A 225,511-nucleotide genomic window follows, 5' to 3' on the forward strand; every position below is an offset into this window, starting at 1 on the left:
CCCAAGTCTGTGTAGAGAAATCAACGAGCAAAATGAATTAATAATAACTTGGTATGCACAATGGCTGATCACAATTTAAGTCTATTAATAGATAGACTAAAATTAATAATAATAATTATAATTACGATGTGATGATGAATATGAATATAACAATGAATATCGAATTATGATTTAAGTTTAACTTACAGTAACTTAACGCAATGGTAGACGCTTTGAGGATGTAGACGTTGATCGATGTCTTCTTTCGATGGAATAACTGATTGGAAAAAAATGTTTCATTATACAATACACATAGAATACATAATATGCACAGTAAATAAATCACAGTATAGAAATCACAGTACATAAGAAAATAAATATCGAAGCCAATCGTTCTCGAACATCTGTAACATACAAGGGATTAGTAACAAGAGAGGGGACACAACAATATGCACAATAAATAAATTGATGGTTGTCGAATGCCTGCAACAAACAATGGGTTAGTAACAAGAGAAAGGACGAGTATGAGACGCGCGCCCACCCTCCGCGACGGTTCACGAGAAAGTGAGGAAGCTAACGCCGTTATGTATTGGGCGTACGTAGGTTATTACGCAACAGCTAGTTTCTTTGTCACGTTTGTTCAAGTTGAATTGTTTTTGCCGGCTTGAACGACCTTCCTCCTTAAACGACATAAACACCGGATGGTACGGCCAGGTACGGCCATGGTATACGGCGTACACGGCTAGGTCAATGAACTGTATGACGCAACCTCACTAGTGCGTTGGACCGACGGAGAGCACCGATACCGCGGCACGCTCTACCGTACTCTCTCGCTCGCACACCTCCCCCCATAGACCCCTGAAATTCCTCGGCACGCGTCAACACCGACGGAGAGCACCGATACCGCGGCACGCTCTACCGCTCTCGCTCTCTCCCGTTCGCCCGCTCCGACCATCTTCGGCATCGTTCGGTATGCGTCGACACCGACGGAGAGCACTAATACCGCGGCACGCTCTACCGCTCTCGTTTATTTACGATGTTCATATTTCCCAAATAAATATCATTTTTTAACTAATTTGTTTAAGCAACATGTTCCTTTTAAAGATTTAGCTATAAATAGCTGTAAATGTCTTTGACACATATACATAGAGTCTCCTACCTTAACTATTAATTTAAAATTTCCAGCAATTTCGTAATGCCTTATTAGCATTTACTGCATATTCGATAAATGTCTTGGTACTTATGAATGGGAGTGTACTTATGGATAAACGTAAAAATAAATTTATATACTTCCATTTGGTAGACGTCAATATGTTTTATTTTTATCGTTGAAAAGAACAATTACAATCATGCTTACGTTCACGTACGCATGTATAAACTATGTATGTCTTTTATTGGGATGTGTGGGCAGCCGCTATACTTAACAAGCAAAAGGCAGAGGAACATTCAACCAGACACTTTAACGTAATTCATTCTTACGTAAACATTTGATACGTGGTGTAGTACTATAATTAACATACTATAAAAAGTTATTGACAATAATCAATACTTTAAGAATTTAAGTAACATTTTCATAATGGTAGAAGAAGTAACATAAAAATAGCAAGTAAATTTAACAATCTTTGTTATTTTGAACACAGAAAAAATATCTGAAAAAAAAATGATATGGTTTGCAAATTTCATTTTTTTATAGATTTAAAGCATTTTTTTTCTTATCTACTATGTTATAATTACATTGAATAAAAAATAGATTTATCTAACTACAACATTATAATTTTAATGAGACCGTAAAGATTTTAATATTTGCACAGAAAGAATACATATAAAGTACATATATGTATATACCCAGTTATAATGTTCTAGCTAGATTGTCAAATTCAACTCCTTATGCACTAACAAAAACATACCTTGAAATATAAATAGAATAATTCCAGAAGATATTCATTTCAAAGATTTCTTTCTATTTTCAAAAATAACGTATATTTAGATATTTCCATGTAGATAGTCACCCTGTATAATTTGCATTACTTATAGTGAAATACACAGCAAAGAATAGTTAGAAAGTTTCTGTATTTATAGAATTAATAAAATATAGAAATAGACCTCTGTAATTAACAAACGTTCATTCACACGATTACTAATACCAAGAATGACAAACTTGAAACGCAAATAACCATGATGTATTCAATGTATACCATAATAAATGGATTATAGATGAGAATATAAATAATGTTCATGGCAAAAATATACCACTTATGCCCTTAAACTGTAATATATAAGTTCATTTGCTTATGGGTAAACAAAAACTCTTCTCCTTAAGGAAATTTGCTTCTAAGACGATCAAAATTTCTCCTGATTATAAATTTGTACATACATAACATTATCTACAAATATATAGAGTATTGGCATGTAAGAATATTTGTCTCTGATTTAAATTTTTTCCATGACACAGGATTGTGTCCGTGCATAATGATAAATATCCCTGTTGCAGGGATTCAACGCTCTTCAATTGCATAGAGACATACAAAAGACATCATGAAAGTTAGAGTAACGTGTAGAAAAGTTGTTGAAAAGCTATGTTACATAAGTTCTTGCCTATCTCTAACAATATTTTAAAATATGAAAAATTGGCTCCACTCTCCTTCTCAAGAACTCAGCTGATATTAGTTTTAACTTGGTCGACTAGAATCGCAGTTGCCATTGGTAATACCTAGACTCCAGATGTTTGTGAATATTTATTCATTTATTAATAATACATTCAAATATACAAAGAATCACAAAACAAAGTTATTATTATTCTAGGAGCGTTGGAAAAAATGCGGACCCAAGCGGGATTCGAACCCACGACCCCTGGGCTCCGAAAGCCGAGACTCTACACGCTTTTCCAGGGAGCCTCCTATTTTCCATTGATGTTATTTGCTCCTTTTGTTGGGTATGGAGGTCCCTACCCCACATTATTATCATTAACGAATGTTTAATATATAAGAGTTTATGAATGAACTTATAAACATCTGTAGCCTAGTAGTAATATGGTCTCACAGTACTCAAATATTTCATTATGAAACATTTTTCTTTAGCAAAGGGGTGAGTAAAGACATTTTCATTATATAAATATTGTAGGTTTGATTACAGTAAGTTTGACTAGAATCATAAACGTAGATGCTAAACATATCAACTGCGTTGAGATTTTATTACAAAATAGTTGTCTCAGAAAATTATGTTTTGTAGAATTCCTGTACGGAAAAAATAAATTCTTTTTACTTGTGTATATGTATAGATATACGTATTTTACAACTCATAGTCATGATGAGTTTGACTAGAACCATATATATACTTGATAATCGTATTAAATACCTCAGTTTGTTGAGAATTACTTTCTGTTTTGTTAATCTTCCTTCTAGAGGAAATTAAACTGCTTTAATCATACAGACTATATGATGATAGTTGTACTATCGATGGTCATGGTAACGAGATGGACTAGAATCTTAAATTTAATTAACAGATTTTAACCCTTAAGTAGTCGTATAGGATCATCGCATTTTTAAAACGAGAAACAATACGCTTTCATCAAACGAAACGTGCCTACATCATCGCTAGCTTTCTAGTTCGTGTCGAACTTCACACTTCAGTCCCTATCGAAATGTTATTATACCTGGTGCACATGCATCGTTGCTCTCTTGGATTGTGACCCAAGAAGGTTCTGTTCTAAAAGAGGTGATAAAGAAGTAACGACTAAATGCAACAAGTGTACGAAAATTTCGTTGCAACATTCACTTCACTATTTACTGCAAAGAATACAAATTCATTAGATTCTTGTAAAATACATTTATTTTTTATATTGGATTTTTATGTTAAATTATTTTTTCATGAATTTTAGTAATAATAAAATAATTAATGGCCAGAGTTTCGTGTCATTGTCTGTAAAAGAAAGTGAACAAAAACTTCATTGGGGTATCCTGAGACCACATGTGACCATTTGTGTTATTTTCTGAATGCGACTACTTAAGGGTTAATCCTGTTAAGGTCCCAAAATTGCTTTAACCAATTACATTTTCAACTGACAGTAATAATCATTTTCCATAATAAATACATCTATGTAAATATAATCTCTTTTTCTATTTTCATTATACAAAGTAACAGTTCAATATACCCAATAATTCAAGATCGAATGCATTTTGTCAAGAAACTGTATTTGTAGACCTTATCAGGATAAAACAATTATGTACATAAATACTCCAAGACGAAGCATATTTCCAAAAAAAAAATAGTATCTTTGTTCACGAAAATGGCAATATCTCATCTAGAAAAGACATTTTCTTGCGAATCTTAGGGTAATTATATCCCATTCCCCCAGAAGTGTATCTTATTCGAGTCGCGAACTTGTGTAGGTACTATATTCATAATTCGTCTGTTGAGTTTTTCATTGCAACATATTACACCAAAATTGTTTCTCATCTACGGACATTATAGGAAGGATACGAGGCATTAATTGTTCCAAAGTTTCCTTAATATATTGCGAGCATCAAACGTTGAAGGAAGATCCTAACGTAGACCCGCCAACCCAGCATAATTAAAACAACTAATTTATGGAGTGATAATTACATAGCTGATACGATTACAACGCGGTACTTAAGTTTTAATAAATCTATCTATCTGTGTTGAACTATGAAAGCATTATACTTCAGTGATACATTCCTATGGAGTATACGTACTCAAGTTATTTTTAAGCATTGTGCACAGTTCCTGTCTGCTTGACCCGGAAATGTGCTTCAACCGTTAATAATTCAGTTTATGCTAAACATTTAAGAATAACTTTTATAAGACCAATAAGTTGCTCTAACTTGCTTTTGAATGTTGACTGAATATAAATTAATTTAAATAAATGCCTCTGCTTTGTAGAAATTTTAGTTACCGTCGTTCGATTAAATGATCTTATTGGAATTTATTTCTATTGAAATTAGAAAATAAAAGATTAATAATTTAATTAATATTGTACAGTGGCCATATATGTTGCATGGTATGACGCCCAGCTTCGAATGAGAAAAATTAATCGAGCTGAGTGAAAATCCGTTTATTAATCACACCACATAAATATGGGAAATTCTTTAATTATGTATTTGAATAAGATAAATTTGTAACTGTCATTATTTTATGCGAAATTCATTTTTCCATAAATCTGCGTTTGCAATGAAACCAATTACACTTACACTAACAGAAAAAGAAGTAAACGAGATACTTTTATTCATGTTCAATGGTCCCGTTCAAGAGTATCCTAAATTTCGGTAGTCTGATGTACAAAAATAGAATTTTTAATTACTTATAAGATTTTTAATAATTCCCTCTGTAAGCACGTTCTTTACATTTGGTAATTATTAACGAAGCGACTAGATGGTATGTAGATAGATATTGATTACTTTCGAGGAATATAATTCCGTTGAATTTCAATTACTAATTGATTCGTCTGGGGGAGGTGGGAGGATCAATGGATCGTAGTGCATTCGCATTCCACCATTTAATAATTATCCGAGCACAAATTGAGCTCGATACAGGCAAAAAATTCTATCGAAGAACATATTTAAAAAATATTTCAATCAAATTCCAATAAAACGATATCGAATCCCTTTGAAGTTTCCCTCTGTTCAGATTGAGAGACTATATGGTCCGGATCAGAACAATGAAATCGCTGAAAAGCATTAATTAAAGTGTTTTCGTATGTAAAATATACGTAACTTTGTCCCAAAGTCAAAAAATTATCATTTTCGACATTGCAGCTCTGTAAATTGTTAAATTAAGTTGATTTGTACGTAAAACGGTATTTCAAATAAAAATGCCAGTAAAAGAACTGTAAAATCGGAAACGATCATTTTTGGACTTTGGGTCAAAGTTACCCCTGACTGAGTCAAACTTATCCCAACTTATAGTATTTTAATCGACCAATGATTGCCTAATAAATTTATCAGAAAATGAATTAAGGTAAGGCGAATACACTAACGTCCAATTTCTTACCCAATAATCGCAAAATACGTCAAACGTACATTCTTAGCCCTCACGATTCGCGACAGACTCGAAGTAAATGATCATAATCCTGTACGAACCAGAGTCATTGAAAGATTGTCTCCTCGCGTACAATGCATATGTATTTACATGTCTTTTCATCTCACCGATGTGTCCCTCTGGATCACATTTTTCATCCGGCACACGCGACAGTCTCTGTTTGGTAGAAATGATAGACAAACGGTAGTTTACTGAATCAACGACCGATGATGGTCGGCTCGTCGGCCATCGCGATCTCCTCCGTCGGTGCCTTGTCCCTCTTCCTCTTCCTCGAGAACAACATGAAAGCGAATCCTGCCAGCAAGTTGCAGAGGAACACGATCCAGGCCAGGATCAAAGAGAAATCGTACCTCATGACCGCGCCCTTTGGAAAGGTCGCGTCGACGTGTTTGCTCTCGTACTCGATCGAAGATAGGAGTACTTGTATCACTACCATATTGCAGGCACCTGAAACGTATTTTAAATTATTATCAGGTCATTGTATCAGGTCATCCTATAATTTATGCAGCTTTTCTCAGTAGATGAGATCGGACCTACTTCGAGTAGTCTATTTTGTTAATTATTGAGAACATGGTCCTCAGCGTCGATTTCAATGACCTTGAAATATGTTATCAAGGCTATCACTCTGAACAATTTTTCCCTATATGTATAAGAGGCGGTCTCTCTTAGTTTGCAAGATATTCACCGAAAGACTGTTCCTACTAGTACATTGAATTTCGTGTATACGTGCACGTTTATGCAGGGAATTAAACCAGTATGATTTTGATACCGGTATTATACCATCAAAGCTATACTGAAACCGATATATTGCCGAAAACCGAAATAAATAACGGTATTTTTTCGGTTTCTATAAGGGTAGGGCTTATATAGGGTTATATAGGGCGGATGTACAACCGAAAATACCGGTATTTTACGTTTCGGTAAAAGTCCCTGCGTTCATGACAATGTGTGCATCAGCGTGGGGCGACTGCTTACCTATGTTTCTATAAACACATCTCAACAGCCGGCAAACAACAGGTGTTAAAGTCCCACACAATTCATGGAGCTCAGTATGTGGTAAATAATTAAACTTTTATTTCATAACTAAATAACAATGTTTATTTAAATAAAAACAGTTCAAAACAACAAGTTCTCTCAGAAAATTCAATGCAGTAGTAGCAGCAGTTTTTTACGAATATCTCGGAAACTAAGAGAGATCGCCTATTATATGTATAAGAAGAAGTTGTTCAGAATGATGGCGTTGATAACATATTTCAAGATCATTAAAATCGGCGCTGAGGACCATATTCTCAATAATTACCTCGAATTTAATGAGACTTTTTGGGCATATACCAAGACTTTTTCTGGTCCCAAATCACTACTCAAAAGTCAGGAGTTATTTGCTTCTGAACATTTCGTAATGCTATACGTACTAAAAGTAGCTTAAAATATATAGTTTTTATGAAACATCACATTTTCTTCTTACAGTGGAAATATGCGTACAGTAGAATATGTCCATTGCTTCAGGTAAAGTAGTACAGATCATATTTCCTGATTAAATGACATATAAAATTTATTACTTAAATTTTAATGATCTATTCAAGAGACTCTGTGGATGATTTATGAACTCAACAGTTAACATTCTGTAATTCTGTGCTATCTGTTCTTGGAGTAGCAGATTCGTTTACGTTTCCTGCTATCAAGAGTGTCATCAATTAGAAGTAGAAACGTTTGAGTTCTTTTAAAATATCAGCTCTAACTGTTTTAAGAATTTGTCTACTTTAATTGAAATCAGGTGAACGTCAAAAACGACATTACGACCGTCAAAGGATTAACCGAACTGCGTTATGCCAATCAGAACGAAATTAATTACCGCTAATGAAATGTATCCCGCCAGCCAGTCGCTTGAACATGTATCGTGGATTGCGGAACGTGTAGATCGAGAAGCAAAAGCCCATTATCATCACGAACAAGCTGATTATGGCGAATGATACTTGGGTCCTCGAGTAATCTGCAAATAATGAGTAGAATTACGGCACGAATAATTCCTCGTATGTTACATTTTTATGCTTGACTTTGGATATTTTGCTGAAGTTACTAATTCGAAGGATAAGCTAGGAGATTCAACTTTCGAACGAGAAGCAAAAAAACATCGATTTGTACCATAATGTATACTAGTAATAGTAATATGTTCTAAAAGACAAAATGAGGGGTTGTTAAATTCGAGATTTAATTAATTGAATAAAAGTTGTTTGATGGTCCTGCAAGAATTAACATACATAGAAATAAATTGTGTGGTAGGGTTAGTTATCTGTATCAATAGATTGATCGTTAGGTCTACAAAAATTTCGAAATAAACTAAAATCTCTATTAAAAATGTTCACTTAATAATGGATGATTGCACGTCCCATATACATAGAACAAAATGTAATGGGTAAAGCAGGATGTAGAAATCTAAAGCAATAGAACTACCGGATGGAATACTGGATGAGAAAGGACAAGTAAAAATGTGCAGCATGCAGACATAAGTATGGAACACTAAAGTACCTAATAGAATATTGTTATAATGCAACGTTAGAAAGTATAAAAGGGAATATAAATTATAATGAAACCGGAACAGGTGGTAGATAGTAGAAAGAGAAAAAAAGTAAAAGGATTTTTGTTTGGGGGGCCAGGTCCCCTGACTTTCGCCCATAACACTCCCCATCAGGCATCTATATGTACGTATTTTATACCACGTACTTGGCTTGCACAAAATAAAGTTTTGTTACAATTATTATTTACATATTTATTTAACACTAAAGAATAGAAAGATATAAACATAATTCTTAAAAATAAAAGAAATTTGAGTTTGATTAACCCTTATGTAGGCAACCGGGTACACATTTCTAAATTTCCTTTCACAATATTGTGTGTTCTTGTCTAAAACAGCACTTGGTATATTATAGGAAGGAAAAAGTAAGAGTTTCGGAAAAATATGAAATTAAAATTATGTATGTTCATCTAATTTGTCAGAATAGGGGTATTCCGATTACATATTTCAATAATTTCTGGACAGAGAGCCAGGCCCACCGTGGTCCTACCTAGTTACGCCAATGTTCTTGTTTCAGCCCTAGCTGTCGTAATTAAATTATAATAAATTATCCTCAATTGGTAAAATCCAACCTCATTGTAAATTGTAAAATATCAAGTTCATACTGTGGCCGCAAGGTAAAAATCATTAATAAACGTAGACATAGACACAAATTCCATAATATAAGTATTTATTTATAAATTTGTAAAACTTACTGAGAACGGTTCTGTTCAATCCAGGATCCAATTTGATCTGCATGTCTGTCGGGAACATGTCTTGATTCTTGCACTCTTCTGGACAGAGAAAAGATTAAGTTAATTCCGTGTAACACGATTCGATCGAATGAGTCCGTTTCGCTGGTTATACGCGGGTACGATATGACGCTTGAATCGAAGACGCTTAAATCCCCTCGGTTTACTGTAATCACCCCATCCATCTCCATTTCTCCCGCGGCCTCCATTTACCATTTCCTTATCCCGGTTACCTTTCCTTGCTCGGGATGGCCTCGTTCGTGTCCCGCGTCACGATAAGTTATCTCCAGGCGAAGCCTTTTAATAGTGATCTGAGAGACAATAACGCTGCGATCAGTGTTTATATCCTGGCCAATAACCATTTAACTGTGTTTGAATCATCCTCGTATACTATATGTAATAGATATTCCTCCTTATTACAAGCGCCGAACGGCCGACTTTCTGTATTGTTGAGGGAAACTTGAAGGTTCCTCCACGTTAAAATACATCTCGTAGCTTGCCGGTAATTATAAAGTTCAGAGGGCGGTGGGATAATAATATTCACAGCGTGTAGAGTTATATTGTTTGAAGTTTAAGATACAACGGGCGTCACTATACAAAGAGATCAGTAACATTTTTATTTTAATATTCTATTCTTCGAAGGAAGTGTCGAGGTTATTTGTACCAATGCACGATTACTTTGTTATGAATTATACAGGGTGTCATGTAACTAATGGTACAACGGGGGGTGCTTCTACGTGAAAAAAAAAATAAAAAGTAAAGAGTAAAATTTTTGGATAAACTTCTGAAAAGCAAGCAAATTAGATGACCCTGACCTTGACATGTTATCAAGATCATCCTTCTGAGAAACTTTCAAAAGGTTTAAACCACCGATCATTGGTCATCGGATGTTTTTAAATACTCACAAATGAGCCTTCAACATCTTAAGTCATTTCATCAATTCTCCTTTGCATTGTATTATTGCTCAAAGTAATTTTCTTGGTAATATCAGACTCTGGCTTGTGTAGCTTAGTGCGTATTATCTCACTTATAGCTGGTAGAATTAGTTCTTCACCAACAGTATATGGTTTCCCAATTTAGCAATCAGTAACGAAATGTTCTAAGAAGGACGTCAACCATCATCTTGTTTGGATGCTACTGAAAAAAGTTTTGCCACTGTCGACTGTCTCAAACATTTTTCTTTAAGTGCTTGAAAATAAGGTAAATCCTTATCTTCCTTATCAGCATGAACTTTTGTCAAATGTTCTTGTAGTCTTGAAGGCTTCATAGCTTCATTTGATAGAACTTTCTGGCAAATCGGGCACTTCAATAATATATTGTTTGTAAACGGCTGAATAAAGTCGTAGTTCAAATATTCAATATTATATTGTTTAAATTTTTTCGTAGGTTCGGCCATGATATTATCAGGTTAATAATTTTCTTGACAAAGAATAGAGCGCAGCGGTCGGGTAAGAAGCGAAAACACTACCGGAGTGGAAGGAAACCAAAACACAGAGATCCAATTTATTTTTATTTCTTCTTCGACTATCCTTTATTTTATTGAAACACGCTTCACCGACATATACAGTCGCCGGTGGATAAATTAATGACAATGAGCCGTTATCTCCACGATCCTCAAGGCAAGTGAAGACTGGGAAAAGCGAGCAGCGTCAGATAAACGAGATTAAGTGGAATGTCCTTTCAGTGGACACAACAGAAACGCTTTCCATTCAGTTAAAAGTGTAATGAATGCGATTAAAGTGGCGGGGAACAGATTTAAAGCAAGAAATCTATCCGTTTTCGTTTCACAATTTTCACAGAAACAAATATCGAAACGATATGAAATAATTGATCTACAAACAGGAAGAATAAATTTAATATTATTCAACAATCCTATGGTCTTTTCGTAATTCAAAGAAAATTCTACCGATAAGTAAAGTAATACATAAGCATAGAAATTTATGAGCAAATAAAATAATTCTCTGATAAATCAGAAATGGAACGACAATGAATAATTAGACAATACATTTAATTTGGGGAATTATATTTTAATTTATATTAAACATGAACATTTAATTCTTCGTGAAACCACCCCTTGAAGCGTGTTTGAGATAAAAAGATGTGATAAAAGACTTCGATTTAAAGACGAAAACGTTCGAAAAACAACAAACCCGGCAAGGACTTATGGGACAGCCCAATAGAAACGATTTTAGGAAATATTCTTTATATTTTTATGTAATAATAGTAACACCGAAATGGAGTATCATAATAACTTCTTAATCGCAGCGTGTACACTAAATCTTGTTATTAAACTCACGATGTAAAACAGATGTTACGACCATTAAATGTAGTCGCTGTTCCCGAGAAAATGAATGATCAGTTTATCTTAATCTTGCCGGAAACACGAGTACCTATATAACGCGTAAATTTCAATGAAACTGTACAAGATCCAAGTTTACATTACATCGACGACATATGATACTAAGTACTCTTTTGTCAGTTGTGTTCAAGATCCTCTAATATTTCATAAAAAATCATGATTTAAATGTTTCTAATTATAAAGAAATATAAATTACACTCTACTTTATTTTTTATGACTAAATTGGACTTTCAAGCATTTTCATTTTCACATAATGTCTCATTTTTGTCCAGAATCGTATGATTTTACAGAAACTGATGTTTTTCAAAAACTGAGGATGCTAAAGTTATTCTGCTTTCGGATTTGTGTTCGGAATAAGAGACTCTACAAGCATCACCCAGCATCACTCTACAAGATGGTTTCAATTGGTTGAACAATGTTATCAGAATAACAAGTTTTCGAGAAACTCAGAAGTGAAATCACAATGATAAAAGTTGATCTGTCTTCAACGATGCGTACCATGACCAATAATGATGTTACATCTGCATAATTTAATGCCTCTACCACGTGGATGATGAAGCACACGTGCGGAACCCTGCGTATGACGCATGATAAGTGAGCGCAGGACTGCAGACACGAAACTCTGACAGTGCCTGATTAACTGTGCGACGTGAAATTAGTGGCATTAATCCCTGTTCTCATGTATAAATATAAATATCTTTATTTCTGAGGAAAAGTATCCATTAGAAAATCTCGTAATACCGATTACAATGTGTGACCGATGAAAAAAGTCTTGTCAATATTAATACTAAATTGAAGGGATAAGTCGAGTTAAAAAAACGCAATTGTTTCAATAAGAACAGCGAAATACTAGTTGTATAAAAGATAAATAAACACAAAAAAGCAAAAGATAAGGATTATCCATTTGGTAAGGATACAATGAACACATAAATAAATCTTGTGGCTTACATATTGAGATCAAGCAGTCGTAAGAAGTTCTGGCTCGCGATATTGGAGTGAATCGGTTGATAAAATACTCTATGAAAATCTGCGTTTCTCCAATGGGTTGAATTGAGTTATAGCCAAGAAAGCAATATACATCAATGTCCATTACAGTTCTCTGCGTATGGATTTAATCCGAAGTAAACGGTGTGAGTGGGTAAACGAAGGGGAACAACGTATGCAATTAATCATTTGTGCGTTGGAACGTAACGGAGAAGTGTATATTTCAGCGAGCATGAACTGTTCGTCGATCCATATTGTAAAAAACGTTGTATTTATCGTCTTCTGAGGACTCGGGAGCGAAATATCTAAATAGCATTTTCTTGAAAATTATTCTAAAATTAATTGAATTTTCGTATCTTTGGAAATGTGCTGTATATCTTTAAATAAAAACAGTTTAATTCTCCTAGTTCAAAAGGATTAAAAATGTAAATAAACTTCAAACTCAGGATCATTCGTAAATAAGTTCTTTCCATTTCTCCTTTGGAAAATTTGTTTACAGCAGTATCTCTTGGAGGCAATATTTGCGACTTTGTGTACACTCGGCTCCATTTTTTATATAGGTCAATGATCCCGCCTTTCTTGAAACTACGCCATCAACCTTCCACTCCGACAGTTGACGTACCATGGCAGCTTTTGTGAAGCTTTAATTTAGAATCGTTGGAATTCCGATGCATTAATTTCACGAAGATGCGAAATTTCTAAACGGGCATCTCAAACCGTGTGGAACGTTGCGTAGGTGCACCGCGATCTTTCTTCATTGTAAATCACGTGTAGCGAGTTTAATTATTGGAAAAACATGCGGTGGGACGTTCGAGTCCAGCCACCGAAGTAAATATTGGCGTGGACGGTGGTCCTGTCGTGGCTATTCAATTTAATTTTCGTTTATACGTTAAATTCACGATATGGCTGTGTCGTTTCAGCTCAATTTACAGTTAAGAGACATAAATTGGTTGTTTCATGAAATTTGATGCAATTGATTATTTCAAATTGCACATTATTGGAAGCTACATAACCTATACGAGAACTTTCAAAAAGAAACTTACAATTAGTATACTACTGTGCGTAAAAATTACAGCATAAAGGAAAACCAAACTGTATCGGATAACTTTTTAGCCATGTACACTACCTTCCATAAGTCGCTAGACATTAGATTGTTTTGAGAAAAAGAAAATTAAAACGGAAATATAATTTCGCAAATTTGTTGTATTTTTCGATGAGCTAATTATCTTGAACATACCTCAAACATCTTTCAGATTTATTTAACAAAAATTACAAAATCATAATCAGTTGGAAATGTTGTAACACTGTCCACAGTCGAACCAATTTAATGCAATCGAAAAATTCGAACGCTAATTTTTAGAATGACTAAGAACACGTGTAAAAATGAGGAAACTATGTACTGGGATTGATTACTAGACTGCAGGTTTTATGCATTTATAGCCTTATTATAGATTCTGTGAAATACAATAGAAGACAAAAGTTTCATCAGAATCAACGAGTTTTCTATTTTATTCTTCATCCGGTAAAATACTTAAGAGAAAAAGGAAACATTTGCTTGTGTCTTCATGAATTACGTTATAAACTATCATTATGCATAAACTTCCTCAGTCTATTGATTACAGACTAATTTGAGTGCAATCAGGGGAGAATTATTCTAAACGATTCACTATTAAAATGTCACGATTTGTAAACAAAAAAATTAAATAGATTATTTAAATTGTTCACAGCACTGAAATTGAACATAATATACATTTTCTCTACAATATGCTGAGTTAATAGTAATTCGACCGTTTCATAATTTTAGTAACTTTTTAATTTTAACTCTTTCTGATTCAACGTTTAGTAGCATAAGTGTCCGATGACTTGTGGATGGGAGTGTACGTTATAAATAAAAAACTGCGCCAATGATTAGATAAAAAGGGAAAAAAAGAAGAGGGGCCTGCCAAAGAAGCGACAACGCTTTTTTAAAAATAAGTTTACTTACTGTAAGGCACAAACATGGTGGAATTTACGGATTCCGGCGCTAAGCCTTCCGTGCAGCCTCTCCAGAGACCCATGTGTTTGTAGATCAATCTTCTACCCATTCTGCCCGCGTCTCCTAAAGGTAAACCTCTTTCGTCGGGTGCTTCGACCGTGAACCAATGATCGGTCCCAATAGCCACCGACCATATGCAGACAGATAGTCCAACGAGAATTGTGCAACCGAGAAGTATTCGCCTCTCGAATATGACCTATGTGATAAAGTATTCACAATACTTTCTTCCATAGATGAACAACGGATAACGTTCAACATTATTAAAAATTCAAAAATACATTATTGTAGTCAAGAATGAAACTTGAGCAAATCTTTGTTTTCATAATTCTAAATACCGTACGCTGGGGTAATTTTGGCTCATAAGAAAGGTTTCCGAACCCGCAGGTCCCGATTTTAATGAAACAATTTTTCTTCTGGACCGACTTTCACTTTACGGGAGTGAAATCACCCCTTAAAGTCGAATTTTGTTTTTCAATATGCATGTCTTACTAACCGTAAGAGATAGGACAAAACTTTTAATGGGTAAAGTGAGTGATATTAAAAAACCTCATTTTCCGACTTTGAAACAAAGTTACCCTGGCTGAGTCAAGGCTACCCCACTTACAGTAAGGGATACCAATTGATGAGGTTAAAGATTATACCTGATTGTACAATGTCTTCATTCGACTCGCCATTTTGTCCACTTCCGACGATGCTTGTTTAAAAATTTATTCGTTGTGTGATTTACTTGTTTTGTGATGTTAATACGTGATCACAATGTACATTATTATTCACTACGTCACAATCTCACCGGACACTTATTTGCAACAAAAACGAAATGAACTCTAAGGAAATAGCACTCTTAGCAAAATGACTGTTTCTTTTAATTAGATTGAATTTTTACATAAGTTTAGTGTCTTTAACTACCTTTATTAATCTGTTACTTTACCTAATTAAATTTATTATTTTAAGATTTTTTATTCAACACTGACTTATGAATAATATTAAACAGAGTTCATTTACGTTAAATTAATTTTTCACTTGCTTCCATGTTAATTAGATTCAAATTCACACGACTCTTTTAACATACTTTTTTTAAACAGTTCATTATACAATGGACATTTCATTTCGTTGAAAGCTCTTTGTGGCCGCATTCGCAGCATCTTTCACGGAACTCATACGGTAAATTTCAAAGTAAATGTTCCTTCCATTAAACCATAATTCTTCTCTTTTTCCTGTACGTTAAATGTTTCCACAGATAATGTAGGAAACCTTTATATCATACTCTTTTATCCACTGTTTACTCTTCCCCGTAATTTAATTTTCAAGCCTCTTCATTACTTCTCTCCGGCACTCATAACGGTCACCTTCATCGCTGTTCAGTGAGTTACATCCGATCACTTCCATTTCCTTCTGACGATGATAAAAATCTTCCTTCGTATGCCGTTGATGATTTTTTCTTAAAAATTCCGAAACAAGCGATCCCGCTTTATCATAACGAGATCTCCCTCTTTTTTACTTCATTCTTTCGCTGAATTCTTTCCCAAACACCTGGAAACAATATAAAATATTCGTTCGATTAACGTACGGTTACGTAAAAATTTCCATTGAAAACAAAAATAATATCATTAATTTCGATGATTTATTTATATAATAAAAAGAGAAAAAAGCGATTGATTTTGTTATGAGATTTTTTACAACGAAAATAAATTAATAACACACTCAGGAGATCGATACGTCGCGAAGTCCTCAGCCTAATTTCCTCAGTGCTTTGCGACCACACACACTGCATTAACTTCGTGTGAGTGGATAGAAAAAAAAATACTTCTTTCAATAAATAACGATTTATTAAAAAATATAGAAATAACAATAGAGGTAACGGAAATGATGCAGACCTATTCACAGTGGTTGTATGTTCGATGGTAAACTTTTAAACTAACGATTCTAGCTGGATGTGACGATCAGAAAAACTATCAAGACGGGAATAATGTCTCCTTTATGGCTAATTGGTATTGTCGTCGTTGTCGGTGTGTATTCCAAGCGAGACAAATAAATGGATATAGAAACTTCATTGCCTGCCTCTACGCATTATTTCTGGATTCCTAGAATCATCCTTTGTGGAAAGTTAATAAAAGCCCCTATATTAATCCACGGATTGCAGCTGTCCAGAAATCCAGGTTTACATGTTATGACTTTTTTTCTTTAAGAATTTATTACAGAAAAACGACTGGATGAATGAATGTACTCGTTTTTTTATTAAAAAGATATAAGTCGTAAATTGTTTTTAAAAACTGTCGAAGTTGTACATAAATAAATATGGCCGATAAATTAATTCCAGCACATGCGTGCAACGCAAAAATATCTACGATGACTGCATAAGGAACGTATGATACTAAAACGTCACCGAGCAGCATTTCGAAGTCTGAATTATTACATATACGTAATGGGAATGACTCGGTGGTCTGAAAGACGGCAGTCGTTAACTTCCCCAGGGCACTTCACAGACGTCGCTCGTCATCATTTAGCTCACGGTCTTTCGGGCTTTGTTGTCGAGAATGAGATTTCGCGGAACACGACCGCATTGTTTCCATATTATCGTGCCAAAAGAGCGACAATTCGCAGCACCGCGAAAGAAGGGACATGATGAGAGGGAGAGAGTTAAAGAGAGCCGAGATCTCTGGAGGCGGTGATGAATCGAAGCTTGTGCCAGAAGATAATAGCTAATACCAGCTTTTGTTAAGAGACGCGTCGGCGAAGAGTTCTGAGGGCAGATTCAAAAGCTGATTGACGAGGTGCTGACAACTGGTCGCCTTCAGCGTGAATGTTACTCCGCGGAACTGAGGCATTCACACTTATCAAGGAATTATTGTAGTACAAAAAAGTGTGGCATTCTGTTAAAAAAAAACAAGTTGAAAAAATTCTAATCACATCTGTTAGTTTGTTCCAATTTATTTGCATCCGTCTGTAAAAATTCCTTCTACTTTTCCTAGAATAAATTATTTTAAACGGAGACACTACGAAAGTAATGGTAGTCGAGTTTCTAGATACTGAAACTTTTATTTTGTTTTACGAAATTAATACCAAGTCCTTCGTACATGATAAATAACTGTAGAATTGTCACAAATACGTATGAGATGAATTTCTAAAACATAATGCATCTTTACAATTTAATCTAATAAAACATTTCGTGTATAGAATCCTAATGAATATAAGAATATCAGACTTGATTTTCATCAAATTGCCTTTATTTGAAAATTAACGTACCTAACAAGCTTTCATGAATGTAGAATTTCAGAAGGAACGAGAATATTACCTGAAACGAACGAATGAAACTTCGACGCTAACGAATCGAAAATTTATGTATTCTTTTTATATCCGTCTGGTTAATCGTCTATGCTCGGGACCCAACCAGAATTCAGAGAAAATAGAGTTAGAGGACCTACGAGTCCGCATAGTTCCACGTCGACCGGAGGCTGAGCATAAATTTGACTAGGCATCCACTGGCAGACGTTTCATTGTAAGTCGAAGATTTAGCCCCCTTTGTTCCGCAACTTTGGTGAAATTGCATTCCAACGAAACAAATATCTGATTAAAATCGGCCGAGTAATTAACCTACAGCGATTTTGGCAAGGGATACAGCGGACAAGTCCCACCCAGTAAAGTTTAAATATAAACGGGAACAATGCAGACTTGTTCTAAGATCCAATGCGTTTACCTCTTAATTTGTCGGTAGCCACGCCATATCAATAATTAATTCCATGTTTTATGTTTCCGTATGGCCCATAAACCAGTTTATGGTGGTGTTTTATTATTTATCGACGGGTGGTGGATGTCTGACAAAGACTATCTACTTCTTCTTTGGGTTATTCAAAGCTACTAGTTTTATTAATGTGTAATTTAATATTGAGAAAATTCAACGTACGCAAACCAAATTTTTAATTACGAAGAAGCATTGTATTAAGTCTAAGTGTTAAAGAAATTGTACATTTCATGATTAATATAGTAACTGACAATGAATGTAAGAAGTAGGTCCACACGGTTTTTTAGGATTAAGAGATGTCTAAAAAACAGAATAAAGTATGGCTGACTCATGATATCTATTTCCACTTGTGTGATGAAATAAAACTAAAACCTCCATTCGAATACCTTTGACATTAATATAAATTTAAGGTTTTCTACTATCAGATTCAATTAAGGTAAGTGATTTCAGACGCTTTTTTAAGTACCGAGTAACAGTAAACCTTTAGTAGTATATAACAATGATTCATGGTTCCTCTTAATTTATTGTGTCAAAACTTGGTCCACTTAATGTAAGTTATACTCATTTTTCGATTAGAAGTGGAAGCCGAAGTTACGTAACACCGCTAGTGTGATTTTTCTTGTTGTATGTAAAATCGGACCGTTTAATCAATGTCAAAAGTAAGCTGGAAAATCATCTCATATCCGGAAATTGTGCAAGCACTCATACAATTTGCCATCGAGGAAATATAAGACTGTGGAGAATTTATTTCGTTTTACGATTTCAGTGATTAAAGACTTGAAATTTATTTATACATATAATCAACGAGGAACAATGATTTAAGTTACTATAATGGAACAATTACTTTATTTTTAACGTAATTTTATCAAAAACACTCCTGTATTATCTATTCTGAACATGTACTGTAAGAAGGTTTTTTGCATGATTTTGCAACATAGTGAATTTGAATACAAACAAGAATGACTAAAACTTAAAATGAATATATATTATCGGACAACTGGGTGCCAGAACTTTTACCTTAAAAGAAATGAAATGACTTCAGTTGTTACACAGCAATCATGTTGTAAGTTCTGTCATAAGTATACCATCTAAAAAATCTCATATTTTTTAACTATTTAACATTCACAATGAATGGAAGAATAATTCGAAATTGGTTTCAAATATCAAATCTTCCGTAAAGAACATTGTTCTTTTGACTTTAGACACACAGCCAGTTGGAAGCTAAAATACGTTTCAAGTACATATATCTCGAAAATAAATCATTATGCTCACACGATGCGATAACGACCAGTTCTCCTTCAATTTTAATATGAAAATTAACTGCGAAAGGGTCGTAATAGATATCGCACGAATGAGAATTCTATTGGTGATCGAACGATCACCAAAAGTAACTTAACGCCCCGGCTTCCCGATGGATGTGTTTACCCTAGCAACACGTGCAGTCGAAATTTACGAGACCTGCGAACGTGAAAAACGATCTTCATGATCAACCTATGGTACATGAATTATTATACACAAAAACGTCATTCAGAACGTTTAGACCGTATTATTGTCGTATCCGTTGCTAAATGAATACTTGCTCATCAAGTTATAGGAATCCGTCTAAAAATCGATACTTAATAAAAAAAAACATTTACTCATCATATATGACGTGTTCTGATAACAAGGGGTGAAGGTGCGAAAAAATCAATTTTAACTTTTTCAAGTTTCTTTATAGGCAGAGATCTCTTTGCAATAAGACCAACCCCAATTTTCTAGAATAATTATTGACTTCACAACTTACAATTAAACTCATGTGTTAGTAATGAAAGTTGACAATTGAATTAATTATAAGCTAATTATAAGGATACTGAACTTAATGGAATATCACATAACCGACGTTAATCCGTTTTTGAATTTAACTATGAAATTATGGTTTAGTAAAACATTGACCAAGGAAAATTTTACACTCCGAAATTTGTTAAAGTAACAATTAATAAATTACAAGTAGAATCAACAAAAGTACTGTTTAGATAGTTATGCGAAAAAATGTGATTAAAGTATTCTTTGGCGTTTTTCGAGGAACACAATGGTCGACGAAAGTGGTAAATAATTTCATTAATAAAAGCAATTGCGGCGAATATACAGGTCTGGCAGGGCAGAGACAAGAATATAAAAGGCCCCATCGAGCCGCGGAATTATCGGCATCTGCCCTAGTTTGTGAAACTCGTGCCCTTTTTACCATTCTTACCGCACATATGAGCACGGTTTTTCACCCAGAAATTGAGCGAATGAATTTCGTCTTATGATCAATTCACATGATTCTTACGATCAATTTCACTGGAACCGTATTGTGCAGCTTTTTCGGAAAATATAACACGAGAAATACTCTTTCGTATCAAAATTAGGAACATAAATTGATTCACTGATTTTCCAGCATTGTAATGGTCTCTAGTTTAACGGATGCTCGCTAGGGAAAAGCTAACGATCTAAAAATAACACGATGGTGTAAAGCCATTTCGCTATATTTATTATGTATAATCTTGCGTGTCAGTTCACTTCGTCGCTTGCTTGAAATTTCTTCGAACGTTCGATAAACTTTTACTGCGTTCAGTTCGAATATTAGAAGAAAACCTCTATTTCGTAATCTCCGTCAACAGGTGAATGTTTAACCTAAAACACTTGAACTCGGTCGTAATCTATATAAGTAGTTCAGTTATGTAATTGTCAGACGGCGTGTAATAATTTCTTGAATTTTCCAGTTTCCGTTGCAACGAAACGAAAGATAAACACAACATACATCGTGGATACTATTTTCTTATTACAAATAAGAAATTTTATTTCTATAAAACTTGAAAAAGAACGTCTCTAGCAACGTAATACTTCTTGTACAAGAACATTTATTCTTTTTTCTTACTGATTCACTGTATAACACAAAACTGACACTACGTCCTTGCTCTACATTCACTGTAGAATGGTATATTGCAAGATTGACGTATGATGTTCAAACTTACGTTTTATGGATCGAAATGTGGCAATAACATTATTTATTTACCGAACACCGCGTTCGAAGTGGAGCATGTTAATACTTTTTCTATTATCCTTGAATTCACTACATAGTTTGTCCCCGTTTAGAGTCGGCCTCGTAACAATATGTATTACCCACTTGACAACTCAGTACACCCTTTAATTTCGCATTGATTGAACGAAATTTTTAAATTCTCGAATAAACGACGGTTAAAACCGTGCTCCGATATTTCAGTTAATAGTGGACCGCGTGAATTAACGATCGTACGCATGATAGATGTAAGTGCAAGAACATCTTGCTGACACTTTATGGGGGTGTAAAGGACAGCGACCACTACGGCGACAGCGATATTAAACGCCAACGAGCTGTCAGCGCAGGGTATATTAAGCACCAAAGGAATACGTCAATAAAACGTTTGAATGAATTCAAGTCAAAAGCTTCAACGTCCCGGGGATCATATAAAAAGGCAGTGTGGTAGAACCGCCAGATAATGCGAAGCGTCATTAATTTCGAGTGTACAGAATGTTCCGTCTCATTCGACCCGTGCATACACGCTGGAAATTAGACGTGATGCCAGTTAAACGTGTCACTTCGTTACTCCGGGAGACGATTCGGGTATTTTGGGATCGTCATAATTTTTTTTTTAATGGAATCAAAGTGCTATTTTCGTAAATTTGTACCTTCGAAAAGAATAAATGAACTGAATTACATTAATACTGATTACCTTTGACGAAGTCAGATAAAGTAGTAGGTAAATTTCTGAAAACGTGTTATGAAAAATAACAAATTACTCGGGAGCACTTGGAGTTAAGGATAATCGGTGCGTATCAAAATAGACCAGATCTAGCTACTGAAAATAGCTATTGCATATTGAAAGCCATCGAGAAATATTATTTCTTACAGTCAATTATCACTCTGTCAAATGGGACAAATTCTCTAACTCCATTCTCTGACCTTTCTCTCGATCACTATTTCCTTCGTCTATCGCAGCACACCTGTTAGTCTTCGAAGGAATTACAACTGATACCATTGCCAGGCCCGAGCAAAAAGCAACGACGGACGTCTATTAAGGTGACGACGAATCGGACAAAAAGGCTACACAAGGGTGCACCTGTACATACATGTAGATACGCAGGGGCCATTTCGTCCCGAAGCGTTAACGACGCGTAAAAGTCGACGCGCACGATCAACATTCGACGTTCGACGTTATCGGCGTTCATCGTTTTTTATTGCCACGCCGATGACGTCAATACACTCGCCATTGTTTTATTCGTTTATAAGCGCAGAGCACGGCGATGCACGGACAGTTTATTTAACCGCAGAGCTGCAGCTGCACGAACTGCGCACGGAGTTATAAATGCTGATAAAGCCAACGTGTGCCGCTGTCAGCCCGTACAGTCAACGCCCACCGTTGCTATTTTCGAGTACTTATTACTACCTTTTTTTCCCCGGCGTGACGCCGTTTCCCGCCCTTTTATCCGGCTTCCGATGCTCAGAAATACAGCCTCCTCCTTTCTCGCGGCGAACGATACAACTAGGAAGCGGACGATTCCGCGCAGGGGAAATAAACCGAGAACATGAAACACATTCACATGCATACGTTCGTGCGAGATCGCGTTTTTGATCCTCTTTAACGGGGACTAGGCAATCATTTTTCGTGAAACGAAATTCATTTGTAAGAAAGTTAAAGCAGGTCCAGCTGTATTCTATTACCTAAAGTTCAACACTATCATAAGGTTTAAAAACAAGAAATGATGTGAAATATATGTGTGCTTTTAAAATTTCAACGTTTTTCTGTGGTTTTGCCCTAATATCGGAACTGTGAACAATTTCCTGTACATGTATATAACTTTGGCATTGCAGAAATTCGAAATTCTACAGTCTTTAGACGAAAAGATTCATAAAAAAATCGACGAAATACCGATAAAAAATGGGATTTAATGACTTCGTTCTATAGTTACGAAACAAAGGCGAAAAAGTTTTCTTTCTTTTATTCTTTTACATAAAAATAGGCAGTGTTTTATCTTCGGGGAAAACATCGTTCTTCAATATGCATTTATACATATTGTACTTTATTTGACAGAAACTTAATGCCAACATATGAGAATTGAAAATTTTCGACCAGTTTTATAGTTATAGAACGCAATTTAATTTCTAATTCTATATTAGTTTGGGGATAAAACATCGAAACGTCGCAATTTTCTCGAACAAAGGAAGTGAAGAATTTTTATGGAAATAAAACATACAGAATCGGCGTCCTCTATAGAACGAAAACAATCGTACGTTCTATTCATAAAATGTCTAAAAATGGAGTGGAGTCCAATACAGCCGGTCGAAATTAAAAACGTGACGGTTGCTTGCGAACGAAAGTGAAAGTTATGGACTGAAACTCTCGCGAGAGAGGAAAACTTTTATGGCGTTTGAAATACATTCCAATGAAAACTGTATTCTATACACACATTTTATACGGTATTTTGAAACATATCCATTTGATCTGTAAATACGCAAACTGTCAACAGGAATTATGAATTTTATTAATTGAATAATTCTGAAAATAAGAATTTCCTGCATTATACTCCGCTGGGATTTTTGTAAACTGATGATCCTTATTTCCTAATATTTCTAACACATTACACTAGCGGAGATATAAAGAAACTGTTGTGCATTATATTGTTCCTATTTCACTGTGTTTCAAACATTAAAACCGTAAATATATCTGCATTAAGTACGCCAACCAGTGTATCGCTACTTTTCTGTAATAATCTATCTTTATAGCAATGTAGAAATTTTAGTGTAAAATGTGAGAAAATAGCAGTGAATAATGTTAAAATAAAATGGTATTTTCCTTGTTCTTTAGAATTGAATGCTGAATATGGTAAAAATTCGTTGGTGCATCTAATATATATAATACATATATTCCGGAAAATCTAAGAACGGTATCAGAAAATATATCGTATTGACAGTTCAGTTGACTACATCAACGGAGACAAGATGGAGCTGTCACCAGCAGACCTGAAGATTCCTCGAGTATTAAGCATCCTTATCCAATTTATAAAGAACCTCGACTAAAAATACGAAAGGTACCTATACTACAATACAGGGTGGACAATGTATAACTGGTTGATTTAAATGTTTGGATCGATGCATCGTCTTTTGTTCCGCTTTAGCAATTGTTTAAGAAAGACATGGAAAACTAATCAGGGAGAATTAGACGGTTGAACGGCGAGTAAAAATTGTTAAAACATTTTATCAAAATGATTCCTCGATAAGGGTGATTTTATGCAAGTTACTTCAAGATTTCGATGGAAATAATGTGCCGAAGATTAATAAAATTCGTACATTCAAGACGAAATTTAAGCAATGTGGTTATGTGAAAGATATGCCAAGATCTGGTCGTGTTCGAATTATTCGCACATCAGAGAATATTGAAAAAGTTCGTGGAAGTTTAACTCAGAATCCTGAGACTTCGAGACATCGTTCTCAAGAAGTGAATATTCGTCGGACAACTTCAAGCACCATTTCAATTTTAACTCCTAATTGTTAATAAACGATCTGTGTTAAAAAAATTGTTATTTTTTGTTTTCTCTAAATGTTGATAATAATGCGAAACAGGCAGTTATATGTTGCCCACCTTGTATATGGAACTAGACCGGAACGTGGAAAATGTATCGACGAATCTTGGCCTCCCATGTGTTAAGTTACTGTTCGTCGTATAAATAAAATACTCTCGTAAACGAGGACCACACAGCTTGCCATTTCAGAGGACCATAATACCTACAAGAATTGCAGAAAAAAAGATATTTGGCTCGTATTCAGAAACGGAGCCACTAAGACCGTCTTCGATGAGATTATGAGTCAGAAATTAAAATTAAGGCAACATAAATTTCTTATAACGTCATATTTTACCACATGTGGGCGCCAAAAAATACACATACAGCAACATCGATTAAACTATTGAACGCTTTTCCCGAAATAATTCTGTGAAAAATGTTTAATAAAATCGTTTATTGTCGTGTAATTTTAATAACCGTGTTCCACTTTGTGGAGAAAAGTTTTTTGTAGGTCTAGTTAAAATTTGAACAAAAAATATCGATCCGTTCTCGAGTTACGATGTTCACCGTTTTGAGAAACATAGTTTCGAGAAAAACGGCTTTAAAAATTTGGATACATGTGTACCTGCATAGGTCCCGCCGTCACTTGTTACGTCGTAACAACCGTAATTTTGCGAATTTTTGAATGAAATTTTTTTTAAATATTCCTAAGACATTAAGCTTCCTTAAACAATCGAAAAAACAATTTCGATTTGTTAAACCCAAAATACCTATGTAACCCGTTGATAACTCGGACACGAAGCCTCGAACGCAATTTCGTCATTCTTGATTTTCGTCTTAGTTTGACATACACAATCCGCCTTGTGAATGTGTCCCACCTTGTAGAATGGAGATAGAGGATCAGCGATGAAAGGAGATAACAAAAACTGCAAGCTTTCAGCTGAGAGACGCCCATGAAAAATAGGGAGGTGAAAGGCGCAGAGAAACAACGATGCTGGTAACGGAACGACCATCGATTTATCGTCATCTTAACGCCCCGGTCGCTCCCTGTCGATGATTGATCGTCTCAGACGACCGGGGAGTTTACTGTCAAATATAACCGCGAAACACGAACTATAGGCCTTTCTAAATTCTCACCGATGCTATTCTCGCCCCGAGCAGCCGCCGAAAACAAGCGAGAAATACGCTGGCGGCGGCGCGTTCCGTTCGGAATAGAATCAGCCCAAAGTCCTAGGGGGTTTTTGTTTGCTCACGGTCGGATTCGCATTAACGAGAACAATGATTGATTGACACAGGTCTCGGTTGTTGCTGGCCAGTACGATCATAACTATCGACGATCCAACATCCCCCCTTGTGCACCTGAATTATTCTTGGCTGGGACTCTGGAAAGCTTTTGCAGTAGAAAAGTCTGCGCTGGTCAGACATCGAGGCCTGGTCGATCGGGTGTCCCGATGATTGTTTTAGACAGGTCGATGAACTAACGAAACGTTACGTTTTGAAAATAGTAAAAATAGCAACCGGTTCGATGAAATTTATTATTACATGCACAGATTTGCTTGGATAATACTGTAAATAAAATAAACAGACGATGATAGGATCTTGGCGTTGAACGTGTTTGCGGAGGACGGAATGATTGTATCGAGTTAATTCAACGAGATGGCGCCTTTTTAAATTACGATAACGTTTCCACCGAGTTTATTCCACTCTCGAGATAAATAAATATAGAATTAACGGACGAGTTGGAAATCATGATTGTTGGGGCGAAGTAAAATTAGTTGGGAAGAATAATAATCATTTCGGTAAAGACGTCACACGCTTGAAAACTTTCTACGTCGTAATTATACACTGCCCCTGACGATACTGATGGTTAGCATGCTCGGTAAATGTTTATTTTCGACGGCATTTGAAGAAGTTACACACGTATTAAACAATGGTTATTTAGTGGATCGACGTCTGAAACTTCGAAGGGTATTCAAAGCATGTTAATTACTTCTTACAGTAAAGCTGAAGGATAAAAATAAAACACTAGCCTGCGTCTTATTATTTCGAAAGAGTTAAAACATTAAAAAAAAAAAAAGTAAATAAACGTATGTTACGAGAAATCATTTTTTATCATTGCTCTGTCGTGCTATTAAAGACGGAAATAGTACGAAAACACAAGTTCTTTAAAATAGACTCACCGGCGGAAGAGTTCCAGCGAGAAATCGTACGAGTTGTTCGTATCTATCGAATAAAATCATTTACGCAGATGTCAAATGATTCGAAAATAAACATTCCATTGATTTACTTGTACATCCAAAAGAGTCATTAAAGCGCAACTGAGTCCTTGATTTAGGAATGAAATCAAAATTCGATTCTGTAAATACAAATTGACATTACAAGTGATCACAATGAAATTATATGATTACAAAAGCAACTGGATATATCAGATAGACTTATTATGGTAACGCTGTATTAAAAATATATTGGGTGCAAAAAACCCACTCCAGTGTTCTGCATTTCTTCCGTTCCTTTTAACTGAACCATCGAATTCAATTTTTTTCTATCGTTTCTCAAAGTAATCGTAAACATTCTTTTCGGATCATTCCAAAGTTCGCGCGATTCTAATTCCGTTCGAAATAAAACTCGTAAAACGGATCGTGAATCCCATTGTCGGCTGACAGGTAGCTCAAACGTTCCCGACAAATCGATCCACGTAGCTCGCGGGTAAATTGAAACGATAGGGTAACGTTAATAGGCGATTGACACCGAGTTGAACGCCGACACGTGTCAGCGCGGATCGCGTGCGTAAAGTCAGCCCAACCCAAAACGACGAGGCTCGAGCTCGGATGAGCCGGCCGGCCTGTCTTCGACAGAAATAGTTCCACACGACGACGACGATGAGTATTTTTAAATAATTTCTCGACGACCTACGACAATTGCGTGGCGCGCGGTACGTTTCAACATGATTAAACTCGCAACTGTATCTAATCGTTCGTACGACTTTAATTGTAGATCCTTTAAATAACGCTTCCATTCACATTGAGGGGACCAGTGTAAGATGGAGCTATGCCACGAAATGGTGAAAAATTAGATTTTTATCTGTTCTGGCACCTCTTGGTGTCTAGTTATTATCCCTTAATTTATAACTACGTGGAAAAATTCCTGCCTGTACTATGATTGTACAGTGGGTAAAAAATTTAATCGTCCACCCTTTAAAACAGAACAATTTTTTTTAAATTAGGTCAACTGACTCGAGTTTTTTTTTTGTGAAGTTAAAAAAACTAGTTTGCTAAATAATGTGGGAACAAATTTTTGAAAAAGTTGTAATTGGTCGGCATCGCGAAAAAAAAGTGAAGGTCGTTTCTTACAACTATTTTATCTGAGATTGTAATAAAAATTTTTTAAATATATTCCTTAAATATATGTTGGCTATACATATACGTATGTAACTATTGAAAATTTCATCGAAATCGGTTAACGTTGCTATGAGATACAAAAAGTTGAAAATGTTGAAAATCGCAGTTTTTCGCGACTTTCGACTTATAACTATCAATCGATTTCAATAAAAATTTCATCATGTATTTATTAAATTTTCAGTAGAGTCTCAAATACAAAAGTTGTAAATTTAATTTCTTCTCCGCGATTCCGACAAATGGCAACTTTCTCAACATTTTTTGGACACATCATTTAATAAACTAATTCTCCTAACTTCCCAAAAAAGACTCAAGCCACTTGGTCCACTTTTGAAAAAGTTATTCCATTTTAAAGGGTGTGCTAATATTTTTTTTACGTACAATTAGAGCATGTAATGCTACAACTCAAGAAATACTTGAACATGTGTCACTTAAATTTCTTCAACGACTACGTACTTATATTGAATCATTGATTGTAATTGACAATACTTTGAGCATTACTTACATTAAAAATAATTTAAAGAATATCTCGGTAATTATTGATTTTTCAACCCTCTTGCACTGGACTCCTCAATTAGTTCGATCGCGTGTGATGCGTTCTCCACCATATTAAAAAAATGATATAAATCTTTTGGAATTCGTAATACGCGTCAGACGCTCTGGTAGATAAAGGGATAATAGACAAGACGTACCTATTTGTCTACACATAACTCGATTAAAACGTTCAAAATGCATGTGAAGTCGACATGTTGATATGCATATTTAGAATTCAGAAGGCAGCTTCGTATTACCGTGCTGCAGTGTTTATAAATAATTTAAATAAATTACACACGTTACCATCAAGCACGGACACGTGAAAGGGGAATTGGCCGCTCACGTGCAAGATCATTTCAAGCGTGCACTTGTATATTAATATTAATGTTACCGTTTATTTGCGTGCGAAAGCTAATATTTTAGGGGGGAAACAGTGCCAATAATTTTAATTATTATTTATTACACGGGTAAGCGTCGCTGTAGTTAATAATTCAGATTACTTTTAGTATCAAGTGTCATGTGAAATGAAGACAGACATTAAAAAGGCTGTAAGTGCCACATTTTTAAAAAAGAATTTTCCACGAAAAGAATGACTATTTCAAGGCGAATATCATTAAATGAGGATAAAAGTGCTAATACAATCCATTTTTATACATCTAAAAAATACATTCCGATACATTTTGTTAATAAATATCATTTTGGAAACTACAAAATTGTTTCCTTCAAATTTTCATTTTTGGTACATACAGCCTTTTTTACGCCCATTTGATTGTTATGAAATTGAAACTGATTATTATAAAATAGTTGGAATCTGTGATCCCATGGATTCCCAAGCGACTACACGGAGATCGAGCAATGATACAACGGGAACCGATGGATCCTGTCTTCTGTCTTTCATCGGCGGCGACGATAATTGGAAGAAATCGTTCGCGATTTCGGTAACATTAACCAGACTGTTCCACGCACGGCCCTCGCGCAGTCTCTTGTTTTTCAAACTGGCGTGTTTAAAGGCTGATGTATGCAGTGCGTCTGTTTTGGTTGGACGGTATAAATACAATGGCCAAAAAGCCGGGGAGCTCTCCTCGAATAAACACAGACGTTTCCCGGCTTCGTTGGCTGGCACGAGCATTCGTGAGAAAATTCAGAGTGCCGGTGCTTCGGAATGACCGCAAGAATTCGAACCGCGATACATACTGCTTAATGTGGATTGCCCGGCGATAGCGTTCTGTCGCATATACGACGAAATTTTCCTCGAGTTTCGAGCATACAGGAATCTCTTTACCTTCAGTTATAATTTTTTTCGTCCTCTGACTTGGTTCAATTGTTCTAACTGGTGCTCCGAGATCTAGATTCTATACAGGGTGAGATCATAACTGGTGGTACAACCGGAAAGGAGGTCATTTCACATGCAAAAATAAGTGGAAAATGTAGAATAAAATTTTATAATAAAGTTTCCAAGATTATAGAATTCTGAAATCTGTTGGATACGCGTGCAATTGAATAGGACTTGGCTGGCGTGTCTGCTCATTGCATTCCGTTACTACTTACAAACATAACGAATGCACGCGTATCAGATTAATTTTCAGAGTCGTTTTGCTGGAAGTCTTAAATGAAGAAAATTCATTTTATATTTTTGACTTATTTCTTCATACGGAATCATTCCCTACCCGGTTGTATAATTCACATTCCGTTCCTATTTATTGTCACCACGAATAAATATACGCACTGGGAATTCTCTAATTGGATTATCTCGGAAACGAAGCATTATACGGAAATATTTTATTCTGCATTTTCAACTTATTTTTGCATGTAGAATAACCAGCTATCCCGCTGGATCATCCGACCTTCCTCATCCTGCATACGATAGAAGTTTTGAGAATAAACTCTTCAAGCGTTTTTTTTTCATTCCTAAATGAAATAAATTGCGGAACATGTATGTATTAACCGTTAACTAGAGACCAAACTTGGAGATAAATTGGAATTTTGATTTCACTCTTACAATCTTTGTAATGGTGTATTTTGCGAGCTTCAACGTTTGAGTACCTTCATTTGGGCCAAATTATGCTGAAAGCTACCAACCCTCAATGCTCTGAAATGAAGTACAGTTAGTTTGAAGGTTTTAATTTTTTTTTACAGTAGCTTTGTTCCTATTGGGTATATTTTGTTTCTTATTGTTGTTTTACAATCATTTTTAATGGCTTATTTAATAGTCGGTAATATAATTAATCTTATTTTACATTTTCTATAGTTACTTTTTTCATTTTATTTTGTATTTTCTATGGCTTGGTAGTTTTAAGAATTGTATAATGTAAGAGTTTTTCTACGGGTTGATCATTTTATACAAAATAAAGATCACAAAATTATGGGATTCGTAGTGTGTTTAACTAATGCTTTGTCATTTTGAGGGTTGGTATGTTTCTATGTATATAACTCGGGCCAATTAACAGTAAGTGACTCACTATTTCCGAAACGGTAATGAAAAATAACATTCAGGTGTTTATCAAAAGTGTTACAAAACAATCGTTTTTGGCTTATTGATCTCTGAGACGAGTTGTCTGTTGTTGAGGTTTAAAAATAATTGTAATCGATCTAGAAAACTTATCTAAAAAATCCACAGTTTAAGTCATAACTGTGCAATTTCCTTTCCTAAGACTACAGTCTTTCTTGCTGTTTTATCGGTCAGCGGAAATATTATAGAATTGGTGAAACATTTGAATTAAAAGTACAGCCTTGAACTATGTATTTTTGTTCATTTTATCTTAATCTCAAATCTGTCATAGTTCACTGGTTGAGGGAATTATAGAAATAGAAATAATGCAACTGAATTGTAGCAGGAATATAGAGACACAAGGGGACAGGAACATCGAGATAAATCTGGTAGAAGGAAAATCCTCGTGTATGTAAACAGAGGATCAAGAACAGAAGATCTTGTATTATTACGCGTAGTTATACAATGTTTAAGAATGAAACAGGCCAACCACACGCTGGCACTGCCTTCGATATATCAAGAAAACAATAACAAACGGTATTACCAATGTTATGAAGCTCCGAAGTTGATCGTGAAACCCTTTCGCCAATGACCTGGATTTTAAACGACACATTTCAATCGTCCGGTTTCCTCGTTCAAGGATCGAAGAACGATTTTTCGGGTGATTTATAACAACCGTAAATGAATAATGTATGATTTGTGTGAAGATCAAACGAGAAGAATGCATGAAATTCGACGACAGACTCGTCGTATTGAAAGGGACGCGCGCACACACACACAACGTGTGCCAGAATTCGTTACCGGGCGACGACAAAAATATTCTTAAACAAATGATACAGAAAATTATAAAACGCACGGACCAATGTGATTTCATAACTGCCACTCTTTAAAATAGGCCCGCGAGATTGTCACGGAACGAAATAAAATTCGATTGCTTGATTAATGAACATCGCCGGTGTAGAAATAATAACTATCTCGTTGAGCGAGTGTCAAATTTTCCAGAACTGTGCATTTACCTGAATATCAGTCGAGCCTCGTGTAATAAAATATTGCGTTTTATTTGACATACACAAAACAGAATATTTTAACGATTCCGAGCAGTTCTGCTCTCAAAGAAATGAATCGTTTATAAACGATTATGCGAACAAATAGTTACGAATGATTGTTAACCCTTAACTGGTGAGTTGGAAATCTTATTACTTGTTTCTTATTATACAAATTTTATTAATAAACGGGTTAAAGTAAAAGTTTTAATAAAGTTTAATACTATGTATTAAATTGAAGGGAAAGTTCGTGCGTCTTTGGTAAGATGTTTCTGCACTAACAAAATTTTACGAAGATGGTATTAAAAAATTCGTCGAACGGTGGGAAAGAACAATAGGGACTAAATGAAATTACATTATTGATTATATAAATCACTTTGTGTAAAAACAATACAGTGGAATTTAGTTAGAATAAAAACGCACGAATCTTCTTGATGATTGTTCGAAGGCTCCTCGGCACTAAACATTAAATATTTGATAAAGAAATAACCATATGCAGTTAAAACAAATATCATTGGCTGCAAAACTCCAAGATCTATACAGTGCTAATCCTCAATAAAAAATCAGCATCACACTTGGGAATCTCTGCTTGTCAATATCGAGGATCCTTCGAACACTCATCAAGGATTTATTGTCCTATTATTGAAGCAGTTAAGGCCCCTCGTACAAGCGAAACAAACAAGCGTCTCTTTAACTAGGTAAGTATTGACTGAGAATAAAATATTCTAAAAATATTCATGGGGTTCCTCAGACCGCACCTCACTAGTCAAGGGTTAAAATTTATGATCTACGTGTTCTATATAGACTCAGTGTACTTGTCACTCACTATTGTTCTAGAAATATCTAGGCTGGTATAATGACGGCATAAAACCGTTACGATTTCTCGAGGTAGACAAATGGTGGAGCTCACCTATGCTTTCAAGCATGATGTAAAGATGAAATAGTTTACTTCCACTGCAATAAGCGCAATAATGGATATACTATTCATCTTTGACAATCACCTCTACACATGCATGTAAGATATGAGATAAAGCATGTATAGATAAAGAAGTAAACAATAATATAATTACATTATATTTGTAATACGTGTTGAAAAATATAAAATAAGTAAAAAATGAGGTCAACACTCGTTACATACAACTTCAGTATTGTTAAATTACAATGGGTCTATTCAATATCGGCATTAATTTAGTAGTAAAAAGTGTAAATGAGACAAGAATTCTCATTGGAATCAAAGAAAAAACAAATGTTGACTAGGGGCATCGTGTTTTTTGATCATATCGAAACATGCAATTTCTGCGATAATTAATCACGAATTATCAAATCGAGAAAAGTTGAATGCATTGGTTTCATTTCTGCGAGTCAGATTTAATTAAAATTGTTCGTCCGAGGCGAGTTAAAACGAATATACCGAAGTTCCTTTGAAAAAGCCATTAACAGTGGAGTTCCGAATTAATATAACTTTTACTATGTTCTGAAATGTCATAGAAATTTCGGCTGAATTAAACGCGAATATCGGTTGAAATCGTGTCAATGCCGTGTCGCTTCGATTATTATCGGTCTTAACCACTGTATGCAGGAGCCATATACGCGTTACATATATGTACAGTACCGGACAAAAGTATTCGTACGCAACTTTTTGAAAATTGGTCCAAATGACTTGAGTTCTTTTGTGAAGTTAGGGACATTAGTTTACTAAATGATGTGTAAACAAAAAATTGAAAAAGTTGCAATTGGTCGGAATCGCGAAGAAAATAGTAAAGGTCGTTTTTAACAACTTTTTAATATCAGAACCTAATGAAAATTTAATAAATACATATCGAAGATTTATGTTAGTTATATACATGTTGAAAATTTCATCAAAATCGGTTAACGTTCCTACGAGATACAAACGATTAAAAATGTTGAAAATCACAGTTTTTCCCGACTTTCGATCTACAACTGTAGTAAATCTAATAATTCTTACATCTTTTCATGCCTATCCCTCGTTTCTGTATCAACCGATTTCAATGAAAGTTTCAGTATGTATATAACTAACATAAATCTTCGATATGCATTTATTAAATTTCATTATAGCCTTAGATTAAAAAGTTATAAAAAACGACCTTTACTATTTTCTTCGCGATTCCGATCAATTGCATCTTTTTCAATTTTATTTTACACATGATTTAGTAAACTAATGTCCCTATCTTCACAAAAGAACTCAAGTGATTTGGACAAATTTTAAAAAAGTTGTCCCGTTTTAAAGGGTGTACGAATACTTTTGTCCGGTACTGTATACTCCGATTGTGGTCTTTCGTTTCAAAGAGCACTTTGCAGACATAGAATGAGCTATACTTCATGTTTGCATAATAAAGGTAGTTTACTCGGCTGGAAAACACATAGCGGGGAAAAAAGAACAATAAATAAGTTAAAGGATGTTATTAATTAGATCAAATGAAGTGTTATTTATACCTACACCTTCTATAGAATCATGTTTTTATTAAAAGAATATGTACTCTCGAAAACTCTTTGTATGTACATATAGCATTTCGAAATTATTTTCCAATTATTACGTGTAACAATAATGTTTGGGTGATAATGGTGCGGGGGGAAATACGTTGAGCTTAACAACGATCCATATTGTCAACGTTTTGGAGAGTTAACTATAAAAAAAAAATTCGCCTCGAGGAAGGCTGTACTCGACTACAGCACGGAAGTCATGAAATGCAGCCTGGGAAAATTACATTTAGAATAGAAACAAAGGGCTGTCGAGTATTGAACCCGTGGCCGCATGAGGGTAAAATTTCCAGACTCACCCCATGGCCAATTTGCAAGTTGCGAAAGTAATTCGTGACATGCGAAACGGCTGTTTGTCACGCGATAAGAGTGTCAATTATCGCAAACGGATTCCATCGATAAACACGCAAATATAGACAGAAACACGTGGAAACTGAAAATTATGAAAATTAAAAATAAAATACTCGGAAATAGAAAAAAAAACAATGCTAATTGTAAAAGTTGAAGGAGGAAAATGATTCTTCGAATGTTACCTTCTGCGTAGATTCCATACAGAAGAAAAAAGTTTTCTTTCGTCTGAAATTCCATAGGGAATAAGGAGAATGCATGCTTAGTAAATGAATAAAGTTTTTCCTTAAGACCAGTTCGGGGCTGATTGTTCCCTTGCGATAAAACAACGGCTACTTCGAGAACTGAATCTCGTGTCCTGGCGATAAAAGTAGTAGTAGAATTAAATTAAAAGTTATAATGTAGACACTCAAATATGTACACGGAACTTACAATTTTTATGAAACTTTTAGCGTTTTCTTACAACAGCAGTCCTCTCATCATGAAGTTAATTGAGTTTCACTTATTAGGTGAATGCAAAAGTTTGAACGGATTTTGTTCTACAAGAGTAAACTAATAACAATTTCAATTATATTTTAATAATATTGTAATGAAATACGTAATGACTCTTTTATAATGTACATTTTCAACAGAAATGCATATTTGAATAAACCAATTTTTAGAATATTATTATTATTATTGAATTTATATAATTGAATTATTTCCTTCTCCAAACAGGCCATAAATGTTTTTTCCAGAGTTTATAGCGTTTATTCCTTTCATTTGTAAAATATCTTTCACGAGCTTATTTTCAACATTATTTTAAACAATAAAGCACACTTAATCGCGTCAATTTTCATTTTTACATTTACATCTACACAAACATGATCTACTCACGTAATGGTTTATTGTTTCTAAAAAACCATGACGCTCATATCATCCACCGAAAATCCATTAAACTTTTTGCACTGACCCAATATATTGTAATTTCAATTAATCAAAAGCGTGTGTAGTCGAACGTATTTATTACCAATCGAAATTCTAGAATATCCAATAATTTTATTTGAAAACTAAATACTCCTACCTGTTGATATTGAACATGTTTAATGCTATTGTTATTATATGGAAAAATCTATAATAATTCTACTAAATATTAATATAAACCGGTATTTATCTGCAACACAATGCATCAACGAATTTTCGCGTCTGGTTATTGAACGATATCGAACACGAATAGTTGAGTAACACGATGGTATCGTAATTCAAACAGATAATATTATGCTCTCACTAGGATCCATAAGATTTTCATTTTCAGAATTGTGTTGCGTATTTAAGTTGTAAATAGAACAAGCATAAACCTACAAATATCCACCTAAAATAAAGGTTTTCATAATATATCGTCCATTTTACTAACAAAGCATGAAGACACAACGTGTACGTAAATGTAATAATTACAGAATTACGTGTTTCGTGAAGTAATCTTAAAACGAATGTTCCTGGTTCAGAAATGTATTAAAATGTATCCATGGAAATCAATCGATTAGTTTCATTCATTAAAGGAACCCATTGTATGCAAATATTCTTTTAATACAAGACAATTCGTCAGAATTACTAAAAACACAATTAACACTACAACTATCGAAACAGTAAAAATTTCTGGTTCGTAATCTCTTATAAATATAATTACCATTTCATAACAGTGTATTTTCTTAAAATATTTGCAACTTTTAATGCAATATATAAACAAAGAATTTCGTTAATTTGCCGATTTGCATATTTTCAACAAGTTAGAATCAACATGACAGAAATAGAAACTTATCTTGGATAGTTCTAGTGTTAAACATTTTCACAGGCAAAAGCAGGGATACAATGGCAAATACTATAACTGCAATTAACGAAAAACGGACATGATAGAAAGAAGACAAAATCTTTGCAGCTGTGCTAAAAAATTTAACGACATAGAAACCCGAATGCGTCATTGACAATAGACCAAGATTAACTTCCCCAAAGAAATTCCGACACGCGTAATACCGCGATTCCACATTCAAATTAACATCCACACAAGATTTCTTCCTAACTGAAACCTGTCCAATTACATTTTACGCCTCGATGTAAATTAAACCGCATAAAAAGGCGAGATCTGTATTAATCTAAAAAAGAAACCGATAATAACAGTCTAACCGTGACTAAAAAGACCACCCCGTTCAATCATTCCGAGGACATCAAAGTTCTTGCTCAAAGACGCTCTGCTACCACAAACACGTTCCCAATTGGTACCGTGACAATTACGAAGAACGAAACAGCACGCGTAACGTGCCAGTCGCGCGTGAACGAACGGAGACGAATTCCACGGTTGTGGAAATCGTCGGCTGGATCGCCTGTGGGAGGGCGAGCGAAAAGCAACATCAAAAATAAAGCACCGAGGCGACACGACGGTGATGTCGTCGGCGTAAAGATCGAGGATTACGAAGCACGTAGAATCGAGACACACGGGTAGAGATCGAACGGGGAGAAATAAAACGGTAACCGAAATAGAACAAAAGAAGGAATGAAAACCGAACGAGAACGTGGGTTCAACAGGAGGATCCGTCAGCACGTGTTCTTCCCTTCTTGTCGGGATGATTCTTTTGTTCGCGCTCACCTCGGTTCTCTTTATCCCACGATAATGTTCGTCCTGTTGATAATACAGCTAGGCAGGCAATTCATACGATAGCCGCTTTAGGTTTATCCGGTTTTCGGCTCGTGTTTACTAGCCGTTCGAAGTAAACCCGTGACGGCGAAACGTCGCTCCACCCACCTACACACGCCACCGGTCGGTCCGACACTGAACGTACCCACCAGTGAATACCCACCGACTATACTTTGCTTCGTGGCTTCGCAGCGGGAGCAGAACTCCCGGTGGGGGTAGTCGCAGGAAATGGAACGGAGAAAACTGATGGACGAAGGGCTGGAGGGAATGGTATGCTACCAAGGAAAGCCAAATAGAGAGAGGGGGGAGAAAAAAAAGAATGTCTAACCACCCTCAGTCGACGGTTGTCCGAAGGTCTGCACTTTCGTACTACTCGTCCATTCAGCCCCTGTGGACTGGGGTGGGTAAAGTCGACAGGCACGATATTTACTTCGTAAAATTAAGCGTTTATTAGAGTCGCCTATTTATGTAATCGCACCAAGGGCTGGACGGGCCCCGCGTGCACGGACGTGGTAGTGTCGTCGTAAGGGGCCCTAACATGCCCAGAAACGGGCTGAATCTCAGGCAGCAAACGTCATTTGCAAATTGATATGTAAAACTACTGTTTAGAATATATCATCGAAAGTATACGTTTTATGTTTAGCCTCTGCCACCTCCTACTCAATAGAAATTACTATATTGGTAAAAATTAAACTGCAGGTAACCCATTTCGAATTGATATTTTACGCTCCTAAAGAAGCTTAAGCGTCTCGTATTATAGTTTCGGCTACCGAAACAAGGACAGTTTTACAACTTAATGATTGTACGAGGACACAATATCGTGCCCGTCGACTTTACTGGTCCCTATTAATGAGCCTGTCTCTACCAGCCTTTAAATTTAAATAAGCCGTAAATAGAAATTTGGAAAAATAGATACATAAAAATGTTTGTGAAATGAAGTTCAATTATTAACATACACTGCCGTCCATAAGTATATTTATACGATGGTGGAAATCTACGTGAATATTTTACGAATGTACCAGCCTTTACTAATTTTCATCCCCCAGGAGGGAAATCGATTATACATAGTTCAGTCTAAATCGAAATTGAGATTTTAACGTTATGTGTGTAAGCTTGAGAACAGCTATCAAACTGTAGTATAATAAGAGCAAAAACGTGCCCAATCCAGAAAAACTAAGGACCAAAGAATCCTGGGTTCGGAGAAGAACGATCAATGTCACAATTCTCTAACGGGAGAATGATCAAAGTCCACCGAATTGTGGTGTTTTTCAACTTCATGTGTTTTAACACACATTAATTATTTAGGATAACAAATTTTAAATATCTTTTTTACATTGTGTCATGTAGGTTTTGTTTGTGTTTAGTGGTGTATGTGTTACAAACGAAAATATTGTAATTTGAAACAGTTAAAGTAATTTTTAAGCAATTTTTGTCAAAAGTGTATATTATAATATCAAAGGATGTACCCAAATATCTTGTCAGAAACGTTATCTTTTAAAGGCGGACTTTTGTTTTGGAAATGTGTATCTGCGTGCGTAATTAAAATCAAGCGATGACTAATACATATACTTGTTAAATGCAGAGGAAATGCACCTACTGTAGAGTTGAATTAAATTATAACAAAATGTAATCATGACGAGTATATTCGTCATTACTCCAAATGTGGCAATTTCCTTATGACGAGGAAATACCTACTCGTCAAACACTGTTAAAAATTTGAAGAATATGCCCTTAACAGAGATGAATAAATTGATAATCATGATTTACACTAATATAATGTGTTAATTGTATCATAGAGTCGTTTAATTTTATAGAAAAATAACAAGATATGTAGTTTTTCAATGTTTTCGTATCGTTTAAAGTGAATCTACTAACCTCGAGATTTTAATGCCTGTCCGCTTTGTACCTGCTCATTCTCCTGTAACTGGCAAACCTAACCTTGTTTTCACTTCTAAGAGAAATCATCGACGTTATGCTTTAGTTATAACGAAATTTACAACGTAAAAGATCGTATTGAAATTACATAAAAACACCTATCTTAGAGGAAAATATTTTTTGCAGAGTTCAAAGTTTAGACAGCATATTAACTGCTGGAACACTGTGCAGAGTACACACATTAACTGCGGCACACAGTTGTGGACAGGCACATCAACTGACGCTATATTAATGTGTTCAAAGCACTTGCAAAGACACACTAAGTGGAGTAAAAATATGTATCCTTATTTCAATTAAACGATTATAAAAAATTAATATTTGTAACTCGACAAAACGGCTTAATAAAAAGAAAATTTCAAAAACACAATATAAATTCAAGCCAATGAAATTAAATTAACAGAATTCATTAATTAATTCATTAACGAGCACGCATGCTTAGTGGCATATTAATAGAGACCTGTACCCTTAGTAGATCTTATTGCCTCACTAAAGTTTCATCCTCTAGCTCTTTCTCAGTTGTATACAATCACATAGAGAAGTGAATTTATAAAAAATACATCGAAAATTTTGAAAATTGAATTGATAGTATTGAATAATTGTTCGAGGAGTACAGTATTTCCTATGTATAGTTACAGCATTGGGAACTGGGAATGTATTTATAGAGAATAGTGAGCGTGATTTTGCGATCGTTTCTTTGACAGATGATTAAAGCAAAACTCAACTACACTCGGTTACTTCTATTACAGTGAGAATATTGACGGGATTGGAAAAGGTCAGCAAAATGCGATTATAGAGAGACAATATTGTATCTACAGCATAAATATATTTTTAGTTCCAAAAACGGCCGATGAAGCTCTATTATTTCTACAAAAGTAGCCGTCGTTGCACACAATAGATCATATGTGAGTCTAATTGACTCCGCAGTAAATAGTGGAGAAAATTATTCGCAAATTTATATCTTTCATTTGATTACTACAGAGATGAAATGAATACATATTTAATCCTTTTTTAATGAAATTTTTGTAGAATAATATTCATAAAAATTCCTCTTCCTATTCCAAATAAATTGATGCCAAAAGGGAAAACTAGGAAAACTTGCCTTCTCTATAAAATTATTATACTTTGATTACAATTATTATTTTTGTTATGAACTTGTAAATTATCCAACTAGAATATAAGTTTGATTCCTGACGCTTCGACTAAAATGGCTAATAATTTAAAAAAGGAAAGTGATGTATGAAATCGATATGCTTTTTCAAAATGAATTATTCATATTCAGTTTTTCATTTGTTAACTTATTTTATTTGCACAGGCAACTCTTACAGCTTTGCAACGGGGTCAAACATGCTGAAAATAAGTTGGCATTTCAAGACACAGTTGAAGTACAGGATCATTAAGTTCCATGTTCCTAATATTAGATGATTACAATAGTTATATAAATAAACGTTGATGCTCGTGAAGTACATTCTACTAACGTACATGTTGTAATAAATAATCATAGAGTAAAATATGCTAGAACTCCATAGGCTTTTCGTAATATGTATAAGTCACAACGTTTATAAAAATCCTAATACAGTAAACCCTCCCTTATCCGATCTAATAGGGAAACATAAGTGTTCGGATAAAGGAATTGTCAGGTAGTAGAACAATCACTTTTCTGATACTCAATTTCATTTAGTTAATCAGAAATCAAGAAAATTAATACTTGTTTAAATATTCATCGATCCTATATCTTTTCTTTTGCTAAATTACAGAAAATTCGTAACCTAACTGCTAGAATACTAGAAAGTGTACATTGTGGGCTTGCTGGGAGACACTCTGTTCGGATAACAGAACGTTCGGATAATAATGAAGTGTTTACAAGTGCAATACGTGTAAATATTTTAAAGAAAGAATACACAACTTCGACATCTTATCGATCATGCCGGTGAAAATAAAGTAACCTTGTGTTCTTTCTATTTTTCAAATACAATACCATTATTTCGCCAAGAAATGCCGATAACGAAATTAAGTACCCACACAATGTAAGATAGATAATATTTGTCTTCAGTGAGTCGCTATTAATGTCTTCTACGCTGTTTGTGCGCTTTAGTCTCTTACTCTGTATCATTGACAAATTATACATTTGATCGAAGTACCATTTCTTAGAAAGTCCTCCCGAATACAGGCGTATTAGAATATTCGTAATTCGACCAATATACGGCGAATATTTATGAAAGTAATATCCACTTGGTGGTTTCGAGTACTTAATATGACTGAGAATCTTTATAATCGGTTCATTATTAATCCTGTACTGGTTAACGTACATATTCCCCATTAACTTCTCTACAAAGCAAGTGAGGTTTTTGTGTTTTACCAAATAATCAATGCACCGATCTGTTGTATTAAAATACAACGCCTCTCTGTTTATCTTTTGGGTTATCTCGTCGCCGAAACGTCCGTATGAGACATTATACACTAAGCCAGGAGTCAAAACCGATTCATACAATTCCTCTAAGCTGTCATAATTAACTTCTGTGTTGGCAGTTATGCTGGTGGTGGTCAAATCAGCGTAAAGACTCGACGAGTAAATGAACGAAATAGTAACGACGGTCATGTACACAATTCTCTCGTGCACCCTTCTCGTGTTCGAAGACACGGGAGTGCCTATCACCAGACCGAAAATTTTCAACGGCTGCCATTGATGCGTAGCAAACTTCATAAGAATCGATGTCACCCAGAACGTCAGAACGATAACGCAGTTCACGGCGAACGTGATCAAAAATCTGCTGAAAAAACCGGAATGTTTATACGTAATCGGCACGATCGGACACCAATCCTCGAGCCTCATTGGCAAACTTCGTCCCACCGTTGAATAATCAGAATTAGGAAAAAATGGAAATGCTGGGTACACCATCTCGACATCGATAGTTGAATTCAATATAACGTCTGATGGCGCGGAAATCGCAATGAGGGTGAAGTTTAAAATACGAATAATTGCTTTCAATGGGTGTTCAGATATGCCGCTCAAAGATACAATAGAGCCTTCAGAATTTTTCTTTATGTTCAGATGACCTAAACGATGCAATAGCTGTATCTTTATTGGGTAACGATGGAGATTTACCAATTTGTTAGGAAACAATTGCACACTCGATGAATATAGTTCTCTATCGTAGATATTTCTAAACGGATTATACTGATGAACGGAAATCCCTGTTACGTGTCCGTCAGATTCTGATAGCTCGAAGACCATAACATTCAGAATTCTCTTTTGCCACATTTCCTTCAAGAGCGATTCGAAATTGTTGTTTTGTTCTTGCAATATGGTGATCAGTAACACCTTTGGTCGATTGTTGCCGTACACGATCACACGTATGATATCTTCCGTGCGTTGAAAATTTGGCGGATTTTCAGCTATGTAAATGTATATAATTAATGTTCCGAGAGTCGCGCGAAAAGATGGCAGTTCCGCTGGAATCGAATCATTTAAGGAAATGCAACTCGTGGGCAAAATTTCCACCACGGTTTTGTATATATCGTCAACGACCTCGGATTTTCGTTCCGCGAGATCTTGAATAATAAATTGTACGTCCAAAGGTTTCGTCGCTTGTAAAACATGGTGGAGTAATTGTTTTGTGGGTGTCGAGGATTTTGAATGACTCATTTCCTGTGCTGCCAGGAATAACGTTGACAGTATCAAAGTAGCCCTCATGAGATAATTCCTTAATTCAGCCAAAGGGAATATAAAAAATCTGAAACATTACTTGCTACAACATGGATATCCATGTTTGCGTACATAGATAGTACGTTGGAGTTACGTTATTATGTGAATATACAGCGTATCAAAATTATTTTTATTGCAGAAATAAAATATTACAGTACTTACATCTTGTTGAGTGACTTGAAAGTCGATGTCTCAAGGAGTATTATGTTTCTTCTTCGTTCTTTCTTGATTTCTAAACGATGAATATAATACAGTTGAACTGTTTCAAAGCCAGAAGTGCATGTGGAAAGTCAACGCTTGACTGAATGTAAAGAAACGTATTTCCTCGAGCTATTTATATAAAAATTTCATTTAAGTAGAGTGCAGCAATATAAACTTCATTTGTTTAATAGTATTCGCGATGGTTTCATCAATCACCCAATTTGTTTATATTGCACATCGTGGCAAGTGACATTTCCTTTGAACCTCTCGCAATATATTCACATGACGTTAACATGGAATGTCAGTCGCTTAATTACTTCGTTGTTAATTTGTTAATGTTAATAAAGAACAGATCAATACAAAACTTTCGAGTTAGATATTGACTATTACAGAATATTTTATCTAGTAAGACGATTAATTATATTAATTTTTATAACTATGAAATGACTGTAAATAATACAGTGAGTATCAAGGAAAGTATTACTACGTATTATGGAATGTAAATTTCCAACTGTTTTTCTGTTTCTTTTTAACGTCGACTCGTCTTCTTTGTCCAATTACTTTGACAGTTTCTCATACATTCTATGAGCAGAAAAGAAACAAAAGAACAGTGTTAAACATTCATTAATTAAGAAACATGAGTCACTTGTGCTCAATCAGAATTAGTTTAAATAGCGTCGAAGGATTCTTTTATTAACGGATTTCACCTGTAAACGGCCCGCAGGCGGAGTATTCAATTGATTCTAATTGACTGTGTCTTCAATTTATCTGTAATTTGCACGCCTAATGTAAATTTTATTGACCATAGCCTAGAAACTCTCAAATGATCCTTGACGATGCATTCATCGAATTATTAAATTATCCCTACAATTATGATAATTTTATTAAGTGCAACGATTTCACATCATCATACAGCTTCATAACATCCAATTAGACCCATTTTATGGCCCTTATATCGTAAGACCTTTCTCTTTTTAATTATGTAAAATACATAAGAGGTCGTGTGTCAAAAATATACAGAAATTGAATCATAACGATAATTGTCTTAGAAACGTTTATTGAATTTCAATTACACTTACCACGTTTATTGAAGTCTATTAACTACATTTAATTATGAACAAAGTAAAAAGTTCATTTCTAATAGTTATTCAAGTAATAATCGGCTAAATATGTTTCATAATTTTTTATTTGAGAATTGAATGCCACGTTACACATACATACATAAACGAAAGATACACGACATCGTGGGGAAAAAAGAGTTACCTAAATATTCATGATTTTATATTCGCTACGCGTACAGAAATATGTTCTCCTCAGGTATATTGTAAACATTAGAAGCTCCAAAAGTAAAATACCAAGCGGCGGTGTAACATCAATAGTGCACTGCGTATTATTTTGTGCAACCACTACGGACACGGACGGACGTTCTCGAAAGGATGAATGGCATAAATAATATACAACTTACTCGAGTATATATACGTGAGGTATAAACAAATGGGAATGACAATAATCAACGATAAATGTGTATAAATTACGCATACAGCGGTAGAATAAGGAAATAAATATGTAGTACATATTAAATATACATATTTGGCGCGTCGAAAGCACAGAGGAATATTCGCGAGGCGTCATTTCAAACGTCCGGAGATGTTTCGTCTGATGATATTAAACTGATTATGCATCGTTCGTGAGCCCACGAACATCGATAATTGAATACATATGCGGGTTTATATTGTTCTATTTTCGAATAAAGACTAGCGTAACGCAGGCGAAGAAGATCAGGAGAATATTCGGAACATAGGCAGCCACACCATTTCCGTTCCAGCAGACGTTCAGGTTGCAACGATTGATAATCGGGTTGAATTTCTGTTTGAAATACTCCCAGTCGCATAGCCCTACGTCACATCCGTCAAGCATGACCAGTTTCTCCGCCAAGTAAAACATGACCTTGTTTGGTTGACTATTACCATCGCATCTGTGAACAGAAATAGATGCTTTTTCTGACCATTTGTTATCCATTTCGTCTAGGCATTAACGATCGCGCACAATTCATGACTTCCCTTTCCAGTCATCGACATATCGACCGCATTAGTCAGCGTCAGTTACGCGGATATTAAGTACTGGGCTGCCCCATAAGTCCTTGCCGGGTTCATTGTTTTTCGAACATTCTCGTATTTAAATTAGAACGAGCCTGAGAAGTTTCCGGAATGTGCGAGTATCTGCGAGAACCTTCCACGTAATGGGTATAAATTGACGCGTGCGTAACAGGGAAGTAGAGAACGAAAATGGAGCAACGTCAACTGCGAGCTATTATGTTGTATGAGCTTAACATCTCTTCAATGGAAACGGCTAAGAAGATCAACGCTGCATTTGGACCAGGTACTACCAATCAGACTGTACACTTCTGGTACAAGCGCTTCGATGAGGGCGATATAAAGCTGTGAAGGCCGAAACCGCTCTGGCCGGACAGTTACCTTCAACGAAGACGTTCTACGCGGCAAACTAGAGCTGCACCCGGATTCTAACACGCGATATTTGGAGAAGGATCTTCGGCAACACCGTACAACCATCGATCACCACCTTAACTCGATGGGCTACCGCAGAGTGATATCGCAATGGACGCCTCACGCCTTGACCGACCATGATCGAACAGTTCGTGTCAGCATTTTTCGAAGTTTGCTGCTCCGCCCGCACCGGCAGGACATTCTTAAGGAAATAATCACTGCAGATGAAAGCTGAGTACGCTACGAAAATAACACACGCCACGCCTTTTGGCTACCTGACGGTTGGAAGCTGATGCTGTCGGTCTTTTACGACTCGCAGGGAATGCCGTTGTGGGGGCTCCTGGAGCCTAACCAGACGATCAACGCCAACTGTTACAGGAACCAGCTCCGCAAGTCAGCGTGTGAACAATACGGCCAAAACGACTCGGCGTCCAACTTCTGCACGATAACACTCGACCTCACTGCGCAAAGGTGACGCGTGAGCAACTGGAGAAGCTAGGATGGTCTATTGTAACCCATCCACTGTACAGCCTGGACATTACACATATGGACTACCACTTCTTCCGAGCGCTTAAACGACACCTGATTGCAAGACGTTTGACAACTATGCCATCCTCAAAAATTATATGGGTGACTTCAGAGATTTGAGGCTTTCACGATCCGGCATCATACAGTTCTCACTGTTGAGGCTTTCGGGTGTAAGCCGTGTCCTTGTGGAATTTTTGGAAACGTTGGAAATACTAAAACACCCTAATAGCATCAACAGGGATACAGGACACCACCTGAACCTAATCTGGAACTCCCTCCTCCCAGTTGTTTAATTGTTCAGCTGAGCAATTCCAAAATTTGTCTTTTTGATTGATAAGCAATGAACCGGAACATGACCAAACTCCAGTATATTAAAGGAACACCACAAGGCACACACCAGTACCAGTGTGTCTTCGACCCCCTGATGAAGCTAGCTGCAATGCTTGCGAAACGTTGGGAAAACATTTCCACAAGGACACGACTTACGCCCGAAAGCCTCAACAGTGAGAACTGTTTATTGGTGACTTTTTTGAATCCCAGCCCCGATATTTCTGAGAAAAAGGCATTCAAAGCTTGCCGAGCAGATGGCTGAATGTTATTAATAATGATAGTGATTATATCGTAGAATAAAAATTAAATGTTCATAAATACGAAATAAAACTAAAACTGGTCGAAAATGGCAAGGACTTATGGGACAGCCCAATACACGATCGAGATTTACCAGAAATGTCGATCTACATCGAGCTTCAACCGTATTTTCGAAAAGAAAATATACAACAGCGGCCCATTAACCCATCAGAAAAGAATAAAGCTTGTATTTTCTTCGACGGAGTATCTTTAACGTTTGTTGAAAGAAGAATCAAAGTGTTCGCAACGGGAACTTTCGAAACGATTATAAGAAGAATTCCTTACCTGTAAAACACCGCGACGAGATTCGTGGCGAAAGGCGAAATAAACGACGTCCGCCATTGACGTTTAGTCATGTCCCTGTAGTTGAAAGCCGTCAGTTGCGTTTGATCTTTATTGATATTCAACGTGGCCAAGAGATTCTGAAGTGCTATAATATCGCTGAAATAGAACACGCCCTTTGGTTCGATCGAGTCTGTATCCTTCTCCACTCTCCTAAAAGGGAATTGAAAGAAATCGTTGAATTAAGAAAAGAAGCAATCGGAAATATTACTGAACGGTGAAGTAACATCGGAAAATATGCAAGAATTAAAGGAAATTTTAGTAAAAGACAATAAAAAAAATCTGAACTTACCAAAAGTGATTCATCATGTCTTGCAAAAGCGTACATCCTAACTGTGCATTGATTTCACGTCCATATCCGGCTTTGTAATAGTAGTAGAGATCCTCGCGATATTCCAGCACACGGAGTTCCTCTTTGTTGAAAACAGCACACCAAGGAGAAAGTTGCGTCACAGCCCAGGCCTTTTCGTAACGGCACATATCGTACATCGTTAGGATCGAACCTGGAAACTCAAACGTGTAACAATAAAACTGTCACCGAACGAACAACAGGACACACGAGACAGGGTGTACGACTCACGTTTCGAGATATTGTACAAGAATCCTAAACGTCGGCTGACATTCTGTATCAGGCTCTGGAATTTCGGTTCTTCCTCGAATCGGCTCACTTCAACCGTAGAGACGTTGTTCTGCTCGTTACTCCATGCATTGCAAGTTTTATAAGCCTGGAACGGAGAAAAATAGCGATAACTTTTTCCCGTAAAATTCGCGTCGGAACGGTTCACGATGCTTCAACGAGAATTAACAGATCCTATTTATCGTTCTAATGATCTCAATTACTTACGGAGAGTAGAGTGTCGTTGATAGAAACTTCTTCCGCGAAGGCGGCATTTCTGTTCCCGAACAGTCCTTCCATGAATGACGCCATACTGTCCTGAGCATCCACAGTCTTAAACTGGAACATAATTTATTCGTTATAAAAAGAAAAGCATAGATATTGCGTTTTTCGTGGCTGTTATATGTACCGTGTATTGTTCCGGCGTTATATTTCTACTGGTTGGTGGTAGAAGCTGAGGAAAATTGCTTTGCAATCGCCTAGCGAGCAATCTCATATCTTCTACACCTTGCGGTGTCAAAACTTCCGCTCTTGCTGGCAGAAGATACTCGGACGGTTTCCATCTTTTTAAGTTTTCCAAGTCCCTGTCACACATGTGACCGTCTACGAAGAAAATTTACGAAAGACGTATATTGTTATATATATATGGTATATATGTATATAGCAAAACATCTATAAATGCAAAGTCATCATATATTCCGTGGATACGATTTAGTAACGGCAAAACTGTGACCTACGCATGTTCTAATATAGAAAGACATGTTTATGGAATCAATAAATCTAAGGCACACCAACGTAAGTGCCGGTATATTGATCAGTACGTGAAACGACGCATGGAAAAGATCGATACGAAAAAGTGTCAATGACCTGAATTAGCCGCGGTCTGGTTTACTCGCTTCTGCTTTGATGGGAGCGACGTTTCCTTGTAACTTTTGTTAACGATCAATGAAATTGCTTTGGTACAGTCTATAGTGTGTTACCCTTAAACAACAGGTCGAGTCGGCTCCGGTTTAACCTGGATTTCGATTCATTTTGACTTCGTTCGCAGCTCTTATTCCTCGCTGTTGTTTCGCTAGAGTGTAGGACTATGCAAATACAGACGAACAAATTTACTTACTGCCTCGTGATTCGTGATTGTTGATTATTTGACTTTGAATTTCTGTTAACGAAAGCATTTCGGTGATCTCCATTTCCGTTGGGCAACGGGTACCGTGGGTACCAAGCATCCACACCTGCTCCGCATGACAGTCTGGGAAATCATTGGAAAGCAGTATTGAAGTTTTGCTTTTGCATATATTAAATATTTACGTATTTGTTATAGACTCACTTGGTACGTCTTGAAACCGAGTTTTTCCAGCATGGACAAAATGGTAGGCAGTTTTGCTAGCCATGTATAAGTACGGATCATTTTCATCCGCGAAACAGTAGTCAACATCGCGTGTATACGCGAGATTTAGTAAGATAACCAGGAATAACACGGACGCGTTCATTTTAAAATTCATTGTTATATCTGAAACGACAAACAAGAATGAAAATTATCAAAAAACAAATACGAATGTTCTCGATCCGATATTAATTTTGAGTTTTGTTCCTCGAAATTGACACGATTGACTGCTGGTTGACAAGGTTCTGCACATAACTCGACGATCGTACGAAATACTTTACTACTTCGCTTCGTTGAAGCGCACCAGGCAAGTAAACCTACATTTTCCTGTGCTGATGTCACATTCGTTCCTTTACCACCGGCGTTGTGAATTGTAACCGGCTAAACCTACTGTTATTATATAACCGGAAGGATATTTATCCATTTGAATGGAAGAAAGAATAAGGAGTAAATTATCCTTGTGTCCTTACGACTTATATAATCAATAAATCAACATACGCGTATGATACTATGTCCTTCAATCAACATCACTCTTGATGCGCATCCGAGCAGCAATTTAGCAATCAAAATATTAATAATAATTTAACCGTAAAATACTGGAGCGCAACTTCAGGTTTAAACTTCATACACCAACGATACACATTAAATGATGTTCGCTAAGAAGCTGGTTCGAGAGCTGCATGCTGCGGATAATAGTGCATCAAGGTTAAGGATAAACGCGAAATATGGAAGTGAATGTGAAAGTTAAGATGTGCACAGACGTTACACACACCAGCGAGTACATTGCGTAATTCCCCGGGCTAGAAACAGGTTCCGCTGAAGTACTAGACCTTATAATATGATAAGTCTTGTAAGTAATTTGAAAGTGTAACATTTGTTCTCTTTTTATCAAGATTCGCCGTCTGAATTTGAACCTCCAGTTGTTAATTGTTGACGCGACACACGTTAAATGAATTAGTTTGAATCTGTATATTTTCGCGCGGCTAAAAGCGTCCATATATTACGAAGTAAAAAATTCATAATGTTCTTTCATTCGAAAAAATTACTCCCATTTTTTATATTCTTTTTGCTTTATACTTATGGAATAGCTTGATAAATCGGGCATCCGGTAGTTGTGATATATAAATGATAAAATTCATAAAATTGTTCTGCAATTTTTGTTAGAAATCATTAAGGACCTATGAAGGCGGAACGCTGTTGAAAGAACAATTCAAGAGTAAGTATCACCGAGGATAACGTAATAGGTAGTGGCTCGATTAGCAAAACCTTCTTTCAGTCTAATAAGTCTACTTGGCCTACTTATTGTTAATGTCTCGTGTCCGCAAGTGCCAACTGACGTGTAACCTTATGTAGTACTGATCTGATTTTACCACAAAACTTCAATGATTACTACTGCTGTTGAAAATCAATTAATATAGTATTAGTACCAAGAATTTCTTTGTAGTTATTTGGTCAAGGAAGAAAGATTACAGAGAAATTCAAATTAATTAACGTTGGGTCTCAATACAGACAATGCAGTTCTTTATCTGTATCATTAATATCTGATAATTTTACTGTTCCTTTTTAGACTGACATAACCAATCATCTTCAGTCACGAAGAAGAACAGAATAATGTACCATCACGCAATTAAACATCGGTGGACAGTATCCTCTAATTGATAATTGATAACAGAAGTAGGACGTCAAACGTTACGCTCGGCGATCCTTGCCACAACCATTCAACGATTTAATTATTCACGGACGAGTTTATTTATTCAAATGAAATTCCACTCGAATGCGTAATCGGAATTTGGTTGTAAGCTGAATGAAACGGTTTTTATTAAAACAATGCTCCACTTCCATCCGGGCTGGGGAACTCTCCCGACCTGCCTCAAATAGTTTTCTCTTGCCATCAAACGTTTTTCAACGTTGTTCTTTCATAATGATACAATATGAAACGTATAATAACATTATTCGATTGAAAATTAGATGAGCACAATTTAAATCAATTGCGTTACAAAATTTTATAATATTTTTTAAACCCCAAATTTCCAAAAAAGTTAACAGTTCTGTTTTCAAAAATGATATTTCGAAGCCGTAACACTTTTGTGCAAGTTAGTAATAAATAATCTTACATAGAAGGAGGAACCAATACTGTTTACAGAACTGAACAAAAAAATTCAAAGTGTAACATTAGTTGGCGTATTTAAGACAATTGGTAGAAAGATAATTAAGTTTTATGTACAGTAATAAGTGAGAACTTTTACTTTCATTAAGAAATTGGTGTAATTACCAAGACCGGTATTTATCTTCACGCCCTGTTTCGGCGCGTTAAATCGAGTACAAGACCCTAAGGAAGGAACTGGAAAGAGAGAGTGAGAATTACAGTACTAACTTTTCACTTTTCCTCGGTCGGTAGGTGCGCTGTTCTGTTGCTTCTGATTCCAGTTAAGTGACTCTTAAAAATGTTCCACGATTTCACGAACACCGGAGCACAATCGATTTGCGAGTGCAACTTACATTATCAGAGGGACAAGAAAATCCTCTTTAATTCCGTATTCGTGTCGTTATCAATTTATTTGTATTCCTCTCTTTACACGGAGAACATCCGAATGGCGGGTACGAATTTGAAAAATCCACGAACTTGCGAATGGACAAACGGGAGTGTCGACGTTTCTGCTTTAATTCTGACGATTGTGCTCTGTATCACTTGCACTGTATCACCGCTTAAAGTATAAACGAACAGTGGAAGGATCGTGAAATGAGTGTACCACTGTCCCTATGCCGATCGTGATCACCTTTCGAGACGGTAGCTCGTGTGGCACTGCCGTAAGGTCGACGAGCTTCGTTGGTTCTAACGTATACTGTGTGTAAAACTCGTATAGTTTCAGCAATAGAGTTCCCCTGAACAGTGTATCATGGAGTGTAGCCTTTGATCCTTTCCTGGTACAGCATAGTATTTCGTGAGTTCCATAAAATCGTAAAGGTTCGTTACTTCGAGCACGCACGATCGATAAAAGGCCAGGTGAAACAGGACCCTCTGCGTTGCGTTAAATTCGCTCGTTAGATTATCTCTTCTTTCTTTAATGAACGAAAAAAACACGAACTGTAAGCACAGGCTTTCCATGTTGCGTGCACAACGCTGTTTCGAGATTTTGAGAATGATTTACAGAAATCGGCGAAGACTCTCATTGAGTTCTAAAAAATTTATTTAAAAAAAAACTATACACAAGACTATACACGAATAAGAATAATGCAAATTATCGGCTAAAATTCGTAGTTTTAAACATTAATTTACTTGACATGTAGCCATACGTTTAAATGTTTTTTTGAAGGGTACTTTTTTCGATTGTATAACTTCGAAATTTTTTAATAAAAATGATAACGCTTGAAGAAGGCTTGAGCATTACGTTTATCTTAAGTATCATGTGATCATTGTTATAAGGCAATAATAGAATGTCCCATTAAATTCAGCAATTCGTCACTGTGATTTTTCTTCTATGACGTAAGCAGTTGCGATCATGCATCCTCCATTACAGACAAACTGCTATACTATATTCGTTATGGAATTCTGTCACGACTTCTAATGCCATCAGATGTGACCTTCTACGATTGTAACATATCGAGCAGTTTTTTCAGTAGATAAATCGTATAACTGATTTAAAAAACAATAAGTTATTTGAAATAATGAGTTGAGAGGAATTGTTAGTATCATTAAACGGAATGAGGGGCCGAGAATCCCGGACAAAGCGGATGTGAAAAGGTTTGGTAAAAATCATTTAAAATGAAGCGACATTTAAATAAAATAAGAAAAAATTGATAACTGAAAGATTTAAACCTTTTTAGATTCAAAAACATTAAGTAAGTCAATCAATCCGCTTTGCGCTACCCCCTGGGTAATGTGAATGTTATTAAATAACTCAACATCAATCTTGGCAATCGTCACAGAAATAACTGTCAAAACCTCCATATGTAGTGCAGCCTTCGTGGGGCAGAGTTGGGCAAAATTTGTATCTAAATAAAAATTTCGAATAGCGAATGAAAGATAACAAAATGGCACTCGTAAAACATAAACATTGTTTACGGTAACGTTAACGACAACAGTCGTTAAACACGACATCATTCGAACTATTTTCAATAATATGTCATTTTTATCGCAACATTACGTATAAGTAAAAATTATTCAATTACACTCGAATTTGGACTCATTTGCATCGGGTGAATCTCTTCAATTCATCCATGACACTTTCATTAAAATATATTGAAAATTATAAAAATTTTAAGTTTCATTCATGCGTCATTTCTTATCTCATTTGGTCTTTGACGTTCGACGCGCGACGCTCGCCAGCACGTTTATTTGAGCTGGCCAAAGTTATTCGAAGCCTTCGAATAAAAGTTACAGATCAAAATTGAACATTTTATTCGAAGCGTTTTATTCGTGCTACGAATAACGAATAAAGATAAAGTAATTTTTATTCGAACAGTTATTTAAATAATTTTTTATCTAAATAATGCCTATCTCTGTCGTGTGTCCACCTGGTACATTGGCTGCACTGTATCCAGTCTTCGCGGACGGGGGATCGGACTATGGCTCAAAACACACGAAGTAGAACAATCGTATATTTTCTTTATCTTTGACAGACTTTTTTTTTTGGTCGTCTTTTTGCTCGACGGCTACAGCTAGGGCTACCTATTTCAAATATTTTCATAATAATATGACCGGGATCAGCAGGACAAAGAGGATTGGCTATCTACTAAAAAAACGAAGTGCTAAATAAAAAACATTTATTGTGGTAAATATCATAACTATTAGTAATCAAACCATGTAGGTAGCTGAGCGAAATTCGTAAGAAAACACTCAATTTTCGATATTTATTAATTTTTTAAATTTAATTTTTATGACATTTTATTACGCGATAACTGTGTTAATACTGTCCACGCTTGTCACATAATATTTATCCTAGGCGTTGAATTAATACCGACTGCAATTTATTTGAGAGTATACATCTCCAATCATGGCGACCATTCGTCACGGAAGTTCAGGTGGCACTGACATAAGGTCGTCAAGCTTCGTTGCGTCGCACCTGAACATTCTATGCAAGTGGTTCTCTGTTAAAACTGTAATATAACAGTCCAATGAAACTAAAGAGATCATTAAATTGGGTATTATACATTTTACAGGCCGATATACTGCTACTCACAAATATTAATATTCTCGTTGTATTTCAGAACGATTATTAAATTGAACTCATCATATAAAATCTGTACGTATTTGTATTCCAATACATTAATTTAAGCATTTTCATTTCAATAGTGTTGCTTTGAATAAAATCTATCTACAAATAATATAATTTGGAAACAATTGAATAACGGTAAGTACACACTGATTAAATGATTAACTGACATTGTACTAATAGTAATACCACTTAGAAACACGGACAATATATACAGGGTGGGGCAATAACTATGTCCGCTTTGAATATTGCCGTTATTTGTAATAATATGAAGAAATGTTATATACAAAACTTACACGGTATATAGGGGGGAATATTGTGACACAAACATTTTTTTCGTGGGTGAAGGCATAGAGGAGATTTCAACTTTGCATTGATGCAAACGGTCACCACTTCAAGCATCTTCTGTGATGTAAGAAAGTTTATTTTACTACCACAATTTGTTTATTTTACTACCACAAAGTTATGTATATAACATTTTTTCATATTATTACAAATAACGGCAATATTCAAAGTGGATATAGTTATTGCCCCACCCTGTATATAAACTGTTATGTCGTTGAATTGTAATACGTTTGAACGCATGAGGCCCATCGTTCATCATGCCAGCTTATGTGACAGTAATATAAGGTCGTCGAGCTTCGTTGCTTCCAAAGTGTGCACATATGAATCATACGCGTTATGACAGTGTAATTTCTTCAACACAATTGATAACAAAAGCCGCTTGGTAATCATTTCCACGCAGTCGTTTTTCGTTCTTACCTCATTATACACTTTTACGTAATTTACTTTCGAAATATTTAAATGGACATGTTTGATTTGACCGTGCAAATTGTCAGACCGACAAAAGTGTGCTGAAATTTGAACTCCTGCTCTTCTTCTCGGTACAATAATGAATCAAGTATAATGTTGTCAACTAGATAATGCGTAGTCTACGAAAATCGTAAACTACGATTATTTACGTTTTATTCAGAATAAATTGAGTTGAAACATGGAGTCGTTATCTATGTAGCTATGTACAAAAGATTTACTCTGTACAAAAGTCTGTGTTACAATCGAACCCAGGAGTTTCCCATTTCTTTTTTAAATATTCCCAATCACAGACACCGTCTTTACAGCCTTCCACTTCTAAAGGTTTCTCATTTAAGAACAACCTTACTTTGTTCGAGGATTCACAACTGAAATCAATAGTTAATTATAATAGAGGACAAGTGCATGAATTAAATTAATTGGATTAAAATTTATATACATTAAAGTATACGTACCTGTAGAAAACAGCTGCAAAATTTGCAGCGAATGGAGCAAGAAAGGTAGTCCGCCATTTTCTAGTGTCTTTCATGGTTTCAAAATTCGAGGCTTTCAGAGGTGTCGAATCTTTTGCAATTCCCATCGATGTTAAAAATAATTGTACCATTGAACTATGAGTAAAGTAGAAAATACCTTCCAGGTTGTTCTTCGTAGTTCCTTCTAGTTTTCTGAAATTGAAAAATATAGAAGAAATTGAATATGTTTTCGATGTAATAAAAATACAATTTCAATCGTGGAAACTCACGTAAAATGCTTGAACATATCTTGCAGAGGTGCACATCCGATCTTAGCGCTCATACTTTGCCCATGACTAGCATGGTAATAATAATGAAGATCTTCTTCGTATTCAAATATCTTTAATACATCCTCTGTGAAAGCAGCACACCAAGGAGACAGTTTGTCAATGTTCCATGCTTTTTCGAAGACGCATGTAGTGTGCATGGTCAGAACTAGGTCTAAAAAAAGGAAATTTTGAAACTTATTTCTTCTAATGAAAATATTTATTTTTGTAAAATCGGGTCTTCTGGGCCCGTTAAAAAGAATTTTAGAAAGCCGAAAAAAGTGGGAGTGTCACTCAGCTAATTATGCTATTGACAGAACTACCATTAGCACGTACGTTGCCACTAAAAAATCGTGAAGGACGTGTCATGTGCCACCGATTCGTATTTTTACTCTTAGCCACACACACGCGCGCACGCGCGCGGGTGCTGTCTCCGCGTTGAATGAAGTCATTCAACCTTCATTATTGTAATTATATCTGTACGTTCAACTTTGATATCGCCTGACCCTTGTTAATGTCGCGGCCGATCGAAGCAACAAAACTAACCGTCGTTAAAGACAAAAAGAAGTAACCGAAATTAGTCGTCCAAATGATAGAAACTAAAGCAATCAAAAATGCAACGAATCCGAATGAATCTAGCTGCCATCGCTTTTGTGCGATGACTAAAATCGCCAATATTGCAGAGAATCAAATAGGACATAGGCCTAAGACACGGCTGATGACTCTGACAGTCCCAGAAATTATATTTTTGAGTTCCACTAACTAATTCCTTCTATTGCATATGGTTCTATATTTCTTCTGACAGAAATCATACCAAATGGAAGATCGTCTTCAAAGCCGAGTCGTTGGCTGACTTCATGAATTGCTTTGGTGTACTCCGGCCCAGTCAAGAAAGCATTGACTTCAGCGTTAGTTGATGGATCTTTCATGATTTCTTTCCAAGGTTTACAAATTCCGTAAATCTAAAAGTAAAGTAAACTTCCATAAATAAAATTGAAATTTACGCTAAAACCTTCGTCTTCTATTCTGTCAGACCTTCAACAAAGTATCCTCATTTACTGGTACTACTTCGGTCCTGGCAGTCACATTGCCAAAGAGACCTTTAATGAAGAAGTTCATGCTAGCTTTAGTTCGTTGACTATCGGTAGACCTGAACTGTGTAAAAATTAATTATATTCAGAATACTTTTTCTTCAAATAATGTGTACATGAAACTGTTAATATTAAAATATAATGGATGTAATTAGGTGATATATGGTAACAGGTACATACTCTGAAATTTTTCACTGGTACATCATTTGAATCATCGTAGCGCAAAAGGCTGGGGAAATAACTTCTGTATCGTTCTCCAAGTGATCTCCAATCCTCTTCACCTTGTGTCGTCAAATATTTTTTCTTATCTGTGCTAAAATTTGGATCTAGCTTCCATGCTTTCAAGTTCCTGATATCTTCCTTGCATAAGCTTCCGCCTAGAAATTAAAAATAAATTAATAGCAGATGATACTAGGAAGTAATAAAAAAAGAACCCCATTTACAATTACAATGTTAAATGATGTAGCCATTCAATATCTATAACGTTTCTTAAACTATTTACACATTAGAGTACATATCGAAAGTCTTGGAAAAAAAATTGACAAACTGCTTCACCTTATGTTGTCCGATTATGTGTGTTCTCGCTTTTGAAGGTGGTAAATCGCACATACTAATATTGTGTTCCATATTGTATTTGAATAGTGTTATTGTTATACTGTGATTAAAGATTCCATGAACGAACGATGATGATTTGAAAGTGACAAAGCTCTATAGATCAGAAGGTTTGCTGTCATATTCACAAAACAGAAATGGAATTTTAGAAAATAGTGGCCTGTACAACGTTTCTACAGCTGTGTACACACAGGGCGTTCATTTGAACAGTCCTCACGATTTGTCAGCCGTTTGCGATAATGTAATAAAAAAAGTTATTAACTAAAATTTATCTGTGTTGAGTGGACAACGTGTAACGATAACAAACATATCAAAAGTACATTTTTTTTATAATGAACCCAAGGTAGCTTTGATTTTGTTTTAAATTGAATCATACTTTTTTCCATTATACTGTAGGGGACACTAAAACGAATTCAACCAGTATAAAATATGACACTTTTATTCACACAATACTAAATTTACAAATCTATATCACTACTTCCACTGCTTTATATTTAGTATTGTGTGAATAAAAGTGTCACATTTGGTACTGGTTAAATTCGTCTTAACGTCCGCTACGATATAATGGGAAAAAATTATATGGTTTCATTTGAAAAATCCAAGATAAACTTCACTGAAAAAAATGTATTGTTGATATGTTTATTATCGTTATAAGTTGTCCAATCAACACGGACAAACTTTGATTAATAATTTTTAATGTTACATTATCGTTATCTAAAGATATGTTAGAGTGAACACCTGTATGTACATATGTATATACCCTAAAAATACCTAAATGGATACCACGACAAAATGCGTATTAATAAAATAAATAATATATTAGTTTTGTGGAGAAGAAATGAACAATTTAATCAAAAAAAAAATTGGTCACCGAGCATGTTCAAGACTGTCACAGAACAAGTCATGTATGTACCCTAGTGTATAGTTTGTATCTACATAATTTCAAACAGTACTCACGTCCCAGTTCATGATTTTTTATAATACTAAGTTGAAGTTCTGGTAATTGAGTTATCATCTTTTCAATATTTTCCTCTCCTGAGTAACGAGTTCCATGTCTTCCTAACATCCAAATTTGCTTCGCCTCACAGTCTACAAAGATAATTTCACGCAAATTGTATTAAAAGCGAATCGTAAACTTAAGTACCTACAATCACAGTCTGTAAAACTTTTAATACTTACTTGGCACAGTAGTATTTCGTATTAAACCATGAGTTAAACCGTATGCCGTTTTCGTAGCAGCGTATAAATACGGATGTTCATCTTCAGAATAGCAATAATTTTTACTAGCATCACTTAAAACTAATTGATACTCGAATGATACGAGTACAATTAGTATTGTAAAGAATTTTATATCCAACATTCTTCTAATATTGAAACTGATCTTTCATTTGTTTATTTTTGTCCTATAATTAGATATAAAATAGATAACTATTTTTTGCAATCAAGAAAACTTGTTATATAGTTTAAAAATAAATCCTGTGCAATTCTTCACTACAATTTATATTTCATTACTTTATCCCAGCACCGCTGTTATTGAATGTTTTATAAGTTATATTATTTATATGTATAGATTACTTTATTTCCATTTTTGAAATGTAAAAATGTTTTTAGTTATGAATATTACTATGTATTAGTTATTTTATCAGTTATTTGTTAGTTATTTATTAGTTATTAATGGTTTTATTTATAAGTATTATAAATATTAAAGATTTATAGAATATTTACAGAATTAAATAATAGAGGCTCAGTGCTTACGTGTGATTGCTGAAGGAAATGATCAAGAACTGATCGCTTACCTTACCTGTCTAGTGTGCCGTGCGATGGAAAGATAAGAATGTCACTAACGCTTCGGTATTCCTCTTTTATAGCAACAAACTTACCACAGTGAAACATATGATTCGTCAAGAACGTTGATACTTAATGAGATCTCATAAACCATTTTTGAACATATGTCCTAGATCTGATATAATGAATATGAAACACCGACTATATAAACAAAAATCAACAGTATTTATTAATATTTATAAACTGTCTAGTTACTCGATTCTTCAGGATAATAAACGAATTAATCATTACTTCGATAACCGGTTCTTCGCATAATTGATCCCAGAGAATAAAAGTTCGAATAGAAGATAGGAAACTGAACTGAACGTTAAAAAATGATGTCTATTTAAAAAGTTGAATATACAGTTATATTTTAATTTTGTTTATGCATAAGATATATAAAGTTTAGACATTTAAGCAACTTGTAAGGTTAATTTTATATACTGCGACAACAGATAAGTGATGCTAGCCGCGTTAATCGAGAATCGAATAATTAATTATGAGTGATAATTGCAAATTATCAAACACGCTTTATGTTTATAAATGGAATAAAACATGTTTATGTTTGAAACAATTCTTCTTTATAAACATTAACATTATTATGTCAGCATTTCACAATAATGTTAAAATTAAAATGATATTTGTATCCAAATAGAATTTTGTAAGGTGTTTCGAATAATCAATTCTATAGTTCGGGTGGTACCGTGTATTAGAGTTAATAGACGACCAAATGTGACAATTATTAGAAGAATTATCATATCAAAAGACAGACGTAAGTTAGGATCGCGTGTTTTTTAGTACAGTTACCAAGAACTAATTATCGAGATAATACAATTTGTAACGTAAAAGAACACAATGAAACGAAGCCATACGCATGCCTGTTGATTATTATTGGAAACAAACATATGTAATCATTTCTTACTGATATAACAATCTTTTTATCACTCTTTGATATGTAAAATATTAAAGTTATCACCACGATGAAAGTAAAAGATGCAAATACTATAGAAAAATGTAAACGAAATGACTAATAATAATTTCCATATTTGACTGACTGAGTTTATTCGTGATAAAGACCAAATACACAACAATAAGCATGAAATGTTCGAGCTTCGTAAGTAAATGTAGAATAATTGTCTTTTTCAGGATCCCAAAGGAATCCAACAGAACTTTGCACAGATTGACCCGTCTTCTCTATAATAGTTACATTGATTATGATTTTGTACCTAAGGGTAGACGTAGAAATAATATCATACTTAATTAGCTTAAAATATGCATTCTTATTTTTAAAAAACGAATCGTTCTATAAATTTGATCACCTGTCAAAGTTTAATCGTTTTATTTTCTCTCTAATATATCCTGCCACCGATTTGCAAACTTCTGGACACACCGCAGCATCATAAGAGATGTCTTCAAGTTTATTAATCATTGTCATTTTCACAATCTTATCCACTGCATCTACTTTAAAAGGATTATAAGCTTCCAAACGATAACTATTTTGATATTTCGGTGCCTGGCGAAGTAAAAAAGTTAAAAAAACTAAATTGGAAAAATATAATTAAATAGAACGTTTATAAAAAAGTAAATTAAGATTCTACTTACCTCCCGTTCATTATCTTGATTTTTATCGTTCACATCGAGTAGAAGGGGCATTATATATGGGTCTAATGACAGTATTATTTAGAGAACTTTTAGAGATCGTAGGTATCGATTAACAGTAGTTTACGATTAGAGTACGAGTATCAATTAGGAGTAGTATAAACAATTAAGTATTTTTCTACTTGTACTAAAAATGTTTATATTAGTGGTATCTCCGAGATACGATTTTATAGTGAATGAGGTTACTTGGTAACAGAAAGAAACAAAATTATTTAATCAATAATGGACCAAATCGAAATCAATAAACATATTTTTAAATATTTCCCAGTATTTCAAAATGAATAAATTATTAAGCGTTACACTATTAGTAATTTATTTATATTTGTTGTTCGTAAAATTGTTCATAATTGTGTTATTGTTAGTAATTTCGAATGAATTTCTACGCCTTTTGTATATACCTTCTAAAAACATACATTGTATTACTTTTTTTAAATATATAATAGATACAAGTATTTCAAACTGTATCGATTTAAGGAATATATCGAAGTGATACTAATTATCGAACTCTAGCGATTATTGTATTCTTGAAACCGCGTCTTTTGACAGTGTTGCGTGGTGTTGCGTTCGAAGTTTGTACGAATGTATGAATTGTTTAAGTAGTGACAATATTTGAAGTATCATGTAGCTTTACGAATGTAACTCATAATTAATCAAATAGTGTTAATTAAATAAAATGTTATTGTGTATTATGCTTGGAATCGAATTGAAATCAAACGAAGAAGACAGCGACGTACAAAGGTTAGTTTAATTTATTCAAACATTTATTACGTGACATTTCCCTAATTTTATTTGAGTAAGTTTGTACAAGTGTAACTGGAAAGCAGTTGGATATTTTTGAAATATGTATTATACGATATCAGTTTCTGAACAAATACGTATATAAGCTTCTGTATGAACGAATAATCTGTATGTTGTACATGTTTGACAAAAGTATGGAACTTTTTCTATAATGCTACCATGAAGCATTATCCATACTCTGTAATTATTTATAATAGTAAATTATGAGTTGTTACATGTATTTAGTTGCACTCCACACACAAATGTTTCAACATGTAAAATTACACAAGGTACCAAATAACACTTTAATATTTATATATTTTTGTATCTTGTAATAACATACTTAAACATTTACTGACCTAATTAATTAAATAAAGTACATTGTGTATATGACAGATTGACAATATTTTTGCCATTGTTTTGCAGTATAGACATTATATAATCCTGACATTAATTAATATTTATTTCAATATAACAATAACATTTAAAATTTTTCTTCCTCTTCAAGTTAAATACAAATTTGGTAATATTTGAGTTACAAATGTTATACCCATGTAACATTCATTAAGAAGTAGAAACTTACATTTAACTGTAAATGTTTAAACAAAATTCTATATCCAAAATATAAATAAACTTAATCAACAAAATTGAATTAATAATTAAATAAAAAATAAGTTTTAATAACTAAAAAAAATAAACTTAATTGAAATAAGTCTTTAATACAATATAAATACAAAAAAATACACACATTCATGTCTGAGGCTTATTATTAAAAAGAAGCATGAGATTCTTAATTTGCTTCCTATTAGTTTTATGTTATACCTCATTATTAGTTATAGAGATGAAATAAATCAGATAATTTAAAAGCTAAATATCAGCCATGAATGTATCTGATTTTATCTAATAATGTTATACATTATTGTTATGTAGCACTTTCACGTAAATCACTTTAAACACTAATACTGAAAATATACATTTATGCTACTTTAGTCTACATAAAAATCAAATACTACTGATACGGTAAAAGAGTTCTGCATCAATGGGAACCTTATCTTTTCTTATAATTAAATAATGAATACATTCGATCAAATGACTTGTAAATATACAATTCTCAATACAGCAAATTTATTGATTCTTCTAAGATAACAATTCAACTTCAGCTTGTATATTTTGCCGTGCTTGTTCTTCATATTTTTCACGAAATTCCTTTGTGGCAAAAATATTTGGGATTTGCACAAAATTTTGTAGCACCTATTTTTTTAAAAATGCACATAAACAAATATATGAAAAAGTTGTGTATACTTGAATGATTTATTATTCTGTAATTTACCTTCAAACGCAATGCAGTATACATTGGCTCACTCAGAAAAGAATATTCTCCACGTATCTTTTCCCTATATTCTCCATAGCATTCTGGAGAACAACCTAACACAGCCATATCCAAATCTAAAAAGTAATGAGCATCTTCACCACCAAAGGCACCTCCAACTTTATGAGCATCTGTACTATGCGTTGCAGCTACTTTAAGAAGCTCACTAGCTTCCTCTCTTAATTCTGCATCCTATGTGTACAGACAATGTTATATTACTACCCTTATTTCAAAATTCATTGTTGACAGTAGCAATTCTATACTGTTAAGTGATACTTACAGGAGCAATTTCAGCTTCATCTGCAAATGCATTAAAATGATCAAGACTCTTGTTCTCACCATCTAAAGCTTTGGGGTCATACTCAAAGCTATAACAGAATTAAAATTTATTCAGTATTATGTATTTACTTTATTTTATAGCAGGACTTACTTTTGAAAGAATAAGGCAAGAAGCACAGCTTGGGGATTCTTCAAATTATCTTTGATCTCATAGTAACAATTCAACTTCTCCCGTAAGGAATCTAAATTATGATAAGTACGCTTCTCTTCAGAATAGGCTTCCTGTAATTTTGTGAGCCATGTATCACAGACTTCACTATTTAAAGCCTCAGTTGCATCTTTCCAGCTTTCTTCTATTGATGCCATTTCCTTCTGAAATGACATTAAAATTTGGCAGATATTTTTTAACAAACTATTTTTCAAATTTTCTTTTATTGGAATAAGGTATATCTTTTTAATTTTAATAAGAGTAACTACTTAAAATTCTTGCCTTTAATTAAGAGAAGTAGTAAAAAACCAAGAGATCTGTAGGGTATAGAAGACGATTGCTTTCCTTGATTTTAAAATACTCACGGTATATTAAATGAGCCAAATAATGCGATAGTTTAACTTAGAGGTGAAAAGCAAGAAACTGTGCTTCGTAGAAAATTCTGATTACCGATACATAATGCGACGCTGCGGGTGTCCACTGACTGAGTGAATTCTACTTGATAAAATAAAGTCCGCTTAGACTTATTGATCGGATTGTGTTCACGTTTTATTAGCGAAGTACATGCATTATGTAGTATTCCTTCTGTGAAATGATGCCTTTTAGTTTCATGAAAAATTAAATTACAACATTGTGAAAACGTTGAAATTCTAATGAAAGAGACATTAAGATTTTTCTCGTAAAAAATTATTTACAAAGAATTTTATTAAGTTCCCGCCTAAATAGTTGGTAAGCCTTGTACAACCTATTGGACTTCCCCGCGTGTAGCGAATTGATGAATAGGGATTGATCGTTGCAATTTTAATTACACAATAATATTACGTTCCTTTTTATTATTTGGCATGTGAAACCTACATTAGGAAATATTTTTGAAAATGACTTCTGTAGTAAAAAACGTTTTGGATTGTAGTTTTATACACGTTGTCATGTAACTGGTAGTACAACTGGGTAAGGAGTGATTCTACGTGAAAAAGTAAATCGGAAATATAGAATAAAGTTTTTTTAATTGAGACATCGTTTTCGAGAAAATCGACTTTGAAAATCTGCTGAATACGTGTAGTGTAATTGAATAGGACTTGGCTAGCGCGTCTGTTCATTGTATTCTGTTTCTACTTACTACAAAGTTGATTTTCTAACTAGCAATAAGAAAATCGACTTTAAGGTAACAAAGTCTCAAAGAAAGTATTTTATTGTATATTTTTGACTCATTTTTTCACGTAAAATCATCCGTACCCAGTTGTATCACCAATTACATGACACCCTGTATCCTGTACATGTAAGACTTGTGACACTGCCTCCTGCGCGGAGCAGTAGATAATGTCTGCCGCGCGCAAGGCATGCAAATTTTTGTTATAATTAAATGTAATTCGATAGTCACTGTTTACGATTTTAAACAGAATAACATTAGAAGAATAGAAATTACGAAACATTACTCATTAAAGAAAATGTATATCCAAGGAAATTTAATTCAGAAATTGTCATTCCTTAAGTATACCTGTATTGTAACCTTAAAGTTATGTACATCAAATGATAGTGTTACACTGATAAAATTGTGATACTATAAAGACTACTTTTGAGACATTCAAATCTATAACTTTAGTAAAAATGAAAGGTGCAGTAATAATATATAATTTTGTAAATACATGTAATACTAAGAATGCAATTTATATGTTATTTTTACATAATTTTAAAACTACTCGCAAATATACATTTCTTTTTCTTTAATTGCAGACAAGAAAGTAGATGCAAGCATTGTTGTACTATTTTATGTTCTTTTTATTGCACCTTTGTCAATAGTATTATTTTTGTATGGATTTTTTCCCTTGATAAACTATGATAACACTATAGCCACTGAAAATGATATTCCAACATTCATAGAAAATGTGAGGTAAGCTGTTACAATTTTATAAAGAAAAATAAAAGAAATGAGGAAGTCCATATATTTTTATCAAATGCATTAATTCTTTAATAATGTCAAATAAATTTTGTAGAATAAAGACAGATACATTATATCAACCAATGGTAAAAAGAGTGATCCTAATGGTTATTGATGCTTTAAGATGGGATTTTATAACAGGATCAATTGGAAAAGTGGCTATGCCTATAACAAGTAGTCTTATAGCAAACTCTTCAGCATGTTTGTTTCAAACCAAAGTACACCCACCAACTGTTACAATGCCTAGGATAAAGGTGCCATATTTAGAAACAACATAATCTTCTTCTTTCATGTTTGTGACAGTTTAAAATATAAAGAGACACATACTTTATTTTCCATAGGCAATTACAACAGGTGTAATTCCTAGTTTCATTGATGTTGCTTTAAATTTTGGGAGTAAACCAGTTACTGGTGATAATGTACTCCTTCAAGCGAAAAAATATGGCTACAAATCAGTATTTTATGGGGATGAGACTTGGCTTACATTGTTTCCATCTGTATTTGAACGTTATGACAGTACCACATCATTCATTGTAACAGATTTTACAGAGGTATTTTGAATTTAAAACTTCATTAGATTAGTGTAGAAAGTACTCTGTAATTCACTGAATATTACAAATTTAGGTTGATAATAATATAACTAGGCATTTACATAAAGAATTACATACTAAAACTGACTGGTCTATAATGGTCCTTCATTACTTAGGACTTGATCATATTGGTCATGTTCATGGACCATTTAGTCCACTAATTAAAACGAAACTTAAAGAAATGGACAATGTAATTGCAAGAATTCAATCAAGAGTCCAAGAATGGGTATGTGCACTATATTACCTTTAATGAAAATCATTATTATAATATAATTAAAAAGAAAGAAAAAAAAACAATAGCTCCTCTTTTATACTTATAAAGATAGTGTGAACTTATTATCTTCAGAATCAAAATAATGATTCTTCTCTGTTTATTATCTGTGGGGATCATGGAATGAAAGATTCTGGTGGTCATGGTGGCTCGACAATGTCAGAAACAACTGTACCTTTCATTGCAATCAGTGGAAAATGTGTACAAAACAATAGTCATTTCACTGAAGTAGCACAAGTAGATATTGCATCTACGTTGTCTACTATTCTTGGTGTTCCAATACCATACTCCAATTTGGGAAGTGTCTTTTTAGATTCTTTATACAATTTACCTGTATCAAAGAAATTATATGTTCTTTTCTACAATGCTAAACAAGTATTCAATCACTTTCAACAATTAACAGACTATAAATCTGAATGTGAGTAATCTAATTTATTTATGTATCATAACTTTGAATGATTCAGTACATTTATATCATCCTTACAGATGCATATCAGAAATATATGGAAGCAATAAAGCTTCATATTGCTTGGTTAAACACTAAAGATCATACGAATGACATAACAGATGATATTGTACTTTCCTATAAGGCTGCACTTAAAGGAATGAAAGAATTACTCATAAGTAGTATGATAAAATATGATTTTCATTTAATAACAGTGGCCATATTTTTCTTAAGTCATGTAAGAATATAAATTTCATTTTACAATAGACGTTTTAAATCATTTGTATATAAAAGTTTAATAATCGTTTCAGATAATTTGCATTTTACTAGAAATAAAGTTTTGCACACAGAGTATTCCAAAAGGTACCACTGTATTAATTGTCTTGAACATAGGTTTGTGGCTACTAATAAATTATTTTTCGGAATTTGAAGGCATATCATTACTTTATTCAAAACAATTGATTAGTATTGTGATACTGTTATTTATAGTAATTGTTTTAATCATAAATTGTTACTTGCTTGTCAGTGGTAATTATTTCAAATTTCTTACACTTGAGGTAAGCAGACTAGAATATAATATACACTTACACATGTTTATACAATATAATAAATATTGTATGTAAAATTAGGAAACAGTGAATAAGATGGGAAAATGGTTTTTTCCTCTTGGTGCATTTGTACATGCAATAAGTTTTGGTGGTAGCAGTTTTGTGGAAGAAGAACATCAAACTTGGTATTTCTATTGGGCCACTCTTCTTATTCTGCTACTTTATAATACTGCTACAAAATTTTATTCTCATTTGCAATTGTAAGACAGTTTTACTAATATGTTAGTTATTAAATTATAGAAAATATAATTAATTGTATGTTTAAATACAATTTCAGTTACAGAAACTACAAACAGTATTCCAATGCACAAAACTGTATTAAACTTTTGTTATTAATGATAGGACATAGAATACTTAGGAAATTAAATAGTACTGGAGACAAATATGCTCACCTTCCTGATATAGCTGGAGTCTTGGTAGAACAAGAAAGTATGCTGGGCATGACAGTCATGCTTGCCACTGGTAATTAAATAATGCATTCTATGAAGCTACTTCAGTATGAGCATAGTGTTAAATACTTAAAATTATTTTCTTAGCCCTTATACTTCTGATGTGGCTGGATTTTATACATGAAGATAAAAAGTACAAGAAATACTCACTAATGTTTAATTTACTCATGTGCATATGCATTTATCTTCGACATATGCACAACAATAATGTTATCAAAGTACCATTATATCCTCAATCTAGGTAAATGTGTTCCTTTTAAACCCAAGATTTACGCTATTTCATAATCATTCCAAATACCATTCTTGCAGAGGCATATACGAAGTACAAATTTTCTGGATGTTATTAGCAATGAATTCGGTTCATTATATTTATCGTTTAGTATCAATGATCAAATATAATAGAGGAATATTTTTACAAACCACGTTATTTTTCATTTTACGAATGTGGATCATGGTCACGGCGATGCTTCATCAGCCGTACAATGTGATTCTTTTACCACTTCAAATAATTGTTTCTAGTTTGACTGGCTCAATAATTAAAGACAATAATGCGTTTGTATATGCTTGGATCGGCAATGTATTTTATTTTTATCAGGTAACATTAAATACGAAAGACTTATAAAAATAACGTATTGAATGTCAGAAAGTGAAAAATTATTTTTCTTCAGGGAAATTCAAATAGTTTAGCGACCATTGACGTAGCCGCTGGTTACGTTGGCATACAATCCTATATGCCCATTGTTAATGGATCATTATTAATAATTAATACTTACTCTGCGCCTGTTTTGGCCTATCTTTTGCTAGTTTATTATTCGGTATTACAATATCCGTATGAGTGAGTAGCTTCAGAATCTTAATCATTAGAAGTTATTGTAGTACAATACACCTGCTGTAAAATTGTCTTTTTATTTTCTAGTACACATGTGATTATTAAGCAAGTCAGTAAAACGTATATTACATGGAGATTATTACCAATAACTATTTATACAATCATAATCAGTATTCAGCGTCATCATTTATTTGTATGGTCGGTGTTCTCGCCGAAATTATTATATGAAGCTGTATATTCCACTGTTATTTGCGTTGTAATAATTATCGTATTAATTTTGATTACGTTACAAAATGCAATAAATAATTGTCACAGATAATCAAACGTTCTGGTTTAATTCTGCAAACTACCGCTTTATGCGGCAGATAACTGAATAAAAAATCTACAATCTGGGAGAGAAATAGAAAAATGTATGTCAAGGACAATTTTATTTTAAACTTTCAAACTTTTTTTACAATCATTTACACTTAAATTAATTACCCAATCATTTCTACAAGAATCGAACTTACAAAGAATTAGTAATACACATAAAACAGTAACTTTATAGAAATACTTTCTTTACAATCGAAATTATTTGTTTACCTACTAAAGCTCAATTTGTAAATAGTATATACTATATAAGTTTACCTTTTAACTCTATATGGCTATATAACAAATGGCGTACACAATAAAATTAAAATACTTCCTTATATAAAAGTGTTTTTTGTATAATTGTAAAAACAGAATGCAGTTCGAATCGAATCGGAAATAAAATTCTATCATAAATCGTATAAATAATAAAATATGCTGAAATACTACATTATTTCTTTTTCTTATAAAATAATAGTCCTTATTTTAAATCGTTATTTTTCTTTCATTTATTTCGAGACTATAATTTATATATAGTGACTTTCAGTCACATTTTAAAAATACAAATATAAAACAATAATTACTAGTCACGCAACATAGTATCCAAAAATATCCTCAAATATGTAATATGTTAAAGCAACATTCTCCCTCAATTTCTCAAAGTAAATTAGTTCCTATAGGAACACAAAAAAACGAAAAAAGTAACAATATTCTCGGTCGCCTTCGGTCTAAATAATATTAAATTGGCTAAATTTAATTGTCAGTAATGTTACAGATCTTTGAATGCCATTTTTTTAATAAGTGTTGCCACTTTATAAAACAGATATCGAATAAGAATAAAATACAAGTAGGTAATTTGTAATATTTCAATTAAATTTCAATTTCATGTGCATAAAAATTAAAAGTCGTTCATTAATCTTTAGCCTTTTGTAAAAGTTAAAGAAATATATAGAGCGACAACGCAATTCGAAGTTATATAAAAATATTGCGCATCATTTGTGCACAATATTTATAACGAAAGTTAAGTACATTACACCTTATAAGCTCGAAATAGTAGATGCTACGCTATGCAGCACATCGATTCTTAAAATGTAAAATATTGTATTCGTATTATACAAAAATAGAAATACTTTGATATTCATTTATCGAATTACGCAAACAATTCTACGCATGTTAAACGTATCTCTTATCGAGTGCTAATACAGTTGGTTTGCAAGGCTGTAAAGTTTCCTGCAGCATAATCCTCAGACAAAAAATTCGCAACACTTTTAAAGTGTCAAACCATAATTATGTGAACAAATGGTATATATGTCATTGTAATATAATCCAAATAAAGTTATATTCTTTCGCAATTCTGTTAACGTTTACCATGTATACCTTCATGATGAATAAAAAATAAATGAAAAATTATGCGACAATTGAGTATTTCATTCGATAACTTTTGCCTGTGTAAATAATTTTAAAAGGTATTTTTTACTAACGGGTTATAAAATTACCTTTTAACTCCCCAGGCTTTTCATGTCGTTCAATAATTATTTAAAATTGTCTAAAATGGCGAATTCATGCCGAGCTTTGTGCCAAATTCTAGTCGAGCTCTCTTTTGATACCTTACGTTTGCTCTGAAAATAATTAGTATAGAATTGAGTGATGCGTTTCGTAATACTTACTTGGAACAGAACTATTAACTTACTTAATTTCTTGCCATTTAATCAACTCATTCACCGCAAAGATGAACGGCAGAGAGACTAAGAAAAATAAAGGCAGATGAATGGGAAAGTCTTCAATGTTTTGACCCTCCTCTTTCCAAAACGTGCAAAATACAGTCCCTGAGAATGCAGCTTGTGCGCACAATCTATAAGAACAATATTAAAAAGAAAGTCTTGGAAACTTTTACAACTGTTACGGAAACACTTATGATGACACTTACACTATAAATGCACTTAAAAACCACACGAAATTGTTGAAAGGTTGTTTCCTCCAGATAGAATATTCTCTATGTACGAAGCCTATGGATATGGTTACTGTGAACAAGTAGTAGACACGATATCAGAATACAATCAAAATGCGTCGTGCACGAGGTGATCAACGATAAAATTTACCTAAATGTAAAACTAACAACGACAAAGCGAAATGCTGTACTACTAAAATGACATTCGGTTTGGCACCCCAACCACCCCAAGAAACCTCCCCCTGTGAATCAGGATACACGTACAGGCACTTGGAATCTGTGGTCGTGTAAATTGGGCACAATGTTAAAAACGATATACATTGCGATAAAACTATCGTTACAATCGTCGGTAAAAACTTGCTGCCGTAACACCATATAACGAACAGCGCAACCTGCAAGACAGAAGACATAACAGAATCAGAACAGTTCCAAGCGAAAGCTTTAAGTCTTCTCACCTGTCCGTTTATGGTACACTGATTCTTTCCCGTGGCACGTTGCATTATGCTATGATCCTTCGGTGTGGCAATCATCGATATCGATAACATTGGAATGATTAAACAACTCAACCACAAGACCTGATCGACAGAGAATAGCGGCGGTAGCAATAAAAAACCGGACACAGCTTGTGTAAAGGAGAGTGTGACTGTACAACAAAGCCAGAATTGCACGCAATTCCAAAGACACTTCATGTAATGACGAGCCTAAACGTGTAATAATAAACTGTATTTTAATAGTGATCAGAAGTGAAATTAAAATTTAAAAGTGAACCCTTGGTACTGGAGTATTTTCAAGTGGAAAGGTACCAAGCTGTATCCTCCACCAGAAATGGATAGATCCAAAGGGTTTACGTTTAATGTACACTAATCTACCTCCATGATCAAATGGAATATCGCAATCGGATCTTCACGTTTGACGCTTAACGAGCACGCAACAGAATTTAATGCTCTACTGAGATCGACGGGTGATGGACCTTGATCATCCTTCGTCGACGTTAATACAGGAACTCTCTGACAAACTTGTGGATACAATGGTTCCACTGCCACTCTAGAATCAAATCATCGTTAATATTATTATACGCTTGAACGTAGCATAGAACAGTTGAAGACTAGCGGACACACTTTGATAATTTCTCTCTGCAGATTAAATTTTAAAATTTTTTATACAAAGTTATATTTTTTTGCAAAAAAAAAAAAATAATGGAATGCGTTACTGAAGCTTCCCGTTGCGGAATAAAGAACTTAGAGAAACCGCAACGTTCAATATTACAAGATGAGAATTTGCTATATCTACAACCGGATAGAAGACGTCCAATAGTGTATAATAGACCGTATATAAAACCAACCATTAAAATTGACTCAGAAACAACGTATGGCAGGTCTTATATGAAATTCGACTGCGTTCCCAAGCGAAGATTTAATTACGGGGACCATGAGAAGATAGCGTCTAAAATCTCCGAGAAAATCGATTCTGATACCGTATATAAATTATCCTTTCAACCGTTGAAAGGAAAAGTGCCAGAACCGTTTCTCCCAAGAGCACGTTTATTTATAGATGGATCGCACGATATGACAACTGTTCATATGACATCTTACATGGATCCGGGACGCGTGACAGTGAAGAAATATAAACCGTACCAGGGAAAGTATCTCCATTCGGTTTCAATGGAAAATACAACAGTGACAAAAGAATCTTACCAGAATTTTTCTACGCCTTCTGTCGTTACGAGACCAAGAAAGCCAACATTCTGGCAAACTAAATCCAAAACGGATTACCAAACTACGAGTCGTTTGTCCTATCAATACATAGGGCCTGTATCTAAAAGGATTCGCGTGGTCCCGAAACGACCACTCATTACTGCTCAAATGGAGAAAGATACGATCTTTAAGAGTAGCTACAAAGTTCCAGGTCGTTTCATAAACAAGGAAAACGTAAAGCATAAAAATGGACATATTTTCTGCGTTAGCAGAAGAGCCCAGAACACAAACTACTTCTCCGTAATCTTGCATAATGTGCAACATTTCTCTCGTAACAGCAGTGTTGCAGTCAGTGAAAAGAGACACCAGCAAGGGTACATTGTCTATTAATTCTATATGTGGTCGAATCTTATCGATACCGCGCGGTAGTTTCGCCTAAAAAGGAAATGGTACATAGAAACTCGAAACATGCGGTTTTTCAAGACAAAATTATCCTCAATCGGGAAACTTACTCTATTCGATAAATCAAAATTCACCGGTGCACTTTGTTCTGTGCTGTCTGTGAGACAACTCAGAGACCGCCATGCCTCTTGGCCAGACCCTAAATCCACACTTTGCACAAGTACACTATCTTCGCTTCTCACTGTATCCTGTTCCCTGTTATATATTATTACATCCTTTAATACCCGACATTCATTTTCCACTCTTAAATTATTTCAAAAGACGGACGAAACAGAAGGGAGTAAATAAAGTTGAAAATAGTAACTAAACTGTTAACAAAAATACGTGAGTGAAAGGAGCTAAGTCTACTGCAAAAAGAATGGGAAAGAACAAAAAATAATTACGAAAAGAGTGACGATCCAGTTCTCGTGATCCTTTGTACTAGATGATTTAGACTGGCATGCAAATTAAAAATTATATTATAACATTCAGCATTTAATAATTACGATCATTTCACATAACATGAAACGAACCTATGGCTCATAGCACTCTTGACTTGGGATAGTCCTGTATCGTTCCACTCCGTGGCCTCATCGTCGAATTTCACAGTAGAGAAGTCTGTGTTTATAGCGCTTGGCGCGGACATACTCATAGCACGGCTGTTGTCCAGATTGGTGCTATAATGTCAAATAATGCATAAAATAGAGAGGCGATTCCTCCCTGATTGATTCATGCAGGGTAATCTTAGAACACAAACACATCAATGCGGCATATGTATGCAGCAGAAATGTATGAATGCATGCTCGTAACTTTCGAGTCAGCAAATGTTTCATTTAAATATCGTATCGAGAAGCAGAAGCATGGTTCTCAATCGAATATAGTTATGTATATTAAAACCCTTGGACGGCGATGATCGGGTCTATTATGAACCGAGTTTTCTCGAAGTTCGTCTAACTTCGTTGGCGACAGCTAATTTGAGGTAGCAGTTGTTTATATTAGTTTCGGTAAAAACAGGACAGGAATTTCTCAACGAAATACATTCAAGAATGCATTTAGAAGAGATGACGCACAAAGGTCCATTATGGTCTAAGACTCCGCTCTTTATATTATTACCAAAACTGTCCACCATCCAAGGGTTAAGTAACAATGAACGTTTTTAGTGTTTGTGTGTGATAAAAGGGTAATATGTAACATACCGAGGAGAGATACGATTAAGCAAGTGGCTGGCCTCATCCATGCAGGAGTAATTATGCTGATGAGATTGGGCCGAGGGAGTGGGTGAGGACATGGCTGCTGCCTGGCTCACCCACCAACCCACTGGACTCTCGGACCTAATATTGGTGTGTTAGTTACAAACATTTATTTGTGTATTTTATGTATGTTATGATATAATATGAGATATTAACACATGTGCATGGTATAATTAGATGTGTACTAGAATAGATGTTGTTTGAGACTGTATCTGCTAATGAGGAAGCCATTAAACTCTATTAAAATCGTTACCAGTAACTACTGGCGACAATACAAACGATATAACTTAATACTCTAATAAGAACATACAAAAGGTTTTTGGAAAAAAAAAAGGTTCGGCTTTTAAATTTCACTAAAGTACATACTGCTCAAAAGATCAAAGGAAGGAAAATCGGATCATCGCATTCAAAGTACTTTAAACTCTATAGAAACGATAATCACAATAAAAATATTAATATAGAGCGTAACGAATAAACATGCAAATTAGTAACAGTAATGAAAGAAAGAGGTATAGACAAACATATACGATGGGGGCATGTGTGGATATCTCTCCAGCCATTGCTGTCTCCTGTAATGTACATGCATATTTTACATTCACATTCATAGCTATAACAAATAGCTAGTTAAACAAGTTCAAATCGGACACCACAATATTTTAGATTTACAACATATTAGATAAACGACATTAAGAAGTGACGTATGTATATCCTGTTTAATTGACAAGTAAAAGAAAATAATTGTAACACCAGCAACGTATACGATTAGTGTCATATTTAGTGTTGAATATGCTTTTGTACACAGACTTTTACACATATAGAAAATAACATATTTATACTCTCCAATATGAGGACATGCCCCAAACTTTTCATATTAATCCAAAAGCAAAAGAAAGCACAGCAAAGAGTTTGTAGAAATACTGATTGGCAATTGAAGAATGGAGTATAGTACCTAGCTCTCTCACTCAGCAATGAAATGTGACAATTCCATCCGCTTTCCAGCCCCATTTTCTCTGAAAACACTCGAGATCGTAATTCGTTCTCTTTACTGAAGTGAACGAAACGTATGCAAGCTCTGTCGAGTTGTTCAATTAATTGCACCTGTAGAGCAGTCTAGGTAAGTTTCATTAACATTTGATTATAAACAAGTTACATTACCAATTATAGTTAATACATACCATATCTGTTTGTGCTTGATATTGCATAGTGACCATTCCAATGAAGACTTGATTACATTGAATTTCGAAACAGCTTTCGACATCGCTTATGTTATCGTCCTTGTTTTCGTTGCATAGAAGAGAATCTATAAAAAAATTATCATAATATTGGAATAATTCATATTGCGTTTATAATTATACAAGTAACATAGAATATTATTGATACTTGCCAGTCGAATGAAACTGTCCAAGAATGCCTTTCACTCTGGGATCAAGAACGTTTCTAAAGTCCCAAGGTAATGGAGTAGGACTTCTGTGAGGCGTATACAAATGTTTGCTGTCTGCAGGAAGCTCTAAATATATTTTAGACATCTTATTGCTAATACCACGCGTTAATGGTCTATACGCAAATGCGGTGCAATACGATGTTAAGCTGGTTCTTTGGTAAAAATCTTGCACCTTTTTTCTGAAATATACATAGAATGATTACTGTCATCAAAAGATTCAAGTATTTTCGTACAGACTAATTTGTTTGTGTACCTATCAGATGCAGAAAGTGGGCAGAGATCATGACCATCCCAAAATTCAATACACGAATCCAAAATAATATCTGCTGTACCCTGCGTTAGCAGTTGCAAACCACCGCCACTGCGTTCTTTGACGACCACGGCGACCATATGTGGAAAAGGAAACTTCAACTTTGTTGCAATACTTAAAGATCTTGCGAATTTAATGTCACGTCGAACCATTTCTGGTTGCTAGAATATGATGCGTGAAATTTGAATCTCTCCTTTCATGAACGATTACAAAAATTAACTTAAATGATACGTGATGCTTACAACATGCCTAAATGTAGATAATTGTTGTTCCAAGTGAAATATATTTTGTGCTTGCTCTTGAAATCCTATCTGCTTTGCTAATTCACACAAGCACCTACATCAATCACATATTGGACTTTAGTAGGTGGTAATTTATTTTAGCAAAATAAAAAAAAAGAACGAAAGTGTGAGAGTGACCCATGATTAGCATTCACATGATTTATGTACAATATGATTGGAGATCCATTCACCCATTATAGACAGATTAACTATAAGTACGGAGGATACATAAAGTAACTATGGTTGGACTGACCACATCTGTCCAAGGCTCCCTGATTCGTCCACTAAATACACCTGTCTTGAACTTTGCATTGTATCTTTTGCCTGATACCCACTCTTATCTTCTACACTGTGATCCTGGTAGCTGACAAATGTGTATGATCAACGTTACTGGTAACTAGAAGTGTTACCTTTGGACTGTCTTAGGAGTATGAGTATGATAAACTGGTCGTAATTAGCTTGATAATTGGTAGAATTAGTTTGAATTACGTATACAAACAAGGGGGGAAATGCAGTGCAGCAAAGCATATTAATGAAATACAATGATCCAATTGGGCACAGTACATACCGTCTGTTTGTAACTGGTACAAGATTTTCATTGTATAGAGCTTCACAAGTGACATGGCAACAGAACTGCATATAATGTTCTTGCGTTTCCATGTTACATGTGTTTAGTAGAATAGCTAGACCTAGTGGTTTCAATGAATTCAAGTGTTGCCTCCAAGCATGATCATCAAACTGTAGACGAAATGGTAAAGCGTGATCATGGGTAAGATCCAAGACTTCAGCTGTTGAATGAGACATGTCTAAAAGCAGTCTTTCATGTATCATAGAATTCTGTTTTCGATAATATCAAGTAGATTATATTTTCTTCACTTCATATTACCATGTTGCACGTAAGATGTTTTATTTGAATACTGTTTGGAATCTTCGGTTTGAGTTTGGCATTGATGCTCAGAAGTTCTGTCTAAACTACCAGTACTATAAAAGAATAAAAAATTACCTCATAGGTTTTAACATTAGTACTTTGACACTTTTAAGTACAGCATATTTTCACCTTGATGATGGGGACAAAGTGTTGGTATTGCGTAAGAAAAATACTTTTTCCGCTGTCGGATTAGGCCACGAAAGAATTCCTTTTTTATCCACACAACATAATGCCTGAAAATTGTTTCATTATATTTCTCTTTCTATCGCATTATTTGATAATTAGTACATTTGCTATTAAGCTTAATCTAAAAGAATACATCTGAAGTACCGTGACTGATCCTAAAACATGTAGGATACTTGCAGATCTTGACATCATGTGTTCTTTACCAGACAAAATATTGAAAAAGTATTCTTTTAGTTCCAACCAATTGTATACTACTTCCGGATAACTTGGACCAGAGATATCCGTATCCTCGAAAGGATCAATAAACTACAATTATAATTCATTATGAAGTATGATGGTACCATGTAAATTTCATTGTATTATAGATATATTAACCTGAAGCTTCTTCGAAGACTGATACAATTTAAATAAAGCTTTAAACCGTGCCATTCCAAAACAGTTAAGAAAAATCCAACAAACTGGAAATATTAACGGAAGCAAAGGAATGCTAATAGCAATTGGTTGTAATATGAACATTTCGCTCCAATGACCAACACCAAAATATTCTGACAAATATAAGTATCGTAATAAATTTACAATTAGTACAATAATTAAAAGAACTGGATATGCGAGTTGTTCAATGCAACATATCATTAAGAGGTGTCGTTTACGATTATGATACGTGACTGGTCTATCGAGAGCTTGATCGAGAGCCATTCTAAGATTCATCAAGTATGGAGTCTCTTGAAGTTTGTAAATTTTATTTTTTAACGGTGCCCGTGCTTGAGGCGTTGAGAAAATTTCATTTGCGTTATGAACTTGCGGACTATACACTTCTCTAACATGTAACACTGGCGCTTCTGCATCCTGAAATGATTTGATTATTAATATTTGTATGTTTTGTATAAGATAGCAGTTTTATTTATCACTTTATCAAACTTACATCATAAGGAACACAATAGCCAGGTGCTTGTTGTCCAGGTTTTATTACAATTATGTCTCCAGCAACCAACAATGCCCATGGCAAATTCACTATATGGCCATCACGATAAGTCCACTGTAAAGTTAAACAAGGAGACAGTGGACTGCATAAATGTGGATAATTCTCAGAGTCCCATTGACAAGTATTTTTTGCAACTAAAGTGGACAAAACATAATCATATGAACAAAGTTTAAAATGCAATGAAATTCATTCTATTTAAATATAAATATACCTTCTAGTCGATCGAGAAGTAATCGTACTCTATGAGGAATTTCTTTGTGTCGTAATTTGTTATCTGATACAACTAAAATAAAATTTAAGACTACTAAACAACAGACTATCAGTCCTTCGTAAGGCAGTGTAAGATACCTATAATAAAGTAAAGATTTTTAAAAAAATGTTTTTTAATGTCTGCTTATGTTATATTTGCATGTTTTTCTAAATTACTATCTATGGTTCTACATCTTTTTAATATTTTAAGAAATATAACTACAATATATAGCTGTAACTTATTAGAGTACATATACTACATAGTCTATAAGCATCAATGTGTTTATACAATTTTATTGTGTTTGAATATGTGACATGTAACTATTGAGTTCATACCATGTTTCGTTGGCTGTGAAGAATGCAATAACAAGGATAATGGCATTGATCAAAAGTGCAATTGCCGAAGTCCAACAAAGAGTTGTGTATTGACTACGATGATGTAAAGTATCCTTTAGCCAAGCTTTATATTTTCTGCACATAATATATACATTATATACAATATTGAACATGATATTTTCTCTTCTTTAATAAAAAAGTGAGAAATAAGTAATCATATTACTTGTTTCTTTTGCACTCTTCTTCATACTCTTGTAAAACTCTTTTAATATCGCGTTGTAATGTTTCAAGAGCAATTCTGGTAGTTAGACCTAGTGATTCTGTGGCTTTACTATTTGCATTTTCACTTGTTTTAGATCTGTTGTCCTTTGCCTGATCACCATCCATTTTCTATGCAATAATATTATAAAACATTTTTTCCATTTTACTACATAATATACATTGAAAGTAACATTCAATGTTTTATTAATTATAATACACATACATAGAAAGTATAAAGATGCATATGAAAGCTTATGTTTTTGTTTATTTTTAAAGCATTCTGTATAAGTATAATAGAAGAAGAACATATAATGCAACAGACATGTATGTCAACATATGTTTGTTGGCTTTTTTGAAACAAAATGAAAGAATGTGATCAATAATCACTTATTAGCCAACTAATAATAACTTTGCCATCTTGTAATACATGTTTCAAAGAATTATTCAAGCATGCAAAGTAAACAAAATGTATAGAAAAAAAGAAGATTTCTAGAAATTCGTTTACTTCATCTTTGGTTTAGATACATAACTCATGCATTTTCATTTATGTATTTATTTTTTAAAATTACAATTAAGCAACAACAATCTTGTGATCTATGCACATCATGTCTCACATCATAAGAAAATGAATAACCAAAAACATAAGTCAACAAAAGTATGTGAAGCTATGCTTTCTATTGTTCTTATGGCACAAGTAGGTTGAGGAAACTGAAATAAATAAGGAAGAAACGATGCAAATACGATTTATTAATACAGCCAACAAAGTGCACTTCGATTATCTAATGTTGGTTCATATATTGGATAATTAAAAATAACAGGAAAAGCCTCATAATTGCAAATGACCCGAATCAGAACGAAGAATGCATATTCGGCTAAGCTTCACAGCACATACCATTTTATCACATGACGCAGTGCTGACGACCGCGATGTGCGCGTAGTGTGTTATGGTTTTCCCGGTATAATTTTATTCAATGATTAATTATCATTTGAACCTTTTGTACAAAATTCTTGTGCATCGCAATGCACAAGTATATTAAAGAAACAATATTGGAGTGCATGCACTCGTGTTCGTAGTGTTTATAATTGTAACGTAACCTCGTAACAATGGATTTATTGTACACTGTAAATAGAAAAGTGACATCGAAACCTTTTATAAATCAAGAAAGGTATGTTTCATTATTATTAATAACAACTACTTTTATCTTGCATATTATTGGAAATATTTTTCTTCAAGTAACACCGTAATTCATACTAATATATTACTTATGAATAAAATGTTAATAATTGCAATGTTTTTTGTTCAATTAAATATGTTCAAATATGAATATTTTTGTAATGTATAAAATATAGTTAAGGTTAGTTATAAGAACATATTTTGCAAACAATAATTTTAAAACCTTTTAATGCTTTCATAGTAATCCAATTTTTAGCCTGTATGAAGGACAATCTCTGTGCTCATTATCTAGTCGAAATATAGCAGCGTTTACTACGACCACAGAATTAGATGACAATAGTGGAAAAACATGGGGATCTCATGTTTATGTATGCGATTTAAACATGCCTTGGCATATTCATAAGTATGAAACATTTTTAAACAGTTTATTTAGCTGTTTGAAATATTTTGTTTTCATATCAGTTAACATTATTATGCATCCTTAGGGTATTGTCAAATAAGAATACTATTACGTCATTGGAATGGGATTTACCAGGTGATAAATTAGTTATTGCTGATTTTACTGGAAACGTACAATTGTGGATGTTTAAAGATCATGTCCTCAATGATTGGGTATTAATTGGTTCCACTTGTTTCATTGGGGAACACATATTAGGTGCAGCTTGGTTTCATAATGGGAAAAAGGTATTAGAAATTAATATATGAGACATTTAAGTTTGATTTGGTATACCCAGTTTACAAAAAATTATAATTTCAGACAGGACTTGTAACTGAGAAAAAAGATAGTATTCATTATAGTGAGAAATTTAATCATTTACCTTTTGCTCCTTCTGTAAGACAATTTGGTGGTAGAGCAGCAGAAGGTGTATTGGTAGTGTCAACAACAGGCATGGTTGGTGCAGTTATGATTACAAAAGATTTTCTAAATCCTATTTGTTCCTCAACTGAAAGCTTAGGCAGTACAAGACATAGAATAACTGCAGTTGACTTATGTTATGGAAAAAGTACATAAACTAATATATTTCTAAGTAATTGCATATTTAAAAATCTGCGGATTAAAGTGATATTTTATAAATTTTTTAGATGGTCATATTTTGGTAGCTGTCAGCAGTGGAAACATTTGTTTACCAATCAGATGTTACAGAGTATTAGTCCGTAAAAATGATGATAAATGTTCTATTACGTCACAGGCACTCCCAAGTTTCTTCTTGCAGGATGGAGCACCTAAAGACAATACATGTACAGTCAAATAGTTGATAGATAATATGAGTGATTGTTACACTTTATGTTAATAGAATTGTTTTCGTAGATACGAGTGTAACACACTTAAAGTTTGTAGTTCGGGAAGATGCAGATTCTTTGGTTGTTGCTGTTAATAGTGAAACTGGAGGTATTGTAGAAGTATGGGAATTGCGAGAGAAATCACAACCAGTTCATAAGCTATTTCAGCCTAAAACTTTAGAACCATTTAAAACTGTAGTGGTAGGTATTTAAATATGAAATTTATGTCGTAACAAACATTTACTGACGCATCTTGTTATTTACACATTTATAGGTATGGCAACATCAATCACAATATCGTTGTCAGTCTCCAATAACAGCAATAGCAACTACAAAACTATCAATAGTAACTACATTACCACCTCCAAGTTACGTTGTAGTAGCTTTGGCAGACTCATCGGTACATTGTTTAAGTCGTGATTGTCTAAAAGAAATATCTTTATCATCTTTGAATATGGCTTGGCGAACTGATGAACCTAATAATAAGTATTTTAAAAGTTCAATCTCTATAGCAAGTATAGATCTGTCCTGGTTAGGTTGTGTCCTCTTGGCTTGTGATACACGGGGAAATTTATATTTATACAAATTGTTGCCAGATGGAGGTAATTTTTTAAAGTTCAAATCAAGAAAATCATCTTTAGGAACACAATTGTGGAACTCTCAATTATCTTCAATCTTCTTTATAGGACCATCAATGACATTAACTTACGCATGTACACTGTTAGAGTATTGCCTAGTAACTGGATTGGACTGGTTGGATATACTTTTCTGCTTAAGATCTTCAATGATTGAACCATTATGTGAAAGATTGGATGTTTCTTTCAATAGGCAATTACAGTCCATACAGCAGTATCATTATATTCAATTTCTGTGCATCAAAACATCGTTATATAGGTTCCATATTATTGAAATAAAGCTAAGTTGCTAATTGTTAAATGTCTAGTGCACTATGACCATTGGAAGTTTATTTTCAGAATGTTAATATCAGGGCAGAGTAAGGCAGCAGATTTATCGTCACTGCTTATGATACATTCAGTAGCAACAGCTTTTAAATCCTTACTACGACCATCAGATTTAATTTCTCATGATAAGGGACCAGCGGAGAGTTTAGCAACAGTGATTAATGATGCAATTACTGATGTAGATAAGGTATAAATGAAAAGCTTGTTCTTTTCAGTCTAGTTACATCAACATGTATTTCATTATAATTTCGTAATTGATAGGTACTTTTACATCTTGATCCCAAAGAATTTACAGTAGAACCAAGTACGCTTCAATCGTTACAACAATTAATTCAGTGGGTCGCGGATCTGGCTTTGAATATTTTAGCGCGTCTTCCAGAACAGCGGCTACAAATGAAATCTGGCGGTGTTAGTATTCTTAGTTATTATTAAATAATGCTACCAGTCTTATAGTACGATAATGCCTTAATAATATAACTATTTTTTTGTTTTACTAAACAACACAGTATGAGCTTCTAAAGGATCACAAGGCCTTAAATACACTGAGAGAGTTACTTGTAATTATACGTATATGGGGTTTATTGCGTCCGTCGTGTCTACCAGTATTTCTTCGTAGTGCAGATAATCTCGACGTATTGGCCTTATTGTTCCGTTTATTATCGAAATTGGTCCAACCAAACGGTGATACTCAGGCTCAGCAGATAGATGACGGACTAATTGGTAAGTATTTCCACATCATTTTTAAACCATATTTAATGTAGTCATACTTGTATTACAATTAAAATGATTAATTTGTACTTAACGCTCTTGAGGAGTCATTTGGATTTTATCATAATACGTTGGTTAGTAGGAAGTAAGATAAAGCACCACTTCCTTCTGTGTTGAAAGGGAATTCCTGATTTTTTCGTTTAGTATTATTAAGCATACGCTAGCAGATCCACATCAAGTGGTCGGCTATTTTCTTTATTAAATAAAAAGTACCTTGTGCAATAAGCAATAATTAATTAAATTTACATATCTTACTAAATAATTTAAAATGAGCGAGGGTCTGGCTGTGAAACACACGAACTCCTTGGCTTTAACAGAGCATAAATTACTACAGGGACAAAGTGAATCTAAGAAGTGTTGGCAATGTTCAACGCCACATAAATTCGTTGTGTTTTGCGTAATAACGTTCTGCGTTTTTGTACTATATTGGATTATATTAACTCCTCTTATAATCAATCAATTCAATCATTATAATAATAATAGAAGCGGTAAGTGGTCAGCCGTCTGGTTCGTATTGAATTGGGTCATTGCGTTTATAACTTGGCTTTTAATTACATTACTTTTGATTTTAATCTGGAAATGTATCAAGTCCGACAAAAATGCTAAAACTAAATTACAATATGGTACAAGTAATTCAATGACGTCAGCATCTGTGGCCAGGGTAAAAGGTGATGATTTGGAAAATGTAAAGTTTACAAACATAAGAGAAGGCAAATCTTTGAATGATTCAATTTCTGATAAAAGTAAAACGAAAACCGGTATTGACGAGACAAACACGAATATTTTCGCTGAATCACGACCTAATAAAAGTAAAAAACATAAAGATCTTCCACCGCTTGTAATACATCGTCGTAATTCGTGTAACAACATCGAAAGTACTGGTACTGTAAACCTGAAAGATAATATTAGTGAAAATGATGAAGATGAATACATCTTACAATCAGGAAACGACATTCCTAAAATTCATAGACAATCTATGAAGGATTACTTAAAACTAGTAACGGTTACTCCGAATGATGAAGCAGATGTTAAATCCCCAGAAGGACCACTTTCACCGAGAGAATTATTTTTTATTGATCTTATAAAAGCAGCTGAAGAAGCTGAGGAAAATGAAATAAAAAGTCATTCAAAAGCCACAGAAGGGAAACATTTTTTCCCAAATGATTTCTCGCCGACCGAGAAGGGCGTTGTCAATGATGGAAACAATGAGATGAAACAGACAGACCGTGAATCAGTCTATTTTATTGCGGACCTAAAGCCCCCACAGACTGAGAAAACAGAAGTATATTTACAAATACATCCAGATCCAGAAATAGTTACACAACAGTCAGTGAATTTGGATATCGAAAAGTCAGTAGTACCGTTACAGGAAAATCCTGGAAACAATGGAAATGAAAATAATACAGAAAAAATTATTATATTTGAAGTATAATTATAAACTCTATAAAATATTAAAAATCATAATTCCAAGGTTATTTATTTCTTCACAACACAACCAGTACATCAGATCTATAGATTATTCTTAGATATAAAATAATAATAAAAAAAATAACTAGATAAAGATAAGAAACAATAAAATTGAAGTTCCGTATGTACAGAATTATGATTGAATCAAAAAAGTGCTACGACAATCACTTTCTTCCAGATGACTGTTGCCTGCTACCAAATCAGATCATGATTCCCCAGTTACATCAGGGTAATAGCATAACAGCTATAGCTACCCCTGTTCTTTTCTATCAGAGTTTTCCCTCACAGGTAAAGAAATGTATATGTTTTTCTTCATTGACTTATGAAACATAATTCAAGGGGTCAGTGCAATAGTGGAATGTCCAACAAGATTGGAAAAAAGTGAACATGTGCACAGTTGATTGTCAGTGCTACACTCTACATTGTGACAAGTGGTCCATCCAATACACATGTTAATATTGTGTTTTCTGGTTTTATTTTATTCTAAAGCAAAAGCAGTTAACCATTCCGAAATTTTGGGGCTCATTTTCGCAAACTTGTCTTTTTTTAACAGCCCATTATTGCACTGAACCCTCCAATTTTAGTTATCATAATATAGTGACAATTCAATCTGTTATATCATTTGATTGCAGTTGGAGTATGGTGTAGAATCTGAACAATTATTATTTGTACCTGAACTTAATCCAGTTGAGGGTTGTATGCATAGTGGACAAATTGTAGATGGTATTAGGCATTTATACCTTGGAAAACAACCACTTCTTGTTAAACAATGTACAAGGTGCTGAATGCAACAATTTCATTTAAATATTATAAATATATATTTATTAATTCTCTTATTATAGCATGTTTTTTGAGAAATTGAATTATCACAACATAAAATTTTAGGTGTGGGGGAAAAGCTCAAGTCCAAAATATGACAAGAACAGCTGCAATTAGGGCATGGGATCAAAGGTGGGCAAGAGCTTGTCGTTGTGGTGGTGTTTGGCGAATTCATAAGACTTGTCCATAAATAATTAATTGGAAGTAGTGCATGGATAAATTTTGTATACAATGATTACATTTGCGATTTTGTACATTATGTGGCAAATTATATATTAAACATTTTTATTTAAGATATAACTGAATTCTTATTTTATGTCTCATTAACGACATTCTTATAAAGCGGTGTGTGTAAACAAAACATGTGCTAAGGTACATAAATTTTATTTAATTTGTTTATCCATCTATTATGAGTACAACAAAATTTTATTACTTTTTAATGGTACATCAATTAAAATTGCTCCATGATCAAATACGTAACTTGAAGTTATTGGAATTTGTACAACAACAACACAATTACAATTGAACAAACAATTGTAATGTTTAAACATTTAAGATTATATTTTTGTAGACATTTATTAATTCTGTTGTGGTTAGTTGTTCAGGATCTTTTGTAATAAAGGATAATACATAAATGTTGTTAACTGTTTATTGTGTTTTAGAAACTTTTAGATAATATAAAAAATTTATACTTTAATTTAATAGTTTATTATTGCAGATCTTAACTGCACAATATCATGTTCATATAATCCACAAACAAAACGTGATAAAAACACAATTTATTTTAGTATTATTCTTGAAAAACATGAAAAATGACTGAAAAGTATGTTTCAAACTACATTTTCTTTTAGAATTCATTGTGTATAAAAAAAATGGCTGTTAATGACTCTCCCCTATCCTACCAATTACTCTCTTGAAGTCGTCCATGTTTGTAGTTGAAATTGGTGAACCAATAATAATCAAGTGATCAATTCTTGTTGTTTCACTACCATTTTGATTGTCTTTTACAAAGATTTGTAAATTTTGCACATTTTGGAACTTAACAAAGCGTAATGGAATTACATTGCCTTCTTCGAGGTCCTTTGATGACAATCTGTGCATTGATGTAATGACATTAATAATACATATTATTACAGTGAATTAGATTATTAGGAAAATAATAATATGAATAAAAGTAAGTCTTACGTTAGCTGTTGAATACTTGTATTAGAATCTGCCATATCAAAGTCAATTGTTCTAGGTTGGTTGATATATAATTTAATATTTTTTGGTCCTTTATCCTTAGGAGCTTTAATCTTCAAAGAATGAATTTTAACTGTTTGTGAAAATGCAATAGATAATATTAATTGCTCATCACAGTCACTTTCAAGGTATCCATCATCTGAGGTCAAACATTGTACGAAATTATGTTCATCAGATTCATTTAAACATTCACATTGTGACTTGGTAATGAATGTAGATAAATCCATCTGTAAAAGATATATTTCATAGTTTCTGAAATACTTATAATAAGTATTTAATATGTGTATCTTTATATGCAACAAAGTTGGGTAAAAACATTCAGGGAAAAATTTACATAAATATGAGTTTTTTATTTAAAACATAAGCATATAAATGCAATACAAACTCTTACATTTTAACATGTACACATTATATACTAATAATATGTTGAAGCACATATTTGTAAAATGTGACTTTTAAAAAAGGCTACAATGTTACAAATACATGCAATTAATGGAAAAATATCATTGTTTCTACCTTGTGGTTAATAATACTTTTTAAAATGAATATTGTATAATAATGAGAATATCCACTGAAAGAAAGTTACCACAACTTTCTTATTGGTACTTATTCCAGTAGTAAAGAATTGCAGCAAGTAACATCATTCCAATAATATGATAGTAAGTATTATCACTACTTCGTACATGTCCAGACACTGGACTCTCAGATTCTTCTGAATCCCCAACGCCATAAAATTGTTGAATTTTCGATTCTAATCCAACTGGATCATCTCCTTGACACAAGCCCAATTTTGTATGGTTACGATAGAATATAAATGTAGGCATTGCACTAACACCTTGCGCAGCAGCAGTTTCTTCACATTTATCCACATCAACTTTAAGAAATATGGCATTTGGATATTTACCCGACAATTGTTCAAATACTGGTGCAATTCTCTGGCAAGGACCACACCTATAGATTACAATAATAATGTGTAAACAACTGGCATAATAAATTTAGTTTACACTAAATTTTTAATAATACATGTATACATATATAAAACAGATTTATAGTAACTTACAAAATAAGTTTGACCTTCCACTAAAGATAATTATGAATTTCATTAACAGTAACTTAATGCGTAAAATATTGTAAAATATTGAAGTTGAATGTGATACTGACATCAGTAAACTATATTTTGTTCCAAAAAGTAAACCTTCTTTCTTATGAATGTTTGAATTTACATGCCATGTATTGATAAAGAAACATTTCAAAATGTTTATAATTTAACTTGTCTAACAACCACGGAAATTACAGTTTCTGTATCTTGGCATTACATATAACCCTAAAGAGAACTTACCATGTTGCTGTGAAATCTACTACCACCAATTTTGTACCCGCACTGGCCATTTCACTGTAAAATTGGCCATCGTCGTTAATTACACGTACTGCACCCATTCTTTATTCAAATTATCTAATACAGCATTAATGAATGAAGCACTGTATCGAAATATTGAATGACTGGCACTTTTACCACACTGAAAAGGTAACCGGTCCGGGTAGTCGGGTATGATCGGGTACTACTCGAATTATAGACATATATGTATAATAGACTGCGCGTCTTATGGGTAGGGATGGTAGGGATGAAGCGAGACCGAAGGACAGAAGTAGCACTGGAGTAACTCCTCTCGGGATCGGGAATTTCTTGACTCTGATTAGAGGATATCTAATTATACCTATACTGTGGTCTAGTGGTAAAAATCGCGTGTGCAGTGCTTTGTAAGGCGCCACTGTCGTGCTGTGCCAAGACTGCCCAATACTGTGTGTTTAGTGGTGTTTATTAATTCACAATTATTTTGAAGTTATTTGGAGTTAAAGATAATGTACATACAAGTGTACACCAACTATGATTTAGTCGTATAACGAGTAAAGAATTTTACAGTAATCTACGGCTTTAAAATCGTCAAACATCTTGAAACACAGCAGAATGTGGTATTTGATCAATTCCATGGGTAAAGTCTTTGATGCATCTATAATAACAAGTTAATCATTAAGCTTGAAGTACATTGTTATAATACGGATGTTTATTTATTATTTTAGGGAAACGGTTGTATTTGAAACCAAATAAAGAATTGACATTTGGTAGAAAGAAAAGTGACATTCTTCTGCAAAATGACGAATCCATTAGTAGATTGCATGCTTCTATACATGTTGAACCCAAAGAAGTAGTGGAGGTACTTATAAAAAGTGTGAGAATTACTTGTTGCTTTCAAGGATTTCCACTATTAGCTATACATTTTTTCATCCTTCTAGGTGAATGAACCCATATCGATATGTAAATTGAAAGATATGGGTTCAAAATATGGTACATATATTCTTATGGGTGAAGAAGAAAGAATAGAAGTTACTCAGGAAGGATATCATTTGAAAGATCAGGATAAATTACGATTTGGTTTGCAACAACACATATTTACGTAATATTTCAACTGTTCACTTTTTTTTTTGCTAGGAGTAACATACATTTGCAGTACTTCTATATCACCAGTTGAATTTACATTTTAGTGTAGTATATGTGCCAATAATAACTGTTGTATCTACCTTGAATGAAACTGATAAAAGTGCACTGCGAAGTATAATAGATGAAATTGATGGAATGATCTCTAGTGAATGGACAAGTAATTGTACTCACTTAACAGTGTCAAAAGCTACTTTGACTGAAAAGGTCTCTATTAATAGAATAGCTTTATTGTATTTAGAATTAGAAAAAACTTTCCACTTTAATTATGGTTTAGGTTACGTGGGCTATGGCTTCTGCTGTACCAATAGTAAATCTGAATTACTGGAAGGAAGTTAAACATGCTGTTGATAATGGCCAAGAGTTCCCAAAGTCAGAAGACTTTGTTCCACCAATTACTGAATCACTGATTAATGCCAGAAAGGTTTCACTTCATGTAAATGAAAAACGAAAGATATTATTTCAAAACTTAATATTTGTGCACTTTAGTGCTCATCAGTATAGAGCATATTGGAAAATGATTAACATGGCAAGTAAGTATAAAATAATTAATGGTACAAATGTGTTTGTTATTATTGTTAATAAGAAATATATTGAAGGTGGTAAATCACTTTTATACTCAAAGAAGCCTTTGAGCAGAAAGGAAATCTGTGCACCTAATGTCATTGTATTACAATATTCTGACAGTGATTCAACACAATCAACACAACGTATAGTGCCTGAATATGATGCAGTATGTTAGTACTTTTAATAACTTTTACACATTCATATTGTTTATATTTATACTTTTAATTATTTGTTTTTATAGATTCATTATTGCAAACGAATAAACGTAAAATGATTTCGGAATCCGACATTCCGCTCGCAATTTTACATTGTTCCGTAGAAAAATATTGTAATCCAAAGTTCAGGTTTGGGGAATTTTTGAAAAGATCGCAGATAAAATTTGACTCTTCTGCTATCTTAGCTCTTGATACACAGGATGTAATGCCTGATGTAAGAATATTACCAAAAGTCATTTCCAATGTTCCGTTGAAATCAAATGTCAATGTAAAAACTTCTACACAGAAATTTGAAATTATTCCTGAATCAAATGACATTAGTAGCATGAGTATATTGAATAAAGATTCCTACCCACTATCATTGGACAGACTGAGAACTAGCACGCCAAAAATGAGTCAGGATACTAGAAACCTTATTAACAGTAATATTTCAATTGAAGAAGGAACTATACAAAAGGGGAAAAATGTACGTACACAAAAGACTACAAAGTGTATTCCGGAAACAATTGATTCATCTTCAACAAGTGAGACACAAAAGGATACACAATATTCTAGAAAGGAGGCACTATGTCTAAGAAAAGAAAAAGAAGGAACTATACAGAAGGTAAAAGATATACATACACAAAAGACTACAAAATGTATCCCAGAAACAATTGATTCATCTTCAACAAGTGAGACACAAAAGGATATGCAATATTCTAGAAAGGAGACACCATGTCTAAGAAAAGAAAAAGAAGGAACTGTACAGCAGGTAAAAGATGTACATACACAACAGACTACAAAATGTATCCCAGAAACAATTGATTCATCTTCAAGAAGTGAGACACAAAAGGATACACAATATTCTGGAAAGGAGACACCTTGTCTAAGAAAAGAAAAAGAAGGAACTGTACAGCAGGTAAAAGATGTACATACACAACAGACTACAAAATGTATCCCAGAAACAATTGATTCATCTTCAAGAAGTGAGACACAAAAGGATACACAATATTCTGGAAAGGAGACACCATGTCTAAGAAAAGAAAAAGAAGGAATTATACAGAAAGTAAAAGATGTACATAAACAAAAGATTACAAGCTGTATTCCAGAAACAATTGATTCTTCTTCATCAGATAAGACACAAAATCATACACAATATTCTAGAAAGGAAACTCCATGTCTCAGAAAAGGAAGCACAAACTCACCAGATATTGAACTCCTGAAAGAATCAGTGGTAGTGAATAAAGGAACTCAATTTCATGAAGTAATTGATTTAAGTGACGAAGAAGATGATAAAGTGGAAAGTGTACAGTTGAAATATAATAAAAATTTCAATAATATTTTAAGTCAAGAAAAATTGGATAAATTACTTCACACTGGTAGTCTAAGAAAAAAAAGTCCAGAAATAGAAGATGTAATTATTCAGCAAAAACATAATATTCTTTCGTCTACAAAAGTTTATAAAAATATGTCGAAATTACCGTCACAAAAAATGGAGCAAAACGTTGAAAGATTAACGAAAACCAATAAACGTCCTAATGAATACGATGATGAAGTAGAGTTTCTTACATCTACTAGAAAAAGACGTTGTTCGGAAACTACAGTCACGGAAAATACAATAGAGTCATCCTGTATTGTAAGATTACTACTTTAAAATTTTCGTAATAAAGTGTTAATGTAGACGAATAATTTTTAATTCAAATTTTTAGGGAGGCTGTAATAATCAGAATAATTTGATAGGAAATATTTCGTCATTCCTTCGTGTTAGTTGTAATTACAAAAAATTTGAGAAGGTATTTTATAAAATAGAATTACTATTTGTAAACAATGTTATTTATTCTACTAATTTTTCATTCACTTTTTTTTAACAGGTTCGTAATGTAATTCCTCAACAAAGGATAACTTTGAGCGATATGTATGTCTGGGACAGGTCTAGTGTATAAAATTTTTGACAAAGTATCGATTTAAGAGTAAAGTAAAATACTTTTTTACTATTTTTAATGTTTATAAGAATTTTTGTATGCTACAAACTGATGTACAACTAAATGGTAATTACTTTATTATATTATAATATTTGTTTATATTTCTGTAAAAATTATTTAAACATTTCCTACAAAGTATTCAATTTATATATTGCACAGAACGTATAAAAAAATTTAAGTTTTTATGAAACGAATCCTATGTATATAGTATTATTCGCTGCCTACTGTGCCTTATTTATGTTTATTTTACTGTTTATAATTTAAATGAAAGTGTATAGGACAAAATAATAAACTATAATTCATTATATAAGTTTATGCATTAAATGTTAATCCCTATAAAGTAAGTACATCATAGAATATCATTATAGAATATTTACAACAATGGTTGTACTTCAATTATTTTAAATTTTAACAATTGATTAATAAAGTGAGTTAGGAAATACTAATCACTGACCATCATTTAGGTTTATTTGCAAACCATTACTGAGTAATTTACAACTTGTAAAAGAGAGATACATAGTTAACATAGTATTCCAAAATGTACCTTACGTTTGACTGCTCAGGCGAAATTATCTGTGTATCATCATTTGCTAAGTGGAATTACGAAACAAAATGGTCTTTGCGAAAATATTAATTGAAACATAGAGATCGATATATCGTAATTAAGGAAAAAGTATAATTCACAAGCTTATCGATGTATCGTCTTCAATGACAATAACATGCTGCACTTAAAAGCTGCTGTTTTTTTCTTCTCCAGAATCGAAGACAAATCAATAATTTGTCTTCAAAGCTATTTATCGCGATAAGAACACCTTTTACCCAATAATCTCATTTCGATCAGCGTGAACAGCGATTTCACAAGAGCAATGCCTTTTCTGTGGATTCTCCAATCGGTCTGTGCCGTCGAACGTGATGAACCAGTAATCATCTTGATTATTTCAAGTTTCAGGAATGATTTGGAGATACGTAAATAAAATAGATATCGGTGGGAATAGATATGATATGATGTATATAAAGACTGAGATTAGAACGGTTAAGTTTACATCGAAACGGTGAACAGCAGCATCATCATGCGTATCTTTTTAATCGCGACAATCTGCGTCGCGGCTGTCTTCGCCGTTGACGAAGAGGTGCTTCCACCCTTAGAGGGGTATGTTTTCTTTTTATTACTTAATTAAAAGCGGAATTGTTTAAACAGTTCTATATATTACTTTTCGTTTTTCCCTTAGTGTATTAAGGACTTTTTTATTTGTAAACTTTAAGCTGGTAATAATCTTCTATTTAAATATGAGAATGATATTAATAATTACTATGGTTTTTGTAGGAGTTAGCATTTGTTATTCAGTATTGGGTATTATGTAAAAGCATAGTTTGGATTTAATTGTTAACCCTTTCGTTACTAAAGACGACTACAGTCACATAACGTCGGGTGCTAACTGTTTAATAAATGTGATTATAGTCACCCGTTAAATTTTCGCATTAACTAAAAATTTAATTACATTTAATTGAGTTAAGTAGTTAAATGCGCTAACGAAGCAAATGTTATACTGTTTGCAGCAAAGTGTAAACTTGCTCCTCAATTGTCCCGTACAATTTCCCTGTAACGAAAGGGTTGATTTCAAACTGTAATGTTAAAGAAACTGTCTTGTTAAATTTAAGAAAAGTATGACTATATACTCTCAAGTTTTTTAAAAGTTTTTTAAATAAGAAATTATACTTCTTCAATTTATCTAAAAAATCTAGTATGTTTTTATTATTTCAAAATTAGCCGTCAGCGTTGATTTTCAAACAAAAATATAATTCGTTTCCACAATTGACAGGATGCAAAGCCTCTCTGTTTACTATAACACACCGGAGCAATTTATACTGTTGAAAAATTTTTTGGACGTTCCCGGTTTCGATTTTCTGCAAACAACCGAAAGTTTCGCGAATGTCTTGGTGACGGCGGACAAAGTAGAAAGCTTTAAGAATCTCCTGATGGAAAATGGCATGAATTATACGGTCATGATCGAAAACGTTCAAGAAGCAGTCACGGAAGAATACGTCACGCAACAAGTTGAGCGTGGATTGCAGTCACTGTTTCAAGATTATGACGCGTCTGGAAAATTGTCCTTCACTTATTACCCTAATAACGACGAAGTGAGCACTAATTTCTTTACATAAAAGAGTAATTCCTTTCTTTTTTGAGAACAGCGAAGTACTTGTTAATTTGTTTCTCGTTTTGCACACATTTCGTGCACAATTTCAATTTATCTTATAGGTGTTCTCTGTTTTTTTAAATTAGAGTTACATACATGTTATATATAAAAAAACGTTTGAAAATTTGTCTGAAATTTGGAATCAATTTGTTCGGATCGTTAACAGGTGAATCAATACCTCGATTATGTGGTGAGAAGTAACGGTAACATTGCCTCGTTAATTAACATAGGAGCGTCCTATGAAAAACGACAAATGAGAGTTCTAAAACTGTCAACCGGTGGTAATAATAAGCCTGCAATTTTCATCGATGCTGGAATTCATGCTAGGGAATGGATTGCTCCTATTACGTCACTCTACATAGTAGATCAGTTAGTGGCAAGTCAGAATAGAAATCTCTTGGAAAATATCGACTGGTACATCCTTCCAGTTCTGAACCCCGATGGCTATCAGTTCACGCATACAAAATCATCGGTAATTATATTTTATTTATTATCTGGATTCATAATCGTAATATTAGCCCTCTATTGGCTCTATAATTATTTGTATTTAAAGAAACGGTTTCATTCTATTTATTGTTTTTTGTACTGAACTTACAAAAATAGAGATGAGAGTAAATTTAAAATTTTGTTCAAAATAAATATATAAAAGTTGCAGTTTAATCATTATAAAGCATGAAATAATTGATAGATATAAAGTAGATCTTTTAGTTTCCAAACTACCACTTCCAAAAGTATAATTATTTGATTAGCTTTTGTTTCTTTGTATTTAAGAGAATATTTTACTGACGTTCAAAATACTGCTAAGTATTCTTTCGAACTTGCATTTCAGAATCGTCTCTGGAGAAAGACAAGGTCTGTAAACAGTGGTTCGTTGTGTCGTGGTGTCGATGGGAACAGGAATTACGATATGGAATGGATGAGTAAGTCTTTGATTTCATTTACAGTCACGTGAACGTAGCCATCACGGTTGCCACGAGCCTGGAGACATTGTGTTCGAAGAAAGGACAGATTGTCGTTTGATAATTTAATCTGTTTGCACATCGATCGATTAAAAACTGTCTACGTACACTCGCGTGACGCTCGCTTTTATCGTCGCGGACCGAACTCGAGAACAACGGGCATTTCTATTACAAACATAAATTAATATTTCCGGATCGCGATTGCGGACCGCATCAATCAGACAACGAGACCACTGATAATAATTCATCAACGACATACTTGAGACGCTTATCGATTAATCGGACGATGATCGAAATTAAACAACGTTAATTTCAATTATCAAAGTCTAGGTGGACGTACAGCAAAAATATTTTTGGAAGAAATAAGGTCATAAAAGTAGGCTTCGATATCGATATAAATTTTAACCGGCCATCTAAATACATTAAAATCTGTCTATAGGGGGAATACATTGTTTAAAATTATTTAGTCTTCACTTGATTGTGTCATTAAGGGGTTATACCTGGTGACGAGGCCGAAATATAACGAATATTTGACAATTTGTTTGAAAAAGTTTAAGTACATATTGGCACAAAACTTTTTCTATTTTAAAGGGTAACGTTTGAAGAAGATTCAGCAATTTCTTTGTGTAAAAATATTCATTTTTATGAAAGTTACAACCAATGTCCGATAAGCACTTTTAGGAAAGTAGTTTTGCGGTGAGTACTGCCGTTCGGAATCAGGTTACAGAGTCCCCGCGATTATTGACTCTTTGTTGACATGCGATTATTGTCCAAGCGTTATCCCCACCACTGGGGGGGAGGGGGTGAATTATTTACTCATAAATGAGGTCATGAGAATGAATATGTTTTTAAACAACACTTTGTTATTTTTCATTTCGTTGAAATTTTAGACTTTTCATAAATGTTACCGGCGATGAACTTGATTTCATGAGATCGATCCAGACGAAATAGTAATCGTCGAAAGGCAATCGAAAATTTCCATCATAGACGATTCGTTGAGGGAGGGACGGGAGTCGTTAACTAACACACCCAGCCCCGTATTCTACGCAGAGTACTGTGTCACGGTTAACTCGACTATTGCACTCCAACTTTTCTTTGGAGAGCAGTTGCTCGGCGTGTTCATTGAAGTTATGATTGAGCGTGATAAAAACTTGCTCGTTACCGCACGGTTGTTACTCCTCCAGGTCTCTTCATTCGGGCTTTAACAGACTGACTTTTGAGAACTCGGAGTTATTTGCCGACGTTACCGGATGTCGACGCGATTCTCGACATCACTATGACAATTCCACCTTTCGTTTACGCTCGACACTTTTTGTTTTACGGAATTTTCGATGGAGATTTCGTTCAACTGAAACAAGCCTTTAAATATTAAGACGTTTAAAAGAGTTGAATCTTTGTCGAAATTTTAAACCTTTTAATTGTATACTGTAATAGTTATAAAATTTAACATACGATTCGGCATTTATACGAGATATCATGTAACACGTAACAGGATAAATCGATACCGTCAATGTATCGATACTTTTACTCATAACTTGTATGAGCAGTCTCGTGGCTGTAATTTTTCGTTTCTACGGAATTTCAAGGAAATAAATTCACGAAATTCGATGAGCAGATAGCCACGCTAGAGTTGCGAGTCTCCAAATTGAGATTCCCAATTCGACGTGTCATTTGAAAGTTGTCTGCCCCGGGAAATTCGTGCGAGCACTTCCCAGTATTAGAATTCTCGCGAGAGAATTTGTGTTCTAAAAATTTTCGTTGAATTATCCTTGTTGCTGTTTCTCGCTTGAAAGATTAGCATCGCCTTCGTCGGTATTATTCTTATTCTGTTCATTGGGCGAACAGGCTCTATGCTTGATAAGTTTACCAAAAGAAATTTGTACTTGAGAAGACGGTACTCGTTCCTTTTACTTAATTCAATATTAAATAAATAGATTTTCTTCTGGACGATATGTTCATCTAACAAATATACTTTGCAGACCACAACATTTATAGATATATCTCGCAATAGACTTATACAGGGTGACCCACCTAACGTGAGCACCTTCAATATCTCACTTGTTTTTGAAAGGACAAAAAAATGCGAGAGGAAAGCATTATAGCAAATACTATGATAAGCAAAAATTGTTTCCTCGAGGTAATGTTTTTCGAAATTTCAAGGCCATTGATATATTTTTTAAATCGGTCTACATATTTTTGTCATCGTGGTGTAATAGTTGAGTCAAGGAGAATCCAACGACCTAAATAGTATGACCTTCATGTGAACTTGAATACGAAAAATCCAAAAATGTAAGATAGTAGATTTAAATAATAAAATAATTACGATGGAGGAATTAGTGCAAAAATGTATCGAAGTTCAAATCAAATGCAAGTAAGATAGTTAAGGTGCTCACGTTAGGTCGGACACCCTGTATATGTTCTGAACTTAAAAATGCCACATTCGTCTTTATTTTATTTTGAGCAATTTTTCGTGGCCTGCAAAGAATGGGGTTTCACCTTTTAGAAAATTGTATCGAGCATCTTCTAAATAATTTTATTATTAGACTGGTAAGAGTATTTAACTTTATTTTTTATTTCACTTATAAAACCTCACATCGGGAAAATGAATTTTACATTAATTACAGTTTCAAACGCATACTGTGTGAAACCAAAAATTTGCGTGAACATTTATATTCTACAGGGTGGGTGACGACAAAAGACGAAACAAAGACGAATAAAAACATGTTTTATTTGTTTACAGCGACTGGTGCTTCTTCCAATCCATGCAGCGATACTTACGCCGGACCGAAGCCATTTTCCGAACTGGAAATGCAACACATGAGAGACTTCATCGTGGCGCGTAAACAGAATATTAAAGCGTACATCACGTTCCACTCATACGGCCAGGTAATAATCTACTTTTCCGAAATTCCATACACGATATTTGAATAATTTATTAAACATTTCACAGAGCACTTTCATCGTTCATGTAAACTTTTCTACGGTAATATAATCTGTTAATTGCCCTGAATGCATTATACAAACGTTTCAAGTTTACCGGTTTCGTTCGCGGGTCACGTATTATCGCGTTGGAAGCTTTTACAGCGGTGATGTCGAAAAAATTCCTAAGTACACGAGAATCCAGAGAATTACAAATTCTGTCGTTTCGCGAAAATTACCCGGAAAATTAGGGCCCTGGCACGTTGCATCGCTAACGTTTATTCATTTAATTTTTGCACACCGTTTGTTTCTTTTACAACGAGAAATTAAAAATATTTCTTTTAGTACATTCTCTATCCATGGGGTTTCACGTCTAAAGTGCCCTCTAACGAACCAGAGTTGGTGAGTAAAAGTTTCTGACGAATTTCTATCGTATCTTTTGTGTCCATTATTCTAATTCTATATTCCATTGTTCTATTAACTATTACGTCAACTCAACATTTTTAGAGAAATCTTGCCAGCCGTTGTGCACAGGCAATTGCCACCTTCCGCAAGACCAAGTACACATACGGTACATCCGCTAACCACCTTTGTAAGTAACAATTAATCGTATATGTAAATACTAATTATAGAGGTTATTTATAAAATTATAAATTAGATGATATTATTAGTTATAGTTCTTTTAGCTTTTTGGATGTTTACATTCTAATGACAATCATGATTATACAGGGTGTTCCTGAAATCGTGGTATATCCAGTCAGGTGGAGATTCTACATGCAAAAATAAGTCGAAATAAAGATAACATTTTTTCATTTAAGGCTTAGTTTTCGGAAAAAATGAGTTTGAAAGTTCATCTAAATCACGTGTATCTGTGCTAGAAATGAGTAGAAACGACCTGTAATGAACAGACACGTTAACCAGTCCGTCTATTCAACAAATTTTCAATTTTGATTATCTTGAAAACAAACCATCATCCGATGTAATTTTATGCCTTTTTTTTCGACTTAGTGTTGTATGCAAAATCACCACCCGGCCGGTTGTACTACGATTTTGGGGACACCCTGTATAGGCAAACAAGGCAGACAGGAGAAACAATTAAACTTATCGTATTATATTGAATAATAAGTAGATTTCCCTGACTTTTCCTTGTAAACGAAGAATGATCTACTTAAAGATACTATTATATTTTAGTCTCAAAGTATTAAAAAATATGAAGGTTCTTGAGTCATGTAAGTACAAATTTCTTACGAAGACCCTAGAAGGAACGTTCGAATGAACATTCGTGATATTCTTTTTCCAAAGCATCATTTTCCTCTTTGCTTTCAGCTTCCTTTACAAACAATCCTCTCTGCTAATGCTCAAGATGATTAATTGTTTTGTTTTTTTTTATGAAATAATTAGATCCTGCTGCCGGAGGTGGCGACGACTGGGCTTTGGGTAAAGCCGGTATCAGTTTGTCGTACACCTATGAACTACCCGGAGGAACTTCCGGTTTCCTGTTACCTCCTTCTGAGATCAAAGCCGTCGGAGCTGAGACATTTGAGGCTATGAAAGTGATTCACCAATATGTCTCTTCGAAATAAGCTTCGATCCATTAATCACGTAATCCTCGCGATTCGATGCACAATTCTACTGTATTGTATATCAATAAAATTTTAAAATTGATTTAAAATTTTAAACTGTATAAATTTTTTGACAACAAGCACTTTCTTAATCGTTAATATTTTCTAATAATCGTTGCTTACCGGATTGCTTGACATCTTACGAATGGTGGTTCTTATACAAATAAAATACCTATTGTCTGTTCAACGAGATGAGTCAGAAAAAATAACCAAAACATTCGCGTACTAAGCTTAGCTATTGGTTGGAAACTGTATCTGTCCCTGTCCCACCTATTTGATCATCACCACTCTTTTGTTTGTTTGTAGTTATTAACTGTATTCGTTGAATGAGGTACAAAAAGCTATACAGTAAATCCTCGATGAGTGTTGGAAGGTTCTTCGTCACTGAACATTAATTATTTCATAAACTAATTGCTATACAGGGTGTAACAAAAGTGTACAACGTAACACTTTCTCCTTTAATCCTCCGTTGTCACGCCTTTTTCAAACGTAGTTGTCACATTGGGTCAATTTGATCCAAGCCAATATTCAATCATTTGTTGTCTAAAGACTACTTGTTAATTTAGGTCGCAAAATGTTCCGAGATGAAGTTCGAACATTCTAGATTATATTTTCGGGGTTAAAAATTAACCTCGAAAGTTTCATCGTGTTTCAAAAAATGTTTGAAAAGTGAAGAAAATTATGAGAAAAGTTTTTTCAAGATACTTTCATTTCCATGCAAAAAACGAAATTACTTACCGAACAACCCGATAGAATCGAACGAGAAAACGGTATCAAACTATGACAGAACGTATACGGCACGTGTCGGAAGGTTCTCGACACAAATGAGCCTACCAGGGGGCGTGATGCAGCTGGCGCACGTTTACGTAAAAGAAGTCCCCGTGAATGTACCCCTGCCGCCATGTTGAAACGACATTCATACATACGTATTGTTTGGTCCCGCGGCTCTTCCAACCGTCTACCACTTTAGTTTTTCCTTCGTTTTCACGTAGCCGCCTGCGCGAAAGCGAGAGTGGCTTGAGAACGGGAAAAGGGAGGCTCGAGGATTTGGTTGGAATGAAGTAGAACACTTAGCACGTAGAGCGGCGCAAGTATCGTGCCCAAGTTCCTTTTCGCTTATACCTATTTCCTGTGGCCGCGTTCGGTCTAATTGGAGAAACAACAGACTCATTACCCGTGGGCTCGAGAGTTGAGACAAGGGCTCATTTGACGGGGGCTGAGGGCACTGGGTCGTGAAATTTTTGTATAACGAGCCACTCCCTCCCCCTTCCCCTGGCCTGTGGGGGGCTGAGCATTCCTTGAAACCGTCGACTGAGGTGACAGAAGCTGGCGTGCGACTATAGTGACGCAAGAAAACGCCGGTTTATCCCCTTCTAGAGGCGTTCCCCTCTTCGTGTTTCAGTAGTTAGCACGGCTACTTCGCGTTGTTTCGCAAACATTGCGATCTTTCCGCTTTTGTGAAACTGCAGATGAAAGCCGCGGGTAAAGATGCGAGATTCTAAGTCAGCGAAAGGATGAAATATCCAGGATTTTTTGAAACACAATTTTGGTAAATATTTACAGTAAGGGCGCTACCTCTGATTTCGATGATTTTATAATATGTTGTCAAGGTCATCCCGAGTAGTATTGTAAAGGTTTTAGCTGGTGATCACGGTTTGTAAACAAATTATCAAAGATAACTGTATCTAATCTACTCCGATCAGTATAATACTTCTAATACTATGAAAAAAAGTCATTCAGAAGTGGTTAGAGAAAGTTCAAGAAAAACGAGTCATTCAGAGTTGGGTAAAGATACTTCAAAAAAAGAAAGTCATTCAAAGTTAGAGACAGGTCACGAAGAAAGTGTTATTGTTCTCTTAATAGCTTTTTAATAAACAACAATTGATAAATGAAACTTATGTCATTTACTTATCGATACTATTATACTAAAGTACGATACTGAACTTTTTTTGATAATAACTTTTTTACAAATAGCGACACCCATATAGAACCTTCACAATACTATTCAGGGTGATGATCTTGACAACGTGTTCAAAAATCATTGAAATAAGAAGTGGCTCCCTTATTGTAAATATTAACGACAATTTCAATCGAAATGACGAATGTAAATACGTATACATTATGGTGTAGAGTTCAGTTTCAATAATGAGATTGTTCTTTTATCTAGTATGGAGTGGTAACTGTGTCCCATGAGTAATAAAAATTGTCTTCTCCATTTTTAGAGAATACAGTACTTACCATTTACCATAAAGGAATTAAAGGCGCTTAATCAACGTGACGTCGGGAATCAATCGTTTCGGTGTAAAACGCAGAAACTGTTACTCGTAGAAACAGTAATTTAATATTGTCATTCTAGGGGTTTTTAATTGGAATTCAACCTGTCCACTAAAAAAATTAAAAGTAACGTCAACAGGAACTGAAAGAAACGTTAATTCTTCGACGAGATTCACTAGAAATTAAAATGAAAATATCTACAGCGATCAGTTAATCACAACACATAAAGTTTAATTATATATAAATAGAAAGAACAATAATCAGACTCATCTACGGTTACATATTTTGCCATTTCAGGTCTGTAATACCACCGAAGGCACATCGTACTGAATGTCTCGAAACGATTACAGTAAATCCACGATGAGTGTTCGAAGGCTTCTCGGCACTGACAAGAACAAGTCCCCAGGTGTAACACTGCCTTTTTAACGATGTTTAGCACAGTGATAGAGCTTGGAATTCTGAAGCCAATGATATTTGTTTCAGCCGCATATGGTCATTAGTTTATGAAATATTTAATGTTTAATGCCGAGGAGTCTTCGAACACTCATCGACGATTTACTGTATATCTTTTTACTCACGGATATTCACATGTAGACGTAGTGATCAGCGATCAATCACCGAGAAGCCCATTAAAAGACGTAATGTACTTTATTTAGATAATAATGATCCATAAAACATTGTTCATATATATAATATATATATATATATTTTTTTAGGACTATATAGAACAAATAACTCTCGCTTCTAAAATCTAACCGTAACTTAACATAGATAAATGTAGATCCTCTTTGTTTCCGTACGACGAAAGAACGCAGGAAGAAAAGCGGTCGTGGTTCTCCGGTCTCTCGAGAACACCCTCGATCGACAGTATCGTTTCCGTGATCTCGTGGTTTCCCACCATTTTCTCTCCATCGGTTGCATTGTAATTTTACGGATTATACTCGGTGATACGGATAAACTATATAGACCACTCGGAAGATATGCTCTTTAGTAAATGATTAGCTTAATCTACACATCGTTAAGGGTACGGTAACGTATTTCTTCGTCAAGTAAGATTCCACCCTCTTTGCCTTTTTTTATCGCGATCGGTAGCTTCGTGACTTTTTTCAAAATGTTCGGCGAACTATCTGCCCTGTTCGACACGACTGATTTAACGCTCGTCTAACCGCAGCTCAGTCGGTTTGTCGAATGTAATTCGAACGTAATTGCCGGGACTCGTGGAGAGCGTTCGAATAAATATAAAAAAGAAAAATAATTGGATTAAATCTGGATCGATTTTTTTTTTCGGATAGTCGTTCATCCAGAATTATTGCAGCCACTGATGACAGAATTTAGCAGATCGTGTTTAAGAAAATAACAAAATTCAAGAAAAGAAATTTTTAATTTATTGATTAAGAGAAATAATCAAGAACTCAGAACTCTATTCTGCTTGTTATATTATGTAATTCTGATCATAAATAAATGTTCATATTATAAGTGAAGAACCAATCGTTTCGGAGATGACAAAGATATCGAAACCGGGTCTCCCTCAAAACCTGGAGTTTACCTAGGAATTTTATAAATCTATTATATATAATATGTAGTGTATTTGAAATTTATTTCGAGCCGCTGACTTTTACAAACAAAGATTATATATTTCTTTCTTGTTATGCACACAAAGAAGTGGTTCGTGATTCCCTTGAACTTTCAGAAATAATAAAAACATTATTAATAATTCGAATCTTCTTACGAGATCGCCAGATTTTACTCGAACAAGGTACACTGTCATTCTGACACGAATGTGGTTCAGTTTGGGGATTTTTGTTCACCCACGAACGTAAAAAAGCATAAGTACGTTACATCGAGAGTCCCATTGAAGAGGAGAGATCAATATAATTTAATTACAAATCGCTCTAGGGCTGCCGGAATTATCCGTAAATATTGTACATTCCGAATTACACTTGCTGGATTATCGACGGATCTGTGCTAGAGTTCTTTCGTGTTGTTTCGTGTAAAATACACGCGGCTTCGAACGACAATAAACAATAGTAAAAATACACGCATCCGTATCGCATTGGTAACTGTAAACTATGGATGTTCACGCATTCATAATAAACTCGAATCTGCAAAAGCAACAAAATGAAATTTTTAATAATGTATAGGTACTTACAAATATAGCACCCTTATAAGTTCATTTTTTCGATCCACCACATTCGCCTGGTGCATGTCGTCGCTATTATGATAATTATATTACAATGTTACAATAATAGACGTACAGAATAATTCATGTAAATGATGTATACACGGCTACGATAATAAATACATTAGTGTAACTGCTTTATACGATCCTGTAAACTGGTGCTTCTTATAAAATAGAAGTATGAAATGTTTAATGGTATGTGTTACTATCTGATTTTTTGTACCTTGAAACCTCAAACTCTCGTCATTCTTCAGCTTCAGAGTACACAAAGAAATATAATTTGGAAAACCTAAAGTACTAGAGCGTGGTACACCTTTTAAATTATTTTGTTTTTAATGTCCATCATGTATAATCCCCAACAAAATTTAAATCAATATATTAAAGAAATCATCTCTGTAACTTGTTGTTTCAAGGTACGCAAATATTGGCGATGCTTTATATTAGTCACACATTGCCCTTAACGAAATCCACACACATCGTTACAGACATTCTTCAAAAGATAATATAGAAAAGAAGATCGAAAAGATCAGCGGTATTTAGGGCTGAGGAAAATGGACGAAAAGTGGTTTGAATGTTTCGTTTAATATTTTCTTATATTTTCGTGATGTTTGTTGTCTCTAAATTTTCGATCCATTTTTTTTACATTACTCTGTACGTAAGCAAAAAATTTAAACAATGGAACTCGGACAAACGGATATTAGCAGCCCTAGTTCTCCCTTCGCTATGCCGTCTAATTATCATTGATCTTCGAGAAATGGACTCGAAGAGTTTTTTTTTTCATGCCTTAACTCTCGGAAGTCCGGATAAATACATTCGACATTTAGAGGGAAAAATAGTTCATGACGTTCAATGATACATAATTTACAAATTAATTTAATCTCGCCGCATATACGTCATCGGATGACATGGTTGCCGTTCGACTGAACAAGCAATTCCTTCAATGAGACGGAAGCAACTGGTCGAATAATCGTCGATAATATCCACGGTTAGAATGGAACGGGAAAGCGGTTATCAAACTATGATAGAACGTGTTTCTTTTCCATTGTAATCAGCTACTACTGTTACACTTCGCGCTCGAAGTGTATTCTACGTGCGATGAACGGAACAGAAATAAATACAGGTGGTAATACAGTTTCGGGTTTTCGTACAATGGGAATAATCGTAGTCGTAATCAACGCCTAAAATAAGTTTAAATAGTTTATAGAAGAAATTAACGAATAAAATTCGTGGAAGTAGTGACACGAATTTTAATATCCTTCCTTAAAATGCGAGGATCCATAGAAAACGAGGCTACTCTCAAATTTTTCGGAGACCTTTAGCAGCTGCAGTGAAATTTTAATTAGTGGAATCGTTTCACTTTCGATCGAGATTAGTGTCGCGTCCGCCATTTTGTTACATTTCTTTCAAGCGTATCGCTCTTTCTTTCCGCTTGAAGTGATTCAAACAAGGTATTGAAAATTTTCGAGGCATACAGTGTTCCCTAAAATCAATAAAAATTGCACAAAGAATATATTTACAGGTACCTACGATATTCGTAATATTAAAAATAGAATATTTGTGAAACATCAAGATATAACATTACCTAAAACAATGTAATTAAATATTTTAAGACACCGTTTTAAAATTTAATAAAAATAACCTAATAAGTATTAAAGCCCCTTAAATTCGTCGACCTTTCTCAGAGGTCACATTGTATTCTTTCGTGTATTATCTGGGTATTTAAAAGATACAATCTCTGGTTTAGCGATCTTCACGTTTCAACTGAATTCCACCAATCTAAACGACACTGCATTTAAAATACGGTACGTTAATATGCAGTTTGATAATGAATAATGGTGTGAAGAACGTGTCCACTCTTAATTCGAAAACTCCATCGAATCGGCGATCCAAAGTTATCCCGAAAAATATACTCGCGACGTACGAGCAATATCGAAGTATCGCTCGACCGAATAACCTCGCGTATCCAATCGGAGGTTCAACACATCATTATCTCTGAACATCGTCAGACGGAGCCAGTTGTTACCGGTAACCAGTAATAATATGTATAATTAAGAAAAAAAAAACAAACAACAACCGGTAACCAGATTCGTAATTTTTATTTCGTAATTTTTTCATATTTTCTTATTTCCTTTTTTGTTTCAGCAGTTACGCTAATTCGGACGATGTTTGCCTTTGTTTCGCTGAAGAAAAAACAAACCGCATTCATACGTCATCAAAAATACACGTTTGATATGCTAATCATTTCTCATCGCAATAAACTCGGGAGTCCACGCTTTATTTCATTGTCGCACCTTATATTTTGTTTTTTTTTGTGTTCTTTTTCTTTTTGTCACGTGTCGATACTACGAAATCAGTTTTCTTTTCTTTTCATTTTTTTGTTGTCGTTTACGTCACGATGGATCTTATCCTACCGTGGAAATTAAATAACATTACCTCTCTTCTCTATCCTCGTGTTACGATCAGTCACTATCACCGTGTTCGGCCCACTACATACTCGGATCAAAAAAATGTGTCTTAATAATATCGGTGGCGGTCAGCTCGACGCTAAATCAGCTCAATTCGGCCAATTTATATATCGATGCGATCCGTGAAAAACAAACCATCGGGGGAAGTCACGGAGCGTTTGCACGATTTAAAGCGTTTCGATCCGCGGAATATCATTCCACCGATTAATCCTACGGAACGTAACGGCTACGCCACACCATCATCACGCTAACTTAAGGTTACACGAATATTTACAACGTTCTAAACGGCAATTAAGCGTTGACCGATTAACATGCCCGACCGTGAACTAATCGACTTTTATTACCGAGCTAGGAGATTTACGGAAAACAGGCGAATTTATTTACTACAGTGGTCTTTGTAGATCGGAGATCACGGGCTGCTTTTCGCGGTGGAGAAAGTAATTTTGTGATTTAACGATACTGTTGAAAATATTGAAATTAATTGAAATATAACGAATGATGTTACCAGTTAAACTTTCCGTATCCGAATACTCGATATACGAACGTTCTACTATCCGAACAGAGTATCAGGAGAGCCCCGTTCTGAATCTTCTATTTCGCAATGATTTAATGCGATTTAATTTTATTTTAAATAAATTTCAATTTTTTAAGATTTATATGTATTTTGTTGTGCAAATCCCGAAAATTTGATAGCCCTGGGCCACAAGAAATCTTAAACCGGGCCTGCCTCCTAACACCGTATGCATTCTGTTGCAAATACAGTAATTTCTCCATGAGAGCGACGAACTCGTGCACGCTTTAGAGTATTTATGGGAAGGTGTAAAGGTTTTCATTTCTTCGATTGTTTTGTCCAATGCGTATGAATTGAGTAGTGTACTTCGGTTAAATTGCATTATTTTTTTGAACATACAAAATTCGTTTTCACGCAATTTTTCCTGATAAATACATAAATCCTATATTCTACAGTTCAATTGATGCAAAAACTCAAATTTGTTGAAATTGTGACATCCGACGTTTTTTCTTACAGCCACACATATACTTTATGTGAAAAATTTCTATAATTTAACAGCTGAAAATACACATTTTTTACAATATTTAAGCAACCTGTAAATTTTCTTCATTTGTATTTTAATAAATGAAGTTTAGTATCAGAAAAGTGATTGTTTTATTATCTGGACGTTCTTTTATTTGAACACTTGTGTCTCCCTATTAGTTCGGATACAGGAAGCTTTACTGTGATAAATATTAACAATAATATACTGATAAACTGAAATATAAGAAAATTATGATTTGCGTTATTAATCGTTGATTCAGAAGCTTGCACACAGAAGTCAGAATTCTCCTTGTGTAATTGCAGGTTAAATCTTGCTAAAAACGTTAATATGTAAATCATACAATAAGTCAGTTCCGGTACTACGAGGAAAAAAAATAAAATTCAATGTAGTTTCTTTTAGATATCTTCATTTAATTAATACCGATTATATTGTGTCATAATGGCGTTCTTTCCGTGCACTGTAATTTAAAAAGTAACAAGAGAAAGTATACTACCCTCAAGGTAAAGATTTGAAGGAATTATGAAAAGCGTACGATTAATGAAACAACCTTCCTCGACTTGCAACAATATTCTCGTTTTTGCGCGATGTTACATCACCAGAAGACTACCTGCAATTTTCATAAAACGCTACCACAAACGGACGGCCTGGTTTTCACCTATTCCTCAACGACGCTGGAAAAAGAATCCATTAACGTTGCAACCTACTTAAGAATCCTCGCGTTCGTCTACTTGAGAATCTTTTCCCTCGTCCCCGCCTGCATTCGGACGAATCGTCACGAATCAGCCCCTCCCCGAAACGTGTTTCACGCGAATCAAGGTGTCTGTACCGGTAACATTTCCTCGAATATTGATAAGTAAGCAAGGTGCATACTCTATCACAGAAAAGGAACACCGTGTACATTCAATAATTTCGTAGCGTTCGATATCGCCCGGATACTCGATCGACTAGAATCCTCCCTTACCGTATTCCTCAAACGTAACCGGAAGTCCCTTGAATTTGGCTGGTAATAACATTCGAACGCGTCCACGACTTACGAAACGTGAGAATGAAATTGGAATTTATTATTTTTTTTTTTTTTTTTCATCTAAGTGGAAGCTCCTTTGAAAATGGTACCTTCTCCGGTCAAGAGATTCCAAAGAGAATAGAACACCGGAAGAGACACACAGAGGATCGATCGATAAAAGATGGACGCGAATGAAGGCGAAACGCTTTAAATCGTTCCCGTTCTTCGAATCCCCGGAACGGTTCGCGATCCATCGATACTAAATTCGCCAAAATAGGTCCCAGATCTGGCATGAGACAACCCTGAATTATTTGTTAGGCATTTAAGCTATATACAGGTGGGGTGTGTGTTATCCTTAAAGGAGATCGATATGTCTCGTTGGTGGCGTTGGTACAGGAATCCCCCGGGCAAGGGAGGTGGGGGAGACCGTGTTCCAATGACTAATTCTTTCCAGACTTATTCCTTCGCGGACAAGGATCCATTAGTCAACGCCATGACTGGGCCGGAACTTCCCCTCGAGTTCGTGTCAGAGTTGAGTTCCAAGGACGAGTCCTGTAACGGAGAAAACGCATATACGTGTGTCGGTGAGTGTGGGATACAGGGCGTGCGCGTTTCCATGAAAATTATTAAAAGTTCCTGGGCTGAAGAGGTGTTTTACGGACGGGGAAGAAAGCTGGATGTAGTCTCGTGTGAGTGGTCAAGTACGGTCTGGATGATGGAATTTATGTTTAAATAATGAAAGTTCTGAAGTCAAAGGACTTGGCTTTAACAATTGACGTTTCTATGTCTGTGTTTTCTGTATTTTTGATAGAATAATTAACACTGGAACAACTGAAGCAAACATCAAAATGGCGGATTTAAAATGTCTTATTTTACAATTACTGAAATTATAAAAGTGCCTTCGTTCGAATTTATTATACGTTTCAAATTATACTATATTCTTTTATAGTGTATTATATGTTATAAGTACATATTACTATATTATAAATTATTGGTAGAATGTATATATATCTCACTTGTGTACTAGTTAAAAATTATCGAAATTCAATGTGACACATATGCATGTATGAATACCATTATTTATTGTTTATTTTTTATTATGTAATTGTAATATTGCTTTACCTTTGTTCCTGTTAAATAAATACCATTAATTGTTTCACTTTATTGTTTTGCAATTCATTGCTCGAAAAACAATTTGAACAGTGCCATGCACGAAGTACTTAACTTTGTTAAAAAACCATCCGTTTTTTATGCAGTTTGGCTTGTTCTGGTGGCAAAGGATCATAATTTCTGACAGTATGCCAAAATTGCGAACATTGTTGCATATGAGGTACATTCGTTCTCAAATATGAACAAATTTTTACAATTATATGACCTTCTTTATATGAGAAGATTTTACCCTTTATAAATCGAGTTAAATAAAATCGAACAAAAGCATCGAAAAGTAGAAGATTCAAGCTTTAATTTGCTTACATGTAAACAAATTTTGATGAATTTTAACAAAGTAGTGAAACATTGAATTTCGACAATTTTTCATTAGTGCACGAGGGAGGTAATACTCCTACTAAATTATTATTAAATAACTGCGGAAGATATTCGAAGGTATGTCAAAACTCACTACATTGCCGAAAAATAAGATACATAGGTGAAATTACTTCAAGAAATTGCATTTCCGTCTCGATTTGTCTCAAAACAATTAGCCGTCCGGTGGACTTATGGCCGGGAGGTGTATCTACCGTGTGAAAATAGAATTAAGTGTAAGCACTTCAACGCGTAATGGTTCGAGAATACCGTGCAGGCAAGAAGTCCCGTGATCGCAATGAATTTTTTCGAGCGTGTATTACGACGTCGGATGGAAGTGCATCGTAGACACCAGAAGGGTTGGTAACGCGTTTACACGCGGCAATTACGCGGATACGACAGTTTCGCGGAACCATTTGGCAACGATTGTCTCGGCGAATACGAAACCGAAATGGCGCAAGGCGGCAGACGATTCGGCCCTCCCGGCGTGATTTATCGCGGGAAGGAAGCTTTCGTCTCGCGTTACAGGACGCCCGCGCGCGCGAAACTCAGCACTTCGATGGCTTTACGACCGACCTGCGACGGAAGCGATTGTCGAATGATCGGTTTTCACGGTTGTCCCGCAGTGGAATCGATTATCATGCCCATTATTAAGCGTGTTACTCTATATCCAGGATTTCATCCCCATACGCAGTGTGAATTACGTGAAATTATTATCTTGATTTTATGTCAATCGAAATCGAATTTTATGTAGGTTATATAGGTTATGTACTATCGTTCGTAAGTATTAGGACATTTATCGTATATTCAGTAAATGTTACAAAGCATTACAAACAATGCTGAAAGTTTGATATAAATATTGTTTAGGGGATGCTAATCGACTAGTACTTTGTACTCGATGCAACTTAGCTGTAAGTATTTAGCTGCTCGAGCTTTTTCTGGTAGGGAACTACCCAGTTAGCCAACTTACATAGCTAGATTTTGTCCAATGCGTGTTGTAAGCTTTTGTAAACAGAATGGTTACAGATTTGACGCAGGATCTGTTATAAACAATTCGATCTGCAACACAATCTAGGTATGTTAATGTTCCATACAACAATATCTAGGTTATGTTTCAGGATCAGTCGTCAATCCGTTGCCAATCTGCTGCCAACCTGCACGCAAGTGGTTATCTGGAGAGAAACTCGGTGAGATAAAATAGACATGTACAGAAATAGTAAAATGTCGCGGTATTGTGAGGTACATGAAAGCAATTTAATGTTGTTAGATGTGTCAATAATAATAAAGTAAATTATGATTGTAGTAATTGTTACTGTTGCGTTTCACTCGCCACTCGAGTTGCTGCGTTGACTTATACATATACTGAAAGTCGCATCTCGATTGCAAAAGGTTGAAGTTCGATGTACAACGCTTATGCTACAGTCAAGTTACAAGAAATGGCCAAAAATATAGAATTTTTACGAAACATAACATTTTCTCCATATTGTCCAGATGTTCTAATACTTATGAGTGGTACTATATTTACTTCCCCATGATTGGCATGTATTTTGTATATGGAATTACAATCCAATGATCTTTACAGTTACTTATAAACACACGGGGGAAAAACAACAAGTTTGTTTTTGTTGATTTTATGATTTTTATGTCATCTGGTAGCTAAGCGGGAGTACTTTAATACGATATAGTTGGAAAGGAGAACGACCTGTCAGGTCCAAAGATACAAGCCGTGTAAAAATAGGTGTATATGCAAGGAAATAACATGACAAGCCCAACTGGAACAGCACAGTAATTTGATATTTTCAAGTGAAACAAGAGAATAATTTGATAAGTTCAAGAAAAACTCAATACTGAAAAGTCAATTTATAGTGGGTGATTAAATAATTATCAAAGCAATAGTATGAAGAATCTCTTTCTGTATGTTTCAGTAGAAATAATACAGATAGAATATACATAAAACTACAGTTAGCTTATATAATTCTACAAACCACAGTTAAAATAGTAAACTCGTCAAATTATTCAAGTGGCTTTAATAATATTTTCATCACCCTCTATAAGAAGTTAAATGACAATTTAAGGGTAACATAAGAAGTAATTATTTGATCAGTTCACGAAGTTTTGTAAAAAAGTTTGTAAAATATTTTTAGAATGTTCAAGAGAGTGATTACTCTCAAAACAAAATAGAAACGTAGTTTTGGTAATACGAAATTGGTTGAGAGCGTTTTGAACTTTAAATTTGCTCCTCTTTAAAAATCGGAAAGAATGGCTTATCATGTTTTTTCTCTGTGACCTTCGTGTATTCTGTTTTATTCATCAAATAATGAGTATGCAATTTCAGTGAATGTGAATTAAATGCACGATTTTATTTGTTTGTCAATATTTATTTATTTCAGTTCCTCACTGTGTATTTAAAAAGGCCAAATAATAAACATAAACATTATACAGTTTGTGGATAAAATCAGTGGAAAGTGATTTTATATTAATTTACAAAGTGTCTTTCTTCTTTTCTCAAAAATTAAGTTTTCGAAAATTCGGAACTTAAAAAATGGCCGTTTGAACATATTAGTGGTATATACTATTGTCTCTGATACAATTAGAAAATATGTAGAATTTCGACAATTGTTTTTATAGGATGATGGAAGTTAGAGTTTGTAGATTTGAATTGTATTGTATAACTATTCAGTAGTATAACATTACTGAGTTAAATAATGAGCAGGCGGTTGTCGAAATCTTAGTATAGTAGAGAGTATAATAAAGTTCAACGAGGTTTTATTTTTTATAAAATCCAGAATTGTCAAGAGAATAAGCGAAATTCATGGTTGATTGCAATTTCTGTAAAGTAGTTTATGAAAATCTAAATATATTTGCATACATATCCACAGTGTAATGATGAGGATTGAATACAGTCAATGTGCGAATTGTGATTTCTAAATGTCAATGAATGAAAAATCAAAGAAACTTTGCAGTTACAATGACTTTGTTAAGAAAATTATAAGCAATATTAAATCATAGAAAATAAATGGTGATTATGATTCTCTATAAAACTGAAAGATATATGTTAAATTCTGGATTAAGCATAAAAGGATACAAAATGGGAGAACTCAATACTTATAATTTTCACGAATTAAGTTCAACTCTTTAAAAAAATACATTTTTTACGCGAACATTTTGCAATACAATTTAGTTTTCATTCGTTTGCAAAATCAACAAAGGCTTCTGTCAATACTCCACTGCTGCTTGGGAAACGATCCGGTTACTTTCATTTTATTGTCAAATTGATTAAGCATCACCGAAACGGTTTGCCTTCCGGAATTAATAAAAATCGTTTCAATGAAATAAAAGAATTCCGAGTTTAATTTACTATGGTCGTGAACCCGAGTATTACATTTAAACAAACGTTTCCAGTGAGCGTGACGGAAATCGGACCGGTATTTCTGTGAAACTCTGTTATTCTGAATTTGTTTTCGAATAAATTTCCGTATAGGTAATCGAAATTACTGCATCATGTCGTCTGTTTTCAATTCTGCGGATACACTGAACTACGATCCTAAATATCAACAGCGAAAATTCGATGAAATTTTGTCAAAGTTGCAGGATTTGGAAACAAATTTAAATTTAATTATTCTATAACATCGACGATGCTTTTAGCTGCACATTTTTCAGTTTGTACGGTTTCAAAGATATAGCGTAGCGCTTTGGAAGAAACAAAAACAGGAAAATAAAAGAACAATCGAAGAAAAAGGAACTGTGGAAGAAGCAGGAAATATACAGATTATAGTGAAATTACAGAAATTATGAGAAACATGTCAAAAAGCAAAAAGGTATGTCAAAAAAACCTGATTAGTTGAAACAATATTATAAATTAATGAATGACAGCATAGTCTCCAAATAAGCTGAAAGAGTACCCGAAGACATCTAAAGACTTGCAAATATACATTACACATATTCTGTTTCATATTTAAAACTCAGCTACAAATCAGCATTTTGTTCTGATCAACAGTGCTTAGAGAGAATTTTTAGAAAAATTATAGCACGTAATTCCTGCAATCTGGCAATCTCTTGTTAGATGGAAATAATTCAAAATTTCTAAGTGCTTTATAAATATGAAACAACTTACGTCGATTTGTAAAATTTGCCAGAGAAATTACCTATTGCACGTTTCAATGTTGCAATAAAAAATCATTTCCTTCAGATGTTCTCATGATATTGGATTAAAATGAGAATACGAAATACCCTCGCTATAATTGGAAATAAATAGTGATTTGTGGATGAGTTATAAATATGAAATGGAATGTGTTTCACGAAGTATTTAATGCAAAACACATCGACAAACGCCAACGATAAATTGAACAATTTATTTTTCATGTATAATAAGGTAAATGAATTTGTGCAACTGTCAAGGAATGTCTGAGATTACGAAGAAGAGGAACCAAAAGAAATGAATTATATATTAAAGTGACTCACAATGCTGAGGGCATGCATGATGCAAGCTTGCGTGGTGTTCTCCACGTGGATCAGCTCGTCGCATTCTTCGTGGTCCAGACCATTCACGTCAGATCGTATTTTAATCGGTGACAGAACCGCTTCGTTGTCCGTGGATTTTCCACTGTCAGGGGACGGTATTAATTCGGGTCCATCCAGATCTTCCTCTTCAGCGCGTTCTTCGCAGTCGGATGCTTTGGTTTCCTGCTTCAACAAACGGGCAACCATTGATTACACTTATTTCATTGTCCAGAAATTAAAAAAGTTAAATTTTCATAGTTCATTTTACAATGGCCAGAACCAAGAAGAAACTCGTAGAACCCATTGAAGGATTTATTTGAGTCCGAAATATAACGAAAATTGTATTGATTTCTGATGAAACTTTTGCATCGCCACGTTCTATAAAGGGTGAGTCATTTAAATCGATTTCCTCGAATATCTACGATACTGTTGGTGATACTGAAAAATATTTCAAATAAAAGTTCAATGGTTGTTTTTTGTAGGTGAATGCGTAGAAGACATATGAGGGTCAAATTCGTTTTTTAAATAGAATTATATCTATATGTTTTAATGCATTAGTCGATGCAGCGTGTCTTTTTCTATACAGAAGTATTAAGATATTTATGCAGAAAAATCATTGGATTAGGAGACATTTTAATTTCAAAATAAGTTAATTCAACTAATGTTTTTCCGGTACAAATGGTCTAATACTTTTTTTTAAGGAATAAAGAGCAGTATCAATTAATGTATTGAAAAATATATACATTCCATCTAAAAAAAAAGTTTGACCTTTATGTCCTTTACGCGTTCACCTCCAAAAATACCATTCAATTTTTACCTGAAACATTTTTCGGTAGCATCAACGGTATCGAAGATATTTGAGGGGTTCTATTTTAATGCCCCATCCCGTACCTATATTTGCTTAAATGGGAAATTTATAAAATCCGCGGTGTAGTGATGAAGCAAAGGGCTTTTTGGAGAAAAGCTTTGAAGATAGCTGTTTGAAAGCATTTCTTTGAATGTAAAGCGAATTATATGATTTGTTCACGAATTATTTATGTAATAATTAGGTAATTTATGTAAAATATAGTATTATTCCGAGCTCATTGTAGAGCACAAAAGTGAAACGCTGGAAAATAAATGTAATCCCAGATCGAAATTCTTTTTCATTTATATTTCTTTAATTCGAAATACTTCTGGCTTTCAGTTCAATTGATAGTATGTCGATGGACTTATATCTATAGACAGAAAAAGGAGCTTAAAAGTATTCCAAGAATCCAACGCGAACGGTCAGTTGAACCTGTCAGATTGACCTATTTTACTTTCTTTCGTAATGAGATAGTGGAGCAGCAAGCAATACTGTTCCAGTGACGCGTGTTACGGCGGTGATAAGTTAAGCTGTGCGCTTTTGCACATTTTTACAGACGTTTTTATTCGGTTGACAGATCAAAACACACCTTTTCCACTTTCTATTGTATTCACTTAATGTTTTTTTTTCTATATAGTATGTATACAGTAGGTATATATAATCTGATCATTGATATTAAACACAAATACTCCAAATTTATATATTTGGTTAAATAATTAATCTCAACATTAACATTTTGACTGCCATGTCATCCAAATATAGGTAACACGTACATTGCAAAGTGGGTTAGTTTATTTAAATACCGTTACAAAATTTTGCGTAAAAAATATGGCATTATAATTTCGACGGTTTATAACTGAATAAATGAAATAAAGTGCGTCTGGCTATGTACGGCTTTTTTCACTGTGGCAGTCAACGTGTTGAAGAAATGTAAACAAAGTTCAATATACAATCAGTCTTCCTTCAAGAAAAGGAAATTACTATTAAAAAGTGGAGTATTTAATAAAATTTCTGTTCGTTATAATTGGATTCCGGATATTTACGTATTTATAGTATGATTAAATATATAAAATACAAAAAAATAGAAAGTCTCGTACAATTTCATACAGTTGTTATATCTTAATTCAAACAGAAAAATCAATGAATAGTGCATTCGGTTGTATCTTGTGAAATTGTTGTTTCTGTAGATCGAAACATAATAAAATACATTCATAGAATAATTTTTATTCGATTGAAATACCATGCACCGTGACGATTAATGGCTTTCTTGAAACAAGATATAATTTTTCTAATCCTGCAACTATCGATTCTTGATTGGGGAGTGCTTTGTTCCTTATAAGATGCTCTTGATGACACGACAAGCGATTTTTTATTGGGGAAATATCTGGTAAATGTGACGAACGCAGGACTTCAAAATTTAATTCGGTTAACTTTCACCTACTTTAAATTCATTTTAGAAAATTTTCGAAACTTTGATACCATATTGTTTACTTACATAGATTGGTTAAATACAACAAATAGTTTAAACCATATTGAATTTACTAATCGCGTTTGATTACCTTGGGAAACAATAAAAAATTTGTTCGCGTTGTCAGGAATTTAAAATCGGTTTCAAAGTACTCGAGGATCCCGATTTCGCATTACATCTTCGTTTTAGCTAAATTAGCTGCGATTTTCAAAATAATAATGGACTGTCCACGACAAAAATATAGAAGAAAATCCTACAAAAAAAAGGTTTTTATAACTTTCTAATACTTTCTATGTAATTATCCTGTCTCTTATAACATTTTATAAATAAAATTAATTCAGAATCATAGAAATTACTATGTTTAGTTTTGTTTCTTTATTCTGCATAAATATTTAAGACATATGCATATCTCAAAAACTAGAGCCAATCAGGAAAAAATAAATTACCCAAAATCAACTCTTAAATCTCCAGCAACAGATTGACTATTCCCCTGTGTTATCAACTATTTGAATATTGTCAATTCCATGTAGTACGATCTAATACAATTTTTTTTTAAATTCATTTTGCAATCAGTCTGTAAAAATGTGAATTTTCGTAAATATTCAGCGTCTAGACACAATTAATACAAGCTTCAGTGTCTAATATTGCCGAGAGTGAAAATAATAAAGAGGCTCTCGAGCCCTGAAACACGAAACAATCGCTCCCCATTTCTCGATAGGTCAATCCGTATACCTTCTTTGTGCCCTGAAGTTGACATATCGACAGAGAAACATATGATGAAGTAATATTTTCCCAAGTTGAACGTAGTTCCCTACAACGATAGAATTTCATTCTTTCGTTACGGAGTTTCGATTCCGGTCGTTCGGTGCCTTGTCTTAAGCACTGAGCTGCCTGACGATATTATTACTTTTTACTTATTTCTCTGCGCCGCGCCGGCAGATACTTACTTATATTGTTTAAATTGACTGATACCGTTGTCATTACTACTTCTCGTACAATGTCCTCCAATTTCATAAAAATTTTCAAAATAGTATTCCTCGATTCCTCTTGCAATTTGATTTTTTTTGTCAACTAATTTTGGTTGCATTTATCGATGTCATTACTACTTCTTGTACAATATCCTCTAATTTCATAACAATTTTTCAACCAGTATTCCTCGATTTTTTTTTAATTTATTTTTTTTTCACTACTGCATCTCGTACAATGTCCTCTAATTTCATAACAATCTTTCAAATAATATTCATCGATTCCTCTTGCAATTTGTTTTTTCTTTTCAAATAATTTTGGTTGCATTTGCACAACGTTTTATATAGTTACCGTAACTAAAAACTTGATACGATTGTTCAGAAAATAAAAAGAGTTATTCAAAACTTATTAAGCGATTTTTTTACTGTCCAAGTAAACATAAAATTTCCTGCGATAATGTCTTTTATACACCGTTCTCTTACGTCCCGTTGTAACGCCGTCAGGAGTGATCAACCGTTGTAATAAACTGAGAAGTCATTTGCAGGTTATTGCATTAAGAAGAAGACCTTCTAAGGATAAAAAAGAAAGAAGTTTAAATTCTATCCGCAAAGTTTTCATCGCCAGGTTGTTACAAGACGTGGAATTGCAATCTCCTTGATTCGTGAATATTTAAGATTCGAAACGCGAAGAATTTCTGAACACCATCTCCGCAAAGCTGAACTTTCAGGGAACCGTTTAACCCTCGCATGATGAATGTGGGTCCCTCGAGACCCGGACTTGACGCTTACGGTAACACGCAAGCTACAACTTTTGTTAATTTGGAATTTTGGTATGAGTCAGAAATGACTCGGCTCCGCTTTCCACGAGTCCATTTTCTGTACATTAACCCTTAACCCTTTCATACCCACTGTTGCCATATGGCTACATGTTTTAAATTACGAAATAAAATATTAGTGTCATTTATTTTTTCATATCTGTGAATATAAAGTTAGTCTTGTATAGATGGCATGGCACAGATTTGAATGTACATTTAAAAGTTTATCGGTAAAATAGAACGTTATTTGTCCTTGGTCTACTTCATTTGATGGAATTCAGGTGTTAAGCATTGTTACAAAAACAATGGAAACTTACAAAACTTTAATTTCCTTCAAATATTTGAAGTAGGTTTATTGGTCAAAGGTAAGAAAAGTTGGGTATTATTATGTATAACAACATTATACAAATATGTAAAAAAATCTAAAAAAGTTATTAAATGGCGACGAATAAAAAATGGCCTTAGGTGGGTTCAAAATGTTAATCTTGTAAATTATTTGTATATCATCTAATATGCATAAAAATACAATAAAATACTTTTTTGGTAATTTTTAAATAATTTGGGAATAAAAGGGTTAATTACAGAAGATTCGTCTCAGAGATGAATAATCCAACCACAATTACTTTGTAACACTTTCGACAACTAGCTAAATATTATTTTTCGTTACCGTTTTGGAAATAGTATGCTAGTTTCTGTCAATTTAAAATACACTAGGGCTTCCTAAATTCTCCACTAATGTAAATGGTGATATTGAATTAACAATTCAGACTCAACACACATTATTTCCAGTTTCGTCCACGATCGACACGTATGAAATTCATTCAGGGAAAGTCTCAAAATGCTGTTCGATTCTTCATCCTGTAACGTTTTCTCGATGTTCACTCCATCAAATAATTTCCAATTAATTTCTTTCACTGAAGTGAGGAAGTCTGATTCATTGTGTATACTTCGCCCCGAGTCAGACGGAATAAACCGATAAATCTCTCGCGATTATGAACAAAGGTGAGATTTTTATTGTCAGAGTAAAACAAGCTATACGGAAAGTATTATAGAAGTATTCCTTTTGTTCTCTTTGCTTCTTCTATTACACGAATTAAAAAGGAAAAACACGCCTGGATCGAATCTGCTTGGATCAGGGTCAGAGAAGTATCTCAGGGAATTAAAGCCACGCGAAAAGTCGATGTCTTATTTTTATTTTCAGATCCTTTCAGCCGGCCTGTCCATTCTGATAAGATTGCTCAGTCATCGGTGGGCACTTCACTTTTTGGGCAACAAAACTAACGAAATAGAAAATACATCAGAGCGAAATTACTTTTCCTTTAGAGGAATTCAATTTCCGTGGGGCGTATAATGTACAGGCTAATAGTTGGGCACGTTTTGGTTTTCATTACCCATCGTGAAATGGCACGATTAAAAATTTGTTATAGTTTCTTCGGCGAAAACGGGAGAACAAATTCTCCGAGCAATTATGGCGACTATTCATGATTACCAATGTTCTTAATTATTCGTTATTTTATAGAGTGGATTTGTATTAGGAAAAGTGTATTAAATTCACTTTTCTTAATTATGTATAAAATTTTAACTACAACAAAATCGATACATCCAAAACTTGGAAAGGTTTAACCTCCTGAAACGCATTTATGAAGTCTTGTAACCATATTTATCATAATTGAATGGAAACTGTAATAAATGTTATTCTTTCGCGTACAACTGAAAGATACTGTTTATTAAATTATTAATAGACTGTAGATTTACTGTATTTATAAAACGTGAAACAAGAAACTTTTGAAATAAGGCAAGAATAATTTTTCTGAACACCGATATTTCTCAAAATAATGAAAATAATTTTCCCAGAAAATACTGAATTTTCTTAAAAGGGTAAATCAATTAAATCTTCTATAAGGATTTATTTTCTCGCGAACTGAATAAATCCGTAGATAGAAGAAAAGTGTTTTTTATTTTTGTAAATGTTTTTGAAGTTCATGCGAAACGTATACCTGAAAGTCTTGCGGTGACGGTGATGATTCCTTCTGATGCTGGCTTGGACTCTGCGGGGGGCTGGGCGCAGATCTTGGACTCTGAGGTCGAGTTCCCAGCTCGTAAATGTTGATCATGTGAGCTGCTTGAGCGTGAACCATCAATTCCCATGCTGAGGGGAAGGATACCTTGCACAAGACGCAGAGCAGTGCTGTCGTGGAATCCCCTTCAGACATAAAAATTCCAGTTTTTAACAGCCCCGCTACTGTAAACGTAAGATCCAGTGAAAGTACCGTATATCCTCAGTATTATAATTTCAGATAGAAATATACCCCTGGCAATACACGTACTATAAATAATTCAGTTATTTGAGATATTTTCCGTAATTCGAACGTGGCTAGTATCATATTAGTAACTTCGTATGCATCATGATATTTTTCAAATACAATAATACATTTCTACGAATTAACCCTCAGAAACTACACCCCATCTCAGTATACGTACACGTCACACTGGTGTGAATAGAGATTTTGAATTTTTGATGATTAAGAAATTGAGGAGAATAAATGCAAATTGAACTTGTGATTTGAAACAAGGTTTTCCGTAGTAAAAATATTATTCGAAGCTCGGCTCGCAGACTCGCGCTCTGATTGGTCGGGATTTTTCGTTAATATCTCGTTAACAAAGTTTCGGATAACATTTTTGCTAAGGTAAAACTTGTTCTAAATTACCTCACGAGTGACCCATTTCAGAGACCTACGACATTTTTCTTACACCCTGTATACATGACTAGAATATTTACTTTGCATATTCCTGTTACTAGATCCATGTGTTCGAGTCAAGCCTAGGGTCTTCCTTTTCTTAAATAAATACAATACAGTAAATCATCGATGAGTGTTAGAAGGCTCCTCGGTACAGAACATTAAATATTTGACAAACTAATGACCATATACGACTGAAACGAATATCATTGGCTTCGTTATTCCAAGCTCCATCACTGCTAAATCTAATTAAAAACTCAGCGTTACACCCTCCTTTCCTTGTCAGTGCCAAGGCCTCCGAACACTCATCGATTATTTACTTGTATATCGTTACTTTCAAATCTACCCATGAATTTTTCACTCCACTAACGTTATCAAAATTCCACCAATGGAAATTCCATTGTCCGATTATGAAAATCAAATCATAGAAATCGTAAACTACCGAAACTTTGTCCACGAGACAAATACATCCGGCATCCGTGCAACATTTCCGTTCGCCTGAATTCGATTCCTGGATCCTAAACAAACCGCTAAGCGGACCGTCGTCGCAACGCAGCTGCGTTTCCCCCCTATAAAATGCTAAAATGCAATTCCGGCCGGGAAAGGTGGAAACCGTAACGCCGGTTAGGAACCACTCGAAACCGGTCCGAATTTCATTTTTACACCTGCTCTCCATTCAACAAGTCGACGGCGAAGAGAGGTAGGTAACAACGAGCCACGACAGTATTTCGACACTGGCGCGCTCAGCGTCCGCGAATTTCAACGAAAGCCAGGATCTTTATTGAAAAATTTTCTTTAAACCGCGAAATCGCCTACTTTCGACGAGAAGGCCGCTCGATCCCTCTGAGTGGGCTCTTGCCTATCGAAAGGAGGCGCGGAGGGGGATGGGTTTCCTTTCTAGCTTCTCTTCTCGAGTACGTACTTGGGGCTGTTCCGTTGAAAGTGTGACATTTACATGTAAACCGCAGCTTGCAGTAATTTCGTTTGTGTTCGAGCAGCTCCCCCAGGTCTGTAAACATTTCCCTGCAGTTGCCGCAGATCAGTATATCCGGGTTGCCTGGAACAGTGAAATTGCGAAACGATTTATGTTCCGTTTTCGTTCGAACGTTATTTCGTTGTGATAATAACTATAGTAGGCAACAAAAGTATTCATACACCCATGTGTTTCATAAATAAGTTACGAAGGTATGAGTTAATATAGATAAATAAATTTCGTTGAGAAGTTAAGTAATGAAATTTTTTTAGAAATGATTGTTTAAAAATAGATTTTTAAGTTTATTTCGAAGGTAATTGTGATCTTCATTTTCCAATTAGACCTTTCTGTAAGCGTTTTTTGGTATGCAGTCGTAAAAGGGGCCACCTTTTATTTGAATATGTGTGTGCGTGGGAAGTTATTGACGGTTGACGAGGGACGAATGTCGCTTTTATAGTTAATTGTTATAAAAACGTAGAAGAAATCACTGAAGAAATTGCTGCTTCTTACACTTCTAATAAAGGAGGAGAAGATATTTATAAATTGGCTATACTTTCATTTGATGAAGAAATGAACATTTATCCGTTAATTTAATTAAGCTAAATATGTTCTTCAGGTTTAATTAATGAATTTAAGAACATGTTCCGTATAAACTATGACAGCGTACAAATACGTATTAGTCATAACAAAAATTGTTGTCAAATACATATTGCTACTTCCGTCATTCTCAAAAATTTGAAAATACATTCAAATCTTCTAATGGATTTACCAAGGAAAAGAAAGAATATTCTTAACACTATATGTAGTGTCTCCTCTATAAAGGAAAAAACCCTTAAATGATTATTAACCCTTGTGTAGGCATCTGGTTAACCGGGTATCCATTTCTAAATTTCCTTTCACAATTTTGTTATGTTCTTGTCTAAAATAGCACTTGGCATATTATAAGAAGGGAAACCCAACAGTTTCGCAAAAGTATGAAAGTAAAGTTATCTATGTTTACCTAATTTATTCTGACAAAAGGACAAATTAGGAAGAAGGGATTTAGAAAAAGGGTATTTCGATTGCTCAATAATCGTGAATATTTTAGTTGCCCACACAAGGCTTAAGGGTACATTCTGCTGTAAACGCTGCAAAAAACGTCTTTTTTTAGGATTTGTGTAAAGGAAAATTCTGACATATAGAATAAACAATCAGTCTGATTTATTAATATATTGTATGGTCAGAGGTTTTAGGTACACCGTTTGGGCATTTGTTTTTTAACGCCACAGTCATTGCTGGTTTTTGCAATATATATTAAACAAAATACAAAATTTCTTTTCACATCTTAGATTGTATATTAATAAACCTCAGACGGATCGTTTCCTCAATGTGTTATAGTTTTCTTTTATAAAAACCCTAAAAAAGAATTATTTATAACGTTTACATCAGAATGTACCTCTAATCAATGCCTGTATAGAAACACCAACCGTCATAATAAATTAATCAAGTTCGCCTGTTAAACCAAAAACACAATAAAATTACACTCACAATCGGTAACAATAAAATCTTCATTAAACGCCATTCATCCGAACCTGATTGATGTCAGTTGAATAACTTTCACCGAATAGCAGAGGGATGTGACGTCTACAGCAAATTTTAATCTCGTCCGGTGTATAAATTGTTCAGTACATAGCCCGTGTAATTATTTAACCGCGCAACTTTCGGCCCGGGCCAGTATAACTCCGGCCCGATAATCGAAAACTTTTTAAATGAAAACACAAATGGCGGCTCGTTCTCGACTGTCGCGATCTCGCACCGTGACAAATACGTTTACCGCGATACGCGTTCCCCATCCATGCTTCTCCATTTCTGCACAACGTTCCCATATTTAAAACCCCGGGCGACTCCACACACACACACACACACATGGTCGCAATTTCCGTGTAATTAAACCACGCTGCACGCAGGTCGACAATATGTTTCCTTCGCGTCATGATTTTCCGTGTAACGTCCTCCAGCCTTGTGTTATCAAGTTACAATGAAACGGAACTAAACCCCAATGGTGGAGTGGAAATCGTTACCGGTAAGAAACTACAATTTCGAAAAGTTAGAGCGAGATCATGGGCGTAGCCAGGTTATCAGTTGGGAGAGGGGGGCAAAAGTTATATTAAGGTAAATTTCATATTACTTTAAATGGATTTTAGATTTATTTTTATATACAATATACTAGTTAAAGAAATATGGTATTTTTCTCCTATGGAAGGGGGATCATATTTTTTCCTCTAGGGTAGTGTAAAGGCCACCTTTTCCACTCTAGGGGAGGCAAGTTCCACTCCCCCCCTCCCCTTGGCTACGCTCATGAGTATTTTCAACAGTATAATTTATATATAATATAAGATTAACATTCGCGTGGAAGAGAAAATTGTATGCTTCAAAATCAAAGTGAAGATATATTAGTATGTATTAATGTTGGTCAATCTTCGATTTTAAAATACAGTAAAGGCTCCGTGAGAGTTTCAAAGTCGAGACCGCTTGAAAACTTTCACGGTGCACTGCAAATCATGTCAACACCTTACAAATCTATTCTTTACCCAAAGACCGAGCCTTGGCAACAAACACAAGGAGGGGGGGGGGATAAATGTCAACACCTTACAAATCTATTCTTTACCCAAAGACCGAGCCTTGGCAACAAAAACAAGGAGGGGGGGGGGCAATAAATTATGCGCTTGACAAGTTTCACGCCCCCTTCCCTCCAGTTGTGGGGATGACGTAAAAACTCTCAGGAGGAACATCCTATACATTTTTTATGGAGCCTTTCCTGTATTTTGAAATCGGAGGTTGACCAACATTAATACTAATGTATGTATGACCAGCTGAAATCGTTGACGCCATTTTGGTGTACACTCACGAGCAAACTAGGTATCTACTATGGGAAAAAGTGGCGTAAGAGAAAGGCCTCCTACCACTTGGTAAATTTATTTCAAGTACCGAAATAAATGTTGACGCCATTTTGGTGTTACACACGGACGAACGCTGCCATTTCGGCGTGTCATAAGGTGAAATGATGTCATTTTCACGGTGTACACTCACGAGCAAACTAGGCTTCTAGTAGGGGAAAAAGTGGCGTAAGAGAAAGGCTTCCTACCACTTGGTAAATTTATTTCAAGTACCGTAAAAAATGTTACTTTGAATGTTAAGTTGACATAAATTTTAATACAAATTCCCGGGACTAAGTGATAGAAGGCCCTTCTTCTACACTGTTTTTTTCCCTATTGGAAGCCTCGTTTGCTCGTGAGGATACATCCAACTTCCGTAGAATGTTTGGAATCACTGGTTGATTTCTGATCAAATCATATGTGACGAATTTTCTCCTGATATTAATGACGTACAAGTTAATATTATTTAACATATACTACGTATCGAAATATATGTTTATGGGAGACTTGAAACGTTTCACCAAGCCGTGGTGTGTCGATACGTGTTTCCGGTCAATCGCGCTGTTCTTTACATGGTTCCAAAATGTTTAGCATCCAATCGAAGCTAGTTTACTCACTGTAGACTTTCAGCTGGTTCAAGTCCGGAACACTGGCTGTGTTTGCAGCTGGCTGTTGTTTCTGTTGCTTTGGATGCTGCGATCGAGTCGGCGGCATCAAACGAGGTCTCTTCAACGGCGGAGCCAAACGAGGTGGAAAAGCAGTCGACGCGTAGTAACTGAAAATAAACCGACAGTTAAGTACCTGCGGAAATTATTCTGTGGCGAAGATTGGATAATTGTGTAACACCTGATCCAGGCATACGGGTTCGTCGTACAATACTAAATTGGTCTTGTTTCCAATATTTTTATTCGTGGCGGAATGGAATAAAATACAAAACCGAGTGTCGTCTATGCAATCTTATGTGCGAATATTTAAAACAGAGCTAAAGTTAATGATTTATTTGAGTTATGAGTGGACCAAAATGTGATCCCAATGTCCTATGTGTAAATCCATTTATAATTAATGCGTTTCTATCTCTAAAAAACTCATATAGATAAAAATGTGATGTTAGTATGACGGGCATCATTATCTGACACAATATTTTTTGTAAATAAATCCGTAAATATCATTGAATCGGTATTATTGACCGTGTAAGATATAATTACAATACTTGTGTATAACGTTATCGCAATAGGACGTCGTACATAACTGTTTTCATTAATTACTTTGATAATAGTTGGAACCAAAGTAAATAGTTTGCATTGTACACATACTATGCAATATTGTGCAAGACGAAATTCAACAACCACTTTGTTATTGTTTCTCGAAACATAAAGAAAACATTGAGATATTACTAACAAATGTTTATCGACAGAATAATTAGTCGATCCGTTCAAATATAGGAAAATTCAATCGAGCCGTAACTGACATACCATGAACTGGGGGAACATCTGCAGGTTTTGTAACATTTTGCTGTATAATATAAAAATAACAATTTTTACATTTACTTTAAATATCCTATTATAGCATAACAATTGTTACAATTGCTTTAAATATCTTATTATAGCATCACATTTTTTGTCACTTTACAACACGTATGAAAATGCACAAAATTTGCGTCCTTTTCTTTCTTTAATACGAAATAATCTGTAACCGAGGTAAAATTGGCACATCATATAAGTAGCAGTAACAGCTAAAGTTGTACTACTTAACCTGGACTTATATTGACACATAAAATTGTTTCGTTTTATGTATAGGACATTCTCGTTTTATTTTATTTTATTCGGATGATCAATTTAATTTTATATTAATTACTTTATTGATGTAATTAAAGGCACAAAATGATTAATTATTAGGATCAAAACTTTTATTTACTTATTTTGTATCTTCATTAAAGATAGCATCTTAATTATTTACGTCTTAATTAAAATCTAATCACTTTACGGTATTCAATATTATCAGTTTGATTTTCTGTCTTGAAGCTGCGTTAATCTCATGCATTCGCTAATAAGAAAACAAATTAATGTGTATAAATTTCTGAAATAAACATTCAACAGCTCTTTTAACCAGAAGTGAAAGTTATTCCGTAGATAAATTGCATTTGGAAGTTTGATCACCGTGAGTTTTCCGTACGAGTTACACGAAGTACAGTAGCTTTTGTTTTTTATATCATTGTTTGGATACACGATCGCTTGCTGAACACGTAGAGAGAACGAGAGACGTATATCGATCTTGGAGGTACTAATGGAAAAGAAATCTCGTAAATGCCAGCGGAGCGAGTAAAAATCGGCCATGTCGGCTAGGTATTAGAGAATAGAAGTTGAAGAAAAAAGGAAAAGCGAGAGATTTGGAAACTTCGGGGCGAGCAATCGGAGCAGAGAAATTCTGTAAAAGGAACGGGGTGGGGAGGGGGGAAGATTTGGGACTTTCGACGAGATACTGGGGAACAGAAATTTTACTCCAAGGAGAAAGTAAAAGTTTCGAGGATTTTACTGAGGTATTAAAGAATAGAACCCAGTGAAAAGGGAGTGCAAAAGACTCCAAAACGTCGATCAGAAATCAAGGAAAGGATCTTCCATGATATGAAATATTGTACCTTTCATATAATTCAATAATATTTATAATATGTAATTTATTGGTTCACTTTGCATCTTCCAGAAGACAGCAATTTGTTCCAAAAGAACTGTAGATTACATTTTTTACTTAATTAAATTTCTCAGAAAGAAGATCGTGTGAACAAGTGCTTTTAGTCTATAGTAAATACGGAGTGACTTATATTTACTGGAAAATATATTAGAATACACAGTAAAAGTAAAAATAAGAAACAAACGTCAAAGAACAGAGAGGAACTCCTTTAATTACATTTGTAATTCTTTTACATGAAATGAACAGAATTTTCCATTTTACTAAATTAAGTAGAATTATACTTGAACGAAGAATTCATTAAATTACCATGGAAATTGTAGATAAAATAGATTTTGTTCTTACTCGTAAATAATCTTTCACGCTGCTACTAAAATTAAACGTGACGTGCATAAAGTGTCCTCAACGAGAAAGTGAAATCACGAAAATGTAATGAAAAACAGTTTACTAAAATTGCTCTGTAACGGACCTCATTTTCTCCTCCATTTTGAGTATCAATTATATACAAACAAAGTAAAAACTGAACATAATATGCATATTATTTAAACAATTAAAATTGTAGCCTGCCGTCAGTGTTGCCAGAGTTTTTAAATAGCTCAAAGTTGCAATGGTGCTGTGAAAAACATCTCGAAGGTACTGTTAATGCAAAACATATAATGAATTTTACATATAAAACTACATACAGATATATATATATAAATATATATATACATATATAAATATACATATATATATGTATATATAAATATACATATATATATATAATAAATATAAAATCGAAAACGCCCAATCTGCGACTTGCGATTTCCCAAAAAAACTCATCGCAATTTTAGTACAGAAATTGTCCTAATCACAACAAATCGCTAAATGGCAGAAATATTTTAATCCGTCGCATAAACTACAAATAATCATTAGATCAGTCTAGCTTCTATTAGGTCGTTCGGAAAGTTCCCAGCGTTTTAAAGGCCATAGTTACAATCTATATTTCTCCATGTATATTACATACTTATTTACTACTTTTTATACAATTTCTTTCCAGTTTTTAATTAATTCCATTGTACCAGTCATATATAACTTCGATTGCATTGGTTGAAAAAGAACTCTTCAACCTGTTTCTCGGTGGATTTTTTTTCGACGTGTTCACTTCATACAGAACATTCTAGTGATTCAAAAGAGTAATTATCAGCCAGGGCACAGGCTAATCGATTCGGTAGATGTTATAAAATCTTCCAGCGGAAGTAGTGTAATTTGTTGTGCAAAATGGACTTTGTGGTTCGTACGTTTCGTCGATATTTCTCGCGGAAAACAGAAAACAAAACGACGAATAACTTCCATAGTAAATACATTCCATTCACGCCTGGAAAATAATACCTATTCACCAAATTAAACGCCTTATCCTTCGTCCAATAAAAATATAACGAAGACACTGTGCTCGAAACGCTACGAACTTTCCGGACGATCCAATAGTATACCACGTTTCATCATCAACAGAAAATCATCTAATAAATTCAATCTAAGCAATTCAAGACCACCCCCGTATAATTAAAGCTCGTGCGATCCGTTTGACGGTTCGTGGAATCTCCTTTCCAGAATTACCATCGGTAAACATCTTCGCGCGGTCGTACACACGAAGAGAGGTTAAAAAGTTTTCCAGGGGGGAAAGACTGCACAAATTACATATTTAATCAACTCATTTGAACGCTAAAGCAGGTCGTGCAGGTGTTTACACGCGAGAGACAGCTCCCCGTACACGGTTTCCGACCAGCCCCAGGTCGAGCTGGTTTCGATTAAAAGGCGCGCGGGCGCCCGAACCGGAACGAGTTTCGTCTGATTTCGAATAAAAACCGTGGAACTCGGTCTTCGCCGCGGTAATTCACAGGCGAAATTCGATCGATTGCCAGGCTGCTCACGGCTCGACACATCGCTAACGATTCAAGAGGTGTTCTCGTCGTTTTCCCCTCTAACGGAATTTAATCGAATGTGTTTAAGACTTTTGATAAAATCGATGCGACAATGTCGCTCCTATGCCGCGACAAGCCGGTTCACGAACGGTGTTCTAGTTTGCGGGACAGAGAAAAAGAGAGACAGAGCTACAGAATGAAACAAGAGGAGCGGAAAAGAGGAATCGTGCACTCCCTCGTCGTATTTATCCGGCTACGTACTTCCTACGTCTGTCCTGCAGCTTTCCATCCCCTCGAAATAAAACTTCGTCTCCTTCTGCTTTCCCTCGTCGCCTCCTCCCCATCACCGCTCCCCTATTCAACCACCCCCTACTTTCGCTAGTTTCACGTTCCCTCTCCTTGTTCCCGGCTCCCTGAATCTTCGAGCACGATCCTTCTTTTTCTGCTCTCTTTCCCCGAGAACCGTCAACGGGGGGGCTCTTCTTTCCTATTTAACGCGTCTTCGTTTCCCTCCGCTTGTTTATAGTTCCGAGATATTTTGTTTTATTCTCTTCTTTATCGTCTCGGGGTGAACTGTGTCTGTCGTTGGATTCGAGGGCTTCCGGATGTTCCGTAGTTAATGGCTCGTTCGGTGACACTCCCGTTGTTTGGAAAGTTGACGGAAGTTGAGGTGATTTTCGTGCTTGCAGCAGAGTAAAGTTGCTTCGACGGGTTATAAATCGTGATACGTTGAAAAAGGGGTTGTAAAAGATGCGGTGATAATTGTTACACGGGGTTTTAAAAAATTGTTAGATCCACCTAAGCAACCTACAGGTCGCGTTAACGAGCCCCTGGGAATCTTTGTAAAGCAGGATACCTCGAAACAGAGATTGTTTCACGGAAAATAAAAAACGTTACGTAAAGGTTGTGTTGATAAATACCTGAAAATGTTTGCGAAAGGTAGGATTTGTTGGAAGAGGATTGTCAGAGATTTGGAAATAATTGTCACATAGAAAATAAAAAATATTACGTGCAGGTTGTGTTGGCAGTATAGTTGATGTCATTTTCACTAAATTTCCATTATAGCATCAAATGCAAGGGTATTCCTAAAGGAAGTAAATATTGTAATTTTTGTTTTAGGGAAAAGTCACGAAAATAATTGAAGAAAAGTTATTATCACGAGAAGAATGTAATATTTTTTTCGTTTCTAGATTCTCTTACTCGGGAGAGTTGGATGAAAATATTCGATTTCACTGCTTTTTTCCTTAACCAGTGACTTCATTATTAAGTTTGTAATCCTTTGACGGCTATGCTTTTGATGCTGTTTGCTTGTTTTCTGTAAAGTTGTTAGTGTGTGTTTTACCTCATTTTTTGCTCACAGCGTAATATTCATTTCCGTTCTTTGTCAGTGTATTCTGACGCACTGAGATTTGTAGATTTTCTCGTGTTTCTTTGTATCTTTCTTCTGTACCCTCCACTGCGTTGATAGAAATTTCATTGTCCTTTCAAGGGAGACTGTCGAAAGCGGGTTTTATTATTTGTAAAAAAAATAACGACGGAATTGCTTAATAAAAGGGGATAAAAGTACAATAGTTGTACTTATTGTGGTACTGTAATTTTGTGTGGTAATTAACTCTGCAGTAGATGTTCAATATGACTTCCTTGTGTATGAATGCACATTTCAGCTCGATGAATTACATTTTGGTAGCTTCCGTTAACGTTGTCTGAGATATTAATGCACATGATCGCGTTATTTGTCTTTTCAAGTCCTTTATATCTTCGTAACGAAAAAATATATGCAGTATTTCGTTTAAGAACTTGAGGTAATTTACGTTTCTTGAAAAATGCTACAAACGTAAAAAATTAATATGTACTAAAATTAATATTATTCTATTTCATTTTTTCGAATACTCACTATTTGCGAGAAAAACGCTAGCTAGTAATAGCGTGGATACCCTCAATAAACGTCATCAAGATCGATGAAAAGTTACAGAATAAGACACGCGAGAGCTTCTAAAAATAATTACCGTCTGCGTTTTTCCTGTACGTGCCCCTATCCTAAACCCAATCCATCTACTTGCCTTACGTTCAATCCAAATAAATTAATTACCCAATTCAAAGGTCCACCCTCAGATTTACTAATCCTCAAACGTTCTGTTTATTCCTCCATTCGTTACCGTCCCACCATCCACGATATTAAACCATCCCCGTGGACTGGCTATCGTTCTCATCTCCATACGTTCTATCAGACATTATTCCCCGGCTTGCAGCGCTCTTATGTCATTTTCCCATCCCTCAAGGGACGCATTCTTTTCCCCATCAAAATCTCTCCCGACACCGTTCCGCGTCCGGCTCTTCCCGCTTTCCTTCGGTCGTGCTTCATCCCTTTTCCAGAGTTCCCTGGGCAGCGGCAGTGGCGGCTGCAGTGGCGGCGTGACACAAGAGATATCCGCGAATTCGTGCCTTCGTAGCGTTGTTAAAAGTTCTGCTCGACGGCGACAGAGTTTCACTCTGTTTCACTTTGGAACTTTCGGATAATAAGCGCGAAACTGGCGAGGGAGAGGCGTGAAGGAGAAACGGCGACGTGGGAAGGGCTGCGTTAAGGGCGGGCGTGCAACGGCCGACGAGAAGAGGATAGGAAGGGAGAGTAAGGGGTGTGAGAGCGTTTGTCCCCCCTCCCTCCATCTCTGTATCATCTACACCATCGCATCCCGTCGTCTCGACAATTTTAATTTTTTTTCTTCCTTTTCAGCCACCGTCCAATTATTGGCGACCGCGAGAGTCGTCCTTTGTCGTGGCCGCGACCGGCTTTTGAAGTGCCCCCTTATTTCTCCCTTTCTTTCCCGTAATGTCCGTGACGACTGATAAGAAACCTAGGGGAGGGGGAGGGAGAGCCGTTGTCTCGTTGCACGTCGAATCCGAGCAACCACTGGCAGGGTAACGATCGTCTTTTAGTTTTCGAAGTTCGATGATTACGGGGAGCGTCTCTGAATCGTCGGCACGGCGCGCTGTAATATGGACCAGGGACCAATACGCCCGCGGCGAAACTTCCTCCGCCCGGCTTAAAAGTTACCGCCGTGCGTGTAACGAGACCCTCCCTCCCCACACCAAATTGACTGGTTTATTATTTCCGGTTACGATGGAATACGGGCTTGTACTGACGCGCAGACGATCGTTTTGCGAACGCACGAAAACGTGAATTCGATCGAGGCGTGTTTGCTTTGTTTTGACGATCAGCTTGTTGGGACACAGAGGAAAAGAATCGATTTTTTTTGGCGGAATCTTTTAGTTCGATGTCTTGGAAGTATCTGCATAAAATTTTATGTCGAAGTTCGTAAAACTTTCGGAGTTACGAGCTCTTAATCGACTCGAGCAGAGGCATTAATGTTTATTACGGGCGTCTGCTACTCGGGGTATTTTCTAGTAACAACTTTTTTGCGGATGGTATACACGATATTTCTGTAATCACTGAACTGATTACCTTCATTTTTGGCCTGTGTATTTAACAAATATTACTTTATCGTTTGACGAACCAGAGTACTAATGAGTTACATATTTTCTTTGTTATATAACAAAATTGGCGCACTTTGATAACAGAAATTAAAATTCTTATTTGGTCACTCTTTAAATTTTTTTTTATTCTGGTCCGTCAAACTGAAGCTACATACATATGTATAAAGTAGAACGCCGTATCATTTTTCCGTTTAAGATTACCTGGAAGATAAATATCATGCACACTAGCGGGCGACGAACTTAATCAAATCATCCTAGGAATCACCTCTTTCAAGGACTTACAACTCTTGTGGGACACCCTGTATAATACAGTATAGTATAATATAGTGCAATGTAAAATATATAATAAATTAATGATCTACATGAATGTCGACAAAAGCATCTTTATGATATCAGTAATTGTAAAATAACACCCGAATTTCCTCATTTTAACGGATTTGGTAGTTCTAGTGTTAATTTTCATTCAGCCAATTTGGAAATTCACGAGAATTCTTTATTTCGGTTCAGTCTCAAACGCGTTCACGAAAACACTTTCATCCCGGGTGTGGGTTCAATTCAACGAGATAAACAGTTCAATTTAAAATTCGACCAGGCACGACGGACACTTTTAGAGGGATCAAGAATCCTTCTCCTATGCTCCAAGAAAACGAAAAAAAAAAGAAAGAAAGCCGAGGCTCGGGATAAACCTCTATTCGTTTAAACATAAGCCAGGACGTTCGTCTAAAAAGACGAGGGGCGACGGAATAAATCGACAGATTTTCATCAAGTAGCAACCCCGAGACAGGATCTACGTGGACGAGGTTTCGACCAACGAGGTCTGTGATTGGCACCGGTGACAATTATTTGTTTTCCACAAATCACCGGGGTACGTCGTCGTTTCCCTTCTTCGGGTGCACGACGGAGCTTTTCTTCTCTGTCCGCACCCGACTCTGCTCCCCCCATTCCCGTTCCATGGTCTTTTAGATACGTCCCGGCTGTCCATGGCATTTGCCGCAATATTGCCGCCACCGAGGCGTTCTTTGACCCTCCATAAACCAAATTTTCTACCATGCATGAAAGGCTTTGCTGGGAATACAATACCGAAAGGCCTGGCTTCGAATAAGGAGAACAAGAAACGAGGAAAGGCGGGGATCAATTTCGTTCGAAACTGTTATAAATGTTCCCTTCGTTTTATTTGTACAGGGGTGTTGTTCGAAACTGGTGATACACACCTCCACGGAGAACGATGTGATTCTATACGTTTTTTAGTACTTATATTATTTTATACGGATTTGAGTATCTATATGATTCTATACCTTTTCGAGAAAATGGAATTTGAAGAGTCTACTGGCGCTACTTGGCTCGGGTGTCTGTCTCTTGTAGGTTCGTTTTATTATTTTTAATGGGTATAAACGATGATAATAAGATGTCAGAATTAATTATTTGAGAAGTTAATATCTTACAAAATAATTTAATGGAAATTTGTAGCAGTGTAGTAGTTGAATCGATAGAAAAAATATAAGACTGTACCATTTATTAAATGTTCGCAAGTAGAACTAGCGAACAATAGTCAGACATACGAAGCACGTATTTCCTGTTAACACTGACTCCAGATACACTTTATTTGCTTTTTAAGTAAAATAAATCCCCTTGTTTTAAATTATATTGAGATATTAATTTTACGTAAAATTTTGTAACCGTTTTTAACCTTTTGACTGCCACTATTATGACACTTTTTATGACTTAAAAGTCAAATAAAGTGTGTCCGGAGACGTATGGCATTTTTCACTGTGACACTCAACGTTTTACTTGGATCGATCTAAAATATGTATTATATGTACCATTACTTGATATTTATTATTTCATTTATTTTCTATTATTATTTATAGTTTTTAATTTCATTGTTCAGTCAATTGAACGAATAATGTATTCTCGTTGACAAATTTTTTATGAACAGCATTTTTTACTTTAATGAAGATCGTCTTTAATTGTTTAAAATATCAGAAGTCTAGTTCGATGTATTGATTGTGTTTCGCACATAATATACCGTGTTGAAGTCTTTATTAATCGGAAACAAGCGACGATGGATTGAACACAATAGAGACTTAAATATAAACGACATTTTACATTAAATATCCTTTCCTTCGATCGACTCTATCCAGGTCGTCTGAATGGCGTCTCTGTGTGTGACATTTCTAGCCAGATTGTCGACACCAGATACACCTCGTAATTTCTAAAGCGGCGTGCAATCTCCCGTTTTTTTCTTCGTCACTTGAAATTAAACTGCGTGCGACTGTGCAATTAGAATTTTACAACCAACTTTGTCGAATAGATTAAGTGAAAATAACGTTGCAATTGCTTTCTGCTACTTTACTTAACATGCGTCTATGTTCGTTCGCTTTTTATTGTTCTCGCGTCTTCATTTATTATCGTAAATCATTTACAATTTTCATGATTTGTTTTCGCCAGTGGCACTAAAGTTGTAACGTAATTAGAATTTATTGCATTATTTATTTTTTTTATCATCAACGAAATTCCTGAACAATAAAGACGACTTTAGAAAATATTGAACTGTTTAAAAGGTATGATCACTCGTCTGTAAGAATTTAGTACACTCAAAATATTATTTCTAGCTTCTATCAACCTCTGGCGTTAATATAATCTACCAAAATTAAAGCATTAATGAAACACTATAGTTTTTAAAATTATTTCTCCTTTGCATCGATGATTTTGGTACGTACTTTTCTTCAAACTATAAATTTTAGGTTTTTGTAGCAAATAGTAGTCTGAAAAACAGAATTAAGTAAGTAGTCTCATAAGGTGTAATTAAGATGTTTCCTTTTTGTAGGAATCATTACCAGTGAAAGTTTCAACGTAAACCATCAGTTTTTTCTTCGTTCATGTCTTTATTAGTTAATACATAATGTAAATTTGCATCAATTCTGGTAATTACGTTAGGCGATGACAGACAATCTTTGTATAATGCCGGCAATTATTTTGTTGACCACAAATCTCGCGAAACATTACCCACCCACGTAAGCAACAGATTTCCACCCCTCCCTTATTTTTCCCCAACCATATATTTTCGGGATCAGCGGGAGCCTGCCAACGACATTTCGAGTTATATTGCCGATAGCAATGAGTCATTGTCAGAATTTCTGAAACAGAACGCAATCTACCTCTGCGAACTATATTTCGTGCAATTCGACCAAGTTCTACCGCGAACCTGCAAAGATTACAGAGACTTGTTGAGGATATTTTATTCGGGGCTTTATATTCTTTACCGTGAATTTTATCAGAGTGCTTTTGTAATATTTTATTGTAAGTACTTTTGTGTAAATCGATAAAATTTCCAAAAAATGGACAACAATCAATTATATACTATTTATATTCTATTCAAAGTTAGATTGTTTAATACTACATCTGGGCAATAATTCACCGTCGTCATTAATTAGCCCTGTGAAAGACAGAACCCCTTATTTTCGCAAAATTTACTTCATATTCGAATATTTATGGTTAAATTCATAAACAAAAAATTGACAACTGAATAGTTAAAATGGTGTCACTATGCCTCTAGGGTCAAAGCAGTTTAATAGTTTAACCCTTTATAGCCCCGTGTGACTTTGAAGTAGCATACCGATATATCGATATATTTTTGGTCCAATTTAACTTTTTGTCGTTAGTGGCGTACACATCGTGTTCTACAACGTCTGTTTAGTAACCGATAAGATTCTTTGTAGTGATTATTAACTTTAGCGTAAGATATCGGAGTAATAACAAATATTAAAAAGTTGTAAATGCACTGTTAATTTGTATTTAGAGGTTGATATGTTTTGGTTTCACGTTGCATAAACTTTTTTATGGTCCTGAAAAAAGTTCGGGCTATAGGAGGTTACCACGTTGACTGCCACAGTGAAAAATGCCGTACGTAGTCAGACACACTTTATTTCCTTTTCAAAGCCAAAAATTGTCGAAAATAAATACGTTTAGTTAATACACGCTGTTTGTTTTGTTTTAAATTATACCGCGATATTAATATTACTCAAAAATTTTCTAACGGTATTTAAATAATCCAACCTCTGCAATGTAGGGTGTTACCCATATTTGGATGGCATAGCAGTCAAAGTGTTAAAGATACGATAAAAATTATATTACATATACCTTCTCTAACATCTTTAATTTCGTTTGGTTTTTGATAGTCGTATATGTCTAAATGCTTGAAACCAAGTTTAACGAGACCGTTTAATATTGTAGAAATCATTTACAAAGGATATAAAACGAGAATTGCATTGTTGGTCATTACTGATCTGTCTTAACTAAAACGATCGACTAAGTAAAGGTTAAAACAATTATTATGTACACCAGATTTTAAAAATATGTACCAATATATGTAAAAAAATTCTGAAAATTACTTTCCAATAATTTAAACGCACGGGGCTTTTCAATTTGTCTTGTTTTTTCAATTCGATATCAATTTTCAGGCAACCTTCGACATGATATTCTAAGCCTATTAGCTCTTCCGTCTCCTGCGCTTAATCCGCACGTGTGACAGCTTGCTCGGCTGAATGAATTTTAATGAAATCCGGTATTAGGGGGTCCGGCTACAATTTATCCGACAAATTCAAGTTCCGTTCACGTTGTTCAATCTGAATACATACATATCCAGCTTGAGCCCGGGCAAAGTGAACTATTCTGCCGTGCATCCACCTTGTTGCCCCTTGTTCCTATAGAGGAAACAGGGTTCCAAGAGGAATACCGAAAGGTTCAACCAGATTTTAGACTTTCTTTCAAGCATTTGAATTGTACGTCGTCAATGTTGGTTACAGTTTTTCATATTTTCGTTTCTTTGCTGAAATACTTGACACTTTCCGATTGAAAAATAACGTTGTCAGGTATATGAATTCGAAATCTACTATTTCTCCTAAGTTCAACACTTCTTTCCACGGAAATGAAAAATATCTAATCGTTTGATAATAATTGTCATTGTCTTTTAACATTCTAAGCGATTTTAATGGGGAAGCAGATGTACTAAATCTTAATCGTTAAGAATATTATTTAATTGAACTTGATTTTTCATGTTTGCACTCAATAATATGTAAAAACATTTATATGGTTAGTTTGATGTATTGTAAGAAGTCCTCATACAATCTTTTTAATTAAGTTAACATCAATTACGTATTAAAAAAATAATTTCTTCAATCACTTATATAGTTTCTATTACTTTATGAAGATCTTATTCTATTTTTATAAAGTTAGTCTTCTTTTTATCTACCTATTTTATCTAGTTTATCTTTTAACACTAGATCTACCAAATCAGTCAAATGACTGGTTAGCAGACTCTGATATTGGTGATTAAAATTACAACAAAACGTTTTCTCAGATCTGTCATAACTGTCATTAAAATATGAAAATGAAAAAATAGGTTAATTTATGAATCTGAATATATTCAAAAAGTTCTCATGGATTATCGATCTGACAGAAATAAATATATATCCATTGTCGTTAGTTCTAATGTTAAAGTTTCTATCATTTCAAAGTACCGACTTCCTCTTCAACCGAATACACAAAAATTCTTGCATTAAGACCTGTTTACACGTTCAATTAATTTGCGCAAACTGATTGGTACATTCACATTTGCCACGAAAATCATTGCGTGTAAATACAAGCTAACACCCTCGGCTGATCATTACTATTACTTTTCATATTATTTAATTTATAATAACTAATTACAATTTATTCTTTATATGTATTTATATAAAGTAATCGTGCAAGGTAGAAATGTGAATGTGATGAAAAATGAACGTGTAATGCACAAGTCAGTTTGCGCAAATAATGTGAACGTGTAAACAGACCATTAGATATAATTTTGTTTAACATGTCTTCAATTTTATTTAATTTCACGTATCCTGCATTGTTTACTGACGTTATTGTAAGACATTTAAAAAATTATATAAGAGCAATTAATGTACGAGAATAGTGGAACAAAGTTTCCAATCGTTTTTCGCTTGGTATGCCAGCGAAATCGCTTTATAGGGTCCCTAAATAGACATTTCCGTCTCTCTCGGAGGCATCACAAGAACGTTATGTGTGTACACGACAAAACCTGGCTCGCCTATATATTTTATTATCATCGGTATTACGACGTGGACGGTCCGCGGTCGAGAGCGCAGCATCCCCCTCTGAAACCCGATAAATAATATTTCTGTCAGTGCTCTCGCTGGCGTTTTCCCACAATTATTGCGTTTCTCATAACCGATGCCATAATTCTGTCCGGTAACGGGGCCATTCGTAATTTCTGTCGGGCCACATCATTTCAATTTATTTAATAGCCTTCTTTCTTCACATATGACTTCCGACCTTTTCTTCTTTATTTCGTTAATTCTCGACGGTTTAATGTAAACATTTAATAAATTGATGAAAGAATCCCGTACAACAATATTATTATTGTTCGTTAACCTTAATATTGCTCTAATAAATGCCTTCCCAGTTCGTTTGAGATGATTTCATGCACTATTATTGGACACACGTTAGACATGGTTATTTGTTTTGTTTTTGATATTGGTGGCCTAATTTTCAAGACATGGGCTGCGACGTTTACTTTGGTCTGATTGTCGGTTAGCTTGTCAGCTATTTTGTACTGCTTAGATATAAACAGACTCGGCCTTGAAAGATCCACCAGACAAATCTGACATTGAATGGGTTCAATTATTTTTCTGATTGCTAGTGTGTACTCCTGTATTTTAATTCCTTTAACAGCATCAAGAATTATTGCCTGTTCTTTCGTTGGAAATTGAACTTTTTGAGCTATCTGAGCGTAAGACTGTCGGAGAGGGTTTCTGTCTTGTTGGATCCATGATTTCTGTTTTTTGTCGAACCGGAACGAGAATAGTACTTATTAATTCACTTATTATTGACACACAATCATATAACGACACTACACACTGCTTAGGAAAATACTGGAGAGCAAGAATTTGTAAATACATCTTACTTTGACGAAGTTTCGAGCAAGACTCGAGTAGGGATTTAATTAAAATTTTTGTTCAGTTCGGTGCTTGAATATTCTTGGATATTTTGTACATTTTCAAGAATAGAGTATTCAATGAGAAGTTTCCCTTTTTCTCATTTTTGTACTGTAAAGGAAATCTTTAATTCTGATTTTACGAGAGTCGAAAGTACTCCGGCAAGAGTATATTACCCACTTCCGTCAAGTTTTCTTTCCCGTTTTTACTTAAGAACGCTTTTACTGGCGGTCTGTTAATAGTAGAAGTTTGCCGAAGCAACAAATTTACATTACAAAGAGCGGGAAGTCATACATACTAATGAAATTTACTTAATTCGCTATGTATGTGTATTGTAACAAAGTAGTAACATCTAAATAAAGTTGCTACATTTTTTCACTGCATGTAATTTTGGAACAAAAGTTAATTCGAATTCTTTTAAAAGTAGTCAATATTGTTTTGTAACATTTTTGTGAAGCAAAATTGCTATCTTATTAATCCGTGGCAGGCTGACTTCATTCCAGCACCCACTGTAAGTACATTGGTGCGAATCGAGATTTTCAAACTTTGATGTCTTATACATTTGTCAAATAAGTAGTAATGTTTGAATAAAACGTATGTGTTTGATACAAAATTTCCTCAGGAATTGATTGGTGATACACATATTCTGTGAAAAGTTCCATGTTTTTCATAAATGTTAGTTAAAGAAAGTAAAGTTTTGAAAATACTCAATACTTGGAATTTTTAATATGTATTATTAATTCGCATACCTATCGAATTATTGAAAGAGGCTAAAAACATTAAATTATTCATTTCCATGAAGGGAATATTGATCAAATAAATATAGGATAGCGAGAAATTATGATGAAAGTGATCATTCTGTGGATGATTTCTTATTTTTATACATTTGTACGTATTTCTATTCAAATAAAATTCGTCAGTGACAATAAAACACAAAGACTTATAATATCATCTAGTATTATTATATTGAGTTCAATATGCAAGCTCGTTTTCCTCGGAGAAACGCGTGATCAATTTAGTCTAAAGAGATCCACGTCTACTTCCATTACGAGGTTGCAATATAACGACATTATAACATTGATCCCACTGTTAATCGTAACCTACATACGCCGGTATTGAATACCGAATGAGAAACCCTTCTTGGTGAAAGAGATTATCTATTGATGTACTTATAAATGTGCGAAGCCCAGATTCCTTGATTGACGTTTAGGTGGCACTGAGCCTAATGAAATTATTAACCTGACACGGATACAATTATTTGGAATTACTTGCGGAATTGACGCATGACAAATCGCAATACTAACTCACACTTGTATTTTTGTTGTTTTACCATTTGTTTAACCATTTGTATGAGAATAGAAACATATAGTAGAGTACAACTAATAAATATTTCAAAATTAGACTAATCAATAGATAAAGATTAAGCGAACAATTAAATTGAAAGCGATATTTAGTAAAATTTAAGTTAAAAGATAATAACATTAAATGGCAACGTTTATCATTTTCTTAATTTTTCTATAAGCTTCTTACTTTTATTCTATACGTTTCGTATTACATTTATGGGAAATAAATAATGAATCATTATTCGTCACTGTGTAACTATATAGATAAAACTGTTCTTCGTCAAAATTCCTTTTAATTGTACAATATCTGGCTTTTATCACTGTATATAAAATAACTCAAGAAATTCAATATATTTTGTAATTATACAGGGTTTCCCAAAAATGTTGTAATTTCTAGAAAGGTGCGATTCCAGCAATGATTTGAAACAACTTTTTCCTCAGCGAAAAAGTTCTCCAAGGCTTTGTTAACGAGTTATTAACGAAATACTTCGACCAATCAGAGCGCGAGTCTGCCGGCCGAGCTCCCGCGGTAGCGTTGGCTACGCGCTACGCTTGTACTATGAACAAGTAAGTCAGCAGGCATTGAATAGCAAAGAAAAAATTAGCAAATGAAAATGAAAAATTCGATTTTATTTGTTACGTCTTTTTCATTGTCTATTCTACACAGTTTCCGTCGATTCATGCCGAATTACTTGTTTGTAGTTCAAGCGCAGCGCGTAGCCAACGCTACCCCTTCCCCCATCAATCTAATATTTCCAGTACTCCAATCTATAAGCATAATAAGGTTACGTAGTTGCTAAGAACTCAAACAGTTCATCTATTTTAAAAAAATTGTTAAAACAGTATTATTTTGGAAATGCTACAACATTTGAAATATTTCAACGATCACAAGAGTATTTTCCTTCGTCTTGATAATTACCGTTATTCCCGAAAGTTTATAGTTTCCCGATATTATTAAACACTGTAATAATCATTAACGGAATACAATTGACCAAGATTTTCGGCGACTTCGCGGTAATCTGGGTGAGAATCGGGGGAGGGAAAGTGGTTAAGAATTATGTATGCCGCTGCTTCCGTCTCGTTTCCTTTCACGAGGAAACTTTCCGCTTGGGTACGACGGTTTTGGGTCCGCCTTGGATTTTCAACGAGCAATTAAAGTGTGCTTGGCAAGTTCTATGGCGAAACGATGTGAGGAAGGAATCATCGTGAAATCTTGGAGTTGCACTTTTCACATATTCTTTCCCGTTCTCATAATCGAAGTTTCTTCTTTGAATTTTCAAGGCAATCTTCGCGCGCGTCTCTGGCGACCAGTTTCTTGGAGTTTCTGCCTATTAGCTCAGGCTCGAAAGACTTTTACTTATAACTTTAAAACACATTTCAATGTTTCTTTGTTTAACTGAAATAAACTAATTATGATAAACAAATGTACGAGTAATTTTACATGATTACATTTAGAATGTAGAAAGTAATTTACCTCAGCTCAATTTCAGTAAGAAGACATTTAACCATAAATGCTAAATACGCGAAAACTTTCACTTGTCTTTCCTTACTTTTTCCTGCGTGTTTATTTTTATTGTATAAGAGAGCTGGGTTATGTAACTAAACGCACGAACCGTCATATACGTTTAATGTATGGATATATTGCTAAAATAACGGGCCAATTATTTATTAGTGCATCACGTACATTTCTGTATTCACGATTTCAATATTCAATTCATGTCCAATTAAAAATGGAATAAAATTCATTCATGATGTATCAGACATTTGAATATCAATACGAAGCCCCAGAAATATTGATACAAAGGAGAGTTACACAATTATCGTAGTTTCGAATACGAGTATCTAGCATTCAGGGCTGAAATTTATTTCTCTTCGACACAAATATCTCTTTGTCCCGACGACAACGAAAATCAGATTACGTGTCACCTGCGGAAGGATTTTCATTCCTTTGCGCTCCTCAGATTCAAAGGTTGCGTGCACTGGCGTGGATCGTGAATTCCTTTCACAATTCCGTAATATTGTATCGTAGTATGGGATACTTCGTACTCGATTTTGCTGTCTTCGCTTCGATATATTGTTCCATATTACGTGGATAGTTAATTTCATCAGCTTGTATGCTCTTGTTTCGTTTCTGTTTGGCTTGTCGTAACGAAAATTGGCAACACACGGAAGTAGATGAACGTAACGCCTGTGTGAACTGCTCTAACGATTATTATGTTATTCTAATAGAATGATCTTGTGTACAGATTATTAAATACAGATATTTACTTCAAGAGGGCACGTAAAGTATTTCATACTCTTCTTAGAATCTTTTTTCTTAGCAGGTAAGAAGTTACTAAATCGAATAAGTGACTTTACGCGAATAAAAATTGATTTCTTTAAAGTTAAAATTTCTGTTCAATCCTACACGTTTTCAACACCTAATCAAAAATATTTGAACCTGGATTTTCATTAAAATATATTATGTTCATTCTCATAAAACGGTCTATTAAAATATTCTTAAAATTTTACATCGCTAATTTTCCTGAAACAGGTAGCAATTGAATGTAATAATATAATTATTATCAGAACCAGAAGTTAATGGTAAATACGTAATATATTCCAAATGTAATTAATATGTTCATATATTATTATATGAGAAAAAAACCATACAAATAAATTTTTTAGTGTTATTATCTTCTAATCATTAAACACTCGATATTTAGGAAAATTTCTTTAAAAAGTAGTACTGAAATAGGTACTTCTATTACCGAATACGTACGTATTGGAGTTGTTAGAAGTAAAGGTAAGAAGTATAAGAAGTATAAGAAGTATAAGAAGTATAAGAAGTATAAGAAGTATAAGAAGTATAAGAAGTATAAGAAGTATAAGAAGTATAAGAAGTATAAGAAGTATAAGAAGTATAAGAAGTATAAGAAGTATAAAATGTATGGGAAGCGTAAGAAAAATAAGAAGCTAAAGAATATAAGAAATATAAAGAATATAAAAAACGTACGAATTAGGTATATCATAAATATAAATGTAACTAAAGTAAAATATTATTATGTTCTATTTATCTGTATTTACTCTAAGCGCATAAAATCCACAGTCAAGTAATCACATAGTTTGCGGTCGTGGCCGTTGTTGCACCGGCACCGGGTGCCTCGTAATTGGTGTTTGACCAAATTCTTTAGGAACATGATTAGAACCGTGAATCTCCTGACGTCGTTCGGCCAAAGGGACACAGGGAAATCGAGTTACCGTCCAATTACGAAATCGCCCGGAAAATAACGCTCTTGTGAAACGTGAAATTCGCAGGGCACAGAGGACAACATTAATTCGTGAAAACTTGGTTAAGCTTTTCCGTCCTCTTTCTCCGCGATACGTAATTAGAAAGGACGAACTCCTGGCCGTCGCCTCCCCCTTCTTACCGCCAACCCTTCCACCCCCTCCTCGCTCTCCACAGCCCACCCCTTCTCGCCGACCGGCAAACACGGAGATTGTCTTGCAGTAATTTGCATTGGTTTAACAGCCAGTTTCAAACTACTTGGCGTTACGTTGCACGCCTATCGTCTAATTTGTAGCAACCGGCACACACACACGCGTACACACACGTAGGTGTAATAACTGAAAGCAAAAAGCTTCGTTCCCCGACGACGACCTCGATCTCCACCCCTATTGTTGTCGAGTCTCTTTTCGACGAAGCTTTCCACTTACCCTTCGTATCGAAAGCTCGAAATGCTAATTATTTCAGAGTATTCTGTATTTCGTTCATTTAAAATAGCTGTTCGCAATGATTCGAATTTTCTTCAATTGCATTTCGCTATTTCCTGGTATGCCTGCTGCGATAACGAGTTTTTCAATAAAAAGCAGTCAAACAATACATATGCGTTATTCATTAATCCAGCACTATCTCCACTTCTATTCCTAATATCAATTAACCAAAAAAGTAATAAGAAATAATAATAAATAATAACAAAATAATTAATTCTTATGGAACATTTTGTGGCGTCCCCACCACTTTGGTGGCAAAAATTGGAACTAATGCAGAGCGAAATCACGTTTACGTGACAGCGGCCGTCAAAGTGTTAACACTAAAAGTACTGACGATAAACGCATATTTATTTCGATCGGTCGACAATCATGACAAATTTTTGAAAATTTACAAATATATAAATTAACTAATTTCTTTATGTTCATATCGCAATAAAAAGTGCAAAAGATCTGAGACAATGTATTATAACATTTTGATTATCGTTAAAACAGTGTACTGACAAATCATGTTAACTTATTCAATAATTTTTGTATTAGCCAGCAATTTACTTAATTCTTAAAATTTCACACGAGAATGTGTCTATACTTTTCAATGCAAAATACCAGCCGAATACGAGTTTATTAATCAAATCCAATTATTTATATTATTTCACCATGCTTCAAAAAACACAAAAACGGGCACTAACAAGGACAGAAGTGTAAAAAAGTTTCAACACGATCTACATCATACGTAATTCCACACGTCACAAAAACTTCTCTGAATATTTTACAATTTCCCGAGTACATTCCAAAATTATTCAGAATTTAACCATTTATTATATGCCACGCGTGTATTCGTGCCGCGCAGTTACATCTCGTTAATTCAAATAATCTGTTTTCGAGGGTTGTTGCCGCGACGTTACTTCGGTAATTACGATACTTTAATGGCCCGCGGGATCCAATTTTTTTCGAGAGTCCGACGAAACAAGCAACTACGGCCCGTTTAAAATAAATATCATTCCCGGGGACACTACCGAGCATATTTTAGATAATGTTCAATTACAGAGAAGTGAAATCGTCGACGCGAGCGATGCTGCTGCGGTTTTAATTATTTGTTGGCCGAAGTTGATCTAACTTCGAGCTAATTGGAAGTAGTTAAGAGTTAGCGTAGCCGGCCGATTTAGCCGGAACGTCATTAACAATTCTGTATATTATACCTCGGGCGGCTGGCCCCGGGTATCGACTTGTTTTGCCATTTGCTTCAATCTGTTCTAATTAACAGTTCCGTCGAATAATTCATATATGCAGTATTATATAATACATTATTACATTGTTAATGTATATACATATATAAACGTGCTTCGATTGCATAATTAGTATAGTTATAACTTGTTCGAATCCGTAATTACCGCACGATTGTATTATTATTACTATTGTCCCTGTGCAACATAATTCCTCAAATTTAATCAATCATATATATATTGGGGTCATTCCAAGTCAAGTGGTCCATGGTCGTTGCTCGACCATTTTTTTAAAATCTAATTTTTTGTGCATGTTTACCCGCATTTACACTTCAAAACAAGCGTCAGTTTATTCTAACATTTTTTTGTTTCCACGCAAGAACCGTATTTGTGTTGGGTGGAAGGTCAGTTCTTGCGGTTTCGGGGTTCACAGAAATTAAAATATTTCAGTATCTGATAATCACAGCAACATGGAGACAAGAAGCTTGTTTTTCTGAAAAGAACAAGCTACAATTATTGTTCTATACACTTTTATCGTAAACCTAATTTTACTAGCCAAAATTGGAGTCTAGTTTGCAAGTTTGATTACTAGAGAAATTCAATTGAAAATTTTGGCAAAAAGGGGTAAAATCCTAAACTTAATTCTGGGTTTCCTAGCAGAGCACATGTCAATTTAGTTGGCTGATAAGTTTCAAGTCTAAGATTTATTCACTTTTTTTCTATAATTTCTTAAATATTCCGCTTTCCATGATTTTTGCAAATTTTGGAGCTAATTGTCTCTGGTGGAGGACAAGATAAAATTCTGAAATTTGGCCATTTACTGTACTATCGGCGTATATTATACAGCAAATGTTTGAAGATTGAGATTCAACTAGAAACTGAGATACAGTGATCAGAAGTGGTGCTCGAAGGATCTCCCTCAGAACAGCGATTTTTCGCAGAATTCTTTCGATTTTGTCCAAATCTTGTTATTTGTAAATTATCTGAAAGAGATGTTTGAAATAAAATTATTGCAAACATGCATACGACTACTTACTTTATCGGCAAGTTTCAGCCAGAAAATGCTTCTGGAGCGGTTAACGACTAACGAGAAATATACACAAAAAATTAGATTTAAAAAAAATGGTCAAACAACAATATTGGACCATATCGCTTGGAATGACCCATTGTTAATGGACCGAACAGACCTTCTAATTTATTTGTGGTTATTCCATTCATTTTTATAATCTTGTATAGTATTTTACCCATTGCTATGTCGAATATTATATTTTAAGTTTATTAATTAGTACCATAATTAATTCCGTACTACCGACAATGTTTACCGACACGAACAGACGCAGAATTATTAATATAATCGATCGGCTCCACTGGAAATTTAACTGTTCAGCGAAACGTCGTTATTATTTTGAAGTATGGTTGTAAATTTTGCAATAAATTTTGTCAACGTCGCCTCATCTTTAAGCTGTAATTTTGTTGCAAATTGGACATAACGTAGCTATGATACCTCTGGTGCACGCGCAAGAAAGGGTACGGAGTTAATCAGGAACATCCCATCCCTCAGGGTATCGTTTCACAGCTACGATTAACCTCTATTTGATACTCGTGTAGCCGAGATTTATATCCAAGACTTGCCTGTCCTTAAATTCGATCTTTCCTGTGCACGATATCTGTCGTGATTTAATGATCTAAACCCACCATTGACGCAGACTACCGCCCAGAAGTGTCCAGACACGTACATGGTCATGGAAATTTGCGAAATATTTACAGGATGTTTATAAATATTTTTTATACGCAGTATCTTTACTGAATTTGTTAACCTCGGCTTATCAAAAGTGACTATATTAATCACTTGGGTTGAAATGATAGCTACTTCAGGCTATACATTTCAAGTACATTTTCAAGAAACGAGATGAAATTATTCGTTAATTATTAATTACTCAGAACTTCATACTCTTCGATATTTTGGAATAAAAAATATAGCATTCTATTTAAAGCAACGAAATTGACCTTGAAATCTCCGAAATGCCTCCACCTACAAAAAAATTATATGCTCTATACATATTATGTATCTCTCCAAATCATGTAATAAAAAAATTGTTCATACAATGCATACTTTAGAAGTTATTTAAGGTGTGCAAGTTGCGTGGACCACCCTGTATATCAGAGTTACATTAGTGATAACAGTTTCATGTATTTCATGTTGTTATTACGTGACATTGAACCTTAGGATTACTTTGCGTGTGATTAGCCCAACTTAGTAATGTCGTGGCAAAAAAAATTGGAGTGTTAGTGATATTTTTGACCTCTCGGAACTTGATTTTGAAGGTAATATATTGCACAGCGATATACGAGAGAGAAAACGAAAAAGTTAAACCAAAAAGAGAAAACAATTACCAAACTGGCACAAATAAAGTATGAAATATGAAGTAGTAACACACAAAATATAATTTTCCGGAATTTTTTTCAGAGGCCTTTGTTTTTTTAGTCGCTTGTGCTTCTATTGACGCGTGTTCAGACCACAGGGGAAAAATAATTTCACAAAATGAAAAAATCTCATTTCTACTAGAATTTTAACTAACCTTGTTAGGCACGTTCGTACATAACTTGACTCTCAACGAATACGTTTTAATGTGTAGGTACGTAAATTTACTGAAGAATTATACTAAATCTACTGAATGCTTCATTCTAATGACTGCAACAGTGTTATGCGCCAAAATAGTGACTAAAATGGATTGTTATGTCAATAACCACATTACGTATTAAGCAGAAGTTTCTTAAGTTTATCTGCAAATAAAACAATCTTATAAATACTTTTCAGATGGATTTGACAAACTGAAGGGTATTTCTAACGTTTAATACCAGCATTATATACAGGGTGTCTCCGAAATACTGATATAACCTGAAAGGATGTGAGTCTACGTGCAAGAATAAGTTGAAAATGCAGAATAACATTTTTTCGTACGATGCTACATTCCCAAGATAATTAACTTTTAAAATTCATTTAACGTATATGTGTTCAGCGACAATAAGTAGAAACAGAATGCAATGAACGCTTAGTCGCATGACGCGTTAGTCAAGTCTTATTCAATTGTACGCGTATCCAGTAGATTTTCAAATTAGATTATCAAATTAGATTTCCTCGAAAACGAAGCATCGTACGAAAAAATGTTATTCTACATTTTCGACTTATTTTTGCATGTACAATCACATTCTTCCAGATTGTACCATCATTTCATAATTTTGGTTGAACATCTGGTTGAAAAATCTGGAATTTTTCAACCAAATCTGGAGAATAATCATAGATTCAGTTTGCAAAAGATAGAACGATCGAGGTCGTTGACAGCAAGCACGCGTCTAAGGTTTCTATCGCGCGTTAACGACGTTCAATTAAGTAAATGGCTCTCCTATGAATTTTCTCTATCTCGGGACTGGAAGATTAATTACAAATTGAATTGGCTACAGGTATGAGGGTGTAACGACTGGGTCTGTATAGGGTCGCGCACACATACGGCGAAGGGTGTCAGGTTAATTAGGGACATTCGTCCCTCAAGACATCGCTTTGTGACTAGGAGGCTTAACTGGACACGGTGCATCCTGACCCGTAACAGCCACCCAGGCCTATAAGCTTGATCCCCATCGACATACATTAAGTGCACGGATTTCAGATGTCTATCTGACCTGTGTCAAATTAAGTGTCACCTGCCAGAAACGTCAGATTTAATCGTCGCGAGAATGATGCCCTGCTTTCCATCCCTGGATCGTGGCTCGGAAGAAGCGTAACTATCGCACGATCTTTTACATCTCTTGAGACATTCGAAATTAATTAATTAAGGAAGACAGTAACCTATATACGTTTCCTTGTTTTCTTTTCGCGATATAAATATATATTTCCTTTACTTTGTACGATATTCTTCTGTGTATTGAAGTTCTGGTTTTTGAAAAATACAAGTTACATAAGGGTAAATGTCCCAATTACTGCCAGTGTCCCTAATACTGCCACTTTATTTATTTTATTTAATAAACACGTAACGTGTAAAAGATTATTATATTGGGACTCTGATTTACATAATAACAAAGAAACATATGTACTTGTATGTACCTGGTATTTAAAAATTAATGTTGAAACATAAAAGTGTAATTTTTACTACAACACATTACATTTTATTTTTCAAGTACCTAAGTTATTGTATAATTACAAACACGTTTGCCCCAATATTTGCGTCGCTACTCATTATTTCAGGTGGTACATTATGAATCTAATAATATAATTGACCGTAAAACGCCCTAGGAAACGTAAGATTTATTGTTCTAGATCATCCAGGATCGTTGAAGGGTAATTAAAATCACTAAATTAAAATATGAAAATTGAAATTTACACGAGCATCCATATTTTAGTTTACTTTTTTTACAAGAAATGTACATTTCTTTTAATTATTTCATACAGTGATTATATGTGCTGCTACTAATAATAGGTACTGAAAATAATTCTTGTTGAAAAATAGTTTTTACCAGCCAATTGCTTTTAATTAATCCTTCACACGAAGTTCCACAATACATTTCCAAAATATTTTTTCTTTTATATTTGTTTTATATTTACAGTAATAGTTTTCTCTCTTATATATTATTAACATTTACCATAGAATGAGGTAATGGAATAATCTACAGGAAACCACGATAAAAAAAGTCTGCATACAATAATATAACTATCTCTATATAAAATTCAATAGAGAACCCAGTGAGCGTGCTCTGAATGCCAGCAATCCGCCATATTTTTGTATACCCATTTTCGAAACGTTTGCTGATCAATGAAAATAAAATATGAACACAATGCATGTAACAGCTTTGATCTTCACAGACTGATTACACATTCCCCTGGACGGATAATCATTAAACCAAGCTGGAATTTGTGCACTGTTTTTAATGGCACTTTTAGCAGCGCTTTTAACTGCTCATTCGCGGTATCGACTGAAATCCCTCGGTGCAATAACAGTTTGTAATCACGATTTTTGTCTGCTTTGTATTTTATATACTTTAACCCTTAATTTCCTGACGGTACTTTGCAGTAGCACTTATATTACAAAAAAATATTGCCATGAACCAGTATGCTTAGAATCTGGCTAAGATTTATAAATGTTTATTACTTGTTTGAATTACTCTGAGATGATAGAAAATTGTGCCAGTGCTCAGAGACACCATATTTAGCGATTCGAATAAAAAAATTACACTGTTTTCAAGTATCTGGAATAAAAATTGCGATAAAAAATTAACAATACCATAATTCCGGCCTTAAAGCGATAAAATAGTTGAAGTAAATTGGTTCTTCCCCTGATTGCCCTCCAACGATCCTGAATGATCTAGAACAATAAATCTTACGCCTCCTAGGACGTTTTACGGTCAATTATATTATTAAACTGATAATGTACTACCTCACTTCATCATCCACCTAAAAAACAACGTTGACAATTTCGAAATCGACCTAATATAAACAAATAAAAACAAAAGGTGCGTAAAATATTCAGATACCCCAAGATTTATTTCTTTAGTGGTTCAAAGCTCACAAAAAATCGTTCAATCTCCTCTCGAACAACAGAACATCAGAGAGCGACAGTCACAAGAACAGACCACCTGTTGTCTCAAGATCGAACGAAAAACGTCCAAATACGTGTCCAAACATCGGCACGATTCAATCATCCATCTCCTTACTCCCCTCTACCATTCCGAAATTTATCGTTGCCAGACGCGCGACAATTCTTTCTCCCACGAAAACAAAACAAAACAAAAAAACACTTTAGAATATGCCCCCAGACATACGATCGGCGTATGACAGGGAAAATAGCCTCGAGTGTACACGAAAGAAATTGGGCAGACTGGTCGACGAAAAAGAAAAAAAAAACATACACATCGAAAGCAATCAATTCCTTTTTCCCCGGGTACAATGTTACTACAGCGCAGTGTGTTCCATTTGGTAGCGTCGCGTGCGTTACAGCGATGCATATTTAAAAGCAAGGCGCAAGGACGGAATATAAAGTCTGTGGGAAAACAGAGGTTCGCCGAAAAACGAGATCACAGAGATATACCATGAATGAGAGAGAGAGAGAGAGAGAGAGAGAGAGAGAGAGACATACACGAAATACACGAGGGACAGGAAGAGAGAGAGAAAGAGTGACGAAGGGATGGAGGGGATTGGTGGTCATGCAACGTCGCGGCGGAGGAATTAATAAAGCAACGAGAGAAACAACAACGTCACGTGGTTTGTTCGTTGTGTGTTTCCACCGAAAGAAAAGGCCGCGGAGCGTGCATGGTTACTCCGGTTATAATTCCGTTCCATGCCGGTGCCCGCCCGCCGGGTCCAGCTTATGACTTTTATTCGGCCTGTCGTTCCGCTTCGCGCGATACGTCCACGCTTTTCCACGCCGGTCACGAACCGTCTCTGAATCGCAACAATTAAAGCGAAAGGAGAGAGCCACGGACCAGCCGGCGTGGCTTTTTTTCCTCGAGCCACCGTTCAACGCGCTCACTCCCCCTTCCCCGCCGTTTTCTTCGATTCCACGGTGGCTTGAAAGAACGCAATTCCGTGTAAATGGATAGCCCCCCTCACAGAGCCGTGTTATTGGACGTAACTTATGCGCGGACGGGGCGTGGAATATTGTTTCTTTGTTTTGGTTCGCGGTGATGTATACTTACATATTTGAAATGTTCTTTGTGGGGATCAGGGGTAGAACTGTTCTGAAAATAACTGCTGTATAAAGGTTCTGATTTTAACGGTTATGAACGACCGAAATGATGCTATAACTGTTATAGGTTAGAAAGATTCTAGGTGTGTTATTATATACAGGGTGTAACAAAAATGTTGTCCGACCCGGAAATGGCGCATTCGGGGAGTGAATTGGAACAAGTTTTTCCTTAGCAACAATGTAATCCGAGGCTTCGTTACCGAGATATTAACGAAAAACTCCGACCAATCAGAGCGCGAGTCTGCCAGCCGAGTCGCAGCGCGTAGCCACCGCTAGCGCGGGAATTCGGTTGGCAAACTCGCGCTTTGATTGGTCGGGGTTTTTCGTTAATATCTCGTTAACGAAGCCTCGGATAACATTGTTGCTAAGGAAAAACTTGTTTCAATTCAAGCCCTGAGTGTCCCATTTCCGAGTCGGACAACATTTTTGTTACACCCTGTATATATTGGTTGTGATTCCTGGGTCGGTTATTATATCGGTTCTATGCCTGTTCCATGTCGGTTTTGTTTCGGTTGTAGGTCGATTCTAGGTCGATTGTAGGTGGATTCTACGTCGATTCTATATCGATTGTAGGGTAATTCTACGTTAATTCTATGTCGATTCTAGGTTGATACTGGGTCGGTTTTATATCTGTTCCATGTCGACTCCATATTGGTTCTATATTGGTTGCAAGAAGATTCTATAATGACTTTAAGTCGATTCTGTATAGATTCAAAACTGTTTTCAAATCCGTTATGAATCATTTCGGTACCGATTCTATGTCGGCCTACAACGACTTTACGGATCAGTTCCATCATTCTATCTTTCAGTTCAGTTCTTTCTACATGAAGTGTAAGAAATAGTATACACCTTCACGTTTGGTTTACTCCAACTAGAACCCGTCGAAAACTCGGCGCTAAAGAAATGTATTAACTTATAAGTAAACGAAGATCGACCCTTGAGACTCTGAAGTCGCTGAGCCTTTTGATCCGAAGTAAATCAAACTCGTCCGTGTAAGTGAGTATCCCTTTTTACATTTGGTGTAAAACGAACCGAACCGGAAATAGAATGATAGAATTGATCTAAAACTAAAAACCATTTTTAACCAATACAGAACCGATATAATAATAACAGACTGCAATCGTAATCGGAACTGATGTAAGGGAGTTATTTCGGTAAATAGCATAATGGGTTTTCAATCTCTGGTTGAGATCGTTGGACAATTTTGACGTTCATTTTTCCACACAGTGAAGATTAAATGATTCTTATACCAAAGACATTGATATGATATTAATAATGCAGTGTGTATTGTAATTTAAAAAATAAGTTATAAGTGATGAATAACAGTTTTTGATATAGGACATTGGTTTCGAAAATGGCAAGCTTGAACATTTTGGAATGAGATTGACGTTACGTCTGTCTATTATTCGCTATTTCTACTTGCTGCAAAGTGATGCAATGTATTCGATGGAAGGTTTTCTGTAAAATTAATTAAAAATTCTCTATTACGATTAATTCCATACTGTATACTATGTTCCTGTAACTGTTTGTAATTTTATTTTCACTAAATTATTATATATGTATACTGGACTTTACCAGTTTAATAACTAAATAAATAAATAAAACCAGAACCCGATATTAAAATTGTATAGGAAAGATGTTACTTTAGTAGAACGTTCGGATAGTAGAAAATAATGGGTGTTCCGATACGGGAGGCTCTGCTGTATTCAACTCACGAATACAACACCTGCTCGACCATAAGTGTCTCGTTTCAACGAATCCGTCGTCAAAATAATTAGATCACAAATGCATGTTCCTTTTCGTAGCGTCAAGCCAACATACTCTATCCCGCTCCAACGACAGTTTTCGATCTTCGAGATATCAACGTCAACCCTCTCGAGCAACAAGTCACGGATATGTTTTCGTGAATGGCGGCAAACGAAGCGTAAAAGGTTAATTAGTCGATGCAAACGCTCACGACAGGATATATTAACACTTAATTACCTCGGTGGGAGCACGCAATCATTTTTTTCTTCTCTCTCTCTCTCTCTCTCTCTCTCTCTCTCTCTCTCTCTCTCTTGTTCCACCCTCGAGATACGTCTCCAATTAATCGCCTTCTGGGTCGCTCAAGAAGCGAACAAAGAACCCCCTGATTGAATGGGTAAAAAAGGCGGCTTAAAGAGGCGGCGCCGGCGCACGTGCGATTATCAAAAGCACGCCAACGTTATTATGTTCACGTGACCGTGGATAATAATTATTAAAGCACCGCGTGTACCGTGCCGCGGAACCCCGCGTATATATTTCAGGAGAAACACGTAGGAAGCCAGTTGAAACGCCATTTTTATCCTATTTGTTCGCACGTTCGCGAACAGAATTCCCGTATAATTTAGGATCCGCGAGCAAGCCAACGGCGTCGCGCCTAGAGATGAAAAAAAGAGGGCGAAAAAGAACGGGGACTATTTATTGCATGCTTAATCCCGCCATTCTATTCGGCGTGTATTGATTTTGCCTGTGTCCACTACTCGAGAACTTTTCAGGCGCTAAAATTGTCCGGATTCACGATCGGTTCGAAGCTTACTTGCGATGAACGATGGAATCTTCCGTATTAAATTTGCTTTATTGTATTGGTGAAAACATTGTTTCGAAACAATGCAATCAGCATTTGCAGCATACTTAAGTGCACAGAATGTAAGAAAGTAAATAATAATTTTAAATAAATGTCGTAAGAATGTTGTGATTGTATGTTTAATGCAATCAGAGACTCGTCTATAAAGATTTGAATTTGGATAAACTCCTTAACACGGTTAATTCGTTCTGTGCTGTATTCGATGGAAGGTTCTCTGTGAAACCAGAACCTGACATTAAAATTGTATGGAGAAAATGTTAATTTAGTACATCTAAAGCTTTTAACACTAACGTACCGACCATTGGTTAGATGATCGGTTTTAAATACGGTGCAAATAGGTATATAAAAGTCTCGGTACGGTTAGTGTTAAAATAAATTGACGAGTTACCGAAAGCTTTACATAAATGTAATGTAACATTGTAATCAGTAGACTGCAGATGTTTATGTATGTGTAACATTTTTTACTTGAACAATGTAAAGGTTTTAATAAAGTTTAATATTGTTTATGTATTATCTAGTACAGAATTCAAAAGTCTGTCCCGATTTCATTTTTGGATATTAATATCTAAAATTGTGAATTTGTATAAACTTCTGCAGTCTAGTAATTAGACGTTTTTGATACTTAGTTTTCGTAATAATCCATTACAGTAAAGATTTTGGTTAGTTTTCGTAATAATCCATTACAGTAAGAATTTTGATAAACATTTGTGTAATCAACCTTCCTATAACACGGTTACTTTATTCTGTGTTGTATCGAAACTGTGTCAAGCGAAACTTAGGAATTATGTATACTTATAAGGGGAATTGCCTGTATATGTCAACCAAAACAGTGTGATGGAAACATTAGTGCTATATGAAGGCTTAAAATTGTTACATTAAAATTGAGATATTTAATCAATTTAATTTGTTTGAGGAACAACATGAATGAATTAACTGAACTTGAATTAACAACCACTTTTTACAACTAATAAGAAAAATTGTATTTTTAAAACGAATGGAATTTTTCCCAGCTAAACAAACGTTAAAGTTGTTGTCCTACAAAAATTAAGAAAACTCCACGTATCACGTTTTGCTTTCAGACCACAGACTTCATATTAAAATTTAAGAAATTGTTTATAGAAATCCGATAAATGTAAGGATCATAAGAATAATCAAATACTGTTTACATTTAACTGTTATTTCGAAAGTTCGTGAGTGCAAGTATGTAAGAGAGAGCCAATCCGTTGGCGAAACTGTAAAAAGACAGTGAGACGTCTTTGATGTACGGCCAAAAAACGGTGTTTCATCCGCTAAGAGAACCTAATGCGTTTCTGAAACCTAATACATCTTTGAGCTACGGGGAGGAAACATATGTTTTGCTGAAAAGTCGCAGTATTTTCCTACTAAAAAACAGCGCTTTTAGCGCTCGTAAGAATTTCAGCGAAGCTTTTAAATGAACCGTCCGAAAGGCTTCTTTGACGATGATACAAGATCTTAGGTGGAGTTTAAATCCTTTTCGTGCTCGCTGGCCTCCCTTTCCGTCCGTCTACGTCGAACCACTTCTTTTTTTTTTTTCATTCACCATCGATTCTTTTTCCGCGAAATGTATTTACGCCGGAATTAAATGGATTGCGTTCGGTAACGCGATTTATATTTACTTTACCTCGAACAAAAAAATAAACGAGCAGCAGAAAATTTACACGCGTCTTCTAGCTACGCGGTTTGTTCTCGTTTTGTATGCTTTGATTTTAATTAAACCAATTAACGGTCTCGCTGAAATGCGCAACACGCAAGAGGTATGCGAATATAATAACTCGTTATGTGATTTTCGAAATATTCAAGTTTCATGAATGGAGGAAAAAAAAAAGAAACAGGGAACGCGTAGCTTCAGTTTTAAATCATATTCATTGCGATTATCGGAGGGAGGGCGATTCGAAATGGTGAGTTGGCTGAAAATGATTGTCCGTGGATTTTCCATTTGTCGAATTTAATCGACGTCAGGTGGTAATTAATGTATCCGCATGTTGGAGCGGAACGATACGGAAAAATAAGTTAATAAACATCAATATTGTCGACGTTACTCATCTTGCATATCGCGTACAACGTTGCTGGGGGAGGGGGTAAAGCGCTCCGGAAACGATTCGGGATAATAATTACGGTTTACGGTCTGATAGCCATAACTCTGGCATCGGGGACAAATTATGCAACTGCTTTTCGATATTGTACGCTCACGTTGTGTCCATTTACGCGGAAAAATTCGCAATCTGGCCATTTTTAAAACGGAATAATTAATGAGTTAATAAACGGAACGGAAAAACGATGTTTCCAATTGTTGTAACAGAAACTCGGTCCAATACACGGTCTGTCCCAAAAGTAACCGACATTTTTAAACATAAAAGCCAGAGAGAGCGGATATTTTGAAGAATGTATTTTGAAGAAAATAAAACACATCCTAAAAAGTCAGCATTGGATGGAGGGTTGGGGAGGGAGAGGGGGGGGGGGTACAGTCACAGGTCCCGCTTTCTAGGTGGGGTCTGTTCTAACAAAGAATGTTTGCAAAGTGATACATGCCGATTTTTCTGTAACTTTCTCCAATTGTTTATGGGACCAACCTAAGAATTTTATTCTACTTGGTTGGTCCTACTTGTAGACTTTAAGGAAGATACTACTCTTTCTATCTGAAGCGTTCCTTTGACTTATTCGCTTAAACTGCAAATGGTATTGAAAAAAAGATTAGAAAAATTTCATATCGATTTTAGTTCTCCATATATCGGTAGGTGAAAAGGCTTTTGCAAAAGGTTTTATAAAAAAAATAATTTTTTTTAACTCGATTTTTGTAAAATAAAAATTTTAGGGTAGGTTTAAAGATTTCTTAACGTTGATAAAAAGAATGAAAGTTTTGAAAGATTTAGGTAATAAATGTTCGTTTGCAGTACCTGAGTATACGGCAGTGATCTGGGTTACCATGAAGATCGCACTCACCTGTCGTAGTAGTAGTCCCTGTAATCAGAAAAATATAATCGACCATTAGTTATACACTTCTTTCAAATATGTATTATTAATATTTTAAGAAATAAAATATAATAATTGAAAGTATATTCGTTATCTACTTTATTCATAATATGTTTGCAGACTAGAATAACGATTATATTCTTAAGTACTCATCAAACTTTAACATGTTTAAATTATTTCCCCTCACCAATTTAATATATCTGTTTATTTAAGGTGTCAGGACTGAATAATACAATACCTAAAGATAATTTGTAGATATTAAAAACGAAACCTATCATAATAATACAATTATTTCCTCAATTATTCAAGAAACAAAGGTGATTTAATAATTTTCTATAAAATCCTTTTAACAAGAACGTGCGTATATATATTTATTGTAATTGCTCGCTATGATCGTTGACAAATTTTTTCCAGTGTACTCCATTCGCGTGGTTCCACCTATTCAAACAGTAGTGTGCAAGAAATTCAATGAAATTGATTTCAGCTACCGTTTGATGTACAATGTGGGGACAGAATAAACCTCTGTACGAGGAGAAACGTAATATTTTTACGTTTTCGAAAAACAAATCAATACCATGGGCGTACAAAGAAAAGAGCACGCGTTTGTGTTTTGCGATATCAAAGCAAGGGGGTCTCGTCGGAACGATACGAACAGAAATTACCGTGTAAAATGGAGGGAACGTCAAACGATCTCGATCAAACTACTATAGACGCATAAGTGACGTATGAAAATAGAGGAGGCTTTGGTTTTGTGGTTCCGATCGTAGTACGTTCATATTTGACCTTTGTTCAGTCAACAGTGGGTCGCTTTTGACCCATCATGGACAACAACAATGCGAAAATTTCAAAGCCCTTAACAGACAATATTCTGGACTACTTCAATTTAATGAAAAACGTTTCACTGACAACTGGGTCCGTCGCAAGCTAAAAATCAATACAGTAAAAGTAAATTAGGAAGATGAATATGAAAGAATCGTATAGGGAAGATTAAATGAGAAAAATAAATGTAGATGGTGCACGAAAAAATTACAAATATTACAGCATGATGGGATAATAATTGTAAAATTTCTTAGAAGATAAAGAGGAAGAGAATAATGTGAGAGAAATGTTTGACCTGTTGATCGAGTGATTTTTTGATTGTAAAGAGATTGTACCGCAATAATTGTGGATAAATGCAGTATGGATACATATGTATATATGTATAATAATGTAGACATTATGGCGACTTTAACTTGGTAACTATTCGGAATTGGGCAATGCTCGTCCATTTCAATGACCTTGAAATATGTTGTCAAGGTCATCATTCTGAACAATTTTTTCCTGTGATAAAAGTAAAAAAGTTGTCAAATGGCAACGAATGAAAAATGGTATTAGACGGTTTCATAATGTTAAAATGTTCTGGTGAATCATTTATATGTTATGTAATATACACAAAAATACAACAAAATATTTCTATGGTAATTTTTAAATAACTTGGGAATGAAAGGGTTAACCGTCTCCAAACTTCTGAACGATAGTGTATATAAACAAAAAGATAAACAGTCACTGAATGATGACCTCAACCATAAATAGCGAGTTAACTAATCCTCCCCGGTTAACAATTTCGTGAAACCACCTATAATGTGAATAGTATTAAAGAAAGAAAATTAAATGACGATAATTGAAATAATTTTAAGAATATCAACGGTTAAATGTTTCATCTACCCTTCTTTAAAAGCGATCACATCGCCGGCTACCCCATTTTAAATGTTCTTCTATCATCTTAAGCCCTCATTTACACCAACGATCCAATCCCGGTACAGTCACCGTTCAATCACAGTTTAGTGTTCCTCGAGTCCGCTAAAACTGCCATAGTGTTCACAAGTTCCAGTCACGTTCCAGTGCACAGAATAACATTTCAACGGCGATGGGATCGTGACTAGACCGCTCCTGCAAGTCAAATCCAACGGTCTGACATTCATTTTCTCGCTATGTTCGGAATTCGGCACTTTAAATGCATTCTGCTTACATTTTTCCTCGAACTTCTTGCCAGCAGCATTTGCTACCTTCCTACAATAATTCTACCTTGCTCGTGCGTATTTGTACAATCACATAACAACACCGATGGATACTACGTAATTTTAGAACATTTGTAATTACTTATACATATACATACAGTGTGTCTCACGAACTCTGTTTACTTAAATATCTCGGTTGATTTAAACAATACGAGGAAATGTTACGTACAGATTTTGTAGGGATTAAGTAACTACATAATATGGTATAAATAGTATTCTTACAAGTGGAGGCGTAGAGAAGATCTAGAGGTCATCTTTGTTTTTTTAAACGGAATGTCCAATTTTTTATGCCCGATTTCGATAGATTGGCGTATTCTCAGTATAAAAGTACCAAGGTGCATTTGTCCTATAACTTACCGTTGCTGAGATATTTTCGCTGTTTGTTTACATTTGACATAGTGAGCATCTTCGAATTTCGTTCCATAATGAAAGTAATAGAATGAAAACAGTCAAATATCTCAGCAACAGTAAATTTCAGGACAAATAAACCTTAGTACTTTTATATTCAGAATACGCCAATCTATCGAAATCGAGCATAAAAAATTAGACATTCCATTTAAAAAAGCAAAGATGACCTCTAGATCTTCTCTACGCCTCCACTTGTAAAAATACCATTTATACCATATTATGTAGTTTCTTAAACCCTACAAAATTTGTAGGTAACATTTTCTCGTATTGTTTGAAATAACCGAGATATTTAAGTGGACAGAGTTCGTGAGACACACTGTATGTAGAATATGAGTGACTATATTCTTTAAAGTTCTGTACAATTATATAATTTTAATTATATTCTTCAATTTTAAATACAGTTTGAAGAAATTATCGAAAAGTGATTACCACCCACTGTTTCAATTTATTTTGAATAATCTTTAATTAATTTTCTTATTAAAATACATAATAGTCTAGAAACAATAGAATATGCGTTACTAGCAGTGCATAGTGTACGCAATTTAAGTAATAATAATTTATAAGTTACATAAAGTAATATGTACACTGTTTAGGTCAGTAAACAAATTTTTAATTGTAACGTGTCAACAACTAATAATGTGTGCAAAAACTTATTTGGTCACAAGGAATATGCTCCACTTAAAAGGAGGAAAACATGACTTCGTAGCCTACAATGGACAAAACATTCAATTTGTCGCTTTTTGTTCTCAATTTTGTGTCCATTTTCTAAAACATTATTTTACACTTTTCATTCTAGTTCGAACAGACAAGATTCTTAATATGTTGCAATATGGATATAGTTTGCATTGGATATTTCAGGATGTGTTATCACTCGATTGAAATAGAGAAATCGACGTTGTCCTTTGTCAGGTCGTCCGTTCAAATGGCGGACTCAGTGATACGAGTCAATTTCTGCTCCGTCTGCAGTATCAACTGACACGAAAAGGTTTTCTCGGAACTGCGCTCTGCCATTAAATCGATTGTTTAAATCTTTCACGTCAACTGCTACTCTTAGGTATATCCATCCAAGAATATTCTCAACCTGTTCACGAAGCAAAAATCCTTACTCACGATTGTCTGTTTCAAAATTCCTGTTCTCCCCAGAGTTGTTGTACGTCCGACAAATCTGTAAGGGAGACTAGATGCTACAGGGGCTCGTCGTTTCAATGCAGGTTAAATTTTTGTTATTTGGAGCAGCATTTTGTGCTTATGTGTTTCAACGATACACAGTTGAGCCTGGTAGTTCTTTATAACCGGTTCACGTGTTCCCATGTTATTACAGTTTTTGTGTTTTTGGGTACAAGTAGTAATTTCTCTCTTTCTAATAAAGTAAAAAATGAAAAATGGCATTATACGGTTTCAAAATATTAAAATGTTCTTGTGAATCATTTATATGTCTTCTAATATAGACCAAAAAAACAACAAAATATTTCTTTGGTAATTTTTAAATAATTTGGGAATGAAAGGATTAATTATATGAAATAGTGGATGTCGGTAGAGAAAAGTATAGACTTTAAGTGGGTGTTATTAACCCTTTCCGAACTGAATTATTCCTTTCGAACGAAAAAAAACATTTATTTACATATAGTTATTTTTTGGATGTCAGAAAAGAGGGCAATTAAAAAAGATAAATAAAATAAATCGTTCAGAAACATAAAGGAATATTCATTAAACAATTCCTAAATATTATTTTTGAAAATGTATCCATCTAACGGTAAAAACTAAACTGTACGATACGATACCACATTGAATCTGCATGCTCATAATACGAGTAATAAATGCTAAGTAAGTTAATGATTCCAAATGAATTGCTACGGTCGGAAAGGGTGAACAGTATCGAATATGAAAGGCAAAAAAAAAATAAAATATAAAGAACAGAAAAACATAACAACTAGCCCAGATATCTACCGACAACTTTCCACGAAATCAAGTCTGAAGAAGCGAAAAGTAAAAGTAGCATGTGCAAACTAAGGAACGGTTGTGTTTTTAAGTAGCCCCGAATAATTGTTATTCCCACCATCGTTTCATCGTACGGGCAATGCGGTAAGCTGCGTTGTTTCATTCGTTTTCCAAAAAGCTTTCGCGATACTTAAGGTTATCGGACATTACGCCGGGATTACAGTGAATTACACAGTTCTACGTGTATACAGAGACGATAAAGGTACAGCGAGGCGAAAGAAATGGTTCGCAAAGAAAGGAAATGGAAGGAAAGACGAGCGAATTTCTAGTTGGAACGCGTTTCAAAGGAAAGAGTAATGCATCCGCGCGTTCACTGTCGTGTGAATTTTTTCACACTGAGACTCTTGGTACACATTTGCAATGAGCATTAGTAATCAAATATGTGTTTCAAGTAGATTACTGCACAAACATTTTTTAAGGAGGTACATATTATTTAGCATCGTGAAAAACAGGACTTTCTAAAAGAATAGATTCCAGAATAATTACTGCAAGAATCGATTTGCTTTCCTTTTTTGTTAAATAGGGGGCACATTGTAGATTTTTTTTTTAAATTGTCGAAATTGCATATAAACAAATATGACCAACCAATTAGTTTCCGCACATGCGTGTAACGCAAAAATACTTGCACTGTCAGTATGATTCAGGCTTCCCATTATAGTCCGATTTAAGAATGGTAGGGATTTTATTAAATTTTATCGTATTGGCTATGACCTGTTGAAGGCTGATTTTTAAAAATTGACAAAATTACGTCATTTTAAAGATTTCATTTAAAAAATTGCTCCGTTGTTAGTGAATGAAGTCTAAAAAATTAAAAAATAAAAGAAATGGCTTAATAGGTAAAAAAAATCGTACCAGTTATATGTATACCACATGTGGTCAAAATATATTAAAACTTAACAGAGTTATGCAGAGAGTCTCCAAAAAGTGTATTTCGACAAAAACACTTTTAAACTTTAAAGTTTCGCTTGCCCAATCATTTACCGTGACACGTTCTTGCAATTTTAACTATAACTTTGTCAATTTTCGGAATTTTTTTATAAAATTTATGCAGAATATTATTTATACTATACCCTTATAAATACCCCTTTAAAGGTGGAAAAAAAATGCGTGAGTTTTTCAGGTAACTCGAGCAAACACAACGTGTTTCTGAAAGCCAGTTTTCACATCGCTGTATAGTATGTTCCACTTTTTTTAGCAATATAAAAATATATAACATTGACAGTGTTAATATACAGATCTTTTTATATAATGTGTTTAGTTATGATATATGTATTAATATAAATATCCTTCCATTTAAATGAAGTATTTTGTCTATTGAAATTATCGACTGTTTGTAGTAATAACTTATAGCAATAATTTAGATATTGCAATTAATTGTACAATACGATGTACTTTGGTATTCATATTCAAAAATTTGTAATGTGTGGAAGAAAACAAGAAATTAAATAAAAATACCTACATTGATGTAGTAAAAGTATAAAAAATTGTTTAAGGTAATAAATTTCTGATTACAGCCTAGAAACTATGAATAGTGTCAATTAAGAAATATTTTGTCTATTACATAATGCAAATTTGGGTGTCTACGGTTCGATAGAAGTTGCTTTTAGGATTAGTTAAACATGCCACTTAAGTTCTTACACCGTGCAAAATGATCTAAATATTTGACAAGTTTATCGATAAATAGTCCATTACTTAGTTGCCCTGAAGAATATTCTTTGAGGCAGGTACAGCCATTTAAAACGAAATTGGCAATTACTTCGCTCGCCGTAACTACTCAGGTCCGATACAGTCTAGAGATCGAAATGTTTCTCGGATACTTCAAAAGGCAAGCGAATTAAGGGCTGACTGAGTCTAAAGTTCAGAAATTCGAAGAAAACCGTACATTTATGTTATTCGAAAACATGAAAAATAAAAAAAAACGTAAAATTTCCTCATTTTGCAGGAAGAAATATTTTATGGTAGCTAATAATGAAATATTTATATCGAAAGTGAAGATCTGTTTCGTTTCCTTATGAATTCGGATAACCGAGATTTTACTTGCAAATGTAATTTTGTAACTGACAGTGTTATTTTATAATGTTCTAGAAACAGGATCGGCAGTAAATGTGTAAGAAACAGGGTATGTTGGTACATTAAGTTTCGATGAGAACTCCTCGGAAGGTGGATCTCTTTTAATTCCTTTTTCCCTGGTTAAGAATGATAAGCTCCGACTTCGGCTTATGAGGAAGGCTATTTGACGTGGGATTTATTGCGAAACTTTAATGTGATAAAATTTCCAACTTTCTGCAGAATTGAGTCTCGAGAACTCCAAACGCGTTATAACTTTACAGCAAACACAAGTAATATTATTACAAAAATCTGTTTATACGTGGTTGCCCACGAGGTTTTACAAATACAAAATTTGAACGTGAAATTGCATATATCACTCTCGTTTCTTAATTTCATGTATTGTATAGTAATTATTTTATATTACTAAATTATATTTGAATATATGGTACATGTACTATTAGGTGCACCGATAAGTAATCCACTATTTCCCTTAATTAAATGGTAACGTGGTTTAAATTCAAACCATTTCCAGACACTTTTTTTTTTTAAGAACTGAACATTACTGCGGTTTGCGAACTGATATTATTGAAATCGAATAAAATTTCGATTTCCTAGGAGATAAATATGAACTTAATGAAACTTGATGGATTGTTTATTGGTATACCCAATATTTTCTATGATCACGTTTTTGTGAAGATTTTTTTTTGTTATTAGATTTTGTTTACTATTTCTTTATGGTAGTGATTCTAAAGGTTATGTTGCTACGACTATGCTCCTGTGACCATATTGTTATGACCATGTTTAAATTGAGGGGCTTGTAACAAAAACAACTTTTATCAAATGTTTCGGTTCCTGTGATAGCAATAAATTCTAGTAGTCAGAAGCGGGACTCACAACATTATGGAACCTAAACTATCAAAAAGGACCTAAATGGCTTTGCTATAATCTGAAATGAAAATTGATCGATTCTTTAGATTCTTGAATGTGCCAAAGTATTTTTTTCCTCTCCTGGAAAAAAGAAACAAAATTAGAAAAGACTATTTTCGAAGATTTTGATTTTACAACCATGTTTTAAATATTGCAATTCTATGACTACCTTTTAATCATTGAAAATCTACATCATGTCACTATGATTATGTTCAGCATGTTACAACGACTATTTCGGTAAACCTCATCATTTTTAAGGCCTTGCTTCTGTTATTTTATTACATTATGATCAAGGTTCTCGAACATCGTGCTCAAAAACGATGTCCGAAAATGTCCCTACGAGTACCGGGCAATATTTATCAAAGAAGTCTGACCGCAAGGGAAGGAAATTACTGATAATCAAGTGGAGGAGGACGCTAATCGAGTTTGTGCAACGATCGACCGAATGAAAAGTGTTTCGGTCAATAAACGGTCCATTAGTTGCCGTTTAAACACACGATTTCTGCCGTTGGAAGAGAGAAAACGAAGGACGCTGACCGTGAAATGCCGACGAAAGGATCGGGGGCTTCAGAGAAAATTGCCAATTACTTTGATTGCTCCGCTTCCACGGAAGGCCCCGTTTTGTTTGGCCATATTTCACGTAATTCTCCGTTTTCGTACATTTAATGTAAAACGCGGCGAAACATCGAGCGAGCGAAGGAACCCAGGCTCGAAACAGAAGGGAAATTTAAAATCGAGCGAAATACTCTCAAAGAGACTGTGAATACTAAGTGGTTGACTCGGCGATACGCCATTATGAATATCGTTAGATTTGCATAATATTCCTCCGAACTTTCCTGTAGAAATAATTTCCGCTTGTACTAACACTTGACCTTTTAACTATTTCAAAAATAAGAATATTATCCGTAATTCGAGAACCATTTTGATATACACGATACAAAAGGAAGGTATTTTCGATGTAATCGAAGAACGTTTAGAAATTTCATTACGTCAGACAGACTCGTTTTGCAATTTACTTTTATAAGAAGTTTGCTGGATTGCTTCACGAATAAGGAAAAAATATGGGAATGAAATTTATGATGACCAACCAATGAATGACCGATTTGTTGAATTTATGGACATTTGAGATTAACATTTGTTGAATGTATATATTTATAACAGCAAGACAGCTGTTGAAATTGCAATTAGATTTATTTTTCTTGAAATTATTATAAAAATAATTACTTATTCTTATCGTAATTTAAAAAAAATTATTTACGAAGTGTAAAACGTGTAAAAGTCCAGAAAATGACTGCTAGATTTCTGAAATATTTTTAATAAGTATTATACTTATTAATGTTTCCTTAATACACTAAACTAAATTAAAAGTGCAACTACACTCCATTCAGAAACATTTAATAATTTTAAATTTATTATTATAAGTGAATTCGAGTGTTGAGCATTGTTACAAATATAATAGAATCTTATGAAACTGTAGTTTCTTTCAAATATGTGAAGAGGGGTTATTGATCAAAGCTAAGACAAATTGGGTTTCATTATGAATCATAATATTACAATCAGAATTATTATATATAACTGTGATAAAAGTAAAAAAGTTATCAAATAACGACGAATGAAAAGTGGCATTAGACGGTTTCGAACTGTGAAAATATATTTTCGGTAATTTTTAAATAATTTAAGAATGAAAGGGTTAATATAGTAAAACATCTAATACAAACTTCAAAATTCTGCATCATTTTAATTTTCAGATATTAGTATCCGAAATTGTAGATTTGCATGAACTTCCACAGTCTATTAATAAGGTATTAAAACCCGTCCAGGAAATAATATTCCATTTTGATTTTTATACATTAGTGCCCAAAACTGTGATTTTGCATAAACATCCACAGTTTAATTATTAATACACAGTATTTTTTTCTGAAATGTGACTTCTAAAACTGTTTTATCAGCCTAACGCTAATTTCCGTTATTTCAGTAACCAGCAGACACTGAACACCAGTAAAATATAACGCTGGGGGATGGAAAAAAGAAAGGCTGAAAATTGGAAAATGATCACGAATTCGTGACCTCGAATGTCTGAATATTATTCTTCGGTCGAAAGCGCAACTACAACGGTCCCCGTGTACAGCGAGCGATTGGACACGAATAGAGAATCGATTGACGATTACCGAAGCGCATAATTCGAAATACAGGGTTTATCAAAAGATCCGAACTTCGGTCCGACATTACTTGACAAATTCAGGCGAAAAACGCTGCCCGTGAAGAATCGATTGTGTCGATCGTGGGGAGACAAAAACAAAAACGTACATACACCCTTGACAAAATAAAATGTTCCTCGATGCCGCGTAAAATACTTGTTTGCCATTTAAACGGATGTCGAATACAGGTTTAGACGACGATTTCCGATTCATATTTTCAGGGAAAACTGGTAGGTACGCGTAGCGATTCATTGTCGCTGACGTTCTTTGGATGGAGCAGCTCTTTGTGTAATACAGCAACTGCCTCTCACAGCATATAAAATGAAGAAATAAATAAAAAAGACTAATACGTAGTATGCAAAATGAATATTAAAGTTTTATATATAATGGATAATATTCATATTTATTAATCTGAAAATCAGTTGGAAGTTGTTATCAGAGGATTAATCCCATATTATTTGGTAAGTTGTTAATAACTAATCTATTATTTTTCATAAAATTCTATTTGTTATTAGAAATAACTCACAAGTTTATGCAATCGTACTTTAACAATATTTGGTATTTGCTTCCAACATTCCACATTATTTTGACTGTAGAAGAAGTAGAAAAGGTATTCGGAATTAAAATTATACTACACCAATAGTGTAACCTTAGTGAATTACTTATTGGTACACTTAATACATATTATTTATGTATCTTTACCCTATATTATACGCATCATCCCATAAAACATATAGTGTATTTTCGTAATAAATCCCTCATAAGTTTACATAATATGTCTTTCTCGTTTTACTTACTAAATTATGACGATACTATTTACTATTTAAAATTCTATATCACGCTGTGTGTTTTCACCATTGAGAATGAAGAGCCGTTGTATTCAAAGCACATGAAAAAAATTAAGGGGCAGAGGGAATGTGTCGAATCATGACGAACATCGAAAAATGACGATGCAATTAGGCAGGCCGTCGGCGCAGCTGAATTCTTTGTTAATCAAAGTTTCTGCATTTTACTTTCTATACGTGTGTCCCTTTTGTAGATGAAAAAATATTGCCTGTCCGCGATTTTTCATCAGGGCTATTTCGAACGCGAAAACGAAACAGTGAGAGGAGACGGTGTACCTACAAATTGATCGATAGGTCAACTGGTATAAAAAACCCATTAATCATATTGGATAATTGTACAAATTCCGTTTTTTCCTCTAACAACACGTGTTTCGTGCAATTAATAGAGTATATAATTCTTCTGCAACCATTAATTTTTATGTCGACTAACTCGACGTGTTTAGATATTTCGAACTAATTCACGGACTAATCAGTTTATCAGTTTCTCATTTATTATTGTACACCGTTCAAATAATTGTACGTATTGAATAAATATTAGGTATATATGAAAGTAATAGCCAATTTAAGTTGGCTTTCTAGTCTTACCTTATTTTATCAAAACGAGTAATACAACTTTTGCCAAAACAATGGTAAAATGTTACGGAAAATGAGGGGAACTGTTTTTAGTAACAGAGGAAGTAGCAATTGTGTAGTATTTCACCTATGATTGAGCACGTGGGATTTAATAGACCCCAGCCATCTTTAAAGTTTATAACATTATTATTTCAATTTTACGAATTTTGTGCTTTCATGTAGCTGAGTTTATTTTATTAAATTATAAGAATTGAGATGATTATAATTTTTGTTATTTAGAAAGTATTCTTTTATGTTTTGTTTTGTTTTCAGAATTTAAGAAAAAAATAATATGCTTTATTTTTAATTTAATAAACTTAACTTTGTACATACCAATCATAACGGACGTTCGCAATAATAATATTTTCATATAGAATCTGAAAAATCCCAAGTGGTCGACTATATGATTCTAAAGCACGTGATCATTCAAAGGTTAATAATGAGCTTCGACGAAAAACTGTCATTATTTTTGCATACACCTACTAAACGAATTCTCAGATCAATTGATCCATTTTTTCATAAGAAATTTTCAAATAATTCTTCTGACTATGTGTAAACCTGATATTAATGTATACAAACTTTCATTCGAATTCTCCTTTAATTTTCGAAGGAGTAGAAAATTCCAGGGTGCTTATTTCCACCCTTATACGTTTTAGTTAAATGTCGTGTGGAACAGCTGATAGGGAATCATTCAAATCGTATCGTGTGTCGCATCAAAAATCTAAACGTGTCTTCGCCGCGACACGAACGCACTGTCAGTAATTTTATCATCGTACACGTTGTGCACATTTTTTAAAAATCTGTTTGAAAAACGTCGTTCAACCATTAGTGTCGACAATTCATTGCAAAGTCACGGGAGATTTCATAGAAAATGCCGTGCTTTCAAACATCACATGGAATTCAAAGCAGCTCGTTTAAACCGACGTGAAACCAGTCCGGCTAGCTTGTTAATTGACATGCCCTGATTTAAACAGACAAATTCCAGGTTTGACTCTGTTGATCCCGGCCACGTGAATGAATCTATAAAACCAATGAATTTAAATCCCTCGATCGGCAATGGAATTTTTATTATGTTTGATTGGTAACACGAACTAAAGAGAGATTTCGTTATGCCGATCAATCTTACGCTAGCACGATCGACGTTTGTCACATCGCACAGTGGTTCGAGTTCCATATGCTAGGTGGACAAAACAAATTTTCAAATAAACAATAATTAATTGTTCCAATGTAATCTATAATAACCATATATTAGGAATATTACACAATAAAACCTTAAATCCGTTCTTTGAATGTGTACAGACTGGGCAAACCACTATTTTGTTACATGATCACGTTATATAACTCTTACATAATCAGGTATGTTGAATAAAATATTTTATTTTTCATAAAAAGTATATATAAATATGAATTTTATTTCAAGATACGCTATTAGATCAAAGACATTCCGTCAATGTTAAGGTTCCATTACGTCCCGTAATTAAAAGTACAGGCTCGGTAATAAGGTATAAACAATTTCCAAGGCAATTACTTATTCCCGTTTAATATTACTAGCTGATACTGAAGTATCCGTGATCAAGATAACTGATAATATCGACACATATACTGCTTGTACCGAACAAGACGTGACAGGAAATTTAGTAGCCATTAAATGCTCTCAAAATTCATTAATAGGAGCTGCAGCACTGAATTAATTAGATCGTGAGTGGAGTGAGGGATATTAAGATTCTTGAGAAATTCTATATTACAACTACAACGATCGCGAACACTCTCATTAAACTTGTATTTAAAAAGTATCACTGCTAGTGCAATAAATCATGATTATTTAACTATAAAAATTGAATATACTTGAAAACTAAAATCGAACTACTGATATCATTGCAATTTTCCTCAATACAGAAGTGTTAACTCAGTGAAATATATAACCAATTGTAATCATATACATATTTGAAATAAGCTGTGAATAAAGTTCTTATTATAATAAAATCCATACTTCAAATATCATTTATACTAAACACCTACAGTACTGGAAAAATGTATTTCATCATACGAATATTAAACTAAACACGTTATTGCTTATCTACCTCTATTATTATTGGTAGTAGAAAAGTTAATCAAAGCAGATATTTATTGCAAAACTGTATAGCTCGTTATACTGACTAAAATAAGTTGGATATGAATTATTTTATCAATTACATTCCTATGTAAATTGAATGGACTTTGTAAATTTAAGATTGATGGAATAAATACGTCCAGTACTGTACCATTCTAAAAAGAATATTTGACTTACGATATCCTCTGTTAATTGAACAATGCAGAATATTGTATTCATATTTTTCCTCGTGCTCAAATACCAGCAACATTTTAATCATTCGTAGCGAACACAGTCGATGCAACTTCAGCCACGCATGAGGCTTTCACAAAGCGGCATGTCTTTGAAAACACAACACTATTCTCACACCAGTGACCACTTGCACTAATTGAATTATTTAATCAACCGGTATGACAAATTGCAACGCGATTGAACGGAACTCAGAACGAACTGACGAGCGTTTCTTCGTCTATGCTGTCGACCTGAATGAAAACCCGCACAGAACTGATTGCGAATAAACACATAGTAATCCAGGTAGGTCCTCGGTATTCGTGCCATCGAATTCGGCCATCCAAAGCGTGCAAACGTTGACCTGCGCCTTTGAACAACCTTTCGCTATTGTTCCGGTCCATCACCTCCCCGAAAGTTACTAAAGAACACCGACTGATTTTTCCACGCCGTTTCTGAATGTTATTCTTCCCCATTAAAGTGACTTTAATTAAAAATACCTTTAATACCTTTAGTTTTCATTGTTTATATTACTTCCAAATGGTAGAAACTTTTTATATATGTATGTTCGTATAAAACGTATTTTGCTGGTTTCGATTCCATAAATCGTATTTGTCCGCGATATAAACGATCTGGACCTCTAAAATTCTAGACTTTCCGTCTATGTACATCAATATTCGTTACAGATTTGTGGATTAATTAAAAAGGTAGCGACAAATTTGTATAATTTTTAACGTTTATGCAGAGGGTGATATATGGAGGGTAGAGAATCATAGTGATATAAATTCAAATTTTGAAAATTTGAGTTAATACTGTTCTTAAAATCTTGAACGCAGAATTTGTCTACCTTCACTGTTAATTGAGATATAACTTCATTCTTTACCGAAAAATGATAGTACTTTTCTTTGTCACTAAACAAAAAGAATAAACCGTGTAGAATCGTAGTGATGTGAGTCCACCTTAAGTAAATATAAATTTGTCTTTTTTATATAATTTGTACATGTATTCATGTGTTTTCTGTTTTCTTTTCGATCCCACAAAATATGACAACAACAATATACATTTGCGAGAAGAAGATTAATAAAAAAACTTAATTTCTTAAAAGTACCACTGTACTTATTATTTTTACTAACCAAAATATTTAGGAATAATGGTGTAAGTCCATTTAATTGATTAATTCGCTTGTGCTTTATATAAAATCTTTCTTTATACTTCAATTTTCACATATACACATTTTTCAACAGTTTTTTAGATCTATAGACGTGCTTCTATAATTTCGATAGATAATGGAGTTTTCTAAAACAACAAACGCAGAACACTATTTTTCGGGAAACAGCATGAGTGTAACTTACATCATTATGATTCTCAACCCGCCGTAGTTAAATACGAGAAATTAAAAAAGACATTACCTTATAATGTTCTTATTAAAGATAAGAATGCAAGTTATATGGCCTTTATGTGCACAAATAAGCCTTTATATTTTCTTACTTTTTTAGATGTTCCAGATATTCTGCCAATTAGCATTTTCATTGTTGCCTCAGAAATAACCCTATGTAATCAAAACTCCCCAAATATTGTTTATTACTCTATCTCCGTTTATATGACCAAAACGAGTCACTTTTATAAAATAAACTATATCTTTAGAAAAAGAACAAGTAAACGTGCATCTCTGTACCCTATTGTATCCTAAAGGGATCTACGATTTCCTTAAATTTTCAATAAATAAATAAATTACTCTTGAGAGTTTTAATTCAGATAAGACCTCGTTCAGATAAGTTTACTAACTGTTGAAGGATTATTAAATTCGCATAGATATTAAACGTTAAAGGTATATTTCAGCGTCGGCAAGTTTTTAACTCACTTCTCGAAGCAACGACGACGTTTTACGTACGGAATCGGGTAAATCTCATTTAAAGTGAAATTCCTCGCGTGCGCTCTGTTAAACCGCACAAAGAGGAGTCTTTGATTTCTCACGTAGGAAAGAGACGGCCTCGGCTTCCTGGTTGGTAGCATTGACTCGTTATCGTAACATTATCGGTGAATGGTCAAAAGGGTCGCGGGAAAAGGACCGAGAACGCGGCGACGAAGGAACTATGGACGGCGGAGGAAACAAGAAAACAGGGAGTTCCAGTGGTCAAGGGGAAAAACGGGGAAATAGAATACGAAGTGAGCGATACTCTTGAACCCATTCGAATGCGGCTTCTCGACACTGGCATCCTCGAAATCTTATACGTGATTTGTTACGCGATAGACAGAACTGAAAGGTTGGGTCTCGAAAAAATACCGAATATGTATAATTGCAAATGCGCAAATTTTCGAGAGTACATTGTACAAATAAAATACAATACGAAATCCTACAAGTAAATGGTTATCATGGATTACAATTATTCCTTTTGAAAAAGTAAATCGAAAACGTAGAACAAACCATTTTTTAATTAGGGGCTGTGGTTTTAAGACAATCAAATTACAAATCGTAAAGTTTAACATTTCTTTTAAAATGAACATTCAAAATAATATAAATCTTGGTACTTTTGATGCTGACATTTGTTCACCAGGTAAAAAGTATCAATTACATAATGGATGTAACATTGAGTTATACAGGGTGAGTCATTTAAATCGATTCTCTCGAATATTTTCGAAACTGTTGATGACACTGAAAAATGTTTCAGATGAAACTATTACGCGAAATAGTTAGAATTCTTTATCTATAGAGTAAAACGTATTCTTTATTAAATACGTTTCCATACAGTTCATACACAAATAAATATGCAATACATATTATGTATCACAGTATATCACATTCTAACATTATTTTGCATAAAATCTCACCGACAAGTATATCGGTTAAAAATTCATTCGAGGAAACTTCAAACTCGGAATATTTTTAAAGCGTTATTCAAATACGAAACGACGAATCCTTTCTGCAGTTTTGTCAAAGAAACTCACGTAAATTGATGGGCTTTCAAGCGGTTGAAGACCGAGCGTTATATGAGAACGAGCAAATTTCTTGCTTTCTTCGGCGAAAGAACTAAACTATTGCGCTCCCTCTGTCGATACCTCTGACTCGTTATCGTGACATTATCGTCGAATGCACGTCGAGAAAGGGTACGAAGGAACGATACAGCGCGCGAGACGAGAAGGGTAAATGGTATTTTCGAGAAAAAGGAACAGAGAGGAGGCGGAATACCGAACAGACGGGAACGCGGAAGAAATCTGAACGAGGGATTCACTGAAACCTGCTTCTATTGTGAATGCTCCATTAGAAACGTTTTCATGAAATTAAAATTTTTTGGACAAGACGCTTCTCTATCGCGAGGAAATTGTAGAAACGTGAATGAAACGCGTATGGCCAATTGAGTAATCGAAAAGCACTAGAAATGGTCACGCATAGAAAATGATTTCTTTCAATTGTTATGACGAGGCTGTGGATATTTATGCAATTATCATAGAGTTATATCGAATAATTTACGGAAACTGATATTAAAGAGAATTTTATTTACTCTACTAAGGGTTCCATCATATTCCAAATAAACATTTTATTGTACTGTGTTTCAGAAAGTTTTAAATGCTATAAATGCATGATATCCACAGTCTAGTTATCAGACTTTCAAGGATTAGACTGGTCGATCTTTCTTTCTGTAAATTTTTCAACTGTTGGTGGCTTTGTAGCATTGCGTTATTTTCATTAGATTTTCACGAAAATTACGTCAGTCGATTCCTTATGTTTTTCTGATGAAACTGATACCAAAAATAACACAATTCGGACTGTAATTAACGAAATTACAAGAATAATTAATTTCAATAGTGTAAAGCTAACTTCTTTACAAATAGTCTGATTTATGTGATACTTAGTATAATTGTAATCGGGAGAACTCCAAGAAACCATAGGTGTCACTTGCATATCGATATGGGGTTATTCCGCGCGAAGTCTGATACGTTTTGGAGTATCATTTCGGATTTTCTTTAAACTTAGATATGTTGTAAAATTTTAAAAATTGATGATTTTAGAGCTGTTTGAAATAAAGTGTCAACCTTTTTTCAATAAATCACAACTGTTGAACTAACAAACTGATCAAAGTGAGCTTTGTGTAAATTATTAATTCTGCAAAATTGTTTCAGTGAAAAAGAAATATTTTTTAATCATTTATATTGCAATTTTTTTTAAGAATGGATTAATTAAAAAAAACAGGTTCACTTCAAAATGGTCTTATGAAAAGTAATTGAAGTTAACACTGCTTGTACCGAATGGCTCGGCCAGTCGAGCCAGTGTGCTTCGACGCAGCGTTAACTTCCATTAATTTTCATATAGTCAATTTTGAAGTGTCTATATTTTTAAAAATTTGCCATTAAAGTTTGTTTTAAAATTGTATATGCGATATTCTCCTTAGGCGAATAGAATTCCACATAACTTCATACTATATTTCACAGTCTCGTCACAGTATGTAACGTAATATTGTACAAATATTTATTTCTGTGACACGGCAGACGTACAGAAACCTGAAATGAAAATGCAAAAATTTCCTGTTTCAAATTTACCGTAGACGTTACGCTGGCTCGTACAATATGTTCTTGGAACCAGTTTAGAAGAGAATAATCCCCGTGAACCCAGGTCCGCGAAACGGATACAATTTAACGAACTGCTTATTGAAAACTTTTCGTAGCGATAATCGGACGGTGATTCATGTATAATGTACCGAAACAACGCCGCCTTGGCTTCATTTAAGATTCTATTATCGTGTGTAAAATATCCACACTTTGAAATGCTTTAAACTTTTATTCCCGCTGAGTGTAATTCCCTTCCTCGGGGAACCGGTATCTGACTTTTTCCCCTGAAAAACTCGTCTCATTATCTTAATATTACTACGAAATGAACAAAGAAGTTGCGTGGAGGCGGACGGGTGGAGGGAAAAAAGGGGGAAATAACGCGAACCTCGACGCGAGTAGATTAAAAAATGTAATTCAGTAACGACAGCGAAACCCGATCTCTTCTGTCCGACTCAAAAATATTTCAGTTAACGTTGAGTTAACGTACCTGAATATCACCTGGGAGCAGATGAACTTACCGTAGAAACTCTGTTAGACTCCCTTGATTTAATTCTCATTATCGGAGTGAATTAAATTCGAGGATATTTGTACTTCTTTGCTGGAATGAATAGAAAATGTCAGACGTTGAAATGGACAATAACGGAATTGTAATTCAAATATTATTCATATTATCCTGTCTAGGTATTTGTCAGCGATAAATGGAACAATGTATAAATTATATACAGGGTGTAACATAACTTGTAGTACAACTAGGGATAAACCGAAGAAAATCTGTTATTCTATATTTTCGACTTATTTTTTCACGTAAAATCACCCTCCTTCTCGTGTACCACCATTTAATTTTTTTTTAAATTAATATTGTATACGTATAAAGAACATATGTGTGTGTTTTTAAAGATCTTCGTTTTTTGCTATTAAAATTTCACGGTTACATTTCATATCAGTAAACTATACTTAATTGTACGCCGTTTATTATATATTTTTATTTATGTCCTATTTACTTTCTTGTATCATACGCCTATTTCTTTTTTGTACTTTTCCTCTTTCTTTTTGTTATGTTTTCTACCAAATAATTTTCTGTTGAATAATAAGTTTTTAGTAACGGTATTATTAGAATTGTTTTATTCGTTAGGTTGGTAATACCAAAAAAATCAAAATTTCTTTGGAAGCCTATACACCTAAGCACTATTTAAATATCATGTCCGACCACTGCTTGCTGATTCTACTTAAGGGCATGTTTAGAGATGTCATTTGTCTAGACTTCAAAACCGGGTCAATAACATCTATTAAATTCTGTTCGACCTGCGATTATTTGAAACCATATTAGAGATAAAGAAATATACCATAATATAAGTGTTTTGAATACTAACAATATTTATAATAAAAATATTGAAACCTCATTATCAGCCATCGTGAATAATCAGAATATTGGTGTGAATTCTTTTACATGAGTTTGAACTTGGGGCAAGTGCTGCAAAAGTTACTGAAAATATAATTTTAGCATTTGGAGAAGGTTCTGTAAATGTTAGGACAATTCAATGTTGGTTCGTAGAATTCAAGGCTGCTGATTTTTCATTAGAAAGTAAATTACGAAAAAGTCCAGAAAACTCCATCGACAATAATGTTACATAAAAAAGACAGTACCACGATTAATGCTTATTGCAAACAGAAATACTCAACAATAGGCAGACAGAGTATTGTTCTATTATCCATTAAAATTGTCAATTTCTTTTGCAATTAATTTCTCGATAACAAGGAAAAGGTGTGCCTCATTACTTTCAAAGACTGTTTCAAGTGACCTCCTCAACATCTCAAAAAAATTGATAAAAAATCTGATGATACACTTCGTACATTCCTCTCGTAAGGTTCAAGGTTTCGGACACAATCACGCAATCCGATCGTATCATTCGTCTTAATTATGAATTATACAAGCCGTTGCATTTAGAATCAACGTGGAACGCAGTGTCGCAATTAAATTCTGTTAGAAATATTATTTTCTCCGGCCTGTCTTCCCCCACCTCCCACGTTCCACCTTTTTTAAGGTAGTCGTCCGTGAAATGATTAATTTGCCGGTACTTTCCAACGAGCGTGTAGCTAATTATAGAAGCTAAATGGAGGATGGAAATATCGATATTATTTCGTTTTAATACCAGGAAACAGGCTCCTGCGTTCCGCCGCGATGGTCAATATTAGCTGTCACGCGTTACTTCCTCTAAATTCGTGTGGAATGTGCCCGTGGGATTCCGATATAGTAACACCAGATTGATGACCACTCCGCGATAATTGTGATGGCTGTACCAATGCACACAGGAGCGTCGAAGATTATGGGCGGACAGCGTACAACCAATAACAATCACATGATCTTTCGTGTACAGTCATTATAGACGAAGTGAAACAAATAATTCATGGGCTCATAATAGACACGACTTTTCGGATTTTACGATAACAACAGATTCTAGTACAATAGAATTTCGTGTTATACGGAACCCAGGTCACAAACAATTTTTTCTAACTTAAAAAACAAATAATATGTATTTTATTTAATTTTAGAACAACGAAAACATAAAATTTCTCAAACGGTTCAAATTCATAATCTATTTTACTTTGTTCCATTCTACAGGTTCTCATATGTTGTAAATGTATACAATTCGTAGACTACTGATAGAAATCTGTACAGGAATAGGTTCGAAATCATAAAATAAAGGGTAAAGAATGTAAAGTATAGGTGAACCAAAAGTAAGATCTATTATTTGAATTAATCTTTTCACATAAAAAGCAATAGAGAATTCAGTGCATTACAGTACTACATTAAACAATCTACATGTACTATAATAAATAATTAAAAGCACTACAACTTCCAGTTTCCGTCTCGGTATTATTTTCATATTTTCAGAGTAAGTAAAAATTATCGAACGGTCAATGTTGAATTCGAAGTATTTAAATATCAAAACTCGATTTCCTGAATATAGAAAGAATTAAAACTTAGAAAAAGAAGTTGGATTTGTTAAAAACCGTTAAATGATAAATAGTAAAAAATAAAATGGATACGTACGAAGTGGATGGATTATAGGTCAGAGAAGAATTGTAAATTAGAACGGGAATCATATTTGCCGGAAGATATGAGTTTCCGGACGAGCGATATCAAAATGTATTGGATAGAGAACTATCACCTTTACGGGGCTTTTATTGAAATTCTTGAAGGCGATCTTGAAAAGAATTCCTTTCTCTATCCGTTCGACTCATCTGGAAAGTCACGCCTGCGGAATGAGTTCAACGTTAGGGTGATCCCTTATAACGTAATTCCCAGGACTGGAATAGAACGTGCGTGGAAGTATGGAGGGTTCTTGAAAAGTGATCAACCAAGAACATATTTAATTAACCAATAATATTTTAAGAGAAAATCTTTGTGTGTGAAACTCGTCCGAAAAAACGGAGACCGTGATCGTTAGTATTTAAAAATTTCTTATAGAATGACAAATCGCTGAATTACGATGTCAACTTGTTTATCAAACAGAACAGGAACGGTGTACAGATTAAATGATGCAGTAATGATATTAAATCGTTAACCATTTATAATTTGATGTATTAAATAAACTGAGGATTTTACGTATTTATTGGGTATTTAATGAGTACAGAAAACTAATAAAGTTTCTATTTCATTTAAACACCTTGAAATCCTTAAAACGACAAATAATTACTTTTCAATTCTCATGTTTACAAAACGAACATAGAAAATTTTTATTTTTTTATACATCCCCAGTCTAATTATAAATCGTCACAGACTAATTCACTTTACAGTTACGTGACATTATAGAGTTTTAAATTTGACATTATTAATATTTCCATATAACACAATCCATTGAGAAAAATATAACTTCAGAAACTGAAAAACATTGGGTTGAACGAAAAGTTTGTACGTTTCTATTCTAAATAAATTCCATTGTATTGTTTCGACGAAAAATGATTTATTTAATCAATGGTACAATTTCTAATAGGCTCTATTATTCTTTCCCACCGTTCCACGAGTTTCTTAATACCATCTTCGTAATATTTGTTGTGGTACCGATATCTCACCAATGATGCACGAACTTTCCGTTCAATTTATCAATATTTTTCATATAGTCAATATTATGTGTACTTTTTCACGATCCTGATTTATGCCTGAATCGTTTTTTCTTAATCGCGATTGAAAATCTTGAACAGTTTTCATTTGCATACATGAATCACAATCAATTTCGTTTTTTCTGATACTAATCAGATGCAAAAGTATAATATCAATAACCCTTCAATTGCGAACGATTTGAATTTGGATAGACGATATTAGGTGCGCTTACCCTACTTGTTGCGTTCGATAATCGAGTCTTTTACGGAGTCACGGAAAGGTTCTGCAAAAATATTCCGGCGGCGTATTCCAGCAATAGGGACCGTATACGAAGCATTCAGGACAATTTCAGGATATCCGCGGGATTTCTGTCGTTTCCTAGCCACTTTTCAGTGGCTCGTGGCTCCTCCGAGTAGCTATACGTGTTGCGAAAGCCAATGTCCCGTAACAAGGCGGCCAAATAAAAATGGCGGCGGCCGCTCATTAAAACCGGTCGCAATTAGTCGCATCGTGAACGGGTAACTCGTCTCGAGAGTGTCGTAGATAAATACACCCGCCTCCATATCGGTGCAATTTAATCGCGAAGTTAGAATTCTCTGGGTGTATCACTCCGATATAACGAGTTTAAAGTGGATTTTCATTTGTCTGAACTGCCTAAGAATCTCGTTGAACCTTCCACCACTCCCTCCAGAGAGAAAGAGAGAGGGGGAAGAGAGTGAGAGAGATAGAAACTTTCGACTTCTAATTCTTCCAGAAATCTAGAAAGTGTCAGAACTATCCTGGAGTTCAAATAATATAAACAAACTGTAGGAAACTTTTCGGGGAACTGATTCGATTAAAAAGTTTCAGGAGAGTGACCGGACTTTGGATATTAAGGCTTCTTCGTAGAGTTATGGTTGCGACTAGATTCTGGTTCCTTCGGGAAGATTAATCCTGTTAATTTTGGTAATTCCGTTTGGAAATCTTGGGGTATACAGGACTTTCGTTGTAAATTAGCTTGAAAGTTTACAAGGACACTGGATTGCGAAAGGAAAGATGATAGGAAGTTGTATTGCAATACATAGTTGGATATCGAAGATTTTACACGAAAATAGAGATTAGATTAGAGAGATTGGAAAATGTAGTATTCTAAAATATAAGATTGCATATTTTGTAACTTGTTTACTGCAGAATTTCAATTTGAATATAGCCTATGGGTCTTTGATAGTCCCTAATTAGTGTTCATTTAAGACATTCAATAATTTCGGAAAGTTTTTTTTTTTTTTTTTCGATATTTGGTAATTGGGTTAGTAGTTACGCGCGGTAGCGTATATCGGTACTTCAATTTTTTTCGATTTAAAATACGAGAAGTGAATGGAGCGATAGTTTTACGTTTTAACGAATATCAGCGATTAAATGCTGAGAAATCAAGAACATGGATTCCATGTCAGCAATAGCTCTACAGTTTTGAACCGAAAATATAGGATAACTTATGTAAAGTAGTCTCGTACGAAAATAAGAATATTGCCGTGTATCAACCAAAGAACAGCTCGCAGAGCTACATTAAACCAAAGAAATAAACTAGGTTTGTAAAAATGTTACAAAGATTATGAATGATTGTAATCCTTAAAACACAAAAAAAACTGACAAATTTGTAGCATTTTAATAATCCTTCTTGTATAACTACAACTAGTTACGTTAGTTTAAAGAATATTTATCACTAAAATCTTAAAGGACATACAGTCACGGACAAAAAAATTACCACTTATCTGATTCGTTATATTTCTATTATTTCTTAACATCAACTTAACACCTTAATATACTGGCTTTTATACAGCTCTTAGTTCTCAGTCAGAATATATATTCAACACATACTAAACTTTTAAGTTGTTGTGAAACAATAATAAAAATAAAATAAATCGAGAAAGTGACAACTTTTTTGTCCACGACTGTATGTCTACACAAACATGATTCTAAAGATATACAATATATCCTCGATGAGTGTTCGAAGGCTTCTCGACATTAACAAGGAGAGGTCTCCAGGTGTAACGCTAGCTTTTTGATGAGGTTTAGCACACTGACAGAGCTTGGAATTCTGAAGCCAATGATATTTGTTTCAGTCACATATGATCATTAGTTTACGAAATATTTAATGTTCAGTCCCGAGGAGCCTTCGAACACTCATCGCGGATTTACTGTATTTGAAAGTACATTTATGCTATTTATTTCCCAAAAATTTACTATCAGAGTTATACCCTCAACCTAATATTTCTAATTTCCTATCAGAATGAAATTTCCTCTGCAGGTGTGATGTCTGTCAATCATTCCGTAGGAAATTGTCATTCTTCAAAGATCAAACTGTCTCCGGGAGCCGCTATCAGCTCGAACGTTCTTCTAAAAGCAATCTGGGGGCCAAGTTTTACGAACACGTGGGGACGTGGTATGATACTACGATAGGGGATTGCATTGGAATGACCGGAAAAAAGGTTGACCTCCTCCGATATGTCTCCGGTTAAACCACCGAACAGACCGATGATTGTCCTTTTTCGTTCCCGTGCGTCTCGTCCCTATTCAGGGAGGTCCATGCAGAGGTACGTAGAGCGAAATGGAGTCAGCCGGGAATGACGATGGCTGGATTAGCCTAGAGGCACGTGCTGTGGACACCATTCTCCACTTCGCCTGAGTGCTCGAAAATCACGTTCACGCTGAACTCAGCCAGAAAACAGACTCCGACGATTCACGCATTCTGATTCCAGCGCTACCCCTATGCCCCCTCGCTTGTGCGTTCCGTTGAACTTGCCCCCGACCCGGGGTGTATTAACGCGTTAAGTATATCGATCTGTTGCTACTTCCCTGTATTTAGATGAGAGAACTGTAACTGTGCCATCGCCACTAACGCGATAAATTGATCATTTTGTACGGTGTTCTTTGAAACTTATCATATATCGTACGGTATATTTCGGAACGTGGGAAGGGTAGAATCAGTACAGGTGGAATATTGTGTAACATGAACATGACAAACGCTATACGATTTATAGATCAGCGAAAGAACCGTTTTGTTCAATGTATAGTTAGGTACCTGAAATATTGAACGTACAAGCTGAAATTATAATAGTGGTTGAATATTTTTGTGTGCAGCTGTGTGTTATTTTAAGTGAAAGAAAATACAATGGCTCTAGAGAAATTTCTATAAATCCTTCTACGTGGATTTTATATGTATGGTATAATTTATATAGGGTGATAAAAACAGTGTCTAAGACTTTGAGAGGTTATAGTTAGACTGCGGAATTTTGTATAAATATAGATTTTTATGAAGTAATTTAAGGAAAACAAAGTCAAATAGAATCATGTTTATGTTATTATTGATTCTTCCAGGTTCCAAGCTATATGAAAACTTCGTAAAAATTCACTGAACTTGTTACAGCTCTGAGTTCTAAATAATCCTGTATACGTTAAATGCATAAAATCCGCAGTCTACTTATAGTACTCACCGAGAGGAGTAAACAATGTGTAATTAACATAGATCCTAAAATCAAACCTTTAAGAAAAAATATAAATGCTTGATTTCATATTTGCTACAGATGTTCCATATGTTTTCCTTCCAATTCAATATAAATCTCAAATACCTACATCTTCCGAATCTCGTATTTCCTCCTGTCATACAACCTTGAATTAATGTACTTCGAACTCAATTTTTCTGTTTACATTCAATATGTTGCGGAGAGACGATATCGAACGCTCGTAAGTATAAAAGTTAATTTTACATTGAAATGGTTGATTTTAGAACCTATGTTGATTTGACATTTTTTACTCCCCTTTGTGAGTATTATAACCCCCTAGAGTCTTAAGATACTAAGTCTTACACACTTTCTTCAATCAAATAGAATTTTATTTCAAATAAATAGAATATCATCTTAATAAAGAAATAAATCCATTGTAAAGTGATGTAAAATAGAAATAGTGTTTACAGGAATTTTCTTAAGTCTCCGTGTATAATACCCATGCATAGGGCAATGACAAAATTCCATTTCTCTAATGAATACATTTTCTATTTACCAAACATTCGTAACATTTATACACGTTTTGCAATTCCGACTCCTTCTACACGTTCTTATGTCTGCATTAAGATTTTTAGGATCCAGGGCTATCAAACCTTCGAGGGCCCCCTTGCTTGAAAAGCGAATAATTAATAAAACACAATAAAGCATATAAACCTTCAAAACTTGAAATTTATTCTAAATAAAATTAAATAATATTTTAATCATAACGAAATGGAAATCTTAAAGAGGAGGCCCCCCAGCCCCCCCGCCCCAATCGCCCGTTCATCCGGCGCTGCGCATTCTCGATGCATTTCTGTTAAAACAAATTGGACCCAGTATCAGACGATCTCCAATTAAGCAATGTTCCACGCGGTCAAATATATCACTGGACGATAAGTCTCTCTTCTTTAGTCAATTCTCCGGATCGTCTTGCATATATTTGCATGCTGAACGGTATTCTTCCCTGCAGCAATTACCGGGAACAACGATCGGGCCCGACATTTAATTCTCGAGACGATCTCGCTGGAACGAACCGAAACAAATTGTTTTTGGCGGTCGACTGTCATCGAGGGTACGACTCAGGGATCGAGATTTCATGGGTCGATGGGGAGTCAATTGGAACCCGCGTATACAGCACAGAGGGGGCATTATTATATTCAGCTCGCAGCAATTAAGTCCGAAAACGTAAGGTTATCTTCTAATGAAGCTGGGCGGAATAATTTAGTAATCCTACTTGTTCATCTTTTCGCCTCATAAAGTCCACCGCGACGAGAGGGGATGCTACTCAACGAAATTGAATTACGCTGGTGCTCGTTTTAGCCACCTGTAACGCGACCCGTACGCTATACACTTGTATTATCCTATATATATATATAGCCACTTATCGTGATTCCCTTCACACGTCATATTTAATTTTTGTCGGACGAATAAAATTCTGAATACCGCAATATTCTTCTATGTGCGAACGGATCAATAATACTACAGTGGACTATTTATTAATTGGTCCTTGTGAGACCGGACCACTGGCTGGAGAGACAAATGACCGATTAATCCGAAAATATACAGTACCGATCAGAAGTACACTGCGTGGCATAACTATAAAACCACCCCAAAAATTTTCTATCGATATATATTGTGGTTAAACTAAAAACGAACCACATTTTTACTAAGGAACATAATATATCCTTTCCTGGAAATATTATTTTTCAACACAATTTCAGACATGGTATATATGGTTCATTTTTATTTCAACCACAATACAGAAGAATTGAAAAGTTTAGGATGGTTTTATAATTATGCCACACAGTGTATATCACTTTTCGGTTTTTTTGGTATAACTTCGTTCAGAATATACGGATCCCTCGTGATTATATTATTATAGTATAAATTAGTAAAGTTGCTTCAAGAAGTTATATTTCCGTTTCTATTCACATTTTTCTCAAAATCAGGTGTTGACTTATGGACCTGGGTTATATCATCCCTGAAATCAAACAGCGTAACTTCGTCTTCGCTGTCGTATATCTTGTGAAAAAAATATAAAAAATTCCTAAACAGTCAAGCGCACAATCGTATATGTTAGGTGTAATAGTAAATAATCCACTTCATCCCAATTTATATCCTCTTTAACACCGTCTGCCTTTTTCTAGCAAAAACTTCCATTTTTCCAATCGATTGAAGAAATAGTGGCTCACCTATTGCTGCGTCAATATTTACAAAACATTTGACATCTAGTGGAGTAAAAATAGAAAGTATTTTCTTTTCTGTTCGTCGTGTCGACAACATGGAAAAAGGGACTGTCTCTACCGGCCGCTGGATCTCTATTATTTCGATCCCTCGAGCATCGCGAAAAGTGACGTGTATCGATCACGGAGGAGGGGGATGTACGTACGGAGCCCCAAGGCCCTCAATAATCGCGTAATTGAATGCTAACGATGCTGAAATGTTGATAGAACTCGCTCGACTGATCTGCAAATATACTCATCGGCGTTTCGCCACGACCGGGGAGACGTTGTTTGTGCTCGTGCGGCCTTTGTACCGAGACCACAGAGGGTGGAGAATGAGCACACGCAGTCAGACCGAAGGCTATCGAACACAAGACGAACGAACAATCTTGATTGTATTTTCAATCGCTACGCGGTATACTTGGAATTAACCCCCGACGATTAACGACAGGCGAACAGGACGCGAATTAAATATTACCAACTGACTGTGTCGGGTAACTTAATCGGAAAGCTGATGACATGTGACATGACCTTTGGTATAACAACAAAAGGAACCCATAAAGTACAATTTTAACATGTGTGCGTGTGTGTGCGCGCGATAGACTATTTTTCAGAATAGAGCACTGATAACACCGTTCGACAAATTTGATTTTTTTTCGGAGTTCTAACATTCAATAGCCGATTCTTATAGATTGTTCTGTCCTGAATAGGAATCTGCAAACGGTTTTTAGCCAGCACCCTACATTTTCGAAAAATTTGATTTTGATGAAAAATGAAAATTTTCGACTTTGAACATTTCCTGTGTTCAAACAGTAATAGTTATTTAGTTGATTCTTACGTCAAATTATTCTATAAACTTTCCCAAATAAAATGGTGTATGCTGTTATTGCATTATGAATATTTACACAGGTTTAAACAACGATCAAAGGGAAAAGGACACACGAAATACACCAATTTTTACGATTGATGTTATTACACTTTGTGGGAGTGTGAGGTTAGGATTTAGCGTACACGATAAATGTGTTACGTACAATCAACCCCAAATGATTGTGTTCTTGTTTTTAACACACAGTGTATCAGTAAATTGACATTGAGAAATATACAAATTTTAATTCCTACTACAATCTTTTATCGTTCCAAAGATCACCTGAATAATTATTTATTAACTATAATACGAGTACAAGACAATTTGATGTTTAAGTTGCAATTTATAAGAGCTCCACGGTAAAATTATAAAAGTTTCACAGGTATTTTACTTCTTTTTGATACGGTATAAACTTTCAGCCAAATTTGTCCACAGCAACGGCCGCGGAATAATTATTTAACTGCGGCACACGCTTAAACGATACGCGTAAAGGGATGGTATTAAATTTATCGGAATATTAACTCTGCAGATGTCACTAATCAATGTTGTTTAACACATAGTGGGGGGTTTCCGAGTTATGCAGCGGTTTGCGGTGAGCCAAACGTTATCGAGCAACGCATTCAGATACGAATAGCACAGAAGGAGCACGCGCGCGTAATCGCAAACATTAACGTTGTATTCAGTGATACACAATACTGCTTCATCATTCATAATGAAGCGTTTTCTGTTACGTTTGTATTTGCGTTTCGCCATGGCTTCGGGATATTAATATTTCTCGTCTGTCTAATCTAACACTTGTCGCTGTTTACAGCCATTATATCAATACATATGTATATGTGCTGAGAGGTATAATAATTTGGACAAAATATACATCATGCTTTCTTCTTAATGATTACTCTATTTTATTCATGTATCTTTTATCTTTACTACAATAGAATAGAACAAGAATTTAGTTTTTTTTTATATTAATTATAGCTCGTACTATAAACCTTCTTGACAAGCTAATTGAGAAACGCTATGATTTTGAGCGTTTTTGTCAGTTCCTGAAAAAATGATGGCGTTAGCGATCATCATTTTGAGACTTCTATATCATTATAAAAGTTTCGATGGTACTAATAAAGAAACGTTATAATACTCTTTTTAACACAAATATTTATAGTAAAAATGATAATTCTTGTTTTAATCATTGTATTCCATCCTAAGCTACTATACGAAGTAATTAAATCACGGATCGTTCTAATGGTGGCGCGTGTAATTTTGAGGTTATGAGTTTGATTCCGTAATGCTTCTACTTTTGGTTACTTCTTTCGGAAATATTTTTTTAAAGCTACTTTTCTTTAGTCCCACAATTTTTTCTAATTATTGGCCATCTTATTTAAGTAGTTCCTTTTATTCTTATATTGTATTATTAACAGTGGAATGGGCAGTATTCCAGTTGGTACAAAAAAATGACAACAGTTGTCTAAAAAACCATTGCCAACTGTTTTCGTATTTGACTTGGGTTCTGCAGGAAACACCAGCTGACAAAATGTTAAAGCAAATTGGCAAAAAGTCTTGCAACATGATCTATGTCAAATTGAGAGCAAAACCGGAACAAGGTTTGCGCAAGCTGATTTGCTGAATATGTTGCTGTCAATTTGCTGCCAATGTGCGTCTAAGTTGTTTATAGCAAATCTTGCATCAAACTTGTAGCCATAACTTTATAACAGGCATTGGAAAAAATTTTGCTTTACAGGTTTGTCTGACTGGGTATTTCTATCAATGCATTTCAGGCATTAAATGGAATAAATATCATTCTTCAACTTCCTACTTATAAAACACTCAACCTTCTAAATAAAAATAAACTAAAAATACGCTGAAGCATGTTTTATTTTTGAGTGGTAATTCTTTATCTTGAATATCCTTCTGTACATACTTTCTTTGTTTTCTTTACACCTTGAAACAATTACATACATAAAACTGTGTTCCATACTTCGTACCCTTGCTTTGTAAATTTATTCTTATTAACATATCCCGTAAGTGCTTTACTTGACGCGTCTGCGAAAGTGGTAATTATTCTTGGGATTAGTGACAAAATTTACAAAGGAAAATATGCGTATATTAGAGTATTCATTCGAGACGGCATTACCATATACCGTTCCAAGAACACACGCGAGTGGAAATGCTAAAATCGTAGCTCAAAACGCTCCCCCCATTGTGCCTCCCCCCGCAGACGATACGTAACAACTCTTGCTTCATCATCCATGGTCTCGTTATTTATTCCGAAAAGAATGCAATACCGCACGGTGAGATATCAGCCGCGATAAAAGTTGTGGCTGCAAAACGATCCCCGTGACTCCCTTATCCGACGTCGTATGTAAATGCCAGCGTGTTTTCTGCTGGATACACACGCGCGGGCCACACAAACGGCTGTATACAGCAAACGGAAAGTCGTGTTATCTCATGTAAATCTTCACGGTGCCACGATAAGCGTGAATTTCACCTCTTGCTTATTAATATTTATGTTTCGGCGTTAAGGGCTGGAAGGCCTCCGCTGCCCCCGTACAACATCGTTCAAAAGTCTAACGTGCTTTATTTCACGAAGGCTTTCCAAGAAAGACCGGAAGAGTACGTCCTGAAACTGCTCGAGGACTGATTTGGGGTCGATTTTTCGTCTAGGGATGTGATTTATTATACGTGAGATATATCTAAACATTAGTTATATACGAGCCCATTGACACCTTCAAACGCTATGTGCATAATTATGCACATGCTATTTAAAAGATTTTTTAATAGTACTTACAATCAACTTTTTTAAAATTGTTGATGGTTTTCTAATACTGGTAAGAGTTGTGAACATCACCTAAAATTAACGCGGCTGTGTATTCGTTGGTTCCTGGAATATTTAATAATTCAGTCACCCAGGAGAAGATATTCGCAGGTAGATAAGGTTATGTCATAAAAATTGTTGTCATTACAAAGCACAACAATTTGTTTTATATAATCGTAAACAATACATAAAGGAACATCAAAAAAGAAATATATAATACTGTTATACAATTAATTTCATGTGTGACTCTTGAAAGGATTTGTGCATAATTAAATATGTACATTTCTTTTTTTTACAAATAATAAAGAGAAACTAAAACGATTTGTGGAATCTTATTTGACCCTAAATAGAGTAAACTATGTAAAAACATTTTGTTTATCCTGTAGAATTAATTCGACACTGAAGGGGTTAAGGAGGTTAGAGTCTATGTAAATCCAAAAATTATAAAAATGAGTTTATTATACAATGCGGAACCATATTATATTCTAGTGATGAAATTGGTTTATGATTTTTTATCTTAAATGTAATAAATGTGGATATACCCAAGGCGAAGATTATTTCTTACATTGTAGTGAAAATGGACTTACACTACCGTTCATAAGTATTGGGACAGCTAATCTACACGAGGAAATTGTGATATTTCATAAATTATATATTTCAAGCCACTCTTATTACTTCATAGTAACATAAGCGCTATTCATCGAGCTTTAATGTTCCCTAAAAAATATTTATTTTATGGCGTTCAGCAATTCCGTAATGCATTGTAACATTTAGTGCATATTCGATAACTGTCCTAATATTTTTGAACGAGAGTATATGCATAAACTAACGGTTACATTATCATGATATTAACACGCTGATTGTCATAACGGCTATCGATCACCAATATTATCGAATTACAAGAAGAACATTGAACTTCTAAATAATAACATGTATAATCTGCACAATGTGTCCAGTAGCATGACACAGTGAACGTGTTAAAAAATCGTTTCTATCAGACAATTAGTAAATATATTGAAAAACCTTCAGTAATTTCTGTGCTGTATAAATAATAATAGCTATTCCATAGTATGCACGATGCGTCTGACGTGAGCACTGTTGCCAACAAACGTGGTTACCACCTCAATTCGTGCTCAGAGGAAAGTGGACCAATTAAGCGAGTTTTGTCCCGGGAGAGGAAACTAAGTTCCGAAATACCATTAGGTATATTAATGTGCTTTCCTACTTTAGGTCATTCCGGGTCAGGAATGTTGGATGCGAACTCGGGGGCCGGCTGTATTCTTTTATAGTACGCAGAATCCCATATAACAACGGAATATCGGCCATTGTGCAAGTTAGTGGAATTATCTTCTACGTTAGCCGCTAATAAACTATGTACGACCGTCATTTCACGGCTAGCCCATGTCAGACGTGACTGAAAATTTTTAACAGTTGCTGGAAATTCATTGGTACTTTTAATGAGAACCAATTCACAATTAATTTAACGCAAAATTTAAAGACACTGATTCGACATTTCTATAGAGGAAGTTCTATTTTATGAAATGAATGATCCATTTTACGAGGATCATTGCGTCTTGTCGAGTATAATATTAGTAAGTGATTGATAGATATTGTTTTACTGAATAGGATGAAAAGTTAAGTTGTATTATACTGAATACAAGAATTTTTAGTTTAATGTACTGAAGATTAATATTCAGTGAACTGTTAAAAAAAATTGTTAATTCATCAGGCAATACATTGTTCTGAATATATTAGTTTAAACCAATTCAGCCTTTCCAGAAACACTGAAACACAAAATGCGTACATCTAACTTCAGTTTCATATTGAGATTCGATGGCCATATTTTTTGTTTTGGCGTGTTTTTCATGACTTGTTTCTTTATTGAAATACTACGGTTTTGAAATAGGATGTTTCAATTGAACAATGCTGTTGAATAGATCGGAACATTCTTTTCTGTTTCTAAAAAGTTGGTCCTTGAATATGTTAAAGCGACGTGGTAATTACACAGTAGAAATTGATAAGACTGTTCTGTGAAATGCAGTCGCAAAGGTTGACGTAATAGTTACGAACGAGGAAATTATGCTTCGAAAAATGGACAAAAAAGGATGCACAGTTTACCCGGTACGTGTCAATTTCCTTTCAAACGAAGCGAAGATGGGTTAATGGTAATCTAGGAAATTGTTCCCCTTTTACGGGTGTTCGTAGCGGGCGGATCCATATCAAAACAGGAATTCATCGATGAATTTTATTAAACGGATCAGACATGGAATTTCATTAAAGCTCGTCAGGGGAAAATGTAAGGGAAGTGGCCGAGCTCTCGTTATCCAGGCTTTTCACTTGTTGCGTTCAAACGGGCCATGAAATTCCCGAAACTGGCAGTACGAACGTGTAGAAAAAGAATACAATATGAAAGAAAACAAGTGCACTTTCAATATTTGAAAATTTCTATTCATACTGCTTGATCTTACACAAACGAAAATTGAATTCCCATAGCATTAATACCTTTTATTATTTCCTTATTGATATATTCACCGAAATGTTGTCTCAAAAATTTGATTACGTTGTGTCGCTGTATTTACAATAATGGAATATTTACAGTAAAACTGCAGACTATACTGCAGAGAATGTAAATATATACTGTTATACCACTTCAGTAAATGACTGTTAAAAATTTAAATCAAGCAAAATCTCAATGGAACTAGTAACAGTATTTCTATTCGGAAATTTATTACTTTCAAGTGAGGTACGATTAGATACGGAGCCATGTTGCTTAAGTCGTACCTTTTACTCTATATCATAAAAAAGTCTAGAACGAATTAATTTGTGCGCGACAAAAGTTGCAACATCCAATAACAGGTATCTTAAACATCAAGCTGCAGTGCCTAGTATTAACTTGTGTGAAAATTAATGTTAAATAGGACATATAACGTGAAATATCTTCTAGCTCTAACTTTTGTAAATTCTACAAACACAAATACGTATAAATATTTGCAGATTAATAATAACAATAACTCATGAAAATACTCGAAGCAATGTTCCGATTGTAGCTATTAGAGTATCCGCAGGAAATTCTGAATCACATTCATACTTCATGGGAACGCTATGTCCAGATCAAGGGCATCAAACGAAGTTATCGTGTCGTGTTTTGCGGTTGCCGATCACCGCGTATCGTCGTTCAGTGATGAAATATTAGCTACACATCGGAATGATTGCAACGGACCTGTCAATTCTGCCGGAAGTAGTCTTCATTCGTTATCCGTGCAACGAATCGATGCTGGGCTTGCAGGCTAGCCTGTTACCGAACTTGTCCTATGATCGTTCGTTCGATGAAATACATGAATTAATGCAGCGTTAATTTCAAGCGGCCACCAGCTTTGAGTTGGTAATCACGTGTATGAATATTAATAACATTTCGCGTAATTAAATATTGGTGGAAATGTCGAGTGGTCCGAAAACGGAAGGAAAAGCTTCGTTCACGGGCTTAATCAAATGCTAATCGATTATGTCGTGTAAGTTTTCAATTATTAGTCACTAGTTTTTGCGTTGTGTTTCTTTTAGATTGTTTAAATGAATTTATAATAAAATTCTGAGACTGTAGTATAATATTGTAAAAAGGTCGGAGTTTAACTAAAAACATTATAAGAATTCTAACGCTATTTCATTTATTCAGGATATAAGAACGTTGAATGGAATGCTCGTTGGTTTATACTACTCAATAATATTTAAAGTTTTCTATATGATAATACTTCCTGGCAATAGGAATTCCTGAATGTATACTTTTACTTTTTTTTGCCAAACACGATATTTGTTTTCCACGAAAATAAAAAGCATATGTTTTCTTACTATTATTCGTCATTAATTTCCAAAAGCATACACAATTTTTATTAAGTATTAGAGAAATCAGATGTCATCAATTATATAGGCAATATTGTAATCCATTGAAGAAAGTTCAGGAATAGCCATTGCTACTCTTATTATTTTATGTGATATACAGTCATACGAAAAAGTCCAACGCAAATTGTACTTAAAAATTCTATTCTATTTGCCGTTTGTAAATTTAAATGAATGTCTGTATCGTTTTCAAGTATTTATTGACTACGTCGGTGAATAATTAATTATCCACACACCCATAGACTACCATCAGGAAATTAATTAATTACTGAAGTGCCGATTCGACAGCGTCATTCGTTGAAATTTTAACTCTGAAACCGCTTATAATATTATTAAATCCTACTACAGAATTAATTGCTTATGTAAATACACTTTAACCAAATTTCCATATAATATTCACGTAAATAAAGAAACAATTCATTCTCGAATTTCAATTGACGTTCAATAAACGGATACTTAACATTAACATTTAATAGTGATGCGGTGTACTTGTGATAAGCTCACGATTAACCACTGCTCGTTGGTAAATTAATACCGCGGAGCTCGTTGGAAAGATGGTTTGGTGGTGTGTGGTAATACATATGTGTTTTAAATGATTGACACAACTTAGTAACACACTTAGGCATTAATATAAACTTAACAATGTGATGTACAGTACCTGACAAAAGTATTTGTACACCCTTTAAAACGGAACAACTTTTTTAAAATTAGTACAAATGACTTGAGTTCTTTTGTGAAGTTAAGGACAGTAGTTTACTAAATGATGTGTAAAAAAAATTGAAAAAGTTGCAATTGGTCGGAATCGCGAAGAAAATAAAAGGTCGTTTTTTACAACTTTTTAATCTGAGGCTATAATGAAAATTTAATAAATACATATCAAAGATTTATGTTAGTTATATACATTTTGAAAATTTCATCAAAATCAGTTCAAGTTATTACATGCTATTTCGCAGCATATCGTTTTGAATGGTTGCCACGACTCACGTTGCTGTATTCATCGGAAAAAAGTCCAAGATAATCTTAATCTACTTAAAAGTGGCTACCTTTTGAACTACTATGGAGCACAAAAAAAGATTTTTTAACGAAATGGCAGATATGTGAAGTAAAAATTCATTAAATTTGCAACTTCTTCAGGCGATAAAAAAGCTATTGCAGATATTGACATTTCACAAGATAACGAGACGTCTATTTTATATATATGTCAAAGCTGAAGTAGATTGGTTAACTCATTATTGAGATATCGTGACAGTCAAGTTGGAAAACATACATCGTTCTCTTAAAATCGTTATAACTTTGTCATTTCAATGAATTGAAGCATATCACTTTGGGAACACATTTTCAAGCCATTATACTTTAAAAAAATACAATTTAAAAAACGATTTTTTGACCTCCCGGATAGGAATACACCTTAAACTAAAAAAAGAAAAGTAATCGATTTGACGCGTGTCAATTATTTTTTTCGCAAGAAATACACACCCCTCCCCCCTCAGTCGCACCCATGAATCTCCAATCACTCTATGAGTTCTAGCCGCACTAAATTCTCTGACGATCCGATATCATCCGGATTACTCAGACAACGCAGGAAAAACTTTCCCGGGACGTGACCGCATTACGCGGTACGTGTGAATGAAAATTCGTCATTCGACCGTCGAGGAAAAATGCATCGTTCCTATCGGCGGCCGCCGCGATTACTGGTATTCCCCTTGACGATTTATCATCCTTGGCGAATTAGAATTCCACTGGCGTAAACCCGTCTCCACGGAGACGCACCTGCGAAACCGGTCGACAAATTTCGAACGACCCGGTACGTCGACAAGCAACGCTGTCTCGCGGATAATAGTGCGTGCCGGTGACGTTAATTATGTTCCACCCTTGGTTTGCAAGTATAATTTTTTTAAATGTCCCACCGTTGCCGCGTACATGCATGCGTATTAAAATATAGCTTAAGATGCAAATTTATTTGACCGTTCCCGGAGAAGGGGTTGAAACGATTTGCATCCCCCCACCCCAAGGTCGACGGAATGAAACGGACGAGTTGCGACGATTACGATCGACCGTTAGGCGCGGGGGAGGATCGATTCGGTTCCAGTTATTCGTCCGCGGGAAAGACGAAAATCGGTGAATTCGCGACGGTGGCGCCACCTTCGACCGAAAAGGATGACGGGAGGAAAGGATTGACGGGTACATTAAAGCCTGTTGGTACCGCGATGGCTTGGAGCTTTGGGCGTCGACTGAGAATATTAAGTGGCGCTTTCAATGTATCCCGTTTGACTTTGTACGGAACTACGGCTTTGATTTATTTATTCGTCTAACGGGTGACGTTAGACGCCTAACAACTGGTGTACGTTGGATGCCTTTACTTGATGTTTTTGGTTCGAATATGTGTTGCAACGTTAAAGGTTGTTTGATGAACGATTCAAGATAGATTTTCACAATCTGCCGATAATTCAGACGGTTACTTGTTGAAATATTCTTTAACATATTCGGTACTAGGTGTCACATACCCTACCGACCAAAGTATGGGACCGGGTCTGATAATAATTAAGGAAAGAAAAGAATATTCTACAAAGATTTGATAAAAGTAATGTGCTAACCGTTAATTTAGCTGATTGGAATTAATTAATATGTTGTGTGGTATATTGCAAATCTTTAAGTATCCAATTACACGAACTTTGTGGATATTTTATACAAAACTGTGGTGGTCACAAGAAAAGTTTAAATTGATAGTTATTTTTTATTCGACTATAAATGTTACGGTCGTGTGATTAATTCTCTGGAAAGTCATGTGCATTCATCGTTGAAATATATGAGAAGGATAATAATAAATCTAAGTTTCACCTGTAATAACAATAATGAAAATAAAGTTTTAATAAAATTTAATTTAAGAAAAAAGAAATGTAATTCCTGTAAAAATAGTTGCACATAAAGTTAAGAATGGTTAATTACAAGGATTACTTTCAATTAAAAATCATTTGTCTTTGTCTAATTACGTCATAGACAGTATTGTGAAAAATGTTGCACGTGAACTACATTTAACAAAAAAATAATATATAAACAGAATTAGGAAAACCTATCACAACAGCAGAGTGGCGCAGTGGAAGCGTGCTGGGCCCATAACCCAGAGGTCCGTGGATCGAAACCACGCTCTGCTAAGAAAGGATGACATTATTTTTAATCTTGTTATTTTAAATAATACCAGATTTATAAATTAATAATTGCCTGAAAATCTTATTACTTTTGCGAAAAGAACAGAACTTATTATGTTTCGATAAAAAGAAGATAATTCACTTTTAATAATGTTTTTCAGTTTAAATATAGTATAGTCTAAAAAATAATAATTAAAAACTTTTCGTACGTTTTATACTGAAATGTTTTATAATCACTGAGTCAAACAGATTTTATTCTTTTTATCCACAGATTATTAACATTTCACTAGACTGCGGATTTTATGCATTTGTAAAAATGCACATTGCAAATATGTTCATAAGGATTACTATTGATTTCACTTTACTTTGAATCTGATAAAACCTTCAATAAAGGCAACAAATCTTTGACATAATTTCAATTCAGTAAATCAACCTATAAAACTTTTAATATGCATAGCGATCCTCGGTCCATATATCACGTTTATTATTACCGTAACTATTTAATGCTTTCTTGAGATAATTCGTTATGCAGTATACAATTACATTTCCTACAGAAGACATACATAATCGATTAGGAAGATTATGAGTACCGAGCAATCTTCAAATATTCACGATACAAATCACAAATGAGTATTACATCTAAAATTACACTGACAACCATCGTACCAAGTCATAATATGAAGATAGAAAGAGGACGACCTATTATTCTGAGTGAACTGAATGTTAAACTATTTCAGGATTCATTAGAGAAGCCGGAAGATTCTCCACTTCTCGTCGATACCCATCGATTCAAAATTTCGCTTGCGCTGCAACGTTTCGCCATTATGATCATCTTCCAATATTTCCTGTTAAATTACATTACAAGATCTGATCACAAAGTTCCAAGACTTTATGCATATATCATTTATTATTAATCTTAACAATAATTGCATTAAATTGATATCTTCTTCTTAATCATTTTGGGATCATTTTATCCTACTAGGGAGGGATCATATGACCCCAAACACCCAACTCACATTCAGTGGTTGAATATAACATCAACTTAATACATGCGGTAACGAAACATTAATTAACCTATTATTGAATTGTGGTTAAATCCGCGCAAGAAGCAGCTGTCACATTAAACCGTTTATGACAAAAGATACACAACATTGAAAAAGACCTTATCTTAGATAAATAGCAGTAATTTTAAATTTTTCTTGTGGACAACATACAGAGCACTTTCACATCGCACTTCGAGCAACAATTAATGACGTGCGGGGAGAACTATTGTAGAACGATTCATCAGTTCAGAACAGCAATCATTTTACCCCGAAGGATCATTTTAGACACTTTTCCTGTAATTATTGTTAAGATTAACACTAAATAATTTATACACCATGTCTCCCATCTTTTTAATAAGACCTTCTTCTACGTCTCGATTCAATGAACGAGGGGAGAACAAAACACGAGGCTGAAAAACAGAGAAGAAAAACAAGAAGATTCACGAGGAGAAACAACAAGAAGAATCACGGCGATGAACAACACGAAGAATCGCAGCGGAGAATAAGAAGAGGGGAAAAGTGTCCGCGGGAATCTTTCCGCCAAGCGTTCCCTCCGACGATTCTTTCGACGTCGAAGCGGCCAGCCACGCGCATTTACCGCGAAACTCTCGAAAACCCCGGCATTGTTCCCCGGTGGAAACTATTACAGTCACTTTTGCGGTCGTTCTTTTCAACGACAGACGGGGGGAGGAATGATGGAGAGGGGTTGGAACTGTCATCCACCGGTCTGGATGACGGAAAATTACGTCGCGGTGGAATCATCAAAAAAGTGGCGTCGGTTCAGAGGAGATGGAAAAGCCTCGGCACTCAATGGACACGCGAAAATCGTCGGTGAACTTGCCTACCTCCGTTGCCAGTCCGGAGGAAAAAGACGAAGAAAAGGGCTGTGGAAAAAAAAGAGGGGAACCGTGTTGGCGAAAAGGGAAGGATAGAAGAGCCCCCAGAAGGCGGGGGTGTCGTGGAGGCGCGGGCAGACTTCATTCGCAAAAAGGGCTATCGACGTTTTCCCACGACACTATCTGTCGCAGACGTCTCACGGATAATGCATCAGCCCTCGCGAAATATGTTTCCCAGCTTTGTCTCGTTCGTGGTGTCGTGCAACAGCCGCTTTTCACATCCAGGAGTTGTCAAGAGTAGCCTCACCTGTCTTCCTTCGATGGTCTCCGATATGGGCACAATGGTCCGGAATCAAAATTTAGTAGTTCATACGCTTATTTAGCTCCAGTAATACAAAATTTAGAAATTTTATTCCAATAGAAATGGATAAACGAACAAATTTTTGTTAATTTTAGGAATCCTTTTCGACGATGCGATGATTCATTCAACATTGTTCTCATCTTCATGAAAGTCGGAATTTGTTTTCTATTTTTGACTGGCTGGGAAAATATTTGACACGTATTTTTTTGTAGCTGTTGACATTCACCCCTAGGGGGTGAAAACAGCCATCGAAGTCGTGGGTCCAAAATACATTTTCTTTAATATCTCGAAAACTATTCGACTAAGAAAATATATCTGTTAACAAAAATTGTTTGATTTTTAATAATAAAAATAACTACTTACGTAGTTCTTGGAGAAACTAAAACTAAAAAATAATTGTTTACACAAATTAGTATTTCGAAATACTACTTAAGCAGTTATTTTTATTATTAGAAAACACACAGCTTTTGTTAACTAATATCTTCTGCAAGTCGAACATTTTGCGAGATATTAAGGAAAATGTATTTTTCATCCACGACTTTAAGGGGCTGTTTTCACCCCCGATGTAAATTTCAGCAGCTATAAAAAATACGTGTCAAATATTTTTCAAAATACTACCTCTGTATTAAACTACATTAAAATCGGCGTATTACAGAATGTTCCTTGTGAGATTGATACCATCCATGGTCAATAATAAGTTGATGCGAGTTTTTTGGAAGATAAAAGAAACTTGCTTTTTACTTCTAAATTTGATTTTGGACCACTGTGCTGTGGGGAGACACTCGGGAAATTTCGATCGAGTTACCTTGCCACGAAATCGAATACTCTTCTATTTTTTGTTTTTGCTGGCGGAGGTGGTGAGTGTAGGGAGAGATTCGATCGACGAGAAGCAGGATTTCGTGAGAGTTCCGATGTTCGCGGATTCGTCTTTTTGCGGGTCGCGTGCACGGCGAGGACGATAACGTCCTTCGTGTCCGCGCAGGGAATGGAAGAATTTATTAGAGTATTTCAGTCTGAGGCGGGCTGAGATGAAAAGTAACTATTTTTGTAAGGACACCGCCGGAAACGACTGTTGCGGTTCATTCACGGTAACTTTTATACGAATATCATTGTTTCGGTGCAAGAAGATCTTATAAATGGCTTGGTAATCATTAGACTGCGGATTTTATGCATTTATAGAATAACCGATCATCTAAAATTCACGAGAGTAAGAAGTTGTAGAGAAACTATTCAGGTTTTCTTTTTATTTCGGACCCACTGAAACGTTTAACGGGCCAAATAAAATTTTTATAACATTCTATGTTTGCGTAAGCATCCACAGTCTGGTAATCATCTATGACTCTAAGTGAAGAATATTTGTATGTAGTTAAAGAAATATCTGCTCAATTTATATGTAAGAATATCAAAAAGTTTGCGGAATGAGGCTGCCATTTTGTTTTACGAAGTCACAGTGTAAAGACAACGATTTTCGGAGTAAAGTGACGTGTTGTTTACTGAATTTTATTTGAATACTTGATTTTATACTGTCCAATTGCGCTTGTTTTTGTAAAGTTTCTTTTTAAATAATGGAAAATCTGATTTTCGAGATAGGTGCAGACATCAATTTTTAATAAAACTCGTTTATTATAAAACGAGTGACCACCTTACTCTTCTCTAAGACGCACTGTCTGTAGTTAACAATATCTTTTGTGAACTCACTTTAGTGACAATATCTGGAATATTATTTGACGACCGGCAGTACGAAATTTCGTTAAATAACATCCAAGCATTAGACAAAAGGTATTACTGTCACTACTGGTTTGTTATTTATCGTAAACAAACACATTGTTTATTAGAAAAAATGTTTTAAATAATCTTAAAACTACTACAAGTTCTTGATTTTATGAAAACAAATTGTTTGTACAAAATACTAAAAGAGTTAAGTGAACGGTTTAACTGCTTAGCTGTGGTATTGCTTTTTACAAGTGTGTAATTAAATTGTGTCGCTAGAACAATTCGATGACGAGTATACTCGCCGAACACAGAGTATGTGCAGCTGCTGTGAAATTGAATTAAATTCAAAAATCAATAAATCTATCGTTTAAATTTATTCATATTATTTACATAACTTAAACATTAATAACTGTCTCATTAAACAAATATATTTAGCAAGATGATGTAAAAAGAACGATTCAAGTCAAGTAGTCTCAAAATATTCTAAAATGTCTAAAATTTACAAATATATTTTAGTTTTCACAAAAATTTTGAATGTAAACAACAAATGATAACTACTTTTATAGCAATTGAATATATTCGTCATTGCATAAAAATTTCCATTTCTTCATGACGAATATATCCGTCATTACATAAAAAATTGCCATTTCTTCATGACGAGTAGGTATACTCGTCATTCACAGTTAAGACGTTAACGTTTAAATAGTACTAGCAAGTTCTGTTACCATTAGATTTAATAAGAGGAATGAAGCTCTAAAGAAGAGTCAGACTTCGAATTAGTCGAACGGTTAATTAAAAAGGGTGATATAATACGCATCGATTTCCTCGTATCCTGCCTCGAAAAATGCCATGGTCATGTTTACGTATCGTGACGGACAGAATAGCTCGGCCGGTGATTTCACTGTCCCGTGGCCGGCAGCTGTGCTAGCGAGACAACTTCGCCTTGTCCCAAGATGTCCCCCCCCTAGCTAAATGACGTGACGTTCTAAAGCCGACAATTTCACGAATACGTCTGACGGACAATGGGGTACGTGCGTCTGATGAAGAGGACAGCTGCCCCGTGTACAAGCAATTATTTTCATCGTTCGAAGGGACGCCGTTTAAACGAGATTTCGTTCATCCATGCCATTATTCCCTTCGCGAGATTTATTTATTACCGTTGTTCCGCTCCACGTGAAATATTTATGCAGCCTGCCCGTGCGATTTCGATATTGTTATAATAATAATTATTCACCGCTCGTGATTGAGGCTTTCGGACAGCTGACAGACAGTCCGACGTTTGATATAATTAGAGTGATATTTAATTATGTAAATTTTGAGATTCTGATAATATTTCTGTTTGTAATTAGACTGCGAATACTGATGAAAAGTATGAACTAGATGATTATTCTAGGAAATTAGAATAAAGATTGAAGTCTGTATTTTACTATCGTTTGCAGTCTAACCAGTACATTTCAGTAGGTAATTTTAAATAGTTAATTGACCCGTGTACTCGCCAAAACGATTAACTATACACAAATATAGCGAAATAAAATGTAAGAATGTAAAACAACCGAATGCTTTCACACGAAAATTTGAAAAAAAAAACGAAAAAGTTGAGTTGGTCACTTTGGTCTGAGAATGCGGCTCAATTGTAACAGAAGTAGAGTAATGTCTCGATGAGAGCGACGTACTCGGATCCGCTTCGGAGCACTCATAGCAAGGCGGTATGGTTCTCAGCCCCTTATAAATTTGTTTTTTACCCGAAGCTGAGCCTCTGCTTAGCTTCTGTTTACTCTGATTTCATTGATTTTGAAGGGGGACCTCCCACCCCTCCCCAAAGTGGTGGAAATAACGCCGTTGTTCGTGTCGCAGTCATCGAGGAATCACTGTATTCTAACCACCTATTTCTATGATAATTAAAATGTAGTATAAAGAGAATATTATTAAACATTTTATTTCCAAAATGTGGTATTTCGTCTTTTTAAACAACCCAACGATCTTCTAAATATTCCCAAAGTGTAAAACGTTTATTCCTTGTGAACCATTGCAGTACTATAAAAATGATCAAAACTAAACTAAAACAACCCTTAACTAAAATCGTCTAATTCGATAAGCTTACAAATTGTTCAATATTTACAAACAAATTTTCAAACAAATTACATTCTACAGCAACAACATGCAAAACAAATATGACATAAAATAGCCGCAAGAGATAAAATTTTACAATAAAATACCGAAGAGGAACGAATCCCAGTAAGTATCTAGAAAATATCAGTTTACCACCATGGAACGCAGTTTCCGTGAACGCCTGAATTTTTATATTTCAAGTAGGTATATGTATATATATATATATATATTTTTTTCTGCTATATTACCACGACACACGCATCCCTCGAAATGTCGAAACGGTTTCCAGCAGTGCGAATATTTTTTTTTTCATTCCGAGAGTTGTTCCCCATTCGGTAACAGGAGACGCGAAGTATTTAACCAAAGCGAAACCATTTTCGGTGGACGCAGCGATCAGCCAGAGTTCTGCACCAGAGACGTTTTATTCCCGTTTAAACGTTTTCACGTGGGGGGAGGGGCTCGGAAACAGTCGGGACAACTGTTGCCAATGATCCGACTCACGTAACGATACCCCCGCGATGGATTATAAAGTATGAATTACTCGTTTATGAACGTTTAGACAACAGCGTCTATATTAACACTAGCAGAGCCACGATTATTCGATTTTCCTATTCACGCAGATTCATCCGACGCGTTTGCAAAAAAAAAAAAAAAAAAACACCGCACTCGCGCGGAACATTTAAAATAAAAGGTCGATAATTTCGGGCTTTGCTTGAACCGGCATATTTTATTCATTCGTGCGTATATAGTTTAATACCACGCGATACCAGCCGTTCCAATATTGCGTTTCACAGCTTGAAAACATTGAAAGCCCTATTAGCAACATATTACGCGTTTCCTGTTGTTTTGTACCGAAATGTTTGATGCATTACATGAAAATTTATAAAACGACCGTACGCAACGGCAGTCGTCACTGAGAGTTCGAACATTAATGGCGTGTAGTTTCGATAAATCTATCGGAATTCGAAGGATGGAAATAAACGATGTTCAATGGATTCTGTCTATGTCGTTAACGGATCGAAATATTGCGTATTTTTAAGGACACTGGTTTTTCATTATAACAGAATGTAAAAGATGTATTTTTCTAACAGAGCTTTCGTTTAATTGGGCCAACCTTGTTTCGGAATTTCAGTGCTTTCATCCGAGAAAGATCAAATTTTCACACGATAAAACGTGTCACGTATATCTGTTAACCCTCCAATAAAAGGATCCTTCCCGTATAAAATCCCCACGCTTTTTCCCGTAATTACTTTCTTTTTTTTTTAATGATTTTGCGGCAATGACCAAAAGGATCGTAAACTGGAATGAAAAATTTTTACGTTCCAAATTCACGATTTATTCACCGTAATCGGAGCGCATACATATAAATTCTGTGTCCTGAAAAACGTATTTAATAAATATTCACACTCGAACGGAATTGTTTCGCACCTTGGAAATAAATCATCGACGGATTTCTTCGACGGTCGTTCCACCGTCATCGAAAAGTGAAATAACGAGAAAAAAAAAGAATCGACGGCTTCCGAGGGTTGTTTTTTCGGCGTTAACGCGGCCCGCCTGAAATTTCGAAACGGCCACGAACCGTTGGAAAATTCATTTCCCCTCCCCCCGTCGCGAAATATTCCACGCGAAAAGCGGCGGATCGTTAAATTTTAACAGTCCCGTTTTACTACCGTTTTATATTAGCGGCTATCTCGACCACGCCGGAATACAACCGTGTTCACGCCCGGCCACCGAAACACACTGTCCCCTCTAAACAATCGGTGTTTCGGTCCATTTTGCTCGCGGACTTTAACAGTTCCCGGAGTTCGCCGCCCAGCGCCTTCTTCGGCCGGCAGATCGTGAAGCCAGATGACGCGATAGGAGATGTCTCGGTTTTCACTGCGGAAACGCCAGTGGGAATTCTGAGCTTCGCGACAGAATGCCGCATCTCGAGCAATGAACAGAGAACTTTATCTGCGTTTTAATAACGATAAGTCGCTGAAGAACCACATTAGTAATACGTGGGTCATTTGAAAGTGGTCAGGAAGTTGTGTTGGAAATACAATTTGTATCATTTTTAAAATATCTCCTATGTTTTAATATAATACCATTTAATTTTTTATATACTATACGCCTCTAGAGTGGCTTCATGCTAAGTCATTTTTTTGAAACTATACGCTACTATGCAGTAAATCCTTGATGAGTGTTTGAAGGCTCCTCGGCACTGAACATTAAATATTTCCTAAACTAATGGCTATATGGGGCTGCAACAAATATCATTGGTTTCAGAATTCCAAGCTCTATTCAAACTCTATCCAGATAGCAAACTTTATCTTCCAAGATCTATCATCGTGCTAAACCTCATTAAAAAGTCAGTGTTACACCTGAGGAATTCTTCTTGACAACATTGAGGAGCCTTGGAACACTCATCGAGGATTTACTGTAGTGGGTTTCCTCTAACAATAAGTGACACTTGGGAACAATACGCCACTATAGTGGCTCACTTGATTATCTACTGTTGAAAATCGTGTATATTATTTGTTTTAAAACATGGCTAAATGCATAGTGGAAAGAATATAACACTGTTCACGGTACTAACGTCGTTTACGTGTAGTCCGTGGTAAAGCTGTTTGTTAGAAATATTAGTCCGAGGCCTTCGACTTTTAGAACTACACTCGTTCAGAGTTCTGGAGGATGATTAGAAGCCGAGTTACAGCATCCAAAGTGACAGTACATTTTGTCCACGGAATGGAAAATGATCGTGGAACTTGGACCAAAGAATGAACTTTAAATCTGGTCTGAAACTAGTCAAAACGTTTTCCGTCGATAAAATTCGAATGTACCCAAACAATGTAATCCAGTGAACTGCAGTCTTTCATCTCTAATCCCGAAAAATCATACGAATCCCTAAAAACCTCAATTTCAACTCTGTAAAGCGGCGATTTAGCGCTACGCGGCACTTTCCAACCGATGTTTCGCGTCGGCTTAATCACCCGGAATGCTAAACAATCGTTGCGCACGGTGGGATTAACGCGTGATTATCGTTGTTTCATCTCTGGGCCGCGAGTTTCGTCGGAGGTGGGGGCTGAGAGTCCCGCGCAATTTCATGGTCACGTACGTCGCGTAAAACACGTTTTCAGCACGTCGCCGACGCCTCGGCTAGAAGCTCAACGCGCCGGAGCCAGTTATATCGAGTTTAGCATTTGTTTGGCGCTGTTCTTAAGGCGATTCACGGGTTCAGTCGAGTGGGGAGGGGGGTCGGCGACGACAGGATAAAGCAGCGGCCCTTCAAATAAAACGCGACTTCTCTCCCCGTCTACCGAGCCGAAGATTTATGCGCGGCTTGCGACCAACTTTCCCGTCTAAGACGCGATCCGTAAGGTACGGGCCGGCTGCCAAGTCTCGCGCGACATTAGAGATTTCAGGAACACAGGAGAAGAACGACATTTTTCATCGGTACTCCAAACGACACAATCGACACTCGCCATGCCAAGTTTCAGACTGGATCATGCGTCCTGTGGATATTATCCTCCCCTCCCATCCCTTCCCGCCGACGCACGGTGATTCAAAATCACGAATTAGCTGTTCACATGCTAAAAAATTGATGTCCTCATATCGATGTTTATGGTATGTCTTTCGCTTTATAAATGTCTAGTGATTTAGAAAACTGTGTAATTAATGAAATTTGTTAAAAATTCTGATTAGAACGAGCATTTAAAGTTGAACATTTTCTGAATCCTATTTTACCCAAAAAAATTGCTTTATATTTGCCTGAAGAACCTATTTGATGCAATGTTTTCAATTTTTTTTTGAAATAATTAGTATTTCCTTATTTTGAAGGTGCACTTTGAATTGAGAAGCATTGTTTATAGTTTATTGAAAAAAATAATACTTAATGAACTAAAGACAATCGTCTAAGTTTCCTATAATTGACGAGGGATATATTTTTAGTCCCAAGTAGTCCTGCATTTTTGCAAAGTAGGTGATGGTTACTTATTATTGTACCGTGATGGGTCTTATTTTTGTAGCGCTTATTTTGAAATGATACTATTCGATCTACCATAATTTAGCTAGCGATCAACTCACCAATCGTTGCCAGTTTTGGTGACATTTTGTCGTTTACGTCCAGTTTGGTGAGGTTTCGGTTCGGCCACCATGTTGACATCTGAAAAAAAGAGAAAAAGAAGCAATAAATTTTGTACGCGTATTAATATGTGAAATTGAAAATTTTGTTGCTGTGTATCTTCTGCATGTGAACACTCTAATTGTGATTGCAAAAAATAACCCAAATTGAATTAGTTCAGAAAGTGCAACAGAAAAAAAAATAGATTCTTTGAAAGGTCTAGAGGAGAATTTCTTAACCCTTTAACGATGTTTGACGAATATACTCGTCACGAGAAAATGACCACTTTTCGGGCAATGGCGAGTATACTTGTCATGTGAAAAAATAAAATACCTTCTGCGATAAAAACTAAATTGTTGTAAAAATTAAGAAACACATTTATTAGATTAAAAGAATAAAATGCTATAAGATTTTTATATATGTGAACTGGTTCTATGTTCTTTAATTACGAATTTTTAAGTTTGTATTAATAATATTTGTTATATTAATGAATTTTGGAACAATAAAATTATTAGTTTTTTTCAAATAAACTAACTCGTAGTATTAGCCATTTTGTTGCAATTTAATTACAGTGTACTCTAACTATATTGCCACTAAACATATTGCCATGGGCGGCACTCCCCCTTCACACGTACTTTCGAGCACACAAATTCGTTCTGCCACCACATTGCGTACGCCCTACAGTCACAAGCATGGCAATATAGTTAGAGTCCACTGTAAAATATACAGTAGGTGCACTTTCTCTGTGTCTGACGACTATATTCGTCAACGATTTTAATTACGCCCGCATATATACACTTCCAAAACACAAAGCCACCGTTAAAGGACTAAGCTATACTTTTCCTCATTATTCGAAACTCTTGATTCAGACAGGAACATTCGCTCGTGTCTACAAACAGTACACGTTCTCCGAGCCATTCTATCACGTGTGCGAGACTGTTTAGTCCCATCGTGAACGTAAAAACTCGTCGCGCGTGTTCGCGATACTACGGAAATCCGCCGTGTTCATAATGGCCGGCGCAAATTAATAAAGCGCGCCGTTCCAAGGGGGCTCAACGTGTCCGCAAACAGTTATTAATTTCGTCCCTTTGCGGCGCGTTCCAGTATCGTGCTATAGGGTGGGATAATGGATGCGTTCGAGTGATCAGACCAGTTGAGCCGTTATGTCAGCGAAATATCCTTTCTTCCTAGCGGAGACGACGGGAGAGATGAGAAAAGGCCACTCCGCGTCGCTCTGAATAGCCTTCGCGGACTTAATTCCAGGACACACTTCTGGCGCGGTATAATATCGAACTTGTGGAAGCTGAGTTATCAATTATCTTGGTTACTATTCCTTAGATTACTTAGATACGGTTGGTCGTTTAAATCGAAGTTGATCAATTTTTTATAGGAATTTAAAACGAGCAAATTTTAGTTTAACACATTCAGCACCACGTTGGTCACCGGTGACCGACATGTTATACGAATTTAAATGTAACATAATACTGTTGGCGTGAATGGAAAATCCGAATAGTCCGAAATAGTCACGTCTAGTCAGCAAGCCAGACAAGGCGATCTTTGGGAATTTTTTTTTTAAAGTTAATGGACTTTTTTAAATACCTAACATTTTACTCAAAAATACATATGTATATTGTGTAATTTATTGTGGTCGTTTTTTGTACCAAAATATTAAAAATTAATTTAATAACAGCCATATTCTCAAAAGCGGTTTTGTTAAATGCGCTTTGCGATGAGCACGATTTCTCGGAGCTGAATCATCTGAAATTAACATTTGAAAAAGATTCAGTTAACATATGGTTTTATTTTGTAGGTGAAGGAATAGTTTTTTTGTAACGAAAACTCTTTTATTAATTCACGAAGAACGAAAAGTTTATGCACCGAACAACCCTATTTTTGCGTTAAACGGCTGCCATTTTGTCCAGAATCAATTTTTTGAAACACCATTGGTTCACCTATTAAATAAAATCATATACTAACAAAATCTTTTTGAATTTTTAATTTCAGTAATTCCCACTCCGAGAAATCGTGCTCACCGCAAAGCGCATGTAAAAAAACAGCTTTCGCAAGAGTAGCTGTTACTCATTTATTTTTTATTATCGTGGTACAAAAAAACTGAAATACGTTGTACAATGTATGCATTTTTCAATAAAGTATTAGTTGTAAGAAAAAGTCCATTAGTTTTTTCCAACAAAATTCCTAGGCATCGCCTTTTTTTGGCTTGCTGACTAGGCACGAGCCCGTTAAGTATTACAAGTTCTTTCATTCTTTTGGCATTTGAATTATCATTTCTGTATAAAATAAACTTTTATAATATTGTTTAATTGGTTGTTAGGAGGTCTATACTCTATACTGCAGACTACAGCGTGTTATCGATTTATTAATGCCACCATTTCTATAAAAAAAAGGTTTATAATGCTCTTTAACAAATTTCATCATGCTATGGATATTTACTTAAAATATTAATATAAACAAAATGGCGGTTTACTTTGGACCTTTGTTCGATGCAGCCTCTTTCCTTTATCAAAGATCGTCTTCCGGTATGATACGAGCAACCCTTACCGCGGAACTGTAAACATTACCTGGTTGGTTCTGTATCACAGAAAATGATGATTCTCTGCTGACAGCGAGTACAAACATAATCTTAGACATGGCATTAGCTGACTCTAGTGGGTGTGTAGCCGCTACGAAACATGACACAGGACCCATCCTTTGTGTAACCTAACTAAACACGTCGTGCAAAGCTGCGAAACTGTGCTCAGAACGCGACAACGCTAAAAGTCGCTTCGATTGTCTTGCTACCTTGTCAGTTACCCTCAGAAATTGTTTGCATACCGGTTGCATTAAATAAGCTAGTTTTTATAAGATTCATTTCGCGTATTGACATTTTAAGCCAGCATGGGCTCTTTTTCGATACGAATGAGAATTATTGATCGGTGTAAAATGATTTATTGTAAGGGTCTGAATAAGTTGAATTGTTTATTCGTCAATACTGTTCATTTTGATGATGACTAGGTATATTGAAAATTTAAATTATTAGCTCTAGAATATCATGTGTAACAAAATTTTCTGAAAGATGCATTAGGGTATGTAGAGTGTTCTGAAGTTAAAGGATAAAATTTTATCAATATCTTCTGCGGGTAGAAAGAAGAAAAATATGTCGGAAATGTTGGTGCAAATATTTTAGTGAAAAATTACAACGAATGTTTTCACTACGATGGTAATAACAATTTCTGCTACGTTCACTGACAAACGCATTCTTGGTTTCTGTACAAGCTGATATTAAGGTTCCTTAATTATAAAAGATGACTTAAACAAGTACTGAGTTTTCTCAATCTCATATTTCTTATGCTTTTAGATAAAAATTTCATAACAATCCTTCATGTTTTTGTTGAACTTGTTGCAATTAGATTTATAATTGAAGTCAAATTTAATATTTTTTAAAGTTTCAGTACTCATATGAAATTAGCATTTTACATTTTACGTATCTAAAAAATACTCTGGTTTACACTAAGTCTTTGATTTGAAAGAGATATAGTACTTTCCCACAAATAAATTTAAGTAAAAATAAATATTAGAATTCTTCAACAATGATTAGAAGTTTCATTAATATCGTTACAAATGTTGACCTTAAATCAGGAGAAAACTGGTAATACGATTTACTTTGAATGAAAATCGACCTGCAATTTTGAACGTTACCGATCACGTTTATTATTCCCTGTAACGTGGAAAATATTGCGCCTAGTCAGCAGTTAATTCTAGTTTTCGTAAATTCCCAACGAGTAAGTCCATACGTCGATTCAATAACATTTCACAGAATCTTAATGTTAGTGTAATTTCTGTTTTCTCTGGAAACGTAAACTAATCTCTCTGGTACCAGGCATCTACTTGTGCTGCTGTTTACTGACCGCATACAATGCCGGAGCGTTGTAAATACAATACACGGACATGTATTAAGATCCAGTATTCGTCAGTAGTTGATGCAAAGTTAAAATACACAAATACATTCATACAAGTTGCCAGGTGTTTCGTAATACGTCCATTAATTTAATGTAAAACCTTGCGACGAATACGATTAAATGATTAATTTTGCATTCTACATTACGCTGTTACTTCGTTATATTTTGATAAACTGAAAATCGAAAGCAGCTTACAAAATGTTGTGCATAAAGAATAAATGTATATGTAATTCTTATATACGTATTACACATATCATCAAGCACATAATAAGTATATAAAAATAAACGAACAGATCGATATTTTGAAGTCAATAGTGGAGGGATACGAGTACTATTCCCTTACTTCATAATTTTCATAAATGTATAAACAAATAATTCACCAGTTATTACAAAGTAAGTACCTCTGGTCTCGCGTTTATTCTGTCAACTGAATAATCCACTTGTTCCATCAGTTACCCTACATTTATCCTTCAGTCATGCATGCCGAATCGTGATCTACTTTTTCTCACAGCCGGCACCAATATCTCACGCTTCATTTTTTCCGTATCAGTATCAACCTATTCATACACTATCGCTCGAGTTAAAGTATTCCATCGTGATTTCAACGAATCTTTCAAACTCCATCCGCGCGCGAGAGAGAGGAAGATAAGCGACCGATCGATCGCGGTTCGATTCCTCACTGTGAGGCAAAATTTCGCGATTCGCGAAAGTTGGCACGCTGCACGTGTCGGCCTGGAAGGAAAATCAGAAATAGGTTCGCTTTAATTGCGTTGAAGCAGCCCAGACAGCCCCGATAAGAATTATCTCCGCGACCCCGGCGCTACCTAAAACAGGCGGCTGAGAAAGGAGCTTAACTTCCGCGAATGTTTTACCAAACGAGCTGCCATAATCCCGGTTAAATATCCAGCTGTATCCTATTCCTGCTCCCCTCACCGCACTCACCACCCACCAGGAATGCTGGCAAATGCAAGTTTGCTTTGAGTTGACTTTTCCGACCTATGCTTCGCTCCGCAGTATGCATAAAAATGCCATTCACCCTCACGAGTTCCAACTTTCCCTGAATGAATACTCTTGCTTCATCGAATGAAACTGTTCCGAACATCACTCTTCCTCCACCCGGTAACATGGATGAAAGACACGAACTTGCGGACGATTTTATTTATCGAAACTATTGCTACCCTGTACAATTATTAACTCATTAAATGCAGACCGGTACAAAAATGTATCAACTTAGAAATAATTTTTTTATGGTACCGATAGAATATTATAGAATAGTATAGAGTAGCATAGGGGCGTATGGAGTAGTATAGAGTAGTATAGAATAGTGTAGAGTACTATAGAGTAGTGTAGAGTAGTATAGAGTAGTATAGAGTAGTATAGAGAAGTATAGAGAAGTATAGAGTAGTATAGAGTAGTATAGAGTAGTATAGAGTAGTATAGACTGCTATAGAGTGCTGTAGAGTAGTACAGAATAGTGTAGAATAGTGTAAAATAGTGTAGAATAGTATAGAACAATGCTTTAATCACGAAATGAAACATTTTCATAAAACCACGGACACAACCTTCCTATCTGAATATATTGCACCTACATATGATTGCATTACTATGTATAGCGAAAAAGTCACGGTATATTTGTTACTCTTTTTTTTCTTAAGAAGGTTTATTTTTTGACAAAAACTTTTTTATACCATTATTTCCCGGAAATCGTCGCTTCATCCTCCAATTACATCAGAGACATTCATCCCCGGTGGGACCGACGTGGGGGCTCAAACCACCGCATTGAATCGCTTTCCGGAAGTATTAATTAGCGAAATTCTAATTAACGTATTAACACCGCGAGACAACTTACCAACACCGTATCGCATTATACAGGTCGCGTAGACGACAAGGCAGCTAGTTATGTGTCTGTCGCGAATTTCTCTCTCCCGCCCTTTGAATTCAATCCGATTGTTCCCTGCCATGGGACCGAGCCAGCAGTTTACGAAATTTTGTCGAACTACGTGTTGCTAACAATCGAACGCGACGGGTGCGCCTTAACCTTTCCGGCACGGCTGATAATTCCAAATGTAGTGATAGAAAATGATGAAGAGGAACTAGATAGAGGATCACTTGTCGTTAGGTGGATATCACGAATATACTGATTGTATCCATAACACGTACAACTCAATTCAGCAATAGAAAGCTAATAAGAATTTTTATTCACGGTTTTTATGTCTTAACACTACTTGTCGGAATTTATGTCACGAGCATTTTGGAATTTACAGTTGGTACTTAACCTATTAATCATTTTTTTTCTGTTAGAATAAGAAATGCAAGATACGAAAAAATGAAAATGTATTAATATCAACATTTTATGTACGAAATGATATTCCATAAATATTGTAAAATCAATGGATAATAGCCGAAAAGTTATTAAGACATCTTTTCTTAATGGTACATTATAATTGTAAACTAATCAGTCAATTCAAGTGTTCGAGCACTACGCAGAAAACACTTTAGAAGACATATTACCTATTAGGAATTAAAGAAGACTTAAACAAAGTCTTTAGAACTGAGAATTAATGACAAAAAGCTAAAATTTTCTTTTCTAAAATGTTACTGGAAGAAAAATTAATACATGCCTTGTGAGGAAATATCGACATTAAACAGCCTATCTATTTAATAGTGTTTCCCAGTTGAAACTATTTTTATACTCGAATAATTTAGAACAGCTTATTTTTGCAGCAACTGCTTAAAATTTCTGAGTGATATGAGATTGAATTTCTAGTCATCGTGTTACTAAAAATACGACAAAGGATTTCCATTGGTCCTCTGATTCCTATCACATACTATAACTTGAAGACCCTGTTGCAACACGGCGAATTGATCGAAATCTGTGCTAGAATGGCCACATCCATTTTTGCGTTGTATAATTTATTGTTTAATAATAGGGATTAATATTCCCTCGTGGAAGCTAGAGCAACAATCCTTTCAAATCTGCTGGTCTGGCGCGTGAGTACTTTCTTAATCGTTTTATGTATTCGGCTAAACTTTTCAACATCTGCCACTCATTTTGGACATCTTTCAACGTGAAAGAAAAGACAACAGTTTTCAACATTTCATCCACAGTCCTTTTCTTACTGAGTCTACAATTATTACATCTATCATTATATAGGGTGCATGTTTCATTTCGTCTCTACCCTACGATTTACAATAAAAGTGGGGCATCTATCCCAATTTATGACTGGGGCATCTCTCCTTTCTTCGAGGGGGAGATGTCCTACTTGATAGTTTTCCAAGAAAGAGTTAATATGGCCAAATACTTTGTCTGCATTTTCATTCAGTACCTCTACTATCTTGTTGACCAAGAAAGTAAACGAAATTTCACTATCAAGTATATTTTAAACAACGTTTTGTACACTACTGTTTTGTACTAGGAGTGACATACAACCTCTACATAATATTTTTCTGTTAATATATCCAGAAAAACTCAGAACACAACAAAATCACACTATTCACATTGTTGGATTGAGTGTAACACTTGTAAAAAACAACTTGCAGAGGACTTCAATTATACGTAACAGAGTGTCGTAAGAATCTAATTGCAAACTATACGTTTCGCAGTTCTCAAAATATCTCTAAGAATTAAGTTTGAGCCGTTTATAAAATTGCATAGGGCCTTATGTACTATCTCTATGACAGGGAGAAAATGCTTGTGGGCCTTGGTATAAGATGAGTAAATAGAAGCTCGAACTTCAGGCAAAATAAGAATGGCTAAGTTGTTTAAAGTAGAACAACGAGGTCGCAGTTATTCATAGAGAGAATCAAACTACATAAATCAGTTGGTCATTCAAAAACCCAATTTTTCACTGAAATTGAAGGAATGATCTGGATTATAGTACACTGTTACCTATATTTCTTAAAATGTAGTCACTAGGACAACTCTACCTGTTGTTCATCCTGATTTACCGTGAACCACAAGACCCGAATGAAAAGTCGAAGAAAAATCGTCTGCCGTGTAACCTGTTAATTGATCGAATTAGGGTATGGTCGAGGCAGGTGAAGTTGAATGTCTGCGCCGCTAGATATCGACGGTCACTTGTTCGCCGTTGTTTTAGGGGCGGGAAGGGGATTCCTCGTTTCGCCCTGTGACGGGACGGAACGTCAGCGACAATGCTCGTTTTATTAGAAAGTTCGGAGGTAGAGAAGCGGCTGATCATTATGCAGCTCGCGTTGTCATATTCCATTACCGTGGCTGCCGGTTACAGATGCGGCTGCCGCGGTTAGTTCGAAGAACAATTCACAACGCGATATATAGGAGGCCCGGCATCACCCTTCGACCGAGCTTGCAGATGACATCGATACTCGACTTCCTCCGTTGCGGCGTTTCCAGCCACCCCTCTCCGTGTCTCTCGCGCACGATTCACCCCTCCCTCGTCCACAGTTGGCAAAGTTTCCCGGTTTCGACGACTGGCAAACGGGGATCACGCCTAACACGGCCAATGAAACGTGCGTTGATGCCGGAAACGCCTCGGGATTTGATTCCTGCTCGTTTGCGGCTGAAGTGATGGGAACATCAAACGCCGTGAATTTTTCTACGCCAACCTGGCATTATTAACGTGTTCTCCTACGTTTCAGCTTGCTGACGAATGTTATTTTTATGTCCTTTCTTTGATGTGTTCGAGGCGATGAGGTTTGGAAAAGGTGGAATACCGTGACGCTTTTATGTATGCTTGCGAAATTTGTTGTTGACATTTCAGGATAAGATATGGCGATGATGAGACCGCGACAGTGTTGACTTGGTAATGTTGTTAGAGCAGACGGTAAATTTATGACAGGGAGACGGTTTCCAGCGGTTACAGGCGACTTCAGAGAAGACGCAGGCACCGTTCTATAAAGAACCAAGCGACTTCCGAGGTTGTAACATGACAATTGGAAGGTTCGACAATTGGCCTGGGAAAATCCTGACGACGTTAGGCGCGATGTGGACTTAGGGCGAAATGGATGGAAGAAAATGGCAAGGCCTTTGACATATACAATTTTACATAAGATTCAATTTAGTTATAATTTAGTTCAAAGTCAGTTGCGTTGAGAAATAGTTACCATCAGAATCAGAACAGTTCATAGACAGTTACAGTCATAGTTTAGAGACGCCAATCAGGATGCTCATCTTAGTAAGAGTAGCAGAGTTCCAACTGTCAGATTGGAGCTACAAGTGGACAAATTACGTCTACTTCAGATGTACGTTTGAGAGTGTTCAGGCTCTCAACGTAGAAATCAAGCAATTACACACAAGAGTGGACAAACTTCAATGACTTTACTATGTTTATTTTCCTTGAATCTCATTTACTAAAGCTTCCGTTTACTCAAACAAATTTTTCTTAATAACCATTATCCGTTCAAGAATTTCTTTTTCTATCATTTCAATTCTGTTAACGCCAATGTTTCGATTGGAAATTTCAAACTTGTCAGGCTAACGGTTCCAGCGTTATGTTTCAAGAATAAATGTTTTTTTTTTTGTTAACACGAAAGAACAAAAGATATTTCATTCTCCGCTGGAAATAATCACGTAACAGAATCGCGCGTACGTTTGTTAACGTTTTTGTTCCATGCTCGTTTTTAGACAAATATTATTTTATTCGGTTTCCCGGTTCTGCAGCGCGATTCTTCTGCTATTCATGGTCCACGATAAAACGAACGATGTAATGCAACAAATCGCAGCGTTCGTCATGCTGTCCGGTACGTGACGAGAATGCGAATTCGAGGTGAAAATAACTGACGGGATTCCCCCGGCCGACCGATATGGTGGATAAAATTGCACCGCAAATTGCCGAGTTGTTTCGAGTAGTTAATCCGGTAATTGGAATGTTGCCAATTAATATAGTCACCGGGTAATACGAAATGGCGTTTCACGCGGCGTGGACGCGACGTGACAAATCAACTTTTCCACGTAAGAATAATTTGCGTATATGAATATCGCAGCAACATTCCCCACGTATGTGTGTATGTATGTGGATATTCCATAAAGCGTGTCGCAGAAAATATAGTACATATAGTTTGGATGAAAAAAATTATATAGAAAACAGCTTAAGATTTTCATGCACACGATCGTCATGTTAAATCACGAATTCCGTGAATTTTGTCTGTCTCGGTGATTTTCTTTTTTTAAACTTACGTTGCAACTACTGTTAGGTCATTAGCGATGAATTTGGTTGATGTTTATTTTGTATTAAGGTAGTTTGATTTTTTGGTAGATGTTAATGTGTTTTTAGTGGGTTAGGGTGTTTTTCTATGCGGTTCTGTAATGTCCGGGCTTTGCCAGAATTCAATCAAGCACTTTCATTGAAAAGTAATGAAAATGTCGCTGATTGGTATTTGGTTTTGTCAAAATGTTCAAAAAATAGGTAAACTTTTCATTGAAAAGTGTTAAATACAAAATGTATTTGTTAACCAAAACTTCTGAATATGCTTCATACGATAACCATTTCTATAAGTTTTACGAAAAACTGGTTTTTTGATTTTAGATGAGTTCAGTGTTTTAAGTATACCGTTTGGGTAATCGTTTTTTCTTAAAAACAAATAAGAAGAAATTGTTTCATATCTTAAAATGTATAGTAATAAACCACATACTGATTGTTTATGCTGTGTTCCAGTTTTCTTTGACAAAAATCGTAAGAAAGCTTTGTTTTACAGCGTTTATAATAGCGAATCCTACTCTTATATCTTGTTGTTCGATGAGTACCTAATTATTGTTTCCTTCCACAATTTTTAATTTGTGTTTTAAACTATTTTATTTTGTTTCTATGAAAGCCTGTAAGATTTACGTTAATTTTAGGGACTTTTATGTTTCAGGGGGCAATTTTTTTCAACTCAGATATAATTCAATAATTTTTGTTACATACTGATACACTGTAATTACTTTATTTAGATTAAGATCCATTATTTTGAGTGTTATGATAACGAATAGATACCGTAAGTAAGGGTATTTGATCTATGCCTGTAAACGCAACCATTGCATGATGTGTATCCAAATTAATTCTAGATATATTATATAACGTTTATATGATATGTGCTAAAGTATAACCTGAATTTGACACTGCGCGAGTAATTGGTATTTCTAATTAGCACGCAGTACTTGGACGGATTCCATTGGCACCGATCGTCATTAGAGATCAAATGTTGTGCATAATACGTGTCAAAAGGGTTAATTTGGTAACTGTTACTCTGATTCAATTATTTCTCCATTGTAAACATTTCCGAAAAGGCATGGATTATTTCGAAGGTCTTTTTCTTCTTTCTTATACACGGTCTGTCTTAAAAATAACCGTTCTCTTTAAAACTAGAAAAACTACTGACGCCATCTACACGAAATATTGTCTAAAAAATACATCTTTGATTTCGTATTTACATCAATCGAAACCGAGTTATAACACTCAAAATCACTATACCCTTTGTACACGGGTTGAAAAACGACTTTAGAACAAGGAACTAACAATAAATTCTGTTGTAAGCTTGGTACAACATTTATAATTGTTTTTCACGTACACAAGTTCCTGGCTGATTGAAACGGTTTGAGGCGAGTCAAGAAGACATTAACGACGATGATCGGTTAGGTTAGATCGTCCAAAAATAGGAATCTCCGAAGAAAGCATCGAAATGGTGCGTGAACAATCAAAATGAGCTGGGATTATCGAACTAAAATCGAACATTTCTCCCCAAAAGTTGCCTGTATTTTGTTATTTTTAAACAATTCTATTATTTATTCGATAGACCTTCGGTGCATAGGGTTGTTTTTAATTGATACAGAGACCGACTAGATGGCGACACTAGACCAAGGGATTTTTCTGTTAGCTAACAGGTAGTCTAGTAAATCCTCAATGAGTGTTCGAAGGCTCCTCAGCATTGACAAGAGATGTTTCTAGGTGTAACGCTGACTTTTTAATAACGTTTAGCACACTGATAGAGCTTGGAATTCCGAAGCCAATGATATTTATTTCAGCCGCGTATGGCCTTTAGTTTATGAAATATTGAATGTCCAGTAATGAGGAGTCTCCAAAAACTCATCGCGAATTCACTGTATATTGATGTAGTATCGATTTTCCATTCTATACAGTGAAGCGAGTTAATATACATGCAGATAAAAGAGATACCAAGCCAAGCACGTGTAATTAAATAATTTTGAATAAATATTAATTACATTATTACTTAAAAGATGTGTCCATGAATTCACACAAGATACTAAATACTATTTGTACTCAAGTTACTTCCGGTCTCCGTGTTCACATTCCCTCTGTATTCACCTTTACAGCACACGTATCAGTGTACCAGCATGCGTCGTTAAATTTTAGGACGAGCAGCAAATTCGATTCTTGTCATTGTCCACGTTCACATTGTGTATCCAGTCGGTTCTCAAGTTATTCACGTATCACGAAGCATTCCACACAAGATACTAAATACTATTTGTACTCAAGTTACTTCCGGTCTCCGTGTTCACATTACCTCTGTGTTCACCTTTACAGCACACGTATCAGTGTACCAGCATGCGTCGTTAAATTTTAGGACGAGCAGCATCTTTATTTCACTTTCAATTACATATACCGTCAAACATTTTAACAGCCCCCGCTGTTAAGGCTTGCGAACGCGTCGCATCATCCTTAGAAAACGTGGAGTTACGACGCAGCCGGAAATATAGCCGAAGGGAAGCCCGTCTAACCAATTAGCAGTCCGCGTTCTTTTCGTCGACGATCGTTTCGTGGAGTATATACACACGAAGCTCGTTGTTATGCTTCTATAAAATTACAAACTATCATCCCCCTCCCCCCTGACAAGATAGCATTCTCGGGGGCGTGTATTATGCGACAGACGTTAATCCGCCGTGGCGAATGAGATGACGAAGTTGAGGAGCATGCAGGCTGCGAGTGCAAGATTTAACGAGAAAACTGATCTGACTCGCGTCAGACATCGTGCAGTATGTTTCTTTGCTGCTGGCTGAAAAACGAGCTTTTCGGTTGCACGGTAACTTAGTTTCCAGCCGGGCATTGAGTTTCGAAAATGCAATGGGGATTCTATTTCACGGCCACTGCGTATTCTTTGCAACGTCGTGTTTCTTTTAGTGGAATTTTGTTGTTTGAGTTGGAGTGCTTGGGCACGAATGGTTGCTTGCGCTTTCTTCGAAAACTGGGGAACAGGAACCAACGAAGGCTGAAATGTTCGTGTTACTTCTATACATACTTGTTAGTATACAGAGTGTTGCCAATGGTGTCAATGGTTAGGGGATGATTTCACGTGGAAACATAAGTTGAGAATGTAAATCGGGGGTGTTTTGTCCTACGTTGTTTTTAGATTGATACTGAACTATTGTCGCGTTTGTGTACTCAGATTTCTCGAGATGGTTGTGTCTATGTAGAGTGTTAAGCTTATGTATTCGTGGCGTGTTGTTAAAAATATGATGAAATTAAAAGTTTCATCTTCTCATTGCATCTTTCTGGTATATTGAATAAACATTTTTTGTTTCATAAAATGAAAAACAAATAGTTATTTTAAATATTTGAAACAAAATTTTTTTTAAACAATATGTTTGCTCATGATAAATAACGAAAAGTTGTTACAGTAATACCGTGTTTTTAATGTACGGCCAATCGGCAAGAAATATTTCAAATATTGTCACTAGAATGATAAGTAGGCAAATAGTGGTAGTCAACAGATGCAGTTAGTGGGTTAATAATAAGCAACAATGTTTCCTCTTTAGATTACTATGATTCTTAGCAAGTGGTTTAATGTATTTATAACATATATTTTCATATAAATTTGGATTTACAAAAACGTCTAAAAAAATTAATCTATAAGGCAGCTTTTAAAAAATTAAATTTTTATGAATTGTTATATCCTACTAAATAAAAAATTGATTGATTAATAAATACTTTTTTCAATGTTGCACACATTGTGATTTTTGAATCCTTATGCTTTGTGTATTATTCAACAATTTGTTGTATTATTAATCCTTCCATTAAATTGGGCTGAAGTAGAAGTTTAGTTCTGGCAATATATCTATCATTCTAATGTATCAAAAATATTGATGTCAAAATAATTTTGAAATTTCTCGATAATGAAATATTAAAATGAAAAATTTGAATTTGCATCAAATTGATATGAATTGGATTAACACGACGTCCGATCAGTACAATTCTTTACTAGTGGCGTCTTTTTTAATCGCGAATAAATTACGTGTAAGAGTGTACGTATGAATTCAATCATATGAGTTATTGTTATATATCGAAAAACTAAATACCAATGCAGAAAATTTGAGTGAAGTTCCAACAAAGTACAAAGTAATTTTCCTCAAGCATTTGCAGAGCCTATCAAAATGTAAAACCGCTGATATTCATTGCAGAGGGAGGACTGGAAAATAAAAATGAGAATAAAGCCGAGAAACTCGTAACTGGTTACAAGTGTCACGAGTGCGTGTCGTAATTCAACCATATTTCGAGTAAAATTACTTTCTGTACACATAGCAATATCAAACAGACCACAGAATTTTGTAATTATTCCGCAGAATTTATATACTTCAAAATCGGATTGTTACGCCATTAATAATAAACAGGATTTACTCCATACCTCAGTAAATTCCGTTTGTTTCTCTCAGTCTGATGTTTCTGCAAATTGTTTTGTTAATGAATAATACTTTAATGTGTGCCCACAACCAGTCATAATGCGTTTAAAATGATATTTTATTAAACGAATGTGAACGAGGAAGCGTGACGTAGGTAATTGCATATTCAGTACTCAGCCAACCATAGTTTTGATTTGTAATATATTTACATGTTGTAATGTCGGTTTCTGCAATATTCTTTTTCATTTATGAAACAAAGTTTACCCCTTTGCACCGGTGGATGAGATATCTCGCCACGTGATTTCGTTCATAATATGCTTTCACGAAATCGTCCAAACTGATATAATTAGTTATAATCACTATAATTTCACGTTTCTTGACGTTCAAACCATTTTATATGTACAGTATGGGTGTAAAAACAGCAGTAAAATAAAGAAAAAGTAGAAGTACAAGGTAAGTATAATATATTCTGTTTTATATTTGTAACCCACTAACAAATTAGCATTTATTTCCGATCAACAGGCTTCAGGAATAATTTGTAGCAAAATTATAGCAATAATACCTGCGATCTAATACAATTATACAAACAGGGTGCCTCCGAAAGTTACGTATGCATAAGTGGGCATGAGGTGATTGTACGTGAAAAAATAAGTCGAAAATATAGAATTACCTATATTCATTTGAGACTTCGTTTTCGAGAAAATCGACTTTCAATATTAATCTGAAACACGTGTATTCGTTATGGCAGGAAGTGTAAACGGAATCTAATGAATAGATGCACTAGCCAAGCCCTATTTAATTGCGTATGCTGCAGATTTTCAAATTTGCTTTCTTCAAAAATGAAACCTCAAATGAAAAAATGTTATTCTATATGTTTTTATTATTTTTTCTTACGAGGAATCACTTTATACCCGTTTGTATATAATTTTCGGAGGCACTCTGTATTTGATGGGATATTCTCTTAGCAGGAAATACTTCAAAATTTCTAAGTGGGTTACAAATATGAAACGACCTACGTCGATTTGTAAAATTTGTTATAAAAATTATTATACATTTCACTGTTTCAATAAAAAAATCTTTTTCTTTAGATGTTCTCATGTTGGATTAAATTTGAGAATGTACTGAATACCCAGGCAATGAGCCATACATTTTTGCAACAAATTAATTTTTCTGGTACAAATTAATTTTCCCAACAATATGAGAGGTACATGAGTCGCAACGTTTTTAATATCCAAACGACGCAGTAAACATTTCTAGTACCCTATTTCATTCCATTCTTATTGTTCTCTGCAATAATAACAAAGGCCAAATAAATTCCGGTGCACAATTTTCGAATACGTAACTATTATCTCCCACTCGATATTATTTCACACCGTGAACCTCGAACTATAATACGCGACGATCCCCGTGTTCCCTGGAAAATTCACTTCAATATCCGACCACGTTACTCCACCCTTAACAATTACGTGTATTTGCCCAACACGAGCGCCACGTTTAATGCGGCATTATACTTTTATAATCTCTTCATAATTAACCCCTTTCGTCGGAACGGGCTCATACACGAAATTCGCGGAACAGCTCGTGGACGTGGACGGGATGGAAACCGACCACCGCCCCAACCCCCACCCGTCCATGCCCAAACGTTTCAACAAAGTTTCGTACCAACCGGTTCGAGCCTTCCATTCCCGACCCCCGCCGATCAGCTCATCAAGCACGCACAGCGATATATATCCGTTCCGCGACACGACAGTATTTCCATCGTTTCGTTACACTCTTCCCACCCACCCCACCTTACACCCCCTCGGTTCACTCTGATCCGTCGCTCTTTAATTGCAGCTCATTATTTATAACGGCAGTTAGAAGTTGTTTCGTTCCCTTTCGGCGAACGCGCGTGCACGTATCTTGCGCCCGGTGGAAACGGAAGGCCTCCTGGTTCCGTGATAACCGGACGTTAACGGGGGGGGGGGGGGGGGGGGTTAA

The 225,511-nt window shown here is 34.9% G+C and overlaps 13 protein-coding genes and 1 non-coding gene across 15 annotated transcripts; 5 read left to right on the forward strand and 9 right to left on the reverse strand.

Annotated features, from left to right (window-relative positions):
• Window positions 1-6,229: 6,229 nt before the first annotated feature.
• LOC107194138 (transmembrane protein 235) lies at window positions 6,230-15,398 on the reverse strand. Its single transcript, XM_015583704.1, has 6 exons — window positions 15,356-15,398; window positions 14,678-14,910; window positions 11,152-11,168; window positions 9,301-9,378; window positions 7,886-8,023; window positions 6,230-6,480 (listed from the first exon to the last, which is right to left on the reverse strand). The coding sequence occupies exons 1-6, from the start codon at window positions 15,386-15,388 to the stop codon at window positions 6,230-6,232; spliced, it is 750 nt and encodes a 249-aa protein (XP_015439190.1). The 5' UTR covers window positions 15,389-15,398.
• Window positions 15,399-41,833: 26,435 nt separating this feature from the next.
• On the reverse strand, window positions 41,834-43,612 carry LOC107193892. The gene has a single exon (XM_015583427.1). It carries the CDS (start codon window positions 43,610-43,612, stop codon window positions 41,834-41,836), a length of 1,779 nt encoding a protein of 592 aa, XP_015438913.1.
• Window positions 43,613-45,050: 1,438 nt separating this feature from the next.
• LOC107194098 (multiple inositol polyphosphate phosphatase 1-like) lies at window positions 45,051-49,932 on the reverse strand. The gene is made up of 8 exons (XM_015583663.1): window positions 49,770-49,932; window positions 49,560-49,691; window positions 48,852-49,045; window positions 48,671-48,781; window positions 48,407-48,551; window positions 48,119-48,329; window positions 47,770-47,979; window positions 45,051-45,800 (listed from the first exon to the last, which is right to left on the reverse strand). Exons 1-8 carry the CDS (start codon window positions 49,930-49,932, stop codon window positions 45,563-45,565), a joined length of 1,404 nt encoding a protein of 467 aa, XP_015439149.1. The 3' UTR covers window positions 45,051-45,562.
• A 6,011-nt stretch (window positions 49,933-55,943) lies between these two features.
• Window positions 55,944-60,152, reverse strand: LOC107194029 (multiple inositol polyphosphate phosphatase 1-like). 2 transcript variants are annotated; one of them, XM_015583586.1, is made up of 9 exons: window positions 60,132-60,152; window positions 59,510-59,733; window positions 59,288-59,419; window positions 57,899-58,095; window positions 57,663-57,782; window positions 57,442-57,589; window positions 56,592-56,802; window positions 56,305-56,514; window positions 55,944-56,217 (listed from the first exon to the last, which is right to left on the reverse strand). In XM_015583586.1, exons 2-9 carry the CDS (start codon window positions 59,688-59,690, stop codon window positions 56,067-56,069), a joined length of 1,350 nt encoding a protein of 449 aa, XP_015439072.1. In that variant the 5' UTR covers window positions 59,691-59,733; window positions 60,132-60,152; the 3' UTR covers window positions 55,944-56,066. The 2 variants fall into 2 exon arrangements, with proteins under 2 accessions (XP_015439072.1, XP_015439073.1); XM_015583587.1 differs by having other exon boundaries at window positions 60,127-60,151.
• A 1,062-nt stretch (window positions 60,153-61,214) lies between these two features.
• LOC107193893 (tctex1 domain-containing protein 1-like) lies at window positions 61,215-61,807 on the reverse strand. The gene is made up of 3 exons (XM_015583428.1): window positions 61,757-61,807; window positions 61,474-61,667; window positions 61,215-61,380 (listed from the first exon to the last, which is right to left on the reverse strand). The coding sequence occupies exons 1-3, from the start codon at window positions 61,805-61,807 to the stop codon at window positions 61,215-61,217; spliced, it is 411 nt and encodes a 136-aa protein (XP_015438914.1).
• Window positions 61,808-63,727: 1,920 nt separating this feature from the next.
• On the reverse strand, window positions 63,728-64,610 carry LOC107194161. Its single transcript, XM_015583729.1, has 4 exons — window positions 64,390-64,610; window positions 64,240-64,327; window positions 63,921-64,151; window positions 63,728-63,841 (listed from the first exon to the last, which is right to left on the reverse strand). The coding sequence occupies exons 1-4, from the start codon at window positions 64,602-64,604 to the stop codon at window positions 63,728-63,730; spliced, it is 648 nt and encodes a 215-aa protein (XP_015439215.1). The 5' UTR covers window positions 64,605-64,610.
• Window positions 64,611-66,051: 1,441 nt separating this feature from the next.
• On the forward strand, window positions 66,052-69,893 carry LOC107193894 (GPI ethanolamine phosphate transferase 2). Its single transcript, XM_015583429.1, has 14 exons — window positions 66,052-66,058; window positions 66,178-66,334; window positions 66,438-66,636; window positions 66,724-66,933; window positions 67,007-67,198; window positions 67,319-67,661; window positions 67,730-67,926; window positions 68,000-68,245; window positions 68,318-68,496; window positions 68,580-68,758; window positions 68,833-68,986; window positions 69,055-69,340; window positions 69,414-69,580; window positions 69,662-69,893. The coding sequence occupies exons 1-14, from the start codon at window positions 66,052-66,054 to the stop codon at window positions 69,891-69,893; spliced, it is 2,748 nt and encodes a 915-aa protein (XP_015438915.1).
• A 1,541-nt stretch (window positions 69,894-71,434) lies between these two features.
• Window positions 71,435-80,355, reverse strand: LOC107194158 (transmembrane protein 94). The gene is made up of 24 exons (XM_015583727.1): window positions 80,192-80,355; window positions 79,969-80,103; window positions 79,595-79,731; window positions 79,324-79,517; window positions 78,777-79,247; window positions 78,546-78,707; window positions 78,345-78,448; window positions 78,174-78,268; window positions 77,856-78,093; window positions 77,249-77,342; window positions 76,950-77,167; window positions 76,640-76,875; window positions 76,431-76,555; window positions 76,205-76,353; window positions 75,202-75,336; window positions 74,539-74,682; window positions 74,077-74,221; window positions 73,804-73,999; window positions 72,740-72,927; window positions 72,326-72,571; window positions 72,022-72,262; window positions 71,850-71,943; window positions 71,613-71,774; window positions 71,435-71,541 (listed from the first exon to the last, which is right to left on the reverse strand). The coding sequence occupies exons 1-24, from the start codon at window positions 80,353-80,355 to the stop codon at window positions 71,469-71,471; spliced, it is 4,146 nt and encodes a 1,381-aa protein (XP_015439213.1). The 3' UTR covers window positions 71,435-71,468.
• A 938-nt stretch (window positions 80,356-81,293) lies between these two features.
• LOC107194162 (mediator of RNA polymerase II transcription subunit 16) lies at window positions 81,294-86,995 on the forward strand. Its single transcript, XM_015583730.1, has 14 exons — window positions 81,294-81,395; window positions 81,660-81,806; window positions 81,889-82,087; window positions 82,161-82,407; window positions 82,487-82,642; window positions 82,713-82,885; window positions 82,959-83,286; window positions 83,371-83,578; window positions 83,659-83,833; window positions 83,908-84,054; window positions 84,153-84,366; window positions 86,060-86,169; window positions 86,514-86,659; window positions 86,767-86,995. Exons 1-14 carry the CDS (start codon window positions 81,334-81,336, stop codon window positions 86,888-86,890), a joined length of 2,436 nt encoding a protein of 811 aa, XP_015439216.1. The 5' UTR covers window positions 81,294-81,333; the 3' UTR covers window positions 86,891-86,995.
• A 512-nt stretch (window positions 86,996-87,507) lies between these two features.
• Window positions 87,508-89,483, reverse strand: LOC107194163 (thioredoxin-like protein 1). The gene is made up of 4 exons (XM_015583732.1): window positions 89,282-89,483; window positions 88,626-88,893; window positions 87,886-88,169; window positions 87,508-87,793 (listed from the first exon to the last, which is right to left on the reverse strand). Exons 1-4 carry the CDS (start codon window positions 89,377-89,379, stop codon window positions 87,580-87,582), a joined length of 864 nt encoding a protein of 287 aa, XP_015439218.1. The 5' UTR covers window positions 89,380-89,483; the 3' UTR covers window positions 87,508-87,579.
• A 389-nt stretch (window positions 89,484-89,872) lies between these two features.
• LOC107193895 (nibrin) lies at window positions 89,873-92,851 on the forward strand. Its single transcript, XM_015583431.1, has 7 exons — window positions 89,873-89,933; window positions 90,022-90,155; window positions 90,235-90,395; window positions 90,484-90,643; window positions 90,714-90,969; window positions 91,036-91,173; window positions 91,245-92,851. Exons 1-7 carry the CDS (start codon window positions 89,909-89,911, stop codon window positions 92,849-92,851), a joined length of 2,481 nt encoding a protein of 826 aa, XP_015438917.1. The 5' UTR covers window positions 89,873-89,908.
• A 1,398-nt stretch (window positions 92,852-94,249) lies between these two features.
• LOC107194160 (carboxypeptidase B-like) lies at window positions 94,250-100,922 on the forward strand. The gene is made up of 8 exons (XM_015583728.1): window positions 94,250-94,329; window positions 95,000-95,318; window positions 95,544-95,849; window positions 96,207-96,297; window positions 99,077-99,222; window positions 99,601-99,657; window positions 99,763-99,847; window positions 100,657-100,922. The coding sequence occupies exons 1-8, from the start codon at window positions 94,250-94,252 to the stop codon at window positions 100,836-100,838; spliced, it is 1,266 nt and encodes a 421-aa protein (XP_015439214.1). The 3' UTR covers window positions 100,839-100,922.
• A 9,214-nt stretch (window positions 100,923-110,136) lies between these two features.
• On the reverse strand, window positions 110,137-209,024 carry LOC107194047. The gene is made up of 7 exons (XM_015583611.1): window positions 208,951-209,024; window positions 160,285-160,302; window positions 127,213-127,370; window positions 123,630-123,764; window positions 121,967-122,172; window positions 115,836-116,057; window positions 110,137-110,405 (listed from the first exon to the last, which is right to left on the reverse strand). Exons 1-7 carry the CDS (start codon window positions 209,019-209,021, stop codon window positions 110,310-110,312), a joined length of 906 nt encoding a protein of 301 aa, XP_015439097.1. The 5' UTR covers window positions 209,022-209,024; the 3' UTR covers window positions 110,137-110,309.
• Window positions 198,758-198,829, forward strand: Trnam-cau. Its single transcript has one exon. It is a non-coding gene; the product is annotated as a tRNA-Met (tRNA).
• Window positions 209,025-225,511: the final 16,487 nt, after the last annotated feature.

Source organism: Dufourea novaeangliae, unplaced genomic scaffold, assembly GCF_001272555.1.
Source record: "Dufourea novaeangliae isolate 0120121106 unplaced genomic scaffold, ASM127255v1 scaffold21, whole genome shotgun sequence".
Lineage (NCBI taxonomy): Eukaryota > Metazoa > Arthropoda > Insecta > Hymenoptera > Halictidae > Dufourea > Dufourea novaeangliae.

Coding starts and splice junctions, on each gene's coding strand:
- LOC107194138 (XM_015583704.1), bottom strand. CDS start 15,388: ATGGCGAGTCGAATGAAGACATTGTACAATCAG. Junction 8,024..9,300: donor ATTGAACAGAACCGTTCTCA/GTAAGTTTTACA, acceptor CATTATTTGCAG/ATTACTCGAGGACCCAAGTA. Junction 6,481..7,885: donor CGGGATACATTTCATTAGCG/GTAATTAATTTC, acceptor AATACGTTTCAG/GTGCCTGCAATATGGTAGTG.
- LOC107193892 (XM_015583427.1), bottom strand. CDS start 43,612: ATGAGGGCTACTTTGATACTGTCAACGTTATTCCTGGCAGCACAGGAA.
- LOC107194098 (XM_015583663.1), bottom strand. CDS start 49,932: ATGAACGCGTCCGTGTTATTCCTGGTTATCTTACTAAATCTCGCGTAT. Junction 48,552..48,670: donor TCAACGACACTCTACTCTCC/GTAAGTAATTGA, acceptor TCTCCGTTCCAG/GCTTATAAAACTTGCAATGC. Junction 47,980..48,118: donor GACATGATGAATCACTTTTG/GTAAGTTCAGAT, acceptor ATTCCCTTTTAG/GAGAGTGGAGAAGGATACAG.
- LOC107194029 (XM_015583586.1), bottom strand. CDS start 59,690: ATGTTGGATATAAAATTCTTTACAATACTAATTGTACTCGTATCATTC. Junction 57,783..57,898: donor TACCAGTGAAAAATTTCAGA/GTATGTACCTGT, acceptor ATTTTTACACAG/TTCAGGTCTACCGATAGTCA. Junction 56,515..56,591: donor GATATGTTCAAGCATTTTAC/GTGAGTTTCCAC, acceptor TTTCAATTTCAG/AAAACTAGAAGGAACTACGA.
- LOC107193893 (XM_015583428.1), bottom strand. CDS start 61,807: ATGCCCCTTCTACTCGATGTGAACGATAAAAATCAAGATAATGAACGG. Junction 61,668..61,756: donor ATCAAGATAATGAACGGGAG/GTAAGTAGAATC, acceptor TTACTTCGCCAG/GCACCGAAATATCAAAATAG. Junction 61,381..61,473: donor AAACGATTAAACTTTGACAG/GTGATCAAATTT, acceptor GTCTACCCTTAG/GTACAAAATCATAATCAATG.
- LOC107194161 (XM_015583729.1), bottom strand. CDS start 64,604: ATGGCATCAATAGAAGAAAGCTGGAAAGATGCAACTGAGGCTTTAAAT. Junction 64,152..64,239: donor ATGAAGCTGAAATTGCTCCT/GTAAGTATCACT, acceptor CTGTACACATAG/GATGCAGAATTAAGAGAGGA. Junction 63,842..63,920: donor ATACTGCATTGCGTTTGAAG/GTAAATTACAGA, acceptor TTAAAAAAATAG/GTGCTACAAAATTTTGTGCA.
- LOC107193894 (XM_015583429.1), top strand. Junction 68,497..68,579: donor TTTTATTCTCATTTGCAATT/GTAAGACAGTTT, acceptor TTTCAGTTACAG/AAACTACAAACAGTATTCCA. Junction 69,581..69,661: donor GTATTACAATATCCGTATGA/GTGAGTAGCTTC, acceptor TTTATTTTCTAG/TACACATGTGATTATTAAGC.
- LOC107194158 (XM_015583727.1), bottom strand. CDS start 80,355: ATGGATGGTGATCAGGCAAAGGACAACAGATCTAAAACAAGTGAAAAT. Junction 76,876..76,949: donor CCACTTTCTGCATCTGATAG/GTACACAAACAA, acceptor TGTATATTTCAG/AAAAAAGGTGCAAGATTTTT. Junction 74,222..74,538: donor AAGAGTGCTATGAGCCATAG/GTTCGTTTCATG, acceptor AATATATAACAG/GGAACAGGATACAGTGAGAA.
- LOC107194162 (XM_015583730.1), top strand. CDS start 81,334: ATGGATTTATTGTACACTGTAAATAGAAAAGTGACATCGAAACCTTTT. Junction 81,396..81,659: donor CCTTTTATAAATCAAGAAAG/GTATGTTTCATT, acceptor TCCAATTTTTAG/CCTGTATGAAGGACAATCTC. Junction 82,643..82,712: donor AGCACCTAAAGACAATACAT/GTACAGTCAAAT, acceptor TTGTTTTCGTAG/ATACGAGTGTAACACACTTA.
- LOC107194163 (XM_015583732.1), bottom strand. CDS start 89,379: ATGGGTGCAGTACGTGTAATTAACGACGATGGCCAATTTTACAGTGAA. Junction 88,894..89,281: donor GTAGATTTCACAGCAACATG/GTAAGTTCTCTT, acceptor TGTAATCTATAG/GTGTGGTCCTTGCCAGAGAA. Junction 88,170..88,625: donor AGAGTCCAGTGTCTGGACAT/GTACGAAGTAGT, acceptor TATCTTTTACAG/ATGGATTTATCTACATTCAT.
- LOC107193895 (XM_015583431.1), top strand. CDS start 89,909: ATGTGGTATTTGATCAATTCCATGG. Junction 89,934..90,021: donor GTATTTGATCAATTCCATGG/GTAAAGTCTTTG, acceptor TTATTATTTTAG/GGAAACGGTTGTATTTGAAA. Junction 90,970..91,035: donor GAAAATGATTAACATGGCAA/GTAAGTATAAAA, acceptor AATATATTGAAG/GTGGTAAATCACTTTTATAC.
- LOC107194160 (XM_015583728.1), top strand. CDS start 94,250: ATGCGTATCTTTTTAATCGCGACAATCTGCGTCGCGGCTGTCTTCGCC. Junction 96,298..99,076: donor TTACGATATGGAATGGATGA/GTAAGTCTTTGA, acceptor ATTTGTTTACAG/CGACTGGTGCTTCTTCCAAT. Junction 99,223..99,600: donor CGTTCCACTCATACGGCCAG/GTAATAATCTAC, acceptor TATTTCTTTTAG/TACATTCTCTATCCATGGGG.
- LOC107194047 (XM_015583611.1), bottom strand. CDS start 209,021: ATGGTGGCCGAACCGAAACCTCACCAAACTGGACGTAAACGACAAAAT. Junction 122,173..123,629: donor TTTCAACGGAACAGCCCCAA/GTACGTACTCGA, acceptor TTATGTCTGAAG/GGGATTCCACGACAGCACTG. Junction 116,058..121,966: donor CGTCACCGCAAGACTTTCAG/GTATACGTTTCG, acceptor TTGTTGAAGCAG/GAAACCAAAGCATCCGACTG.